General features: G+C 36.8%; 20 protein-coding genes and 1 pseudogene across 33 annotated transcripts; 10 read left to right on the forward strand and 11 right to left on the reverse strand.

Annotated features, from left to right (window-relative positions):
- Positions 1-15,873: 15,873 nt before the first annotated feature.
- LOC126764603 (von Willebrand factor D and EGF domain-containing protein-like) lies at positions 15,874-18,682 on the forward strand. The gene has a single exon (XM_050482273.1). The coding sequence runs from the start codon at positions 15,946-15,948 to the stop codon at positions 17,761-17,763; it is 1,818 nt and encodes a 605-aa protein (XP_050338230.1). The 5' UTR covers positions 15,874-15,945; the 3' UTR covers positions 17,764-18,682.
- Positions 18,683-53,935: 35,253 nt separating this feature from the next.
- Positions 53,936-56,570, reverse strand: LOC126764267 (nicotinamide/nicotinic acid mononucleotide adenylyltransferase 3-like). The gene is made up of 6 exons (XM_050482068.1): positions 56,366-56,570; positions 54,894-55,031; positions 54,645-54,802; positions 54,337-54,576; positions 54,166-54,267; positions 53,936-54,091 (listed from the first exon to the last, which is right to left on the reverse strand). The coding sequence occupies exons 1-6, from the start codon at positions 56,568-56,570 to the stop codon at positions 53,936-53,938; spliced, it is 999 nt and encodes a 332-aa protein (XP_050338025.1).
- Positions 56,571-58,811: 2,241 nt separating this feature from the next.
- Positions 58,812-64,758, reverse strand: LOC126764385 (nicotinamide/nicotinic acid mononucleotide adenylyltransferase 2-like; annotated as a pseudogene).
- On the reverse strand, positions 59,088-87,994 carry LOC126764953 (nicotinamide/nicotinic acid mononucleotide adenylyltransferase 3-like). Of its 6 annotated transcripts, none has more exons than XR_007668200.1 (8): positions 87,869-87,994; positions 87,569-87,778; positions 87,320-87,477; positions 87,012-87,251; positions 86,841-86,942; positions 86,616-86,767; positions 86,102-86,250; positions 59,088-59,187 (listed from the first exon to the last, which is right to left on the reverse strand). XR_007668200.1 is itself a non-coding variant. In XM_050482614.1 (8 exons), exons 2-8 carry the CDS (start codon positions 87,681-87,683, stop codon positions 84,044-84,046), a joined length of 1,194 nt encoding a protein of 397 aa, XP_050338571.1. In that variant the 5' UTR covers positions 87,684-87,707; positions 87,869-87,994; the 3' UTR covers positions 83,756-84,043. The 6 variants fall into 6 exon arrangements, 3 of the variants coding, with proteins under 3 accessions (XP_050338571.1, XP_050338570.1, XP_050338572.1); XM_050482614.1 differs by lacking the exons at positions 59,088-59,187; positions 86,102-86,250 and adding exons at positions 83,756-84,085; positions 84,159-84,543 and having other exon boundaries at positions 87,569-87,707; XM_050482613.1 differs by lacking the exons at positions 59,088-59,187; positions 86,102-86,250 and adding exons at positions 83,756-84,085; positions 84,159-84,543.
- LOC126764452 (nicotinamide/nicotinic acid mononucleotide adenylyltransferase 2-like) lies at positions 69,854-70,784 on the reverse strand. The gene is given in 5 exon segments (XM_050482169.1): positions 69,854-69,976; positions 70,068-70,206; positions 70,259-70,501; positions 70,549-70,603; positions 70,697-70,784. Coding segments are annotated over 5 exon segments (648 nt in total).
- LOC126764931 (uncharacterized) lies at positions 75,819-80,420 on the reverse strand. The gene is made up of 6 exons (XM_050482611.1): positions 79,882-80,420; positions 78,112-78,357; positions 77,855-77,964; positions 77,634-77,774; positions 76,426-76,632; positions 75,819-76,362 (listed from the first exon to the last, which is right to left on the reverse strand). The coding sequence occupies exons 1-6, from the start codon at positions 80,253-80,255 to the stop codon at positions 75,836-75,838; spliced, it is 1,605 nt and encodes a 534-aa protein (XP_050338568.1). The 5' UTR covers positions 80,256-80,420; the 3' UTR covers positions 75,819-75,835.
- Positions 87,995-88,383: 389 nt separating the features above from the next.
- On the forward strand, positions 88,384-96,632 carry LOC126764855 (protein phosphatase Slingshot). Of its 2 annotated transcripts, none has more exons than XM_050482476.1 (8): positions 88,384-88,581; positions 90,541-90,584; positions 90,651-90,843; positions 90,910-91,385; positions 91,451-91,516; positions 91,587-91,781; positions 91,851-92,120; positions 92,199-96,632. In XM_050482476.1, exons 1-8 carry the CDS (start codon positions 88,471-88,473, stop codon positions 95,458-95,460), a joined length of 4,617 nt encoding a protein of 1,538 aa, XP_050338433.1. In that variant the 5' UTR covers positions 88,384-88,470; the 3' UTR covers positions 95,461-96,632. The 2 variants fall into 2 exon arrangements, with proteins under 2 accessions (XP_050338433.1, XP_050338439.1); XM_050482482.1 differs by lacking the exon at positions 88,384-88,581 and adding an exon at positions 88,867-88,905.
- A 753-nt stretch (positions 96,633-97,385) lies between these two features.
- On the forward strand, positions 97,386-101,775 carry LOC126764894 (oxysterol-binding protein 1). The gene is made up of 3 exons (XM_050482574.1): positions 97,386-97,542; positions 97,773-99,483; positions 100,060-101,775. Exons 2-3 carry the CDS (start codon positions 97,840-97,842, stop codon positions 100,807-100,809), a joined length of 2,394 nt encoding a protein of 797 aa, XP_050338531.1. The 5' UTR covers positions 97,386-97,542; positions 97,773-97,839; the 3' UTR covers positions 100,810-101,775.
- Positions 101,776-102,737: 962 nt separating this feature from the next.
- On the reverse strand, positions 102,738-105,588 carry LOC126764914 (uncharacterized). Its single transcript, XM_050482595.1, has 3 exons — positions 105,380-105,588; positions 104,471-105,312; positions 102,738-104,362 (listed from the first exon to the last, which is right to left on the reverse strand). Exons 1-3 carry the CDS (start codon positions 105,466-105,468, stop codon positions 103,119-103,121), a joined length of 2,175 nt encoding a protein of 724 aa, XP_050338552.1. The 5' UTR covers positions 105,469-105,588; the 3' UTR covers positions 102,738-103,118.
- A 275-nt stretch (positions 105,589-105,863) lies between these two features.
- LOC126764940 (3-oxoacyl-[acyl-carrier-protein] synthase, mitochondrial) lies at positions 105,864-107,539 on the forward strand. Its single transcript, XM_050482612.1, has one exon. It carries the CDS (start codon positions 105,989-105,991, stop codon positions 107,345-107,347), a length of 1,359 nt encoding a protein of 452 aa, XP_050338569.1. The 5' UTR covers positions 105,864-105,988; the 3' UTR covers positions 107,348-107,539.
- Positions 107,540-107,622: 83 nt separating this feature from the next.
- LOC126764868 (metastasis-associated protein MTA1) lies at positions 107,623-121,681 on the reverse strand. Of its 3 annotated transcripts, XM_050482509.1 has the most exons (13): positions 121,483-121,681; positions 119,553-119,714; positions 115,675-115,782; positions 114,985-115,214; positions 114,538-114,858; positions 114,283-114,471; positions 113,890-114,165; positions 113,626-113,825; positions 113,310-113,560; positions 112,693-113,241; positions 112,491-112,618; positions 112,310-112,425; positions 107,623-112,232 (listed from the first exon to the last, which is right to left on the reverse strand). In XM_050482509.1, exons 1-13 carry the CDS (start codon positions 121,508-121,510, stop codon positions 112,064-112,066), a joined length of 2,727 nt encoding a protein of 908 aa, XP_050338466.1. In that variant the 5' UTR covers positions 121,511-121,681; the 3' UTR covers positions 107,623-112,063. The 3 variants fall into 3 exon arrangements, with proteins under 3 accessions (XP_050338466.1, XP_050338478.1, XP_050338474.1); XM_050482521.1 differs by lacking the exon at positions 115,675-115,782 and having other exon boundaries at positions 114,985-115,211; XM_050482517.1 differs by lacking the exon at positions 115,675-115,782.
- A 572-nt stretch (positions 121,682-122,253) lies between these two features.
- Positions 122,254-125,665, forward strand: LOC126764902 (protein transport protein Sec23A). 2 transcript variants are annotated; one of them, XM_050482580.1, is made up of 6 exons: positions 122,254-122,665; positions 122,745-124,003; positions 124,073-124,226; positions 124,294-124,842; positions 125,072-125,092; positions 125,341-125,665. In XM_050482580.1, exons 1-6 carry the CDS (start codon positions 122,387-122,389, stop codon positions 125,428-125,430), a joined length of 2,352 nt encoding a protein of 783 aa, XP_050338537.1. In that variant the 5' UTR covers positions 122,254-122,386; the 3' UTR covers positions 125,431-125,665. The 2 variants fall into 2 exon arrangements, with proteins under 2 accessions (XP_050338537.1, XP_050338547.1); XM_050482590.1 differs by lacking the exon at positions 125,072-125,092.
- Positions 125,666-126,035: 370 nt separating this feature from the next.
- On the reverse strand, positions 126,036-127,766 carry LOC126765012 (calcineurin B homologous protein 1). Its single transcript, XM_050482617.1, has 3 exons — positions 127,584-127,766; positions 126,679-126,942; positions 126,036-126,607 (listed from the first exon to the last, which is right to left on the reverse strand). Exons 1-3 carry the CDS (start codon positions 127,648-127,650, stop codon positions 126,369-126,371), a joined length of 570 nt encoding a protein of 189 aa, XP_050338574.1. The 5' UTR covers positions 127,651-127,766; the 3' UTR covers positions 126,036-126,368.
- Positions 127,767-128,033: 267 nt separating this feature from the next.
- Positions 128,034-129,459, forward strand: LOC126764996 (mediator of RNA polymerase II transcription subunit 27). The gene is made up of 5 exons (XM_050482616.1): positions 128,034-128,363; positions 128,424-128,693; positions 128,755-128,842; positions 128,907-129,122; positions 129,188-129,459. The coding sequence occupies exons 1-5, from the start codon at positions 128,194-128,196 to the stop codon at positions 129,323-129,325; spliced, it is 882 nt and encodes a 293-aa protein (XP_050338573.1). The 5' UTR covers positions 128,034-128,193; the 3' UTR covers positions 129,326-129,459.
- On the reverse strand, positions 129,372-133,701 carry LOC126764923 (gametogenetin-binding protein 2-like). The gene is made up of 5 exons (XM_050482603.1): positions 133,274-133,701; positions 131,475-132,041; positions 131,197-131,372; positions 129,965-131,039; positions 129,372-129,749 (listed from the first exon to the last, which is right to left on the reverse strand). Exons 1-5 carry the CDS (start codon positions 133,373-133,375, stop codon positions 129,528-129,530), a joined length of 2,142 nt encoding a protein of 713 aa, XP_050338560.1. The 5' UTR covers positions 133,376-133,701; the 3' UTR covers positions 129,372-129,527.
- Positions 133,702-134,279: 578 nt separating this feature from the next.
- Positions 134,280-139,075, forward strand: LOC126764862 (DNA damage-binding protein 1). Its single transcript, XM_050482496.1, has 13 exons — positions 134,280-134,486; positions 134,767-134,915; positions 134,976-135,238; positions 135,307-135,512; positions 135,578-135,660; positions 135,717-135,870; positions 135,933-136,188; positions 136,245-136,476; positions 136,539-136,890; positions 136,955-137,959; positions 138,025-138,214; positions 138,274-138,670; positions 138,727-139,075. The coding sequence occupies exons 1-13, from the start codon at positions 134,426-134,428 to the stop codon at positions 138,805-138,807; spliced, it is 3,429 nt and encodes a 1,142-aa protein (XP_050338453.1). The 5' UTR covers positions 134,280-134,425; the 3' UTR covers positions 138,808-139,075.
- A 1,546-nt stretch (positions 139,076-140,621) lies between these two features.
- LOC126764882 (protein single-minded) lies at positions 140,622-196,888 on the forward strand. Of its 4 annotated transcripts, none has more exons than XM_050482561.1 (9): positions 140,622-141,463; positions 180,760-180,954; positions 185,741-185,907; positions 187,031-187,132; positions 187,258-187,455; positions 187,531-187,730; positions 190,656-190,762; positions 191,018-191,165; positions 193,112-196,888. In XM_050482561.1, exons 2-9 carry the CDS (start codon positions 180,780-180,782, stop codon positions 194,415-194,417), a joined length of 2,403 nt encoding a protein of 800 aa, XP_050338518.1. In that variant the 5' UTR covers positions 140,622-141,463; positions 180,760-180,779; the 3' UTR covers positions 194,418-196,888. The 4 variants fall into 4 exon arrangements, with proteins under 4 accessions (XP_050338518.1, XP_050338509.1, XP_050338490.1 ...); XM_050482552.1 differs by lacking the exon at positions 140,622-141,463 and adding an exon at positions 155,803-155,961; XM_050482533.1 differs by lacking the exon at positions 140,622-141,463 and adding an exon at positions 180,519-180,605.
- A 1,099-nt stretch (positions 196,889-197,987) lies between these two features.
- LOC126751469 (FAU ubiquitin-like and ribosomal protein S30) lies at positions 197,988-198,621 on the forward strand. The gene is made up of 2 exons (XM_050461759.1): positions 197,988-198,078; positions 198,196-198,621. Exons 1-2 carry the CDS (start codon positions 198,001-198,003, stop codon positions 198,514-198,516), a joined length of 399 nt encoding a protein of 132 aa, XP_050317716.1. The 5' UTR covers positions 197,988-198,000; the 3' UTR covers positions 198,517-198,621.
- On the reverse strand, positions 198,610-209,896 carry LOC126751468 (ionotropic receptor 93a). The gene is made up of 15 exons (XM_050461758.1): positions 206,816-209,896; positions 206,021-206,748; positions 205,795-205,947; positions 202,865-203,001; positions 202,694-202,802; positions 202,079-202,620; positions 201,908-202,016; positions 201,665-201,810; positions 200,223-200,405; positions 200,100-200,168; positions 199,887-200,042; positions 199,667-199,817; positions 199,388-199,608; positions 198,909-199,329; positions 198,610-198,850 (listed from the first exon to the last, which is right to left on the reverse strand). Exons 2-15 carry the CDS (start codon positions 206,133-206,135, stop codon positions 198,762-198,764), a joined length of 2,601 nt encoding a protein of 866 aa, XP_050317715.1. The 5' UTR covers positions 206,136-206,748; positions 206,816-209,896; the 3' UTR covers positions 198,610-198,761.
- An 86-nt stretch (positions 209,897-209,982) lies between these two features.
- LOC126751467 (glutamate receptor ionotropic, kainate 2) lies at positions 209,983-221,138 on the reverse strand. Of its 2 annotated transcripts, XM_050461756.1 has the most exons (13): positions 220,771-221,138; positions 220,068-220,223; positions 217,417-217,511; positions 217,147-217,236; positions 216,846-217,003; positions 214,275-214,950; positions 214,035-214,204; positions 213,709-213,969; positions 213,520-213,651; positions 213,260-213,458; positions 211,721-211,832; positions 211,538-211,657; positions 209,983-211,427 (listed from the first exon to the last, which is right to left on the reverse strand). In XM_050461756.1, the coding sequence occupies exons 1-13, from the start codon at positions 220,886-220,888 to the stop codon at positions 211,132-211,134; spliced, it is 2,583 nt and encodes an 860-aa protein (XP_050317713.1). In that variant the 5' UTR covers positions 220,889-221,138; the 3' UTR covers positions 209,983-211,131. The 2 variants fall into 2 exon arrangements, with proteins under 2 accessions (XP_050317713.1, XP_050317712.1); XM_050461755.1 differs by having other exon boundaries at positions 211,538-211,832.
- A 51,081-nt stretch (positions 221,139-272,219) lies between these two features.
- Positions 272,220-273,635, forward strand: LOC126764512 (nicotinamide/nicotinic acid mononucleotide adenylyltransferase 1-like). Its single transcript, XM_050482222.1, has 5 exons — positions 272,220-272,289; positions 272,351-272,508; positions 272,583-272,822; positions 272,880-272,978; positions 273,042-273,635. The coding sequence occupies exons 1-5, from the start codon at positions 272,220-272,222 to the stop codon at positions 273,189-273,191; spliced, it is 717 nt and encodes a 238-aa protein (XP_050338179.1). The 3' UTR covers positions 273,192-273,635.
- Positions 273,636-288,358: the final 14,723 nt, after the last annotated feature.

Here is a 288,358-nt window from a genome sequence, read left to right on the forward strand (position 1 = left end):
AAAACTGACGTCACACAGGATGACCCCCTTAATTTTATATTGTTTTATTTTGTTTAATTTTTTTCGTTCTGATTCATCACTTAGACTATTTTTCAGATAAACATGTTGAGCTAAAAAAAGCGAAACACTACAAAATTCAATATTAAATTTTAATAAAGTATTTATTTACAGGGAAATTGGAGCATTATCTGAAAGGAAATATACCTAATATAGCCAAAAAAAATTCGCACCAGTCCTACTGTTCAAGAATTCATAAATTCCTATTTAGTTGCGCTGAAACAAAGTTTTCCCTCTCTCATTTAAGAGATCTCTCCAAGGTGATCGTCTAACGTCCTTAGAGAGCTGAAGCAATTAGAACGAAAGATTCAAGAAAATTCCATTTGCTTCAATCAAATATATATATAACCACATTAAGACCTTACAGATCTAAATATTATAATAAAATAAAAGCGAAAACCAAAAGAATCTTCTTTCAATCAAACAATCAGTGTGCTACATTCATGCCAAACATTACTCCGCAATTAGTACACGGGATCCAACAATCAAGCATGCATATTCACACTTCTACATATATGTATATGTACTTATGAGGGAGATATAGTATATATTTACATATACCGTGTTCCAAATACTAGTTTTATGTTATCGATGTATTTAATTCGTTGATCCATTTTAAGTTGACGAGCTTCTTTAACGGTGCTTTTGTGGCTTACTTTTATTTTATTTTATTTAACTTTTGTTTTTTTTTTCCTTTTTTGAATGTTCCAAACATGCTGTAAACTGATTTTAAAACTTTCGGAATAGTTCCTTGTTTCAATTCGGTTTTTCGGCATTTTTGCTCCAGTTTTTACGACATTCTACAAGCACTTACCAATGTAAGTACCATACCTGTAGGTATGTTGGTAAGTTACTCGTTCGTGTGCCACTATTCCCCAGACTACGTGTGCGCCATCAAATCATTAACACTTGGAAATTGAAATTGGCCACTCGTGTATGACTTCAGTCTCGCGATCAGCGCTTTGGTCTTACTTACTGGCTTGTTGGCCCTTGTTCGCTGTCGCTACCGTCGTTCAGCCGCAAAATTCCAAAATGTGAGCTGCATTTTTAATTGATTCATTTGCCGAAAAATTCATGAATGAGCTATTTTTTCGTCCGGTGTTTTGATCTTTTCTCGAAAATATGTCAATGGCGTTTTATGTTTGTATGTATGTTATGTTGACTTGGCTGAGCATTGTCTACTTGAAACCACATGACGACGCGCATGCGTGCAAATTGTATGCGAATTTAACACGAGTCGCTGGCGAACCTTTATTTATGAGGGTATGTACATATAGTACATATGTGTATATATATATAGTTTAAAAGTTTATGTATATAAAAAATGCTTTGAATATTCCATTCTTATTGGTGTACGAGTACAACGGCTTTAGCTAAGTAATAATGTGTGAACAATTAAAAGAACACGACCTAGCAACGCCAAGAGGTTCAGATAAACCCAATACATACATATGCATATGTTGGTATGTTAGTATGTTTGTAAGTTTATATATACATATATGAAAGCTTTCGCGTTGGCATTGTTTTAAGGAATATCTCCACGCACGATTTAAATTCTCAAGTAGTTCATCGAAAGAACTTTGCTCCAGTTTCGATCGTAAATTGTTCAGTTGGCAAGGGCTATTCAGAATTCGGAGCTCCATGTTCTGAGAGTTAAAAAAGTGAATAAACAAAAGTAAACAGCTAGGCGTATGTACCCTCTTTTTGGAATATGTCTTTGAATATTTAATAAATACATATATAGCATAAGTATTTCCATGCTTTATGATTTGCTGGCCTATTAGTATCTAGTAATCCATTTATTACTTTGATGGTTATAATTAGACTCTGATGAGTTTTGCATGGCTTATCCCAAATAGATAATCGAATCTACTGTCATACTGATAATCTGGACTACTGAGTCGCGGAGTCTACATCAGTTGGTTTCTTCTCCCAGCATATATGTACCTGTGAAATACACTCGCCATACCACTGTAAAAAATTCATTTTCAGCCAATTCACGAACATACGACTATTCCGGTGTTCAAACGGCTTCACTTCTTACGTTAATTTGATCTTGTAAAGATGTAGGCTAAGATCTTTTCGCAAAATTCGCCAAAACGACGTCACAGATATGCTCAACGGGAACATTATGTACTATACATAATACACATATACAATCGAAGTTAAGGTTTGTTTTTGATTTATCAACAATATTACACTATTTTTTTTAATATACGATCAAAGGATTCACAAGACTTAATCGATCTTTAAAAACCCCATTTAGAATCCAACTTCTTAATATGAACTTTTCTTTACCAAACACCCCGATGACGTTAGTCAAGGGTATCTTACGCACTATAGGATATAGCTGCCATACAAACTTACCGATCAATCAAGATAAAGTTGTTTTTATACCCTTTATGCCTATAGGAAATGCACCTGTGAAGGGTATTATAGCCTCGTTCCAATCAAAGTTAACGTTTTTTTCGTTTTTTTTTTAATGTAATTAGTAAAACATGCTTAAGATCTCTAAAATATTCTAAACAAAGAAACCCAATGGAATACAATTATGCAGTTAAATAACAACTCTTTATTGAGCCGATTCAATTCGAATAACTTTGACTCAAAAGCACTCTTATGTACCGATACCCGTAATATTATTAATAATAGACTGCAATTTGGATATTTTATTGCACTTTTTTCTCAATTTGCCATACATGACTGCCAGCGATAAATCAATTTGCAATTCCATATGAACCCTCATAAATTTAACGAAGGTCATAATACCTTTGCCTTGTCTCAATAATAAATTACCGCACAGCATCATTCTCCACATCAACGAGTTTCCTGCTGTTTTACGTTACAACATTTATATATTACTGTATAGCAGACATATTGTTTGCCAAGTCCACCCACACACTACTTAGCATAAGTCAAAATGCTTTTCTTCTAACGCTATTCGATTAGAAATAAAGCAGTAAATTGAATTGCTAATATTAAGCTCGTTTCGAATTCAACACGAACGCCGTGCTACATGTGCAGCTGAGTGTGCGCGAGCGTATAGCCATTAGCGCTTAATCATGCGATCACTATCAAAGCATTAGACATTGTGGCGCCACCGAAATTATATTGCCAACAAATTGTGCAGCAATAAAATATTCATTGCATACAAAAGAGAATTTATTAATAAAGTCATAAGCTCATGGGAATGCTTGACTATCCGGCAAGACACACACACACAAATACCCACACATTAAGCGCACAAAAAGTCAAAAAAAAAATAAATAAAAAATGTATAAAGATATGTGACTTACCAGGCGCGCCAAATCCGCACAACTCTGCGCTCATGTGCGGCCTGCCGCCATAAGCCAAGCCGCGCATTCATTAGCTTTGAATGGTTAAACGCTTGCGCGCAGTTTGCTCGGCGTTGCTCACAGTGCGCCGGGCACGCGCCACAATCCGGTTCAACGGCTGAATGTCATGCCAACGGTTTCGCCGTCGTCTTGTCATTATAAATTGCCACCTCGGCGTTTGGCGGCGGCGCCAGCAGGTACCGGGAATCAAACGCCCACGCTGCACAACAAGCGGCACCAAAGCAATGCAATATTTTTTATTTCAGTTTTTTTCGAGCTGATGAGGCAGCCCGCCAGCTGTTGTGTTATAAATGATATTTATTTAGATTTTTTTTTGTTGCGCTGGAATTCAATTTCGTTATAAGGTGCAACTTAATTGAGTTGCAAATCTGACGTGTACACAAGATTACAGCGCTCACTGTACGTACACATGTAAATTTATGGCGAGCTGATGAAGAGGCTGATGCTGTTGATAAGTGTTTGTCAACAACATTACACAGGTAAAAGGCGTTAATGGGCGGATTAAGTGTTGCTTGTCAATCTTGCGCAATGCTGGTTGCGATCTTTAACTATCTAGCAGCGCGTTTTCACAGTAAAGTGACATGGACGGAGCAAATGTCAACTCTATTTATGCAGAGTGAAGTAAAGTAGTGCAGAAGCCTTTTAAAATATAAAAAAAGAAATTTAAAGTTTGGTTATGTGAATTTTTCACATTAATTTGAAGGTTATGTAAGCCAAGCCTTTATAATTATTGGACTTTTCATTTACCTACAACGTTTTCATACAACTTTTTTTAAAGGACTCATAGTTTCGCCGGAAATCGAGTTAAACCATGCCTAACCCTTAAAAATTCAAACACGAACCTTTTTTCTCCCGATTACAGATCGCTGATCGCCCGTAAATTATTATACCCTGAACAGGGTAATCACGAAATTTGGTATATATTATTTTCTAAGGCAATAATGTAATCTCCGAAGAAATTGTTCAGATCGGTTAACTATAGCATATAGCTGCCATACAAACTAAATGATCGGAATCAAGTTTTTGTATGGAAAACTTTCACATTTGACAATGTATCTTCACCAAATTTGGTATAAATTTTTTCTAAGGTAATGTAATCTCCGATTGTTTTCAAGGCAAATGTTCAGATCGGAATCATATAGTTTAAATGATCGGATGGTTTTGTAAAACTTTCACATTTGACAATGTATCTTCACCAAATTCTAAGGCAACAATGTAATCTCCGAAGAAATTGGTCAGATCGGTTAACTATAGCATATAGCTACCATACAAACTGAACACATAGTTACTAAGAGAAATGCACCTGTGAAGGGTATTTAGCTTCTGTGCAACCGAAGTTAACGTCTTTTCTTGTTTTTCTTTTAATTTTTGTTATTTTTTCTTTCATTTCCGATGGTTTTTAATCTAATACGAATTTCTTTTATTTTCCAAATTTGTTATTTATTTATTATTTCACCCTGGTCTTAGTGTCTAGGTAGTTCTGTACAAATGTTTACTGTCCTACCATAATTTAATAAACTCTATTTTTAGCTAGAAATATTGATACCATTTTATTATTCCCTTTTTTTCCCTTTCTTCTTGCTATTATAAGTTAGATTCAATGATTGATCTTCAAGACAGGAATCGGACTTCAACTACTACATCTACTGATAGCCCAGCCCTTGCTATTATCCGCTCTATGAAGGTTTATAGCATGATTTCTGACTTAGTCATAGCATTTATAGCAATTTATAGGCGTGTCCATGTACCGATTTTGATCCATTTTTGGTTAGTTTTGTAAAACATTTTAAAGTACCATAGGGCATGTGCAGCATACAAATCTTATTAGTCGTGCCATGTTACAAAATCAGGCTGTTATAAAAAATAAAACTATAACACGTTATTTAATAAAGTTAACTTAACCTTTTTTAATAATGCCTATATGAAATGAGCGATTTACAAAACTGTTATTCGAAATGGTCATCTATGGTTTTCACAAAAGCCCTCAAACAAATCGACCATTGATCAATAGCAGCACGCACAGTTTCTGATATCGACGACGCTGTTTAAACCAACGCTGTTTTGAGACTCTCCCAATTTCTGTTCGACCATGTTTTCCGACTCTGGTTACACACGGTGTTCCAATGGTTTCAAGTCTGAACTTCCAGAGCGCAATTATGGATCTAGGAATATTGATAAAAGTCACCGCTCGATATTTGTGCCTTGTAAGCTGGTGCAGAATCATGCTGGAAGGTCCAATGCTCTTCATCATAGAAAGTATTGCTTAAGCTTTACCACGCATTCCAAAACATCCTTTTAGTATACTTTTGCTCCAGTTTTAACTCCTTTTTCATAGTATAGATGGGCTGTAACCCCTTTACAGGAGACTCTCTACCAAATCATTTTAACAAGAACTGTATGTATCGAAAATAATATATTACAGAGCAACCTCCTTATTTCACTCAGTTGCTACATAATACTTTTCTACTTTTTTAATTAAATGATTTGATAACAAATCTCCTTTTAAATGAATGGGTTTATCCTTTTGGCGTCGTAAATCTATAAAGATCTGGATTTTCTTATGTGAGGAAACAAAAATTAGAACGTTGGGTTCAAATGAGGTCTGCCAGAAGAGAAATAGTGGAAGATTTTGCACGTCCTACATGGATTTCAGTTTTCCGAAGCCTTCCAGGGTTCAAACATGGATAAAATATTCATTCATATTTCACTGTAACCAATAAGCTCTCAACTCAAATTGCTTCGACCGAGTAAAATATTAATACATTTTCAATGGAAAAGAAACGTCAGATGACACTGTTATCTATGTGTAGAACCTTAAAAAAAATTGCCCTTCGTAAATTAGATAGTTCCGTCAATGTTTTTGTTTCAACTTCAGCTACCCTCCTTTACTTTCTCCTTCGTAATCCATTGTATTTTAAATTTGGTACACTTGAAGTTTTATATTTTACAGCAAAGAATACATAGTTTTATATACTCGCATAATACATATTTTCCAACAAAAAAGCTCTTATGTATATGACCCTTTTCTTTAGTTTTTTCACGTTAACCCATTGTGAATATGCGTTGATGTGTTTTTTCGCAAATTGTTCGTATTTAATATCTGATTTCGATTACGTTCTACCCACTCATTAGTATTCCAAACTTAAAACGTTGTATTCTGATAAAATAAAGGCGATATAGGTCAACACATTGGAGTCGAAGGCAGAATCGGCAATGGCACGATTGAAAATTTGCAAACATTTTGCAAAAATCTGAGCAAACATGTTTACGGCTCAAGCATTGTTTGACAAAAACTTTAGATAACACGTTACTGTTTGCGAATACGAAACTGGAAAAAACCAAGAAAGCTCCAGGCAAAGAGGTCAATTGGCAAGTAGGTCTTGTTAAAACACGCTCAGAGTAAACAAATACCTTTAATTGAAATAAGGTAATGCAATTGCTTGAACACAAAGGGCTGTATAAAGTCATGTGCTGGTGATATTACTGTTTCGAAGTTGGTACAGCAAAGTAGTGACGATGAATCCTTTTAGAGATTGGAAAGGGAAAAGCAACTACAAAATGAAGACTATTATGTCGGTGACCTCATTTTTTTCTTCTGCTATAGCTGATATTAAGTTTTAATGATTACACTGGTCAACAAATTTGTAATTTTTTTTTATCACATGAAAATTTATATAAAATTTTGAATATACTAGGGCCACCAAATAATAACATATCAATGAAAAAAAAATTAACACATCATGTTTTTTTGTGACATCAAAACATATATTTTCGTACAAAGTACAAAATTCAGCCACACTTACAGAATTATTTCCTAATATCTAATAGATACTTATGATTTTCTTGAATATTTGGCTTCCGGTAGGTCCCTTTTAAGTCTCCAACAATAGTCTGCTAGCATTCCTGGACTCCATTTCCCTTGATAACGCTTCTCCATTAAGGAAATGTCTTGATGGAACCTCTCACCTTGTTCGTCACTCACAGCACCCAAATTTGCCGGAAAGAAATCCAGATGAGAGTCCAGCATATGTATTTTCAAGGACATATTACACCCCAAAGCTTTAAATGATATCATAAGTTCATTTATTAAATCTTTGTAATTTTCCGCTTTATGGTTACCTAGAAAATTTTGAACAACATTCACAAAACATTTCCATGCGAGTTTTTCCTGATCATTCAGTTTTTCTTCAAAGCTCTTATCCTTCATCAATTGCTGTATTTGTGGGCCTACAAATATTCCCTCTTTGATTTTCGCCTTGCTGAGTTTAGGGAATTTCTCTTTTAGATATAAAAATCCATCTCCATCTTTAGGTATAGCTTTTACAAAATTTTTTATCAGGCCAAGCTTTATGTGCAACGGTGATAAAAGTATCTCACCAGGGTTCACTAGAGGATCATTTTTAACATTTTTATGGCCTGGAGTTAGTGATTCACGCTTGGGCCACACTTTCTTTGTATATGTAGTGACTTTTTCTGTCTTTACTGTCCCATTCACAAATAAAACAGCAAAATTTCGTATAACCAAGCTGTCAAACACTTTCGTGGCATATTTACGATCTAACTAATGTAAATAAAATTTAATTTCGCAAACACAATAGTTACACAGTCGACTAAATGCAGTTATGTAAACAAAGAAAGGTATATGAGGTCAGAAATGAATATGTAGCTGTCACAAGAAAACTTGGATGTGATAGAAACAAAACTGTTATATATTTTTAATGAGGGTACACCAACGTAAATAAAAATCATGACAAAGTTCATGTGACAAAATCAGTGTTTACCAGTGTTATTGTTATTATTTTTCATTATGTTTTTTCTATGATTAAATTCGAAAAAATTTAAGTAATAAAATTCCGCTTAAAATTCGCCTGCCTCTCTTATCACCATTTACATACGGTTTGGAGATATGCGAAACCTCGCCGCTCTGCTTATCGCTTTAACGAGCGATGAGTAGCTTTGGTATTAAAGAGGGTTGTTCTTATTATTCGAAATTTAATATTTAAGCGTTCTGATCACCTCTTTTAATATTGATAAAAAAAAATAAATAATTCTTCTGATTTTAGCTAAAAATGTATATTTATCCAATTTTTATGATGAGACTTTTTATATATTTATTTTTAAAACGCTTTTAACAGCTTCACCTGTACACTCGTACCCAATCCTAACATAACCATGTTTGAAGATGATTTATTTCACTTTTTCGAAGTTATTATTGTGGGGAAAAGCAAGTTTTCTACAGCAATCTTCCGATCTTCCCGTAATACTTTGCGTATCTCATATAGATAGAAGATAGAAACTAATTGAGGTTTTGCACTGTGACCCATGGTCTATTGTGCCCTCTCTTATATCACATATGGTCACAAAGGTACAGCACTCTTAATAAGTAATTCCAGGAGCTTGGTGGGTGTGACTGATGTGATCCCGTTCACGTAGATGGATCCAAGGGTCTTGAGCATGCTTCTACAAATTGCTAGGCAATCTAGAATCAGGTGTTCTGGAGTTTCCTGTTTCATGTCGCAAAATCGACAGGAAGAGACTATGCGCATGTTCGACAAGTGCTTCCTTAGGCTACAGTGCCTTGTATAGAGCACGATAAGGAAACGGAATTTACTTCAAGAAAGATTGATCGTATCTCTAAACCTTGCAAGGTTGTAACCTCCCAGTAGTAGCTTGGTAGCTTGGCGTAGTGCATTCCTGTTGCCTGCTACCAGTGCCGTTCTTAACCCACTGTCTCCTCTATGCGGAGCAACTCCTTTATGATATAGGGCCTCACCGCAATGCTTGGTTCTGGTCCCATCATCCTGGAAGCCGCCGCCTGCTCATTCTTGTGTATCTCATATACTTTCATAATCCACTTAAAACCATTCTTGCAAGATTTTTAATGATTTTGTATCAATGTTTTCTTCCAAATATTGTCGTACAAACTATTTATGCTGCCATAAACAAAGAGCTAGCCAAATTCAAATATCTTAATGTAAACTGCGTTTGTAGGAGCTGACTTCGACTCAATTCAAGCGCACAGCTAAAATGGACCAGTTATGGTCTAATTATATTAGATTATATATTCACCCTGGTTTACTACAAGAAGACTATACCATACGTACATAATTTATAATCTGGAACATACGCTTATCTACAAAGGCACTAATACACATAAAGGAAACACACCCGGCTTGAGCTTGGCAAATACTTCCAACGCTCTGCGTAAGCTCTTATCAATAAATTTGTACAGAAACTCACAAAGCAAATTTCCACAATTTAGTTACTCAACAGCTTTCTGATCGTGATGAACACCAGCTAAATAAACAGCATTATTGTCAATTTATTAGTAATCAAAGTAAAATGCCACGCCTACGCCTACTACTCTTCTTGGGTCTAACGATCGCCGTTCCACTAACAATGGACGCCGCTGTATACACTTGCAATATTCAGCTGGTGGATGGTGTAGTGAAGAAGGTATGCCGTAAACTCCAGTGTCCCGTTAGTTGCTCGAATGGCATCTGTAATATGCAATTACAATCTTGTATGTGCAATAAAGGCTACGAATTCATCGGTGGATCATGTGTACCCATGTGCGAACCGTCATGCGGCGAAAGCCAGATTTGCACTGCGCCGAATGTGTGCGAATGTGCAGAAGGATACGCTTTATTGAACACTAAGTGTGAGCCATTTTGTAAAACACCTTGCGATGACACACAATATTGTGCTGCGCCGAATACTTGCGCATGTTTGGCGGGTTACAATAACGCCACGACTGGTGGCTGTGAACCGATCTGCATGAACGACTGCGGTGAACACGGACGCTGTAAGGCGCCAAATTTGTGTAAATGCGATGAAGGCTACAGTGTACAGGGGCAGAGCGGGTGTGCGCCCATTTGTGATGCAGAGCTTTGCGCCAACGCCGATTGTATTGGACCATATCAGTGCATTTGTCGTGAGGGCTATACACTTAACTTTGACACCAAAAAATGTGAGCCTTTGACGGAAAGCGAGGAGCACGATGCGGAGACACAAAATATATTGCAGTTAATCGATGTGCGTTCTGGACTTGATTCGGAGCCTTTAAATATGACGAATGAAATTTCTGTCACAAATAATTGAATTATCAATAACTGAAAACTAACAATTTAAAAAATATATACATATATATTCTCACAAATATATAGCCAATTGCACACTTTTATTTATTTATATTTATGGTTGATTGGTACCGAACAGACTTATCTCGGAAAATGCGTTAAGTGGATACTATAAGGTGGTATATATCGAGTTAATTTCTTTTAGATATACCTCGTATTGACCAAGATACTCATGTTAAATTTATATATGAACAGAAAATACATTCAGTAACCAGCAACTATGATTATTGAGCGCTTTATTCCACACTGTGTAGAAAGCAATCAGTATTTTATTCCATATACAAGGATGTATGATGTCAAGAGGAAAGTATGAACAGATTCAAGTTCCACTTTGAGTTTAAACTAAAAAAAACAAGTAAGGAAGGGCTAAGTTCGGGTGTCACCGAACATTTTATACTCTCGCATGATATTTTTTTTATTTTGCTGAAAAATTAATTAGATTAGAAGTTTCTGAGATATGGTTTTTGGTCCATAAGTGGGCGACGCCACGCCCATTTTCAATTTTTAAAAAAGCCTGGGTGCAGCCTCCTTCTGCCATTTCTTCCGTAAAATTTAGTGTTTCTGACGTTTTTGGTTAGTCGGTTAACGCACTTTTAGTGATTTTCAACATAACCTTTGTATGGGAGGTGGGCGTGGTTATTATCCGATTTCTTCCATTTTTGAACTGTATATGGAAATGCCTGAAGAAAACGACTCTGTAGAGTTTGGTTGACATAGCTATAGTAGTTTCCGAGATATATACAAAAAACTTAGTAGGGGGCGGGGCCACGCCCACTTTTACAAAAAAATTACGTCCAAACATGCACCTCCCTAATGCAATCCTTTGTGCCAAATTTCACTTTAATATCTTTATTTATGGCTTAGTTATGACACTTTATAGGTTTTCGGTTTTCGCCATTTTGTGGGCGTGGCAGTAAGCCGATTTTGCCCATCTTCGAACTTAACCTTCTTATGGAGCCAAGAAATACGTGTACCAAGTTTCATCATGATATCTCACTTTTTACTCAAGTTACTGCTTGCACGGACGGACGGACAGACATCCGGATTTCAACTCTACTCGTCACCCTGATCACTTTGGTATATATAATCCTATATCTGACTCTTTTAGTTTTAGGACTTACAAACAACCGTTATGTGAACAAAAATATAATACTCTCCTTAGCAACTTTGTTGCAAGAATATAATTATATTGGTAATACTTTTTCGTATTTTCGTATTTTATTAATAGATGTCATTGCAGTCGTATATCTACAGTGCTATCAATCATATTATGTCATACCATATAGTGTTGGAAAGGTAAGACTTTAAGCTTCATTAAGTTCGAGGAAGTTGAAGAAAAGTTATAGCTGTTCAAAAATCAGTGAAAATAATGAAGAAATTCGCTATATTTTAAAATTTTTGTATAAAAAATGGAAGAATGCTAAACAAGCCACCAATGAAATTTGTGAAGTTTACGGAGGCGATGCTGTATCAGTTCGTGTAGCGCAATAATGGTTTGCTCATTTCCGTTCTAGAAATTGCGATTTACACTGATGAAAGTTTTACACTGATGGATTCATGTCTCTAGCGGAAAATGGTAAAAGATCGGTCGACAAAAATGGTACATATTTGTTTATTTACTTATTAGTACAAATATAAAAAAAATGAGTTGAAGTTTGATTATAAATACGAAAAGACTTTTTCGACAACTCAATCAAATTTTCAAAGGTGCGATGATCCTTTTATTATTTTAAATAGAAGGTAGAAAGTTAAGAACCGATTTATCTTCAATTTTTGCAAATATTCTCACTTGATTTGATTCAATTCACCTAGTTATGGGCCGGAATAAAAAGCAATTCTTGTTAAGTACATTATATTCCGTACTTGAGAGCTACGGAAATATAGTTTGACCTGATTTCACAAAGTTTTACAAGACGCTTTTCAAAGTGTGTGATTAATTTTTTCGATATCCTTATCGAGACTGCAATTATCTCTCGTGAAATCAAGAAGCTGATGAAATTAAAAATGAGAAGAAGTCATATCTGCTTTAAAACTTTATTAAGCCCACATCATATTCGTGTTTTATACAGATTTTGATTGATTTGATTGAATTTTGTCAGAGGAAATATAAAATATCAGTTGAATGTTGATGGCGGAACGAGCATGGTTCAGCTTTTGGACTGTTCTTTTGGAACTGAAAATCGCAAAATAAAACAAAAGAAATCTTTTACTTCAATGGCTGTAAAACTATAATAACCTTCATAAATCAGTCAGTTAATATGTACAGCGAAACTTTAATACTCTTCATAAAAATCAGTCAGTTCATATGAAAATTTTTTTCGGAGATTGCTCTCTTGCTTTGGAGAACAATCGATGCAAAGTTTGGTTAAGATATTTCGTCAAATAAAAATTTTCTCAATTTAATGACTTTATTTTTATCGATCAGTTTGTATGACAGCTATATACTACATATACCTCCGATTTCAGCAAATAAGCATCTTCTTGAGTAGAAAATACAGAGCGCAAAATTTCAGATCGGGATATGAAAAACTGAGGAACTGAATCTACCAAAACGTCACGCTGATCATTTATACATACATATACATATACTATATATGTATTTATATATATATACTGTGACAAAAAAGTACCCGGAAAATGTAAATAAAACGCAAAAAAGTTAATAATTCATCAATATTTATTCTGCCACCTTCAAAGTAATCCCCACCAGATGTAATATGTATTACAACGATTTGTCCAGTCCTCGAAACACTTTTAATAAGCCTCATGAGATGGCCTTCAGCTTCTTTAGCAAACGTTCGAATGAAAATGGGCTCTACAGAACGACAGTTTCAGTTTGGGGTACAAGAAAGAGATGGTTGATTGACTGAATTCATGGGGTTTCTGACTTCAAATTCGGTCACAATCGTGGCTCGATGCGGTAGTGCATTATCATCGTGTAAAATTCATGATTTGTTCTTCCACAATTCCGGCCATTTTCAACGGATGTCCTCAATACGGACAAATAAAACTTCCTAATGACCGTCTGTCACTCCGAAATAAGAAACTTCACCTGAATCTTTTTTGGTTTCGGCTCGTTGTTTTCCCTCCATTTCGATGATTGTTGACTTGTTTGCATATCAAACTCATGAACCCATGTCTCATTGACAGTTATAATGCCCTTCATTAATGTGGAATCGAAATTCGCACGATCAATCACACACGATAGACTGATCTGTTTACGGTATTTTTTTTTTTGGAAAAAATTCAGCTTTATCGGGAAGCAAGCAAGTGGAGAAAGAACGCGTTGCATACCCAAAATATCCACCAAAATCATTCGAACGGACTCGCGAGAGATGTCGAGCTCTCTTGCCATCTCTCTAATTTTGCCTGACGATTTTCAAGCACCACATTCTTCACTTTTTTAATATTTTCATCAGTTGAAGACGTCGAAGGTCGGCCAGAACGAGGCATGTTTTTGACGGCTTTGTATCACTCGTAAGCTTGTATTTTTAATAAAACTGATTCACCGTAAGCCCTTTCCAACAGTCGTAATGATTCCACACGCGAAATTTGGTTAGAAATATAAAATTTGAGACAAATTATTTGTTCGATACTTTTACCCATTGTAAAGATCGCAACGCAGCACTGAGGTGTACCGACTTAAGCAGCTGTTGTAAACAAACTGGTTGACAGATCGCGGGGAATTTTATTACAATTTCCAAGTGTTTTCTTGTCACAAGGTATACTTCACAGGGTTCCCGACGTTTCCTCCTGGTTATAACCTTCTGGTAAAATAGCATATTGCATACATTTGGAAAACGATGACGTCAGCATTTGAATTCAAAGCGAATATACAAGAAACCACTAATAGAAAATTCTTTCAGGCTTATCAGTTTTGCATGCGGCGAAGGCACGCGAGTATAATTTCCTTCATTTACTTTTTTATCGCCTTTGTGTACCAAAAAAAACCACTCGACACACACATGTACTTGTAATATGACATTGTATGCGCAACTTATTTTACAAAATACATATATTTTTATTTTTTTCACATTTACTACTCTTATAAAACTCAAGACAAAGAACAATGGCAATTTCTTTAAGTTACAAGAGAACATATACACATCTTATGGATATATGTTTTATCCAACGTCTATTTAATATTTCCACTTATAGGGTTGCAAACTTGCTCTTATTCGACCTCAAAATCTATTGGTTTTGTTACTAGATATGATTTTTTAGTCTCCATAACAAATGTATTATTAGCTTGAAGTTTTAAAAAGTTGTAAGTTTTGGCATCATGGCCGCTAACAGAACGAGAGACCGCTTTCATCTTTAAAATAAATGCCAAGCGCTGCTTTTAAAACATTGAAATTCTCCTTCCCATTGCTTCAGAGTAAAATGTTTATACTATTTATTATATAACTTTCTGCTGAAGTTGTTGAACTTTTTCTTTTTCCTGCCATTCTTGACTCATTTTGTTCACAAAAAACGCGCCAAAGCCTTTTCGTTTTTTGAAAACCTATGCTTATGAAAGCTATGACACAGCTCTGTTTTTCTAGATTCAATTCCGAAACTAAAATTAAAATATGCATGTAAACTGTCCACAATACGTCAAACTTTAAAAAGTGGTGAATCGAATAACAAACTGGTATAAATGGAGTGGACTAATATTACTAAAAGCTGGTAAAAATAGCAAGAGGCTTATACTCTATGGAGTTCATCTTCATACCTAGTTTTTACAAGAGCAAATGTCGGAAAAATATGTTTTTCCAACAATTGGCATAAAAACAAGAGACTGATATTATCAAAAGCTACCTAAATAGCAAGAGACTTATACCAAAGCCTTATACAAACATTATCATCTATTGAATTTATTCTTATAACCGTTTTTTCATAAGAGAAAAATTCAAAAAAATATGTTATTAAAAAACTGGTATAAAAATAAGATACTGATATTATCAAAAGCTGCCTAAATAGCAAGAGACTTATACAAAAGGTTTATACAAATGTTATCATCTATTTTGTTTACCTTCATAATCATGTTTTCACAAGAGAAAAATTAAAAACAATATGTCATTCCAAAAACTGGCATAAAAATAAAAGACTATTATGAAAAGCTGCCTCAATGGCAAAAAACTTATACAAAAGGCTTACACAAACGTTATCATCTATCGAATTTACCTTTACAACCGCGTTTTCACATGAGCAAATCTCCTAAACATATTTGCGCTTTAATTTCAAAATCCTTTAAGTATTGAAAACGTTATGCCATGGCAACACTGTTCAATTTCACAATTTATGCGTTCAATAAATCTTGAAACTGAATCACTTACTTCAATATACAGTGGATGAAACGCATTCAACACACATAGACATAGCATTAACGCGCTTGCAAAGCCGGAATCGAAATGTATAAATCCAAATTACGGTTATTACTAATTCAAATCGTTATCTACACCTTGGTTTTCATTGAACCCGGTCACGGTAAAGCAATGAACGGTAGAACTATATTAATTAAAGGTAAACCAATGCTCTGTACAACTTCGTTTACTAAAGGTAAACCACAGCAAATGTGTCAAGAGATATGTAATGAAAATTGCGTGGACGGCATTTGTGACTTTAAGAAGCGTTGCGTTTGTAAAAAGGGTTACCATCCGGAGAAGAACAAATGCCAACCGGATTGTGCCGCAGGATGTCCGACCAATTCCACTTGCATCGAAGGCAGTAATAATTGTCACTGCAATGAAGGTTATACTCGCGACGCTTTCGATCAATGCTCACCAGTCTGTAGTGTGGATTGTGGCGAAACAAGCTATTGTGCTAGTCCTGATGTGTGTGCGTGTAAAAGTGGGTATGTGGAGATAAGCAATGTTTGTGCGCCTATATGTTCGAAGGGATGCGAAGAACATGAGTATTGCGGCGCGCCTAACGAGTGTCTGTGTAGCGGTGGTTATGCGAGGAATACTAATGGCAAATGTGAACCCCAGTGCGATGTGGATTGCGGCGAAACCGCTTTTTGCTCTTCGCCCAACAATTGTGCCTGTAAAATTGGTTTCATCGAAAGTAAGGAAGGCTGTCTACCGATATGCTCGCGAGGATGTGGCGCTAACGAGCATTGTGCAGCACCAAATACCTGCGACTGCAACGAGGGTTATACTAGGAACACCACCGGTCAATGTGCACCCCAGTGCCATACGGCATGTGGCGAGGCCAGCTACTGCGCCGTACCCGATAAATGTGCGTGTAAAGTCGGTTACGAGCAAACCGACATTGGTTGTGTGCCAAGTTGTCCACAAGGTTGTGCAGATCATCAGCATTGCGTGGCCCCCAATAAGTGCGCTTGCAACACTGGCTACCAGAAAACGCATGATGGTGGCGCGCAATGTGAACCGATCTGCGATGCGGCGCTCTGCGGTAATGCGACTTGTCTGCGTCCAGGTATTTGTGAGTGTACCAAAGGTTATGCGCGATTCAACGACAGCATTAATTGCCTGCCCCATTGTACGGGCGGTTGTGGGCCGAATGGCCTTTGCACAGCACCCGATCGTTGTGAATGCATCGAAGGTTATATGCGCAATGGCGCCGTATGTGTACCTCAGTGCAAATTTGGATGTGGCATAAATGCACATTGCACCGCACCAGATGTGTGTCAATGCATGGAAGGCTTTGAAAACAAACCGCTTCACACACTGGTACAACGCTGTCAGCCAATATGTGAGCCTGCGTGTTCTCTACACGCTTATTGCGCGTCGCCGAATCACTGCAGCTGCATCGCGGGCTACAGCGTGGTCGACGATCGGTGTGTGCCGCGATGCAAGGATAAGTGTGGCGCTAACAGCAAATGTATTGCGCCCGACAGATGTCACTGCGATAGCGGTTTTCTGGAGCAGGATGGTAAATGTGTGAGTTCGTCGGAATTGAAGTCGTGTATGAGGGAAATATTATTCATTCGTATGCATGTTTCCTGTGACACCGGTTCATTCCTGATATATTTGATTTATGGTGGACTGGTGGGTTTCGTACTAATATGCACGTTTGTCACTTACAAAGGTGTACAGCGCTTGCGCAAAAGGAGTAAATACGCGGCGCCACCACAGAATTTCATAATCACGTATCAGCCGCGCGGTCGTGAAGACGACGATGAGTTCACGAATGCCGATGGCGATCTGGCAAGCCCTAGCTACAGCCAGCCGCCAGCCTATAATACGCTAACCACAAAATGTTGAAGATAAGAAAAACGACTGAATTATATTGCAAGTTATCGCGTATTGAATAAATCTATTTCCTGCATTTAATGTTTTGAAACTGTTCAATAGAATAATCAGCCTCATCGTGAACTTCGCGTAAATAAATAGTTCCCACGACTTTTTATTTTCGCGCGAATTTCGTGTGAAATGTCAATATCGATCGTCACATATGTTTTTCTTTTTTATTTAGTTTTCATTGAAAAAAACTTAGTCAATTTATAAAGCAAATTATGAGACTTTTTTGGCTTAAACGCGTGTTTTTATTTCTGATTATATAACGTAGATATCTTTTTTGATCTAATCGGTTTTCTATGAGGAATGGCGTTTACCCGAAGTTCATGATAAGACTTAATATGATTAAAGTACATATGGCACCCCATTAAGATTTACTATTCGATTAGAATTATAGCATATCGTCATCTAAAGTGCGGAATAACGTAACATAACTTGTCATAAGTTTACAGGCGAAGGAAAAACGATGTAATAGAAATCACTAATATTCAAACAAAATTTGAGTTTTCATTCTGAAATGGTGCTATATTTGTTATCATACTCATACATTCATATTTAAACAAAATTCGAGTTTTGGCTATAAAACGTTTATATATTGGTTATAAAACGGTTATATATTGGCTATAAAACGGTAATAACGGTTATATATTGGCTATAGAACGGTTATATATTGGTTATCTGACAGCGATTTTCATTTTTTTTTTTGTTTTTTGATATGTTGTTTTGCATTTTAGGTGACGATATACTGATAATTTAACCAATATCAGTAATATTGTATTTAAATGCTTATGTACTCATACCCATAAAAAACTATTAATACTAAGGCCTTGTCACTATTAATCATACTAATTTTTCCGAAATAAATTTAGTTCTTAAACAAAAATTATTTTTTCGATTTTTCGTTACATTGGTTTTTGAATAGTTTGTATCGCATTTTTTCATACTTTTCTTAATTTTTAATCGACGAGATGTTGCAAAAAATAAAATAATATCAAATATTGGAAATAAGCTGTGCTGTTATTGAATTTCAATGGAATCATAAGGGTTTTGGGGTGTCTACTTTATCCAAATCCAAATCCACTTCTGTCAATGGCGATAACAACGAAAAAGTTAAAACAACGGTACTTGAGAATAGTCGTGTTCGCATCGGAGAGATAGCAGAGGATCTTAGTAGCTCTTATGGATTGCCTTAACACATTTCGGTCAATGGTTTGGGTATAAAGCGTGTCAATGCTAAACTCGTACCAAAAGACTTTAGTCTTTTATAAAAAACTTTTAAAAGTTGCAAAATAAGCTACATAGTTGAGGAGTATAATTACATAGGCAAGACGTGGATATATGAATATGGCGTCGAAACTGCGCAACAATTTAGCAAAAAAATTAGCCGAAACCGAAAAGATCAAAATTTGCTAAAGGCCACCTTAGGCAAGGCTTACTGTTCCCTTCTGGGAAATTAAACTTGGCCCCAACACAATTGTGCCAATGGTTTTTTCAATCTTCGAAACTGTTGTTTAAGTCAATTCCCGGAATACCTTTCATTGCGCGTAGGAAATCACGTTTAATGGATTTAATTGAATCACAACGGTTTCCGAGAAGCTACAGTTTGTGTTTGCTGAATAGTCACTCGAAGTTAATTAAAAACGAATAAGGTGGTTGCGGCACGATATTGGTTGAAAATTTGGCGCAAAACTCGAACAAGAATCAATGCAGTATGATTCTACTATGTGACCGCACTATCTCGTGGTGCAAAAGCCAAGAGTTGTCGGCCCATAATTTCGGCCTCTTTTTATACTCTCGCAACAATGTTGCTAAGGAGAGTATTATAGTTTTGTTTACATAACGGTTGTTTGTAAGTCCTAAAACTAAAAGAGTCAGATATAGGGTTATATATAAAAAAGTGATCAGGGTGATGAGTAGAGTTGAAATCCGGATGTCTGTCCGTCCGTCCGTCTGTCCGTCCGTCCGTGCAAGCTGTAACTTGAGTAAAAATTGAGATATCGTGATGAAACTTGGTACACGTATTCCTTGGCTCCATAAGAAGGTTAAGTTCGAAGATGGGCAAAATCGGCCCACTGTCACGCCCACAAAATGGCGGAAACCGAAAACCTATAAAGTGTCATAACTAAGCCATAAATAAAGATATTAAAGTGAAATTTGGCACAAAGGATCGCATTAGTGAGGGGCATATTTGGACGTATTTTTTTTGGAAAAGTGGGCGTGGCCCCGCCCTCTACTAAGTTTTTTGTACATATCTCGGAAACTACTATAGCTATGTCAACAAAACTCTACAGAGTCGTTTTCTTCAGGCATTTCCATACACAGTTCAAAAATGGAAGAAATCGGATAATAACCACGCCCACCTCCCATACAAAGGCTATGTTGAAAATCACTAAAAGTGCCGACTAACAAAAAACGTCAGAAACACTAAATTTTACGGAAGAATTAACAGAAGGAAGCTGCACCCAGGCTTTTTTTAAAAATTGAAAATGGGCGTGGCCTCGCCCACTTATGGACTAAAAACCATATCTCAGGAACTATTAGACCGATTTCAATGAAATTCGGTATATAATATTTTCTTAACACCCTGATGTCATGTACGAAATATGGAAGAAATCGGTTCACAACCGACACAACGTTATATTCTTCCAATATAACGCTATTTTGAATTCCATCTGATGCCTTCTCTGTATAATATATACATTAGGAACCAATGATGATAGCGGAATAAAACTTTACAAAATACGGTATTTGAAAAATATGTAAATAATGGATAATGAAATCTCTTATCTCTCTTATCACTTTATCATGCGAGAGTATAAAATGTTCGGTGACACCCGAACTTAGCCCTTCCTTACTTGTTACGAATAGCTTCGCGCAAACGACGCATAACACTGAAATAATATTCTATGTTGACAGTTTGGTCGGTCGGAAGGAATCCAGAGTGCACTACATCTCTATAATAAAAGAAAACTGTCAACATAACCTTGATTTTTGACCTCCTTTGACTTGTTTTTTTCGGCTTCGGCTCACCTTTGCCAAGATATTCAGCCGATTACTAGTCTGTTCCCAGGTCGGAAGCATAGATCCAAAATTTATCGCCAGTAAAAATACGGCAACAAATATATATGTACATACATTAAAGGAGATTTTTTTTTAAGCTTCAATGACAAAAAGCAACGAGCAACCATTGCGAATATTTTACACAAATTCTTAAAGAACCCTCACTCAGTTTTGGGGTTCGCTGAACCCGAATATAGTACATTACATTATATTGTACAATTATACGAATATGCATGTACATAAGTACATACATATATATATACCAGTCATTATATGTGTTTATTTACTTAATAGAAATAATAAAATATTTGGCGTTAAAATAATAGAATTCCGTTAAAATAACCAATCAAAACAAAAGTACACAATGCTGAAGTACCGTAAAATTGGAATATTGTACGCTGGAGCATCCTTAACGGCGACACACCGCTGTGCTAACCGTTCCACCAATGTAACGTTGTGTGTGTAAAAGATAAAGCCAGAGGCAGAGTTCGTGACAAATACACTTCAGCCATTGATCATAAGTATCCACTCTCATTCTTTTATAAACTTGATTTACTTGCAAATAGGCATACATATTTGCAAAAGCGCCAGCTATATAACGGTACACTTTGCTGCTTTGGAACGCAAAATAAATATTATGCAAATTATGAGTTCTACAACTGTTGAGTAGATGTGTATATACTGAAAGTACAGAAGTAGTGTTTGCCGCAGAAGCCCGCGGCCAAACATTTCTAAACTCGTAAAAATATGGAAAAATGTCAAGTACTTTCTTTAAACAACATCTGGCTAAATTTACACTCATCTACAAGCACTTTATATTTTACATATGTAGCAGTTTTGCACATCTTTGAAATTAAAAATAGGTTGTGTAAGCAACCTAAAAAATACGAAATTTTTAAACAAAGTGGTTGCTTCGAAAGCGCCGGATCGACGAAATATTAAGTATATTTGATCTTCAACTCACTCGTAATGAAAGCGACATATGACAATGAACGAAACATAGCTCCATCATTTCGGCCCGGAGTCCAATCGATGATCCGAGTGGACTGCTTCCATGGAACCGAATTGAGAGCGAGGAAAGTAGCACCTGTTGGCAAGAGTTATTCTGCGCTGAATTTCGAAGCTAACGTTGTTGTTGGTGTTAATGCTAGTTCCAAGAAAAATGCAATTATCTACGACTTCGAGGATATGACTGTCAGTGACTTCTTATTTACTCAATTTATAGTTCCACTCCAAACCAGATTTCCAAAATTGTTAAAATTATATTTTAAATCCAACAAATTTATTAAAGCTTATTAACTTACTGTTGCTACTTTTATACCCTGAATAGGGTAGGTGAAGTTTGAAATGTAGGAAGAAGAAAACGGCGAAGACTCTATAATATACATATATATGTATGTATACAAATATAAGGGATAAGCTCAGTCTACTATTCAATATACTTACATATGTATAGCTGTTATAGAAACTAATCGATGAAACTCAATTTCTTGTTCAGATCAACTAAATTACATAGCTGCCTTGCAAACTGACCGATCAAAATAAAGATACACATCGGTGGTCATGTTGTCCGAATGGATGAAAACACTGCAGCTCTGAAAGTATTCGACGCTGTACCTGCCGGGGGAAGCAGAGGAATAGGAAGACCTCCAGTCCGTTGGAAGGACCAGATGGAGACGAACCTGGCTTTGCTTGGAATCTCCAATTGTCGCCACGTAGCGAAAAGAAAAAACGACTGGCGCGCTGTTGTTAACTCGGCTATAATCGCGTAAGTGGTGTCTACGCCAGTAAAGAAGAAGAAGAATAATTTATGAAATATACCTGTGAAAGGTATTAACGCTTTGGTGCAGCTGAAGTTAACGTGCTTTCTTCTTATTATTATTATTCTGGCTAGACAATTGGAGACTTGCAAATAAATAAATAAAGACAAAAATATTTAGACAAGATAATTTGGCATTTAATATTATCAAACTCCATTTAACTACAATCAAATTATGAAATTATCAAATTATATTAATTTCTAAACTATAGCTAAATTTTAAATTCTCCACAAAACGCATAAGCTTCAAAAATAATACCGCTTATAGTTAATGCTCATGAAAACCTCGGCAGAAAACTTGAATATGCAGAATTTCGCAACAATTATCGAGCTGGCCAATGAACTATTCAATTCAGGCAGAGAGGTATTTGCACTTTAACAAGGTGATCAAATATGAGAATCGCATCAATGCGCATGCGCACAAGCAAACGCTAAATTTATCATTAACGCTATTTTATCCAACATAATTTTACTGATTTCTAATGAAACATCATACAAATGCACATTTTAGTTAATTATACGCCAAATCAGCTGAAGAGTACTCATTATCGCACAAACACTTATGTATCTCTTATACCAGGTGGCAGGCTTGTAGTGAATTTCAGCCGCTTCCCTTCCATAATTTTACGCTTCTGCTTTTTACTTGCAACTGCTACTAGCAAAAGAACAAAGAAAAAACGCTGAAGAAATGCATATTAATTGTAGTAAAGGAGCCGAGTTCCACGTAAGCACTAAATCTTAGCTAGCACCATGCACTTTCCAAGATAAACCCAAAGCGCAGTCATAATTCAAATTCACTAAATAGAAATTCATATTAAAGAGCAAGGGCTCGCTAATAAAATACGAAAGAAACAGCAGCAAGAAATGTAGCCTAAGCGCACGATTCAGTGGAAGGCGGCAGGCATGAGGCCACGCTGACCACACGCACACACGTTCACACGCCGCCTCTGATCGTTATCAGCAACGGCTAGAGTTTTATTAGCGCTTTGGCTCGTTTACTTTTTTATTTTAATTATTATTATTATTTTTAGTGTTGTTGCTTTTGTTGTTTAATGCATAAGTATATATATTTGTGTGCTACTGTTGCCGTGGAAGGTGTAAAATTGCAATAAAATGAACTTGTGGTAGCAGCCGAAAGGCGCTGCGTGTAGCAACGCCTCCCAGCGCACTCCGTCTTAACACCAACACACACACAAACATGTTTTTAAGCATATTCTTCGCGTTATTATTTAATAGCAGATTTAAGAATCCATCTTCACTTTTCCTTTTGTTGTCTGCCCTAAGTGTGCGGTTAAGGAAGTGTGAAATATATCTAAGTAAAGGCTTCAAATGCCGACAGTGCGCAACCGACGATTTTAAGAAGAGATTATAAATCGTTTGGGCTTCACTTTGGCGCGGGGCAAATAACAATAATTATATTGCGATAATAGAATATGCGCTTTTACGGCTTAAAGTGAATTAAATTATACAGCTAGAGAGATATTATGTGTGCATGTAAATAGCCAGGGGTTATAAGTTAAGGTTATAGTTGAGAAGAATTAGCATAGCTGTGATAAAAGGTAATTTTAAGCAAATCTAATAGGCATATGTTTAATTTTTATTTTTTGTTTTTGCTTCTTGCTTCTTACACCAGAGAGTTAGTCGTGGATCTGTAATACAAATAAAGCGTAAAAGAAGAGAAAATGTTAACTTCGGTTGGACCATGCAAGGACTTGATTTTGATCACACAGGTGATACAAACTTCGAGACAAACTTTAGATACCCAGTTAGAGATATATTAAAAAGTATCTTCTCTGGGTAGCCAAAGAACATCCGTTTGAGGGCAAGCCAATGTCCGGTCCCTTAATTGGGAAGGTGCCGCTGCCCAGCTAGTTGATATCCTTGTAAGAGTAAGGGCTAACGTCCCCGCCGTTCAAGAACTGCGGTGGATGGGACAAGGCCTTTTGGCCGTGGCGTTATGGGAGAGAGACTCTGTCGCCGAGTTCTGGCATTCACCCCGGTGGATAAACAGCTAGCGCTGATTTTCGCCCAGGTCCCGTCTGAAGAGGAGGACAATGTGACCAGAGATGTCTTTTATAAGCGCTTGGAGCGCACCTATGAGAGCTGTATCTTTGGCACAACGGACGGTAAATTCAGCCTCCATGGTGAAACATAACCAAATAAGTCGAGGTTGATCGAAGTCGCCGGGGCCCGAAATATGGTTACCTGAAAGAAAATTCATCAAACTACCAGACTGTCTCCAGATCGAAAAGCACCAATCAGATCGATCATCTTGTGACACAGACAGCCGAACGATTTTCTACTCGACATGCACTCTTGCTCGCTGAGAGCACTCATCAGCAACTCGGGAAAAGGGGACTGTGGGACGGCATTTCAAGCTCCTAATGAACAGCTGCAAACGAAACTTTGGTATTCGGACAAAGCCAAAGTACAGCTGGCACGATGAGCAGTGCGGTGTCGCAGTGTAGAGAAAACAGACTGCCTAACGCGCAACATTACAATCGACCACAACAGGTGCGGGTATAGATACTAAGGGTTGAAGAGGGCAGCGAGACGCATTTGCAGACTGAAAAAGAGAGAGACCGAAATGTTTGAGTACCAAGAGTTTGACAATTTGGCGGACAGCGGTAACGCTTGAAAATTCTGCGAAAAGATGCGGCGACTAACAGAAGGTTTCAAGACCGGAGCATACTCTTGCAGAACCGCAAGAGGTGAAATTACTGAAATTATGGAGGGAACACTTCTCAGACCTGCTGAATGGCAGTGAAAGCATAACACCAGGAAATTTTGAACCCGATCGATGAAGATGAAGCGGACATTCCAATGCCCAACCATGAAGAAGTTCGAATATTTCCTTTCATGTCGTCCGTTAAGTCAGTGGCTTATTACTGTCAATCTAACTAAAAACTGCAGAGCCTAACAACAATGCGATATTAAAATGAAAGAAAACATTTAAATTTTGTCATAATTTATTATATTTTTTGTTGTTATTGTTGTTATTGTGCAGTTAATTCTATGGCATTTATGAATCGCCATCCGTTTACGCCAATTGCCGTTGACCCAATGCAGCATTTCGGAGGGAATTTCGGCTACACTACGCTGGAAAGAATGGAGGTAAGAACGATAATCAAATTTGCTAAGTTATAAATTCAAAATATCAACAATTTCTTTAAATTTCTGTGTTGTATTTGTAATTAAATTTCTATACCTGCCAAAAACAACCAGTACTTAAACGCACACACCTTGAAATTATTGAAAACTCATCATATGTTAATATTCTGGTTTGTATGTACATATGACTAATATATTTTATATTTTTATATGCCATCCTTTTTGGTGTACTTTTTCGTAACTTACGTCACAAAATAATTGTAAATCCAATTGAACATGGTAAATTCGGAATTCGGTTTTTCAAAAATTATAAACAAAGCAAATGAATCATTTTTCGGGAAACCACAGTGATGCTGTGAAAGAAACATTTTGAATGGACTTTTTTGTGATTAACACTTATCATCATTTTCAATATACTCGCATGCATATTTACACGTTTTATTAAAAAAATACAAATATATATGTATATATATATACTATATATGTTTGCTCTCATGTAGTGAGATTTCGCTCTCCGCGCAAATGAACTAATTTGATAGAAATTTCAATAGCAAGGCAAAAAACTACGTGTTGATAAGCAAATCGCTCACAACAAAAAAAGCAAAATTCATTTCTAGGCATTCTTTAGTGAGCAAATGCTAACGGCAACGTGCACCAAATTGCCACACTTGTGAGATTTACTGAATTTCCATTTGTCAAATTGTTATAAATAGGTTGTGCTGTTTACCCAAAGCTATGCGCAGCTCTAATCGTTATCAAGCGTCTAAGCGCTTGTTAGTCATCCAAGCGTACAATAGCATACACAGCAAGCAACAACAAATGTTGCTTTGCGCAAAAATTTCGTATTCAATCATTTGTCGTTGCTGATGACTTCATAATTATTTTTACTACATTTTATTATTTATAATTAACAAATTTCATTGTATATGCAGGTAGTAGTAGTAATGCTTATTTTTTGTTGTTTTTCTCCACTAGCTATATACTTTTGTTTTTTGTTGTTTATTTTTGTTTTCTTGAAAAGAAGAAGACACTGCTTGAAGTTCCGCAGCGTTTCCGTGATGCTCGAGCAAACACAGTTTTGTTCAAAATATTAGAAACGCAATAGTTAAGATGTTTTGATATTATTATGAGCAAACGCTAAACAAGGCTATGATTGGCATATATTGGCAGAAAGACTTTAAAAAATTTTATTCAAGCTTAGAATAAATATTTTAATAAAATAAAATTTGAAAACGAAACAACAGCTTCGGATGAGCCAACCCCTTTTGGTGACGCCCATGGCAAACGCATTAAGGAATATGATTTGAGGGCATGCACCTGGAATATCTGGTTCCTTAACTGGGAAGGTCCCGTTTTCCAGGTGGTTGATGTCCTCGTAAGAGTAAAGGCTGACATCACCGCCGTGCACGAAGTGCGATGATGAGTACTGTCTTTCAGCCCGCTGTATGAACGTCCGGCCAGAATCCACATCAAAGCGAAGTTCTTCAACATATCGCTGATTTGCGCCTACGCCCCGACGGAAGAGAAGGACGATGTGACCAAAGATGTCTTCTATTAGCGCTTGGAGCGCCATGAGAATTGCCCCCGCCACGATGTCGAAATCGTGCTTGGCGACTTTAACGCCAGGGTGGACAAAGAAGGTATTTTTGGCACAGCGGACGGTAAATTTGGCCTCAATCCCCAAATGGACTTCATCGGAGTCTGAAATATGGTTAGTAGTACGAGATTCCAGCACAGAAAATTTCATCAAGCTACCCAACTGTCTCCGGAACGGAAAGCCACCAACCAGATCGATCATGTTGTGTTAGACGGAAGACATGCCTCCATTGTTTTAGACGTACGTACGCTCCGAGGCCCTAAAATCGACTCGAACAACTATCTTGTTGCAGCCAAGATACGCACCCGCCTCACAACACACAGGTTCGAGGCCTAGCAGCTGCAATCGCAACAGACTACCGAACGATTTTCTACTCGACTTGCACTCCTGCTCTCTGAGAGCACTCATCAGCAACTCGGTATAAGAGAACTGTGTGACGGCATTTCAAGCTACTTACGTACAGCTGCATGCGAAAAAGAAAATCCAAAATGCCTACCTCGCAAAGTTACAGTAGACCACAACACTTCCTCGATGGGATAGACACTGATAGTTGAAGAGCGGACACTCTGTTTCCCAACCTTGAAGAATTTCGAATAACAATTATCCGTCTGAAGAACAACAAAGCGGCGGGGCCAATGGATTGCCGGCCGAACTAATCAAATACGGCGGCGAAGAACTGATAAGGAGAATGCGTCAGCTTCTTGTAGAATATAGTCGGACGAAAGTGTGCTCGATGATTGGAATTTAACTGTGCTCTGACTAATCCACAAACAGGAAGACCTCACAATCTGCACCAACTATCGTCGGATAACACTCCTCAATATCGCTTATTAAATTCTATCAAGCGTACTATGTGAAAGACCGCCAATAAACTGATTCGACCGTAACGTATAAACTGATTGGACCGTATCGTGACCTTACGCCTGGAAAATCGACAACTGACCAGATATTCACCACGCGCTAAATCTCGGAAAAGACCCGTGAAAAGAGAATCGACACCCAACACTCCTCTGCGGATTTTTTAAGGTCGATGAGCTACACGAGATATACCACGACATTGACATGGTTTAGCGAATTAAGAGACAGCGGCTCCGCTGGCTAGGTCATGTCGTCGGAATGGATGAAAACACTTCGGTTCTGAAAATGTTCGCCGCTGAAGTTCAATTCAATGTGAGTAAATTTTCTTAAATGTAGCTGACGGATTGCTTTAACAAAAGTAGGAATTTCGCTAGCTGTTCGAAAAAAATTACATAAATATTATTAACAATAAGAAACACCTATAGTTTAAAGTATGTTTTTTAATCTTAATGCAAGCTAATTTTTTTTACAAAAAGGCTTAAGAATGGCTACATTTGAAAATATTTGTCTAAATTGCAAACACACTATACCCAGTACTTTTTATTGAATTTCTTATTTAACTATACCCGTCCCCATTTCATTGCCCATGACTGTATATTTTTTGTTAGAAGCATTATGCTCACTTAGAACTTTTTTTGTTTTAAACATACTTTTTTCTATAATTATTTGTTTCTAAATTAATTTAAACTGTGCGTTGCTCATTCATTCGTGATGATTCAAATGGAACTCCAAAGTCGAAGCTATTATTAATGTACACACATATGTATACTACTAGGCTCAAGCCAAAAAAAAAAACAAAAAACAAAACAAAGTGCGAATGCTCAAAGCTTCTATGTTCTAAAATGTAATACTCTAACAATACGCTGTCCACAAGTATACATTAGTGGAAAGACGCACTCAACAGCTGCTATCATTAACATCGGCCGCTATATATATTTGCTACTTAGGCACATACAAATTTCGATTAATTGTTTGTGTTTTCAAATCTTTTTGTACTCGCCTATATAAATTTGCTTATTGCCCTTAAAATATACAAATATTCTTGCTGAAAATATGATATACAAGTATATAACATTAAAAAAAAATGTTAAATACATTTCAATTCGTATATATAAGAAAACAACAATATTTATTCGAAGAAAGAACCGAGAACATGTCTCCATGCAATTATTATATGTATATAGTATATGGGACATGGCCGACCTAGTATGGTTAGTTTCGCTTGATTTTTAAGCGCTTAACTATCTGCATGTCACCTTAGAGCATTTGGTTCCATCTTTTTCGATATTCATCGCTCACTCGGACGGCCAAAAAGATCTTGCACAGTGTACACGAATGCTCCCAGTGCTTTCTCATATCGCTTCGTCTTAGTCCACGGTTCTGCGCCGTATAGTATGTTATAATAACACTGAAATAATTTATATATGTGACCTGGTCTACGGAAATAAACAAAAAAAAGAACACATAGTTAACTAAAACTGACGATTATTTTTAACAGAAATGCACCTTAGTGAAGGTCACATATATTTTGTTCGTCGATAGAGGGATCTACTAATCAATTGGTTACCGATACCAAATTAACATCAGTGGGCAAGAGTTATTCTGCGCTTGATCTGCAGTCGTATTATATTATAATATTAGTGGAATTTATGCTAGTTCTAGGACATACAAAGTACTTAATTTTTTTTCAAATTTTTAGTCAACCGTGATGTAGTTCCCAAGACGCGAGAAATCTTTGTGTATGGCATCGGGTACTTTGTCTTGCTTTCTTTCACCACAGAACCAACCTCTTTTGCTTCTTTTTCTAGGCTGGAAAAGGCTGCGCTGCCGACTCTGTTATTAAGGTCTACGATGTTAATACCATCCAGCGTCACTGCTGTTCAGATTAGCGGCATGTATCACTATTATATTACAAATTTGCCGATATGCTTTTACGGTATAACGCAAAACGGAACTTTTTTTTAGTTATTAACGGCTTACGCGATTATAGCCGAGTTAATAACAGCGCGCCAGTCGTTTTTTCTTTTCGCAAGGGGGCGCCAATTGGATAGGTTCCAAGCGAAGCCAGGTCCTTCTCCACCTCCACCACTATCATCGTTCCATCGAATACGATATTCAGCGTGGCCAACGCGCAAAGGACCATAAATCTTCCGCAGAACCTTTCTTTCAAAGACTCGTAAGTCGTCTTATCAGATGTTGTCATCGTCCATGCCTCTGCACCATATAGCAGGACGAAAATAATGAGTGACTTATAGAGTTTTGTGTTTGTTCGTCGAGAGTGGACTTTACTTCTCAATTGCCCACTCAGTCTTGTTGGCAAAAGTTATTCTGCGTTGGATTGCAGGGTTGTCATTGTTGTTGGTGTTAACACGAATTCCTAGATAGACGACATTATCTACGACTTCAAAATTATGACTGTCGACAGAGACGTGGGAGCTAAGTCGCAAGTGTGACGGCTATTTGTTTATTGACAGGAGATATTTCGTCTTGCACTTGTTCATTACCAGATCCATTTTCTTCGCTCCCTTGTGCAGTTTGGAGAAAGCAGAACTAACGGCGCAGTTCTTGAGGCCGATAAACACTATTGTGGATGATTGTAGATATCTTTGGGCAGCGGTGTTTGAAGAACTTTCGGATTGCGGCTAGACGTTCATCCACCGAACAACGAATCCCTCCTGAATTTGCGTTCTTTTGTACGGTCACTGTAGTAAATGCCGCTAGGACCTATCCATCGTCCATCGCACTTCTTGGACGGCGGTAATGTCTCTCATCCGAGGCTCGCCTTCAAAGGTATGTTTTTTTGGCTACCCAGAAGATACTTGGTCTAAGACCGGAAGTTGTGAGCTGCTTAAGCCATGTGTAAACGAATAGTGAATGGCACTTAGAGAACTTTCCTCACTTGCGTATACTCCTACACATGGCCGCATGGCTCCATCTTACACGTTGTCCTGATCGTTTATATACAAGGTGCGTTCCAAAATAAACAGGAACTTTTGAATGTAGCTCCTCCTTTATGTCGACTCGTGCACTAGAATCTGCATTTGTATCGATTGTCCTTTGAGAATTTCATATCATTTCATCAATTGGAAGTGAAGTTATTTCGTTTTAAGTGTCAGTATGTTTGTGTTATCGGTGCGAAAATGAGCTTCGAACAAAGAGCCAACATTAAATTTTGTTTTAAAATTGGTAACAAGTTTATGGCGATGATTGCGTGTCCCGTAGCAGAGTGCACAAATGGTTTCAACATTTTCAATGTGGTCTTAAGGACATAAATGACGATCAACATGTGGGCCAATCAAAATCCGTGATCACCGGAAATTCCATCGAAACTGTGCGTGAATTCATCAAAAATGAGCCGAAATCATCATTGAAATTCATGTAAATGGAATTGAACAACTACAAAACATCGATTTATCGCATTTTGACCGAACATTTGGGCTTACGAAAGGTGTGTGCACGGTTTGTTCCGCACAAATTGACTGACCACCAAAAATTGCTCAGAATTCAACATTCGAAGGACGAATCTTTGACCAGAAATCACATTTTAACCATTAACCACTCCCCGTATTAACCCGATATGACACCGTGGGACTTCTTCCTTTCCGGAAAAATGTATTTTCTCATAAAAGGAAAGCGTTATGCAGACGTAGAGGCCATTCAAAAGGCTTGCACCGGCACACTGGCGGCCATACCGGCCAACGAGCTAAAACACTCGTTCCACATGCTTTTGGACCATGCAAAAAGCTGTATTGAAGCAGAAGGAGACTATTTTGAATAAAATAAATTGATTTTGCCGAAAACCCCATTTGTTCTGTTTTTTTTTTTTTTAATTTTTGTTTACTTTGGAAAGCACCTTGTATATGTATATAACTCTACATATATTTCTATTAATTTTCGTTAGTACAAACAACTGTTAGGTGAACAAAACATGTTGCGGGAGTATAAAAACATAAATAAGTATCAGTTTGTCAAACAGAGCGGAAGCATTTAAAATAAAATTTCGTTATTTTTGAGTAATTCTTTGGCGGTAAGTTTTCAAAGCAAACGAAACATAAATTTCAAATACATGTGTTTACTTTGACAGCTGGTTTAACAGATGCTACGCCATTGATTAACATACTAAATACTTATTTGTTAATAAAGTGATGTATGTTGGCCGCTAAGCAAAAACCTTTGCAATTAATTAAGCCTAAGTTTAGTTAAATTTAATAATTAATTTAAAGCCAGTAAAATATTTTATACCTGCATAATAAAGACATATGTACATATACTAACATAAATAGTATGAGTAACAAATTTTATATAATTAATAGTTTGCTGTTTCAGCAGACGAGCGTTCCGTTCATTCAATGCAAATATTTCACTTATTAACAGATTGAAGTTAAGTTAAATTATATACAAAACACAAAAAAATTAATCAGAAAAACCTAAACAGTTAACAATGAAAAATATGATATAAGAAAGGCCTCAATTGGCACGATCCCAACAAACTGAGTCACGTTCTGTGGTTTCTCGCGCCTACCAGCAACGACAGCCCAAGCGCCTAAGCGCGTGAGTGATAATAAATGCCTTACCGCAGACAGTCTGAGCAACTCGAGGCAACAGTTTACGAATACGCTTGTAATATTTACATTTACTTTTAGTTTTTTTAATATTATCAAGCTTGAGAATGTTAATTAATAGCCAATTACACACATATGCAAATACAAACACATACTTACATGTCTATGCATTAATTTGTGGAAGCCTCAACTCGTTTCAAATCCATTGAAGATTTCTTATTACAAAATTGTTTTTTTTTTTGTTGTACTTAATTGTTGTGGTGTAATTACTACAAAAGCCGCAGATTACAACACTGACTGACACCGGTAAGTAAGCGCCGTTTGAACGGTTCGTGCGAAGGCGCTACGTACTTTTTTCTATAAATATATTTCTAGTTATATATTATATATTCTAACACGTTGTACACATATGTATGTAACTACTTGTTTAGAAGTAATAATCGCCAAGTTGTTTACATTAGCTTATTTTGTGTTAGCAATATCTCCTGCGGCAAATACTCGCCTGTCCGTGAATAAGAATTTTTTTATGGTCAAGGGTAAAAACTTTATGGGAAGCTTTAAGGGCTTTAAGAATATGTGATGGTGTTGACAGCGGAAACAGACCGAAATTACTGTATTTAAAAATGATAAAAGTGTCAGACAGACTTGAGCTGCCGCTAATTGATATGTTGATATTGGATATATGCAGAGTAAACAAAAAATATAATTAGTTCGAATATTAGTATAAAAGAAAAAACGTAAATCCATTAACGATTGCATTCTTTTAGTGTTTTTTTAATGGGAACGAAATCGACTTCCTAAATATCATCAGATCATAAGATTAATTTAATATTAACGATATTCAGTTCACCATTTCTGTGCTCGCTAATAAGTTGCTCGCTCCGCAGCACCCATTAACATGGTAGAATCTGAACCCTCCATCGGGGCCTCTTACCATAAAGGAGCTGCTCCGCAGCAAGAAAGAAGGAGTAGGCAGGGAGAGGTTTTGGCAACAACTCTAAGGCATGCGCCATTTCAAGTTGCTACAAGTAATAGATGGCTACTACCTCACCAGGTTTAAATATATAATAAACCTCATAGGCTAACAAACTCAGGCTACTTGTCGCATTCTACACTGGTCATAGTAAGGTCAAAAAGCGCTTATGTGGATAAAATGGGCCTATCTTCTCATGCAAATTGTCGATTCTGCGACAGGGAGCCTGAAACTCCAGAACATCTACTAATTGACTGCATAGCAGTCTGCAGACGCAAGATAAAGGCCCTTGCAACCATGTTTCCAAGATCACATCTCCTAGCCGTATATTGAAACTTATCAATGTGCTGAGGCTAAGTAGGCTCTTGTGACTTAAGTCGCGATGCAATCCTCATCTATTTACCTTATCTTATCTCAAATGTTTGTAAAAGTTTGTAAAAACTCAGCGTTACATTTCGTGCGGAAAGCCTATAAATCAGGCTTTTTCACCTGATTATATATGAGAATACTTTATGCAAATAGAGACTATATAATTTTATATCTTAAAGTAAAGCTCTTTTATTGCACTTCGAAAATATTTAAAGGAAGAAAAATTTATTTCGACACAGAGTCTTAAATATGCTACCAAATCCTTATATGTATATAGAGAACAAGACTATCAATTATACATACATATGTGTGTATAATAAAGTAAATACTAACCAGCAACCGATAAGATTTTGAATCAAATTATTTTTGCCGTTTTTATTTTAAAATGTTTGTTCATTCGAACAAGCTTCTTTCTTAAGCTAAACAATAAAAAACACAAATTAAAAATACGTAAGGAAGAGCTAAGTTCGGGTGCAACCGAACATTTTATACTCGTGCAACTTGCAAGAAGCAAAGCCAGGGAAATACCTTTAGATGTAAAAAGTCAACCAGAGAATCGGAATCTAAGCAATTTTATATATACATACATACATACATATACTATATGTATATAACTCGTTTTCCACCCTTTACGACATAAGTTTTGTTAGACGAAAATCATTATACTTGTACGTAGTATATGGGAGTTGAAGTAGTATCGACCCGATTTTATCCATTTTTGCCAATACCTTATATTATTAAGATGGTTTCATTAAGGTACCTCACTGCAATCACGAATCACATCAAGTAAAGTAATAGTTATATAGGGGCTAGGTCAACTTTTCGCTCAAATTTATTTATTGTGGACACAAAGATACACTGTTATGAGTAAAACACGCTCTTTTATTTTCATTAAGATAACTCACATATTGGCCGACATGTGCGGTATAAAATCATCCGCAAGTTCGGAAATCTTTATATTAGGTATATGGGGGCTCAGTGAATGATTGACCCGATTAACTCATTTTCGATACACAGAGTTACTATTTTCAGGAATGATTATCTCGAAATTTCTTTTGTATTTCCCATAGATTTACCAATATTTTTGGTCAAAAGTCAACTATAGGTACAGGGGTCATATTCGATATCTAGGGACCTGAACAGTTTTATTTGGATTTGGATAATTTTTGGAATTTAAAATTGTACTATATGGGAAGTAGGCGTGGCTATAGCACGATTGCCATTGACATAAAAATATGAGAAGAATATCACTTAGTAAATTTAGTCGAAATTGGTTCGACAGGTCCTAAGATATGGGATTTCACCAAGAGGTGATCGGTGTCACTCCCATCGTCCACCATCCCGGGTGTAATATTTAATGTCTTTGGCAAATTTAGTTATTGATTTATTGCGCTCTTAGTAGTTTCTAACACTACCGTTTTATGGGGGTTATCTATCGATTTCATCCATCACACTGTCGGTAGGCGCTCTTTTAGTATTTGCGCTAGACGAAATAGGTTGTTGTAGCTGTAGTGGTTTGTGAATATGTACATTAAACGTATTAGAAGGCGAAGGTACGCCCACTTTTTTAATTTTTTTTCTAACAGATACCCCTTGGTACTGCGATCCCCTGAACCAAATTAAAGGTTTACATTTTAATTAAGTGCTTAGTTATGGTACTTTATTTGTTTTGCACTTTTTGGGCGCGGCTATTCTGCGATTACGCCCATCGACGAACTAGTAATTTTATGCTAAGGAACCCGCGTGCCAAGTTTCATCAAGATTTTTCAATTTTTACAAACAGACCGTCGACCGGATTTCAACTTTTCTCGTCATCCTGATCATTTAAATATACATATCCCTATATCTATCTCGATTAGTTTCAGGTAATACATACAACCTTTAGGTTAACAAAACTATTATACCCTGTAGCAACATAGTGCAAGGGCATAAAAAGAATGCTTTAACCACTTATGCAAAAGAAGTAAATAAAAATGTAATTATCAGCCAAAAAAGTTTAATTCGATACACTAGCAATTAAAGAGCTTTTTAAGGATTTTTTTTTTTGTTTACGTTAGCAGTTGAATACACACACCTGTTTACGTACATACTTAGCCGACGTACATAATCAATTCATTCGAAAATCCTTTGTTTAAATGCGCACTCGTGTGCTTCAATGCTGATTAGCATACACGAGATTGCGAAATTAATAAAAATGATGTAATTAATTAATGGTGAGTCTATTGGTGGACAACATTGGCAAAAAACCAAAACAAAAAACTAACAAAGAACTCTGCAACATTTGATTTTTAACAATCAAACAAAGTAAAAAAGGCAAAAAGTATAAAAATTCTTTGCACACTTCGCCAAAAGTTAGAAATATTAATAATTATAATAATAATTGTCAGCTTCTTTATGCTGATTTTATGGTAGGCGTTGGTATAAAAGTCTTAAGAGTTTAGACTCTTAGTCGAAAATAAAAATATTCACAATGAAACAACGATGGAGCCATACTTATACCATAACTTGTAAAAGTAAATGTAAACTTATGATTCTAATCGAATTAATTTCCATTTCATAACGAGTAAAAGTTTTGACACCTTAATAAAACTTTTGACGTTCATTTTGAGGTTTCAAGTTCACAAAATTACGTTATTTTTAATACAAAACACAAAATTGGGTGATTAGGTCACATTCGGATGCAATACGTTGAGAAGCTGTGCTATGCTCTCTAATAGGTTTAATGCTAAGTAAAATCTTCTAAGCCCACTAACGCTTTACCAATAAAACTGAAACATTTTATTTCAGATGGGAGAAATCGAGTTGAACAATTTATAAATGTGAAAACAGTCTGACGAGTGACATCAGCAATCTCGAGCACATCTTTCACAAATTGGATAAGGATAATGAACCAAAAACAAAAAACCTTCCTCTTGAACCCATTCAGCATCCAAACAAAGTAAATCGATCTCAGCTTTCGGATGACTGCGTTAACCTATTCCGTCTTTTCGACCACCGCAAGAAAATCCGATGTTTTCATACGCATAATACCAACTAAATTGTGCTGACTAGATCTATCAAAGAAATTCATATCTCTTAATGCTTGCATGACGAGAAAATATATTAGTAAGACTTTGTTCATAATTTTAAAATTTTTATACCCTGAACAGGGTATATTAAGTTTGTCACGATGTTTGTAACACCCAGAACGAAGCGTCGGAGACCCGATAAAGTATATATATAAATGATCAGTATGTTGAGCTGAGTCGATTTAACCATGTCCGTCCGTCCGTCCGTCTGTATATATACGAACTAGTCCCTCAGTTTTTAAGATATCCTTTTGAAATTTTGCAAACGTCATTTTCTCTTCAAGAAGCTGCTCATTTGCCGGAACGGCCGATATCGGACCATTATAACATATAGCTGCCATATAAACTGAATGATCGGAATCAAGTTCTTGTATGGAAAACTTTCACATTTGACAATGTATCTTCACCAAATTTGGTATATATTGTTTCCTAAGGTTATTGTTATATATAATCTCCGAAAAAATTGTTCAGATCGGATTACTATAGCATATAGCGTCCATACAAACTGAACACATAGTTACTAAAAAAAATGCACCTGTGAAGGGTATATTAGCTTCGGTGCAGCCGAAGTTAATGTTTTTTCTTGTTTATTTATTTTTCAAAATCTATGTCATCCGCCTCAAAGATAACCCCCCGGACCCCAATACTCTTATGCCAACGTTTTCTCCAATCCTCAAACAGTTGTTAAAACGATTTTCCGGAATAGCCTTAAATGCGCGTGGCGATTCACGATTAATGCCCTTAAGCTTTTATTTGCTGAATAGCGAGAAGCCACATGGACCTAAATCAGGCGAATACGGTGGTTGCGGCACGATATTGGTTGAAAATTTAACGAATAGATTCGTGCAAATAACGCATAACACTCATATAGTATTCCTTGTTGACACTTTGGTCTGTTTGAGGGAATTTAGAGTACACCACACTGCGATAATCAAAGAAAACTGTCAATATAACTTTGATTTTTGACCTGCTTTGAGGTTTTTTTCGGCTTCGATTCACCTTTGGCACGATATTTGGCCGATTGATCGTCCATTTCTAGGTCGTTAGCATAGTTATAAGATTCATCACCAGTAGTTATACATTTCATGACATCCTGATAGTGGGAAAGCATTGCTTCCCAGACTTTAACGCGGCCTTAAGACCCAATGATCCTTTAAAATGGTTTTCCAACAATGCCAGAAAGATCTCTGAGTATTAATTTTATTGACTTGTTGATCGTCACTTAATTTAATGATCAACCAGGACGTGATTCATCGTCAATGAGTTCTCAAGCATCTTTGAATAATGTTTACCAATCACTTGCTCTCGACAAACGGTTATCACTGAAAGCCTGCTTCGCCAATATGAACACTTTGGGAACATAAATTTGATTCCGCACACAAAATTTAATGGAGGTTCTTTGTTGAATAATTCCACTCATCGTAAAAATCGCCGAAAGTACTTTATTTACTTCAAAATATCACTGACAGTCACACCAACTCAGAAAAAAATATTTCGACGTATAGATTTTTGGGCAAAATTTAAATTAAAAAGTCATACTATTTTTTGCTTACACTAGTATTTCCATCACTTTTTCAAAGTTCTTATTGTTAACAAAGATCGCTGATTGTTGAAAGATTTTTCTGGTAGCTACTCTGCTTAAAACAAAAACTATCAAAGAAATTAATTTTTTCCTCAATATCTGTTGACCAACTTTTTGTATCGTAAACATAAACCTAACTTGTATTATTTGCCATATTCCACCTAAACTTCAAAGCAATTTTAATTAAGGATGCTTTATCCTCGAGAGTTATGGGCGCAGGGTTAAAATGACCAGTCCGTGTTAATATTAAACTGATTGCTCCATTGCCGAAACATCAATGAACCTATGTGACTATTTAAATCCCACTACAATGTCTTTCTTTCATTTTTACTTAGAAAATGTTCACTTCATTAGGAAAGCGAAATTTATTCATATTAAATATATAATATTTAGCGCATAAATGGCGGTATTAAGAATCCCTCTATTGATTTCTATTTGCACATTATCTTAATAGCTTCATTTTCCCTTTCATTACTTCCACTTTTAAAAATGAATTTCTTACAACTGCGAGAAAAATCGCCAACATTTCTCGATAAGTAATAAATGTATCGAAAAATGCCAAATAATGAACGAAAATTGTGCGCAAATACACACTTCATTCATACCTGTAGTTTTTGATAGGAAATTTTCACTTTTCATTCTCCACTGACCCAATTGGTAGAGCTCAATGTATAAAGGTTTTGGGGCAAAATCGCATTAACTCCGCATGCTGGCTCATCACTAGAACAATAAACCAACGATTGGTGGGGAAAGAGATTAAAAAGGCACTTTTCGGCACTTTCTTACGTTATACAAATTTACAAAATTAAATCGGTATTTTATGTGTGCTGAAGAGGATTGTAGAAATAGATGATGAGTGATTTGTACACATACATGTAAACATGTGTATGGGCAAGTGTTGATACCCAGTTGGCACATATTCGCAATTCAATTGAATACTCATTAAGCACAGCACCGCAGCGCCAACGCCGCACCGTTTCCATTTAGTTCATTCAGTTCATTTAGTGCGCTGATATGTGAGTTGTGTCCCACTGCTTAGTCAGCGCAAAAATCTACAACGCCATGGAAATATATCTAAATATACTACAGATATGTACATATATGTATGTATGTGCATGTGCTATATTTGGTTCATTCAAGAAATCACATTTCTATTTCAATTTATTTTTATTTATTTTTTCAATTTAAATTCTTGTTTTGTGTAATCAGTGTGTGCGCGCTGCAGCCGCTCTCACAGCCATTGCGCTTGCTCTTGATGAGGCTGATGATTCTTTGATTTGATTATGTTTCATGGCACTTTCATGCCACCATCAACCACCATTCAACAATTCAAGTATCCCACTTAAGTCTTTCGTTTGCATTTCGCTTGCGCTCATGGCTGTGGGCGGCTGATGGCTGGCTGGATCGCCAGTTTACGCGCCCGTTCACCAATTCTGCTTTGCCATGGACCATGGAGCATTGTTGTTTTGAACGCTTTGCTGTTGTTTTGCCAACGATCTGCAGGCTATTTGCTTACACTGATTTTACGCTTCATGCAGCATTATTTTAATACAGTTATTTGCCGGTATGTGTGTGTGTGTGTTTAGTGAATTTTATGCTCTTTTGTGTGGCTTGTTGGTCAAGCGTAATTTTATTCCATATTTCGCGGCTTTCTTCTGCAATTTTTGCGCGTATTTTTTACATGATCATTGAATTTTTTTATTGTTTTTTTATTAATAAATTTTGTTGTTTTTTCTTTACTTTAGCACACATTTGCCATTTGATTGTCACAAGCGCGTTTGATTTTCCGCTGCGTAATGCTCGGTATTTGCAATTTGTGTGTGTGAATTCTACATTCACTTTTTTCATTCAGCAAATGCGGCCAGCAAAGCTTCTTCTTCTTCTTTACTGGTCAGTAAAGCAGCGTCTATAAAAGTCGAAGAAAAGTAAGAAATCAATTGTGTATAAAGCGGAGTTAGTGAAAATAAAGCAGAGCGCGGAAAAAAACAAAAAAATGTTAAGGTGAACTCCATAAAATGTTGCACGTGTTACTTTCTGTTTGTGTTTTGATAGCGATTTTGATTTCAGCTTTGGTGTTGCAGAGCATAAGTTTTGTTTTTGTTTAAGATTTTCAATTTAACCTAATCTGTAATGAATTCATGCTTTTGGCGCTGTAATTTTTGCAAAACCTGTTCGCCACTTAACATCCATTATACGCTGCTCCTTCATGAGGTATTAATTCTCTTCTATAATTAGAGCTAAGCATTGGTGTTCGTAAGCCATTAAGTATTCAATAAGGGGCACACTAAGAGTGATTCGCTAAAATAAGTGATTTCTCAGCATACTTCACACATGCTCTGCATTCCGCCAAATCCACTTTTCCCGTTTTCTGAAGGCGTTATCTTAAGGGTATGTGCCTTGTGATGACCCCTACACTTCCTTTTGTCTAAGAGTAGGAGAATTTGGTCTGCTCACCATCAACACCTCCCCCAAAGTAACTTTATGGCATGCCTTATGTACAAAGTCTATCGCAAAAGAAATAGGACTGTTAAAAAAACGACAAATAATTAATATTTTTCAAAAGTTATATTTTTTTAATCAAAGTGGTTTCCTTGTGCTTCGATGCAGCGTTTAGCCCGGTCAATTAGCATTTCAAATGAGTGTTTAAGGTAATTTTTCGGATTATCGGTCGTCGCCCGCCTCTTGGTTAATATGGAGTTTTTTTGTAAAAAATCAGTGACAATCGTCGACCGATGACACGGCGCATTATCGTGCAACAGGCGCCAGGACCCTGCCTCACGGTATTGTGGTCGAGCGCGACGAATGCGACGAATGCGTGACAAAAGACGCTTCATAACACCAAGTTAAAACACAGCATTAATACAATACCCTCGGAATCGTTAAAACAAATCAGCATTGTCTTTATTTTTGACTTCTGAAGACGACCGACTTCTGATCGTCACAGAGGTCCTCACGACCTTCTTGGAATCGCTTAAACCACTCATGCACATTACTGCGGGATAGGCACTGATCACCATAAACTTTTTTCATCATTTGAAATGTTTCAGTAAACGTTTTCCCAAGCTTAAAACAAAACTTAATATTTGCTCTTTGTACTTTACGACCGATGACCAAAAGCTGCTGTCACTTTCTGATCGATAACATCGATTGTAGTTATCCAATTGTCTTAAAATTTTTACGAAATGTCAACAAGATATCAAACTTTTTATTTCATATACTAACCAATAGGTGGCGCCACCAGAAACAGTTATATTTAAAAATTTCTGTTTCTTTTGCCGCAGACCTTGTATATTGCTTGTATTCCAAGGCCTGAAGTGTTCCTCCAGAGTCCATTACTTCACACAAACCATAGGCTCTGAATGGTCTGGGGCAGCTTAGGGGAATTATGTCTCCAACTGCACCAAGCGTGCCAGCTCATCTGCCTCTTCATTTCTTTCTATTCCTATACAACCGGGTACAAAAATGATAATAACCAAATTACCTTCTAAAAGTCTGGTTGTTTCTGGCTTGTTTAAACTAACGCAATGAGACTTAGTATTGGCATTACGGATGACCACTTCGCTGTTACTAGAATTTTTATGGACTTGCTGGTTAGAACAGAAGCCCACTTCGCGCTGAATTGTAGTCAATTAGTTTGAAGTTGCCCTCTCTGTACACATTACTACAAAAAAAGCCCGCTCCTATTCCTGTTTCACCCGTCTATCCATCAGTGAAAATGTAGATTTTGCCATTGGAACTATCGATTACAGAAACATTGATGCAATATTCTTTAGTGGGGAATGAAAACGATCTGTTTACTTCCTAGTGGGTTTCTTTTTGTTGCACGCATTGCCAGCTTAAACCCAGTTCATTAACAAGATCGAGTAGGATACCATGCCTGCAGTGAGACACAGCTTAGCTTCAATAGCCTAAAATCACATAAATAGAGTTAACAACCTCTTTTATTTTATTAATTGTGCACAGAATAGGTTTTTCAAATCTCTTTGAACTGTCTCTCTGCCAATGTAGATAATGAAGTTCTTATTTTATTCCAAATATTTGCGCAAATAAAATCCCTTTTCGTTATAATATAGAGAACCACATAAAAATATTTATTTTAAGTCACTATATATTTTATAATGTCTATAAGTAGTTGTTTGAGGTAAGCAAATAGCGCAAATATTGATATTAAATCAAAAATAATTAAAGGCAAGATATATTTTTAAAACTAAGGATTTTATGTTCAAATAATAGCTATTATTCTCGATTAACGAACGCATTTCCCACTCTATTAACAAACAAACATAGTTATCATATTATAAACAAACATATATTTAGGTAGCATTACGGCTGTAATCCCTTTGGCAAATCTTTTCAAACACACACTTATGGGAGACCATTTATGGTCAGTTAAACGCCCATTTGTTTATATTCTAAAGTTTCGAAAACTCTGCTTAACATGTGAAGTGCTGGTTTATTTTGGAAAACAACTAAAACAACTCAGAAGTATATTTATGTAGTTATAGAGATGTGGAGTCTTATAATACCACGTTTAATTATTATTCTTAAAGTTTTTGTTTAAACAATAACTTCGTTACTTTTATGATGCTTTAATTATTTTAGGATTTCAAGTTAGCAGCAAACGAAACCATTTAGTTAATTGTATTAAGCCATGCCATTTACCGGTCTTTAATGCGTAAAGAAGCCAACGCAACCCAAAGAAGACAAGAAATGCGTGAGACGATTTTAAATATACATACATACATATTTGTCTATTCTTACTTGTGCATAACATGGCAAATATGTATTAATTTTATTAAAAAGGATTGCCAGAGTTAAAAAATATATATTTTATATATAAAATGAAATGATAAAATTTTGACATCATTCAAATTTATTTTTAAAGGATTTCGCAGAGGCCAAGAACTTATTTTATGTTTTGATGTAAACCTTCAACTTCTTCAACTGATAAAAATTTAAACAAGTTCCTTCACTTTTCCTTTTTTTTTGAAAATCGTCAGGCAAGTGTTAGAGAAATGGCACAAGAGCTCAACATCTCACGCGAATCCATTCGAATGATTTTGGTGGACTTTTTGGGTAAGCTGAACTATTTTCAAAGAGGGAACCCCAAACAGGTCTCTTTGCACATGCTTGATCGTGCGAATTCCGAACCCACATTCATGGAGAGCGTTATAATTGCCGATGAGACAGGGGTTTATGACTTTAACACGCAAACAAGTCAACAATCACCCAAATGGAGGGAAAAAAACGGGCGAAAACCAAACAGACCACGCCAAAGCCGCTCAAAAATCAAGGTGATGCTCATTGTTTTTTCGATATTCGTGGTTTGATGCATCATGAATTTGTTCCGGAGGAACAAACGGTCAATAAGGAGTTCTATTTGGCCGTATTGAGGCGTTTGCGTGAGAACATCCGTCGAAAACGGCCGGTATTGCGGAAGAATAAGCCAAGATCGCATCGAGCCACGGTTATGGCCGAATTTAAAGCGAAAAACGCAATAAATACCATATTCACCGTATTCATCAGATTTGGCCTATAGTAATTTTTTTTCTTCCCCCAAGTGAAATTGCTGCTCCGTGGAACCTGTTTTCAGTCGATTGAAGAGGTCAAACAAAATTCGCTAAAGAACCTGAAGCCCATCCCAGAAAATGCATATGAAAAGTGTTTCGGGGACTGGAAAAGTCGTTGGCATAAGTTCGGGGTATTCCTCGGCAACGAAAAATTTGTGCCGAAGACGTATATGTAGCTCTATATATCAATCTCAATATTTCAATATTGTGCTAACGATGGCAATACTACATACCACATATGTATGTCGTACCTAAATATACATACCAGCTAATACCCATGATGTATTAAGACACATATAAGCATACATATGTACATAAGTACGGTAAGTAGCGACGCAAATCAAACGCACGCAGCCTTCACAAACATTTACGACAAGAAGTTATGTCCCTCTATGCTTAATTGTTTCTTTTAGCCTACAGTTTAATCAACCGAAAGACCCCTTCCATTGCAAACATCGCTCTAAGGCACCACCAACTGACATCGGCACTAGAAGCCAAGCCAAAGAATACGTAGCAACATTACGAGTATACTAGTAGCAAAGGCAACGTCAAAGCAAAATAATGATAAAGACAAAAACTATGAAATGAAGAATATTCAAAAGCGAATACAGTTAAACGTAGCTGAGTGTCCTTGAGAAGTTCGCCTTTAGACACCGGACGCGCCAGATATGATTTGAACTTTGCATGCAGACTTTACAGCTTCTGCAGTAACAGCTGCTGCCATGCCACATCACCAACATCATTAGCAACACGCCGCGTCACTGAGCTGACCTGAACTCAGCACAGCCGCGCCGAACCGAGCCCACAGCGCACTGAGTGCTGTACACATGCGGGAATTGGGCAGCCATTGCATGGCACTTGTCCAATCGGCAGAATAGCTTAACCACCTTCATTAGCTGGATCCGTGGCCAGTGCCAGCCATTGGACGGTGGTGGGGCTGTGATGCTGTGCCTCCATTAAAAGTCATACTAGATACTAACCAGCACGTACACACCCATAATGGTTCCAAAAGCCACTTTTATGATCAGCATTACAGCCGATTGTAAAGCGAGGCAAAAACGACAAGCATTCAGAGTTTTGTCTTATAAAAATCGCATTATGGCATGCGATACATTGACTCTTTCTTGGAAATGACAGCGTGCAGCGAAAACGCCAAATGCGAAATGTTGAGGGGGGGAAAAAAGTCAGCAAGTAATCTCGACATTTGCTAACTTAATACCGAAAGAGAGTTGTTAAACTGCAGCAATCAAATTATGTGTGTGCGTATGTGTGGCATTCGTAATGAACGGAAAAACCTGCCTAAAGTCATTAACCGTTGGCAAAGCGTTTCCTGCCCGCAATTGCATAGAAACCGTAGAACTTTGTGTTGCACAATAAAATGCAATAAAATACGCAGAAATCAAATAAATCGGCAAGGCGCCCAACTTAATCTCAAAGGAGTTGCACGAACACACACACACACACAGACATTTGCAAGTGTTAGCTGGCCATTCAGCATGCTTTTAAGTCTTAATTTAATGACTCTAAACTCGATAGTGCCACTGTTATGAGCGCTGGCCGGCAGCCAATAACACTGACACCGGACACCGACATTAAAGGACCACTCTGTTGCCTCCTTTATGCTTACCACCATGTATGTGTGTGTCTGTGGGTGTGTGTGGAGTTCTGAACATTTTTACAACCACCTTTGGAATGTCAGCAGTGCATTGTAAATCATGCAGTCATCTAAGTGGCTACACTTCTGAGGAACTTGTGAACTTATGCAGCACTTAGGTTCTTAAGTTATTAGCGTGAATTAAATTCACTCATTTGGCATAATCACTAATAGCTATACCAACTGCATAAAGAATGCGAAAGTTAATAGCGTTATTTTAAAAATGGATGAAGTATTTGAAGACAATGATCTAGAAATACAAGATGCGTTCCAAAATAAACAGGCATTTTTGAATTTAACGCCCCCCTGGTAGCGCCATCTTTATGTCGACTGGTGCGTTAGAATCTACTATTTTTATCAATTGTCCAGTGAGACTTTCATGACATTTCATTGATTGGAAGTGAATTTTTTGCGTTTTAAGTGTCAAAGTGTATGTTTGTTTTATCGGTGCGAAAATGAGCTTCGAACAAAGAGCCAACATTAAATTTTGTTTTAAAATTGGTAAAACTTTTACCGAAACATTTCAATTGATGAAACAAGTTTATGGCGATGACTGCGTGTCTCGTAGTAGAGTGCACGAGTGGTTTCAACGTTTTCAATGTGGTCGTAAGGACATAAATGACGATCAACATGTGGGCCAATCAAAATCCGTGATCACCGGAAATTCCATCGAAACAGTGCGTGAATTCATCAAAAATCAGCCGATATCATCATTTAAATTCATGGAAATGGAATTGAACATCTTCAAAATATCGATTTATCGTTTTTGACCGAACATTTATGCTTGCGAAAGGTGTGTACACGGTTTGTTCCGTACAAATTGACTCACCATCAAAAATTGCTCAGAATCCGTCTCATCGATCGACGCTTGTGACCGATTATTTGATCAAAAATCACATTTTAACCATTAACCACTCCCCGTATTAACCGTGAGACTTCCTTCTTACCGGAAAAATGGATTTTTTCATAAAAAGAAAGCGGTATGCAGACGTAGAGGCCATTCAAAAGGCTTGCACCAGCCTACTGGTGGTCATACCGGCCAACGAGCTAAAACACTTCTTAGACATGCTTTTGGATCATGCAAAAAGCTGTATTGACGCAGGAGACTATTTTGAATAAAATAAATTGATTTTGTTGAAAAAACCATTTCTTCTGTTTTTTTTAAGTCCTGTTTACTTTGGAACACACCTTGTATCCACGAGATGGGAGGAGAAATCAGCAAATACTGTTTAAAATTTGGTTAAATAGAATAGCTTGGATTTTGTGTTTTTTTCGGGTTCGGCTCATTTTTGGAGCACCATTCGCTATAGTATTGAACATTTTCGACGTCATATTCATGATCACACATCTTTTCACCATTAATAATGTGTTTGATGAATGTAGGGTTCTCAGTTGCGACACCAAGCATCTCTTTTACATCATCTACTCGACTGCTTCATACCCTAAACATTAAATAAAATGTGTTTAGTCTACTTTACTACTTCTGCTAGATTTAGCAGGAAATTATTTGTGATGAGCAGTTCTCCTAGAGCCTATCATCATCATAATCTTAATATCTTTATTCTAACCTCTACTGTATATCTTAATTCTTACGTCTTCCGTCAATAACTGGACCAACTGAAGGAGCCAATCGTGCAAAAACGACAAACTGTTACCAATAGGAGAGGAATAGTGTTCCATTCGGAAAGCGCCAGTCCACACAGATTAAGCGCTCCGCAAGCTTGGTTCTGATATTCGCATGCATCTATGTTATTATTTGGAACTTGCATTGAGTGATTAACACCTACTCCTGTTTATGGTGAATGACTAAGCTGGTGAAAAATTGGCCTGAAGAGAAGCTTTTTGGCCAATAGCGACGAGGGGTTGAACTATGAGCGTGACATTATGGTTATTGGTTCGAATAACAAGTTTTATATGAAAATTTAAAAATTTAATTTATACTTAAGACGTTACATGGCTTTCCTCGGGTAAAATACATCGTTTTTTCAACATTTTTTCTCATATTAAAATGATATATTTCATTAGAATATTATATTTTTACAAACATACACTATAAGCAAAGACATTCTGAAATTTTTGGAAAACAATATTTTAAACTCGCCCATTGCGACGCCATTTCCGGTGACAACATAACTCCTTAGAGGATCACATAATATGAAAAAATACGTGTTCTAGTTGAAACCTTAACTTGGAACTTGGAAGAAGGCAAAAAAAACCCAAAAATTGCTATTTTAACAAAAAAAATTAAAATTTCAGTGAAAATTTCACGATATTTTGTTTTTAAATAATTCTAATCGAAAAAAAATCCTTCGTCCAAGTCTTTAAGAACTGTACTCCAAGGCGTATGTAAAATTTCATGAAGATCGGTTTAGTAGTACTCAAGAAATCTTACCAACCGAGTTCAAAAGCACAGTTTCGAGAAAAAAGCATTTAAAGACGGCGCACTTAGCCTAGCTAACCCCAAACGCACAAGTTCTCAACGAAACTATTACTCGGTTCAACTTAAAAATTAAGGAAAATATTCTAGAGATGTGTAGAATTAATTAAGGTAAAAAATTTCGATTTTTGTAACCCCTTAATGTAATATATTTTACTAATATTTCCAGTTAGTCTTACCAAAAAATACCAATTTAGCAAATTCCGTACGTTTTTATACTCTCGCAACAAAGTTGCTAAGGAGAGTATTATAGTTTTGTTCACATAACGCTTGTTTGTAAGTCTTAAAACTAAAAGAGTCAGATATAGGGTTATATATACCAAATTGATCAGGGTGACGAGTAGAGTTGAAATCCGGTCTGTCTGTCCGTCCGTCCGTCTGTCCGTGCAAGCTGTAACTTGAGTAAAAACTAAGATATCGTGATGAAACTTGGTACACGTATTTATTGGCTCCATAAGAAGGTTAAGTTCGAAGATGGGCGAAATCGGCCCACTGCCACGCCCACAAAATGGCGAAAACCGAAAACCTATAAAGTGTCATAACTAAGCCATAAATAAAGATATTAAAGTGAAATTTGGCACAAAGGATCGCATTAGGGAGGGGTAAATTTGAACGTAATTTTTTTGGAAAAGTGGGCTTGGCCCCGCCCCCTACTAAGTTTTTTGTACATATCTCGGAAACTACTATAGCTATGTGAACCAAACTCTATGGCGTTGTTTCCTTCAGGCATTTCCATATACAGTTCAAAAATGGAAGAAATCGGATAATAACCACGCTCACCTCCCATACTAAGGTTATGTTTAAAATCACTAAAAGTGCGTTAACCGACTAACAAAAACCGTCAGAAACACTAAATTTTACGGAAGAAATGACAGAAGGAAGTTGCACCCAGGCTTTTTTTAAAAATTGAAAATGGGCGTGGCGCTCGCCCACTTATGGACCAAAAATCATATCTCAGGAACTACTAAACCGATTTCAATGAAATTCGGTATATAATATTTTCTTAACACCCTGATGACATGTACGAAATATGGGTGAAATCGGTTCACAACCACGCCTTCTTCCAATATAACGTTATTTTGAATTCCATCTGATGCCTTCTCTGTATAATATATACATTAGGAACCAATGATGATAGCGGAATAAAACTTTACACAAATACGGTATTTGAAAAATATATAAATGACGGATAATGAAATCTCGATTATCACTTTATCATGCGAGAGTATAAAATGTTCGGTGACACCCGAACTTAGCCCTTCCTTACTTGTTTTAATGTAATATTTAGCAGTCTATTTGAAAATTAATTTTTATTGAAGGTTTTAGCAATGTTACCATTTCACTTTCAACAGCATTTACATTTTAGACACAGCAAAAAATTATTTTCTGAATGAAAGCAACAGTTCAATGTCAAGTTCGTTGCTTAAGTCTTTTGTATAATTTCAATATCTGCTGAGGTTCGCTTCTTAAGTCTTTTGTACTACTTAAATATCTGGGCAACTGTCGTCTAAAATATTTTATTTTATTCTTGTATTTTTTACCATAGTTTATTGTTAGAAAAAATATTTCTATTAAAAAAAACTACTAAGTCTTATTAAAATTAAAAATATAATTAATAATAATTTTTTGCACAAAATCGAATATCGGCTTATCTGCTTCATCATTCATTTCCACGAATAGTAAACAATGCAATTATTACAAGTTATTTTTATATTGTCTCTGCATGCTTCCCCAATTTATATTGTGGTTTTATACCGAATTATATAACAGTATAATGCCTTTAATTATCACTTTTACTATTTTCTTATTTATTGGCTTTAGCACAACTTATTATCAGGCAATGAAACGACAAAGTGGACAATCATATTTGACACGCTTATACGAAGTTGTCACGCTCGTCTTCAGCTCGTGATTTATTTCGTGCGTCGCACACTGGAACCCGGAATTAGAAGCGAAAAAACCTTTGCGATTAGTCATATTATAAATAATAGTGGAAATAAAGCAAAATGACAAACCAACGGTGGAAAAGACATATTTAACAGTAAACCAAGCAAATTAATCAATGCCCAAATCGCCCAATACGCAGAGGGAGTATGTAATCTGGTTACTGTTTTCGTGAATTTACAGTTGTATTCTTCTTTTCCGATTTTACATTGCGTCTAAACTTAAACAACATCACACAATAGTTGATAAATTGAAGCATACATATCCTTCCAATGTCTGGTGACCGAGAAATTGGCAAAACAGCAAAGAATGCCAAATAAGTCAAATGCTTGCATACATTACATATACATATGTATATACTTGTACACTTACATATATAGCAAGTGTAATTTGTGCGAGCATGCGTGTAAATATATGTATGTAAACACATTTGTACCTAGGAAGTGTTGATGGCAGAGGGTAAAGGGCAGCAGCAACAACGCCTATAAACATTAGAATTTGGCCGCGCCAAAAAGTGTCTATATAATGTGTATGTATGTATGTATGTATTAATGTTCACATAAATAATATAGAAAACCAGCATTTTTTTATTAAACACATAATATACCATATATGCGCAGACATGATAAATTAATACGTACAAAGAATAAGCTCCGAGGAATCTAAGTGAATTGTGTTGTTAAAGGTCAACGGCAGTGAACTCTGCAAAAGGCAATAGCAAGAGAAACATGCCATATTAATTCAGTGAAATTGAAAGGTAAACAAACCGTTGGGCAAATTTTCAATTCTAAAAACAATGATGGCCATGTTCAGTCTTCATATGGATTTTATTTATTCAAGAATGGACTGAACAGCTCATTTGATCGATGAGAAGATGTTCGACGACAGATTACTCAAGTTTCCCCACACTTTTTTCACAGTACGCTCACCACATTCAAAAATTATCAAAAATTTACAATTTAATAAGTGTCCGTGACTCCTCTATTTTACTTTCAAAGTATTTCGCTCCCAAGAATATTTTATTACTTTTTTTTTTAATTTAATACTTTGCGAGCTGCATGCTAAATTTCGTGAAAGTTTACTTTTTAAATATTTCTTTCTCAAGAATTTTCAATTACACTTATTTTTGAGAAAAAAAAAATTTTTCTTTGTTTTTTTTTGTATCCTTCCAAATTAAAAAGATCTTCGTACTAAAAATAAACATATTTACTTCAATAGAAATTATGGTCCGTACCATGACCGGTGGAAAATAAAAAAATAGTAAAACTGCTGTGTTTTTAAAAGAAAATTTGACTTTAGCTCAAAATTTACAGTTTTTAGGCCGCCAAACGCAAAAAAAATTCTGCGAGAATTTCCAAGACAGGTGAGTCAAACCTTGCGAGTTTGATACCAAAACATCTAATTTCACCTAAGACACCAAACGACAAAACACGTGGTACGTCGAAGATAGTATTGAAAATAAAATATTTTCACCAAACTTAAATTATTTCGTTAAAAATAACTATTTAATAATTTTAATAATTTGTTTATATTATTTTCTTCCTTTTTTAACTTTAAAATTCAAAAGTTGCAAGAGTTTATTTTTTGTCCACGTTCAAAGCACTGCGTGACAGCTTGAAAACTATTGAATCAATCAAGGAAAGACAGGCCATTCCGATGAACATTTAGCCTACAAAAGAAAAACGAGAATTTTGGAAAAATATCGGTTAATTGTAATAAAGAAGTTCTATTAAATTTTGTATGCGGAATCAAATTTCTCTTACCGAAACATACAGAAAGTTGGAATAGGTCTTCGGTGGTAATGATTTGTCACGAACAAGAGTTTTTGATTGGTACATATTATTCAAAAAGGGTCGAGAACGCTTTGACGACAAACCAATTGATGCCTTGAGCATCAATAAAATAAACGAGCTTTTTTTTTTTTTTTTTTATAGTAGGAGGAAGCATCGAAAGCCGGAGTGCGGGACTTTAACCCGCTAAACCTAACCTACTCCCAACTCAAGACTCTCCCACGGAACCACCAGATAAGGTATTACTTCATGGGAGTGACAAGACATTTTACGTCTCCTCTATAGCACAGACGGACTGACGCCTATTCTGTTGTATCTGTCTTAATATTGTCATGATAAAAGTTGCCGCTTCGCGAACAGCTTTCCACTTCTCAGAGGACTGACACATAAGTGCAGTCAAACTTTCCACCGTTAAACTATCACCTAATGTTGTTTCTAACTTTTCCCTTATGTTTAGAAACCGAGGACAATGGAAGAACACGTGCTCAGAGTCTTCTATTGACTCCGTACACATCGAGCAATACGGACTGACGTCGTTTTGAAATTTATATAGATAGCCTCTGAAGCACCCATGCCCGCTTAATATTTGGGTCAGGTGGAAATCCAGGTCCCCATGTTTTCTACTTATCCACGTATGTATGTCAGGTATAAGTCTGTGGGTCCACCGTCCTTTAGTTGAGGTTTGCCACCGTTACTGCCATATAGTTATGCTCTTCTTTCTCTCTTCTCTCTTTTGGATTTCGGTAATTGGCGCTGATAGCTCATATAATCTCGTAAGCTCGTCACCCTGGATGTCTATGGGCGGCATACCAGCTAGTACTTCAGATGCTTCAAAGATCATATGGGGCTAAAAAAAGGAGAAAACAAGATTGGTTAGAAAATCGAAATTAAGTTTTTTCGGAAAAGATCGTCGCTTTAACGTCTGTGAAACAATGCTTCCCGACTACTAACACACCATGAAACGTATTATTACTGGCGATGTGTCTTGGATCTATGCTTACGACCCGGAAACGGTCGACCAATCGTCCGAATATCATAACAAAAGTGAACCGAACCCGAAAAAACCACGTCAAAAAAGGTCAAAAATCAAGGTTATTGAGGTGTGATGCACGCCGAATTCCTTCCGACCGGTCAAACTGTCAACAAAGAATAGAGTAAGTGTGGGTACTATGGTACACCTGTTTTTTGCAAATCTATTTAGTATAGGGTAATCATAATTATGCCAGCAGCTGTGAAATTTGAAAGAAAAGAAAATAAAAAATAACGGCACAGTTTTTTCTCAGTTGCTAAAAACGCGTAATTTTGCATGTCGGATATTTTTGCATAGTGAAAAAGAAGCTCTTTAGCATGGCGCAGTGAAAAATTGGTGAAGGAAATTTTTATTTAAATCTATAGATAATTCACCAAACTTCATTTACGAAAGGTTAGTTTGAAAGAATTTGATACTTTAAATAAAAATATTAATATTATTGAATAGCTGTTCACAATTCAAAGCTCTTTCAAATACTGACTTATTAATATTTTTTTAACTTTTACTATATTATGATGAAGTTTTCAAGGGCAAAAGGGATCAGAAAATATAATCGTGGAAATCGCGGAAACCGCGAAAGTTCAAACTTTTAGAATCGGACTTTCGTTAAAATTAAATCTATGCTGAACTATATCCTAGTGCTTTTAAATATCATGAACTACTTGAGTATCCAAGTAAATATACATGCATAAAATATTTTATAAATGAGTGTAACTTACGTTTTACAATTAAATAGTCCATGCCTTTGAATATAGTCAATGACCCTGTCATCAAGCAAGTATTTCACAGACTGATCGCGCGAAATAAGACGTCGTATTAATGTTGAACTCATCTCGTTTAGTACCCAATTCGTTATTAACGTAATATGTTTCTTTGATAAGAAAAAAAAATCAAAATAATTTTGTGACCACTACTAATCAAAACAAAACTGTTGATAAACCATACCTGATATTTCTTCAACATATCTGACTCGAAAATGAATTTTTCAGGATTAGAGCCATTACGTGAGATAACCACTAAACCATGATTGCCAACAATATCTTCAATCTTAAAAAAATTAACAAATGAATGAAATTGTATATCAAGTGTCTGCAATATATTTGCGCTAATGCATACATCCTTATCTGCCCATAATCCGGGCACCGCAAATGATTCTAATAAATCAGCTCCACACAGCAATTTCAATTGTGCACCATCCTGCCGCTCACGCAAACCGGGAGGCATCCAACTAGGTAGAGTACCGTTCATGTCACTTTCTAGTGGTGAATTGATATAGTTATTTATATAGTTTTGATGGTACTGCAGAACAGAGATTGTGCGTGACCATTCCGTTTGCTGTATTTCCCAGTCTGAGGGCTTAAAATTAAAAATTTAAAGAGTTAATTAATAAATAAAAGTCTGAATAGATGGTATAACCAACTTACTTTAATCCATGTTGAGGATTGCAATGCTAATTTCAACATAGCAAATCGATGTGTACCAGCAACGAGTCCTTTTTTCTGGTATGAATCGTGTGTGGGTGAAACGATGCCACCAATGACGTGATGTGTTCCTTGTGTTTTGTAATAATCACGTGCAATTTCTATATTATAAAAGAAAAATATAATAAAAAATATATTTCATATACTCGCATATTTAATCTGTAAGCGCTTAATAGTATTTCACAATCTTACCAAACATTCGAAAGTGCATTGGCGTCGGTGGGTTGAAGGAACCACAGGCTATCAAAACTATCCGAGGCAACATGCGCTGATTATTCATACTTTCCTCTTCAATTACTGTTGTTTGTGTGTTGTTTATATAATTCTTTTCTGGAACAATAAAGAGAAAAATACACAGGTGTATTTTGCAAACACGGCAAGTTGACCTTCGAGAACGAGAAATTATAATACACGTTCTATGCTTCGAACCATGAAAAATATAAAATGACGAAATGGCGGTGTTTTTAAAATAAAATTTGAATTTTGCTCGAAATTTCTAGTTTTTAGTCTGCCAAATTCGATTTTTGATCAGAGTAACTGGCAGAGAACGTATAATATAATAACACATAAAGATACATATTATATCTACGCCGGTTAGTAGGCGAAGCTGTTACAGCGCCAAGGGAAGCGGTGACAAACGGCGGCCATTCGTTTAATTTTTTTGGCACAGCTTAGATTTTTTGTGCCACAAGGCAATAGTAAATCGGGCAGATAGCTAACATCATAAGATGTTCAGCTGGTCTACCCTTGAAAGCACAGTTGCGGCAATGTGGTGCATTGACGTAACCGGCAGCTTTATGGCCTTCCTGACAGACAGACATCTGATAAAGCCCTACAGTCAGCCACCCTATGATCAAAACCCATACGCCGGAAGTAGCTAGCAACGATGCTATCCGGTAGCATCTGGAAGGAAAACCACTTGATGTAGCACCTACCTGCCTCCAAGAGGACGGACATCATCTTGTCCGTACCCTCAAGGACGACATTGGTCCTACCATCAGCGGCCACCGTCCAGGGGCGACTGACCATCCTTACGTCAGACATCTGGGCCGCCGGGCTGAAGTCCCGGAAGTTCAACCGGAGTAGCTCCTTCATGAATTCCTCGTGAGAGATCTCCGTGTGAACCCCCTGGACCACAAGCCGAGGAACCAACTTCCGGTTTACAATGACGTCCAACCCCACCTCCTCAAATTTTTTGTTCTTCACCACTCTTTCCCTCTCTAAAGCAAAAGGAGTGCGAAGAACCGCTCCACCTCCCATGATTGGCCGGACATCATGGACCCTCACTCCAAGTGAGGGACCCACCTCCTTAACCACCTTCTTTATTACTTCCTTAGAGGAAGTTGCAGGCCCCTTGCTCCTAACTACAACCGCCCAGGTCTCTACAGGCTTCGACGTCACCGGTGCAATTGCCTCCAGCACCAGTGCTGCAGGCGCAGGCGAAAAGTGTCCCCCACAACTTCCTCTAAGGGCATCAATCTGGCCACGAAGATGGGCATTCTCGGTTATTACCGTCATCAGGAGTTCCTCATACTTTGAGACAAACTCCAGCAGCCCCTTCGCAACCTCCTTCTCAAAGTGTTTGCTACCAAAATTTTATTTAATTTTTTTACAGCCACAACATGGCTGATTGCCCCCTCCCAACTCAACACGCTTCTTCCTACCCTTGCTCCCTACACTACCATCCCGTCTTATGCCCTTATCCCCAGACTTAGCAGGGTGAGCAACCACTTTTTCAGTGGCGCCACCCCGACTACCTTTACCGCTCCCTTCCACATCACCACGCTCCACACCTGGAGACGCCATAACCTTCGGTGGCGACCTCAATGGAGGTCCCATCCCCTCGTCTTCGGATGACGTGTCCGCCATCACGGTTGCAGACCCTGACCCATCACTCCCAGCGAGGGATCCAATCCTCTTCTTCCGTGGCAGAGGCATCCCCACCTTAGGAATTCACCTACCAAGTAGGCTGATCCTCCGGGAAACAAAAACACTAAAAAAAACTATCAAGCGCGCAAGAATGCTCAGTAGCAGTCGCCACCAGAGCGGTTGACTACAGCGAAAAAAGCTCACCACTACGACCAAACAAGTCGCACAGCTAGCATTTCTCGTACAGGACAGGCACCTGCACCTGTTAAGCAAAAACTGCCCAAGTTCCCCTCGTAACACGGGCAACTGACCGTTAGACGCTTAGCACTACTCAACCCGACAGGCAATTCAGCCGACAGAGAACACCAACGATACGGTACAGCTCTGAAACTGTGTGACTGTTCAACAACTACAACCGTATGGCAGCCCACGTAACCGCAAAAACTACCTGTTGCAAAACCCACTTTGCCCCCACACTCAACAAAAAACCACCTGCTCTACCCGCCTAACGAATTCAAAAAACCAAAAAAAAAACAACTTGCTACAAAAAACACTTGCTACAAAATTCGGTGCGAGCACACACACCCAAACAAAACTACCTAGAAAAAACAAAAACCTACTTCAGCAGTTGAGAAAATTTGTGTATGAACAAACGAGTGTTCATACACACACACAAGCTTTTACTTGTTTTCTCCCAACGCCTACACTTCGATTTCAGAAAAAATTATTAAAAATTAATTCTGAAAACGTCGGAAAACAAAAAATTATGCTACCACGGCCTATGATAATGAAAAGCAAATGCCCCTAACACAAAACAACAACAAAGAAGCGTACTTACATATTTTCCTCAGCACGAAATTGTATCTTAATAATATTGGATATTGATATTGATATTTTTTTAAAATATTTTCGAACAAAAATGCGAGCGCACGTCTTCAAACAATGAATCACAATTATAGAATGATCGTTTACATGCAATCAAAATTTATAGTACTATAAATTACAATTTTTTGGGGTTTTGGGTTTTGGGTTTCGTGTTTTTTATTTTTATTTGGTTTTAGCTTAGCAAATTATTTTATTTTACATCTTTTATGTGTGTATTTTGTGATTTAATAGATATTTTTATACAGAGTTGCAAATAAAGTATTAACATAAATTAAAATAATTGTATTAACATTTAATGTTTTTTTTTAATCTTTAGTTAAGAAAGAAAATAGTTTTTTAATTCCAAATACCGGATTGAACGATGAAAATATTTTTAAATCAAAATATGCTAATTTTCCTTTATACGATCAAACGAATTATATTTCAACAATTTTTAATTCAGATTTTGCAACTGAAAAATTAATTTAAAAAACTATACATTGAAAATCTAATTACACCCAAAATTATTTTATAAAAAATTACGCAACCCTGCTCGTCTATACATACATTAATTTGGTAAAATTAATGAGAAAAATTCGGAATTATGATATGCTGTGCATTTAAAGATAGACTATTTTATGCCTAGGGAAATAATCGTTTTAAAATTCATGACTAATAAAATATCATTCTGCTTTAATCTAATATTATAGTTTGTTACTGCATGTAACTGCAAATTATTGACAAACATCACACATACACATATTATATTAGAAGTTTCATTTAAGTTAAGCGTAAGCAAGTATAAATTATTTGAATATTTTTTCACTTTCAGCAAGCACTCTCCATTTACAACATCCTTTTTATACCCTGAACAGGGTATATTAAATTTGTCAAGATGTTTGTAACACCCAGTCGGAGACCCTATAAAGTATATATATAAATGATCAGTATGTTGAGCTGAGTCGATTTAACCATGTCCGTCTGTCTGTCTGTCCGTCCGTCCGTCTGTATATATACGAACTAGTCCCTCAGTTTTTAAGATATCCTTTTGAAAATTTACAAACGTCATTTTCTCTTCAAGAAGCTGCTCATTTGTCGGAACGGCCGATATCGGACCACTATAACATATAGCTGCCATATAAACTGAACGATCGGAATCAAGTTCTTGTATGGAAAACTTTCATATTTGACAATGTATCTTCACCAAATTTGGTATAGATTATTTTCTAAAGCAACAATGTAATCTACGAAGAAATTGGTCAGATCGGTTAACTATAGCATATAGCTACCATACAAACTGAACACATAGTTACTAAAAGAAATGCACCTGTGAAGGGTATATTAGCTTCGGTGCAGCCGAAGTTAACGTTTTTTCTTGTTACAGCCATTATTTGGTTGCAACATCATTCACATGTTTTCTAAGCGCTATCAGGAACATTACACCATTTAGACATTCACAGCATCTGTATTTTTCTTTTTGGCCTCAGACTGCAAAAAGAAGAAAGCGAATAACACAATTAATAAAAAAACATTGTTTTTTTAAATTTAAATTTTTTTATTCACCTCATCCCAACCACTGCCAGCGCGCTGGATCTCCGTTGCAACTTTCGTACCCTTCTCGGACGTCACCACCTGCACAACTTGTCCTGGCCCATTACGACTTGGTAGCAAATTCTTGGCTGCGGCGATATTCTCATTGCCACCACAACAAAACACGTTCATGCTTGACGGCTTACGGTTATCTAAATTGAAACTATTTAGAAAATTTTTAATAGAATAGTCGCTCTGATCCATATGCACAGCCTTCACCGGCTCATCGGCATCATCTTCGTCATCAGATGGCGAATTATTGACGGATGAGCTGGGATTAGTATTAACACGATTTAAATAAAAGTTGTTATATTTTTGTGGGTATGTTGTTAAACGGTTTAGTCCAATCATATACTTACTAACCGCACAAAGTTTAAAGTAGCATAAGTAAAAACAATAATAAACATTTTTTAGGTTATTATTAAAAGCTTGTGAGCATTTAAAAGCTGTTATTCATAAGAAATTTTAATGAAAAATGTAATTAAATATTTTTTAGACTATATAGAAGTAGGAAGGAACTATAGGAGAACTACCTATACTTGGGGTGGCTAATAAAACATAAAAAAATTATAGAATTAACATTTAAATTAAAAAAATATTTATTATATAATACCGAAAATGTTAAACAAAAATAATTTTCAAATCTTAATTCCGAATTCAGGTTTGAAAAATGAAAAATATTTTTTTTCTTATTTCAAATACCAGATTGAACGCTGAAAAATATTTTTTTTTAAATCCAAATGCCGGATTGAACGAGGAAAAATATTTTTTTTCCAAATGCCGGATTGAACGAGAAAAAATATTTTTTTAATTCCAAATACCGAATTGAAAGCTGAAAAATATTTTTTTATTCTAAATACCGAATTGAACGGTGAAAAATATTTTTGTTAATTCCAAATACCAGATTGAAGGCTGAAATATATTTTTTTGATTCTAAATACCGGATTTAACGAGAAAAAATATTTTTTTTTATTTCCAAATACTGGATTGGAAGATGAAAATTATTTTTGTTTTTTAATTCCAAATACCGGATTGAAATTTAAAAAATATTTTTTTAATCCAAATACCAGATTGAACGATTAAAAATATTGCTTTGATTCCAAATACCGGTTTGAAAAAAAAAAAAATAATAATAATTCTAATCCCAACTTTATAATTAAAAAAATATGTTATTGTCGAATTCACATAGTTCGCGTTTGCGTACTTCGTATTCCACCATTTTTGTCAACTTTTGAAAAGGAAAGCATATATTTAATAAAATTTTAACTAGTTCAAAATTTTTGTTGAAAATTAATTAATTTTAATTATAGTGCTTCAGTAAGAAAATTTTTAAATATTCTTTTTCATCTCTTTTCATTTAAGTAATTGTTACAGCGGTTTTTAAAATAAAAAAATATTTTAACATTTTTTTAATTTTATTTCGATTATGGGATGCAAAGGTAAGTTTCCTATTTTTAATTTCAATTTTCAAAAATTTTAATCTTTAATTCCAAATTTTCGAAAAATTAAACTTTTAATTCCAACTTTTGAAAATTCTAAAATGTTAGGTATTTAAAGTTACATGGAAATTTCTAAAGTGGTAATAAAACATTTAAATACTACTTTTAAAATAAATAACAAATAAAAAAATTAAACTTTCAAATTCTGATACTGATTTTTTGATTAAAAATTATTTTAATTAATTAAAATTATATTTTAATTTTTTAATTCCAATCAAAATTACGATAACAATTTAAAAGGGAATTAAATATTGAAATTATAATTTTTTATCCAAAAAACTTCCAGTAAAATATTCACACCTCTGCCTACACTACTATATATGTATATACTTATTTTTATATATTTCTCCTAAACATACATACATATGCACATATGTAGGTGCATATATATTAAATGATACATGTCTGTTTACATTTGGGTGCGCATAATGATTTTACAAATGCTAACGCAGATACATACATACATACATTTCTATGTGCTATTAAGACTCAAGGAAAGTAGTCATACATTAAATTTTTGAGAATATAAATCTGTCATAGAACAAACCGAAATCGACTTCTATGCCTCGTCTGCACATAGAAATGCACATATAGTATGTATACATATGTATGTATCAAATGATATGGAAACACTCAACATTTAATTAGCATGCAGTTGATTAGTAAACTGAAATATTACAAATTAAAATACATACAAATTGTCAATCAGTTTAAAGGCAACTCACTCTCCATTAATGGTTTCCCCTTAATTGTGACAGGTTGTCGGTTTGTTTCTGCAATTTTTAATCGCATGACAAATCTCGACTGGTACCGAAAACATTGAATTTTTTGGAAAAAAGGCGTCGCGTTGAAGTGTGGGAAACGATGCTTTCCGACTACCAGGGTGTCATGAAATGCATTATAACTGGCGATGAGACTTGGATCTATGCTTACGACCCCGAAACAACCGATCAATCGAGCGAATATCGTGCCAAAAGAGAGCCGAGACCAAAAAAATCGCACCAAGGTCGCTCAAAAATCAAGGTCATGTTGACTGTTTTCTTCGATTATCGTGGTGTTGTGCATTATGAATTCCTTCCAACCGGTCAAACAGTCAACAAGGAATATTATTTGAACGTTATGCGTCGTTTTCGTAACGCTATCCGCCTAAAAAGGCCGGAATTGTGGAAAGACAATTCTTGGTTTTTACACCAACGATAATGCACCATCCCATACTGCCCTCGTAATTCGTGATCATTTCGCCAAAAACTCAACCCTGATCTGGCGCCGTGCGACTTCTGGCTGTTCACCAAGCTCAAAAGTCCGCTCCGGAGACACCGTTTTTATACGATAGAGGAGATTCAAGCCGCAGCGAAGACGGAACTGAAGGCCATCCCGGAAAGTGACTACAACCAGCGTTTCGAATATTGGAAAATCCGTTGGCATAAGTGCATTGCATCGGGAGGGGATTACTTTGAAGGGGATGAAATTGATTTGGAAGAATAAGTAAAGAGTTTTCAAAATAAATACAATGTCACCTTATTTTTTGGGCACAGTTGCGCTAATGCATACATCCTTATCTGCCCATAATCCCCGCACTGCAAATGATTCTAGTAAATCAGCTCCACACAGCAATTTCAATTGTACACCATCCTGCCGCTCACGCAAACCGGGAGGCATCCAACCAGGTAGAGTACCGTTTATATCACTCTCTAGTGAGTTGATGTAGTTATTCGTATAATTTTGATGGTACTGCAGAACGGAGATTGTGCGCGACCATTCCGATTGTTGTACTTCCCAGTCGGATGGCTAAAAGTAAAGAAGTAAAATAATTAATTAATAAATAAAAGCCTGTAGATATGTTATAACCAACTTACTTTGATCCATGTTGACGATTGCAAAGCTAATTGCAACATAGCATATCTATGTTTGCCAGCAAGGAGTTCTTCCTTCTGATATGCATCGTGTGTGGGTGAAACGATGCCACCAATGACGTCATGTGTTCCTTGTGTTTTGAAATAATCACGTGCAATTTCTATATTTTAAAGAAAAATATAATAAAAAATATATGCCATATATTCGCATATTTATGTAATCTGAAAGCGCTTAATAGTAATTCACAATCTTACCGAACATGCGAAAGTCCATTGGTGTCGGTGGCTGAAACAGCCACGGGCTATTAGAACTATCCGAGGCACATTCGACATTCTGGTTGTTTATAATAATTCTTCTTGAACAATTCTTGTCTTGAACAATAAAGAGAAAAATATCCAAGTATATCTTGCAATTTTTGAACACAAAATTACATACATATGTGAATATGTGAACTTTATGCGTATGGTTTTTTAAAATCTGTTTACATATATACATAATTATAGACATATGACATGGTCTTTTAATATGGTATATGGTTCTTGTATACCATATTAAGATGTTATCAAAACTTCTAATGCTCAAAGCAAATAAATACATATGTATATAAATATATAACTTAAAAAACCCTTATTATATATGTATATAATTATATTAATTAAATATTTAAGTAGTTTTACATATATGACTTTATTATATATTTCAACAGAATGAAATTCATCATTAAATGGGTCAAATTGCACATACATACATACTTATATACTTAAGTGCTTTGATATCAAATGTATGGAAAATACCTATAAATGAGGTGATGGGAGGATGGAGTCATGTGTAGAAGTTCACGCAAGCGAGGAAAGTGGCTCAAAGCAGCTCACGACTTCCGGTCTTAGACCAAGTATCCTCTGGGTAGCCTAAAAACTTCCGTTTGAAGGCGAGCTAAAGTGGGAAGGCGAAACATCCCTTACAAAGGGTTGTGCGCTGGGTTTGGGACCCGCTACGTAAAAAAAACAGTACAAATGAAAACTAAACGACAGCATCGGATGAGAGACCCCCCTTTTGATGACGACCATGGCAAACGAAATAAGGACTATGATTTAAGGACATGCACCTGGAATGTCCGGTCCCTTAATTGGAAAGGTGCCGCTGCCCAGCTGGTTGATCTCAAAGACTGAGACAAGTAGGTCCTTGTGGCATTTACTACAGTGGCCATATAAAGGAGCGCAAGTTTGGTGTGGGATTCGTGGTGGGAGAGAGACTCCGTCGCCGAGTACTATCATTCACTCCGGTGAATGCACGTCTAGCACAATCTGCATCAAAGCGAAGCACGATGTGACCAAAGATGCCTTCTATGAGCGCTTGGAGCGCACTTATAAGAGCTGCCCCCGCCACGATGTCAAAATCGTGCTTGGCAACTTTAGCGCCTAACATTGACTCAGTCCACTATCTTGTTGCAGCCAAGTTTCGCACCCGCCTCTGTGCAGCAAAAAGCGCACGTCAACAAACACAAGGAAGGTTCGACATCGAGAAGCTGCAATCAAAACAGGCAGCCGAACGATTTTCTACTCGGCTTGCACTCCTGCTCTCTGAGAGTACTCGTCAACAACTCGGTATAAGGGAACTGTGTCATTCGCATCCAACCCCAGGATAAATGGACTACCACCAACAAGAAGTAGAAGCATATCCATGTATCCCGGGTGGTGCTCTAGAGGCTAGCTAAATTTGCAGTACAAACTAGCCACAACCACTCTACCGAACACCCCCTCAATAGCTACACAAACACCCAGCTGTGAAGAATCCAAAACTACACAATCATAGCTTGGATTATTCATAACTATTGCAGCATTAACCCTGGTGACCAAAACCTCCAGAAATGCCTTCTTAGTGGCGCGGCTTGGAGTGGCGCTACCCACCCCTCAGTCATACAACCCCAACTGCCCCCGACCTCTGGCACGATAATCCCCCAAATGTCGTGGGCACGGTCAACAATGCCACAGTAAATCGGGCAGACAGCTGGTCTACCCTTGAAAAGCAGGCTGAAGTCCCGGAGGTTCACCGGAGTATCCTACAAGAATGACTCCACAACCCGAAGACCAACTCCGGGTGACAGTGACGTCCAATCCCACCTCCTCAAATTTTTTGTTCCTCACCACTCTTTCCCTCTCCAAAGCAGAGGGAGTGCGAAGAATCGCCCCACCTCTCTTGAGCGGCCGGACATCATGGACGCTCACTCCAAGTGAGGGACCCACCTCCTTCACCACCTTCTTAATAACTTCCCTAGAGGAAGTTGCAGGCCCCTTGTTCTTAACAACAACCGCCCAGGTCTCTACAGGCTTCGGCATCACCGGCGCGATTGCCTCCAGCACCTGTGCTGCAGGCGCAGACATCGGTGTCGACGGAGCCGGCACAGACCTACCCGGCGGCGAAAAGTGCCCCCCACAACTTCCTCTAAGGGCATCAACCTGGCCACGAAGATGGGCATTCTCGGTTATTACCGTCATCAGGAGTTCCTCATACTTTGAGGCAAACTCCAGCAGCACCTTCGCAACCTCCTTCTCAAAGTGTTTGGCACCAAAAACCAACTCACTCCGTTCACCACTTAATTTTTTTGCAGCCACAACATGGCCGACATATCAAAACACCGACAAATCAGAACCACGAAAAATCAAAATACTGACAAACCAAAATGCCGAAATGTGAAAAATATTTTATCTTGTCTGCCCTTATTTCTATAGAAGCACAGAAAGAGAATTCTGCTGACTAAGGGTTATGATGCTGAGCGTGTTCGTGGCCGGAGGCCGAAGGCCGCAGGGCCTCGAACGAACAACGCCACCTTTTCTTGATCTGTCGGTATTTTGATTTGTCGGTATTTTGATTTTTCGGTGTTTCGAATTATCGGTGTTTTGATTTGTCGGTATTTTGACTGTCGGGGTTCTAAATTTCGGCATTTCGTTATACACCCACCCCACTACCTCTACCGCTCCCTCCCACAACACCACGCTCCACACCTGGAGACGCCATACGCGCCTTACGCTTCGGTGGACCCCAATGGAGGTCCCATCCTCTCCTCCCCGGATGACGTGTCTGCCATCACGGTTGCAGACCCCGATCCATCACTCCCAGCGAGGGAATCAATTCTCTTCTTCCGTGGCAGAGGATCCCTACAAGAAACCACAAATACAAGGAAAAACCCGGAACAGCTGCTCGCCGGGCGCGTATGACTGTACACACAGAAAAAACTATCAAACGCGCAAGAATGCTCAGTGGCAGTCGCCACCCAAGCGGTTGACTAACGCGAAAAACGCGAGGGCACACACAACCCAAGCACAAAGCCTGGAATGGCCACTCAAAACGGGTGCCGGACGGAGCTTTGACCGCGTACCACCCCGAGTCAACCGAGGCGGCAATGCACCAAGTCACACCGTGGGCACAAAAGCTCACTACCAAGACCAAACAAGTCGCAAAGTTAGCACTTCTCGAACAAGGACAGGCACCGGCACCTTTTAAGCAAAAACTGCCCAAGTCCACCTCGCAACACGGGCAACTGTACGCTAGACGTACAGCACAACTCAAACTCGACAGACAATTCAGCCCGAAAAACCACTCTGCCCCCACACTCAACAAAAAACCACCTGCTCTACCCACCTAACGAATTCAAAAAAACCAAAAAAAAAAATCAACTTGCTATAAAAAACACCTAACACGAAAAATCACCTACTCTAGTAAAAACACTTGCTACAAAATTCAGTGCGAGCACACACACCCAAACTAAACTACCTAGAAAAAACAAAAACCTACTTCAGCAGTCGAGAAAATTTGTGTATGAACACTCGTTTGCTCACACTCACAAGCTTTTACTTGTTTTCTCCCAACGCCTACACTTCGATTTCAGAAAAAATTATGAAAAATTAATTCTGAAAACGTCAGAAAACAAAAAATTATGCTACCACGGCCTATGATAATGAAAACCAAATGCCCCTAACACAAAACAACAACAAAGAAGCGTACTTACACACAATTCCCAGCACGAAATTAAAGCACTTAAAAATTATATTTTTTTCAATATTTATTCAAATATTTCTCACAGCTATGCGAGCGCACGTGTTCACAAACTGAATCACAACTATAGAATGATCACTGTTGACAGTCATAACTTTGAAGTCGTAGATAATTTCAACTGATGCCTTTTTTTGGTTCAGTTTGGCGAATTCTTCTTAAATTTCAGAAACAGTTATTTTACGAATTGGAAGACACATTTGACAAGATACATCCAGGAACTGTATTATTTCAGTATCTTCAGGTGCAAGGTTTGAATTTGGTTGAAACGTTGAGTATAAATGTTGTGCAAATGCTTCAACCTTATCTATGGCAGTTTTACACCAATCTCCGTTATAATTACGTATGGTAACATTTCGCTTTGTAGGTCGCTTTAAATATTTGCTCTCCAAAGGTTGTATTCGTAGTCTTTCGCGTTAGGATCCAGACTTTTAAGAAACTCTGCAGTTGCTTCATTTCTTATTTCATGTAAGCGTTTTTTAAGTTGGTTTGATGCTGTATTGTACCTTGTTTTATCTAATGGACACCTACTGGTTTGCCAAATTTTCCGAAGCTTTCGCTTGTTACTTATAAGGTTCCTAAGCTCAGCTGATATAAAAACAGTATTCGCTACCATAGTTTTGGCTGGTGCAGTTCTCCTCATACCTCCTTCATGAATGATGTTTGTAAATGTTTCCACAGCCGTATCCACTTCTAAATCAGTTTTGAGAGAAATTTTTCTATTTAGTTTGGCATCTATCCAATCTTGAAATAGCAAAATATTTGTCCTAGGTGTGACAATTTTATATTTATTTGAGAGTGTTGGAAGAGCAGCGCCATAAGTAATTATAATAGGCGAATGGTTTGAGCTTAGGTCAAAGTTGTCAGAAATATCCAGATGATGTCGTGATACTCCAAAATAAACTGCAAAATCCAAAATATCTGGTATTTTACGGGGGTCTGATGGCCAATACGTTGGTTTCCCCGTAGATATTGTTGAAAAATTGTTTGTATTTATACATTTATACAGCTCTCTTCCCTTGGGATTTGCCAATCTTGATCCCCACCAAGGATGCTTGGCATTATAATCACCGCCAGCAATAAACTTACAGCCAAGTTTTCTAAAAAAATTGCAATAGTCTTGTTCTTTGAAACAAAATCGTGGTGGAAAATACACTGAGCACACATTAAGATTAAATGACATGCATTTAACATTAATGCAAGCGGCCTGTATAGCGTTTTCATTTATTATTTCCACGATATTATATTTAAGCCCGCTTTTTATTAATATCGCAGAGCCACCATGAGCTCTATTATCTGGATGATTTGCAACAATTAGATCATATCCATGAATTTTAAAGTGTAACCTATTTGTAAAATGAGTTTCTGATATCAAAAATATATCAATGTATTTAGATTTGAGGAAAATTTTTACTTCTTCTGTGTGGTTGGAAAGCCCATTCGCAATATCTACTTGCATTTTTTTGATATTAACAGAGATATCATATTGAGGAGATTGTTTGTTAATTCAAATTGTTTTGCTAATAAAGCTTCGATTCTTTCGAATGGATCCTCGTTACTTAAGGGGGGGGTAAGGTTTGTTTCGTCGAAAAGAGACCTTTTTTCGGGAATTTTTTAGAAAAAACTATTGCTGTATTTTTATTTTACTTATTATTATATAAAAGTACAACATTTGAAGGATACTTAAAAAAAGTTTTATCGAAAAATAACGAGGAATAACGGATTTATCGTCGATCTCTGTAGGCACCTCGAAAAAAAGTTGTTGTGCGGTGACCAGCCTACAGCATCACTGGATCATCGGAAACCAAAAAATTAAAATGCTTTCTTTAGTTTATGAGTTTAGCTTTCAATTGACGTCGAGTTTTTTTTAATTTTTAAATTTTTCAATTTTTGGTACCATTTTCAAGCCAAAATGACGATTTTGGACGAAAAAATCGACCTATTTGTTATTGTAAAATTCTAAGAAATTAAAATTTTTGGAAAAACTCGACGTCATTCGAGAGCTATATATATGTAGAGTATTTGTACAAAATTTCAAAACAATCGATGTAGTAGTTTTTTCTGTAGGCTGGTCACCGACTTTAAAAATGACATATTTGGGAAAATCGATTCAAAGTTTTGTACACTCAGCGCAGGTAGTTAGAGGTACCGTTATTCAACCTGCTGTAACTTCGTTAGTTTTTCTCCGAATGACCTAAAACTTTAACACAATATTCTTGAGATGTTGATGGTTCAGAAAAAAAAATAAAAAAAAATGGAAATAAAAAAGTTGTCAAACCTTACCCCCCCCTTAAATTTCTATTTTCGCGTAGTATCTGTGCATAAGTAGGGCAGCTACTCCTATTGTTAAAATCATTTTTCCCGTAAGAAGTGGAAACATTATGCTCCTGAGGAGCTTTACTTGATTGCTGACTAAAGAAACGACTATTAGGCTTCTGCTTTGCAACTAATTCTTGATAAATTTTGCAGCCCTTATAGCTAGCAGCATGATCTTGTAAGCAATTAACACATTTGGCAGGTAAATCCTTGTCTTTCTGACACTCTGTGGTTGGATGGCACATAGAACATTTAACGCATCTAAATATCTTTGTACAATACATCTTGGTATGTCCATATTCCTGACATCGAAAGCATTGTACTATATCAGTTGCACAAATTTGTTCAAATTGCCATATACTGAAATAGTACTTATATGAAAATGATTAGTTGTATGACTTTATAAGATAGTACTTATATGAAAATTTTTTATAACAAGTCGTAGATAATTTCGTATATTTGGGAACCAGCATAAACACCACCAACAATGTCAGCCTGGAAATCCAATGCAGGATAACTTTTGCCAACAGGTACTACTTCGGACTGAGTAGGCAATTGAGAAGCAAAGTCCTCTTTCGACGAACAAAAACCAAAACTCAATAAGTCACTCATATTCCCGTCCTGCTATATGGTGCAGAGGCATGGACGATGACAACAACTGATGAGTCGACGTTACGAGTTTTCGAGAGAAAAGTTCTGCGAAAGATTTATGGTTCTTTACGCGTTGGCCACGGCGAATATCGCATTCGATGGAACGATGAACTGTACGAGATGTACGGCTATGCTGGCTAGGTCATGTTGTCCGGATGGACGAAAACACTCCAGCTCTGAAAGTATTCGACGCAGTACTTGCCGGGGTAAGCAGAGGAAGAGGAAGACCTCCACTCCGTTGGAATGGCCAAGTGGAGAAAAACCTGGCTTCGCTTGGAATATCCAATTGGCGCCACGTAGCGAAAAGAGGAGGCGACTGGCGCGCTGTTGTTAACTCGGCTATAATCGCGTAAGCGGTGTCTACGCCAATAAAGAAGAAGATAAGAAAAAAAAGACATCAAATTAATTTTGTGACCACTACTAATCAAAAACACTGTTGATAAACCATACCTGAAAAATTCATATTCGAGTCAGATATATTTCGTCAACTATCAACATATCTGACTCGAAAATGAATTTTTCAGGATTAGAGCCATAACGTGAGATAACCACTAAATCATGATTGCCACAAATATCTTCAATCTTATAAAAATTAATAAATTAATGAAATCGGATATGAAGTGTCTGAAATATATTTGCGGTGCCAGGGTTATGGGCAGATAAGGATGTATGCATTATCCTTATCCGCCCATAATCCCGGCACTGCAAATGATTCTAGTAAATCAGCTCCACACAGCAATTTCTTTTGCACACCATCCTGCCGCTCACGCAAACCGGGAGGAACCCAACCAGGTAGAGTACCGTTTATATCACTTTCTAGAGTGGTTCTCCGTTCTGCAGTACCATCAAAATTATATGAATAACTATATCAAATTCATATAATTTTGATGGTACTGCAGAACGGAGATTGTGAGTGACCATTCTGATTGTTGTATTTCCCAGTCCGATGGTAAAGAAGTAAAGTAATTAATTAAAAGCCTGTAGATATGTTATAACCAACTTACTTTGATCCATGTTGAGGATTGCAATGCTAATTTCAACATAGCCAATCGATGTGTAGCAACAACGAGTCCTTTCTTCCGATATGAATCGTGTTTGGGTTGGCATCGTTTCACCCACACACGATTCATATCAGAAGAAAGGACTCGAGGTTAAGGTCACCAATGACGTGATGTGTTCCTTGTGTTTTGTAATAATCACGTGCAATTTCTCTATTATAAAAGAAAAATATAATAAATACATATACATATATGTATGCGCATATTTAATGTAAAAGCGTTTAATAGTATTTCACAATCTTACCGAACATACGAAAATGCATTGGCGTCTGTGGGCTGAAGGAACCACAGGCTATCAAAACTATCCGAGGCAATATCCGCTGATTATTCATGTTTATATAATTATTGTCTTGAACAATAAAGAGAAAAATACACAAGTATGATTTTGCAAACACGGCAAGTTGACCTTCGAACAAAGCTCGTAAAATTATAATACACGTTCTCTGCTTCGAGACAATGAAAAATATAAAAAATTTTAAAATAAAATTTGAATTTTGCTCGAAATTTCTAGTTTTTAGTTTGCCAAATCCGATTTTTGATCACAGTAAACTGGCAGGTCACAGGTATAAATGCGAAGAGTGTTGCTTTAAACAAAACACAAAAACAAAATCTTTATGAAATATTAAGTTTTTGGAAATATTTTTTGTTGATACGAAAATTTCCAAAGCAGTTGGGTCAAACTTTGGAATTTGGTAACAAAACATCTACTTTCACCTAAGACATTTTAATATTTTTTTATAATTATTTTCTTCCTTTTTTCTAGCTTTTTGCTATTTTTAAATTAAAAAAAAAAAAAAACTATGTAATTTTTATCGAAACTTCTTTAGCCTTAAAATTCAGTTACAAAAGTATATTTTCTGTCTACGTTCAAAGCACTGGGCGACAGCTTAAAACTATTGGATCAATTACGGGAAGTCTGGTCGGTCCGATAGGAATTTAGTCTACAAAAGGAGAACGAAAATTTTAGAAAAAATTGTGACTAATTTTATAGCATAATAATGGCAAATATAATGAAGCTCCAACTTCTCTAAACCATCTCACAAATATGTTTTCTGAAGATTTTCCAAAATTAGTCTCTGTGGTGACACAATGTGGAGAATGCTGTAGCTGGAGCAACACTTCGTAACCAGAATCGAACAATTTGGACGAGTTAATGATAGAGGTGGTCTCACTGCTGCACTTATTATACGGACTGAGTAAACATGGCAGCCATCCCGCCCACAGCTTTCATATTCAATATTTAGTAGAGCATATGACGCACGTGGGGTTTTAAGGATGAAACACACGAAAAGTTAATTCTCTTACAACACCTTACAGTTCAGCGAAGTAAGATGATAAATGCTGGTACACCAACAACTCTGGAGTTAGTTTAAACCTTACATTTTGAAAGGTACATCTAGAAAAAATCTCAAAAAATAGAATTTTTATTTTTTATATTTAATTAGTTATAAAATTGTTAAATAAAATTAAATTTTAGTTTCCTGATACGTTTTGTCTACCTTCATTAATTAAGTATGAATATGTCCTCAAATACTTAAACATTTCATGCAGTAGGTAGGTAGGTAGGTAGAGAACCTCCTGTAACTGCTATTACGTTTCACCTTCTCTCTCAAACCATTTTGAGGTTTCGATGAAACTACTTATGTCCGATATGCTTTTAGAGGAAATCCATTCAAGGTTTGGTGCTTGATGGATTCCAAGTGTTTTGTGTCGGATCTGTGCTGGAGCTGGGCATTCGCAGAGAAAGTGGAAGATTGTTTCCTTGTTCCCTGCTACTCCGCAGCCACGGCAGATGTCATTGTAGGGCATACCCATTTTGGATGCATGTTCACTAAATGGCCAGTGCCCTGTTGTGGTAGCTGTTACTCTGTAAATGCTTTTTTTGACCTATTTAATAAGCCGTTGGTTCTTTTCCTGTCATATTTTGGCCATAATTGTTTAGTTATGACGCATTTTGTAATGTTTTTCCACCTGTTATTTGCAACTTGTTGAAATTGTCTATTGATCTCTCCTTTGATCGATCCTAACGGGCTTGGTATTAGCTTCGCCTCGGATTCGTTGAGGAAAGCACCTGCCTTCGCCAACTCGTCTGCTTTTTCGTTCGCGAAAATGTTCCTGTGGCCGGGAACCCAGAACAAGTTTAGTTGGAGCTTGTCTTTTATTGACTTCATGCAGTAGTTTTCTTTAAAAAATTCTCAAACTCACCATTTTTTAGACGGTCAAACGAAAATCATTTATTTTGATCCGATTGAAACATTTTGTACTGAGACTTTTTTGTTCAAAATTTTAAATTGTAAAACTATAAAACCATTTGAGCAAACCCTTGAAATATTCATCGTTCGCACAATAATTGCACAACATATCAGCTGATGATCAACGGACTTAATATCTCCTCAATCACTAACGCATATCACAGGCAGGCGCGGCAGACGCGTTTGTGGAGAATTAGTCATCATTTCATTCAATGTCTTTATTTATGTCTGAATATATCCATATGTCTGGGAACATAATCGCAACGCTGCGACCTTTAGTTCCTTATGAATTACAGCGATGACGTTATTTATTAAATTTGAATAGAATATAAAAATAAAAATAAATATAAATAATAGAAAAGAAATAATAATAAATTGTACATGAATATGAAAAGACAAAATAAAATTACAAAACTGCAGAAACGGCAAATCAAAATAAATTTAAATAATTTGTATTGAGCAAAAACGTGATGGCGTTGTAACAGACGACGCGAAAGAGCAAATGCAAAAACAAAAATATTATATACATATATACATACATATGTGAAAGATAAAACACAATAAACGCAACCCTCGTCAAGTACATAAGTACATAAATAAAACAAATTGAAGCCAATAATAAAGTAGCGCTGGCAATTTTATAAAATCAACAACAACAATAGCAGCAGCAGTACGTTACAGACACAACAACACTGGCGGCATTTCACACCTGGCGCAATTTTTTCAATTTTTTTCCATGTTTTCTTTAAATACATACAGACAGATTTTTATATTTACTATGTATATACATATATAGTACACATATATACATATACATATACATACTTGCTTATAATATTGCTTATGTTTTTCGTCAGCAGCTGCAGCACACCACAACTTCAAATCCGCAACACACGACCTCAACGGTCCCAGCCATGCTTAACAACAATAACAACGGCGCGTCATCAGCACATCAACAGTCAAGGACGTTGAAGGCCATTCATCGACATTTTACATTTGTTATTGCGGCAGCGCAGCTATTGGCGTTGTGATGATGAGCTTGTGCGCTTGTTAGGTGTTATTATTTTTGTTGTAAAACTTTTGTGTTCCCGCTTTATAAAAAAACAACTGTTTTTTCTGCTGCCAATCACATTCGTTTTCATTATTTCCACATATTCGTCGGTGCGCAAGCGCTTATGTGCATGTATGTATGTACGTGTGTGTCGGGAGGTTTGTGCGGAAGTACACATCTAATTTTTCACACCTGACTTCGAAGGAGGCGTAACGGAGATTTCATGCTGATTCCACAGCTTAGCGGCAGCCACAAGCGCAAATGCTGAGCGGTGTACGCGTCTGCGAGTGGTTCAGTCATTAATTCTAAAGGAAGACTATTTTTCTTTTCTACGGATTATTTGCCAATCAACTGTGCAAGAAGTGGTAATTATTTTGCCTACAGTATTCTTTATTAATTATAAAGATGTTTTCACAAACAACTTATTGCTGAATCTTAGAATCTTACACTTAAACATAATTAGATTTTTAAACATTTAAAGGTTTTTAAAACATGCGGGTGATCCAAGGTAGGGCTCTAAGTCTTGTTGTGAAGACGATTGTCGTCGCAAGTTGGTGGAAGTTTATGCTGAACATGGTATAGCTGAGCTCGCGAGCATTGAGCGCTCCAAAAAGAATTCAGTTTTGCAACGAATTGTGGTTGGTGATGAGAAATGGATTCTTTAGGACAACTCAAATCAACGGTAAAGCCAAATACCCATCACGCTAGAGCAATGCTTTGAATTTAGTGGTAATGCTCCATTATTTCCTTTATTTATGGCACCGCTTGCGCGGTTATAGCCGAGTTTACAACATCGCGTTAGTCGTTCTTCCTTCTCGGTGTTTGGCGCCAATTGGAGATTCCAAGCGAAACCAGGTCTTCATTACCTGGTCTTTCAAACGAAGTGAAGGTCTTAATCTTCCTCTGCTTCCCCCGGCTGGTACTACGTCGAATACTCTCAGAGCTGGGGTGAAGCTATCCAGCGTAGCCGCTGTCGCTTAATTCCCTGAACTACATATCTCAATGCCGTCGTATGTCTCGTACAGCTCAACATTCCCTCGACTGCGGTATTCACCATTGCCAATGCGAAAAGTACCATAAATCTTTCGCAGAACCTTTCTCTCGAAAACTCGTAACGTCGACTCACCAAATATTGTTATCGTCCATGCCTCTGCACTACATAGCAGGACGGTAGTAATGCGTGACTTATGGAGTTTGGTCTTTGTTCGTCGTGAGAGGACTTATCCAACCCACGGTAGTTGGCGCAGATTGTGGGGTTTCCCTTTTTGTGGATTGGACACAGTTAAATTCCAATCATCGGACATGCTTTTGACCGATCATATTCTACACAGAAGCTGTTGGATGCTCCTTATCAGTCCTTCGCCGCCGTATTTGAATAGCTCAGCCAGCAATCCATCGGCCTTCACCGCTTTGTTATTCTTCAGTCCGAAAATTCCCAATCGAACATCTTCATGGTCGGGCAAAGGATCGTCAATTCTATTACGAGCTTCTAAAATCCAGTGAAGGCATTAATAAAGAACGCTACCGAAAACAACTCATCAAATTGAAACTGCCGATTGCCGAAAAACGAGGCAATAGTTTTTCAATCATGACACCGTGCGTTGCATGACCGATTAAAAACTAATTATTTGGAAAGCAGCGACTGGAAAGTATTTCCTCACCCGCCCGCAACCAGGCCAGATCTTGCTCCTTTTGCACAACGCCCTCACTGGAAAACGATTTACATCAGAACACTTAGGTCGATTCATTATTGGCCGGCAAGCAATTATTATGTAATTTCACTTTCAGAACTTATCATCTTTTGACTTCAGCACCCTAAAAGTACATTTATCTAACCCCGCATATTTTTAGATTGATATATAATTTATTTTAAATAAGAAAAGATTAAATATTAAATGATTTTTATGAACTATCACAACAATGCTGTCGACAAATAAACCCCCTAAAGTGTTGTCTGGTGAGCAATTTTTACAATTTTGTTCCAACGATGATAATTTTGCCTACATTTGGGCGCAATAAAGAAATATAGTAAAATCATTTCCATAAAGAATCAAAACAAACAGTGGAGTTATACAAATCTTTAATGTTTCTGAAGTTTCGCTACATCTTTTGTCATATTAAAGAAACATGTTGCCTCGTATCGAAATAGATCATGAATACTAAATATATTCAAATAAGTGGAAATTATGGTGGCCGCCACACCGAAAAGCATCACCGACAGCGACATTGTCAAATCGCATTTCAGACGATGCCAGTATTTTAAAATGTGTAACCAGCATTTATGCAATCTTAAACGCCAAGAAAGCGCCACTCCACGACGCTGTTGCTGTTCCAGCATCAATAGTTGCTCAATATCCGTATGCACGGGCTCGAAATTCAAATCGAGTGGTATACTGCCATAAGAAGACTCCGTTGCAACGCGCTGGTGTGTTCTTTCCATTTGGCTTATGCGTCGATATAGTAACGGTGGTAGTATAAAGACCAATGGGGCAATAATCGTGCCGCCTACGATATCCATGAGTACATCAAAACTGGGTACAAATTCGGCTATGAGCACTTCAAGAGCGACAACGGTGGAACGTAGCACAATGCGTTTCCACGAGAAAGCTTTGAAAATATAAATATCGTTATTATTTAGTTAAAGATTTCCAAAAGATGAGTTTGTATTACCTTCATTGATTCGCAGATAATTTTCAATCTGTAAAAACATGGCGGAACTACCAACAATAATTGAGAAACACAACTGCAATGCCATAAGTATAAGCAGAATATATAACGCCACACTCTTCGGCAATGTCTCCAATAGATTATCCGCGATCATGGTACCGAATTTGTATACCGCAATAATGGAACCGAAGATAGCTATGGTGCATGTTACTGAAATAATAATAAATAAAGATTTAATGAGTATTTAATTTTAATGGTAGTTATATTTCGACCGTAATTCACAAACGTCTACAGTTGATGGCAGATAGAAAAGTAATCGTTCAAAGAAAAACGAAAATTTTGGAAAATGTCGATTTTCCACATAGTATCCATTTAGCTCGAAACATTTGGTCCAACGATGTTCCAACTCAACCCATCGAAATCTCTACATAGTAAGTGACTCTTAAAAAATTTGGAAATACAAATGCGTGTGACCAAATCTGAAGATTAGCGAGGATGGGGCAGTAGTTCGTAGCTTAATTCGACCAAATTATCTGTTGACGACAAAGATGTGTGCCGTTAGGTTATTAATAGGTGGAAGAGTACCTACGTTTTTCTTCACCGTATAGAGCCATTTTTTTCTACAATTCGACATCAAAGCGGCTAAATAATTCGGTACTGTACAGCCCTATGACTCAGCACATGTCATGCTTTCCGAACTTTTTAGATGCCTGCTGTTTCAGCTACCTCACACTTCTTCAATCGGCAATCTGCCAAATACAAGTTCGTAGGCTTGTGTCCACTTATCCTCAGTTTTCGAGACACCTCGTAACATCATTAAAACCCACTCAAAAACGTTGAAAGTCATTGAAGCAATTGTTTTGACAAAGCAGAGGAATATATAATATTCAAACGCACTTTGAGTCAACCTATAAAGAATCCAAGCCCACTTTAATTTGTCTGCGCAATTTTCCTTTCAAAACCAAAAATTTAAAAACTTAACGATTTTGACCTTTTTTCTAAAATACGTAGACACCCGCGATGAAAGTAGAACTACGAGTTCGATTTAGGCAGAGTCCGTCTAAAAAGTGTACTACACGATACTAAATCTCTCCTACTATAATAGTGCCTGGGTGACAAAGCTTAATACTTAACGAACTGCCCTCATATATATGATTATGTACATACATACATATGTATATTAAATGTAAATGAATGTATATCAAACTCACTTGTGATGCCACTGAATGCGGCCCAGTATACTTGAGATCTCTGCTGCATATCGATTTGCAAGGTGAGTAACATCGGATGAATGTCAAACTGGAAAGCCAAAATGCTGTAACCATTAAGCAGGGCCAATAAAGATGGCAATTCTACGAAGAAAAATATGCAAACAAACATAAAAAGTTATATGTATATGGAGTCAAACATAGGTGTATAGATGTTAGCATACCTAAGCTGACACCTTCGAAGGGTTTGCCCAACGGTGCGGATGTGAAAAGGCAAAACCACAAAAGAATCACAATAACAACGAGTACAACGAGCGAGAAAATTGTCAGTCCCCTACAAACAAAAGAAATGACAAACACAGTTCATACATTTATATAAATGTAAAGCAAATAATACGAAGTTATTTATCAGAATCGAGTATGTGCGCCCAATGTTATGCCATCGAATATTGTTATTTGTTTATGCATTATTGCTTCTTACCGCATATGTTTGGGACTGCGTAGCCACATCAGCGGACAGCAAAATATTCCTATTATAATAACCCAGTAACAAAAGGAGAAAGAAAATTGATTATCCGTTATGCGCTCGCCGACAAGCTCGAGATTTTGTGCTGCTATCAGTAGACTTGGTATGGCGGTGGCAAAAATACTTATGTCGAGCAAGATACGCACAAACAAGCTCAGGCAGGGGCCATATGCCAAATGGGCTATTGCTGCATAGGGATATCTGTAAAAAATCATTTCCATTAAATAAAGGTATGACTATGAATTTTTAAAATTTTCAACGATTTCCTGCAACATTCAAAATTGTAAAATATATTAGAACATAAACGAAGTTACTATCACCCTTTAGATCCATTTCGGGGTTCCCATCTTCTAATGGAGAATGTTTATTATCATTCGAAAGAACATTCTTTGGCATTTATTTTTTGATAATTATCTCTGATCGCGGCTATGTCTCAGATAGTCCATCCGTTGAGCCCAATTTTCGATGACTCGTTCGAGCATTTCGACTGGTAGCTGGCGGAAAAGTCTAACGGTGTGATATCGCACGATCTTGGTAGCCAATCGACCAGTCTAAAACGTAAAAGTATCTGCTCACTAATATGTTTTCTCAATAAGTCCATTGATTGCGATGTTTGGGAAGTATCGCCATCTTTTTGAAGGTAAATGTCGCCGGCATCACGTGCTTCAATTTCAGGCATCAAATACTCGGTTATCATGGCGCGATAACGGTCGCCAATGAAGGTTACGTTCTCATCGGCATTTTTGAAAGAATATGGATCGATGATTCTACACCAAACCGTTGTTTTTTATAAAATGGCGGCTCTTGAATCTCTTCAGCTTGCTCCTCGTCCTAAATGCGGCAATTTTGCTTGTTTACATACCTATTGACCCAGAAATGGGCTTCATCGCAGAACAAAATTTGGCTTGAATTTCGTAATAAAGTTGAACGATTATTCAGGCTTAACCGTCCGGACCATTCTAATCAGGTCTAATGTTATAATTGAACTTAAGTTCCAGTAATCTTTCTAGACTTTATTCACAGTTTCCTTTTTTTCAACGTTTGAAAATATTATTTTCTAGATATTTCAATTTTTTCTTTTCTTTTCGGCTTAAGGTTAAGTAGTTAGCCTTTAGGCTGAGATTTATATTACGATCAATATATAAAAAGATTTTCAAATGGCGGTTCACACATCAGATCATGTTAAAGAAGTTTCTTGTAAGATTCATTATTTGTAATGAAGGTCGAATCTGTAGTGAATGAATAACATCAATCAGTCACGGTCGCTTTTATGAACCCATTCCACTGCTCTATGACTATAAACCGCTCATTCACCGCCTTGTTATCACTTGGACAGAGAGATCAATTCATCGTTCTGATCACTTTGATATACAACATTAAATATATATTTATATATATAGTATATATACAAATATCAATCACCAATATCAATATAAAATAATATATAAAATATAGAATATGTATATATATATACATCTAATTCTCTCATTTATTCCTAGGCATTACAGCAATCGTTGTGAGCACAAAACTACTATTCTAATCTTGTGCAATACTCGTGAGTGTATGAAATTATCTCGAGCATCCTCATACGACCCTGTTGACCGCGACGGCTTCCGTCAATATAAAAAATTGGTGCTGTTTCCGCGTTTTCACAATTATGTTATCTTTCTATTACACCTCATTCTAAATCTTTATTATTATTATTACTCGTATTTTTGAACTCACCTGCTCTTTTGTGAAATCGACGGATCGAAGGACTCAGCCATAATCCAGCACTGACTGAGTAAAAAGGAAGTATAGATTTGTAGCGCTATAACGGACAAGACCAAAGGTATGCCCAGCACACCTAATTGCACCAGCAGAGCCGGGAGCGTTATTAATGGCAGCACACCAAATAAATCGACGACGTAAAGGACTGCAATGAAGAGTGTCAAATTCTCCTTTTCCTCGATTTTGTGCAAATGTGGCAGCGCACTGAAGCGCGCACGCGACAAAAATGGCCGCTGATCATTGTGGGACTGAATGGAAGGCGGCTCATTGGAGTGGTAATATGCGCGCGATGGACGCAATGCAGGCTTCTGACGACGCTTGAAAAACATGGTGCACGGCGGATGGTATGTGTGTGTGTGTACTTTAAAAGAAAATACCGTTTTGGGAATTTACATTTCGGCCAATAAAATTTGTCATCGCGAACAGCCGCTATGTGGCGATACGGAGCGATGCAACTGCACGGTTTAAGTTAAGGCGAGCAACTGATGCATAGTTTGTATTAGAAAATTTCGCTCTGTCTACAGACTATATGCAGCGCATTACCGTTAAACATAAATACATATCTATGTGCAGGTATGCCTACAAACAATTTGTTCATTTGTGGTGAATTCGCTCAACTCAGCGGCGAGTCGTTGCTTAGTGGGGTGTGCTTAAAACTGTTGCAAGTAATTTGATCCTCCAGCAGTGGTGAGCGGTTCTTACTAGCCTGTCGGCTTTAAACCATGTTTTTATATACATACATATGTATACATATGTACAGAATGTATGTATTTATTTGTACCACCACAAGATTGCAAAAATAATAGTTTACATGGAACAGAACCAATGCAAAGGTCAATAACATTCATGGAATTGTTACACTGTGTATACATACATATGTATGAACCGTACTGACAAAAGAACTATATACATATATATTTTACTTACAACAAATCTTTATTACCGCCTTTAAAATAGGCTCTTGAACCAGTAAAAGCTGGCCAATTAATCCAATTTTCTATAAACCTGTTATAAGCTTCGGCTGACATGGCTTTCGGTGTTTTCAGCCAATCTTGATCTTTTCGGTTTCAGCTAATTTTTTATCGTCATAATGATAAACACACGTGTTGTCTCCGTTAGTGATGCGTTATTGGGTTCTTAAGCATCTCTTCGCAACCTCTACTTGACATTTTTTGCAAAATATTCCAGTAATTTGGTGCGAGTCTAGCAGTTAAAGGCCTCATACCCAAAATATTAAGCGAAATAAATGTGTTGAGTCGATCCATGAGGGGCCTTCTCTGACTTTGAGGATGTTATTGTCATAAATAGAGTAATTTATAGAGGTAAGTTTTTGTTCTTCGAGAAAGGACTTTATTTCCCAATTGCTTACTCAGTCCGAAGTAGCACCTGTTAGCAAGAGTTATTCTGCGTTTGATTTCGTTGACATTGCTGTTGATGTTATTACTAGTTCCAAGATAGACGACTTCGAAGTTATGAATGTCATCAATGACGTGGGAGCCAAGTCGGGAGTGCGACGACTGTTTGCTTGTCCTCGTTCACTATCTCAGGGAAATTTACTATCATATAGAATATTCTTGTAGACGGCTCTGTCAAAATCTCTGACGAATCGGACTTAGAGCTTTACTTTGACCACGCGTAGAACCGGTTAAAAAATATCAATATCAGAGAGAAATTTCCCCGGTCGATTGGTTGCTATGTATATAAGAACACACTCTCCAACAAGAAAATGGACTTATTTATTCTGGAGAAAATATTGGGTAAGGGAAACCTGTTGCTGACCATGCCCATCGACAAAACATAGATCCACTCGTATACAAGAGAGACCAAAGGTGAGTTAGCTTTTACAAGGCTATCCTATCGTCCGTTAAAGTTATGAACACCGTTTTCTAGGACTCACAAGGACAGAGGGCTTCACAATGTCGAAATCTGGGGCTAATTCAAAGCCGAATCGCAATGGCTCTTCCGCCATGGCAATACGCCGGCACAGTCCTCTGTTCCCACGACAGTCGGCTCTATGTAAGCGGAACGGACCCGAATTTTTATCCGGCCAAGGACTGTCAACTCGGTAGAATTCAACCGGTACCGGTGCTCCGCCATCGACATGGTATAATTCGTACCAACTGCTACCCATCCACCGTAAGAAGTAGGAGCTTTGCTGGACCAAGGATTACCATTTACTTCAAGAGGAAAATTGTAATTTTACTGAAATTGTTCTTCCCTCCTTTATATCCATTTGTTCCATAAGTACACCATTACAAAAATAATTACTATTACTATTCCAATTTGTATAACTTTTACTATTCGATGCACATCTATAGACGACTGTATATTGAGCTAAATATTCACATCAATAACGGGAAGCCCTTTTAAACCAATTCTATTCAACTCTCCGTCATTTACCTTTCTTTTCGCATAAAGTTTGCAATGTCATTGCACTCTCACCCGATGACAGACGAGAAACACTCATAATCACATTACAGATTATTTTCTATTGTGGCATTTTACTTTTGGTGACAATTCATGGCGAATAAAACATTGAAATGTTCTACTTTGTTGACGACCTTCAGAAACTTTCGCCAACTTCTCTGCTACCAAAGCGGGGGCTCAACAAAGGTACACTTCGCAGAAGTTTACATTTTTCTTAAATCGCTTAAGAAACTGGGTTACCTTTTCAGTTTTGATTATTTGCGGTACGAGTATATGTATGTGTGTAAATATTTAGTAGATATATGTTTGTATTTTGCAAATCTCTTATCGGCGAATGCGAAAAGTACTCAGCAGCATTCATCTATTGATACCAAGTGGAACAAATAGCCGAATGCAAAGTCGTCCAACATGAAGAGGAGCAGAAAATCAATTTGTCACCAAAGTGGCGGCGGTGCAAACGCTCCGCAGCCACAATAGCGCTTGAGAATCGCACGAAAGCGCCGAGCGCTGAGCTATCATTGCTAAAAAGCAATTAAACAGCAATTGTCTAATGATTTGTGCTGGCACTTTTCACTGTTCTTAGAGCGGCGTATCGAAGCAGCCACCGACAATAAGCTTTGCGCTAAATACCGGAGCGTAACACAATTTTTTGGGGTTTTGGGTTTCGTATGTTTTATTTATTCTTTGTTTTAGCTTAGCAAATTATTTTATTTTACATCTTTTATGTGTGTATTTTGTGATTTAATATTTTTTATATTCCTATACAGGGTTGCAAATAATGCATTAAAAAATTATTTTATTAACATTTAAATATTTTTTTTTATTTTGGAATCCTGAAAATGTATAATTTAGATAGATAATAGTTTTCGAATTTCAAATACCAAATATCGGATCGAAAAAGTAAAAAAAAAATGAATGCCAAAAAACGTAATGAAAAATAAAAAAAAATAATTTAATAACAAAATATGTGGATTGAAAGATTAAAATATATTTTTTTTCATTCCAAATACCGGATTGAAAGATTAAAAATATTTTTTAATTCCAAATACCGAATTGAACGATGAAAAATATTTTTTTAATTAAAAATATGCTAATCGTAAGTTGATGATTAAATTAAAAATTAAAAAAAATTAAATTATTATAATTTTGTAGCGCTTGCTCACTTTATACAATTAAACGAATTTTATTTCAAAAATTTTTAATTCCCGATTTTGCAACTGAAAAATTAATTTAAAAAACTAAGCTTTGAAAATCTAATTATACCCAAAATTATTTTATAAAAAATTACGCAACCCTGCTCGTCTATACATACCTTACTTTGGTGAATTTAGCGAGAAAAATTCGGAATTGTGATATGCTGTGCATTTAAAGATAGAATATTTTATATCTAGGAAAATAAGCGTTTTGAAATTCATGAAGTGCTAAAATAGCTTTCTGCTTTAATCTAATATTATAGTCTATAAGTTTCACCACATCAAACTGCATGTAACTGCAAATTATCGACAAACATCACACATACACATATTAGAAGTTTCATTTCAGTTAAGCGTAAGCAAGTATAAATTATTTGAATATTTTTTCACTTTTCGCAAGCACTCTCAATTTTCAACATCCTTTTTACAGCCATTGTCTGGTTGCATCATCATTCACATGTTTTCTAAGCGCTATCAGGAACATTACACCAATAATTTTAGACATTCACAGCATCTGTCTTTTTCTTTTTGGCCTCAGACTGCAAGGAGAATAAAGCGAATAACACAATTAATAAAAAAATATTGTTTTTTAATTTAAATTTGTATATTCACCTCATCCCAACTACTGCCAGCGCGCTGGACCTCCGTTGCAACTTTCGTACCCTTCTCGGACGTCACCACCTGCACAACTTGTCCTGGCCCATTACGACTTGGTAGCAACTTCTTGGCTGCGGCGATATTCTCATTGTCACCACAACAAAACACGTTCATACTTGACGGCTTACGGTTATCTAAATTAAAACTATTTAGAAAATTTTTAATAGAATAGTCGCTCTGATCCATATGCACAGCCTTCACCGGCTCATCTGCATCATCTTCGTCATCAGATGGCGAATTATTGACGGATGAGCTGGGATTAGTATTAACACGATTTAAATAAAAGTTGTTATATTTTTGTGGGTATGTTGTTAAACGGTTTAGTCCAATCATATACTTACTAACCGCACAAAGTTTAAAGTAGCATAAGTAAAAACAATAATAAACATTTTTTAGTTTATTTTAAAAAGCTTGTGAGCATTTAAAAACTGTTATTCACAAGAAATTTTAATGAAAAATGTAATTAAATATTTTTTAGACTATATAGAAGTAGGAAGGAACTATATGAGAACTACCTATACAGGGTTCCGAATACAGGTTTGAAGGATCAAAAATATATTTTTTTATTTCAAACGCCGGATTGAACGCTGAAAAATATTTTTTTAAATCCAAATGCCGGATTGAACCATGAAAAATATTTTTTTTAATTCCAAATACCGGATTGAACCATGAAAAATGTTTTTTTTATTTCAAATACCGAATTAAAAATAAATATTTTTTTGATACCAAATACCGGTTTGAAAAAAAAACAATATAATTTTAAACCCAACTTTATAATTAAAAAATAAAAAATATGTTATTTTCGAATTCACATTTTTCGCGTTTGCGTACTTCGTATTCCACCATTTTTGTCATCTTTTGAAAAGGAAGGCATATATTTAATAAAATTTTAACTAGTTCAAAATTTTTGTTGAAAATTAATTAATTTTAATTATAGTGCTTCAGTAAGAAAATTTTTAAATATTCTTTTTCATCTCTTTTCATTTAAGTAATTGTTACAGCGGTTTTTAAAATAAAAAAATATTTTAACATTTTTTTAATTTTATTTCGATTATGGGATTCAAAAATAAGTTTCCAATTTTCAATTACAATTTTCAAAAATTTTAATTTTTAATTCCAAATTTTCGAAAAATTCAACTTTTAATTCCAATTTTTGAAAATTCCAAAATGTTAGGTATTAAAAGTTACATGGAAATTTCTAAAGTGGTAATAAAACATTTAAATACTACTTTTAAAATAAATTAAAAATAAAAAAATTAAATTTTCAAGTTCTGATACTGATTTTTTGCTTAAAAATTATATTTAAGAATTTTAATTAATTAAAATTATATTTTAATTTTTTAATTCCAATCAACATTACGATAAAAATTTAAAAGGGAGTTTAATATTGAAATTATAATTTTTTATCCAAAAAACTTCCAGTAAAATATTCGCAACTCTGCCTATACTGCTATATGAGTATATATACCTATTTTTATATATTTCTCCTAAACATACATACATATGCACATATGTATGTATGTACACACATACATATATATTAAATGATGCATGTTTGTTTACATTTGGATGCGCACAATGATTTTACAAATGCTAACGCAGATAAACATACATATGTATATATATACATACATACATTTCTATGTGCTATTAAGACACACGGAAAGTAGTCATACATTAATTTTATATTTTTAAGAATATAAATCTGTCATAGAATAATCCGAAATCGACTTCTATGCCTCGTCTGCACATAGAAATGCACATACATATATGTACATATATATGTATCAAATGATATGGAAACACTGAACATTTCATTAGCATGCAGTTGGTTAGTAAACTGAATTATTACAAATTCAAATACAAACAAATTGTCAATCAGATTAAAGGCAACTCACTCTCCATTAATAGTTTCCACTTAAATGTGACAGGTTGTCGGTTTGTTTCTGCAATTTTTAATCGCATGAAACTGCTTTTTAAACTTGTAATTTTATAAGGCGGAGTGATGTTGTCGGAAAGAGCTTTATTTACGGTAGTATTATGTCACCTAAAGCTCAGTTGACCCAGGAAAAGTTAAAATAGACAAAACGCAAGGTTATGTATTGAGTAGCTGTTCACAAATCAAAGCTCTTTCAAGTACTGACTTATTAATATTTTTTTTATTTTGTTGATGTAATGATGTTGAACTTTTACTATATTATGATGAAATTCTCAAGGGCAAAAGGAATCTGATAATAAAATCGCCGAAACTGCGAAAGTTTCAAACTTTTGTAATCTGACTTTCGTCAAAATTAAAACTATACTGAACTATATCCTAGTGCTTTTGTGTATATAATAATAAATATCATGACCTACTTGAGTACCCAAGTAAATATACACGCAAAAAATATTTTATAAATGAGTGTAACTTACGTTTTACAATTAAATAATCCTTGCATTTGAATATAGTCAATGACCCTGTCATCAAGCAAGTATTTCACAGACTGATCGCGCGAAATAAGACGTCGTATTAATGTTGAACTCATCTCGTTTAGTACCCAATTAGTTATTAACGTAATATGTTTCTTTGATAAGAAAAAAAATCAAAATAATTTTGTGACCACTACTAATCAAAACAAAACTGTTGATAAACCATACCTGATATTTTGTCAACATATCTGACTCGAAAATGAATTTTTCAGGATTAGAGCCATTACGTGAGATAACCACTAAACCATGATTGCCAACAATATCTTCAATCTTAAAAAAATTAACAAATGAATGAAATTGTATATCAAGTGTCTGTAATATATTTGCGCTAATGCATACATCCTTATCTGCCCATAACCCCGGCACTGCAAATGATTCTAGTAAATCAGCTCCACACAGCAATTTCAATTGTACACCATCCTGCCGCTCACGCAAACCGGGAGGCATCCAACTAGGTAGAGTACCGTTCATGTCACTTTCTAGTGGTGAATTGATATAGTTATTTATATAGTTTTGATGGTACTGCAGAACGGAGATTGTGCGTGACCATTCCGTTTGCTGTATTTCCCAGTCTGAGGGCTTAAAATTAAAAATTTAAAGAGTTAATTAATAAATAAAAGTCTGAATAGATGGTATAACCAACTTACTTTAATCCATGTTGAGGATTGCAATGCTAATTTTAACATAGCAAATCGATGTGTACCAGCAACGAGTCCTTTTTTCTGGTATGAATCGTGTGTGGGTGAAACGATGCCACCAATGACGTGATGTGTTCCTTGTGTTTTGTAATAATCACGGGCAATTTCTATATCATAAAGGAAAAATAAAATAAAAAATATATTTCATATATTCGCATATTTAATGTGAATGCGTTTAATAGTATTTCACAATCTTACCGAACATGCGAAAGTGCATTGGTGTCGGTGGGCTGAAGGAACCACAGGCTATCAGAACTATCCGAGGCAACACTCGCTGATTATTCATTTGTTCATCTTCAATTATTGTCGACATTATGGTTGTTTATATAATTCTTGTCTTGAACAATAAAGAGAAAACTACGAAAGTGTATTTTGCAATCACGGCAAGTTGACCTTCGAAACAATGAACTAATGAAACCGTAGAAACGAAGATAAGTCGTAGAATGAAGTTGTGCATTGATAAAAACACTTTATTATCTTATTCTAAATAATACTTACGTTTAATTAATCTCAGAAGTATTTTATAAATACAGTTAATATAAAAATCTATGAACTTGTGCAATATTTTACAATTTCTACAGAAAACTTTAAATCATATGTTTGTGCGTTTATATTATTCAATATTTACGAAACTTGTGCAAAGGGCAAAATAAAATAAAGTGAGCGCCATCTGCTGGCCTAATTGTATAAGAAAAAGAGAACGTAATATATGTTCAATTTGCCACCCCTTATATGTGCTTATTTCGTGTTACGAATAGATCATAATGGTATATTATTGTTAAACTAATTATAAAATTTAAATCAACTGTTCATAATTATTTATTCATAATTTCGTGTGTGAAATATTATAACCAAATTTTTTTATTATTTATGTAGCCGTAATTTATAACTGTTATACACATGTAATAAAGTTATGTTACTTTTTGGTTTCTTGTGAATCGATAACTTTAACAAGTACTACCAACCTGACAATGTTCACTCAAACTGACAGCAAACTGACAAGTAAATTTTTTTGTATATTTGTAGTCAGCCGTAATTATTGCAATTGTCGTGCGTTGTGCAAATAGTTATAGTGATCATAAGTATTTAAAAATGAATTTATGAAAAGTTCTACTGGCGAAAAACGTAGGAAACTCCGCCAAATGAGCATGGCATTGGTGACCGTGCAGCGTTCGCCGAGTGTTACTGGTTCGCCGCCACAATGTGGCTCGGTGAGTTTGTTTGTCCCACAAAGGGAGCGACTCTAAAAAGATGGAAAACATTTTTTCACTCCCTTTTATTTGTTAAAATTCAGTGAATTCCGTAAAGAGTTATTGTTTAGTGATATAATATGTACCTTATTCAATTTTTCTTAAATGTTTTCCACAAATATGTACAATACATAAGTGATGTGCAGTGACTAAAATAATTTTCTTCTGTATATATTGAAGGGGAGGAGACGTAATTTCACATCTACTCCCTATGCAGGAAAATGAAATTGTGACAATTCCACCTCCCTAAATCCAGCAGAAATGAAATTCGTCAAAATAATTATAGTAAGAGGCAAATATGTGTATTGAAGCAGAAAACTTAAATACCCTAGTGACTTTATATCTTACTCGATCGTAGGTTGGCCGTTTTTTTTGCATAGTGCCTATGTTAGTAGTTTGCTGATGTTTCTTTTCTTACATACATATTTCCTCGTTGCCATTTTATTGTCGCTACAATCATACCGAAATGTGCAAAAAAGGAAAAGTGCGTTGCGCAAATGCCAAATTATTCACTTTTTTCATATGTGGCCAATGGTGCTGTAGTTGGCGTTGACTTCGACGTCGCGATCATCCGTGCAAGCATTTATGTTCTTTCTTTAGTATATGTTTATATCGGCTTTTGTTTTGCTTTTATTTCTTTACATTTGTTTTGTATTTAGTATGTTCGAAAGGCTGATCTAAGTTTGATAATGCATGCAGTCCGTTGTAATAATTGTTATTTCTTGTTCTTTTTTCTAAAACTTGATTATGAAGCGAAAATAAAAATGAGTAATTTAGATGATGCTAGCACTTCCGGTGTTTAATTGAATGTCAATTAAGGCGCTAACTAAAAGACCACCTTTGAAAACATGCATTTACAATAACAGTGTTAAATATAAATATGTCGTAATCTCAATAGTGCACATACATATATTATTTGTATATATAGTATGTATATACATTTGTATATTTAATATATTTGAAGAAAATATATTTTCAGCCCACAATTTTCTTGACCTTGTTCTGAACAGACGCAGACGCGAACATCAATGCTATTACGAATATATATACATATGTATGTATGATATGAAGTTTATATGTAAAATATGAACGTATGTACATACATACTATATCTTTATATACATACATACATACATATAAGCACATTTTAGATCGACAACAATTATAATTATTAGCATTACCGTGAATATTTTGGTATATTCGCATATTCCATGAATGGTCTCTTTGTTTTGCCTCATATCAAATATTTTGTTTGTATGTATGTATATATACTTGTGTGAATGTTTACGCGTTGTTATTTTACATTGCTAAATAAGTTTCCTTGTTTGGTTGCAATTATTTGGTTGTTATGGCATCACTGATTGTTATCAATGATGGAGGTTTTAAGTCTTGCTTATCATAGGGGTTTATTATGACTCACACATTTTACTGCCCAACAATTATAAGAGGGTTATCTATTGATAGTGTTTTTAATTATACAAAAAGTTAGAGTATTAAAGTGTTTAAACGAAAAAAACTACTTTTTATATGTTTTTCAACTCTTATTTGTATATAATAAGTAATAATAAAATATTTGTAAATTATTTCATTTCACTTTATCCATTATTGATATGAAGGTCCTATCCTCTTTTCAGAGTCATTAACTAATAATTTGATATTTATAGCTAGTTAACATGTGTAGTTAGTATGTAGTGAATACAGTGTAGAATAGAGGGGGTATATCTGGAACAATTCCGCCCGGTGTTCTCAGGAAAGCCCGGTGCACTTCAACAATGTTTTGCAAATTTTGTTCCGGCAATAATACAATCGAACTCTGAATAAGAATTTATTAATATAGATGGGTCTTTGATTCATCCTATTTTTCACTCCTATCAAAAATTGTTCGCAACAATTATTTATAAATTGCTGTTTTATTTACAGGAAGGAGAAACTGAGGATGATGAAGGCAATAGATCTGAAAAGAGGTAATATAAATACAAACATTGCCCTGGTGTATTCTTAAATTATATATTTTTTCACACTTCTTATAGCGAATGCTTCTTTGCCGTTAAGGACACTGTTTTGGGACTTGCTCTTAAAGATGTTCCAGCAAAAACTAATGAACGTCGCGCAAGTACAGATTCGGCGAAATCTACTAATAGCACACAAAGTAATAATTCTGATATTCAACAACACTTACAATCAATGATTGATCTACTTTACCCAGAGGAAACCTTGAAGATGGTAAAATATTCAACTGGTACATATTGTAGTATTATAAATAACTAAAATATTTTATTTTTCATATAGGCTGTTAAATTAGAGTCCCAACGACCGAATCGCACAAGGTATTTAGTGATTGTATCACGTTGTTGCTACCGCCCCACAACCACCGATCGAAAAAATAAAATTATGCGACATAATTCGACAAAAGCGAACAATGCCATAGCATCGGCAAATATCGTTACTATGCGTCAATCGTCAGCGGATAGTATTAAACGAACGCCACAACAGCAGCAGTCACAAACGGAGTCAAGTAGTGGCGGTGAGGAGTCAACGGATGCTCAAGACAAAAATTACACCAGCGGATCTCAATCTGCGAAAGCAACTCAACGGCAGACCATAAAAAGTGATACAGAGAAAATCAGTGCCTCAGGCGATAGTAAAATTTGCGAGGATGGTGTCGAAGAATCCTGTCTACTGGGCATTGACTGTAACGAACGTACCACAATTGGACTTGTATTGCCTATACTTGCCGATACGACAATACATCTTGATGGTGATGGGTAAGTCTACAAAATGTATGCCTACATATTATTTTATATTAATTAAATAAATTTTATTTGCTTAGTGGTTTTAGCGTTTCAGTTTATGGTAAAACCCATATTTTTAAGCCTGTTTCTGTGCAAGCCATGTGGTAAGTTTATGCTTATACATAATAATATACTAATGTAAAAATCAACTAATCTTTAATTATTTTTTGTAAGGTCTGCATTACAAACATTACATAAAGTATCGCAAAAGGCTCGTGAGAATAATTTCTATCCGCGTGGACCATCGCACGATTGGACATCATTTTATGATAGCCATATCGAATCTGAACAGTCTTGCCTGAATGAGTGGAATGCTATGGACTCAATCGAAAGCCGACGTCCCCCTTCGCCAGATGCCATAAGAAACAAGTATATCAAGAAAAAATTTACAGTTATATAGCATACATTATTAATTCTATTCTTATGTATTTATTATAGACCAACAGCAAAGGAGGAAACGGAAAGTGTTATAAAAATGAAGTTGAAGGAAATAATGATGTCAGTGGATTTAGATGAGGTTACCTCAAAATATATACGTGGTCGACTTGAAGAACTACTTGATATGGACTTAGGCGAATTCAAGTCATTCATTGATGCGGAAATGTTAACCATCTTAGGTCAAATGGATGCGCCAACAGAAATTTTCGATCATGTCTATCTTGGTTCGGAATGGAATGCCAGCAACTTGGAGGAGTTGCAAAAAAATGGGTATTTTATTATTTTTATATTAATATTCCATATCTATTGTTTACAAAAGTACCCCTTATTAATATGTATTTATTGCAGTATACGCCATATACTTAATGTAACTCGCGAGATCGACAATTTCTTCCCGGGTGTATTTGATTACTTTAATGTAAGAGTATATGATGATGAAAAAACGAATTTGTTGAAACACTGGGACAACACATTTCGTTACATAACTCGTGCCAAGTCGGAAGGCTCCAAAGTACTGGTACACTGTAAAATGGGTGTCAGCCGATCGGCATCAGTGGTAATCGCTTACGCCATGAAGGCATACAACTGGGAATTTAAACATGCACTGCAACACGTTAAAGAACGCCGTAGCTGCATAAAGCCGAATAAGAATTTCCTCAATCAATTGGAAACTTACCGCGGCATGTTGGATGCAATGAAGAATAAAGAAAAACTGCAGCGCAGTAAAAGTGAGACGAATTTGAAAAGCACAAAAGACGCGCGTCTTCTGCCTGGCAGTGAGCCCACACCACTCATACAGGCCCTAAATCAATCCAAATCGAAGTCAACCGGCGGTCATGATGATGTAAGCTGTGGTGATAACGTTGTGGCTTGTACCGATGGGAACATTTTGAGTGGCAAAAGTGTTGGACGATCAAAAGTTTCAGCCGCCATTAATAGTGGCGGCACAAATGAAGCCAAGCAACGTCGCCTGGTGCGTCGGTCCAGTAGCACATCACCGCAGGCGGTGCCACACGTGCCACATATGACAGTAGTAATTAAACAGCAGAGTCAATCGTTGGAAAATCTAACGCCGGAACGAAGTGTAGCAGAGGAGCCGAAGAATATGCGTTTTCCCGGAAGTAATGGCGAAAATTATAGTGTTACGCAAAATCAAGTACGCCACATACAAAAGAATGTACAACCGCCGCCACCTCCACCGCCGCCGCCTCCTTCAACCATTTCCCAACATCAGTTACAACAAAAGAAACAGAAACAACAAATAGCATCTGTACGTACTCGTGTACAGGATCTCGAAACACATACAAATACACGTAAGACGGCCGACGATCGTAGATCTCTTAACTTGCAATTCGGTCGCTCGGTTTCGCACGATACTGGCACAACAGTAACACGTATGGAAATGTTACCTTGTTATGGCGGCGACGCCACAGTGCAAACTGAGCACAGCCCCGTTTGGACATCGTCTGCAAAACTCATAACACAGACATCCAACCTGAAATCTGCTGCCGAAATTGGAGGTGGCGACGAGGCACTTGTTCAGAATAGATCAAGTATGTGTTCCGACACCACAAATGTAAGTGATGATATTGCAAATAATGTAATGGATGCATCTCCCACTGAGCCTACAAAAGAGGAGCAATTCAAATTGGACGGCAGACGTCATAGCCGCAAAACTCAGTCCTGGACTGCAATCAGTGGTACAAGTGACTTGAGTGGTGGCAGCAGAACCGGTGGTATTGTTTTAGATCGTCTCAACGTTCTGGGTGCAGGTACGAGTGCCAGCAGTTGTGCTAACAGCAAATTGGGCTCTAATAGCAGTATTGATTCGATCTCATCGAGCGTCGCATCTTCGACGACTACCACATTAGAGGAGCGAGTGATAACTCGAACCCATAGGCATCGGGATTTGCCCTCACGACATGCCTCTTGGGGTTCAGGAGATACGAGAAGCGCTGTACCAGTACGAAATAGTTCCTGGTCAGCATATGACAGCAATCGCAACTCCTGCCAATATGGCGGCGGGGCAATACTCGAAGGGCAAATACATGAACTTAACATCAATAAGAGCAATAAGACTGCCACACAAATTTACCAGAGTGGATCGATGCAATATCAGCATCAACACCATGTGGGAACGGTGAAGCGCACTAAACAGAAATTGGAACAATGCGGTAGCACTGGCAACAATCATACGCTAAAGAAATTGTGTTCAGAAAATGGTGAGCGTTCGTCTGATGAAACCACAGTAGCCAACAGTGCAAAGCGCATCGCCAAAGGTGCAATTAATTTGTTTCGAAGTGCTTCAGCTGCCGGTTCGACACGCACCCGTTGTCCTCCATATCGCTGCAACAGCGTCGAAATTGTACCCGGGGTTACAAGTACTTCAACTGGCGGTAGCAATGCCGGTGCGGACGTATTAGCATGCCAGATGGTTATGCGTCGAAGTGACGGCAGCCGGCCGCTCCACAATGACTTATTTTCAGCTTCCTCTGCTCCCGAATCGTACACAATATCCGATATAGAGAATAAAAATATGTTACCACCTGAATCTGACACAGTCACAACTCTAATATCCGGCGTAGACGAAGATGAGGAGATCGTATTAATGCGAGGAAATGTTGGCAGTGGTGCTAACATCACTGATCAACGTATCTCCGGTACTGTGCAAATACTCAAAAAAAGTTTTGAGGCCAAAGCGGGCAGTGGTAATAGTGGCAGCGGTGCCACTAGTGGAAATGTATTACAAATACAAACAGCAGTCTTGCCTGCGAAGAAAGGTCATCACTCATTGCCTTCTTCACCAGTGGCGCAGCATGCGGATCCACATCATTCCCGCCAACACAATCCGCAAATTGCATTGACTGCAGACGTTACAACAACAGCTTCTACAACGCACAGTCTCACCGCAGCACCACTCTGTGAGACTGAAACAGCTCCTGAAATGGTTGATACGACATCAAGCACTATAAACGCAATAACGCAGTCTATATTTACGCCCGTCTCTACTGCATCCACGACAATGTCAGTAGCATCGTCGTCTTCGTCTACATCGTCGACATCATCGAGCATGTCTGATCCATATGTTGACCGCAACGTTAAGGTGCTGGTGCATAAATACCAAACGCCAACTCCGATCATGCCCACAAGCAAACAAGATTGCGTTGTGGGCTCTAACCCAATATCTTCAAATATGTCCTTCTCATCTCCTTCATCCTCCTCCTCATGTTCAGTACCAACAACACTAGCGTCGATTGCTAGTTCCACCAGTCATTCGAAACCCCGCCGTCATTCCTATTATGAAAGTGGTGGTCATGCGTCGCACAAATCTATATCGATGGGTAGTAGTAGAACTGGCGGCGCTATTGGCGGTCGTTTGTCACACCACGAGTATAGTGATGGCAGGCCGCCTCCTGCACCAGCTAAGACCACTCAATCATCGCATGGCAACAATTCTCAGCCACCTTTGGGAGACAATGCCCAACAGCAACCACAACTACAGCAGCAACAACATCAGCGTCGTTTACAACAGCATGGCCGCACGCATCCACTCAGCCGGCTAACGTTACCAAAACAGAGCTTCAATACAGCCGCTTACAATACCATGTAAATTATATCAGCGATGTCGCACCGTCCCCTTAACCAAAATCTGTGTTTGGTGTACTCATTTGTATAATGTTGTAACAGCACTTCTTCACAACCACGCCCCGAAAAGCGAAAAACTCATACACACGCATCATTTCAGTGCACTGTTGAACCGCCCTGATATTTTTTTATAATGTTAGTGAGTGTTTAAGATCTGTGTAAAATTTATATGCTCACTTAACCACCAGTTATTCTTTATCAGCTTCGTTTCCCGCGCAACCGCTTCTTTGCATTTCTAAGCATTTTCTAACCAATCCCTAAACTATATAAGTATTTTTCTAAGGGGGAAAAAGTTTGTTGCTGCTTGCATTTCTAAAATATTTGTTTATTTTGATATTGTCCACTGCCAGCGCGACAAAAAATTGTCTTCCGACTACGCTTCATTAATCAGCTTTAATCGACATGCAAATAAACTCAATCACAAAAATGGAATTTAAGTTCAAGTGCACTTCAGTCGTCATAGCCAAGAAATATCAAAGATGATAATTTTAATAATTAGTATTCTAAATATTTTGCATTTCTTCGCCGCAACTTAATTTTTTTTTCAGTGAACTTTTTTTTTTACATAGCGTTTTCTACGTGTGTGTGTGTGAGTATTTCACGCTATTTTACATTATATTTCGCCCTCACAATATCACTAAGCACGCTAATTTCTTTCCGTAGTTCACAGCTTGTTCTTTAAACTTTTATTATAACTTAAAATTGTTAGCGATGCAATGTACTGATATACATAGTTATATATACATATATTCATTGCTAATTTCTATTTTTATTCATATCCAATCTCTCATGCCATTATCTTTTCCATGTACCGACTTATTTGTATTATTATTATATTCTGATTTTAACAAAATCATTATTATTTATAAACATAAAGATCGCATTAGAAAACGTAAGGAGCAGTTTTTATGTATGTACTACTACGTAGCGCTTTTTACCATTGCCGTACTGTATTTGTATTTTAATTATAAGCATTTGCAACAAATTCGGCACGACTCACCAATAAAACCATAAAATATATATTTATCCTACACATACACAGGAACAACTCCAACTACCACAATACCGCAATCATATTATATTTTGAAAACAGCACATTGCAAAAAAATGCATATTTAAATTTTTAACGAAACAAAATTCAGCATAAGGCATACAAAATATTTAAAAATAAAAAACAGTCGTCAAATCATAACATTAACTAATTAGCCAGCAACAAAAAAGCAAATATTTTGTAAATATTGTAAGATTTTTCTATTTTTATGTTTGTATGAACAAATGGTTTTTAAAATACCTATTAAAGCTCATATTAAATACGAAAAAACTTTGGATTTGTTATTTTTATATTGAAAGAGAGAATTTTGCCACAATATTAATAAGTATATGTATATTGATAAAAAATTCTGCGAAACATTTCATAGGATCGAATGCAACGTATTATAGTACCAATGGAAGTCGCGTCAAAAACGAATTTATATCCGGCTAAGGGTCTGACCCCAGGGACATTCGCCATCCTTTTTGGGAAACATTTCATCAAAGAATTCAAGAAATTTAAATTCAGTTTACTGTTGTTTTAATTTTTGTTTTATTATTGTAGCAACAGACTGTGTCGCCCCAATGTCTGCCAGGGTAGGCACAAGATAATATTTTTAATAACATACCTTTTCTCACTAGTAATACATGACAAGGCCAAATGCCTTAAAATTACTTATAAATTTTATTTAATTAATATTTACCGGTACTCAGTACTATATATAGATATAAAAGTATTGTTTATAACTTTCACACATTTTATACGTTTTGCGTAATTTTTAAACCCACTATTGGTTATTTCGCTGGCAACACCAATATTCACCGAAAAAAGGCAGCACTGACTCACATCAATTCTACGTCAATATTTGTCAAATTCTCGTTTTCATCTGTTCCTTTGGTAAGGTTTTCCAATTTTTGCATAGAAAAGTCGAAAATTTGTGCAATTTTGTAGCGTATAAACGCTGATCGGGAAGTTGTAATGCAATAAGCAAGTAAATAAATTAACATCGGAAACGGGGTAATCTAAGTTCATTGTGTAAAAACATTGAAAAAGTTCTGTAATACGTGGCGTTAGATGATGTGCTAATTACTTTTTTTTTCTTTCTTACTGATGTTCTTAATTTTACACCGTGTGTACAATTGATTGTGCGACGAACTTTATACATTTGTTGTTTGTTGGTTGTGTTGTGGTGGTGGGGCTGGCGGCGCTGGCAACGGTATTTGTTCAATTAACAACTTGTCATATAGAAATAAAAATAAGGTTCGAGGAGCAGTAGTAAAACCGGGCAGGAGTAGGGGATCATCAATTGAAATTATGTCGGACATGCTTCTTAATAAACCGACTCCTGAACGGAGTGTCGCAGGAAGTAAAGACCCGGAAATGAAAGGTTGGCTTATGAAGTGGACCAACTATATTAAAGGTTATCAACGACGTTGGTTTGTCCTATCAAGAGGTGTTTTGAGTTATTATCGCAGCCAAGCTGAAATGAATCACACATGTCGCGGTACTATATCGCTTCACGGTGCTCTTATACACACAGTGGATTCGTGCACTTTTGTTATCTCAAATGGTGGTACACAAACGTTTCATATTAAAGCTGCCAATGAGGTAGAACGACAATCTTGGGTTACGGCTTTGGAATTAGCCAAAGCAAAAGCAATACGTACTATGGAAACCGAGGAAGAGGAGGAAGTTGAAACGTCACATGTGGTACCTAGCCAAGAAATCAACACAGTGATGGCAGAGCTAACAGGTCGTCTGGAGAGTTTGCGCACCTGTTACGATTTAATTACTAAACATGGCATTGCTTTACAGAGAGCACTAAGTGAGTTAGAGTCGAATGACGAAGAGTCACTTGCCAGTCGCACAAAGATTGTTAATGAGCGGGCTACGCTGTTTCGTATTACATGCAATGCAATGATTAATGCATGTAACGATTACCTACGCAGTGCTGAGTCGCAAGGCCATAAGTGGTCGAAAATGGTTGAGCACGAAAGAGAGCAACGACAACGGCTGGAAGAAATGGTTGAAATGTTAGCCAAACAGCAAACTCGCCTCGAACAGGCAGCACACACAGCCGCGCAACATAATAAACCGCTAGCAATAGCAAACGAAAGTGCAGCTTCACCAAATGCTGTTACATCTGACGACGAAAACGAATTTTTTGACGCAGAAGAGAACAACGGAGTATTCGGCGAAAATTCACCGAATGAAGCTAGTGGATTTGTAATGACATTGCCTTCAAAAAGTAGTACTCATAAAGGGGAGGATGTTGAAGATGGATCATTTGTTATGAAACTACAAAAAACACGCTCTAACTCAGAGGAACAAACACACCATAGCAGTTCTTCAGAAAATGAAGAACTTAAACTAACCGAATCCGAGCCTCAGCAAGTTGTTGTTATAAGCAAAAAAAGTAGCATTATATCTCAAAAAAGTATCTCCAAACACAATAATGGAAACCAGCAAAATCAAAAGGTCGCACAACTACCTAAGACAAATCGGCAACGACGTACGCGCGTACCAGATAAACCCAATCATCCACTTAATCTATGGTCGGTAATGAAAAATTGCATCGGTAAAGAACTTTCGAAAATTCCAATGCCAGTTAATTTTAATGAGCCTTTGTCAATGCTTCAACGACTTACGGAAGATTATGAATATGCCGATTTGTTGGACGCAGCTGCACGTTGTACAGATGAATGTGAACAGTTGGCATATGTGGCGGCCTTTACAATTACTAGCTATGCAACAACGACAAATCGGACTGGCAAACCTTTCAATCCACTTTTAGGTGAGACGTTTGAATGTGATCGCATGGATGACCTTGGATGGCGGGTCCTCGCTGAACAGGTTTCACATCATCCACCAATGGCTGCTTTACATTGCGAGGGGCGTGAATGGACCTGCTGGCAGGAATTCACAATGACAAGCAAATTTCGCGGAAAATATCTGCAGGTAAGTCAGTCCTAAAATTTAAACATTGAAGAAAATATTTCAATGTTTTCATATTTCGCTTTATTACGATTCTGCAATAATTTCGCCAATTGCTTTTTTTATGATTCAATATGTACACACATTCAATCACCTACAGTTTACGAAATAGGTTTAATTAAATAACGATGTCATTTACGACACGCAATTTAAATAATATACATATGTATGTACATATGTTGAAATTGCATGTTTTATATTCATATTCGTTTACGTATATACATATGTATGTATGTGTAGACTCAATAATACCCTGTAGATAAATAGGGATTTTATAATTACCAAATGAATGACACTTAAATTTATTTTCAATGCTTTGAAAATGTAATATGTTTATTAAAATATAGCACTGTTTAACTTTAACATAATACCATAAACATGGCATTTTATCACAGTAAACTCAGTTTGTTCATATACATATATACATAAATAAATGCTTTATATAAGTGCATATGCATAAATTTGTGACCGTTGTGTTCAAGTTCAATTGGTTCCTAATAAAAATACAGAAAATTTAAATGATCTTTCAATCGCTTTCAGGTCATACCGCTTGGGAGCGCATACGTAAATTTCCCCGCAACTGGTCATAAATACACGTGGCGTAAAGTAACGACGACCATTAATAATATTATCGTTGGAAAATTATGGGTCGATCAACATGGCGACATGGAAATCAGAGGACTCAATGCAGCATCCGGTCTCACATGTCATCTTAAATACATTGCATATTCATACTTTTCACGCGAGCAACAGCGTCGCGTAAAGGGCGTGATCATGGATCGGAATAAAGAAGTCAAATGGGTGTTGCGTGGCACTTGGGATGCTTCTATCGAAATTGCGCCTGTACTTTCAACTTCCGGTTCCACTGATAGTCCAGTTTACCAAACCGGTGGTTACAAAACAGTGTGGACACGACGAATGCAGGCACCAGATAGTGACAAGTTCTACAACTTTACAACGTTGGCAGCCCAATTGAATGAACCCGAAGAGGGAGTTGCACCTACCGACTCACGTCTTCGTCCCGATCAACGTTTGATGGAAGATGGGAAATGGGATGAGAGTAATCGTGAAAAGCTGCGACTGGAGGAGAAGCAACGTAGAAAGCGGCGAGAACGCGAATCGGAAGCAGAAGCTGCAGCAAACGAGGGTCGTCCATATCAGCCATATGAACCGTTATGGTTTAGACGAGAAAAGGAAGAGGGTAGTGATAATTTGGTGCATGTTTTTAATGAATCCTATTGGAAGCACAAGCAAGATCAAGACTGGTCTCAATGTCCTGACATATTCTAAATGTAATAAAACGTTTTTACCAAAAGCTTAACAGCGAAACCCACTAACATAATACATGAAAATTTAAAAGTTTAAATGCGAAAGTTATATTATATAATATTAAACTAAAAGTGAAGTAAAACTTAACAAAATATACCTACATACACATACTTAGAAAATTATAGAAAGACGAAAATGCACTCAAACGAATAATTTTAGATGAAAAAAATAAAAACAAAATTTGGCAAAATGAAATACACTATAAATCCATTAGAAAAAGTGAAAGTAATGTTTTACAAAAAAAAATCTTTTAAAAAGTTAAGAAAATGTAATGAATATTAAAATAAAACCAAAAACAGAAAATGTTTCTTCATAATGAACATCAGCATTTTTGTATGAGTTGATATGAACAAAGCGTTTAAAAATATTGGCTGAAAGAAAATAAACTGCGAAGCGAATCCGAATACATATACAGCAATCGAAGGCAAATAATTAAAGAATATCGTACAATAAACAATATCGCTATTTGTTAGTTTAAGGAAATATCTTCGAATTGCTGCTGGTATTTTGCAGTTTATTGCCGCGAACAAAACGCCATATATCGGCCACGCACCATTTGCCGTCATTAATACGAGCCAACAACCAACATACCTACATACTTATATAGTATGTAAATAGATATGAATGTACAGCAGAAAACAAAAGTATGCTTGGAATATGCATTATACTAAACATCAACGTTACACACTCTACTCTAATTAACTTCCTACTCGTATTATATTGCTTAGTTTGTAATGTAAGTGTTTTCTTTCCTTTTTAATGTAAATAAATGCAAATTGCAAGCTAAGAAATACACATATGTTACATGTTAAAATCGAAAACAATTATTATTATTATTATTATTATTAAAAATTATAATGTAGTATTATTGAATTAAAAAAAAAAAAAATAGAAATTCATGGTTAAATAAACACAGACACACACAAACACAGGTTTTTCTTCAAGTGCATTTGCAAAGCGGGCGACAACTGCTTTTATGACACTATTTATTACTAATGCTACCTAGTACAGCGATTTAAGTGACCACAGAATGCTGATTAGTAAAATACATTTTTTTAAGAAAAATGTTTAAAAGCCAAAGATTGCATATGTTCGTTCGGCATGTGAGTCATTGTCAGGTGCTTATATACATATGTATAGTATGTATATTATTTTTACGGCCTGCTTATTCAGTTAAGTGTTTGACCAGCAATTCTGTTATTAGAGTTGTAAACCGATAAGAGTTCAAAGCCAATACATAATAAACCTGTACTTGTCAATAGAGGTATACCCAGCAGACAAATCGACTAAATTGTGCATAATATGGTCTCTAGTGGTTATAGCAACAATTAGCGGCAATATCTACTAAGAATTGATAATGAGAAATTGTATTGCTGCAATAGGACTCTACACATAAATTCTTAAACGATTACGCAACCAAATTCAAGGGTGAGTCTATACAAGTCATTTAAATTATTTCAAATATTGCAATTTCTTTCATATTGACTCACTTGTCACGACTGCAGAATGTTAGCAAATTATTTCTGAGCTGTAGGTCGTGAAAAACTTTGTATTGAATTTCTAATTTGTTTTCAGTAAAATGTATTAAAAAATGTAATTCCTTAACAAAAAATATTTCTATTGCACATGTCTGTGTTTATATTGGAAAATGTGTAAAGAATTTCCCCTTAATACAGCCTAAGCTAGTCTTCTTAAGACAAACTATTGAAACTGAAATACAGTTTATGCATAATTAATTTTGATTTTAATTTAAGAATTCAATAGAAAAATGTATTGAGGTCACAAGTTTCTATTTGTGTTACAAACTAATTCTCTACAATATAAGTAAAATATAAAGCTTTTTCATTTACATTTTTTTTATCTACTTTTGATTTAAATTATCAACAACATTAAAGTGTTTCCTCCAGTTTTGTTTTTTTATTCGTATATTTTTTCATCACAGTGAACACAAACATAATTTTACCATCATTTCTTTTAAACATTATTACTTATTACTTTATATGTAATGGGGAAAGTGCAACAAATGGTTTCTAAAGCTATTCAGCTGTTTTGGTGCAGAACATTTTTCACGGCTTACGCTTGTCTATCCAACAAATTATCTTGCTATGAATTGGCATTTTATGTTCATATGTGTGATTATTAATAAAAATTAACAACAATCCTATTGCGCAGACAATTAAAAAATAAGATATATACATAAAGGCATACATATGTATATAAACAAAGCAGAAGTGATTGTGTCACACTACTTATGCTGTACATAGTGTAACCTATAAATCGCCAGTAGTTTGTGTTTTATTCAGTATGTTTAAGGACTTGAGGAGCGCTTCCACCGACGGATCACGACCGCGAAAACGGCGAAATACTTCTGCTGTAGGCACGGAACCCCCTAGCGCTAGGAAAGTCTCCTTGAAGCGTTGGCCCGTCGTCGTCATTTCAGCTGGTGACTTGTATGCAAATTCGGAACTAATGTCAGCAGCTATCACTTTCGAATACAGGTGACTGAATTGTGCAGCGCCCCAGTCGCCAGAGAATATTTCCGTCAAAGAACAAGGGTGCGCGTCTTTTTTGTCTAGAGGCATGCACTGATAGACAGGCCACAGCTTTTTAACTACATCCAGCCAAAATGCGTCGGATTGGTGTAATTCAATATCCAAATCTGCGATGTAAAGCTCTTGACACAAATTGTATCCAGCTAGGCTAGTTTTTAATAAATGTATTTTTTGTAAGACGTCATCCGATATAGCCTCATTACTTGTGTAGTGTTTGGAAAGCTCCTTTAATATGGCTGGGTTATCAAGAAAATTGCACATCACATTCCCCGCCACTTGGGAAGCATCCCATTCGATGTTTGAAAGGCCGGCAAGGTCTGTGTATGGCGCTTTCGTAAGAAGGTGTTGTAAAGCTGAACCGAAGGTCTTGAAAACCATATTTAAATCGTCGAAATTTAGTAAATATGGTGTTCCTTGTAAAGGTTCCGTAAAGTTAAAGATTAATGCACATAAAGGCGTCAGCTCAGCTGAGGGGTTTCGATTTCGTATGCTCACCATCCAGCCATTATTTTTACCGAACTTATTCTCCTTAGAGTAGCAGTCTATGTAAAAGCCAGCGATCGGCGATACACCACCACCAGCGCTATTATCGAATACATCGTAGTACTTTACAGCCGGTTGCCAAACCTCAACATTTTGACGTTCAACAATACGAATATTGAACAAATTCTCACTTAATTTAAAAAGTCCGGTGAATACGTTTGGTAATGGGAAATATTCTCGTAGCTGTTCCTCATTTAATTGATGGTTAGCTATTAGATGTTTGCGTTGCCAGTATGCAACATCATATACATCCAATTTGTTCTGAAATCCGCTTTCAATTGCAAAGTTTTGCAACTGCTCAATTTCTGTTGACTGAGCAGGTCCAGCAAACTTCACAAGATTTGCGAATACCTGTTTTAAATTGTCTACACTTTTAATCATCTTGGTCTGCATCGACATCGCTGCGTAATTTGGATAACCTAAAATGAATATATTTTATAATTAATAATATAAATCATATCAATTCATGTAATTAGTTGTAAGCAATCATTTGTAAGATATCGTTAGATTTTTGTTTTGATACCAACCTAACAAGTTTGCCTGTCGTTTCCTAAGAGCTCGTATACCCTGCAAATGCGTACTATTCTCAAGACTCCGCTCTTGTTGACCAGACGCTTTACGCATATTCGCTTGCCACACGTTCCAACGTTGCATACGGTCTGGGCAGTATTTTAAAAATCCTTCCACAATTTGTGGTTGTAAAGTTATTTTCCAGGGACCTTCAGTTAATGAGGTTGAATCCTTAGATATTGCTTCCAATAGCGTCACGGGGAAATCACGAACAAGGTTATAGTCCTTAATGGTATGTCCAAACGTATGTACAGCCATGTTAACTTTATTTTTAAAGCTGGCACGTTCTTTGCCTAATTGTACAAGAATATCTCTGAGGGTCTCCCTTTTATCCTCTGTGTGAGTGAGTCCATTTAATTTTCCCTCCAATAAGAAACGTTGTAACAATCGAGCCTCAACACCTTGCACATTGCCTTCTTGTTGGGAAAGTGCATCATATAATACTTTACTATTGTACTTGGAAGCGCGTGCAATACGTGCACGTTCATGGATATTCATATAGGATTTGGTAGGTATCAGAGTACTATTACCTAGATAAAGTGCTTTAGCTATACCCCACGTGGTGTCCAGAGGTCCAGCCACTTTATCCAATTCTTCGAAGATGCCTCTTAGATTGCTGACATTTACTTTGTTGTCCTGAATATCATTTTCAAAGTTTTTCACAGTTTTCTCCACCAAACCTGCCTGTTGTCCTATAGCTCCCAAGCAATTTTCAATAGTTATATCATTAAATGCTGGCAATCCATCTGGTTTCAATACACCTTCAGCAGCATGTGTATCTTCTCCGATCTCAGGAACTCTATTTTAAATTAAACAACACGTTAAAGTAATATTTAAACCACTAATTATATGAATATTTTTCTCACAAGACAATATAACCGGCATTTCGATTACTGATGTATTGACTTTGTTTCACACTATTTATTAGTCCACTTCGACGGAACACCGTATACATATTGGAAAAAACTCACTAAAGTGGTTAATTGTGAAATGCTTTCAATGAAATTCAAGAAAATGCAAATTGCAATTTATAAAAAATGCGTTTACACAATCAGCATTGAATAAAAGTAAAGTGTCAAACGAATGCAGAACAGCTGACAGAGAACATGTCAAATAAAAATATTCTTTGGCTTCAAAATAGTGGTAATGAAATTTTAATCAAATTAATGGCACGGTTAATTTTTACAAATTAAAAAATGTTATGATGTATTTTATTTCAAAGAACAAATTTGTTTGTAAACTAGTATGTATACATTACCTAAAAAGTGACGAAATAGTTAATGCTTCAACATTGAAAGTTACGAAAGCTTTGAAAGCCACTGGAGAAAACTGATTAGCACATTTACTGCCTTTGGGAACTCCTGACTTGTGCCCAGCTGTTTGACGATGTATGTTTACCGGCTATTATGGCGTAACGATATTTTTTGATAACTGATCGGGACGAAGCAATTAAAAAGTCATAGAATCTATAAAAAATGACCAGAACCAGTGGTGTCGCACAAAGAATAATCAACTTACGGTTTCCTAGAGAACATCGTTTTTACTCCACTGTGACCAATCAACCATCCCGTAGGCGAGTTGTGATAACCGGCACTGGCGCAGTTAGCCCTCTAGCGCATAATGTACCGGAAGCTTGGTCACGTATCTTAGCTGGCGAATCTGCCATCTCAAAGCTAAGTGATCAATTCAAAGGTTTACCATGTCAAGTAGCAGCCCAAGTTCTACGAGACCAGTTGCCGACCGAAAAATATTTTAGTAAAAGCGATTTAAAAATAATGAGCACGGCAACACAATTCGCAATAATTGCATCTGAAGAGGCGCTATCTAGTGCCAAACTACAACCTAATGAATTAACAGCAGAACAACGTGAACGATTTGGTGTCTGCGTTGGCATGGGTATGTTTGATCTGACAGAAGTATATGGAGCTTGGCAACAATTGCAACGAGGTTATAATCGTGTCAGTCCATTTTTTGTGCCTCGTCTTCTTCCCAATATGGCATGTGGGCATATAAGTATGCGATATGGTTTACGTGGTCCAAACCACTCGGTTTCGACGGCATGCGCAACAGGAGCTCATGCAATTGGTGATGCATTACGCTTCATACGCGACGGAGATGCTGATATAATTTTGGCTGGAAGTGGTGAAGCTTGCATAGATCCGCTTGCTATAGCTGGATTTTGTCGTTTACGTGCGCTCAGTACAACACATAATGATGCACCTACGGCATCATCGCGGCCATTTGATAAAAAACGTGATGGTTTTGTAATGGGTGAAGGTGCAGCTATACTCGTACTCGAAGAATTAGAACATGCACGTAAGCGTGGTGCACCAATATTAGCTGAACTACTGGGTTATGGCTTGTCCGGCGATGCTTACCATATTACATCACCTAGTGAAGATGGCACAGGTGCCACTTTAGCAATGCAACGTGCTATAACGGATGCAAGAATATTGCCTACAGATATAACCTATGTCAATGCACACGCCACATCCACACCAACAGGTGACCGCATTGAAGCACACGCTATAGAAAGAGTTTTCGGTGGACATGTATCGCAAGTGCGTGTGTCATCAACAAAAGGTGCACATGGTCATTTGCTTGGCGCTTCAGGAAATTTAGAGACTGTCTTTGTTGTGCAGGCATGTGTGGACAACAAACTGCCGCCTTCTATTAATATTGAGAACTTGGATGAAGACATCAAAGTGTCAATAGTGCAAAATAAATCGGAGCAATGGTGCAATAGTGCTGAGGTGTCGCGCATAGCCCTTAAGAATTCATTTGGTTTCGGTGGAACAAATGCGTCACTTTGTATTGGAGAATATCGTGAATAAATCGAATAATGCATTTTAAATTTTACTCACTTCTGTAAAATAAAAGCTACTTCTACATACAATATTTATAGGCATAAAATTTTCAAAAATAATAACTTAATTATTATTAATATTTGAAATAAGAATTAACTGTTATAAAAATTGTTTGAATCATGTTAATAAAGCTACAATATTTTTTTAGGAAAACTTTCACTTACAATTTATTTGGAAAACTTCAGTAAAAATATGTACATGTGTGTTTGTTTGCGGTGAAGTAAAATAATTAAAGATGTGTATATATTTCATATATATATATTATTTATTTTACGTCGTTCTGCAATTTTCTTCCTTTTACTTAAATTATAATAATTATTACTTTTAAACTTGTTTCTGGGTACTTCAATTGTTTGTGTTTACTCATTTTATCTTAGCTTAACTAGTTGAAGTAATCGATTCATGTGTGCCAATTTGAGAAAATGCTTTTATACTTATGCATAATAGGCTTTTCTTCTGCTTGTTTATGACTGTGTATTACATAGTTTGAGTTTTTCAGCAAAAGGAATAAAAACCTACCAAAAACATACATACATACATAGATTCCTATATTATTGTATTAAAATGTAATTATCTTGTATTTTTTAATCAACAGCGAGTGTTGTAGTTCTAAGTGGGATGTTTTCTGCAGTCTATTGTAACAATAGTGTGTAATTACAGATGCATGTTTGTATACTTATGTACATACATAATTATGTGTCGGCAATGTCGCACAGCTCATCAAATGTATAACAAATGCCAAAAATTATAAATTTACGTATTTTTTTAATGTTGTCGAATGCTGTGGTACCTAAAAATTAGCAAAAGTAACGATCTAAAATAGATTTTTTGCATAACTAAATATATGTATGTACATATGTAGGTGTGGACATTCTTTTATGATTACTGCCATTGTGATCACTATATAACTTAAACTCAAAACTGCATAACTTTCATGTCTTGGCTAATATTATTATATCTTAATATGAATTCCCACTACAACAACATCACTTCATTGCGTTGGCTTATCTTTTACACAGGAATTTTCCAAGACCCATTATCAAAAAGATATAGATCTATTGAGCTATTGCACTACCCGTTATTGAAGTCGAAATGGTTCTAAAAATACTCGCAAAGTAATAAATATCAAGTCAAATAATCACGTTATTGACTTAGTAGTAAAAATAATATACATATATTGTAATATTATTTGCTAATAAAAGAGAGATAACTTCTTAATCTTATTTGATTGTACAAAACCAAACAGCAAAACCCAATATTTAACTCAAATGCACAAATATTTCTTGCAATCGTGTAGTTTTGCACTCAAATAATTGAACGGCAGCTAGTAATAATAATTGGAGATTATTGACTTTTAAATGGATGTTCCTTTCAGTAATCATATTTTCATAACAAATTATTGTTTAGTACGCTAAAACAAAGTGTTCACTAATACACAAGTAGTGTTAAGGAATACTATTATTCCTAGACTGAATTTAACCTTAAACCGTTATCAATTTCGGTTATGAAAGCCCGACTGTTGCTTTTGATGTATGATGTTTTCTTTTCGTTTTTTGACATAAGATGGATGAATAAGTGCAAAGAAATTAAATTTCATTACATAAAATCTAAATCGAAAAGATTGTGCCTAGCTTTAATCCCACTGTATATGTATTAGCCGTAATAGAACGCCATGCAAATAAAAACATTTTTATCAACGAAGTCTCTGATATAGGACGAAATATAAACATATTTGTATATACCGTTATTTTTGTTTGTTATATATATGTACATTAGAGCTCTTGGTATTCGACTAATCGACTAACCGGATAGGACATTATTCGAATAATAATATTCGATTTTCGACTATTCGAATAGAAGGGTTCAACTGCTACAAATTTTTTCCACGCACACAATGACATTTTCACGAATTTAAAACTAGGAAAAATCAAAGGCTGCTTAGATTTCAAACAATTGTCATTTATTCAAATACTGGCAGAGGAGCAACTATTCGAATAGTCGCAACATTGCGAGTAATCGGCTATTACTCATACGAACGGTTACAAGCGGGATACTCGAATAATCGGTCTTCAGGTTATTCGAATAAGTTTAAGAGCCCTAATATACATACATACATGTACATATGAATTTGAAGAGGCGATTTCCCAGCACAATCTCAAATATATGTATGGCTATTGCTGCCTTCACTGCCCTATGATTACAATTTATTGGGGGTTTCTCTGCAATTTTCCAATAAATCAATTAAATCTTTTACACGCTTAATGACATAATATATATATATTATTACTTTTATTATTATTATAATAATTAAACCGTTAATTAATTCATTAAAAAATGCTTACACTTAGAAATATATATTACTTTAAGTTTCGAACTACACTAAAATTTTTTCGGCGTTTCTTCACATCATTCCTTAGCGCAACATTTGCGCTTAACTGTTCTTGTTAATTTTATTGTAAAGTAAATTTTTATAGTAAAATATATATGTTATATATATATATTTACATATATTATGCATATATGTATATGCAAACTACGAATTACAAATACGACTACATAAATATGTATATATATAATTTTATTTTTAGATTTTTAATTTTTTCATATTCATATTATTTTTGTTGTATAAAATTCTAAATGAAATTTGCAATGCCGCTCCTTGAAATGCTCTTTTCTACTTAAGCTTTTTGCAAATATGAAGTTCGTGTTGAAGCCTAAGCAAACAAAAACGTCTCAACCTTGTGAGATATCGTGGAAGAAAAAAATATTTTACTTTTCCGAAACAGTGGTTTACTCTGCTTCGTATTTTAGTTTCATGTGTTTAGTTTGAGTTTTTTATGCGATTTGTTTTTATAATTTTTAACATTTTTAGTTATATTTAGATTTTTTTGTTTCCAAAAAGTGTAATTAACAATTTTGAGGCTTAAGGCATTTAACCGCCTCTGATTTAGCAGTATATTGAATTGGTTAAGTCGCCTTAAAGTACGTATTTTCGGTCAATCGCATTAAATAGTTAGGTTGTGTGATGGAGTGGCGTAAATATATTACTTTTAGTTATTTTTTCGTGTTTTGGCTCTGTGTATTACTGTATCGATGTAAATAAACTTCATTCAGTTCAGCGCTTTTTACAACACAAAAATCACATAAAAGCAAAAAGTCAAAATTTAATTAGAATGTCAAATACAACATGGCCAAAATAAAATCGAATTTAAAATAAGGATGTGTTTCAACATGTTTGCCTGCTACGTATGAAAATGTACACAACAATTAGAGCTTGAAAACTGTCTGTAACTAGATATTGCGAGCAGTTAAGCTTATACAGCACGATGTGTGATACGAAGACTACCGGACACATAAGCAAATTGTTGAGAATATTTAATTGACATACATTTTATGCGAATTATCGAAACTATGGTAATTTTTGACATATTTATGTATATGAGATAAAATTAAAATTTTTTGTTTTGTTTATGTTTTTATAATTACCGAATGGTACATATAATCTATGACATAAGTTTAAGCAGTGGAAAACAATTCACCATTTCCTATTATTTCTTTAAATTTTTTTTTTTAATTAAAAAATTAAAATTTTTCCGTGACACTTGTAGTTTCACAGTTCGCAGTTATACAGTAAGCTCTATAGCATAACATGAAATGAACATTGAACACTTATTGAACTAAGTAGAATGAGTGAAACAAAACTTGCGAAGGAGTTTTTACTTCATGCAAAACAAAGTACTTAAACTAAAAGCAGATGGAAATCAAAGGCATACGTTTGAGAATACAGACTATTTGAAGCAGCAACATATGAGAAGGCAAATGACAACATAGGCAATTAATATATTGACAAAAAATATTTGAAGTTGGAATCATCAAAATAAAGTTTTGAGTTTTATGGAAACATTTTTTTTTTCCTAAATAATTTTATACCTACAATTGTAGTGTAGTTAAGGTTTTAATTTTTTACTGAGATTTAGCCACATTCTGTATACACATATGTAACGTATCAACACATATTCAATACATGCATGTCATGCATAAATATATATGTTCTGATGATTTAGCTTATGTGATAATTTTCTAAATATATTTTTTTGTTTTGCATTTTCATTTTATAGTTTTAATTACACACTATTAATGTTATAAATATGTATGTAACTGTATCGTTGTCCATAACTTTCTTGTCGACGTTGTCAACTACTTTCTCACCAATCAGACTATTTTCGCCGTATCATTAGTCGATCATTTCGATTGCTTTCTCCTTATATACACACACTATCACCAATACAACCTACGCAAGCGTACATTGGTGCATAAGCTACACGTTGGCCGTTCTGCTCTTCCTTTTCTCACGCGCACATAGATCTATATAGATATAGCATAGAGGGGTCCATGTATGATTAGAAGCTTAAATCACACAAATATTTAATTTAGCAACGCATCCATCGTGTATGGAAAAGGAGGTGGGGTACGTTGTGGTGGTGTTGTTTTGCTTTGTGGTTGTAGTTGTACCTGTTGCTTTTGTATTTGCTGCTGTTGCTGCTGCTGCTGCTGCAGATATTTCTCATTGCGGCTTAATGACGTTGTTGTTGCTGTTGTAGCTGTTTCAGTAGCTGTTACTGCGGTTATTGTTACTACTCCAGTTGTTGTTGTGCTTGTTTTTATTGCTGTCACTGACGACGGTCAGTCGAGTATTACAACTTGCGGTTCGATTTGTCTGCTCACCGTCACAGCTGGTGTCGCTACAACATGTGCCATCTGTGCAATTTGGTGTGCTTTGATTGGTAGTTCTCGCCAAGGTTTGCGTGCAACTCGTCGAAGATCGGCAGGTGAAAGTGTTTTGCGCCATTTTCTAAGAATTCGATAATTTTTATATTACAACCAATTGTCAACAAATCCTCAATTATTATCAAATTGTGCTATACTTACTTGCTGCTATCCGTGGCTCTAAAATAATAATCATCTGGTGCGTCTACCCAACTTATAACCTGTTTACGCCCATTACCGGTGCGTCCCATTTGTGCTAGTTTCGGTTTGCCGTTGAGCTATAAAAGAAAAACAACAAAAAAACTTTAAAACCAACTCAGAAATAGAGATATAAATTATTTACATGATGTCTCGTTAGGGTATGACCCGCCGCAGCCATCATTGCTGCAAATTGCTCATTGCTTGGACGATGCGAAGGCATGGGATCTTTATTTGGGCGCTTAGTGGGCGGATATACTGGATAAAGCATACCTATAATAATGAAATTCAAAAATAGATTATTAACATTAATAATAATTTTCCGTTACACAAGCCACACTCATTACCATCCGCAGCTTCCTCGTTTCGATCACGACCACGCTTGCGCCAACAATCAGTACGTCGCGCAGCTGCTGATCCACCGCTACTATTCGATGCCGCAGCTGGGGGCAAATCTTTAACTGCTCTTGAACGCTCTGCTGCCACCTTGGGTGCTGGTGTCCCCGCATTGACTGTTGCCACCTTTGTAACTGGCACTGTCGCAGGCGAAATTGCAGGTACTGCCGCAGGTAATACTGCAGCAGCTATTGGAGCTGTAACTACCGGCGCTGGAGCGGGTATAATGGTTAAATCTTTGTCGAGCTCTAAAACCTTATTGGGCACGCGATCATACAATAAACTGCCATCGGCGGCCTTTGGCGGTTTGGGAAATGAGACCACATCCGGTTTTGGTATTTTATCCTTTGGTGTCAACACTAACCATTCATGCGGTCCAATGCCGGGGCAGCCCAAACGATTTGCAATTTTAGTAACACTGCCACGTTCTCGCTTTTTTCTCTTCATCAATAAAATTTTTTTTATATCGGCTGCGGTTTTGTCATTTATTCGATTTGTAACTATACGTAAATAAACAATTATGCATTAGCATATAATACACACTTTAAGCGATTTTAGGGAAACTCACATTCTTGCTTCACCAGCTGCGTGTTAATCGCAAACGACGTTTGACGCGCTGCCTTTTTGGGTTTTATGTAGTTTCGACAGAGAACGCGTGCCAGACGCGTCATTGCGTTCGTGTGCAGATAGAAGGCGGTGCGAGTTTTCATAATGGGGCGTGGTGAACCCGACATAAGAGCGATTCCATGCGCCTGATCGAAGTGACGCGCTAAATGAGTTTTTAATTTGAATTCTTTATCACAATTAACCATAGGGCATCTAAAAAGAAAAGTTAGAACAGTCATATTAAAAATGGCCTTTAAATAACAAATTTTAATGGTTACTTGTGCATTTGGCGATTAGACAAATCGCTCACTTTCTCGGTATCAATCACTTCCACAACGACTGGCGCTACTTTCTTTTTGGGCTCGTGATCGATTTCGTGTTTGCCGGCATTTTTCAAACCACCATACTTTTTCCAATAGTCAAAACAATTTTGACAAAGACGACTGTTACCGTGACCACTGCCAGTCCATGGATACCACTAATAATAAATTATGCTTATTTTACTTATATTTCAATTTAAATTGTAAATAGATATTTGTTACCTGTGAGGATTTAACAGTTGAGCAAGATTCACATGGTTTGCCATTGTTGGAAAGATCCGCACCACCATTTGTTGTACCGTTATATATATTGGCACCTCCTTTTATTGAGACACTGCCACTTCCGCTCTTATTCACTTGATTATATTGCGGAACGTAGACTTGTTTCAGTTTAAGCTCCGCCTCTACGGCCTTCACGCGTTTCTGTTGCACATAACGGTCGGTCGTCTTCCACATGTAATAGTATTCAATTATCTGTTTAAGAGTTTTCCAAGGAAGCTGAAAATAAATTTGTGTAGAGAAAATATATCAATATACATACATACATCGAATTATTATTAAAGAATTTTTGCTAAGCAAATACATACAAAAGATATTCATCTGCTGGATACTTACAAAGTCCTGTCGAATGTCATTAAAATCTTTGCCATATTTGTCCAAAGCCTCTTCGAATAAATTCGCCTCCGAGGCACTCCAATCTTCAATTTCGTCACGGCAGAGTACTGGCCCAGTGGAAGGAACTAACGAACACATTGCCTCTTCGATAGAGTATTTGTGCTTATGCAGCGTATCCATGGCATGAAACTGTTTAACAGAAAATTTCAATCAAACAAATAAATGTGAGCCACATAAAATATGGAAAATATGTACCAGTGTTATGTCACGACTGGCTGCTGCGGCCGACATATGCAATGACGGCTGCTTCACCGAACTGCTACAGTCTAGAGCGCGTGCGAATGTTCCTATCGAACGCGACACCACCAAAAACTGATCGATTTTACGATCGTTTAGGCTATGCTGTGGCGTCCACACCAATGTTTCGAGATCCTCTAACTTACGCTCATCACTCGTAACATCTTTAAGCTTCGCAGGAATTTCGCTTTGATAGCGACTACCTACACGAATTTCGCCTTTGTCGGCGAGTAGCGTCTTCTGGTTAGGATCGAAAACCAAGCAATAGAAGAATGTGTCCTATTTGCAAATGAATGAGGAAAATTAAATCATTTAAAGTCAGAATAAAATTTATTCAGAGGAAATGGTGAAGTAATGCCAAGTCTAAGAAAGTAGCTAGCGTACGATGCGAAATTTACGACTCACGTCTTTACTGAGATAGCTTTGCAGGGACTCCGTCTCGTTCAGCAGTGTAACCGAACATTTGCCACGTATCTGTGTGGCGGGCAGTGCCTCGACTTGGCGTGACAAGAACAATTCACGATGTTTGATCTGATAGCGTTGTTTGGCCGTAAGTGATTCACCTTTTTCCGAGTTAGCCCCACCACCACCAGGGCCATGATGTATAGGACTATTCAGTCCCTCATCCAACGCTGCTATAATGATAAAGTAAAAAAAAGAAAGGTTAGTTCAATGTGTTCAAATTACGTGTTTATCTATATAAGTCACATATGTACATACAAATGTATGTACAATCAAATCGTGTTTTCTAGATACACAAGAAAATAATGTTCAAAAAATATTAAATTCTATACATATTTGAAAATATAATGTACAATTATCCAATCAGTAGAAGAAATACATTCAAGCTTATCAAAATCAAGACTTAAACGAAAACATAGCACAACCACAGCATGTGGAAAAATACCAATTTGAGAGGATCTAATTTAATCTAAGATACAAAGAAAGAACCACAAACTTATCTACGAAACTTAAAAATATAATCCATACATACAAACATAATGTATTTCAGCATTTTTAATAGTAGGTTGATATTTTTATTACAAATTCTATAATGCGCTACAATGATGTTGAGTGATTGAATTTAATCGGTACCTATCGAAGGATCTAAAACGGCTTGTGCGGCTTGCTCTTCGCCTACTGGTGTTCTAAGCCATGTTTTCTTCAGCTTCGTAGCCAGTGGGGAGTCTTCAGCGGTCGCCACTATGTTCGATGAGGATAAGTATGTGGATTTAGTGAAAATTTCATAAAAGATTTTAAGTGCAAGGTAATAGAGTATATGTATATACATAGGTACTATTTTGTATATTATTTTAATTTCAAATGTCAACTACTTGTATACAATGAAAATCAAGAGAAGTATAAAAATAATAATAGTTGAATAAAAAAAAAATTAATATCATAGATTTCAAGAGAGTTATTCACTTTAAAAAGTTGAAGGAATTTAAAATAGTTTCGATTGTTTTCTATGGCCAGCGAAATATTAATTAAATTTGGTGCTTTTATCTACATAACGGCGATGACAAAAGGAAGATTCTTATTATAATTGTAAAGAATCTCATTTTTTCGGTACTTGGAATTAAAAAAAAAATTAAGATAAACTCTATATACTCTTTACAGACTATAGAGGTCAGATCTTAACAATATCTTTGGCTATTGCCTTGGATAATAATTCATACCATATTTCAAATATCAACCAAATATCTTGTCAAATGAAAAAGTTTTGCATACAAACACCTTATTCCGACCGTACAGTTTACTATATGACAGCTATATGCTATAGTAATCGGATCTGAAAAACTTCTTCGGAGATTTTACAGTTGCCTTGAACAAATAAGTGCCCCACTTCATCAAGATTAAATTAAAAAAATGTATACAATCACATGTACTTATATGAACGTTCATTTTGTATGGCAACTGTATGCTATAGTGGCCAGATCTAAAAAAAAATTGTGTAATATTGTTTTGTTGCCTTGGACAATGATCTTTGCCAAATGAAGGTATCTCGTCAAATAAAAAAGTTTTCCTTACTTGGACATGTATTTGATCGTTTAGTATGCATGATGGTCCGATATCGACGATTACGAAAAATGAGCGCCTTCGTGGGTAGAAATGGGCGTGTGCAAATTTCCAGATAGTTATCTCGAAAACTGAGGGTCTAGTTCGCGACAGTCACAAACTTAGCGGCAAACTTACGACGTTCAAGGTACAAAAACTTTTTCTAGAAATCTTTATGAATATATGTACCTCACCACGAAAAATGGGAAAAATGGAAAACTCTAATCAACATAAGGAGTAGGCGAGCAATTATATAAAAGAAGGAAATTATATGACAGAAAATCGTATCGGATAGTAAAATTTAATTAATTATACAAGCTTTAAACAAGTTTATATCATATACATACTGTAAGCTATAATTATTAATCATATATAAATTCTTAAAGATTTACTCAATAAATATGTACATAAATATTTGTATATAGTATGTATATAGCTTTGAAAGCTGAATAAACAAACAAACAAATATGAAGATGTAGAACGGAAATGGATTACCACCAACAGAACCTACGAGTGTACGAACGATAGCCGAAAAAAGAGGAAGCGCAATATGATGCAATGGCTTTAAATTGAATGGGGTGGAAAGAAAATGTTATTATGGGCTGAGTTAGAGTAGCATTTCGTACTGCAAAGATGTCTGGAATTGTCGGTTATCACAGTGCGAATGGGTAATGGTGAGTTGAAAGAGGCACACACTTACAACCAAATGCGATGGAGCCGCCACATACAGTAGAACACTGTGCACTGTACCACTGAGTTGGCGGCCAAAACGCCTTTTGTGGTATTTGCCACCCCCTCACGCGGACGTTCGAGCAGGCCTGGTGTGACGCGTTTTTGCACAGGCAAACGATTGAAAAGAAAAATATATGCACGTGTGCATGTATTGCGGTCGTAATGTTAGGAAAACGCACGACATACATACATATGTACATAGGTATGTATGTGCGTCATTGCGAGTTGTTGTAAAGTTTGATTAGTTTTAAGTTAAAACTTCCGGCAAACTAATAAGAATACAGCACTATTAACAAATCCAAATAGTTGTGGTTATCAGCTTTAACAATTATGCTTTCTTGTAATTAGCTTATTAATATTTAATTTGGATATAATAATGTACATTGGTTAAACGTGCTTATGATATGCAGTCAAAACGAAATTGTACTTTAGCGAAAATTTGACATGCGGATGCGGTGCGTACCAGGTGGATATATTAGATCCCGCGATTTTCTACATTCGGGACGTGCAATGGCAGGCTTTGAAACATTTAAATCCTAAATGTGTGTAGGTGTGTGAATATGGTGGTATGGTTAGCGCACACTCATATGATCTGGGGGTGGTTGGAGTGGACAACGTGTAGTCGGTATTTTGTGTTCTCTGTTGTTATTGTTGCCAGAATTTAGTTACGCACACATTCGTAATATACATAGAAATGTACATATGTATGTTTGAACATATGCCTGCAACTTTAGTGAAGAGTGAAGGTGCTGATGCAGCCTTTAGCCTGATTTTCTCATACCCGCCCACCTACATTTGAAAATCGACCAACTGATAGCACACACCTAGACATTGACGCACGCATTTACCATAGGTATAGGTATATACCTATAAGTAGATAGTATATACAATATTTCGTACAAATGTTGGTATATTGTATATTTGCATGTAGCAGCATTCAATATACATTTGCACCCGCCCACCTTTGGCCAACAAACGCAGACCACCTCTTGCCCCTACTGATTCCCGAGCATTATTCTATTTAGTGCCTAACGGTATCTAGGTACCAGACCAGGAGCGGGTAGTTTAGACGGAGTTGCGCGAAGCAGCGCCACAGCAAATATATGTAAACATTTTTGAAGTTATGTAGGTATGTACATATGTGCATAAGTACGTATAAATGCAAGTGGTGAAGTGCTCTCAACCCTCGTTTTTAGCATTAGTTTCGGTCTCAGTCACAGCCTCTGCAGCTGTTATTGCTACTACTTGCTGTCGTTGTCGTTATTGCACTTGTTTTTGTATGTTACTCGCAGCTCTGCTGTACACTGTAGTTTCGGATGGTTGACTGGCTGACTGAGTGACTGTTTGGCTGGGCTGGTTAGCTGAGATCTCCTGTCTTGTGTATTAGGCATCGATACAGATGCGAATATTTAAAACACTGTTGCTGGCCTTATATATTCTGCTTGTTGTTTTTGTTGTTGTTAAAACTGTTGCCGGTTATTCGCTCTTGGTAATACTCTGGTTATCATAGACGATACCACTAGTTTCTAGTTTGCAAAACATTAATGCACATAACTGTGTGATGACGAATGACCGAACTTATATGGATATGCATTTATGCGTAATGATCTAAATTACCAGTCCATACCGGCAGGCATTATATTTATGTTTTCATTATTTTTTTATGAAATTAGTTTAAGGAAAATTTACAAATAATGGAAAGTTTATTAAAAAAAAAATTTCACAATTTTTATTTGATTTACTAATTCAATAGTAATATATAAATGTTTTATTAACATGTAATTCCATCTACATAGACAGGGATCACATCACCTTAGTGGCGCCCACCAGGCTCCTGGAATTATTCAGGTTGCTGGACGTTGGTGAACATATGTGATATAGGAGAGGGCACAGTAGACCCTAGGACGCAGCGCAATACCTCAGTAACAAATATATATCTATCTATATCTATCTATAGAATAATAATGTAAAAATTTTAACTCGGTTAACATCGATATGAACCGTTGTTTTAAACCCCACCCCATTGGATCACCAATAAATACAGATCTCCGTAAAAATAAAGTATTAAACATATAGTGTAATAAGTAATTATTTTATACCAATGATTAAAAAAATAAAATTTGTGCACACAGGTGACAAAACAAAGAGAAAATAATAATGTGTTATAATGTGAATTGACTTACGCTGATGTTTATCGGCCAGTTGCACCAGTGGATTCGGCAGATCGCGCCTTCTGTAAAAGCACATAACTTTGGCTTCTACATTTCCGGATTGGTTTTTATTTAACTCTTCTATACGACGTATTAAAAATGGGCTATTCTGATTTGTCTCGACATAGACATAATCTGAAACACAAAACATATATCTATATGTATATAAAGTTTTATCTCGCAATCCCTTAATATTATAATTTTTGAAAAGCCTAGAATTGTATAAATAAAACATAAGGTAGTAGAACGCATAACAAAGCATACGTCAGGCCGTAGCTGCCGCCGATAGCGTCGAAAAAATGGTAATGCATGTATGTACATATATGTATGTATGTATATAAGAAGTCATATTTGTGAATAAACACGCTGAAAAGTCGCTCAGCTACAGCGATCGCCGTTTTATGCGCATAGTACTGAACCAATTTTTAACTATATCTATGCAATGTAGCGTCTGAAAGAAGTATGCCTATCCGCTAAATATTCTAATTAACCCACCTGCCAAACATAAACATATTCGATCTTCACCAATGCTCACCGTTGTATATAATTATTAATGCAGAGTTCACGTAAAAACAGAAACCCTAAGAGTATAACGAAAGCAGAAACTCACAATAGTTGCATAAACAGACTAGACACTAACCAAGTGGGAAAATATAAATTAGTCTTCCTGCTGTGCTTATTACTACACGTAACTCTAGTTGTATGTATGAGCAAATGTAGGAAAATCGTATACACATGCACAGATGCCACATGGCATAATGACATCAAGAGAAACGCGGCATTAACCAGCATACTAAGCAATCGACTAGTGTGATCAGAAATACAGATCTTCAGGAAAGCATTGTAACCACTTTAGAACAAAGTTCAGACATCTCAGAATAAAATGCAATTACCATACACATGCACACGAATTTTTAAATAATGTGTTTGCCATCGTTCATGTGGTGTATTTAAGTTTTTTGGAAGACTTCGTGTATGTTTAGAAATGGAAACCTGTTTCTTTTACTTTTTCTGTCGTATAAAACACATACCCATGTGTATACATACTTATATTTGTATGAGCATGTGTACAGGTTAAATCCTTCATTGCTTTAAACGGCTTATGAAGTTTAAAACTTCGTTTATATTCGTCTGTAACTAAATAATACCAAATTTACTCTTACAATTGTATGTATCTACATAAGTACGAATGTATGTATGTATATACCTAATAAACTTTCTCTATTTATCTATGTTGCAATACACGTAATGATAAGATCGGTAGCAATTGAACAAGCGACTCAAAGCACTTTTATGTATACTATACGAATAGAAAGATGATCTGCATTATTTTACTTCAGTAATTTATGCATTATAAAAATTTATAATATAAAGGAGTATCAAAATCTTTAAATGGAATAAGTAACGAATAGTCAATTTCAGATTCAGTAAATGAAATTTGATTCTAATCTGAAAAATATATTTCAAATTAATTGTCTAGTCATTTAGTACGTCTTATTCAAAAATTATCGACAGTTAGTCGAAGCTTATACATGGACTCAGCTAGATTAAATTTTTATCACAGTTGACACAACTTTTAATATTCCATTTTCTTGCACTTTCTTATTTAATCTTATATACAGAATACAAGTGCAAGCCATAAGTGCAAAATGCAGTTTTGGACGACGCAGACGAAACATAAGCTGCGACGTGACAGCAATTGCAATAGCTTTGATAGCTGCGATACCACCATAGGCCATAGCACACGCAGTGCACCATAGCAGCAGCAACGGCACCAGCAATTGCGACAGTAACGGCAGCAACAGCAGCAGCAAATACGGCAGCGACGACAGCGGCAAAAGCGCCAGCGCCGAAAGACACGAATATGGTACAAAACGCAGAAGAGAAAATGGAAAATTTTTACCTCCAACCCGATACATATTTGTGGCCATTTTCACTTAATTTTTGCACACTATTTCACACACAAAGTGTTTAGCACTTTTTTAATTATGGTTTTTCACTATTTTCATGCAATTTTTTTCACATTTAATCGCGTTAATTTTAATTTGTTGTGATTACATTCACAAAAGACGCGTTTTTTTCGTCGCCATCTTAGAAAACACAAAACGTCAAATGTCAAAAAAGTTTCGTGGTGGAATTTTACCACTTCGTCCCCTTCTGGACAATTCAACAAGCATCAGAGAATGTATAAATTATGGCGACATCTAAGGCGAATTAAAGTTTTTGGGGATCGTGAATTGGCTACAGGTATTGCCAGAAAACATTTCGATTGAATGCAAATGTTCATCTATTATCTGTTTTTAGCTTTACAAAATCAAATTTTATACACAAAATATATTTTTTTTATTATAAAATATACCAAATAAAAGTTAAAATCAATGTATCAATATTTAAAATTGATACCTAGTACTTTTGAATAATTCAATATATATTACTAACGTAATTATTAGATATAATACATCTCTTATTACATTTTAAGGGTCATTTTCTCAATGTCCGGTTTGCAGCCATCTGTCAGTAAAGTTCTAGTTAATTTAACAAGACTCCTTCTCTCAGAAAAGAATCTTTTTAACCGAACATTGTTCCAGACATTAAGAAAGCGACCCTAAAAGTTTTTGACAGAAGATTTCCCCCAAATACAGACTACAAGTAAAACGTTATGAATTGACAACATTGCTATTTGTCAAAGTGTTAGGTGGCATCTCGTTTACTGTGACGTGGACGTGGAAAAAAATTTAGAAAATAATTCTAATTTGATCGCAAGGTGTTTTATAAAAAGATATTGGAATAAACCACACCCTACCAAGATGACGACCTACGAAGAATTCATTCAACAGAATGAAGATCGTGACGGAGTCCGTTTAACTTGGAATGTCTGGCCATCAAGCCGCATAGACGCAGGTCGTCTAGTTGTGCCACTTGCCTGTCTTTACCAACCATTGAAAGAACGTCCTGACTTGCCGCCTATACAATATGAGCCAGTTTTGTGTACCCGTGCCAACTGTCGTGCAATACTCAATCCCCTATGTCAAGTAGATTATCGTGCTAAGTTATGGGTGTGCAATTTTTGTTTCCAACGTAATCCCGTAAGTAGAAAATATCTACAAATAAAAGCATTTCTTTTACTCGGTGGCATTAAAAAATCTCACTATATATTTTCTTAAGTTCCCACCTCAATATGCAGCTATTTCGGAACAACATCAGCCTGCCGAATTGATTCCTGGCTTCAGTACAATTGAATATACAATTACCCGTGCCCCTTGCATGCCACCAGTTTTCATATTTCTTGTTGATACCTGTATGGATGAAGAAGAGTTGGATGCTTTAAAAGATTCTTTGCAAATGTCTCTAAGCTTGTTACCTCCAAATGCTCTGGTCGGCCTTATTACCTTCGGAAAGATGATACAGGTACATGAATTGGGAGCAGAGGGATGTTCGAAGAGCTATGTCTTTCGTGGCACCAAAGACCTTACTGCAAAGCAAGTTCAAGATATGTTGGGTATTGGTAGATCGACAAGTGCGGTTCCTGGGCAACCTGGCCAACAAATGCCAGGTCCTGGTCAACAACGTCCCGCTGCAGCAGCTGCGCCTCCAGCCAATCGTTTCCTTCAGCCCATAAGTAAATGTGACAGTGCATTGGGTGACTTGTTGAGTGAATTACAGCGCGACCCTTGGCCGGTACCTCAGGGCAAGCGGTATTTACGTTCAACGGGCGCTGCATTGTCTATTGCAGTTGGCCTACTTGAGTGTACTTATCCAAATACTGGTGCTCGTATTATGAGCTTTGTTGGTGGACCTTGTTCCCAAGGTCCCGGCCAAGTGGTTGACGATGAACTCAAACATCCTATTCGTTCACATCATGACATACAGAAAGATAATGCACGCTACATGAAAAAAGCTATCAAACATTATGATGCGTTAGCTTTAAGGGCCGCTACCAATGGACATTGTATCGATATTTATTCTTGTGCACTTGATCAGTGCGGTCTAATGGAAATGAAACAATGTTGTAATTCAACAGGCGGACATATGGTTTTAGGAGATTCATTCAATTCATCGCTTTTTAAACAAACATTCCAACGGGTGTTTGCTCGTGATGCGCGTGGTGATTTGAAAATGGCATTCAATGGCACACTGGAGGTGAAGTGCTCGCGCGAGCTGAAAATCTCGGGCGGCATCGGTTCGTGTGTGTCGCTGAATGTGAAGAACTCGTCGGTGTCTGATGTGGAGATCGGCATGGGTAACACGGTGCAATGGAAGATGTGTACAGTGAATCCCAGCTCAACAATGGCATTTTTCTTCGAAGTGGTCAACCAACATGCGGCGCCAATGCCGCAAGGAGGACGTGGCTGTATTCAGTTTATAACTCAATATCAGCATGCAAATGGACAACGTCGTATACGTGTAACCACGTTGGCCAGAAAGTAATACAATTGTAGTTTAATATTGAAATCTTTATATATACCTTAATCTATTTGTAATTTTTAATTTAGCTGGGCAGATGCATCCACCAATTTACCATATATAAGTGCTGGCTTTGATCAAGAAGCTGCAGCAGTCATTATGGCACGCATGGTTGTGTATCGCGCTGAAACAGATGAAGGTCCCGATATATTGCGTTGGGTTGATCGGCAACTTATTCGCTTGGTAAATATTATATATACGAAGTTCCTCAATGCTTAGCGTTAACTTATTATGATTATTTTTCGTATAGTGTCAGAAATTCGGTGAGTACAGCAAGGATGATCCAAACAGCTTCCGTTTAGCCCAGAATTTCAGCCTTTTCCCGCAATTCATGTACCATCTTCGCCGTTCACAATTCCTGCAAGTCTTCAACAACTCACCAGACGAGACCACATTCTACCGGCACATGCTGATGCGCGAGGACCTTACACAGTCGCTAATTATGATACAGCCAATTCTTTACAGCTATTCGTTTAATGGTCCTCCAGAACCAGTCCTCCTCGATACATCGTCTATTCAACCCGATCGTATTTTATTAATGGATACATTTTTCCAAATTCTCATATACCACGGTGAAACCATTGCACAATGGCGTGCGCTCAAATACCAAGATATGCCCGAGTATGAGAATTTTAAACAGCTACTGCAAGCGCCTGTAGACGATGCTCAGGAGATTTTACAGACACGTTTTCCAATGCCGCGTTACATCGACACCGAGCATGGCGGCTCACAAGCACGTTTCTTGTTGTCTAAAGTAAATCCTTCCCAAACGCATAACAATATGTACGCGTATGGACAGGTGAGTCTTGTGAATTGATTAAGCATTTTATATTTAGGAACATTTTGTGATGCGTTTCTTTTATGTTACACGAAAGTTTATACGCATTGTTTTTGTTTTTTGTTGCTGTTTTAATATATTATTTAACTTTTGTTTTTTAATTCTTTTTTTGCGTTTGCTCGTTCGCGTCTGTTAAATAATTGTCATTGTTCAATGGATTGTGTGATTTGCAAAACTGCAAAAAACGTAGCCACCAATTGGCCAGTCTACGGTATTTATAACTTTTCTATAGTATTGACATATTTGGTTCATTAATAACCAAAAATATAAAAATAGAGAAATTTTATTTTATGGTGCGCGGTGTGGTGCGATGCTTAATGGTGCTTTTATTTATGTGGTTCTAAAACGCTTTGCTTTGCTTCCTTACCCTGTAGCTTCTATTTAACTATAATTTTAATTTTCTTATTTACAATATCATTATCATATAATATTTGTTTATTAAAATACAATTTCATACAGGATGGTGGAGCACCGGTTTTGACAGATGATGTATCGCTACAACTATTCATGGAGCATCTAAAAAAATTGGCAGTTTCATCAACAACATGAATTGAAGAATGTTGGATGCGTATTAAGTTATGGTACTGCAGATTTAAGACGCTCTGGTGGAGGTGCTGGAGAACTGTTATATGTATAATTAAGTGATTCTACCAGCATTTTTCGATACAATTGATAAAATTTAATTACGATTATAGTTATTAGAACTCTAAAATAACGAAATGTCAAATTCAATTATATGCATATATAAATATCAAATTAAATAAAAAATAATTTAATTCAAAAACTTGGGCCAAAAAATATTGAGTAGGGTGTATCAAGTTTGGCACGAATTTCGAAACAACCAGAAGGAAATAGGGGGACCGATTTAGCCATGGCCGTCTGTCTGTTGTACATAAGCGAATTGGATATCGATCTGATTTGCGTACATGATTTAAGAATAGTGTATTAAGGTCGCAATTGGTTCTATCTTTCTAAGCACCTAAATATTTTACAGAAATTTAGGGCTGCAGTAGAGTAGTTGTTAACAGAATATTACGTTAAACAATAATTTTCACTCAGTTAATCTTTTTAGGCAAAGTAAAATCAAATACCGGTGGAGAGTAGAAAGAAACTCTCCATGACATTAGCTATTTTCCCGTTTGAAAAGACATATGTATTACATATCCTATTATAAACAATACTATTTTATTGGTTGAACATAATTTTAATGTTAGTAATTGATTGCTTTTATGTACATACAAGAAATAAATGCTAACTTCATATTTTTTATGGTAATTTCCTAATAAACCTTTTCTAATTAGCAAATGTGAATCACTCAATTAAATTAATTACTTTATAGGAAATCATATGTAAAAGTCAATATGTATGAAAATATATGTGTAAGACATTTTAACTTAACGATTCCACACTAAAGGGAACAAACATTGCGTGACATATTTTTTCATAGTGCCAGACAATGTTTTAATACCAACTGAGGAATCGCCCATTCAATTGAGAAATCGAATTGACATTTTCTGTTCCACATCAGTGCGCTCCAGAGCTTTACAAAAGTCCTCAAAGGAAATTTTTCCTTGACAACATAAATCAGCTTCTAAAATAGTACGTTCGGCTATACTTATTAACTGGTCTTGGCTTATATTTGCACCAACCATCATGTGAAGAATGCTCAATAGCTCATCTCGGCTTATAACACCGTCATCATCTAAGTCATACATTTTGAATGCAACTAAAAGTAAATAAAATTGGTATTAATTTTTACATAGTCATAACAATTGATGTTTGTTAGCTTATAATTACACTTTAGCTTTTCTTCGCGACTGTTTAAGCCATTTTCTTTTTTGGAGTTAATTGGTCGAAAATGAGCCAGAACATTCATAAATTGCCGGAAATTTACACGGTCATCAGTACTATCTTCGAAGAAAGCATGTACGATGCGCTCACAGAGGGGGTTAATTGCTAGTTCAGGAATTCGAAGGAAGTCTTCACGAGATAACGTGCCGCAATCTCCGCGATCCAATGAAGTAAAGCGGGAGTATAGTCGTTCAATTTGGTTAGGTGTGACTGTAAACAAGAAGTATTTTTTAAATTAGTATGAATTGAGATAGGTTGATTAATTTTTAAACGTTATAAATTGTCATAATTTCTATAATTTGCGTTATGGTCAATTAGTTTTATCTAATCTTGATTTATCGAATTGGTCAATTCAAACTTTGATCCAACGCTATTCAACTCAGTTTGTACGAGTATATGTACCATTGTGTGTATTTTCGATATTAGTGCTAAGAAAGTGTGTTGTTTATCACCCAGTTGTGATAATTGCCACCACTTATCAGTTATAATTGATTCGCATTACTTCGTAAATTTCTTAAGAAAATATGGCGAAAATTATATCGTATTAGTAATTCAACAATACTATACAACACGGCGTGACGTCAACCTTTTTTTTTGTAAATTGTAAATTATATACAAAATTGTTTACATCACATGATATGAAAAGTGTAGGAGGAAGATTCCCAAAAGTTTTAGAGTCTACCAAATATAAACATATACTTTGATACATAATGCGACCAAAACCAACTATAAATTATACATTTTATAACGTAATATTTTATTTCTACACATTAATGAACATAAAACAAAAGTACACATATAATTTACAAGGTCTTGGACTTTTACATATTGTTTGTATGTTAAATACTTACATCCCGTCTCTTCTTGAATTTGACCAATTTCCTCCGGACGAAGTAACAATGAAGATTTATTACCCATTTTGAAAAAGTTCCAAAACTAATTCGAATATATTGAAAATACCTTCACTTTAAGTTGCAATGAGATAATAATATAAATTGACAGCAACTTTACAAATACTGTCGTTCATACGTCGGTTTTTTTATTAGTGGTAGCGACATCTTACGGAAAGTTCATGATAACTTTTATATCGTGCCACTTTTATAAAATTGTATTTATTTTATAAAACAAACAATTTATAACTTTTTTAAACACTACCTCTGTTACATAAGAATTGTTTGTAAAATAACGTCTTTTCCTACATTTTTATAAAATAATATTCTTATGAAATATTTTTTATTAAAAGTTTTTAGATGATTACTATTGGGAGAGAAGTTTTATTTCGGAGTACAACGCCACCCTGCTTGTCTGTTTTTTCCGACATCATTTGTGATTTGACAGACCCGACATTATTTATTTATAAAAACATTCAGGGCATAATAATATGAAATTGAGTTCAAAAAAGTGAAAGAACATAAACTAAATAGAAACAATTAGTGTATATTAAGCCTAAACCTGGATAGAATGGACAAACTTAATTCCACGCTGGGCGCAGTGAGATCACTGCGTTCAAGCGTACGCCAATGCTTTGAGCAATTGGCTGATGGTACGAACGCCGAATTGGCTGAAGACAGCCGAACAAAGTTTCTTCTGAAGTTTCAGGAGAATTTTAATAACATGAATGCTCAGCTGAGGTAAAAATCCTATTGAGTGAGTTGCCCATTCTTAAATAAAATTGATGCATATTTGAACAGGGAAGTTGAAAGCTTAATTAATGGTTTACAAGCTCCACAAACACCATACTGCCTTGGTCAAACAACTTACCTTGCGCAAGAGACAGCGCCTGAGCGGCAGGCATTATATTCACAACTGGTGAACAGTTACAAATGGATCGACAAAGTACATGACCATAGTTTTTTGGCTTTTAACAATTTGAATCAAAACAATCTTAGACGGTCATACGTATATTGTTCTCAAAAACGTGTACGTATACCATTTACATCGTGTAATAATTTCGATCCGGAGTAAGTATGTACAATATTATTATAATTATGAAAATACTGAGGAAAATAAACTTTTTTGCAGTCACACAGACAAGTTACTAAGCGAAATAAACCTACCACTTACAAGCTATCAAGTGTGTCGACCTTTTGGTTCTAATGTTGTTGTCATTGTGAGTAATTTCTGTAAGTTTCTGGGAATGGAAACTATATTCGAAATATCATTTTATAACACAGGTTACAATTAGTCGGGTGCTCAAAGCTGCGATCGTGTGCAAGGGTGTGCTTATTGAATGGGTTACAGTTAAGGGTTTTGACGAAACACTTGACCCAGACGATTTATGGGCTGAATCGCGTTATGAAGTCTTCCGAAAAGTTCAAGAGCATACCCATATTGCAATGTTGCACTTCTTCTCGCCTACACTACCCGACTTGGCCATAAAGAGCTATATGGTAATTTATTTCAATTTACTAATTTCTAAGACGTATATTTATTAAACGATGTAATAAATTTTCAGACTTGGCTACACAGTTACAGTAAGTTGTTTTTGGAGGCTTGCAAAAGATGTGGAAAATTCGTCTCGAATGGGCTGCCACCAACTTGGCGTGATTTGCGTACACTTGAACCATTTCACGAGGAGTGCCGCAACTGCTGATATTTTTAGATACAAAGTCCATGAATGAATGAAAAATTAATATATCTTTATAGGTTTAAATAATTTCAATATATATTTGCAGAAACAATAATAATTATGCAAAACATGTACGTAGTCACTCAAGAGTTACAATACACTATGCATTATTAAGGACTGCTATGCAGTTATAGGACTGTTTTAGGTTCCATAACTAATCATCGCGCTAATTAGATGCAAGCTGGTCCTGATGTCCTTCTCGGGGCAGCAGGTTCCGTTTCTTGCTATTTTTATGTTTTTTACATAAACGCGCAAAATTTTCCTTTAACGTTTCGCGCAACTCCCTGCGTTGCTGTTCCACTTTTTCTCGCTGACATTGATACTCCAGAACCACTTCTTGAGGAATGTAACAGTTCTCTTCGTCATCATCATATTCATCGAAGTTATCCTGTAGGGATAAAATATTTCAGATTAAATATAACTACAATTATAGAAAATATAGGCGTTAAATTGTCGGTAATGTAAAGTGGTCTCATTGATTTTGGAGGAAAAAAAATTAACTTGAAAAATAATACAAGTATATAAAGTTAAGAGCATTTCTTCCAAAAGTTATTCATATGTGTATTTCTTTCAAAGTATTTTGTAAATTGTAATGATACGTACCAGCATTTGCTGCAAGCTAAGCCAGTTCGAAGAACCGTATTTTTGGTTCAAGGAACTGTCTCCCCACATATAGCTATTTCCCAAATCGTACATGTGGTGGTCATGTTCCTCTTCCAAAGTCATGTCCTGTCCATTTTCATGGTTACAAAAACCGTCGGAGCAAGATACTTCCGAACCCTCGGGGGTGCTGGACGCACTATTAATTGGCGAGTTATCAGGTGTTAATAACTCACTGCCATAACCCGAGTCTCGTACGTCGTTCTCGCATGGACAGTGGTCCTGTGGAGTTAAGCAAACATCACATTTGGCCATAGATTCATTGGCATCGATGTCGCAGCAGCTGCCGAAGTGACTGCCATTCGCTGAAAGCGATTGTTCTACCGTAGGCACTCTTTGCTGTTGTTGTTGTTGCGGTATTTCTTTCTTTTTGCTGCCATTCGATTGCTGTTTGTGCTTTTTTTGTTTCTTTTGCTTACGTTTCTTTTGAGCGGGTGACTTAGATACCGAAGCCGTTACAAGATGAGGTTTGTCAGATATAGTAGGTTCCTCTTTTTCTTCGGTGCGCAAAGATTTATCCATAATATCTACTAATTTATTCAATTCTTCGTCTAATTCGTCGGATAAATCCACCGCCTCATCCACCATATCCAAGTCTACTTCATCTTTGTCTTCTCCTTCTTCTTCTCCATCTGCTTCCGCTGCATCAGAATCACCATTATCAGCAGCAGTTTTGAGAGATTTTCGACATAACTTTTCCTTCTTTTCAATTTTCTTCAACTTCTTTTTCAGTTTTTTCTGTTCCCGTCTCAATTCTTTTGCTTTTTCAGCGCGACTCATTTCCTGATAGAGCAATTCTAAATTACTGATACCTTGTTTACGTTCCACCGCCATGTCAAAACTGCGGCTTAACGCATGAACGGCAACTGCCGCCAGCACTTGACAGGCCCGCTCTTCTTCGCGTAGACTAACATAAATACGACGAAGCCTCTCATACATTATCATACCCACGCAGGTTAACACTTCCTCTTGAGCAATTTCAAGTGTTTTCGCATGACGTTCCCGCTGCTTTGAATAACTGCATGAAAAGAAAGGTAATTAATTGCCAGATTTTCAGTATTATTTGCATGAATTCATGCCAATACACTGATGATCTTATGTATACTGTAACCATTATGGTTGCATGTCTCTATTTTAGATGAGAATAATTTTGAAAAGTTGTAATCTTAATTTACCTGCCATTAACTTCAGGTTCGGCGCGCCTTATAAGAGCGTCGAGGAAATCAACTTTTTTCGTAATAATTTTAATGTGCTTCTCGGATTGGGGTTTCCTAATATTCGCATATAAAGCCGCGTCGAATCCTTCTTTACAAGTCGTTTCGTTTACGAGTATTTGGTATGCCTTTTCGATCTGTACAATCAAGAATAATATGTTTTAAATTATATAAGAAGTTGTGATTGCAAAAAACAAAACCATAAATAATAAATTAAAATTAAAAACCCTGTTACATACCTTATTACGACAACCCTGACAAAATTTGTGTTTTTTCAAATAGTTCTCGAGTACTTCGTGTAGTTCCGTGGTTTCGATGGTAGACAATCTGTCTCGACAATTATACTTCATTGAGAACCACATTTCCCGCCAAACTTCCGAAAAGGGTCTGGTGCGAAATGCATCCAATGAATGTAGGGCACAACGAGTTTTATTCCGCAATTTATTATCCAGCAGATCACTAAGAACCTCATGATGCCGATAGAGTAATGTCCCTAAAGCTTGCGGTGACCACATAAGTTCTTCACGCACTGTAAGAACGCACGTATCCCTTAGTATCAATGGATCTAGAGTGGGATATCCTGAAAGCGTTAGTTGATAGAATAAACGTTCAACGCGACGCCGACAACCCACACATGGCACACATTGATTTAATAAGGACACGAATGTGACACTATCTATTTCAAGCGACAATTTTAGTTCATCAGCCGATAAAAGTTTAAACTTTCGCGTGAATATTTCAAGCTCTCTCCCACGAATTTGCGGACTATCTATGCAGAGGCCTTTGTTACTCAAATCCATTAACATCTAAAAACATTGACGTAGATAAATTATATATTTCAGTTATTATTGTTTGATAGAAGCATTTACAAAATTTTTACTTGTAGATAACTCCTAATTTATAGTGCAGTTAATGTTGAATAATTAAGAATATTATACCATAGGTACATATATATGCTTCAAATAGATTGGAAAAAATCTTTTAATCAATTTGAATTTATAGGCTTGTAGTTTAGGATGCAGCTACCGACCTAAATTCACAAATATCAAATATGTGGAGCTCTTTTCATATCTCATTTAAGCTTTTATATATTGATAAGAGCAGAACACATTAAAAAAGATAAATAAACAGTTATGCTTATGCACGCCTTTTTGAGAACTAGGTTAGAAATTTGGCACTTATTCTACCATAAAAAAAATATGAAGATGCATTGCATTTGATGTTATAATAAACATTTAAACTTATAATTATAATTGTAATACCAATAAAAGAGAAAACTATACGTATGTATGTATATATACATCAAATATCTCGATAACTCTACGGGGTGGTGAGTGTGGAATGCGTCCAAAGCTACCATTCATTAGGCAAGTTATGCATAGTAAACTAATCGATCCCCTGTCGTGTTGTTAGCAGCTAGTACGACTGCATCGAGATGTTGATAAAATACTTACATATACATATATATTTGGCGTTGAACCTGTTTTCAGTCCAACTACCGCTCATTCAAACCTACGTACATATGCATGTATATGTATTTATAAAAATAAAAGAATGGTAGGTATCGTACTAAAGAATCCAAATTTTTCCATAATATGGAGATATTGCTGCTGTGAAGTTAATACGGGTGAAAAGAGTTTGAATTTAATAAAATTCTTAAAAGTTATCATTGGCCGATTCCTAAAAGTATTTAAAAGCATATCACTATATAATTCCAAAATACACTCTGTCAATCAACATTTTTCAATTTATCACTAATCAACTTCGGATGTATCAACAGGTTCAATGGTTAGCAATCAGCTGGTTAATGTGTGTACACACTTTTACTATACATACACTTTCTCCACAGCTCTTGCTACATGGTCATGTAAGCTACATACATTATAGAAATGTAGTCAATGTTTTCCTTTGGAGAAGTATATAAAAAATGTATTTAGCTAAATATCTAGCTCTAATTATAACCCAAACCTACTTTACATCAAATATTTGTGATTGTATGGAGCGCAATTTAACAACGTTGACGATTGTTATAACTCACCATTAAGGAGGAATCATCGGCCGAGCCTGTAACTACTGGGATTTGTCTGTAACCAACGTCGATCACATCCTCAGCACGGTATACATCCGTCAGCTTAGCCATATTTCTAGCCTTCAGACAACCAAGCTACACGCAAAATAAGCCTCAATAATACCAATTCGCCCAAGCACAAACGCTTACAATATTTTTATAGCTTAATTGTTGTACAATTATCAGCACTTTGGAATAAAATATAAGGATTTATTTAATAACTATGATGAACAATAATAAATTCTTCGTAACGACGAGACAACGAGAAATTATATGAGAAATTGTCAAACACGTAGTACCACACTGGAATCGTTCCATCAGCACTGTTGCACAACTTAGTAGCTTTGACAAGTGAGCCCTATTCCCATACTAATGCAGAACTGAAATATATTCTTTTTTATATTAGTTTCACCTTGTTTAACAATTTATTAAGGCACAATAAAGTGTAAATTTATTTAAAATTAATAAGTTTTTGGATTTATTTAAACAATTCTATTAAAAACTTTTTGAAAGTAGTATGTGATATCAGTACAATATTTAAGCAGAGTTGAATTTAGAAGTAGCTGAGTTCTAAGATAATAAGATTGGTTACAACACTGATGACTATTGTGAACTTTGGAACATATTAGAATCGAAACAAATAAAATTTTATTTATAATAATATAATTAATTAGCTTTACCAATTTATAATTTTTATTATAATAATTAATTTATATAAATTATCGCTATGTATTTGGTTACCCAATGTACATGTTATGAAACATATTTTTGGTATGCCATGCATTTAAATATTTAAATCACATGCTCATAACTTTTACAATGAAAAAACAAACCTTTGGCTCTTAAAATATATTAAATAAAAGTTATTATTTTAAAAAGCAGTCTCAACTATTTGTCCCTTTAAGTCATTCCTGATTTTAATTGACTTATGTATATACGTGAACTTGGTAACACTGCTGTTGCTGAATCTTTCGAAGACAGAGTTGTAATTAGCATATCCAAAAAAAGGCGAAAAGTGAGATTTGAGGGTTTGTTCGGGTAAAATTGTCCTTTATAGAGGAAAATTATAATTTTTTAGTTTTTGAAACGAATCGAAGAAATCGGTATTATATAGCAGTGGAAATGTCACACCATTATGTGGTTACGGCACAGAAGCCGACAGCAGTAGTAAGCTGTGTGACCGGTAAGTTCTATTCTGGGCAAATTTTATGACCATCGGCGAGGTATTTGCCGCGTCGCGTCTCCGGGAATTTAACTAAAAATTATTACCACACTTTTATTTACTGCTGTGAACCATTGATTACCAATTAAAGAAAGTTAATTAGTTGCTTACAAATTATATTTTGTTGCTCCCGCCTATCTTGCCATGCTTTTTGGGCAGTGATGGTTAACCGGCGTGTTTTAAAACAACAACACATTTATTTTTTGTCTAAGGTTATTTATAAATATTTTTGATGTTTCAGGTAACTTTACATCGCCAACTGATTTAAATTTAATCATTGCCCGAAACAGCCAGTTAGAAATTGATTTAGTTACGCCGGAAGGATTACGACCATTAAAAGAAGTAAATATTAATGGCCAAATATGTGTCATGCGTCACTTCCGTCCTCAGGTTTGTTATAATAATTGAACATTAACTTAAATTGTATATATAAATCCATCAATGTTATAGGATAGTAAGAAGGATCTACTTTTTATACTTACTTTTCGTTACAATGTTATGATACTGGAATGCCGAATGGTCGGTGACCAAATTAGTGTGGTAACAAAGGCTCATGGTAATGTATCCGATCAAGTAAGCATACCCACTGAAGGCGGTGTCATCGCTGTTATTGATCCAAAGGCGCGAGTTATTGGAATGTGCCTTTACATGGGTCTGTTCACTATTATACCCTTGGATAAAGAGACAAGCGAATTGAAGGCGACTAATTTAAGGTGTGTATTTAAGAAAACTTAATGTATTCTCTAACAAACTATTTTATACTATTTGAAATATATTTTAGAATGGACGAGTTAAATGTTTATGATGTCGAGTTTCTATACGGTTGCATTAATCCCACAATTATTGTTATACATAAAGATGTAGATGGACGGCATGTGAAGACACATGAGATTAATTTACGTGACAAAGAGTTTATGAAAATTGCCTGGAAACAAGACAATGTCGAGACAGAAGCCACAATGTTGATACCAGTACCAACACCATTGGGTGAGGTTTTGACTTTGAATTAATTTGCAGATTTATTAATAATAATATACGCACAAAATTTGTAGGTGGAGCTATCGTTATTGGCCGTGAATCGATCGTATACCATGATGGAAATAGTTACCATGCTGTAGCACCTTCAACATTTAAGGTAAGCTATATGTATACTTAATGTCAACTGCTTATGAATCAAATTTTATTCGCTAGCAAAGCACCATTAACTGCTATGCGCGCGTGGATAGCAAAGGTCAACGGTATTTGCTGGGAAACATGTATGGACAGTTGTTTATGCTTTTCTTAGAGACCATCGACAATGGTAAAGGTGGAGTATCAGTCAAAGAAATAAAAGTGGAATTGCTAGGTAACTAAAATGAAAGAGCACAACTTAAGGATAATTATTTTATAATAATATATTGATTTCAGGTGAAATTTCCATACCTGAATGCATAACGTATTTGGATAACGGCTTTCTCTTCATTGGTTCCAAACATGGCGACTCTCAACTTGTCCGTTTAAGTACAACGCCCAACGAGAATGGCTCCTACGTTATACCCATGGAGAACTTTACCAGTTTGGCACCTATACTTGATTTAGGTGTTGTAGATTTGGACCGACAAGGTCAAGGACAAATAATAACATGCTCCGGCAGCTTTAAAGATGGCTCACTACGTATTATACGGTTAGAACTTTGCAGTCATAGTAATTGATAAATAATACAAAATTGTTTTTCTGTAGGATTGGTATTGGTATTCAAGAGCATGCCTGCATTGATTTGCCTGGAATAAAAGGTATGTGGTCACTTAAAGTGGGTATAGACGAAAGTGTCTTTGAAAACACATTAGTACTGGCATTTGTGGGTCATACTCGAATTTTGACTCTAACTGGGGAAGAGGTTGAAGAAACTGATATACCAGGCTTTATTAGTGATCAACAAACTTTCCATTGCTCAAATGTTGATTATGATCAGGTAAGAAAGAAAACCAAATAAATAATAAAACAAATGATTGCAAGATAATTTTTCCTTTAAAGATTATACAAGTGACTCCACTTACTGTTCGTCTAGTTAAGAGTAGCACCAAATCTTTAGTAGGTGAATGGCAACCGCCAGATGGTAAACGTATTGGAGTAGTGTCGTGTAATACATCACAAATTGTTGTTGCTTCAGCATGCAATGTATACTACATAGAAATTGAGAATTGCTTCTTGGCAGAAAAATCACACAGAGCTCTAGAATATGAAGTCGCTTGTTTAGATATTACCCCATTGGAAGAGGGTAAAAATAAAGCAGACCTTGTCTCAATAGGATTGTGGACAGATATATCAGTTGTGATTCTATCACTGCCAAAACTGGAAACTATGTACACTGAGAAATTATTTGGTGGTAAATATTCATTATAAATTAATAAATTTTCAGCTTGTATATACCAATATCTTCGCATATCTAGAAATTATACCACGTTCCATTCTGATGACTACATTTGAGGGCATACATTATTTGCTCTGTGCGCTTGGTGATGGTTCGATGTTCTATTTCATACTGAATCGGTTGGATGGGCGTCTAAGTGAGAAAAAGAAAGTTACTTTGGGTACACAACCAACTACTTTGCGAACTTTTAAATCATTTGCCACAACTAATGTCTTTGCCTGCTCGGATCGTCCCACTGTTATTTATTCGTCAAATCATAAATTGGTATTTTCAAATGTCAATTTGAAGGAAGTAAATCATATGTGCTCACTAAATGCACAGTCATACCCAGACAGTTTGGCTTTGGCCACAAAGAATTCGGTGATTTTAGGCACCATCGACGAGATACAAAAGCTGCATATTCGCACTGTGCCACTGGGCGAGGGTCCACGACGCATTGCGTATCAAGAAAGTTCACAAACATTTGGCGTGGCAACGCTACGTGTTGATGTTCAAGGTCGTGGTGGTCCCAAACCCACAAGGCCGAGTGCCTCTACTCAAGCACAGAATATAACCTACGCTTCGAACATTATACCTAAACCGGGAGGCGGCAGTGCTGCAACTACAAATGCTGAAGTTGGTCAAGAATTGGAAATAAACAATTTGCTAATAATCGACCAGAATACTTTCGAAGTTTTACATGCGCATCAATTTATGCCATCGGAAAGCATAATTTCACTGATGTCCGCTAAACTTGGTGATGATCCGAATACGTATTATGTTGTATCAACCGCCCTAATCTATGCAGATGATCCAGAACCTAAAATTGGTCGCATAATTATCTTCCACTACAACGAAAACAAGCTAACTCAAGTGGCCGAAACGAAAATCGATGGTTCATGTAACTCCCTGGTGGAGTTTAACGGCAAAGTGTTGGCGGGCATAAACAGTTTTGTGCGGCTTTATGAATGGACCAATGAAAAGGAGTTGCGTATGGAATGTAATATTCAAAATAACATTTCTGTATTGTACCTAAAGGCCAAAGGTGAGAGAAACTAGCTTGACAGATATGGACCAAATAGATTTCAATTTTATCACACATTCGCACAGGTGACTTTATTTTGGTTGGTGATCTAATGCGTTCGATGACGTTGTTGCAGCATAAGCAGATGGAAGGTATTTTCGTTGAGATTTCACGTGATTGCGACCCTAAGTGGATGAGGGCTGTCGAAATCTTGGATGATGACACATTTTTGGGTTCGGAGACCTATGGCAATCTTTTCGTTTGTCAAAAAGATAGGTAATTTTCTTAACAAAACATTTATGAGCAGCCTGTAATATTTTGCAACTATGTTCTAGTGCCGCCACGACGGATGAAGAACGACAGCTATTGCCAGAAGTTGCGCGCTTTCATTTGGGCGATGTTGTAAATGTGTTCCGTCACGGTTCCTTGGTAATGCAAAACGTTGGTGAACGTACAACACCCAATATGGGTTGTGTGCTCTATGGTTCCGTGAATGGTGCCATTGGTATTGTTACGCAAATACCGCAAGATTTCTATGATTTCTTGCATAGCCTTGAGGAACGTTTAACAAATACGATTAAATCGGTAGGAAAAATAGATCACTCTTATTATAGAAGTTATCAAACGACACAGAAGACGGAGCCGTGTGAGAATTTCATTGATGGTGATTTAATTGAAAGTTTCCTCGATTTGGGTAGGGATAAAATGAAGGAAACTGTTATGGGCTTAGAGGTAATGTAAAACTGAATTATTAATGTATCAAATAATTTATTTTATTTGTTTAACAGCTTACACTAAACGGGGAAAAGAAGGAGGCTGACGTCGATGATGTCATTAAAATTGTCGAGGACCTCACCAGAATGCACTGAAGTGCGCCTTTTAATTTTAGTTTGATTTTTCTGCTATGCAATGTCCTAATATCCTTATCGATGCAAATAGATTTCGAGAAATGATTGATTGATTAATTGTTTAACCAATGTTAAGGAAAAATAAATATTGCTTGTACACGATCGTTAAAATTAATACTTAAATTATTAGATTTAATTTATTTGCCTACCGTTATATAATATTTTTGTATCTAAATTGCAAACATTTGGTAGAGTAGAGTGAAAGTAAATAAAAATACAAAAAACACAATTATATTCAGAAAGAATTATTTTGAATAATGGTGAAACAAAGATATCCATTTTGTTAGACCAGAGGTTAGGTCAGTCTAGAGCCGTCGAAAATGGCCTAACTGTGAGTTAGGGGAGTCAAAAATATATATTGAATGTCCCCTTCAGGTTATATTTAAACAAGACAACCGACAATGGGTCAAAATTCGGAATCATCTTTCAAGAGGACCTCGCCGGAAGTCTCAAAATCACTAAAATCGCGGTCTTTCATTGGAATTGTTGCAAAAAGCCGAACCAAAACTTGATTTTGAACAGTCAGTTGTATGGCAGCTATGTGCTATAGTAGTCCGATTTGATCAATAGCTTCGGACATTATTACAGTGTTACAGTGAAAATAATACATGTTAGATTTCGTGAAGTTAACTTTTCAATTAAAAAAAAGACCTCCATACAAGGATTTGACTTTGATCGATCATTGTGTATGACAGCTACATACATATGTATGTACATATATGTATGTTTTAGTGATACGAAATCGGCTGTTCCGCCAAATGAGCAGCTTCTTGAGGAGAAAATGTCATGTACAAATTTTGAAATCGATATCCCAGAAACTGGGAGACTAGTTACAGACGGACATGGCCAACTCTACTCAGCTACTCACTCAATTCATAAATGTATATATGTAAGTATTTTATATAGTTTCCGAGATTGCCTTCTGTGTGTTGCAAACTTCATGGCAAACTTAATATACATAAGTACATACATACATATGTAAGTATGTATACTATTCTAGTCTAATTGTAACTAGTACATAACTACATCACTTAAAACTGTCTTGTAATAACAACAACTCAATAACAACGCACTACATTCTTGAAGGGTCTTTACAACAAACGCGCACAAATATTCGTGACGCGTGAAGTGCGCTAACAACCCCCACCGCCAGCGTCAACGCAAACAGCAAAGCGTTCATCGCCAGCACTTCCAACGCGATATTTCCCTCTGATTTCGTTCCAAACATCCAACAGCTGCGGCAGCATTCGCAGCAGAGGGGCAGCGTCACTGTTCGCCACCCTCAATCAATGCTGTAGGTGTGTGCTCTCACACACACCAATGCGACTATGCACACGTATACTCCCATGCAATTGTTTGCTTGTTGGTGTGTGTTTTATGGGTCGACGCTTCGCCCGGCCGCCATTGTGCGCACGCACCAATCCCACCGCGCTGCTTCGTCTACTTCGTGGGCCCGTTTCGTGCTTGATCTTCCTGCATGCTATTGGAATACTCACATACTTATGTACATTTGTACATACATATGTATGCATGTATTGCTATTGTTATCACTGCTCATTGTTTTTGCAGTTGCTCTGCTAGCGTTTGCTTTGTTGCTGTTATCCAATTTGGTTGCTTTGCTGTAACTCTCTGCTGCGCATTGCCAACACTTCGACACGTTTCCGCCGCCTGTCTGAGCGTATAGGCTGTGCTGCCTGCTTCTTGCTGCCTGCGGCCTGCTGTGGGCTCTGATTATTTGGATGAGGTCCATTTGTGGTGAAGTTCAGTCTCAGCTTTCATTCATTCCGATTCCAGCATCCAAGCGTGTTTCGCCACTCCAGTCGCACACTCACTAACCGTTAAGCTTTTCTTATCTTCTGTCCGTCTTGTGAATTTTTTCTTCTTGTTGTGCAAGTGTAGTAGTAGCTGAGTTATGAAACGCGTTTGCCGATCAACAAAATAAACGTGCGATTAGATTTGTTAACGAAAAGTGGCGCTTATTAAACAAATACATATGTACACACATATGTTAAATATTATATTAAAATAAAAAGCATACACAAAACAAAAGTGTCGTCTGCAGACCAGCAATTGCAAATCTTCAAAGTTTGCGTAACAATTAATAATGGTGTAAAAATGCATATTTAATAAATTTTTTGCTATACTCAAATATCTACACATACATAAATACATAAGCCCATATGCACTATGTGTATTAATGTGTATATTGGCAGCCAATCAAATGCCCGGTAGCTATTTTGACGTTTTGATTAGTTAACTTGCTATACAATTGTGTTTGTGTACTCTTTCTCATTATTATTGGGAAAAAAATTTCTTTAAAAAAAATTATTCTTAATTTTACAACTTTTACTCTTGAACCTATCAAACAGCTTATTTGCAACTGTGCTTCATTGTGTTTGTGAAAGTTTTGAAAATAAAATAAATAAATAAATTTTCTAAGTGTATACGTGTTCGCGCGTTATGTGCGGCTATATCCACCGATTTGTTGTTAACTGATTCAGTTATTTGATTTTTTTGGACCACGTTCGGGAATATACTTCTACATTGCAAAGGACCACGAACAATTTCTGAAAGAAAACTGTGTAGTTAGCGGCGACAAAACGGATATTTCACGAAGGTGAGTACTGAGTGTGTCGGTTGCGTGGGCGTTTTCATGCACTCTACTAGCCGACGGGATTTGTGATACCAGACATTTGTTTAGTATTTATTGTAAACTAGAGGACCCGTCCACGTTTTGCTGTGGCTGATACATAGTTAGTACTACTAATACCATCTATATGATTTCTATTATTAAGATTATAACTATTAGTTAAGAATATATAGCATTTTTGGTGAACCAATCATTTTCAAATGATTCTTTCATGAATTTTGAACAAATGCTTATGATTTAAAATATAATTTTTGTGTTTATGAATTGTATTGAATTTTAACATAAAGAGATATAAAGTAGCCTATGTCCTTACCCTGGGTCTAAGCTACCTCCCCACCAATTTTCAGCCAAATCGGTTCATCCGTTCTTGAGTTATAATGGTGTAACTAACACGACTTTCTTTTATATATGTACATACATACAAATGTATGTATATACATATATATATTATTTTCGAAAAAAACACAGAAAATTAATAGGTGTGTTCTTGCCTTATTGCTCGAATTATATATCGGAATACTTTAATATGTTACATACTTTTAAACTATTTTTGTTATAAATTTGTCGAGGTGTTTTAAATTATAAGTTATTACTTCCGTTTATTTCCGTTGCCGCTGGAATCTTTAAGCCATGAGAACAAGACATGATATGATAAGAATAATATTATAAAACTATAGATAAAACTCGACAGGAGTAACGAAGGAAATGAGGAGCAAGATAAAGGACTAAAACCCTATCATTCGATTCGGTTGGCCCTGTATGATCTTCGAAGATGTAGCTGATAATGCACTAGGCGCTAGAGAACAGTTGAGCTTTAAGATAGACAAAGGGCTTCAGTTGTCCAATTGCTGAAAGAACGTAAATCTTTCTAAAAGTTCAAACATACCGTTATTATCAGAATGTTGAAAAATTGGTACGATAAATCAGAGCCAAATGCAATTATTACGGCGTTTTATCCCTTCCAGATCAGAAAAACGTTTTCAACTCCCGCCTTTGAAAATAGAGTTTCGAGAAAAACACGTTTAAAGTTAGAGTCGATTTCACCGAGTTAAAAAGTTAAAAAAAAAAAAACAAGAAAAAACGTTAACTTCGGCTGCACCGAAGCTAATATACCCTTCACAGGTGTATTTCTTTTAGTAACTATGTGTTCAGTTTGTATGGTAGCTATATGCTATAGTTAACCGATCTGACCAATTTCTTCGGAGATTACATTGTTGCCTTGGAAAATAATCTATACCAAATTTGGTGAAGATACTACATTGTCAAATGTGAAAGTTTTCAATACAAGAACTTGATTCCGATCGTTCATTTTATATGGCAGCTATGTGTTATAGTGGTCCGATATCGGCCGTTCAGACAAATGAGCAGCTTCTTGAAGAGAAAATGACGTTTGCAAAATTTCAAAAGGATAACTTAAAAACTGATATAGTTCGTATATATACAGACAGACAGACAGACAGACAGACGGACAGACAGACGGACATGGCTAAATCGACTCAGCTCGACATACTGATCATTTATATATATACTTTATAGGGTCTCCGACAATTCCTTCTGGGTGTTACAAACATCGTGACAAACTTAATACACCCTGTTCAGGGTAGTAGTTAAAACGTTAACTTCGGTTGCACCGAAACTATTATATATAGCAGATGAAATTTGTATAAAATGTGTTTCGCGCGCTTCGCTCAACTTATTGTCTAAATAATAGGTCTACTGAGCGTACTATTCGCAAAACCATCACCCATCTTGAGACCCAGCATACATTATTGTAAAATATTCGACTGAATAGACTACGACCAGCAAACAGTGAAAAAAATAACAGCAGTAGTTGAGAGGGTACACGAAGACAGCATAGAGTCGATACGGCGCCGTTAGCAGCAACTCGGACTGACGTATTGACGACTTGGCGAATTTTAAGTCAAGAACTTAACTTGAGAGCGTACAAAATACAGTTTGTGGAAGAACTGAAACCGTTCGACCTTCCCAAGCGACATCGCTTCGTTCTATGGGCTTTCGAAAAGTTCCAAGAATATCCGATGTTTTCGATCTAAATTTTTTTCAACGATGAGGCCCACTTCTGGCTCAATGGGTATGTAAACACCAAAACAGCCGTATTTGAGACGAACAGCAACCTCAACAGATTCAAGAGTTGCCATTTTATCCAGAAAAAATAATGGATTGGTGTGGTTTCTGGTGGAATCATCGGTTCATATTTCTTCAAACATGATAACCGACCATTTGATGGCTGAAATTGAAACTCTTGATCTGATCGTGATCAATCAATGGATTTATTGAGAGTTCACTTCGATGAGCAGATAATTTCACGTTTTTTGCCGGTCAATTGGTCACGAAGATTGTGTGATATCACACCGTTCGACTTTTCCCTATATGGATATGTCAAGTGCAAAGCCTATGCGGACAATCCCGCTTCGATTGAGGCCTTGGGGCAAAGCAGCACACGTGTCATTCGCCAGTTATCAGTCGAAATGCTCGAACAGGACATCGAAAATTGGACTCAATGGTTGGATCATTTGAAACGTAGCCACGATCAATATTTGAAAGAGATATTTTGATAGAGATATATTCAAAAAATAAATGCTAAGAATGTTATTTCGAAAGATAATAAACAAAAAAGTTTCTGTGCTTCTTTAAAAAGTTGAGAACCTCGAAATGGATCACCCTTTATATGCTTTAGTGAACCGATCTAAACAGTTTCTTCGAAGATTATATCGTTGCCTTACAAGACAATAAGGCATGCCAAATTTCTTGAAGATAACTCTTGAAAATGAAAAAGTTTTCCATAGAAGAATTTGATTCCGATCGCTCAGTTTGTATAGCAGCTAAACGTTATTGTGGTCCGATATAGGTGAATTCGGCAAAAAAATTAGTGGAAAATTTCAGGTCGATATATATTTTATAGAGTCTTACAAATATCGTAGTAAACTTAATATACCCACATATTTTCGAAACTGTTTGCCGGCCTACATTTGAGATATGTATATACATATGTGCAAAACGGTTAATTTATTTAATACACAAGTGAGTAAGTAAAATCTAACAGCCGATTTCCGAAGATAAGCAATATGAAACTTTCTTTATCAAATCAGACTAGAAAGATCTTAACATAAAAACCGAAAATCACCTCATAAGCGATGATCTCCGTATTTTTTGATTGAAATTTTCAATGGTATACATACAAATATTCTAATTATAAAATATGTTCGATTGGATATCTTGTGTGTAGAATAAATAACCTTGGTAACTAAACTGAGAATCGATCGATCGAGGATTGTACAGAAAACAAGTCTCCGAAATGTGAAAAATAAAAAAAGATTGTCAAATAAGTATAAACATCTTCTTTATACGACATTTTTATATAGTGATCATATCAGTTTATTTTATCATTTAATATAGTCCTGTAACATATCACTTATACATATGTATGTATGTATATATTAACTCATATATTAAAAAACATACATGCAAGTCTGCACACAAATCAAATTTCCCATACATGCTATCTTATAATCAACGAATTTCTTTCTTCGTATCTTGATCCGTGTATCTTATGCGGCCGGTTTAGGAATAATTCACATGTCAAAATTCTTGGCGATCACTTGGCTACCCCCTTTTCTTCAGATTGTTGCAAATAAAGGCGGCTTTAAGCGCTAACATCCACTAGCTTGTAATATAAAAAATCTGATACACGCACAAGACAGTGAAAAGGACATGCGAGCATAGCAACAACAATTTACAAAACCTTTGAACAATATCAGAATGCGGGTCAGTTGATGTGTGTGCTGATATGTGATTGTTAATAGTTTGTTTGCGCTGTGCCGCGATTGAGGGAAGTGCAGCGCGTGCTTATACATATGTACATACATACATATGCGTGTGTGTGCATTCTTAGATCGCACAGAACAGCATCAAATAGCAACTACGCAGCAACTGATGCTTGAATATTTGAGTTATTTCTTATAGTTGCTTACAACTTCACCAACGAATTGCCGCCACATGTACATACATATGCATGTGTGTGAGTGTGTTGCAGTTTTGTTGCTGTTTTTATTTATCCTGAAGCAGTGAAATGTCCTTGCTACTGACGTACGTGCCACACAGTTGCTGGCAAGTTTCGACCCTGTTGATCGAAGTGATTCGATACTGTCGTTGCACGTGATCCAGACAAAGAATACCACAGCGATTTGTTGTTTGAAATTATTCTACTGATTTCGGTGCGAATATAAAATAATTCTGTGGTGTGAACCGACACAAGTGATGTGGCTGTACGCGTTTTAGGCAAATAGTTGCGAGTTAAAGAGCTACAAATACATACAGACAGCAATGCATGCATAGAAGCGCCTAAATTTTAGTATAGCACGTTCGATTCGCCACAGGATAACAATTTTTTTCCCTTTTGGAGAATTCACATATCTCTTCTTAATTTTTGTTGGCGATCGAAACTTACTGATACCGAATTTTCTTCTGCAAGTATTTTTCAATTTTGTATTTTAAAATTTCCTTTTGGCTTGTTGACGATTCGACGAGACCGCTGAGTACTATTTGAGAGGCGTGAAGTAGTGTAAAAAGGCTAAAAAAAATATGAAAAAAGTGCATTTAACGCGTAGAACGCGCCTGCGCATAAATTAAATGTCACTGACACGAATGATGAGCCTAAGTATTGATGGGCTGCAGAAAAAAAAGCTGGAGAGGCAAGCGGCACATTTTGAGGGCGCAGTGGTAGTGTGAAGACAGCCTGCTTTGCTATACATATAGACATTTGTATGTAGTTATTAAGGTGCTTTAGGTGTGAATAATTTCAATAGAGGCATCAAATTAGTACACTTTTGAGTATACAGAGGGGGGCGTTTGAAATACATCTATGTACATATAACTGCATAAAATAAATATAGACAAATATACATACGCCATGACACAGCAGTTTTATTGACAGCAGCAGTGGCGACACTTAAAGAATTTATCAGTACATAAATATATGTACATTTCCCCAATAAGAATACAAATTCATACAAACACACATACATACACTAACATATATGTATGTACATATGTACATACTTATATTAAAATCTGCAGCAGCACTTCCCTTTCGCGTAAGTTTTATCTGAAAAGGAGTTTTCCTCTATTCCTGACTTAATGCTTGACTGCCCACTAAATATATTATAAAACGGAAGTTTGACTTTTGACTTCTACATACATATGTGTGTAAGTATATACACCATTCACTCTACATACATACATTTTCGTTTCGTCCTGTTTAGCGTAAGCTGCGACAACGTTTGCCTTTGCGGCTCAATTACGTCTCTGATTGAGCGTGAAATTTCTGATGTACCAAAGCGCGTGTAACCTTTAAACACAATATCATGCGAGTATAACTTCAGCAAGCTGTATTAGCACCTACAAAAATATATCAAACTACATATATACACTATATGCATGTTTGCAAGTGTGTATGTCTGCATGATGTACGGTCCGGCGCGATCACACATGCGTTACAACAACTGGAACAATATCCTGTTGTCGCACAGTGGGTTTGTTCCCGCCGCGGCTATTTTTAGAAATCATTGAACGTTGTATTGGATACAAATATATCCTGTGTGATATCCTTTACTCATGTCTACAACTTTTTGATAAATCTTAGTTTAGGATAAGAGAGCGGCTTACAGAAAAATTTGTCTTTTCATATAGTCTCTTTAAATCATAAAGATTTATATCCCTTATTGAATTTAAAAAAAACGATTTTGAGCATATTCTTTGAATATTTGAAGTTGATGGTCTATCGGAATAGTTCGATCAGTCATTCGAATTTCAACTGGTATTTAGATCCATCTGAATCGAAGGTTCCGTGGTGGACTTTAGACTTTAGATATCCCTACAAGAAAAGGTCTAACAGTGTGATATTACACACTTTTTTTGGCCAATCGACCGGCCGAAAACGTGAAATTATCTGCTCATTAAAGTGTTCTCCCAATAAATCCATTGATTGATACGATGTGTTGGAAGTGGCGTCGTCTTGTTGAAACCAAATGTCGCGAGATCACTTTAATCAATTTTAGGCATCAAATAGTCGGTTATCATGGTGCTATAATGGTCGCCATAGACGGTTACGCTTTCATCAGCATCATTTTTGAAGAAATATGGATCGATGATTCAACCAGTCCGCAAATCACACCAAACCGTGTTTTTCTTGGATAAAATGGCAGCTCTTGAATCTCTCCCGGTTGCTCTTCGTCCCAAATGCGGCAATTTTGCTTGTTTACTTATCCATTGAGCCAGAAAGAGACCTTATCGCTGAACAAAATTTGGCTCGAAAATGTCGGATCTTATTGGAACTTTTCAAGAACCCACAGAGCAAGGCGATGTCGCTTGGGATGTATTTGTATGCTTTAAATTCAAGATCTCGATGTAAAATGCGCCAAGTTTGAGTCCCACGTTATAGGGGTATCAGACAGTTAAAGGAGTTTCCTCGGTTAAAAAGCAGTTTTCTTTCAACAATTTTTTTTCACATATAAAAAACGAAATATTTTATTAGAATTTTTATTGTTACAAATATACACTATTAACAAAGAATTTCTGCAATTTTTGGAAAAAAAATTTAGACTTGGCCATTTCCGGTGACCTCTCGGAAAAAAGTTGCGCCCGCATTGGCAGGATAACTCCTTACAGGATCATCAAAAGTAAAAAAATACGTGTTTTAATTACAATCTTAACTTAGATTACTTATATACATTATATAAATTTACATCCAATATATAAATATGATGTAAATAAATATTTAATTTACCAAATCACTGTAGCACACCGTCGAAGCACACTTACACTTACCTACACAACTTCTTCGTCGACAGCTGTCAAGTTTTAATTTGACTTTCCTTCTTGCATTAATGCTGCTTTTCGCTGCAGTTGTATGGCTCGTTAATCGCGCTTGTTGTTGTACTTGTTGTCGCTAGTTACCAATCAATTTGTCATACATGCTAATTTTGCGCTAGTTTTCGGAAGAACTAAACGAATAGCCGAACTCGAAAGGCACTTCCAGGCAGCGGGAATCATGATGATGACCGCAAGCGGCAACGCGTTCGCCGTGGACTAAGTGTATTGGTAGTCGACGCTGATGCGTCAGTCGGTTTGTGAAACAGTTGGCTGACCAGTTGATCCATTTGGTTAACATTTTCTTGGAGCGCTGGAGTCTGCAAGCAGCATTCGTTGCGCTAATAAGCGAACATATGCGGATAATTTCACGAAAGTATGGGCTTTGCTGGCATTATACATACGTATGTATGTATGTGGTTATGTGTGCGTTGTAAGTTGTCGTAAGTTGCAGAAGTGTTTTTGTTTTCGGTTGAAATGTGAATTTGATGAGTTTCACCGATGTCACAGTTGTTGTTATTGTTATTACAGTTGTCGCCTCTCTATATCGTCATTTAGCAGCGCGACCAGTCGTACTAAATACCTCATCTGGCATGTAAACTCTATGCTGTTTGTAGGTGTGTGTGTGTATGTAGGTGCTGGAGCTGCTTCGCTCCATTGCCCACAATAGTTCTTGGAAGCATAATAGTAAATAATCGCTTGTGCCCTTGGACTCGTGGAGCTGCTCCTATGTACATACATACATATGTATGTTTGCAGGAAATCTCTGTAGACATTATAGCATTTTTACATGCATATCAATGTATGTATGTATGTATATGTATATTGCATACGTATTAACTGCAATATATATACATACAGATGTATGTGTGCGCGTGTAGGCTCTTGCTTCAGTTTGTTTGGCGAAAATTATTTACAGATAGTTAATTTTATTATGTACGAGAGTAGTATAATATTTTCCCTCTTTCTACATAAATTTAAAATATGCAAATTAGGTACGGGCAATTTGCATTTTGAAAAACGTCAGCTACAGCCCATTAACGCCCCTAGTGACAATTACCCAAATCCACACATTCACACAAACAACCGCATCTGCATATTTTCCCTACGCATGCGGAGGCGTGTGTGTTTGTGCGCCAATATGTGTATTTACTTAGATTTAAAAAAAACCTATTAGCTGCATTTAACTGATTTGCTTGTGCGTATAATAGTTTCTTATTGCTCCGCGCACTCGTACCTCGGCGCAGTTCGTCTGCAATTTTGTTGCAGTCGCTTTTTTCTTTTCTTTGTGCTTGTGTTTCTTTGAAAATCTGGCTTGCATCTTCGCGACTGCGCACTTGCGCCGTTGACAAGCTTCGTATTTCAATTTCGAACGCGCTGCAGTTTTTATTTTTATTTTCATTTTTATTTTAGTTTTTTCTTCTTCTTCTTTTTGTTTAATGTGTCAGCTATTGTTATGTTGCTTGTTTTTTCATGCCACATTGTCGAAGCTTCAATAGAATTTGCCATGACATATCGCCCACTGGATTTGGGACTCGCGCATAGAATTTCACACATTCTCCCCGCAAAACAAGTTGTTATCAACATGACAATGATGCAGTCTCTGCGCTGTTAATGAATACAAATAACTAAATAAGCAGAGCTACACCGAAGAGGAACAAGTGTATGTATGTATGTGCACAGATATGTTTCATCAATGGTATCGGTTGCAGGAGTTTCTCTTCTTGAAAATTCGAAACCTTTGTGTTGGCTTATTTGTAATTGTGTTGTTATTCTCTATTATCTCATCGTGATGCAAGTTGATATTTTAATTTAAAATCTTTAATATTTTGTATGCTTATTTACATATATACATATGTATATGTACTTATATAGCGTAGTCGCTGTGATATTATTGAGCCTGGTGATCAGTAGGCACTCTTTGGAAAATAATATTGCATGCATGATTTACCTTAGATAGTGTCTGTAATTGATATTGAAAACCAAAAAGATTCTCACAAAAGTTGCCTCAAATAGAGCTAACGAGTGATCCAAGTAGAGGTATTTTTTTGAAAGATAACGCGTGAGTCATGTCAAGCTGTCATATTATTTTAGTTCAGTATAAATAATACATTTCATCATGGAAAGACTTACGCCTGAACAACGTTTAAAAATCGTTCAACTTTATTACGAAAATTCACGTTCAGTAAAGAATGTGTTTCGCGCGCTCACGCAACTTATGGCCATCATAATCGGCCTATTAAGCGTATTATTCGAAACACCATCACCTTTATTGAGACCATTATCCATTATTGGATAATATACGACCGGATAGACCACGCCCAGTACGCAGTGCAGAAAAAAAAACAGCAGCCGTAGCTGACAGTGCACAGGAAATCCGTGGAGAGTTGGTTCGGCGCTGTTCGCAGCAACTCGGAACAACTTGGCGCATTTTACGTCGAGATCTTAAATTGAAAGCGTACAAAATATAGCTTTTGCAACAACTGAAGTCGCTTGACCTTCCCAAGTGACGTCGCTTCGCTCTATAGGCTTTTGAAAAGTTCCAAGAAGATTCAACGTTTTCGAGCCTAATTTTGTTCAGCGATGAGGCCCATTTCTGGCTCAATGGGTATGTAAAGAAGCAAAATGACCGCATTTGTGACAAAGAGCAACCTGAAGAGATTCCAGAGCTGTCATTTCATCCAGAAAAAACAACGGTTTGGTGTGGTTTGAGGGCCGGGGGAGACATCGGTGCATATTTCTTCGAAAATGATACCAGTGAGAATGTAGCCGTCAATAGCAACCGTTATCGCGCCATGATAACCGACTATTTGATGAAATTGAAACTCGTCATCTCAGCGACATTTCGTTTCAACAAGATGGCGCCATTTCACACAAATCGCATAAATCAATGGATTTATAGGGAGAATACTTTGGTGAGCATGTAATTTCATATTTTGGGCCGATCGATTGGCCACCAAGATCGTGCGATATCCTACCGTCCTGTGGGGATATGTAAAATATAAAATTTATGTAGACAATGCCGCTTCGATTCAGGCCTTGGGGCAAAATATCGCCCATGACATTTCCAGTTACCAAACAAAATGTCGGAACGACGCATCGAAAATCGGACTCAAAGGATGGAGCATCTGTACTGTATCCAAGGTGAAAAATCTTTAAGATATAAATGCCAAAGCGATAATAAACATCTGCCACTAAATTTGAAGTTTCTGTGTTTTTCTTTAAAAAAGTAGAAAACCTCGGGGGATCATCCTTTGCTATGAAGAGAAATAATAATAACTATTTACGGAAATTGGTAGAGAAACGTCTAGAAAAAATGTAGACTGCAAAAGTGATAACGTTACTATTATTTTACCGTTAAACAAGAAAAGCAACAGCTGTCAGGACCTACTTTACACAATATTGTATACTTAAATTTACGCCTACATGGACTAATTTATTCCTTAGAAAATTGTAAATTAATTACTATTATGTATAGTTTTGTCGTAAGACTTTTGTAAAAACCTTTTCTGCCTGAAAACAAAAGTAATACATTAATCAGAGTACTCACAACTTGTCATAAAGCATCGTTAAATCATAAAATTTTTACACTTGTTTAAAAAAATTGCTGTTCGATTACATACAAAAATGAGTTTACGCAATTATAATTTTCAACGCTATGTTTTCGATTCGTTATAACCTTATGAGGCTATATGGAACACCTAAATAAAAAAAAAAATATAGTAAATTTCCTTACTAACTCTCTGTATCATTCCTTTGATTTACCATTTTGCGATGACTAATGCCTAAATGACTGTAAGAGTTTTAAATTTAATTTAAAGGAACACATACTTAATAATTGAGCAAAGTTCAAATGAAACTTAAAGTACGAAAAATTGTATTTTTGTGAGTAAAAGGCAAAGCTCGGGCCAAATTACGCAACGAACTAGTCACGTGATTCTCATACTCCATTAAATGTCATATTTTATAATTTTTAATATCAAAAGTAAGCAAATATCCACTTGAATACATATTTATATGTAGTGTATGTATTGTTCGTTTTCAAAAGAAAGCATAAATAACCGTATTTCAATTTTATATATGGTATAACTATGTATGTATGTATGTATATACATATAACTCGGAGTACACAGTATGAAATAAAATAACGTGAAAACTGTGTAAGCTAAATTCGTTTGTGCTATGTAGAGTAAAAGAAAAACATTAAATGTGAGTGTCAGTTGAACATTTTCTAATCTAGCTATATTCTGAATTTTCAAATATCTGTATATACGTATCTACGCAGTACATATGTATAAATTTATATAATATATATTATTATGAATGAGAAATAATTCACAGAACTTTAACAATGCCATAAGGCCGAAGGGAAATATACAGATGTACATACATATATACATATATTGGTAGGCGAAAAAGTCTTTTCGTATTTCTAATCAAACTTCAACTTATTTTTTTTATATTTACGCTAATAAATAAATAAACAAATATGTATGTGCCACTTTGGTCAAACACTTTTTGCCATTTTTCCGCTGGAGACATTATTCCATCAGTCTAAATCTAAATTTCGAAAGTTCCAGAACGGAAGCGAGCGAACCATTGTTGTGCTACACGAACTGATCCAGCATCGTCTCCGTAAACTTCACAAATTTCATTGGTGGCTTCCGTGGCATTCTTCCCTTTTTTATACAAAAATTTAACGATTTTTTTCATTATTTTCACTCCTTTTTGAACAGCTGTAACTTTTTTCAACTTCCTCGAGTTTAATTTTTTTTGGTTAAATGAAGCTCCAACATTATATGGTACGACACAATGTGATTGGTAGCACTGCAACGACATCTATTGAAAAAATACGAAAAGACTTTTTCGACTATCCAATACATCTTCATTTTTGGCCGTACGCTACGTCAGCCCTGATTTCATCTTAGAAGCAATTTTTCGAACTTAGCTCCCATGAAGTAGAAATGCATAAATATGTATAACCATTAGACACTGGTTGTCGCAAAGGTTGATATAATTTTATACTTGTGACGAGTCGTTGAGCAATCAGAAATTAACGTTTTGTCTTAAAGAACCTTAATAAGACGTCTAAATTTCTCATTATGTCCGCCTTAATATATAAGTGAAAACATGAAGAAGAAAAAGAAGAATTCCAGGAAAAATTGAAAATTTAATTTTTATTTTAAATTAGAAAATTTGCAAATCCTGGTTGGTTAGCGCTGTAGCTAGATCTTTCGCAATCGCTTTGACGGTTGAAGAGGAAAAATATAATAAAGAAGAAAGAATAAATATTTACGGGTCATTCCATCTAAAATTTACTGTCGACTTTTTTTAGTGCGAAATACTTCTTTTTTGAGTTCTTCCTGGCAAAGTATTGGACACGCATTGTTTTTATTTCGACTCAATGTAAAACATTTTGGAGTTATTGGAAAATAATGCCCACTGCGTTAGTAGCAAACGCTAGAGAAAAAGTTCGAAAATTTGTCAAAATCACAGTTTTGTACGGCACGGCAGTTATATTTTTGTCGAGAAAAATACGATATTTTAAAACCTGAAGGAACTAGTTCTGCATGCTGACAGAAAGTGGACTTGGTAAATCGACTCAGCTCACTTACATATACCATATATTGTATATATTTTATATGGTCTCCGACATTCCCTTCTGGGTGTTACAAACTTCGTGGCAAACTTAATATACCATGGTTAAGGTATGATTACTGAAAATTCATAATAAGAGTATTTTAATATACATATATTACTCGAAAAGTGGCAACACTATATAGTTGGGAAACAGTAGAGATCGTTTGCGCTCGGTTATTGCAATTCAATACCTCGCAATGTCATATTTACTTGCATTTTCAGTGCCCACATACATTATCCCCTTGGCATTGAAGCATTTATACTGCTATAAGTGAAAAGCTAGCAACAACTAAAGCAATAAAAAATAAAAAAGATAACAATAAGACAATGTAAATTTAAATATTAATAATAACAATAAAGCAACAGCAATAATGAGCAACACACACATACATAGCAACATGCATACATACAAGTACATACCTGTTATGTAATATGAATATCCATGAATATTGGCTAAGGTCTGGACAGTTTCAAAGGCTAACCATTGACAGGTTGTAAACATATGAGAATGACCACATAAATATAGTTCTGCATCAGCATAATTCGGGAGTGTTATAAAGAAAGTGAACAGCGGTACATACATACATACTCGTATATGTGTGTGTTTGTGTGTGTGTATGCACTTGTACTTGAAATAAGAACTTTAGTAAGCGTTAAATTAAAACGCTGATGAAAGTCATGTGAAAAGCCAACTTTTGGCGGGGGACATTAAGCACAAAAAAACAAAAAACACAAACAATAACAATAACGAGAAAATAAAATGCAAAGAAAGATCTAGTGAACCCATGCAGCGGAAAGTCGAACAATTAAATAGTGGTCGCGCTGAGTAAAAGTGCAGCGGGCAAAGTGAAATTTTCATATGAAATGCAAACTTTTGCAACGTCAACATAACTGGTGGAGTGCAAAATGTGAATATTATTTATTTTGATTTCGTTGACATTGGGGAAGTGCTGTCGACGTTCGTCACACCGTGCGCGCTTACAAACATATATGTAAGTATGCATGAGTATGTATGTGTGTAGGTAGATTTTAGTACACTAAGAAAGTATGGTAAGACTCGAAGACCGTTGGCGATAAAGCTCGATTTGCGCATGGAACGTCAGCTGGCCGGTGTTGCGCTCGAGTTTAAAGCAGCAAGAGTAGTCAGCGGCGTTGTCGGCGGCGTCGCTAACGATATGGCGCCCGTTCGAGCTTAATGATCGCTACATACATACATATATTCGACTATGCGATCAGCACAGCACTTGGGGCGTTCGCTCCAATTGCGGTTTGGCGACATTTCACCGTTTAGTTGCATCGCGTCCATTGCCCGTGAGTTTAGGGTTGTTGCCGTTAGCAGCGCCAAGAAGAAATCAAGAAATACTAAAACTCGATTCGAACGCGCTGTTTTTGAAAACACACATATATTTTTGAATTTTTGTTAAACGCTTGTTGTTTTTGTTGCAATTTTTGTGGCATTGCTAAACGCATATTTCGTAGCGCTCCTTTTTTGGCGTTCGTTGCGCGCCTCATACTGATCGTCGCGGTTTGTTTATGGTGCAGAATTTACGATTTTTAATTCACATTTACCTCAAGTGAACGTTTGTGTTTGTTGCTTTTGTTGTTGTCAGTGTCGCCTCCGTCTGTCGCGCGCCTCTAACATTTTCGAGTTTTGAATTACCGAGACAGCTGAGAATTTTGTACAAAGCATAATTGCAACTGTGTGTGCCGGGCATACAGCTTGACGTCCATATTCGTGTGGCTGGCGTATTTCGAGCGCCTGGCTGTTGCAGTGCGCGCACACGTTATACACCCGCGCTGCCGCCACATTACCGTTAACATCATCGGCGTTTATTTGCCAACCAGAACCGCCGCACACCATTCCCTCCAAAAGTTAGTATGTCGGACGGCGACAGCGCTCCTTCAATTCCAGCAGCACTTTGAGATGGATCCAAAGAGTAATAATTGTGCACATTAGTTTAACATTTCATTTTTTCTTCCTGTTTTTTTTTTGTCCATAATATTTATGGAGCAGTGAAAAAAGCAGATTTGTTTGTTTTTAATTTCGATGTTTTTTATTGCCGTACAAGCATGCCATGTGTATACATGTGTATGTATGTATGTTTGTAAATTATATATGCTCCGTTATGTGTGTGTTGTGCGCATTTATGAATTGTGCGCTTTTGCATGGCAGAAGCGAGCTTTCAGCATTAAATTCCTCCTCTGTCCATGCACGTTGTTCGGTAGCTTGTAATTTGTTTCGTCTGGAGCATGCAAATGGCTGGGCATGGTGTTGTTGCACCCCATCCTTGCCTGTAGTGGACTTGTTGTTGTAGCTGCAAATGCATTTTGCCATTAGCTACGAAGCACTGCTCGCTGCAGCTGGACATTGGCGTATCGTATGACGCAGCTATTGTTGCAGCTTCAGTGAATTTAATGACAGCAAAGCAAAGAAACCCGAAAAAAGCAACGAGCACATCCAGAAAGCGCTTAAAACAATACCAATCAGAAAAAATTAAGTCAACAGAAATTTTTTAAAGAGCAAGACAAATGGCAATGCGTCACAGTATTTTAACTTTTATGTGCTTTGCCCCAATGAATTAATATATGAATATGCTTGTACTTAAACATAACTACAAAAATATAATATTTATTAGCTAAAATGTATGCATATACAATTTAAAAGATAGTTAAAAATTCGTAAGCTCAAATTAGTTTGTTTTTTTGTTTTAACTCATATTACAAAGAACAATATACATATGTGACCTGGTCTACGGAAAGGGGGCTTAGGTGTCAAAAAATCATTAACAACAATTAATGAGATAACGAGAAACTGACGATTTTTAACAGCTGTTTCCCAGAAAACTAGATTCGCAAGTTAGCTCCCTTTTCGTAGACCAGGTCACATATTTACGTTCATACATATGAAAAATTTGCAAAAGAAATAAAACAAAAACAAGAAAAAATTTAAACTTGCCAACCGAAGCTAAGATTTCCTAGGTGCATTTTTGATAGCATAAAGGAGTAAATTATCAAGCATTAATGAGTGGTGATCAGCAAGGATTTTTATTTCATTAGCTCCATACAAACTTAACTTGTCCTTAAATTGCCCTCGATATCTTAATTATGGGTGTATAAAGATAAAAAAGATTTTTATACTGAGTTCGCCTGTTGAAATAGCAGTTTTCGTGATGAAAGTCTGTCTGTCCATCTGTCCGCCAATATGTACGCGAACTTGTTCCTCAGTTTTTGAGATATCTTCGTGTAAATTCGCAAACATCCTTTTCTCTCCAAGAAGTCAGTCATTCATCATTTTATAGCATATAGTTGCCATACAAACTGTCTGATCAAATTCAAGACCTTGTATGATAGACTTTTTATTTAATAAAGGTATGTACTATATCTTCAAAGCGTCGCTATAATCTTTTATTGTATTGTTCAGTTGGGACAACTTTTTTGTTTTTTTTTTTAAACAGTCCTTTCAATTCCGGTAACGTAGAACCAACTGTGGTCGGACCACTATAAAATATCACTGCCACTCAAACTGATCGATCAAAATCAAGATAAAGAACTTTTCATATACTTTTATGCTATAAAAAATGCGCCTGTGAAGAGTATTACAGCTTCGGTGCAGCCAAGATTTCCAGATTTTTGTAAAAAAAACTTCCGGCAGCGAAGGTTATGGGTAAATTTTTCGGAAATAAGTTTTATTGAGGGGTTATATCGACTTGCAAGCCAGAAATAAGGTTTTTTTGTGAACTTTTGTTTGAAGAGACATTTTATTTAATAAGCAAATGAAAATAATGCATATTAATAGAAAAGAATGTACTTTATGAATTGGCGATTCATTTTGAAAAGTTTTGGATTCTCTCGATTCCATAACCGATTTTCAGGAGAACCTACGAAAAAAGGTGTCTTGCGATGATAGAGATTTTTTTTATTAAAATTTTTTCCAAAAAAAAAATAAAAATAAAAATCCAAAAAAAATTTGACTTTTGATAAAATCATGTCTTTAGTAAGAAAGTCGGTTTTTGTGAAAAACTGTACCCTTAGAATAACTTAAGAAATCGATTTTATGATCAAAAACCACATATATTCGATTATTAAGTGACTAATACATATGTTTATCTAACAAGTTCATGGAAAAATTTCAATCGATCGATTTTCAAGTTTCGGAAAAATTTTCCGCACCGAAAAAAAAATTCCCCTGAAAACAGCATTTCGAAAAAAGTATTTAAAATTCTTAAAATTAATGACACTAAGTTAAATTTTCTTACAAACACGCTTATATCATCGTAATTATTTGCCGGATAAAGTTTAATTAATCAGAGAATATTCTCAAGTTCCATATTGTAAATACATATGTATGTATGTACCTAAAATGTAAAACAACGTATATTCAAGAAACCGAAATTGAGTTTTTTATTGCTTACGATTCACCATATTCATATACATTAAGTAACGCCACTCATAGTATGAAAGTTTCTTCCAAGCAACTTTTTGAGTACAGAAACAAAATTTAATTTTACAAAAAATGTAAGATATTTTAATTCACTTCAAAACAGAATGCGTATATTTGATCTAACTTTTAGTATATGTAGCATAAAATTTTCAGCTTCCGCTGCCAGATATAACCGTTATATAGCCATTTTAGAACCAAAACTCACATTTTGTTTTTAAAAACAAAAAATCGATTTTTTGAAATTCACAAGTGGATAATCTTAATACTGTAAGTTAATCTTTATTACTCACAGACATATAAGGTATAAACCTAGCAAAGCTCAGGTTAAAAACATATCCATATATACGTACATGTACATATGTATATAGAAGATTGCAAAGGTTGTAAATCAATATTTCTAGCACTAGCGCTTTCTAAATGAAAGGTAGGATATCTACGAGTAGTATTTTTATAATATAACATTCGAAATAATTAATAAAATTTATCAAACACCCATGAAAGTGTCTCTGATTTCACGTGAAGTCCTGGGCAAACCCTTTTTTTCACGAAAACGTTAGATCAAAGAATATAAAAAAAAAAGAATCTTCTTCTTCTTAATTAAAAAAATGCGTTTTTTAACATGTTTTTCCCTTATTTGGGTCTGTTTCTGGTGGAAACCATAGCTAAGGAGGTGTAGCTTGGTCGAGTTATTTGAGAGTGGGAATTTGAGTAGAAATTGGCATCTGAAAGCAGATGTGGCAACGACCACGCTTCTTGGGCGGATATATAGCATGTATGTATATCAGACACTCTGCTGGTTTAAGGGGAATATATCTGTATCACCTTTAAGTGGAAATTATGTATATACTATATACCTCCTTTCACTATATGGATCCTAAAAAAAAATTAATAAATTATAAAGTAGTAACTTATTAATTCCTTATTTAGACCGTTGACATTGTTTTCATCTCTTTCCAGTACTAACCTTTCCTGAGCGCCAAGTAATAGGTGCGCCGTGTTGCATTCACACAATCATTGCGAAGGTTTTCTTCTACGCGATGAGATTATGAAAATAAATTTTGAATATAAAAACGATTGTCCAAAACCAAAAAAAAAACAAATTAGTACAATATACTTATTTATACTTCAGTAAAAATCTACGAACTATTAATATTGATACACAAAATATGCCTAAAAAGTGCTTATACATATTGTTTTAATTATAGATTGCCTATATTTTATTATTTGCAGAAAAGTATTGATTTTTTCTGTTTTATAAATATTTATATATGTACATACATACATACATAAGGACAAACATACTAACGCACCAAAAATATATCTAACAATAAACAAAGTATTAAAGAATTAAAATTTTTTTCATAGTTAAATAAAATGTTCCAAATACATAAACCATTTGAGAGACGAAAGTGTTATTTGCTGCTCTGCATACAGTTTAATAAGCTTGAACGCCCTAAAGTATGCGTCAAATGCTTAATAAAACATAATTTATGTAGATGTGTTTGCATTTGTTGTTTGTGTGTGTGCAGTAAATTTTCAATAAAGTGATGAGATTGACATTGAATTTTGACAGGCGCATTCAGCTGCTGCAGACATGACTTATGCTGTTTGTGCACCTTTCCAGCCACATATTCAAATATATACGGCTACAAGAACTCCAAAGTTTATTTTTAAACAAATTTATATGCATGTGTGTATGTAGTTATATATGTATACATATACATTCACTGAATTAAAGTTACAACGCTGTGAGAATTAGAGACGAATTGAAATGACAGTAAAACGGATATGTTACGAGACATTGTGTGGCACATGCCGCATGTGGCATGCCACAGGCATGATGCTGGCATGAAAGAGAAAGCAAATACAAAATACAATACGGAATTGCAATGAGGGGTGAAATAAACACACCGATACACAGTCGAACAGCCAAATACGCACACACACATTCAAACATAATTCAAATAACAATAGAAAAGGCGTTGCCAGACGAGCACACATATTAACGCGTACACACACCCGCACACACACGCAGGCAGGCGCAATGACAGCGTCAGCGGCAGGCGTTGACAAGCGCACGTCCAGACCCGACATGCTGTACAAATACTAGCATACCAACAGCAACAACGCCAACAATGGCAAAAACAAAAACACTAACACAGAGCAACGTTAATACAAATGTCAAATGCATGCGAATGTGAAAGTGAAACGAAACAAAATATTCCAAACAATTCCAGTTTGACTTTCCAGCTAGCAGCTGCGCGGCTGCTATGCCTTTGTGGTGCTTACGCTGAGCTGTGTGTGCGTTTGCTTGTGACTGTGTGCGTGTGTGTGTGTAACGCAGCGCGCGACAGCCAATGAGAGGTTCGTTGCTGTTGGTATTCATGGTGGAATTGTGGAATGGTGGTGCGGTAGTGGTCGATTGTGTTATAATTGTTGGTGTTGTTGTAATGCCGCCGCAACGCGACTGTGTTGTTTATTCGCTGCCCTGTTATTTTCAGCGCACATGCACCAGCAGCCAGCACACTCCGCTTGGAAACCAGTTTTTTCCATAAGTGGCCGGTGAATGAACCGGCCGTTTGACGAGCAGACTGCGCATACATACGAACATTCAGACAAACATTGTATTAACATACTCACTTCACTACGCAATGGACTACTTTAGGTTTTGTACAATGTATTTTGTTGTTCTTGTTTGTTTTGTGTGTTGTGGCCAAAATGGAGGCAGCAACCGAGCGTCCTTCTCAAATGCAATCGACTTTCAGTCATTTCTATTCTAACTGGTTGCTCAAGCACTACTTCCGCACTAAAGCTTAATGCTGCTCATATATGTATGTAAATCTGTATTTATGTACGCATGTAAGTGTGCAGCGAAATGGCATTATCGACGTATTCACAGTCTTTTTATTCAGTGTTATGGCACTTTCATTTAAAAAAATATAAAAATAAATGTTATAATTTATAAAACAAAATACATTTTCTGGAAATCTGCTCAGTATAACCAAGAAAAACTCACACCGTGCCTAATCTGGATAATACCGGGTTTAGCGTAATCATTCGTAGTCTAACTTCAAAAGTTTGGCCGTAGTGATGGCACAGGTGTGAGGCGGTGCATTGCCCTCATGAAAAAATTATTTTCCGTCGCCGAATATGGGCGCAATTTGGCGTTTCTAGGTCGATAGATCACACTTTATAAATCTGGAAAACAGTGGATACCATCTTCATGGTCGTTGGGACAGGCTTCGTCCTCTCGGAGCAGGTTAGTCGGATAGAAACCACAACTACGACTGTTCCCTGGTATCTGGTATGTACCAGTAGATTAATGTTTCATCGACGGTCTCGAAACGATGTAGAAACTTTTTCGGATTGTGCGTAAGCCGCACAGCTGCGCTTATTGTTTAGAGTGCGCAAATGTGGCAACCAACGCGCTTTCTAATATCCAATATTTCATACAGGATTTGACCCACGAACCTTTTTTTCTTTACTGTCTTTGCTATCTTGCACAACGCAACTCCAATCGGTGGCCTGCCATTATGAGGTCGTGGGACCGCCGCTAATAGAAAAAAACACGATTTTATTTGTATATGAATTTTATACAAATTTTGTCGTCGAGGGGTAGAAAATTGGAAAATTTTACCATTTATTATCTTTTTCAAATTCAGGGTAAGGGTATGCTCACGAAGTGAAAAAAGTCGATATTAAGCGAAAACCTATAAAGGTCCATAACTAAGTACTAAATTAATATATAGAACTGTAATTTAGCACAGGGGATCGCAAAGAGCACCTGTGGACTACAAATTTTGAGAAAGTGGGCGTGGCCGTGTAAATAACTCCTAAACCACTAAACCACTAAAGCTACAAAAACCAAATTCGTTCAGGACAAATCCCTTACGTACTTATACCGACACTACAAAAATGGATGAAATCGAAAGATAGCCTTGTTCACTCCTCATATAACGGTTCTTTTAGAAACTACTAAAAGTGCGATAAATGAATAACTAAATACGACAGAGACATAAAATTGTACACCCGAAATGCTATGAGAAGGCTTAATAGGAGCCGGAGTAAAAATTGGACGATGGTCGTGGCACTGCCCACTTTTAGGTGAAATTACATATCTCGGGACCCGCTCTATCGATTTCGACTAAATTTAGTACGGGGCATTCTCCTCATACTCCTATATCACAGTGTGAAAATGGGCGAAAACGGACTACAAACACGTCTACTTCCTACATAATTAGTTTTCAATTCAATTTGATTCTTTCACTTTCCAGTGTAAAAATCACGAGGAAATTAATATAACGGGATAAAACTTTACATAAATAATGCCTTTAGATTATGACACTACCTTATGACTAAACATTTTTCAAATCCAGCAAAATCCTTTGAGAAACTAGATACCGAATATTTTGGACCCCAATACCTATGTATAGTTGACTTTTTACTGCAAATAACGGTTAATGTGTGAGATATGTATATTTATTTGATAATTCAGGGACAAGGATTGGCAATGGTATGTCTATATAACAAAATTGAGTTCAATCGAGTCAATACTTTCCCTTAGCGCACATATACCTAATACGACGATTTTCGAACTTCCAGGTGACTTTATATCACATACATATATCGGCCAACATGTGAGTTATCTCAATTAAAAGGATAGAGTGTATTTAACTGATAACAGTGTATCTTTTTGTCTATATATAATATATAAAATTGGTCGAAAACTTGACCCAGGCTCCATATAACATCCGGGTGACTTTACTCTATATTATTGGTGATTGTATGTGAGGTATCTTAATGAATCTCAGAGAACATTTTATTAGTAGTAGTATTGGCAAAAATAGATAAAATTAGACCGATACACGTTGCTTGAAGAAGTCTCGAAAGAGAAAGTTGTGGGTATATTTGTACTCATTGATCCACAAATTATATGACGGATCTTCTGATTCTTGGATTTTCAAAGATTTCCTACATTTTGAAATAAGCGATAGTTTAATTTTAAATATTTATAATTTTAGTCATTATGCTTTAGTAGTCCGACCAGATCGACCAGAGATTGTACCTTGAAGAAAAAGCCATCTCAAATTTCGTGAAGACATCTAGTAAAATAAAAAAGTTTTCCAAACATGGTCTGATATCGGTGAATTCGACAGATGAACAGCTCCATGAAGAGAAAACGACGTTTGTAAAATTTCAGATCGATATCTCATAAACTAAGGGTCTAATAGCTTATGTACACACAGACGGACATGCCTAAATCGATTTTGCTCATTATGTTTAGATTCAATATATGTACATACATATATATATTATAGCGCCTTCGACATTTTCTTCTTTGTATTTATCGCGGCAAACTTTATATACTCAGGTGAGAGCATAAAAATATTTCAAGGTGATGGCAAGCTAATTAAATAGTTAGTTATTCCTTAGAAATTTCATACTTGACCTCAATTCTGAAACTGAAAATATATATGTGTGTATGTAAATATATTTATTTACTTTTGAATCATTACCCCTAGTTTCATATACACATACGTACATACATATGTACATATGTCGCTAAGGTATTATTTTAAATGCTTCTATAATTCTTGTAATTGTTGTGAAATGTTTTTTTAAATATTCGTATAATTCTTGTAATTGTTTTTGTTTTCATTGACTTGTTATTTGGCACTGTTGCAATGCCATATTGAGCCTCAGAAAATATCTGTGGAACGTGATGTTTCGAAAAACGTGACTTTTATTGATTTTTTTCTTCCAACATTCTGCTAGAGCAAACGACAGCGACAATCGTTGTGGCTGGCTCCGGCTTTAGACTCGGCTTTCGTATGGCGGCAGTTAAATAGCACAGCAACTTTGTATGCGATGATTACAAGACCTGTACATAGTATACTTACATACATATATAACACATATGTAGATATGTATGTATGAATATATCAATAACATGGATGTAAGTATATATTTAGGTGATCAAATGAAATTGACACCCAGAAATACATATGTACATATGTGCATGCAATAGTTCTTCTGCCACCTAAATGTTTAAAGTGTGATTTGCAGTTGTAAATGAACTATTCGAAAATCAACTATTGGTAAATAAATAAATTATTCTAAAACCTGATTTTGTCATAATTGAAACCGAAACGATTTACCTTTAAATGTGCTTTGATTTACACTGAAGTAACGCTCTCCCAATGAAATAATAATATCTTTGTTATTGTTGTTATACTAAGCTGCAGATTTTGTTGTTCTTGTTGTTGTTTGCATTCTAATTGTGTAAATAATTTTACTTTAACCTAATACATTTCATTTTCATTCCATTTCATCATTCTCTCTCTCATTGTTCTTATAGTCACCGTATATGAATTTGTTGTTGCTCTTCATTTGTGTTCAAATACAACAACGAATTGAAATTTATGTAAACATCACGTAGAAATCATTGGTTCACGGTAGCAACTAAAACAACAACGCCAACAAAGCTTAAAATAACAAATAGTCGTAAATGTCCACACACACACACACACACACATCTATATATGCATTCTCACTAATAGAAGCTCTAAGCAAATAATAAAAAATATCGATGCATTAGGGCTTTGTAATGCTGCAAGTATTTAGCCATTTCTTTTTGTTTGAGTTGGGCTGCGCTATTTGCATTGGTTGGGGGTGAACTGTGAAGAGTTCGGAGTATGTGAGAGTGTGAGTGGGTGAAGAAATAGCTCTACCGTTGCTGTTCATTTTATCGCTGGCTTACTTTGGTATGTGTGTGTTTGAATGCTAATTTGAGTTATACGCTGCATAGCCAGCAGGAAAAATTTTAAAGTTCGGGTTTATTATAAATATTATATGTATATTCGAAAATTGAGTAATTCCAACGTAAAACGAAAACAATAAGTGCACAAGTCAAGGTAGTAAAATGCGGCTGACTTTGCAGATGAAAAGGAGCATGAGTTGGTGCACTTGAGAATTGGTTTAAATTTTAATATATCGTTAAATAAAATGCAATGCTTATTATTCACTACAATATACTTGTATTACATATGCATATAAAATTTTAAGCTTCCGCTTTCAGATATAACCAATATATGGGTAGTCGAAAAAGTCTTTTCGCATTTTGTCAATAGATGTTGTTGCAGTCGTATATCTCCAGTGCTTCCAATCACATTGCGTCATACCATATAGCGTTGGAAAGGTAAAGTTTTAAGCTTCATTAAACTAAAAAAATATTAAATTCGGGGAAGTTGAAAAATAGTTAAGGCTGAACAAAGACGAGTGAAAATAAGGAAGAAATTCGCTATACACCCAACTCTTTTTTTACACGGTTTCTTTTTACACGGATTTGAAGTTACACGGTTGAAAAAATTTTTTTCTTGTAAAATTTTTTTAATCTAGTACGGTTTAAAAATCACTGTCTTGTAATTATGTTTATTTTTACCACACTTAGCATTGTTGAAATGAACATATGTACATAGAAGTAATTGGGAAATCCCCTTATTCGATAACTCTTACCTATACATTTTGTGTGTGGGAGACGATGCTTTGTCAGTTCGTCGGACACAACAATGGTTCGCTCGCTTCTGTTCTGGATATTTCGATGTGAAAGATGCACCTCGCTCTGGTCGACCTATCGTTGAAAAAGTCGATGAAATTATGGCAAAGATTGACCAGGATCGTTACATAAGCATCCATGACATCGCTAAGGAACATGCATCATCACACGGTTTTGAACCATTTAAAAGAGGCTGGCTACAAAACGAAGTTCAATGTTTGGGTACCACATGAATTGTCTGTGAAAAATTTAATGGACTGAATTAACATCCGCGATTCTTTGCTGAAACGAAATGAAATCGAGCCATTTCTGAAGCGAATGGTAAGACGCGAAAGGAGACGAAAAGTGAATCAAATACGACAATAACGTGCGAAAAAGATCATGGTCCAAGCGTGGTGAAGCCAGGATTGACGCCTCGAAAGGTTATGCTGAGTATTTGGTGAGATTAGAAAGGAATCATCCACTATGAGCTGTTCCAGCCTGGTAAAACGATTGATTATACATTTTACTGTCAACAACTGATGAGATTGAAGCAAGCAATCGAAAAAACGGCCAGAACCGTTCAACAGCAAGGACTTCGTCTTCCATCAGAACAACGCTAGACCATACATATCTTTGATGACTCGGCAAAAACTGGGAGAGCTTGGCTGGGAAGTTTTGATGCATCCATCTTATTGCCCTGACTTTGCACCATTTTTTTGGTCAATGCAGAACTACTTTAATTTAGTAAAGTTGGTTTCAAGAGAAGCCTGTGAGAATTACTTGTCGCAGTTTTTCGCTGAGAAAAGTTTTACATTGATGGAATAATGTGTCTAGCGGAAAAATTACAAAAAGTGGTCGACCAAAGTGGTCATTAAAGTTCATTATAAATATAAAAACAAAATAAGTTGAAGTTTGATTGAAAATATGAAAATACTTTTTCGACTAACCAATATAAACATTTTATAACCAAAACTCAAATTTTGTTCCAATCCGTTTTTCCTTCGTCTGTAAGCTTATGAAAAGTTATGTTACGTTATTTTGCATTTTAGGTGAGGATATGTTGTTTATATAGAAAAATATACATCAAGAAACTATGTTTATTGTTCGATACTGTCATAACAGATTTCATTTGATTTCGCCTTATTTTTTGAAATCGCTTAACTAGCTTAGTTCTGTTTTATATAACGGGGGATGTATCTTCCTATGTTTTGTGCACATCAATATCAGTTAACTGTAAAAGGGTATAAAATGATCTGCATATTGATTTTCATAAGTTAGTTTGCAGCTATATGCTATAGTCAACCGATCTGCAAAACTTGTGCGGCGAATGTAGCGTAAACTTGGACAATAATCTTTGCCAAATTTCGTGAAGGTATCTTGTCAAATAAAAAATGTTTGAGACAAGCTCTTACTTTTAATCGATCAGTTGGTATGACAGCTATATCCTATACTGGTCCGATATCGACAATCCTGCTAATACGCATCTTCTTGAGGAGAAAATATCTAAACATTGCAATAAAATATGTTTGTTGTTGTTAGATTTTTCTGTTAAGCGCTAAGTAAGACTCGCTACTCGGATCGTAAAGTCTCCAGGTGTTGATAACCGTCATTACTTTGTAAATTAAAGGCATTCTGGAAAATGCTTACTTGTATATACAGATGTACATAATCTGTATGCAAGTATAAACCTACACAAACACACATGTTTGTACATATAGTATATCCATCAGGATTTTTCCCTCACTCGTTCACAAGCCTTATGCAACATCATTACCACTTCCATTTTTCATTTTTTCTCGTTGCTATTCCGCTGTTACTACTTTTCGTTGTTCTTGTTGTTAAAGGCATTACTGCATTTTGTTGTTGCTACTGCTGCTGTTGTTGTTGTTGTTACTAAACAAATTGTAGCTACATTGTTGAACAATTCGGTTTTTGTTGCTGATCGATTTTACGTGATATTTTCGAGATTTTTGGTATTTATGATGCATATTTGTCGATGCCGTTTGCACTTACACACACACTTACCTATAAATAATGACGCACCCATACACATACATGCGCACACCCTCTCAGTTTCGAATAGCTTTGAATATTTCAAGGCATGGCCGTTTCCCTCTGTGTATTTATATGTTCGTATGTGTTTTTGACTGTGGGTGTGTATGTGTGCTCGTACATTACACATTAAAGTTTGCATTTGCATTGTTGACGAATTATTGTTAGTGGAAATTTCATAAACAGTAGTTTGTATTTATTTGGCAAACGCAAATACGGCAAGCATAATTATTTTGGAAAATACTCTTGCATTACTTGCCAAGTGTAGCTTGGCTAACAGCCTTAAATTATACACACACGCATACATACAAGCATATGCCTCATAGAGCAGCATAAATATGCTCTTTCGGCCATTGTGGGATAGCCAAGAGAGAGAGAGGAATATGATTTTGCGTGAGTGGCCATGCGGACGGAACTGTTGTTTTGTTTACAGTTTTAATTTGGTTGGAAATTAGTTTGCATTGCTTTGCAGTTGCTGGAAGTTTTTGAGAAGCAAATATTTTTAAAATGGAGAATTTAATTTTGATTTTGAGGCATTATTTACAAAAAAATTAAATATTATTTACTACGATTTAAGGTTGTTTATTTTTTGGTTAAAGCTAAAAAAATTTTGAACGAGTCGATTTAGCGAACAAATTTTTTGGAGTCTTTTTGTATATCATTTTCATTGCAATAATTTTTTAAAATGCATTAAACATCTAAAAAATGAATATTCTTGTCTTATTTAAAAGGGGTAATCACAAATCGTCACTATTTAATATTAAAAATATTTTCGTCATTCGAAAGTTATCTTTATGTTATCTAAGGAAAAAAATTATACTCTTTTTGGCCCACCCTAATAAGTATAATTAAATGCCAAAACTATTTCTGAAATCATATTTTCACTATTTTTTCAAAACGAGTTATGAGCTTCAATATATAATCAATTTAGAAGCTTTAAAAATTAATGTTAGGGCACTGTTGTTAACTTTAATGAATAAGTTTTCAGTTTCTGATGTCTGGTGGAACTGTTCACCAAGAATGGTTAAAGTCTCCCCTGAAGGCAGTGTTTTATTATAGTCAGCGGTGCGATGTCACGTAAACGACAGCTTTAATAAAAATGGTTCCATTCATATGACGACCACCGTAAACAAACTGTGGACTACGGTTCAAGACCACAAACATGGAACGTCAAACTCTTTATTAGGGACTGTAGTATTCATTTATAAGATCATTCGTTAAGGTTGGTATTTGCCAACAAGGATAGGTTTTCACTGACGCTCTTTCCAGGAATTCCTTCTTTAAGTGTTTGTTTGTTCTCAGACTAAACGATTTTGTTGGAATCTGGTTATCTTCAGATCTACTTATATTAGGAAAAAACAAATTTACATGTTTGTTCCGTATGGTGAAATAATAGCATTATGCTAAACCAAACTTTCGGTGTCTTAAACTTTCGGCTTTCTGTGCACCACTGCCCAAGAAATTATTATATTTTAAGAAAACTTCATCGAAGACTAATGTGAACGTTTTAATGAAGAAGAAACATAATAATTAAATTGCTCTAAGTAAACACCACCAAAGATGAAAGACAATAGATAGCTTGAAATTATCGAAAATATATCGGAAAAAATGTTAACTTCAGTTGCACCGTAGCTATAAAGAACTTGATTTTGATCGACCAGTTTGGATGGCAGCTACATATGTACATATATGCTATAGTGACTTCATCTAAATTTCTCCGGAGATTCTACTGTTACCTCGGACAGCAACACATGCCAAATTTCTTGAAGATATATTATCAAAGGAAAAAGCTTTCCATACAAGCACTTTATTCCGATTGTTCAGTTTGTATGGTCGATAAGATTTATAGTGGTCCGAGATCAACCGTTCCGACAAATGAACAGCTTCTTGTTGAGAAAAGCATGGTTGTACAATTTCAGTTGGCTATATATAAAGGGTGGCTCATTTCGAGGTTCCCTACTTTTTTAAGAAAAAACACAGAAACTTCAAACTCAAAGGGGAGAGCGTCATTAGCTCCATTCGTTGAGTATAATTGTCGATGACTCGTTCGAGCATTTCTACTGGTAACTGGCGAATGGAGGATAACAAGCGGGATTGTCTGCATAGACTTTAGACTTTACATATCCTCACAGGAAAAGGTGTGATATCACACGATCTTGGTTTTTAATCGACCGGCCTAAAACGTGAAGTTATCTGCTCACCGAAGGGTTCGCTTAATAAATCCATTGATTGATGTGATGTGTGGGAAGTGGCGCCGTCTTGTTGAAACCAAATGTTGTCGAGATCACGTGCTTCAATTTCACGCATCAAATAGTCGGTTATCATGGCGGGATAATGGTCGCAATTGACGGTTATACTTGTATACTCACCGGCATCATTTTTGAAGAAATATGGACTAAATTCCAATTCCAAATCCACAAACTATTTTTCTGATGGAAATTCAAAAATTTGACTCTTATTAAAAGAACAAAATTTGACATAGAAAACGTCACTTTTTGGAACTTTTCATGAGCTGCTTAGAACAAAGTGATGCCACTTGGGAAGGTGGAGCGGTATCAGTTCTTGCGCAAGCTGTAATATATACGCTTTTAATTTACATGGATAACCCGTTATACATATACATTATAAGGTCTGCGACATTTCCTTCCGGGCGTTACAAACGTCGTGACAAATTTGATATACCCTGTCCAGGGGGCGAAAACGAAGATTTCGCAAACAAACATATTAATAGATATTAATAATTTCTCCACAATGCCTCTAGCTCCACTTACATATTTGTTTGAAACTCTTTAATTGCTCCTTTTATATTTGCTTTGATTGTTAATCTTATTGCTCGCTTAAGCGCAAATATCCACAATTAATTCGTAGCACAAAAACTTGACTTTAATACCATTTTAGTGTTCTTACAACAATAAAAATAAAGAAACAGCTAATACCATTGAATATCGCACATTAGCATTGTAATTGGGTTAATGAATGGGAAGCGAACTCAGCAAACGCATCAAGGGATATTCATTAACCATTTTACCCACAAAAGTTAATTTGGCGGGCCGTCACCATATCCGATTTCGCTGATGTTTACTTTAAGGGCTTTAATCCGACAAATTAACCACCAGTGGGTGGAGGCAGCTCAAGCGTGCAACGGCTGATAAAAGGAAGCAGAAGCGATAAGCCGCTAGGGGGTGCGCAAGAGCCGGGTGGTGGCAATAAGGATATCAAACACTTCTGCAGTTATGTTGTTTATTTTTTCACTTGCAAAAACGCACAGAAGTTTCTACAAACCGTGCGATCGCAAGGAAGGTGCATGAGGCAGGTTGCGCACATTTTCGCTCGCCACATATGTTACGCACATTTGAGAATGCTTACGCACATATTTACATATGCTCGTATGTTCTCGTGTGTGCATATGTCAGCAATCAGCGCCTTACCGTAATTTCTTCACTTGTTTGCACATACTGTGTGTGGCGAAAGGACAGTGGGAGCGCCCTAATCTTAGATAGTGCGCATGGGTGCCTCGGTGCTGCTCAGTCTTGAAGATACTCACTCGTATGGCGTGGGAATTTGACTTTTGCATTCGAGCAGGCAGTGCTTACAGGTAAATGTGTGTGTGAGTGTTCACACTTTAATGCTTCCGCATAGCGTTGAGGAAGGACATTCCCACACTAGCGCGCTGGAACGCTAGCGGTACTAACTAATTGCATATATGTGTTTGTGTGTGTGTTTTTGTGCATGTCCTTCCGTGTTTTGCGATGTTGTGTGTATGAAAATTTCCAAAAAGTGACGAGCACTTCTCGTCCACACGTGAATTTCGCACAATATGTGCGCCATTTTCGGAAAATCCCCATTTGACTGCCATGCCAGGAACCAGGAAAGTTGCTTTGCCGTGAGAAAATTTTCAAAACATTCGCCAAATTTTCTAGTTAGTCAGTCGTTTGCACTAAGCGCACATGTAATGTAAACAGTTATGATTTTTGTTAGGCGGCTAGGTAGTGCCGTGCCTTCGCCGGGAACAATCTTATTTGATTAAAAATGGCTCCTGCGGTGTGCGCTTTGTTCGCATCATTGAACGCGGTCGATTCGCTTCTTCAGTCATTTGTTGGCACTTAGTAGCAATCTTGCTGTAGTCTCGGCACAACTGATTGGCAAGTGCTCACAGCAAAGTGTTTGACCTCAATCGAGGATCATTTGCAAGTGTTGACTTTGCTGCTGGCGTGGGAAAGTCGAAGCGTGAATTTAACTATTAACTATACATATATATATACTAGCGAAGACTAGGTGTTTGTATGTGTGTTTTTGTTGGTTCATAGTTGCCCGTACATGAAAGACTTCCCAGGGCGACAAGCGTAATTTAGCCGCTAGTCATTGCTCATTTTGCTTCTTCTTTTTCTTTTTCTTTTATTTGGTGATTGCTCTATTAATTTCTGCTGTCTCATGGTCGCAGAATACTTACATATGTACATATATACACACTCTGATTGGGTTTAAATTGTAATTTTATTATTATTTGTTTGTTATGATTTAGAGTTATTAAGAATTTTCGAAATCAATTTATCGCTGCTAAGATGCTATAAAATCATCGTTAGCAAAAGTAATAACTTTCTCTTTCACAATGTATTTCTGCATTCTATATATACTAGGGTAGTTCAAACTTTTTTTCTACTATTATCTTCTCAAATGTTGATCCGTTAGATCTGACCAATAGCGCTGATGTTTGTTGAAGATTTTTGTACCCTGAACAGGTCGTTATTCCCTTTCGCTTTTTGGCGCCTATTGGATATTCCCAGTGTAGCCAGGTGCTTCTCTACCTTGTCTTTCCAATGGAGTGGGCGTCTTGCTCTTTCTCTGCTTACCCCCGTGATTACTACGTCGAATACTCTCAGAGCTGGAGTGTTTTCATCCATCTTAATTCTTAATTCTCTGAACTACATATGTCAATATCTAGTATGGTTCATCGTTCCATCGACTGCTGTATTCGCCGTTGCCAATGCGCAAAGGACCATACATTTTCCACAGAACATTTCTCACGAAAACTCGTAACGCCGACCCATCAGATGATGTCATCGTCCATGCTTTTGCGCCATATAGCAGAACGGGGATGATGAGTGACTTGTAGCATTTGATCCTTGTGTGCCGAGGGAGGACTTTACTTCTCAATCATTAGTTTTGCGGAGATACCAAATTCAGACAGCAGCTCCTTTTCGTGCTGTCAAAAGCATCTTTAGAAACGATAAAGAAGTGGTCGCTATGATTTGGCCCAGTTTGCTGACGGTGGGCTTTAATCTTTCACACAATATGCTCGATAGAACCTCATATGCAATGTTGAAGATGCTTTTCCCACGGTAGTTAGCGCAGATTGTGGGGTATCCCTTTTTTTGGATTGGGCATGGCATACTTAAATTCCAATAGTCGGGAATGTTTTCGTCCCACCATATTCAACAAAAAAGCTGATGCATGCTCCTTATCAGTTCGTCGCCGCCGTATTTGAATAGCTCGGCCGGTCAGTTTGTTGTTCTTCAGACTGGTGATTGCTATTCGAACTTCTTCATGGTCGGGTATTGGAGCGTCTGCTTCATCGGCATGGGGAGTCGGATTCACCATCTTCTGGTATGCTTGATTGAAATAATCTCGAAATATGTATTTGTCTTCCTTGAATTAGTTAGATCGGAATTTATCTCTCCATTGACCTAAACCCGGTTATATTTTCTTTTCTCGAAATTTCGTTTTCATAGAGTTCTTCGATTTAAAAAAATATACACTGTCTTATCTATTATGTTTAAAATGTAGATTATTGTTTAAAGAATTCCATTATTCACGATTTGGTACTTCCTTAAACGAGAAAAAGTGGCCAAAGTATCGAAATATTTGGAATCCAAACAAATTGTGTTAGACGAAGTTCATGAATTTTTTCAAAGATTTACAATGAAAGGAAGGCATGAATCTACTTCTCTTCGAGTTTCAAAGTTCTAGGCTTACGCTCGTGCTGTCCACACGATTAGGCGTCGATTTCTTTTTTGGTTCAGTAGATTAAGTAAAGCTCCTTTGAATACCAGATTTTCATTTTTAATCGTTTGCCGTTACGCTTCTGTCAAATAAATGAAGGAAACAGAGAATCGACGACTTAAAGTTTGATAACTCTGTATAAATATTAGACTAAAGACCATAACTACAAGTTTTAAAGCCTATTCAGGAGCACGATCGTTTTTGAACACCTCAAAAAATATTTAATCGATAGAATAGATTTTACCTTATTATTAACTTTTTGGGATATAAAATCTGAAAAACCTGATTGCTGTTGTTGACAGTCCTTGGCTGGATAAAAAATACGGGTCCGTTCCGGTTACGTAGATCCGACTGTCGTGGGAACGGTGAAAAGCCTGACATGAAGTTGCACTCCATCTTTGATCTGGCCTTACCATTTCTTTAAGGGAGCTTTGAAAACTTTCGAACACAAGAGACTTCTTCCTCCGTTTAGTAATTGCGATTAACTAAAAACTCAAACTCCTTTATACCCAATAGCCAATCAATAGTGAAGAGAGTCGTTCCGGTTCATTCAAAGATCAAACGCCAAATGAATTGCTCGTAAAATTTGTGAGTCGCACACCGCCGGCAAGTCTGGCATGTCAACAGCTAATGATGATGGAAGAAGCGCCGAAAAAGCCGCTGCGGCAAAAGCAATGCGTTGAACGATGAGTATTATTAAAAGACTGCGGAAACCATACTGATATACATATATGTACTAGAGCCAGTGTTGCTGCCGCTAGGCTTGCTGCCTTCTGTCGCCTGATTGTGGTGGCGGTGATATCGGCGTGGCCGCGCACATGTCGGCGCATACGAGTGGCGGATTAGCGCGACGGCTCTTTAGGATTAAAACCATTGAGGAAATCTGTTGCTCCTGATACCCGCAAGAGCACAATATGCTTCTTCCGGTAACACTCAATTACTGTTGTTGTTTTTGTGCATTTGGCTACTGTTGTTGTTCGTAGTAAAAGTGCGCCGCTTACTGGATTTCATGCCGCACTTTATGTATGTTTATTTAATCGCTTTAAGGTTATGTACCAACATGTGTGTGTATGTGTGTGTGTGCGAGTGCGGAATTCATACATTAACTTTTGCCAACTGGCCTATTTTTGCCGTTTCATAGACATTTATTTATTTGTTAAAGCTTGATGCGATTTGTGATGCCCTTCCCTAAGGTCGTTTGGCTGGTACTTTGATTCCATTATTGAGTTCCACACATACATACATACCTACATACACTTACATATGTTGTGTGTTATAAAAAGGAACTCGGGGAAAAGTGGCAGGGACATTAAGGCTAACAAATTGCCAGACTAGTACAAATCGTATGAAAATGCAAATGCCATTCCGGTACTGCGCAGCCATAATGCAGTGTTCAATAACTTAGCGAATTAGTATTATTTTTATGGCAAGTTATGGACAATAACGCAACGTACATATGCGAGTTAGATTGGAGTTTTTTCGCAATCTTTGTAGGTACATCACACGTATATGTATGTGTTTACATTTATTATTTTCATAATAATTTTGTAGATTTGTTGGTGGTATTCATTAATTCTCTAGTTTCAGCTTACATGTATTAATTTTTATGCATATAATCCATATCTATTGAATTAAGTTAATATCATTCTTTATGATATTTAATTCCAATATCTAGAGAGTATAGTATATTTTAGAATACGTCGTTGCCGGCTGACTATTTACCAAAATAAAAATCTTAAAAATGTAATTATTATTGTTATTCTGAAGCAGATTTTAGTAACTTCTTAATTAGCTCAGCAAGCGCTGACCAACAACCAGAACTTGAGCGATTGCGATCATTATGGTTTAGAGTGAACCGTAAGAAGCCTTTCGAACTATTGGCTCACCTATTGACGTTCTGACAAGACATGTTTTACACGAGGTAAGGTTAAATATTCTGTCTGATGCTCTTTGCAGAAGCTGTATGCAGGAATGCAGGGGAATCATCATGCCACTTTCTCCTCTATAGTCCAGCTTTTCTAAAATTGAGATTGAACCTAACCTTTCCCAAAGTAAATTAATTAAATTAAGAAAGCTAAAAAGCAATAATATTTGTCTTACATACATATGTATGTATGTAAGTGAACAGAGAGATGCCTTGTTGTGCCCTGAGTATAGTATTTATCAAACATCTCTAGGCGAATATTCACCTCCCAAACTCGGAACAGTCCAGAAGAAAGTGTTGAGTTGTTTCCACGTCACCTACTTCCATACAGCTTCTGTAAATGGCGTCTGGTAGGATTCCCAACTTTGCAGCATGGACGCGAATAGGGCAATGGCCTGCTAAAAGCCCCAAACTTAGGGAGAGGCCAGCCTTACTGAGGGCAAAGATATCAATAGAACTCTTGTGATCGATCTTGGATCAAAAGCCTTTTGCGACAACGTATGTACCGGTGGCGGCTCAGCGCTGGCCAAGCTTCCACGAATCCCAGCGATCTAGTAGTAGAAAACAAGAGGATACGGGAGTACCGACCTACTCACATTCTACCGAAAGTGGCACTAGGGTGCCTTTTCTTGCTGGCTCATCAGCTATGCAATTTCCTACGATTCCGCTTTGGCCTGGCACTTATACTAGTCTCATCCCAAAGACACTCGATGCTATTGATAGCAAAGTTAGGCAAACCTCGACTGTTAATGAATTCAAAGCTGGTATCGCCGCTCTGCTATCTGAGTGAATGGTCACTTCTCCGAAGGAGGCCGCACTCCGGAGCAGTAGCTCTACTGCTACCTTAATAGCTGCAACCTCGGATTTCCTTTTCTGCAATAGTTAAGAAGCTCCTGATAGTAAATCCTTCCACTAACCTTCCACCAAGCTTTGACCCATCCGTGGAGAAGCTCACTGCGCTTGTCCAAGGACTTCTTCCATCGTCGGTATGTGGGCAGAGAAGAAGCCGCCAGAGTTCGGTTTGGCGACTAATCCAAGTGATCCGGTAAAGTGTCAAAGTGTGTGAGGATATTCGAGTGTTCCGATATATGTATATTCCTAAATCATATTTTTTGGTTATATATCGTATAATACAAATCTTTTTTGTGGAGTTCTACAATAAAAAAGTTTTAACTTCGGGTCCGAAGCTATAATACCCTTCACAACTGCCTTTTTACAGCTTAAAAGGGTATAAAAAGTTTGGTATTTTGATTTTTATCGGTTGTTGCGGTTGTAACGGCAGAAAACAGTTGGATAAAAATCCGGGTCCATTCCGGTTACTTAGATCCGATTGTCGTGGGAACGGTTGATTTTTATTGGTCAGTGTGTGTTGTGGTTATATGCTATCGTAAATACGATAAATTAACAAAGAAAAGAGTTTTCCATACAAAGATCGGTCACTTGTGTGGAAGCTATATGTTATAGTAATTCGATATCAGCGGTTCCGACAAATGACCAGCTTTTATGTAAGACAAGAAAAAACGTTAACTTCGGCTGCACCGAAGCTAATATACCCTTCACAGGTGCATTTCTTTTAGTAACTAAGTGTTCAGTTTGTATGGAAGCTATATGCTATAGTAATCCGATCTGAACATTTTTTTCGGAGATTACATTGTTGCCTTAGAAAATAATCTATACCAAATTTGGTGAAGATACATTGTCAAATGTGAAAGTTTTCCATACAAGAATTTGATTCTGATCGTTCAGTTTATATGGCAGCTATATGTTATAGTGGTCCGATATCGGCCGTTCCGACAAATGAGCAGCTTCTTGAAGAGGAAATGACGTTTGCAAAATTTCAAAAGGATATCTTAAAAACTGAGGGACTAGTTCGTATATATACAGACGGACAGACGGACGGACGGACGGACGGACAGACAGACAGACGGACATGGTTAAATCGACTCAGCTCAACATACTGATCATTTATATATATACTTTATAGGGTCTCCGACGCTTCTTTCTGGGTGTTACAAACATCGTGATAAACTTAATATACTCTGTTCAGGGTATAAAAATGACGTGCGCGCAGTTTCAGATCGATATATAAAAAACTGAGAGACTAGTTTGCGTAAGGACAGACGAACATGTCGAAATGGCAACATGACAGGGTATAACAACTGTTCTTTGATCATAATGCAAGAGTGACATGTCTTACAGAAAAGGCTTACGAAAAAATAGAGTTTGTAAATGTAAATATAAATGGAAATATATAGGAATTACAGACTCAAGATCATAGAACTTTATTGGTTCAGCATTACTAAATTCCAATGGTTTAAATCCACGATTCGGTTTTCACTAGGTTTGAACAATATGTTACGCCTCTAGCGTTGTACCTATTCGGTAATATTGGATAGTCGAACAAGTATCTACGATATGATTGATCAAAATTCCATATCAAGGAGATGAAGTTCATTATACCAAACTTATCTGCAATGAAGTCTTTTTATTTTGTTTTGGAAAACTCCACCAGCAAAGTATATAGTATACACATTGGAAAAATTGGAGTTTTCAAAATCAACCCTGAGGCAACTGAGAAATTGCAATTTGGTTGAAATTGTTCGAGCCGCAGCAAAAAATTTTATATACAGAGTCGCAATATTTTATATAAAAAATATTTTAATTCGAATTTAAATTTCTTACTAAAGAAAATAAGGGCCCAAAGGTGGAATATATTAGCACATGGCTGAAAAAAAAACAACTATAGTGAATTGGTGAAAATATTTGAAAAATGCGAGTAAAATAAAAATTTCAAGCTAATTGCTTGCTTTTTAGGTTTTTATGGAATAAGTCTGCAATCCACAGTAAATATGCTCGAATGATTTTAAAATACCTTTTGATACTAGACTCTTTTTAATAACGACCTTTGTTTGTGTATTAAAACATTTTGTGAATATAATTTTAATATAATTACTTTCTACATTGCTTATAATGAACCCTTCAACTTGTCAGGTTATATTTAAATTCAGCTATGATCCAACTATTTACAAAGAAAAAAACGATTCATCAACCAAATTCCTTTAAAAACTCCTATATACAAGTATATTAGAATAAATATGACTTTAACAGCAATTCTTGGAAATTTAATTGCATTACGGCCCACATTATTAATCATACCTAAAAAATATGTGTATATATGTATATGCACCGTAAACCCTAAGCCCAGCGCACATTGCACATCTGCTCCTTTAAGAAAAATAGAAATCGGAGGCGTATGAAGAATTTCGCAAATTTTACTAAAATCACGTACGGCAAGTGAAGTCAATCAATAAAACAGATGCATACAAATCCAGCAACAATGTTACGCTATGTAATTATATTGGGAAATTTCTGGGAAATTCACATATTTATGCCAAACGTTCGAAGTTAGTTGTCAATACTCATTGGTGGTCTTACGGAAAAAATAGAAAAAAATATATACTAAGTATACAAAAATGTATATAAATAGTATATACATATATGTATATACTTATATGTATATAGTATATATGCTCGACTGCAATTGTATGTAGGGAAATGAGAGTCGCAGGAGCTCTAAAATACATTTGTATTACTCATTGTGCGATGAATTTGAATGCATAACAAAAAACCTACAGGAAAAGTCAATTATCTACACCTAGATGCTATTGTTACACGCCTAAGCATAAACTGCCCAAAAATAACAAAAACAAATATTTACATATATTTGCCAAATCATATAGTTTCTATACTCTACATATGTATATACATACATATGTACACGCTTACATATAGTGAACAACCTGTTGGCCACAAGCGATTTGCTTGAGGTAGAAAAATTTTGCAGACAGCAAGACGCCCACAAAAGCCTTGCAGCAAAAGCCATGCAAGCGCAACGGAGACACGCGCACCTTTCACGCCATGCAAGACAAGACATATATCTGTATCTAATATCTATGCTTGCATGAGTGTGTGTGTATTGTGTGCAGAATTCATTCATAAAATGTTACGTTCGACTTGCAATCGCTGCTGCTGCTAATGCCAATCAATAACGGGCGCAGGTAAAAACGGTGCGCCGAGTGCAGATCCATGAATGGGCTAATGTCGGCTCGGATTTGTTGGATTGCTTAGGGATTGGACATAATGCGCACCATTATGTTGCACAGAAGTCAATTGGCTTGACTTTGAGAATGAAAGAAAATTACATACATATGTACGAATCGGAGTATAAAACTGAGCATTGTTGGCTGGCAAAAACAATTTCACTTGCTGGCGTGTGAACTATGTTGTTGTAATCTATAGTATATACAGGTAGTTGTTGCATGACGACCAATAGCCGCTGCAGTGTCGGCCAGGTAAATGCACTTGTTTTGGGTATTTCACTCAAAAACTCAAAAGTGCAAGTGTGCGACTTCTTAAAAGTCTGGCACATTTTCTAATCCCAAACAGTTACAAATTAGTTTTAAGACAGTCAAGAACGTTCCGCAGAATAGACTAGAGTGGCAGACAATAAATTTGCTAATTGGAAAATAGTGATATACATAGTAATAAGTGTAATATAGCAGTGTGTTTGCGAAAATGATATTTCAGCGAAAGACTTTAAGCGAGCGCAATCGGCCCAGTTTTACAAGTGCGTGTTGCTCTTCGTTTACAATAACAAAACTAAATATATATGAATATATGGTTTATGGAAATTTTCATATTTAATAATAAATTTTTATATTTAATAATAAAAAAATTGATAAACTCTTAATAACATTGCTTTCTGTCGCTTCGATTTGCAGGCTTAGCTAAATCCTGTGCCATGAAGGAGAAGAGTAAAAATGCCGCTCGCACTAGACGTGAAAAGGAAAATGCGGAATTCTTCGAACTGGCCAAATTACTACCACTACCAAGTGCAATTACATCACAGTTGGACAAAGCGTCCATCATAAGATTAACAACATCGTATCTGAAAATGCGTCAAGTCTTTCCCGATGGTGAGTAGTAAAACTATTAACAAAGTACTTAAAAGCATTATTTGTGATATAAGAAAGATATGAAAGCACAAAACAAAACAAAAGTTGGTAGTTATAAGCTATAGTAGGCCGATCTGAGGAATTTCGGGAAGATAACTTATCAAATAAAGTTGGTTTCCATATAAAGACTTGATTTTCAGCGGTCAGCTTGTATGATCCGATATCAGCGGTTCCAACAAATGAGCAGCTTTCTTTGGAGAAAAGACGCATGCAAAAATTCAGATATCTAAAAAACTGAAGAACTAGAAACAGCTAAATCGATTCAGCTCATTACGCTGATCCCTTATGTATACATATGTATACTTTATAAGGTCTCCGACTTTTCCTTCTGGGTGATACAAACTTCGTAGCAAGGGTAGGTGGTCTTTCAAGGAATAAATATACATCTAATTGTGATATTTACATGATTTCTTAATAAGCTAGAACCGAGTAACCAATTAACGAGTTATCGGTTAGGCATCGGTTTAAAATCTAAACTTTTGATGACCTAAATTGCAGTACCTAAAACATAAGTCAAAAAGAGTTTAGGCTGTATTTCGCTCGATATGCCCTACAATTCAAACCATGTGTTCGAACCAAAGCTTAACCGAAAATCCCAAATAGGGAGTTGTTTTGTAGAGGGAATGTGTTTTCAATTAAAGGCACTCAGTTTAGGTTAGGGTAAATTGGATGGCTGATGGAGGATCACACTTAGTCTGCTATGATAGTTGGAAATCAGCTTTCGAAAAAGCGATTTGAGCCTAACACAAATCTGCTTAGGTGCTTATGTCTAAAAGTAAGAGATCCGAGGGGTTTTAGTCTTGATCTGGCAATCTGGGGGTACATTAGAGAAGGAACTTTTGAGATGATACTATCTCATGTACTTTCAAGCAGTTCATTCAGCTGACAAAAAATTTTTAATCTTACCGCATGAATCGCGATCACAGAGTGTCCTTTTTAGAACTCCTACAACTATTAAAAAGTGAACTTTCTGAGTGGGAAGAGCTTACAAGAAACTGGGGATTAATAAAAAATGATTATTTTCATCCTGACATGAAATTCGATTATTTTGGGCATTCGGGTTTTGTCATCGATATTGGTAGGGTTTTGTTATGGATATTGGTAGGTCCTTGCACGTTCAGTCTTCTATAAATAAGAACACTACTTTAGTCGTCATAATGTCACTGACTTAGTTTTGTAACTATGATTTTGCATTGACTGGAAGCTTCCAGCATGCTGAACAGACTTATCGCTTTTAAATCTTCAACGCGAGTGCTTAGCACTCTTCAGAACAATCTATTAAGGAATCAAAAAAGGATTATATTTTCGATTAATAGACCGCTTCGGCTCATCTTTGCCGCGATATTCGGCCGATTGATCGTCTGTTTCCGGGTGGTAAGCATAGATACCAAGACACCCTGGTAATCGGAAGTGTTTGCCTATACTTAAGTCAGAGATGAAAAGCCTTTTCAAAAACGCCTAACCGATTGATCTACTCCGTCGTTTGCTGCTTTGACATAGTTAGACGCTTACAAAGTGTGCAAAACTTTGTTTTGAACCCTCAATTAAGTTCGCACAAAGAAAGTTTGGCCTCTTTTATGTACCAATCACGATTATCAATTATTTTTACGAGTATTTTGTTTTGCGTCTAACAACAATTGGAAGTATGTTGTTGTTTTCATTAAACTATAATTGGAACAATTGGCGCGCGACTACTTTGCGGCATTGTACTACCTTATAACAACAAAAAAATCTGTCAAAGCTCAATGACGTCCCGCTTTGTGCCCGCTTTCGCTGACCGTTTGACAGCGACACACGTCAGGATCATAGGTGGTGGGCGACGACGCGTACTCGAGCACGGTGCACCACGAGCCGCCACCAACGAACAAATTCCTGCCGGCTATGCCAAATGATGTGTTAATGCTATGGTTGGAGTTTGTATGTTAAACATATGTTTGTATGTATGTACATACATGCGCTGCAAAGTTAATATGCTCGTAATTGTTACAAAGCGCAGCAGGACATCTCATGCTTGGGAGTGTAAAAGTCGCATAGTGGATTTTTTACGACAGGAAATTGAGCGGAAGGCTTGGTTGATTAAAGTAATACTTGAGTATGTTCTTTGTAGATTTATAATTATGGGAGGATTGATTTCACAAGCGCAAGCTTAATGTGAAAGGAGTCAATGAAGTGTAAGCCGCTGCATTTTCCTGTTTGCTAACATTCATTGAATTGAGTCGCAGAGACTCTCGGTAGTATGATCGTAAATAACTATAAGGGGTCACATCATAGCCAAAACGTCTTGATACCGGTAAATAGGAAAAGTCTGGAATTATATTTGAATAAGGATTACCAACGCGGCTGTTTTCTTCTTTTCATGGGTATGGTTTTTACGTGGCGGGTCCCAAACCCAGCGCACAACCCTGGGAAGGGATGGTTCGGCTTCTCACTTTAGCTCGCCTTCAAACGGATGTGTTTTGGCTACCAAGAGCATACTTAGTCTAATACCGGAAGTCGTGAGCTGCTTGAGTCATATGTAAAAGAATCTGGCCACTTTCCTCACTTGCCTGGACTTCTACACATTACTCTATTCTCTAAGTAAATGGGTCTGGTAGTGAACGAGGGCAAAACGAAATATCTCCTGTCATCATACAAACAGTCGTCACACTCACGACAGTCACACTCACTAACAGTCACAACTTAGAAAATATTAACACCAACAACAATGTCAGCCTCGAAATCCTCTTGCCAACAGGGGCTACTTCGAACCGAGTAGGCAATTGAGAAGTAAAGTGCTTTCTCGACGAGCAAAGATCAAACTCTATAAGTCACCCATGGACGATGACAATATCTGACGAGTCGGCGTTACGAGTTTTCGAGAAAAAGGTTTGGCGGAAAATTTATGGTCCTTTGCGCATTGGCAACGGCGAGTATCGCTTTCGATGGAACGATGAGCGGTATGAGTTATACGCCGACATGGTCATAGCTCAGCGAATTAAGAGACAGCGGCTACGTTGGCTAGATCATGTCGTCCGAATCGATGAAAACACTCCAGCTCTGAGAGTATCCGTCGCTGTACCGGTCGGGGTAAGCAGAGGAAGAAGACCTCCACTCTGTTGGAAAGACCAGGTGGAGAAGGACCTGGCTTCGCTTGGAGTCTCCAATTGGTACCAAACAGCGAAAAGGAAGAACGACTGGCGCGCTGTTGTTAACTCGGCTATAATCGCGTAAGCGGTGTCTAATCCAATATAGAAGAAGAAGAAGTGTGTTGATATCAGAACAATTCTGGCGCGTTCGAATTCGACTAAAAACTAATCGATCGTTAAGCAAATTTTTGGGTGCCTTGAAACTTAATCAAGCCCACCGGCAAAAAATACTAAGAAACTCTAACAAAACTCTATTTTCAAGACATGAAAAACAAAATTTTATAAATTTAACGAAATTAGCTTTTAGAAAATTATATTTCTTTTTAAAAATATAAATATGCCTATTTTAGTACAAACGGAAGGAAAGCGGTTAGCATATGCCCTCAATCATATAATACACGCCCACCTAATCGCACACTTGGAAATCACAAACACACCAACACAGTGTTTCATAATGCAATGCTAGTGCACAAACACACACACATAAACTTACCGAATGTGGGGAAGAATTCTGCTGAGCTAAAGTCTACGCGCTAACAAAGCACAAGATTTTCAAACATACATGTGTAACACATTTGCAACACTTGCTTCCACTTCTTTCTTCCTTTTCTTAAGCTTCCACAAGTATATGTGTATGTTTGTATATGTGTGTATATAACACAAGGGCGGAAGCTAAAGCCAAGTGGGGGTGGATATGCAACTTGAAGACATTTTTTTGTCTTACTTTTTGCTTCGTCCTCCTTTGTGCCTTTTTATTGTAATAATTATTTCCATAATGCTTGAGAGGCAATGCTCGTCGTGGAAATAAAAGAAACACACAGCAACAAAAATAACATAGCGGAAAATGACTCAAATCAAGCGAAACAAGCAAATAGTCGTAAGGAGCAGCAGCTTTAACTATAACAATGCGGTACACGCTACAACAGCTATAAAAAGCCAGTTTGCGCAACAACAACAACAAAAGCTTCGTCGTAAAAAACAGGGCATAACACTTTTGTTTTTCCACCTTCCTCGTTTTTTTTTGCGTCCTTCTTCATTTTTTTCCACATTCCCACTTGGTATGGGCTCGTATCTGCTGCTGCTGCTGCTCAGCCCCTTCTCCTCCCATAACAAAGTTCTGTTTGTCCTGTGAGAACTTGTCTACCTTTGAGTCTCAGCTCACATCCTGGCGGTAGCTGGTTGCTGTGCTGTGATTTTGCGCCTCTCCCGCTGTCGGTGGCTGTCACCGCAATGTCGCGTGTACGCTGAGAACACCCGTTGAATTGTGACACAAAAGCCTGCCGCTGCATCCCACTGTGCTGATGACTTTAATTGGGAATAATATTTATACGTCATCATGGGTTGTTAAATTGTAAGTGCAAAGTTTCGCAGAATCTCATTTGTGTGTGTGTGTGTGTAGCAGAGACGTGAGAAGTGTGCTGCTGGTGGGAGGCAGGCGCATATGGGTTGGTGCTTGTGGCATACGTTTTACGTCGCACCTTTTTGTACTCATTAAAAGTGACTTTTTTCGCTTTGTTGTCGTTGTTGTATGTATTGTACCTTATTTTTGTAGTCTTCTCTTTTGCCATTATCAGTATTATAGGAAATTTTTTCTTTTCTGTTTTATCATTTTTTTCACTTAGGTCTGGGCGAGGCGTGGGGCACTTCACCGGCAATGCAACGCGGCGCTATCAAAGAGCTTGGCTCACATTTGCTGCAAACATTGGACGGTTTCATATTTGTTGTGGCACCGGATGGCAAAATTATGTACATCTCCGAAACGGCATCCGTACAGCTGGGACTCAGTCAGGTGAGTTTGAATTGACTAATATGAAAACCTCCGCTTTGGAGAAGACTTAGAAAGACTAACTTGAAGTTGGAAATAAGGTATAAGCATTAGAAAGACTTATTTAGAATTGGAAATACGATTTTTTAAACGAAGTCATTGAAACTAAAAATAACTTAGCATATATTTGGTCCAAAGCTCAGCAAAGCAAGACAAAAAATTTAATTAATTTAAAAATTTGAGATAACGAATAAATTTATATTATTATTTCCTCGCTTGTAGACAATAATTTAACCAGCAGATGTTAATTGTTCGTCACACTGTTCAAGGAATAGGTAAAATAAATCGTTGAGAAGCTTTATTTATGCGCATAATTTTATTTCATAGCCTCTTCTTTGCTCCAAGTATGCAAATTTTGTGTTCTGAAGATGCTCCTTTACAGTTTCCGCAAATTTGCATTTCTGAGCAACGCAAAATAAGCAAAAAATTATATTAGTAACAGCATTAATAGCAAAAGTTAAATTTTTTAGCACCAACTTTAGAAGTTTTGGCATAATTACTTTATTGTACAAAAAAATAAAAAATAAAATAAAAACAAGAGAAAAAGTAAACTTCGGCTTTACCGCAGCTATAATACCCTTCAGAGGTACATTTCTTATGGTATAAAGGGTATAAAAAAGTTCTTTACCCTCATTTCGATCGGTCGGTCTGTATGGCAGCTATACGCCATAGTGGTCCGATCGAAACAATTTGTTCGGAAAATGTAGCTTTGCTTTAAATAATAAACTGTGTCGAATTTTGTTAAGATATCTCCTCAAATAAAGAAGTTTTCCATACAAAGATTTTATTTTTATCGAACAGATTGAAAGCAGCTATATACTACTTGTATAGTGCTTCGACACAGTCGGTTCCAACAAATAAGTAGCTTTTTGAGGAGATAAGCACGTGTGTAAAATTTCAGATTGATATCTCAAAAACTGAGGTACTAGTTCCCATATAGACAGGCGAACCTGGCTAAAAATCAACTCAGCTCTTCACGCTGTTCATTTATATATCTGTATTCTATCTTAAAGCTTCTCCGACGTTTTCTACTAAATCTTTATTAACGCATTAAAATAATTCTCTCCCCCGCTTACTCATTCTTCAGGTTGAACTCACCGGCAATTCCATATTTGAATATATACACAACCACGATCACGATGAGATGAACGCTATACTCTCACTGCATCCTTATATGTACCAAAATCCGGTAAGTTATTCTTTTGTCGCCATTTTTCAGTATATATATATACATAAATCTATGTACATATATATGCTTGAGTACTGATCCACGGCTTCTCTTCTTTCCATTTTGTTTGCCGTTTGGTATTTTAGGATGCATTTATTAATTCATTACATCTACCACAGAGCGGCAATCCACCCACCGGCCATGCGAACGTCATCGGCAGTCCGAATGGCAGCTATGGCAATGATCGTGGTTCGCATACGATCGAATTGCAAAAATCCTTCTTCCTGCGCATGAAGTGTGTGCTGGCGAAACGGAACGCTGGACTCACCACATCTGGTTATAAGGTATGTAGCGGCTTTGTAGTGTTGTTTTTTGTTTTTGTATTGTATTTTTATTACAATTTTTTTTATTTTTTTTAGGTTATTCACTGCTCTGGCTACTTGAAAGCGCGCATATTTCCTGACTATGGCGACGGTCATGGCGGTTACATACAAAATTTGGGCCTTGTAGCTGTCGGTCACTCTCTGCCTTCGTCTGCGATAACGGAAATTAAATTACACACAAACATGTTTATGTTTCGGGCGTGTATGGATCTGAAATTAATATTTTTAGATGCGAGGTGAGTGCCATTTTTTTAGACTGATAGTTATGAGCGAAAATCTAGCGACGATGAAGATGTAGTGTTTCAAAGTTCGAATATAGTTTTAGGATGCTCAATGAATTATATAAAAACTTGAACTAGGAGATTTTTATATTAAATATGATTAACGTAGGCACTGATACAAACGGATAATCAAAATTTTAGGGAAAAAAAATTTTTAGGTTAGGTCGAAAAGTGAAATATTAACTCTAATTACTTGTATTTAATATTTTTTTAATTTAAAACATTTTAGTTTAAAATTTTTTTTAATATTTTGTATAAAAAGAAATACTTCAATATTTTAAAATAAAAAATATTAAACAATAATATTTTAAATTAAAAAAAAATTATTAAACAAAAATATTGATAATAACTCACTTTTCGACTTAACCTAAAAAATTATTAACAATATTTTTGTCTAATATTTTTTTTAATTCAAAATATTTTTATTTAATAACTGTTATTATCTCGCTTCTCGGTTTTTTCTCCGTCGCTTGTAGTCTTTTGTTTAAAAAAAATACTATAAATATTTCCCCTGAGGTGATGGTAGCACCACAAGCAAAATCAGCGAAAGAAATTAAAAAAAATAGTAAAAATATTTTTTGATTTCAAAAAAATAAATATTTAACCTAACCTAGAAAAATGTTTTAGTTCGAAATCTGTCCGAAGTTTAAATAAATAAATTTAACGGTACATGTAACAAAAAAAATATTTATTTGAAAATGTCGCAGCTGTTGCTTCTCAAGACCAATTTTTGTCAAACCAAAAATGTTTTTTAATTTTTATCAAACATAAAAAAATGTTCAGTGAATAATGTATTAAATTACAGGCAATTAGGCATATTATTTCGAAAATTTCTCTGCACATTTTATTAAAGCTCAAACTGGAAATATGAAACTGAACAAATATTAAACAGCGACACTTTCCATTGTCATTGTGACAATAGATGGAAAATCAAAGATAAAAAATAAATATATATACTTTCGTATATACATATGTATCTATAATGAAAGACAATGTCTATAAAAAAAGCCCTGCCTTCCAATCAACCGCTTGCCACTCATCCACCCACTTTGACTGAGCAAACAAAACGGCAAAACAAACCATTTCCCTCTTAACTAAGTGCTGCAATATTGTTATGCTCAGCAGTATCAGAAGTAACGGTAGTCGAGTGGTTGTAGCTGTTGGGAATTGTGATTTTGTTTCTTCGACGGCAACCAGATGATAAAAATGTAGAAAATTCCGGTGGCATGGGTAAGCTTGGGGGAGTTTTTGGCAGCTACCAGTCGTCGTTTGCCGACGTCTGGTTATTACCGACACTCAATTACCCTCATGATGATGTTTTTGCTATTGTCTGTCAAAAAATGACAATGGAGTTTTCGTTCAACTCATACAAGTACATACATACATACATAAATATATGCATATGTAGTAGTTAGTAGCTCGAAATTATATGCTTGTAGGAAATGTTACAAACTGCTTGAATGCTGTAGGAATTTGTTATCGTCATGATGTTGTATACCCTTCATCTGTACATTTTTAGTAGCATGAAAGGGTATAAAAAGACTTTTTTCTTGATTTTGAACGGTCATCTTATATGGCTACAGTGGACTGATCTGATTAATTTACTAGAAGATTGTGGCGATGTTTTGATCAATAGTCTAAGTCAACTTTCGTGAAGATATCTTGCCAAATAAAAAGTGTTTTTACAAGAACAAGAGTAATTGGTTTGTTTGTATGAGAGCTGTATACTATGGTGATCCGATATCGACAAATGAATGAAGCTTCGAGGTGAGAAAAGAATGTGAAAACATTTCAGATCGATATTACACAAACTCAGGGGCATAGCTAAACCGACTTAATTTGGATACAAGCGCTGGACATAAAATCACATGCAAGACCAATAAAAACGGTGTATAGATTTTCTGCAATCCGAGTAATAAGTCCGAACGATACCAAGCGATGCTTCTGAAGTGAAGTGAAGTGAAGTGAAGCCAGCATGCCGCCTATTGACATCAAAAGGGGACGAAGTCGTGCTACTATACCAGCTATCAGAGTTGTCTAAAAGGCAGAAAGAAGCAGAGAGACCCAAGAGCCTTATAATGTGTCAGCAACGATGGCAAACCCCATCCAAAGGTTGGACGATGGACGCACAGACTGATCCCAGACATTCATTCGTGGATAGACAGACGACTTGGGGACCTGAATTTCCACCTATTGCAGTGTTTAAGTGGTCATGGATGCTTTAGAAAGTATTTGTTACAAATTAATCATGACGTTAGTCTGTATTGTCCGACGTGTACAGATTGCATAGCAGACGCTGAACACGTATTTTTGCAGTGCCCCCGTTTTTTAAACATAAGGGAAAAGCTAAAATCTACACACAAGTTGGAAAATTTGGCAACACATACATATGTATCAGTTCTCCGAAAAATGGAAAGCTGTCAGCGAACTGTCAGCTCTAATTATGACAAAATTAAGAAACTTACAATAGATTAGAAGTCAGTAATACCTAATCCGGTGGTTCCGTGGAAGAGAGATGAGTTAGAAGCAGGTTAGGTTTAGCGGTTTAAGTTCCACATTTCGGCTTTTGATTTTACGGTTTCCGACGATACCTTCTATATCTTTTTCGGGGTACAATAACTCTAGCTCATAGCTTCTTTGAGCACCATCATTAGTATAATTAAAGGTTAGAATTCGAAGTTAGTTATAGTTTTTAATTCAGTTATACTATTATATGTTTCTAAACAAAAAAGAGAAAGCTTCTAATTCAGCTCTCTTCTCTCTCTCTCTCTCTCTCTCAAAGTTTTATGGCCCGAAATTTTATTTTTTTAATATTTATTTTTCTCAAATTTACAAGTGAATTGTTGAACTAATAAAAATCTGTTAATTTAAATTTTTCAGGGTATCCCAACTCACCGGCTATGAACCGCAAGACCTCATAGAGAAAACCCTCTATCAGTACATACACGTTGCGGACATTGGAGCCATGAGCTGCGCCCACCAAACACGTAAGTATTATATAGTATTTGGCCGGCGTGTGTCATGGACTGCCACGCAATGTTTTTATTTAAAACAATAAATGCAAATAAAATGAAAAAAGCGAATCACACCAGGCACAATCGTTTAATTCCCAGCAAATTATAGTGAAATCCTTTCAATTCATTTTCAACGCATTTACAATATTTATTTATTTATTTTTCTACAATACGCTTTTGTTGTTCCAACTAATTTGCATTGTATTTTACATGTTGTCGTTATTGCAGTGGTATACAAAGGACAAGTCACCACCAAATACTATCGCTTCCTGACGAAGGGCGGCGGCTGGGTCTGGGTGCAGTCGTACGCGACCGTCGTGCACAACACACGCTCCTCGCGCACTCACTGCATCGTCAGCGTAAATTATGTCCTTAGGTGAGTGCAAAGCTGGTATATAGTATATACATGTGTGTGTGTGTGTGTACGTGTATTACGGAAATAGTGTTGAATAATACGAGTAAGTCCAGCCAATAACGGGTGGATTACGAAACGTTGGCGCTGAAAAAATATTGGCCATGCTGAAGTGTTTTAATAGGATTGTTTTGTTATGAAGGGATTTTGTGATTGCGCCGAGTAGATTTGCAGCAGGAAAATATTTCTCATTTGATGCGACATATTGCTATTGTCATATGTATGTATAAAAAGCTTTATTATCAGGCTTTATTTTTACTAGTAAATGGTCTAGGGCTTTAAGCGTGGGATATAACCCCATTAGTAACTGTATATATGTATATGTATAGTATATACCATACATATGTTTTTTTGTAATGACATACAGTATATAGACACATGCCTAAGTACTAATATGTACTTATGTATGTATGTACATACATACGAGGTGTGTTAAAACAATAACGGAAATTTTCGTTTTTTTGGCAAAATTATTTCAAAATAATCCCCACTGGGTGCTAAGTACTTATGCCGCCAGCGTTTCTTCCAAACATCGAAACACTTATTCTTCTTTGGCACTACAACCGTGGGTCAGTCTGACTTAAGAACACGAAGCTTCATCAGTTGCCTCTATCTATTGCGAGATTCCGCCAGTTGAACATTCCAAGTGCAGACAGGTCGCTTTCATTTGGTCCTTCTATTGGATGCGTGGGTCTCGAGACGAAAGAGCTTTTCGCTGGAGCATCACCTGCCATGCGAACGACATGGTCTAACCCGCGCATTCATTGAAGTTTTATACGCTTAACTATTATACTATATATCCATGTCACCTTATAGCTTATATATGGTAGTTTGTGGTTCCGTCGTCTTCGTATATTCATCGTTCATGTGGACGGCTCCAAAGATATTGCGAATAACAGTTCTCTCGATGGCTCCAAGTGCTTTCTCATTTCGCTTAGTCATCTTCCATGTTTCTGCCCCCTATAAAATGAATAGAGACTTAGAGAGCGTAATATTTGTTCGTCGAGAGAGGGATCTGCTTCTCAATTGCCTACCAACCCAAAGTAGCACGTGTTGGCAAGAATTATTCTAAGCTAATCTCTAGACTCTAAGCTTGGATTATTGATGGAATTTATGCTAGAGAGATTTAGTACCGAAGACGCGATGAATCTTTGTATGTGAACTCGAGGAACTTGGTCTTGTCATCGATCAACAAGACCAACGTCGTTTGCTTTTTCTTATAGACCTAAAAAGGCTGCTCTGTTGTTGAGGCCTACGATGTCTATTTAAAGTCTATGATCGCAATTAATGTGTAAATGGGGTGTGGAAGGGTATCCAGTCACAATTGAGCTACCATATTCAATCCCTACTCCTGCGTCCGTCACGAACACCCCGGGCAACGTGAACAACTTTGAGTGAGAAGTGGTAACCAATTCGTGTAAACCTGAGGCTAAGAAGGAAGGACCCTTGATGAGGCCACTCCGAGGTAATCGGCTAGAGGGCTCAACAAGGTTGCAACGTCAGTCCACCAGGAGCTGCAGCTGCAAGAGGATCTGATTTGGAGCAAGTGGTTCGCTATATAAACGTGATCAACGAAGCATTTTGTCCCATTTTTCATCTTTCTTGTAAAACAAGGTTCTTTAAAGTTCTAAAAGTTCGATAATTGGACTCTCCAAACTTCCAAACTATAATTTAAAAGTTTCCGGATCTTTTGAACACACCTCGCTGTAAACAATACTATAAAATACAATGTGAAACGAGCACTACTGATATAGTAATAATCGAATATTTTTAATTTTTTCTGTGAAGATTCAGGCATCTACTGAATTTTATAATACTTACAAGAATACTTTTTTTAAATTGCAACCCTTCAAAATTTTCCAACTATTCCTTTATTAATTCTTGCTTTTTGTTTTCAACCACCTTTGCAGTGAACAAGAGGCCAAAGACTTGATTCTCAATGAAATACAAACGGGTGTGGTTAAGAGCGAGCCAATCACCGCTTCGGCTGCGTTGACGCCATCTTTGCATGCGGCACACGCAGCTGCCGTCGCCACACACCCGGCGCTAAGCAATGGCATTGCCGTTGGCAGTACGGCGAGTTGCGCGGCGCTCAGCGTGAGTCCCAAACTGGACGCGTGTTTTGAGAGTGCTGGCGTACATCTACCACCTAACGTGCTTACACCGGTGTTGACTGGCGGCAGCAGCAGCAGTGGTGGCGGCGGCGCCGGCAACGGCGTAGCGCATAACAATAACAACAATAATGCCTATATGACGGGACATATAATGCACACGCAACTGCCGCATCATCAGCACGCGCATCTGCATGCACATCCGAATGCGCATGTGCACACACAGCACGCGCATCATCTGCATCACGTGCATCCGCATGCGCATGCTCACGAAGTGCCGCTACCACCGCAAACACAACACGAAAACCTCAACTATACAACGCTCTTCCCGCCGATCAACGATCTCGTGGTCACTTCATCGACGCTCGGTCACGAAATGCAATACCCGGACACAACCACCGGCCCCGGCTACTACGGCGGCAGTGTCGGCACGAACAATAGCAATAACAACTCGGGCAGTGAACACTACTACTATGAGGCGACGCCATCAGCCACGTCACTCAATCGACCGTACTCGGCGAATTCCAATAGCTGTTCCAGCAGCGCGGAAAGCGAGCGCCAAATGTCCACCGGAAATGCATCGATAATAACGGGTAATTCGCCGCAGACGACGTACAGCGAGTTGAGTCACACATTTGAATTGCATTACTTGTCGGATAGCAGTTCGCATCAACAGGCCGCTATGGCGGGACCACCGACTACACAACAACAACAGCAGCAACCACAACAACATCACCTACAATCTATGGAACATCATCAACACGCGCATCATCACCAAACACATCAGCTGCAGCAACAAAACTTGGCGTCCAGTCACATTGCCACGCTGCAACAGCCAGCGACGCCACAGTCTCAGTCACAACAACAACAACAAATGGAGCACCAGCAAATGCATCAGCATCATCAAACAACGCTGGTTGCACATCAACTACAACAACACGAGCATGAACAACTACAACAGCAGCAGCAACAACAACAACAGCATGAGCATATTGCGCGCTCATTCGCCGTGGCCGTGGAGAAGGGCGTCAGCGTGCAGCCACAATACACCAGCGTCATTGTTGACCCCCATCATCATTATATACCCAACGATTTTGTACATTAGCATTTGCTAGCTGGTACGATCCACAGGATCGGTAGCAGTCAAGCACGTATTGTGCTCTTATTGGGGGCGCCTTGGGTGTCGTCATGTTGCTATGACCTTATAACGGGTCGCAGCGCAATGTTGTTGTTAATTTTAATAGTTCTAATTACTGCTAATTAAATTGGACTGAGTCACAAAAATACATATATGTATATACATACATAACTATATATAATTTTCGATTTAATTTTATTGCCAATTTTATTTAGTCGAATATGGTCTGCACTAGCTGTGGAAAAGGCCGCATATGCAGTTTTACACCAGAAGAGCTATGAGAACCCAGCAGGCATTTTAATGCGAATAAATTGCCAAAATGGTTTTATTTAAGGCAAATTTCATCAATTTAATTAAATTTTTTTTTTTCCAAAAAGTTAGTGCTCTCACTTTTGCTGTTTAATAAGTTAAAAAGTTATTAAATATACATAAAATGTTAAAAAAATTTAAACTTATTAATTTAAAATAATTTGTTTTGAAAATAAATTTTGCCGTGTAATATATGCAAATTTTCAACTAAAAATAAATTTTTTTAATATCAAAAAAAGTTCACAACCCTACAGATTATCCTGTTAAAATAGTAAGTGCCGTTTTCTCAATATCTGAATAGCAATCATCTGCCAGTTAAATTCTGATTAACTTAACCAAGACTTCTTTTTACTACCTTTTATAAGGTGTTAAATACAGTTAGAAGGCCGGGAAAGCGATTTTTCCAGAAGTTTTTCTGCGGAAACTTTTAAAATTATTGATCCAAAAATTTGAACACATATTATGGTATCTTTTTACTGTATTTTAAGACTTAGCATATGTAAAAATATTTATTTGGAAAAGAGCTACAGCTGATCTCCGGAAGCTCCTCTCAAAAAGACGTTTTGGGGTGACCAATATGAACTAGATCCTCTGAAATTAAAAAACCAAACAGAATTCGTTAAAGTAATTTTAAATCTAGTCATTAATCGAAATTATATGCAATATAAACATTTTTGACAAAATTGCGGTTTTCCAAAAAAAAAAAATCGATTTTTGACCAAAATGTCGGCCCCAAAATTGTTTATAAAAAAATATTTATCGGTGAGAAAAAATTGAGTGTAACTTCGAAAATATTCACTACGAAAAATAAAAATTTTTTGAAAATTCTTAATTTCAAAATAAAATTTATCGGCATTAAATATTGAAAATTTTATTTATAAATGGTTCGAAAGAACAAGTGTGCCGATCATAGATCTAGAGTACTAAAGATGATGGCTCTACAAGCTTTATTTCAAAAACGTAGAATACGAATATTCAAGCGCGAAAACAGTAAATTTAAAAACAATTTTTTTGTCTCAATTGTAGTATAAACTTAGGATTAAAATTTGTAAAATTTATTTTTTATCTTTCGATTCGTTTCTCAAGTTAACAATTTATTTTTAACTTCCTTTGTTCCGGCATTTGGTATGAAAATTTTTTAAAATTAAAATTCTCGGTATTAAAAAATTAAAAAAAAAAATAATAATTTACATCAGTTGTGTTTGTAATGCAATCCTCATTAAATGTATGTACATGCATACATACATATGTATATACTTTAGGAGGTTTGCGTAAAAATTCACTTTACCTAACAAAATCGTATCTTTTCCAAAAATTCTTTAAAGTTCTTTAAATATTATACTTAGTATATATGTTATATACATTTTTGTTAATTATAACTGCGTAAGCTGTGTCTACGCCAATACAGAAGATATTTTATAAATATATTATATTAGATCTCATAACACTTGTGCGATGTTTTCAAGGGCTAGTGTGACCATATTCACTTATTTACTTTTATATTAATTGAATAAAAAAATATGAAAATATGTATGTCAACTTGGAATGCCTTCACTTAGTTTTTATTAATTTATTTAGTATTTTTTTTTTCTTTTCTGGGCTATTTAATTTTACTTATGTGCTTAAAAGAATATTTTATTTATTACCCAAAGTTAAGCAATTGACAAGCCAAATTGTTTGTGTATTTTCTTTAATATTAAGTAATAACAATATGTAAATAAATTTATTGCTAAAATAAAAAAAAAAAACAAGCGAGTAAAATTAACTGTACAAAAATTGTGAGTACTCCAATTATTCGCTTAATACCGTTATGGTTTATCCATGGCGTATGTAAATGTTGTATGTTGAGAATACCTAAAGTATAAAAAATTTATTTAAAAAGTGTACGTAAAATCAAAATTATATATAGAACTAAATAATAGTGAGCATTAATGATCTTCGTAAGCTGTATTTATGTACAATAAACAAGGAATTCTAAGCCATTTCATGCTTGGCGAAAATCGCTCAGACGATTAAGCAGCTGATGATACTTTGATTTTTCTAAATATTGACATTAAAGTCGGTTGACAGACTAATATAAGATATAACTAAAGAAACATATAAATAAAGTGATAATTATTTATACAAAATGTGTTTAATTTAATAAATAACATTTTAATGAAAAGCAAATATTTTATTAAGTTGCTTACATAGTTCTTATTTTAAATTTTCTTCCTTTTTATTGGAGTAGACACTGCTTATGTGGTTATAGCCGAAAGGACAACAATTTATTTTGATTTTTACAGATTTTTAAAATGAAATTCCAAATAACAAAAATTTATTCCATTGTTTATTATTTTATGAATATTTTGTTATCCAAAAAATAGTCTTCAAGAGATTCCACAACAAAAATGAAGGAAGTCGAAGTTGGGATTCGAAAATTCGAAAATAAGCGTTAACGGACATAGAGCAAAACTTTTCGTCTTATATATTCAAAAAATTATATCCAAGTTTGTTTAGTCAAATACTTAAAAGTTGTAATAATATTTTTTATTTATGCACATTAAAATATATTTCCTATAATTTAAACTAGAACTTTTGAAACTAATGTAATTTTTTTGTGTTCTTAAATAAATATCAACTTCTGGCAGCACCGCTTGAATTGTTCGAAAATATGCGGAAGTAGAACGCGCACTGAACACACCGAAATTCGTGCATACAAGGTTGCATTAGAAGAGACTTCTTGTAAAAGCTACGTGATATGAATTCTATGTATATAATTTCTTTAGAATCATGAGGGAAATGTTAACGAAGCATAATAATTTGAAAAAAGTACATATATTTTTAACACATTTCTTAGTGATCACTCTTGTTAATAATGAAAAATTTCTTTTGTGTAAATACGCATTACCAATACAACTCTGATTGCATTTAATAATTTGACGTTTAAACTTCGAAATTGATTTGACATGTTCGAAAAACAGCCATCTTTCTTTTTTCGCGAATCCCTCGCTAGTGTGAAGGTGAGAAATTTGTTTTAATAAAAATTTATATTTAAATACGTTAAAATATACATAATATTATTCGAAACTATGTAAATAATGTGAAACAATTAAGTTATTTTGGGTTTTAACAAAATTGTGTTTCTAATTATTCCATAATGGTCATAATTTTTAACACGTGTTTCTTGTGCTGTCAATTCATTTTGAAGTGGTGAAATTTAATATCGATTCTTTGTTCTATTTGCAGTTAAAAACACAAAATGCAATTGTTCGTACGTGGTTTTGATGCCGTAGAGCCCGTTGAGGTGCTCCCCACTGCTACTATTGCCGAAGTTAAGGTGTGTAATGAAATACTTTCATCGATGGTGACAGGTCAACAAAGTCAACTGCCATCATTTCTAACCCTACTTTTACTGTTTTGTGCGTATACGCTAATTTTGTATATTTTCTTTTAGGCACAAATCGCCCAAACCTATGGTTTGAACACTGAAGAAATCACATTGAATTGTGAAGGCAATGCCTTGTGCAATGATGCCGCGGTGACATCCTTGGCTTCCTTCGAGTTGGATATCACTGTACCAATGTTGGGTGGTAAAGTGCACGGTTCTTTAGCGCGTGCCGGTAAGGTCAAGGGACAGACACCCAAGGTGGAGAAACAAGAAAAGAAGAAGAAGAAGACTGGCCGTGCAAAGAGGAGGATCCAATACAACCGTCGTTTCGTCAACATTGTACAAGGTTTCGGTCGTCGTCGTGGCCCCAACGCCAACTCAAACTAAGCTTATCAATAGTTGATATGTTCTTGTGGGTTTGGTTTTTACGTGTAAAATGAAATTGATTTTCACCAACAAATTATATTAAAGTAATATAAATAAGTATGTGAATTTCGGTGATTTTATTATTAAAAATTCCATTGGAATGTTAAAACAAAGAATAGTTTGCGTATATTTCAAGTATTTTGTAAAATATTTGTTAAGAGAAACTTTGTTTCCTGTATACATTTGTCATACACCAGTTTGTCAATTCAAGTTGCAAAGACGCCTCGCTTTTTCTCAACAAAGTACCACCTATACCAATATTCGACGAATAGTATGAACAAAGCAATAATAAAACCTGCAATAAGTTAAATTATAGATTAATGAAAAGTAACGAGTTATTGCACATGTCATACCAAACAGAAGTACCATAAAGCAGCCCTGCATGTCATCCAAATTCACTTTATGGTTCATAATTTGCCGCATACCACCATGACCGCTGCACTTGTCCATCGAAGGTAAATTTATTTGATGCCAACGTTCTATGAAACCCATTTGGAACATACGCATTATTTTATCATTAATTAATTGTAGATATGGACTATCCCTCGGTACAATCAAACCAATCTGTTCGGCTACGAAATTGTCACGTCCCAATGAGAACTTACACTCCTTGTCCTTTTCGAATTGCTTTTGTATAATCAGCTGCAGATTGATGCGCCAATCGACATTAATGCGTTTGCCATCCTGCACGGCGCCAATATCCTCACCTTGAACATTATTGTAAATGGTGGCGCGTTGCACATAATCACGAAAATCATCGCGAGTTGTTATTTGCTATTTGAAAATTTTTTATTGTTTATAAAAAATCATAGACCGTATACGATACACTTACCGTTGCATACTTTTCAAAGTAAGAGCCATTTCGCAAGCCAAATTGTTGCACTGCGTTGGATGAAAATATTTGAAAAAAGTAATCTATGCCAGGTTGAAATTGCGGAAACGTAAGAAATGCAACCAAGTTGCCACTATAGGTAGTCACAAGCACAATTACAACAATCCACCAAACGCCGATCACTAGACGACCACTATCCGCTTTGGGTAAGTACATGCCGCCTGACAAAATAAAGAGGATCAGTTATCAGCTATTTCTTGTATTTATGGTATTTATTACCTTGTTGCAGTAGTGCACCATAGATATACCAAAAACAACTGTTGAGTGTGCTGAGGCCGGTTATGCGCAAATGGTCCATAGGCACCAAACGATTTATGAAGTATAGCACCGGTGCAGTGATTATAATTATGGCCACCAAGCAGCCCCATATCTGTTCGGGGTGTATATTAATTGGATATTGTCTATTTACATACATACACACCTATTTTGTCTTGCTTACCTCGGTTGTAAAAGGAGCAGCAAACAGATAAATTCGACTTACTTCATCCGGCTGGCGTGAAATGAAGGTATACATCTGTACGCTTATTGGCACGGTGTAGTTAAATGACTTCTTGTCAGGTTCGTCAATGGTGGCAGCTAGCGCAGCCATAAAGTACTGTTAAAAGTGTGATCTTAGTTTTATCATATTCACAATCAAGGCATTTGCACTTACGCGACTCGCCTGCATCGTTTCTATGACTTGGTATGGTATATTAAATGTAAGCGAACCGAAGAGGTCGTCCTACAGATTAAAACATTAGACGAAAATAATACGATCAGCATTGGTAAACTTTACCGTTACGTTGTTCGTGTGTTGCATGTCCTCTGCAGCCGAATCTGCTGCGCTTACTTTGACTTCATGAAGAATATAGGAGAAATTTAACATGCGGCTCATTTCTTTGAGGATCTCCATAGAAATACCGCTGTGGCGAACTATGTCGCCGCGGCTATTGCGTTCCAAAATTTGCCAAGGAGGGCTCTTTGCAAAAATTCATAAGGAATAAATTTTATATAATTGAAAAATATAGAGAAAAAAAGAAAGTCGTTAGTTTCGGCTGCACTGATACCCTTCACAAGTGTATTTATGGTATGTGGTATAACTAAATCGAAAAACAGGAATTCTGAATATATCTTGTCAAATAAAAAAGGTCTCCATACAAGAAGTATAAGCATACATGTATAAGCAGCTCTTTGGGGAGAAAAGGGTGTGTGCGAAATTTCAGATCAATATTCCAAAAACTGAAGGATTATGGCTGAATCGACTCAGCTCGTCATGTTGATCACATTTATATATACACTATAGTATTTCTCCTCAGATATGCCGGCAAGCTGTTCGAATTTGCTCTGGGCCCGTCAGGAATTAAAACGAGGGAACTAATACCTCGGCCGGGCGAGTTGTGGATAGAAAAGTTGAGGATTCTGGATGGAGGCTGAATCTATGTATGTATGGACGACAAGTCCTATAAACTCATCCGGAAGGAGGGCTTTTGATCTAAAGGTTCAACTCGGTAGTCATGAGGCACTTCGGGCCCAAGGCTACTAAGGAGAGCGGAAAGGACGAAAATGCAAGTAGACGAGGGTGCTACTCGCTCCACCGCCAGTATGGCTAAGCCGGCCTAGAAGGAGCTTTAGGAGTCTTTAGGACCTGCATGGCAATACGAAGGACGGCGCAGATGTGGACCAGTTCTCCGTAAAACAACCGATCCTATAGTGGCCGAAGATGTGGAAGTTGCCCAGGTGAACCTGCAACACAAGGCGTCAGCATCCGCTGTCATCGTTAGCAGGTTAACATCGTACAGGAGCCATGGGTCCACAAAGAAGAGGTCAGGGGCCTCAAAACGGACTCGAATAAGGTAATCTGGGATCTATATACATAGCATGAGGCCCAGAACTTGTATAGTAGTTTGGAACAATATTGCTTTCTTTTGTATTTCAGAGTTCCTAACACAGAACCTAGTGACTGGTCGGGGCAATGATAACGAAGGTGCAGGTCTCGTTCTGCCCTGATCTCGTGACTGCCCTTGATTATGGATTGCGATCAACCGCACATTAAACAGAATGGGGAGAGGGCATAGTAGACCTTTAGTCGCACTGCAATCCTCATTTATTTATTAAATCTAATCTACATAATAGGGTCCGACGGTTTTTTCTGGCTGTTTAAGGCAAACTTAATGTACCCTTTTCAGGTTATCATGATACAAATATAGATAATGTATGTATGTCTTAGCCATAACTTACGTGCACCGTTAGAATGTCCAAGGTGATATTGCGAAAGAAATGCGTGATATGTGGAAACATAACTTCGTGTGTATTAAAACCCAAAGTGGGTGTCCAATAGCCAACATCGATGAATTCGAAATTTTTATTGCGTGTATCACGAAGTTCTGGGAGAGAGTTTTTATGAGAAAGGCGAAATGAGGAAAAAAATGAGAGAGGGCGATTATTTAACAGCTAAGTTCAAAAACGATTTCAAAAACTCACCTGAATTTGATTGATATCTACGATGCTCCTCGCTTTTGCCCCACGTTAAAGCTGTCTCAATTTTCCAATGCGAACAACTCGTGCATTTACTGTACTCCCTAAGATATTCCTATAATAATTTTATATATATCTATGAATATCTTTATACGCTTTGCCTTCATTAAGATATACCTTCATGTAACCCAACATTTCGTCCTGCTTTTCCTGTTTGGTATAACGGATAGCTTCCCATTCCTCATCGGAGATTTCGCCATAGATCGATTGCTCCTCAACGATCATGCGTGAAATGGACGTAACGAGCGCCAATGACAATTCTGTTATTGTGCAGTTAATGGAGCTGCTGCAAGTGGGTTCCGTTGTGTTCAACGCGAACGCAATATTCGCACCCTCATCCAAATTCTGTGTCACCGAGATGGGGTCGTGATTGCGCAGCTCCTCGTTCAACACAAAGAATACCCATTGATTGTAAACGTGAAATAGTTTCATGCTCGCAGCGATTTCCACTATGTCCTCATAAAATTGTGACAACACAATAAATTGTCGCGGGGTTTGTCCTCCGTCCTGAAAGGCCCCCAGCATTTGGCGTATGGCGGTGCGTTTCTTTTGACTGCGCAGCGTGTCATCGATCTGGTACAGCAGCAGGGAGAACGGTGTTATGTGATTTTTGGCGCTCTCATGTACCACCGACTCCACCAATGTGGGATTGTCGTGCACTTGTTGGAAAAGAAGTGTGTGGATAATTTGTAGGTATATTAGGTTAAAGTTTATACTCGTACGGAGACTCACATATAGTTTGATCGAGTAGCACAGCGGCCGTCTTCCAACGCAATAAACGCTGTACCTTTATGTCCAAAATGATCTGTGACAATTCCTGACCCTCATCGACTATGGGTATCTGGAAGCATATTTTAAGAATTTATTATACATTTTTGGTATGGGAAGCCATTGAGTCTATACCATAATAGCACGATTTAAGGGCAGCCGCGGACAATTGGCGTCTGTTATGGCAATCAGTAGTATGGAGTTTTGCTGTGTTGAGTCAAACAGTTGCCAAGTACTCTTGCAGTCCGCCACTGTCATGGCAGCGAGAAAATCTACAAATATCCGTTCAATAAGCTCATACAAAATAAAATGTAAGATGTTGAAAGAAAAGCGTTTTACAAAAATATTTCGAATGTCGTATGAAACCAAATCTGGAGAAAACGGAATGGAACAGCAGTTGGAAACATATTTTGACCAATTTAACCATAGTTTTGGCGGAGGTAAATGAAAAACGATTTGTGTTTTTCCAATAGAGCCTTTTATGCTGGAGTTCGGCGTCGAATCAGGCGAATAACTCTGCATAGTACAGCCCTGTGACTGTTTTCCATTCTCCAGGAAGTCTATATACTTATCGATGAGACTTTGTTAATCTTAGAAGATGAGCTTCTTTCTTTGGAGAAGTTTCTCGGCTAAAGTCACGGTTCCCTTGATCTCTGGTGTATACACATGCATCCATGCTTCGTCAATAGTTACGAAACGAGCGAGTAAACGCAGCAAAAATCACTTCGGCAGTTTTATCATACTCAATATTTCAAGCAAGATATAACCCATTTGTTTTTTTGAGGTACTTGTCCAGACACCTATCGTTCGTTCGGTGTCCTTCAATAGGAAATCATGGAGTTTGGTCATGTTATTCTCCGTGGTAACCGTTTTGGTGTCGATAAAACTTATTAAACAGTCGCTATCGAAAGAGGCAAGTCACCATAAACAGCATTCGAACGTTCATTGAATTTACTGCGCGGTATTCCTTTCAATAATAGAAATCGAATCAACGACTCATATTGTTCTTTTTTAATTATTCCAAAATTCGCGGATACGAGCTGTTTTATACGCAGTCGAAACAAAACTATTGCTCTGGTTGGACTACGTATATTAACAATGGTAACTACGAGAGAATCTACTTCATGTATAACAATTTTTTCGAGCTGAGCGAAAGTATACTGGAATTTTACTTAATTCAGCATTACTACACAAATCACCAATTTAAGTAAAAAATTTAGAAAAAAGTTATTTATAGGGGAACAAGCATTCCTCTTAAGGGGTTATATGGGTTTCACGGCTTCAAAAAAAAAAAAACATATCACTCGAATTTTCGCGAAACTGTTTTCAAAGTCGGTTGACAAGATTTCTCGTGAATTACTTAAGCGATTCCAATGAAATTTTATACAGGTCATCGAGATATAATTTTCAAGTCTTGAACGAAGAACTTTTTTGTTTTTTTTTTATCAGCCTTTTCAAGCAAGGAAACGAAAAAATCTTGGGATCATACCGAAATTCAAAATTTGGGGGTTACTTTCATACATGTTAAAATTTTCTTGGCACACTTCCACTCGTCGCAATTTCTGGTCGTCAGTGAGCACTTTTGGGACCATCTACGCGCACACCTTGCGCATGTTCAAGGGCTCCGTCAAAATGTCATGAACCACAGATTTTTATAAATTTAACTTCTGGGCAATTAAACGAATACTTAGTCGACTGTCTGAGTTCAAAACTTTGCACACACGAGTCACATTGTCGGTGTTTGTCGAAGTCGCAGGTCTCCCAGCACGGTCTTCATCAGCGACCTCTTCCCGGCCCTCCAAAAAGGCCTCGTGCCACCGAAACACACCATTTATTGTTAAAGCAACATCTGAGCAAGCCTGCTTGATCATATCAAACGTCTCTGTCGCAGATTTACCGAGTTTCACACAGAATTTAATCGCGTACCTCTGCTCTAACGAACGCTGCATTTTCAGCTTGCACCACTTACAGAAACACGTCGCGCGAAAATGTTTGTCCTGACTCTCCAGCTGCTCCCAAACAACTGACCAGCCGCTCATTGTTCATTACCGAATCCAGTCGCACACTTCGAAGTATAGTCGTCGCGGAAGAAAATCAGTCCTATCACTTTCCGGGCAAATCATGTATATGGTTGTATAGATATTCGGGTGCCTGTCCGTCTGTTCATTCATGCGTGCAAGCTGTAACTTGAGTAAAAACTTATGTATCTTAATGAAACTTGTACGCGCGTACCTTGGTGCGGAATTCGTAGATGGGCGTAATCGGACCACTGTCACGCCCAGAAAACACCATTTGCCAAAAACATATAAACTGCCATAACTAAGCACTTAATTAAGGTATAGAAGTGTAAGGACCACAGTAGCAAGAAGCATATGTGGGCAAAATTTTGACAAAGCGCGATAAATCAATAACTAAATACGCCAGAGACATTAAACTTTACCTCCAAGATGGTGTGTTTGGGGGTGGCGCCGCCCACTTTTCGGTCAATTCACATATCTCGGGTCTCGCTCGACCGATTCTGACTAAATTTAGTGTGTGGCATTCTTCTCATATGCCTATGTCACAGTGCAAAATCGGACCACAACTACGCCAACCTCCTATGTAGCACATTTTTAAGTTCCATTGATTCTTTCACTTTCCAGGGCGCAAGTCAAAAAGCAATTAATATAAAGGAATAAAATTTGCACGAATAATCAGTTTAGAATATGCCACCTTATGATCAAAAATTGTCCACCAAAAACTGATCAAGCCTTTGGGTACCGAATATTTGGACCTCAGTACCTATAATTGACTTTTTACCGAAAATATTGGTCAAAGTGTCGGATTTATAATCGTATTTCAGAGAGAATCCTTTTCTGTTCATAGTAGTATGTCTGTGTGTTACAAATGTGTTGAATCGGGTCAATACTTCCTTTAACACCGAAATAATTATTTGATTTTTTAAGATACTGTAATAAAATAATCGACAACGTTATATTCGCAGTTCATAGGGAGAAATGTGCTCCACTTCTTTCTCGTAACACTAAAGATAAGGTTAGTATATATGAAAAAACTGAATTGCCCACCTTTTTTCAAGCGAATTTGACTCCATGAGTAGTACTTCACTTCGATGCCGCCGTTCTTTAAATTCTCACGTATCACGTCACTTAGAATTTTTTGGAAACTCGCTAGAACATTTTCACCACGCCTTTGCATATACTCTTGATCCACAACAACGGCTGGAATTCGTGAAAGAAAAAAATTAAATATTACAACAAAAACACATGCAAATAAAAGCTACACTTTCCTCACCTAAAGATGCGTTTGCAGTTAAAAACGAAGAGAAGTCATTGGCTGCGGCGTTTTGCGGCAGCAGCGCGAGGCACAGAGGCAGCCACAGCGACCATAGAAAAGTGTGAAAGCGCATCGCTCACATTCGTTGAAAAAGTAAAACCTAACTGAACAATTCAGTGCCTGAGCAATGCATTTTAAATCGAAAAACCATTCACAAAAGAATTGAATATTATAACGGAATTGGCAGTCATAAAAAGGATAGCACAAAAATATTTATTAATTTCTGATTGCATTTGGCTTGCGCCTAACAAACACTTCAAATTAACCGTCACGGATAGTGCTGCACGCACACATATTTACATATGTATATGTTGTACCGCGCTGGTCGAGAGCAAAGGCCAGATTGGTATGGTTAATATTTAACGAGTGAAATCGAAAGCACGGCCATTGCACTGCAGCGGTTTTCATGCTTCAAAATAACCCTCTTGGGATACATGCGGATCCAATTAAGTGGTGTTCTAAAGAATTTAGAAACGAAGCTAACTTTAAAATTAATTTTTATTTTGATAAAAAAAATGGTTGGACAAGCGTGTCTAAAATATTAAATTGAACTTTTGGACATACCAAACAAAATTGATTTTTATTGCTACAATAATTTTCAAAATAATTTTGAAATTCCACTGAACTATAAAATTATAATATTTTAATAACGAAAAAATAATTTTTTCACTCTTCTATAGAAATGTCTGAAAAAAATATATTAAATATTTTGCATTTAAAATAAGTTTTGTTTCAATATTCTTTTTTACTTACCTCCTCATCCCTTCATTAAAATTTCTGTGCTAGTTTTGTGCGTTAGCATGTCTTTTGATTGGCATATTCTCGCCACCGCGTCTTCGCCTCACCTCGCACGCATTATACGTACACATTTATGTGTATGTACGTTAGTTTGTATACTCATCACATACTTACTTTTGGCGGGCACGCCACAGCAGGTGTTCGCAGCCAGTGGGCGTACGAATTGTGGGCGTGTAACTGTTTATTGCCGATTGTCATAAAAACAAAGTGGCTGTGAAATTGTGTGTTTATATGTGTATATGTAAACACATACTTATGTATGTGTAGATGTGTGCGCTTGCATGCCCAGGAGGAAATTGAAGAGTTCAAAATAATATTAAGGGATAAATGTACAGAGAAAATAACTCAAAAATAAAATGAGTAGAAACTCCTTAGATTGGATACAAACTCTTTAGAAGAAGTCCTCAGGAATGTGGAACTTTCATGAGGGCTGACGGGTTTGCAGCACTATTTTCATATTTTTGTCTATAAAAGTACCAACTAAAATACTTGCGAAACTTATAATTTGCCAATATTTTTTCCTCAAACTTACAACCAATTTCGAGTGGTAATATTTCAGTTAGTGGTTTCAATCAGCTGTCTCTTGGCTTATAAGTTCTCCCAGCCAATATTTTTCCAGCAAAAACTATCAGTTTCACGTCAAAATGATATATAAAAATAGCTTTTTTACTTCACAGGAGGCGCCAATATAAATGAATTTACATATTTTCAAATTAGCCCTATTCTTCTAAATGTAGAAGCATTATGATAATTGATTCATAAATTAAAGCATTTCAGGTCCAAAACATACTGTTACCGATAAAACAATAAAAAAAATCTATAAACTGTTTGGATGACCATAAAAGATATCAAAGGAACCTGTTCACATAACAGTCATGAATATTAGAGTATGAATGCTTCGTGCAAAATGTGTGTTAAGACAACCTTAATTTACAAGAAAGGAAAATGTATCTAAGCCAACAAACCTAAACGAACAATATATGATATGTAATCAAACTATCAATTAGTAAAAAGTAAAAACACTAGTTAGTATAAATAGCAGTTAGATGCATGTAAAAAGTTAGTTTTAAGAGCATTGATAAAGAAGCAGCTCAAAAACATATACTATGATCTCACTTTTACTCTATGTAAAAGTTTACTGGGGGCCCAACCAACATAAAAAATTATTTGCTTTCCAAAAATCCAGATTATCCACAAGAAGTAGTACTCGCAGCACTAAATTCTTGAGAAAAGTGTGGAAATAAATGACAGTGGATAGAAGCATAAATCCTGCGGACAATACTACCCCACCTCCATGCACAAATAATTGCATTGATGGAAGCTTTAAATAAGCAGCAATTCATACAAAGATTATCATTAGTGGAACAGCGAAAATTTCCACAAGCAACACCAATTACCCATCATGAACACACATCCCCACCGAGAGAAGAGATATCAACATCACTGCATACTAAATTTAAGGATGCAGAGAAACGATTATCAATCAAAAAACAAAATATCAAAAAAACAAAAAACTTTTCTTGTCAAGAAAAAAATTGAGCAATTGTTTAAAGACCGAATAATACATTCAATCATCCAAAAAAAGCTGCGAAAACAAGAAAATTAACGCACATATAGCTTACAGACAAATCCTACCTACGAGCAAACTTCAATAGTATGTACACTGGTATGAAATTTTGAGACAATAAAGAGGTATGCCTCCCGAATGTGGAAAAAATTTAAATGTTTATAATAAATTTCTTTTTAGTATAAACGATTAAGCTTATGTGTTAAGCATACCACAAATATATCCAAAGGATTCGTCTAAGCGGTGAAAAATCCATGAAATTGTGAAGCGGAATAACTAAAAATTAAACTCTGACTTATAAAGGTAAATATAATATTAGGCCTACAGGAAATTAAAGCAAATAATGTGGTCAAGCAATAGGGAATATTTTAGCGTCTAATCAAAGTACACTCATATACTTGCATTTAATATTTTTTTATTATTATTTTTCATCTCGTTGAATTTGTAACTATGTTAAAGCGACGTCTGAAGCATTTAAAACATAGAACAAGCAAAACCTTTAACTACGACTGCACCGTAATTATAACACCTCTCTTAGGTGCATATAAAGGGTGCGACAAAATTAACGCAAGATTTAAATTTGCCGCCATTGATGTAGTAAAGTGTTGAGAACACTAAAAAAAACCAGTCATAGACTTGTAAAAAAACAAGTTATAGAAACGAGCTATGTTTAGGGTTAGTAAAAATGGAGCAATACACGATAGAACAATGCGTTTTCATGATTGAGTTTTTCGAACAAAATCATCCGAAGCGATGGAGTTTTACCTTTATGTGTTTGTTAATTGTTAAAATTGCAGTTCCGAGAATCCACATGTGATTGTAGAAAAACAAATGCTTCACAACGTGTCACTGCTTGCCGTTAAGGCATTATTGGACCAAACTTTTTTTTGAAATTGAGCAGTAACTGTTACTGGTGCTCGATATCGAAATTGATGTTACCAATATGTGATTCCATATTGCTCGGGAAGCACTTTAATTACTGCTGAGATATTTCCTGGTCATGTTCATCTCGTTTAGGTTATCAGAACTGTTGGAATATGGGGTCAAAGGCCCCCTAGAACGTGTGATTTAACTGATTAGATTTCTTTTTATGGGGTTATTTAAAATCTGCGGTCTATTGCAACTAGCCCACAATAATGCGTGTTTTAAAGGAGCAGATTCAACTTTCGAGCAATGAAATTCAGCAACATTTATGCAGAATAGTCATGGAAAATGTTGACAAATCAGTGCGTATGTGTATGAAAAGTTGCGGAGGACCGAAAGGCTGAAAATTTGGTTTTCTATTTAACTCCAATTTTCCAAATGAGCAGCTTCATGGTGTAGAATTACATATTGATAACTCAAAAATTTAAGCACGACAGTTTCTCCTGCCGGGCCTTGGAATTTTTCTACAAATAGCTTTCGGTGCGCTCATAGATATTATATGTATGAGGAAGTAGAATGTATATTGATATATGGGAAACACTGCTAAGTTAAAAATGAGAATTTAATTGAATTTTCCTCCGACTCTTGTACAGTTAAATTCGTGAACGGGCGCAATATAATAATTGTAATATATTTTTAAAAATGTGATTTTATTTTACTGAATTATATTTTTTTGTGTTGGGTTCTTTATTTTGTGTTTAGAAAATACATACATATGTATTATCGGTGTATGCATGCACTTATGCATTTGTGCAGTCGTTGAGCTTTGTCTTTCGTTCCAATATGTTTATGTATAGTATACATATAACGGTATGAATGTACGATTATGTGGTCTGTATGCATGTCTGTAAGTTTTTCTCATTTCGTTTATTATTTATTACTAATTTCTATGTGGTTACATTGTTATAATTAAATCGCTTACGACTAAGACTTTCGTTTATAATTCACTAAATTGGCTCGATGGAGGATAAACGTACATTGGTATAAACTATATATGTGTATGTATGTATGTAGTCATGCGTCTATGCATATATTTATACATATAGGGTTTATTACAGTTGTAAGCATAGTTTTTTAGTGTTTTAGGAAGTTATCAAGCATTGTTAGTGTAGATGTATGATGCTTATTCGAACTATATACGAGGATTATAAGCAGATTTTGGGTCAAGGAGAACTTTGTGCGTATTTAATAGAGTGTTTTGATGCGCTTTGGCTAGTTACAGCTAATTAATGTAATAGATAACTGTATTTTAATTGAAGTAATCAAATTAGCATAAGCTAAGTGTACAAGTTTAGCATTTTGCTTATGATACAGCACAATTCCAATATGATTATTTTTTGTTAGTGTTAAATGCATATTAACTTATCGCTATGAATATTATCTAAACGTAAATATATTATGCGCTGTGTTTGTATGTATACAGCATATATGTGTGTGTGTATTACGATAATTCTAGCACTAATCTAGATACTCATATGGTATGCGCTTATAAAATATTTGATACTATTTTAAATTTTATATATCTAAATGTATGTCTATCTGTTATGTATTTATGTTTTGCTAAATTATAACTAACCTCAATTAAATTAACGCTAATATGTTCGAAGAAGACTTAATGCTCAAATTATATAAACCTTCGACACGCTTCAAACATCGTTTCTGATTAATTCCTTCATTCTAGATCGCTAGATTTATGCTATCTCAAACCTTTCTAATGCCACGATAATTTTCGCTGATCCTTTCAATGGTTAGCCTAAACCCACACATCCTGCTTTTAGTCTCATTCGTGCAAAATCGCACTTAACCGCTCTTCGACGGCAACCTTTCGCGATTTCCACACAAATTCACAGACGGCAATAACACATGCCACACCCATACCGCCCATTAGCACGACGAACACACCGCCCACATTCGCCAGACCCAACTCATTTGCGGCCGATGAGGATTTCGATGTCTCAACGCGACAACTGCCACCGCCACGCTTCTCCTTCCACCATTTGGTTTTCAGTATGTGCAGTTTGCCCTCCTCCTGCAGCTTAAGTATGACGCCATTGATGGCGGTGCGATAAGGTGAATCTGTAAAGCAGCGAAAATTGCATTATTTACCGCTATACTCTGCACTTTTGTTGCATATAATTGCAGCAATGAGTTTTTTGTAAAGAAATGGATAAATTTTGTCTACTTACTCGGTGGCGCTGCTATGCCATAACCCTTGGTGTCCAACATGCCGCCGACTTGTGTCAGCTCACAGTTACGTTCGGTCACATATTCGATGGATGTGGATTCCATGAGGAAAGCATATGAGCCTGCAAGACGATATATTTTCTGAATAATAATACCAAAATTTATGGTTCCTTTTTTTAACATACCTTTGCCCTTGGCTACGCGCTCCACGCCCTCGGCGTTAGTCGAGGTAAATACAGATGGTCGTGCGGACTCCATGAATGACCACATGCGCTGATAGGTTGATATTTTCGATTCCTGTTGTGAAAAGAATTAATAATTGGGTATCAGAAAACTAAATTTCATTGAGATTTTGGTGACATTAAGGGCGCAAACTATATAGTACGTTCACATTAAGTCGCAAACTCGAGTTTACTCGCAGTTTTGTTGTTAAGCATTTTAAATACTACTCATAAAACCGAGTCTTCCATGAAACAAATTGAGTTTAACTTCTTGGTGTTTATGATTCGAAGTTAAGCTCAAAGTGTCTTAAACTTTCATTAAATACAAATCTTTAAACTTGAGGCGAATAGCAAATGTACTATAACTCGGAGTCACTCAACGAACCGTCAGCAAATTTATCATTTTTGGAAGTGTTAGGAAGTAAGCTCTATGGAAAATTTAGGAGTGTTAGGCAGAAAACTTCTTTGTTAATTTACTTTACTAATCCCTCATATGGATCACGATATCCGGTCTTTGACAAAGTAACCTCTGGGTAGCCAAAAAAGATCCGCTTGATGGCGAGCCTGGATTGTGCGCTGAGTTTGGGACCCGCCACGTAAAAAACACTACCAATGAAAAGAAGAAAACAGCCTCGGATATGATATTTCTTCAAAACTAATACGGCTGTGTAAACTGACGTTAGGCTGTACCAAAAACTCCATCAGTATCGGGAAGGACCCCTCCCAGCCGTTCGATAGCAAACGAGTTTTCTGACAACGCAACTCCCTATCGTGAGATTTCTTCAATCTGCTGCTGGAGGAAATAATATGAGCTGAACCCAGAAGATAATTTTTATATAAGAGTGTACAGCTGAGCAAACTCCATAAGTCACTTATTATTCCCGTCCTTCTGCATGGTACAGAGCCATGGACGATGACAATATCGGATGAGTCGGCGTTTCGAGTTTTCGAGAGAAAGGTTCTACGAAAGATTTATGGTCCTTTGCGCGGTTGCCACGGCGAATATCGCATTCGATGGCACGATGAGCTGTATGAGATATACGAGGACATTGACATAGTTCAGCGAATTAAGAGACATCGGCTTCGCCGGCTAGGTAATGCCGTCCAATTGGAGGAAAACGCCGGGAAAGCAGAGGAATAAGATTATGAGATCATCACACCGTTGGAAAGACCAGGTGGAAAAGGACCTGGCTACACTTGGAATCTCCAATTGGCCCCAAACAGCAAAAACGAAGAACCGCGCTGTTGTAAAATCGGCTATAACCGCGTAAGAGTTGTCTAATAAAGAAGACGAATCCCACTTGTATAGTAAAAACTTTGGTGCGATGCTTCACGTACCAGTAAAGCGCTTTGCGACTATCACATTAAGCAAGCTAATGCACATACTACCATCCAATAAATCGTTATTTATATGTTCAATAGTAAGAAAAACTTGCGAACATAGCTCGAAACTTAACATATTTCTCTCTTAGCTTCATTATGTTACCGCTTCGATCTACTCACTCTGAAAAACGCTGCCGTACTGCCACCCTTTAAAGCGCCATATTTTATACGCGTCTGCTTTGCCAGATCCTCAGCGCTTTCAATAGGCGAATCCATGCGTTCGACAGTGAGAAAAGCCGCCAAGTTAGCTGTGTACGAGGAGATCATGATCAAAGTAAAAAACCACCATATGCCAGCCACCATTCGCGTTGATAAAGCTCTATGTTAAAGAAAAGTATTTCAGAAAACTTCGAAGAAGAATATGCAATTATTTAACTTACTTGGGCAAGAAGTCGCAACCTTGCTGCATTAATGAACCGATTGCGAACCACATACAATTCATTAGTGTGAATTGACTTTCTATTTTCTCGCCATGAGCATCAGAATATGCGGGCCATTCGTAAGGTGTGAAGCTGTAAACAAAAAATTATTTGAATTGTGGACTTCTATATTATCCATCTAATAATTACCGTGCTAAAATGAAGAGCAGCACAGAAACGCCCAAATATGCTGTGGCCATGTAGATCCAAACGTCGAGCGAAAGTGGTGAGAGAAATGAAAATAAGTTAGGCGGTTGCTTAACGGGTTTGCGATAAAGCACCGAAACACCCAAGTTCATGAAGGGCATGGTGAAGTCTACTGCTTGTTCGCGCTCAAAGGTGATGGTGAGATCAGCCACCGCAAGATCGGCGCGTTGCTCCAACAGCTCGCGTATCATGCCGTTCCATTCGCTAAGGCAAGAAATATGCAGATTTGTTTGAGGGTCTAAACTCTTCGTGCTTAAAGGTTAACTTACAGAGTTTGTTTGTTGAAACTGCCATAGCTGCCATCAGGCACTAACTGTATTTTGTAATGGAAACCCAGAGCCTTCGAGATTTCATGTATGAGATCAACAACGTAACCTTCAAACTGATCGTTGCCTGTGAGTGGAACTGCTGACTCTTTGCGCATGCAGTACGGATTGCTCTGTAAAGTTTAAAAATGTCTAAAATTCCATACAGAGTCCATTCCTCGCATTAATTTTCGTTGTACTCACCAATAATGTTGTGACCGTCAGCGTTTTGTTCTTCAAGTTCGCTTCAATTTCGCGCTGTTTTTGGCTGTAGGTACGCGTAAAGTTGATACCGTCCGGCAGTGTTGAATTCCATGTGCCAATTTTGCGTATACCCATCGGCCCCAATTCGATAATGTCCAACACGAAATCGGTGCGAAAGCCTTGATGATCAAATTTTATCACATTGGTTAGACCCTTCATTTCGACGATCTTCATATAATTGATCAAACTAAAACCATGCTGCCACGTATTTTGACCATCACAACTAATGGGATGTATATCGATTTGTTGCGATGTATCCAAATCATGTAATGCTTTTGCGAAAAGATGTACCGCATCGTACATTAGCGCAGTCTCCGCCCTCACCGTACTCAAATTGGCAGAGCGTTGTAAGCCCTTGTCGTCGAAACTCCACTGACGCACCACATCCGAGACGACTTTTTCGTTAATCAGACGAAAGCCGGTTATATTCGTGCCACCATAACGGAATTCGTCTAGGTTGATGGTATGCAAATCCAGTGAGGTAATCAAGTAACTGTGATAGTCGCTCATCATGCCAATTTGTTGTGCCTGCTTGAGTACTTCGTAAATTTTATCGCTGGAACAGTCGAGTACGATGTGCGCTTCGGCGGAGTTTTTGATTTGTTTCAGCAGTGGTCTAGCGTGTGAGAAAGAGTATTGTTAATAGAAATGTGCAAATATTTTTATGCTTGAATTTAATAAAATAATATCATAAAGTATCTTCTTCTTCTTTACTGGCGTAGACATCGCTTACGCGGTTATCTGAGGCTGTTGTTATTTTTTCTTTGGGAGCGGTTTCTACGTGGCGGGTCCTAAACCCACCACATAACCTCGCTAAGAGAGTAGTATACAATTACATATTTATATATCGGGCCTCTTGGTTTAATACCGACGGCCGATCGCAGCCGCTCTCTGGCTCTGGTGAACAAACGCTGCAATCAGACCTCAGCGAATCCTTAAAGCGAGTATGTCGGAGTGGGTCCGCTGAAGCTTCCCCTTTTTTAGCACCTATGCAGTAAGAAAAAATCTTTTCAGAAACCTATGAGAGGGAAATGTAATTGCTCAAGTATGGTCAGCCGAGTGCGGATCAGCCTAGTAACCTATCCAGTCGGAAAGGTTAATGTGAGTTTGACAGATGTGTTTTCTTATAGATTCTCATGCTTTAGTGGCCTGAAATCTGGAAACTAGGAGACAACTTCATTAGATCTTTTAACCTATCTTCTCCTGAGTTTTAAATCCATCAATGATTTTGTACCGTTCATAGGTAAATTTGGCTCGCCGACGGAGGGGCCAACATTACTAGGAATGAAGTCGAATTTTCTGAATGAATTTAAATGAATGTTTACTTAATCGGTATGAACATCCAGCTATCATTATAGCTGAACTCCAGAAATCGCCGGAATATGGCGAGGTTGTGATATGCGTCTTTCTTGACATCGAAGTTTCTTTTGATAATGCGTCCTACGCAAGCGTCATCAAGACACTGAAGAAAACGAATGTTCGGCTGATGCCACTATGGGGAGAGTAAGATTGTTCTTGGTACTATAAGGGTACCACAGGGTTGAGTTTTATCTCTTCTACTATGAAGCCTAGTAGTATATAAACTCCTTGAGTTGCTCACAAACTATGAGATTCCGTCCGAGCCTAATTTAAGAATACACTCTGCGTTATAATTCAAAGAATATTAACTCTAGCAAAGAGATGTTGCAATACGGTAGGGTTAAATATCAACCCGCCAAAAACAACTGTCGTCTTTTTTACAAAGCGCAGATCTCTTCCGGGATTGAGGCACCTAACACTTGGGGGCAAGGAGTTGGAGATGTTAAAAAGATTAATTTCCTAAGTCTCAACTTAGACTCAAACTGACGGTTGAATAGGCAAGTGGAATTAAGCCTGTTCAGAGCCCCCAAGGCACTCATGATATGCATACGCCTAGCCGGTAGATCCTGGGTCTGACGAGAGAACGGTACTGGCAGAAAACGACAGGAATGTGCTACGCCCAGTTACTACTGGAAGGTTACAACATAGCAAGGTTTAGAGATATGATCAACCTCTGCCGAGACAAACTCCGTCTCCTTGCCGTCTCCTTATACTAGGTACTGCAGGCTCAAGAAACACTTGTTCCACATGGGCATAGTCTGCCGGTTTTGTGACATGGAACAGGAATCTCCAGAACACCTGCTTATAGATTGTCCAGCAGTTTGTAGAAGCAGGATTAAGGCCCTAGGAGCCATCTACGTGGACAGGGATCACATCACCTATCTATCTCATTCTATCTTTTAATTATTTTCGATCTATCGATGCAGCTATCATGAGCCAAATAGCAAGCTCATAAAATTTACATAGCTTGTGTATTGAAAGTTTAAGTTTCAAAGTGTCTTGTGACCTTAGAGAGTTCAGGAAAAAATTCAAATAAGACTTTAAACTTTTTGTTATTTAAAATTTAAAATATAGTACTTTATGTAAGAAGAAACAAAATCCAAACGAATCAACATTGTTACTGAGCGTTCAATGCAAAATGCGGTCGCTTACCTATAATCCCCCGATAAACTCAATTGTCGCACTGTAATCGGATACGGTGAGTTATCATGCGCCTTGATTAACTCCTGTAGCCGTACAATGCCGTCATTGTTCTCATAGATAATGGTGAAAGTCTTCCATTCCCATTGCTTCACGATATCCACATAAGCCTGAAGAGCAAACAACGAGATAATATGCATAAGTATAGCGCTGAAGCCGATTAACGGCAAGTTAAGCTCTCATAATTATTTTAAGTGGCTGAAATGTGTGTGTGTTCGTGTGAGTGAGTGTGTGTGTAAATCTGCAGACATACCTTGGCCAGTGTGTTTGGATGTGGATACAAGTTCACCAGGCAGCTTTCACGTCGCAAACGGTAATCCCAACGGTTCTCCAAGTGAGGAATCTACAGCGACAAAAAAAAAAAAAACGATTTGGTTTAAAAACTAACGGAAGTGCTGCAATGATGCAAGCGAATCTAAAGTCGGTATTTGCTTTGGATTTGTTAGTACATAAGCTCTGACTTGCTTGCCTTTAGCATTAGCAATTGCGATAACTGTTAATCCTTACGTGGGTACATACATACCTCCATATTGTCGCAGATGCTTTGCACATGGCTCGCGGTGTTCGAGGATTGTGGCCCGAATATGGCTGCCACGCCAACGTTCAACAAGCCGCAAACTGTAAATAGTGGCAAGCAAAACAAAAGAGAAAAAATTTAAATGTTGAAGCAAACACAAAAAAACAACGAAACACAAACCAAATCAGTATGCTCAGTGCACAAACAACAAAAACAACAAATTTATTTAAAATTCCACGGACACACATGCGAACACGAGCGCATTTGCACGACGGAGCAATGAAAACAAAAACTACACCGGCCAAACTGGTGATAATAACCGTTATTCGTTCGCTTTTATAGCTGGCTTTACGAGTTTGAACAACTCCCCAGCGTCGTTGGTCCCGCCGGTCCTTAACTACTTCACTGCTTGTCTTACGTTTTGTTGTCGTCGCTGTCGCAAATGCGCTACGTAAACATTAATAAACGAGCATGCCTCGGCATTTCCCAGGCGTGCTGTGGTTCTACATTGTTGCCAGTACTGATTTCGTCCGCACTACACCACCGTCTTTAGCATTCTACCAAGGATTACCAACTATTGTGCCGTATTCTCATTCTTATTTTCAATTATTCGTTTACTGTTGTCTTTATGTGTTTGCGGATAAAAAGCGGAAGTCATTCGTATGCGAGTAGCATTTGTTGGCTGAGCTTTATCGCGACCTAACCAACTCGCGTTGCGATTGTGGGAGCGACGTTTCCTAAACCGATTATCCACTATGCGTGTAAACATAGGGAAGATAATATCAAATTTCAGCTAAGCGAGAGCGTGTGATAATAATTTTAGAAAATTGAGGAATTGACTAAATTGGCCAATATAACGCGTTTTTTATAAAAATATTTTTGAAAACTGAGTATGTTTAGCAAGTCTTTTATTATGAGCACAGTGAAAGTAAAAAAGACTGAAAATGCGGCAAGTTCAGGATGAGTTCGTCTTTAGTCGCAAAAGAACATGTGTCTACACTTTTGATTTTTTTATATGGAACGAGCTCTTCTCTTTTTTTTTTGAGCATGTCCGATGAAGAGGCTAATTTTACCGTTATGTATCCGAAAGTCTGCAAAAAGAGACTAATCGTATAAAATCGTAATATAGTATAATACATAATTTTATGTGTATGATTGCCTAGAAGTAAGATCTTTCTGATCTACATAATTAATAAAAGCTGGTATCCTACAAATATGAATAAGCGACTAATTCGCATCCTGTATTAGACCTTGATAGGTAAAAGTTTCGTTTAATTTTGGAGCGCCAGCGCGGCAGAATAAGCCATGCCGAGTTTCTTGAAGATCAAATCCTCAAATGAAAAAACTTTTTATTTTTGGCAAGTTCAGAATTTGAAGCATCCTCATTAATCGTTGAAGTTTTGCGGATACCACTCTTTTCGGTTAAATAGTATTGGCTGGTACCGAATCATGTAAAGGGTGATTCATTTCTTGGTACCCTACTATTTTAAAGAAACAGAACAGAAACCTCAAATTTAATTGAGAAAGTTTATTAGCATTTGAAAAAAAATTCTTTGGCATTTATTTTTTGAAGATTGTCTCTTTCAAATGTTAGCCGCGGCTACGCCACAGATGGTGCATCCGTTGACTCCAATCTTCGATGACTGGTTCGAGCATTTCGACTGGTAACTGGAGAATGACCGCGGTGATGTTTGGTCCAAGGTCTGAATCGAAACGGGTTTGTCCACTTAGACTTTAGACTTTACATATCCCCACTGGAAAGAGTCTAACAGTGGGATATCACACGACCTTGGTGGCCAATCGACTGGACCACAACATGAAATTATCTGCTCACAGAAGTGTTCTGTCAATAAATCCATTGATTGATGTGATGTGTGGAAAGTGGCGCTGTCTTGTTGAAACCAAATGTCGTCGACATCTCGAGCTTCAATTTCAGGCATCAAATAGTCGGTGACAAGATAACGGTCTCCATTTACTGTTACATTCACACAGCGTGTTGGGCGTGGTCAATTGGGGCTAAAATCATCCAATAATGAATGCTGGGTCTCAAGTTGGGTGATGGCATTGCGAATAGTACGATTAGTAGGCCGATTATGTTGACCATAAGTTGAGCGAAGCGTTGGGAACAGATTCTTTACAAAGCGTAAATTTTCGTAATAAAGTTGAAGGATTTGTAAATGTTGCTCGGGAGTAAAACTTTTCCTGATAAAATGCCATTAATACTGAACAAAAATAACATGACTGCTTGACATGACACACGCGTGATCTGTCAAAAAAATCTTATTGAAAAAAGTACTTCTACTTGGATCACACGATATTTATAGGGTGTAGGATTTTTACGGATACTTATAAGTTTCTAAGGACTACTGCAAGTCTACCTACTAAAACTGCGCGGTCTACGAATAAGAATGATATTTCGGCAGTGCATAACTTATTTTTAAGTTTCAAGCGTTTAGATAAGCCTTTGCTTATTCTCATTAAAAGACAGGAATCATGCTTCCATTCTACGCCAGCAAATCTCCCTACAATTACGTCAGCCAAGAAATTCAATCAACTTGTTGTCGGAAACTATAAATAACTACGACATTACGATAAGAGCACGCCAACCACTTGGCAAATGTTTATAAATAAACCAGTGTAATCTGCAGAGTACTCACCCCTTTTGCCCGCATGGAAGCTATCAAACGGCGAGATGCGCTCAATTTGTGCCACCAACTTGGAGCGCGGCAATATTAATCGATCCGAGTTGATGTGCTCGACAGCTTGACGAAAGGCCAACTCCTGTGTGTCGTCGGTCGGATGAAATAGGCCACCTGAGGGGCGAATGCGAAAATAAATAAATGCACATGCATTAAAAGCGGCAACGGCAAGCGGGATAATGTGGTGTGCGCAAACAGCAGCTCATTAAGCGGGGTTATGAATGAAATAGGGGAACGCAGGAGACCATTAGAGCGTGAGCGGTGAGAACAGGAAACAAAAGCAAAAGCGGAATGGCGAAAATGAAAGGTAAACAAAAGTGCCTTATGTGTATTTTTAATTTCGTTTAATTGCGTTAATGTGAATGCAAAGAAGTTCGTAATTTCCGCTCATCCGTACACTCGAGCTCATTAGCCCTTCATAAGCTGCTCAAGTGTACGCTCACTGTTGCTGGCTCCCACTACGCTCGTATATACATGCATAATCTTAAAGTAATAAATTTAATGCAATCAAAAAATCAATAAATCAAAGTGGAAGCAGGCGCAAATAGTCTGCATGAGGCTGATGGAGGCTGATAGTTAATCGAGCGTTGGCGTGGCCGAGTGCGTCTGATAAGCCCACTTGGCAATGTAACTATTTATAAATTCTTCTTCTATTTTTTACCGATTTTGATGACATCGGGCAGCGCCAGCGTGTGCTGTAGCAGTGCGCTGAGCACGGCGAGGCAACAACTCAGACGCAGATAGCGCCAACACCAACGCGGGGACGCCGCAGATTGCATCTTAACACTTTAGCTGGCGCTTTGCACTAAACTACTCGGCGGCTGTATCTTGTTTTAATATTTTTTTCAACTTTTAGTATATACTTTGCCGCAATTTTTTGATATTTTGTTTATTTTCTAGACTTCTTCACTTGCTGCTACTACTCTTCACATACACATACACACACACGCGTATCCGCGCCTCACACTTGCAGATACATTTTTCTTGGCCCGAATGTTTCGCTTGCTTTGACAGTTGGAATGCTACTGAACGCAGTTTGACGCATGGAAAAACGTTTGACTGGATGCTGCGCTGTTACAAATTTTGTCATTTGCTGTTGTTGTTTCTTGTAATCATCTTCTTTGTTGCTGCGAGTTGGTGGTTGCAATGTGACAGTGTTTACGATTACAAATGACAGTTGCGGCAACTGCGCAGTGGATGCTGCGGCGCGCGTGGTGTGGAACCAAGCTTGAGCAGGTGTTTATGAGAGCTTTTTAGGAGAAAAGCTAGTAGGCAGTTTGTACAGAAAATTCCCATTACGAAATGTTTTTAAAAACTGCTATGCCAACTGTTTACAGTTAGTTAGGGCAACAACCACTTTTTTAAGTTCTTCAGCTAAATTTACTCTGGTTTAACTTTCATTTAGTAGCGAATTCGGCCCCGACTAGTTCATTACTCGCACAAACCGTTCATAAACCATAGACCATAAGTTGAGCCGATTTAGATATGGACAAGGAAGCAAAGCAGATGGGTCTGGCAGTGAACGAGGGCAAGACGAAATATCTCCTGTCATCAAACAAATATGTAGTCGTCGCACTCGCGACTTGGCACTCACGTCACTGTTGACAGTCATAACTTTGAAGTTGTAGATAATTTCGTCTATCTTGGAACCAGCGTAAACCCCATCAACAATGTCAGCCTAGAAATCCAACGCAGAATAACTCTTGCCAACAGGTGCTACTTCGGACTGAGTAGGCAATTGAGAAGCAAAGTCCTCTCTCGACAAACAAAAACCAAACTCTATAAGTCACTCATAATTCCCGTCCTGCTATATGGTGCAGAGGCTTGGACGATGTCAACAACGGATGAGTTGACGTTGCGAGTTTTCGAGAGAAAAGTTCTGCGAAAGATTTATGGTCCTTTGCGCGTTGGCCACGGCGAATATCGCATTCGATGGAATGATGAGATATACGACGACATCGACAAAGTTCAGCGAATTAAAAGACAGCGGCTACGCTGGCTAAGTCATGTTGTCCGGATGGACGAAAACACTCCAGCTCTGAAAGTATTCGACGCAGTACGCGCCGGGGAAAGCAGAGGAAGAGGAAGACCTCCACTCCGTTGGAAGGACCAAGTGGAGAAGGACTTGGCTTCGCTTGGAATATCCAATTGGCGCCACGTAGCGAAAAGAAGAAACGACTGGCGCGCTGTTGTTAACTCGGCTATAATCGCGTAAGCGGTGTCTACGCCAATTAAGAAGAAGAAGAAATGCTTTATTAAAAATGATGGAAAATAAGGGTTGCGTGCGTTCCAGCCGGCGAATGTAATGAGATCGATTGTATTATATGCGGCTCTAATAGGGATTCAGGCGTTAGGCATTAAAGGAAATGCCAGATAAATAAGCACAGTGTACAGGCGGTCGGCATTAAGTTATCAGTGCTTTCTGAACAATATCAAGCAATGCTGCGGAAGAAAAAGGCAGTATGGTGTCCATTGCCATCCCGGGCGACGAATAGGAGCGGGTATACAAGTTATCAGAGCAGTCTATAGGAGCCAAAAGAGAAGAAAGAGAGTCAAAAGCTTAACAATGTGGAAGTAACGATAACAAATCTGACTCAAAGGAGGGTGGACCAACAGACTGATACCGAACACCTAGCCCAAATATTAAGTGAACATGAGTGCTTTAAAAACTACCTGTATAGATTCCAGCATGACAATAGTCCGAATAGTCCGAATTTTCCCACGCCTTCAGAGTGCTTTGAATACTCTGTGCATGTCTTCTTTTATTGCCTTCGCTTTTTAAGCACAAGGAAAAAACTTAAAACTACACTTGGTCATAGAACTGGAAAGTTGTAAGTGAAGCGGCAGCGTTAATTATGACAAAACTGAGACATATAGAGCAGATTAGGCGTCCGCAGAGGAGACTTAAACGTGTTATCATGCCTACGAAATAATACTTAATCGGGTGGTTCCGTGGGAGAATCTGGAGTTGGAAGTTGGTTAGGTTTAGCTGATTGAAGTTCCGCACTCCGGCTTCCCTAGTTAAAAAAGGCATCCCTACAATCACAGAAGAAACTATACAGATCGGACATCTATGTACAGTCTTTTTTCTATGATAGATTCGCATTCTTGCGAGTGAAATCAGACATGGTAATCTATCTACGTCTGTTAAGCACCTTCACATTACACGGCGAAGGAAAATGTGTTGGTACAGCGTCTATCAGCGTGATATGTCGACGAAGTGAATGATTCTTGAAAATGTTGGTGCTCTAATTAATTGAAAAATGATTTCTCAATAAGTAAAAGAAAATGTTAAAAGTATTGAGTGTTCATTTCATGATATTCATGACTTGTTTTTAAATTATTTTCCGGACATATGTATGTGTGCAGTCACCTTTAATCCAGCGATAAGTAATTTAAAAATGGATAACATTTTTTGCTACTTTCCAAAGTAGATCGTTTTTGCAACGCATTATTGTAGCTTATACACTTTGAGCCAGCTGAGCAAATTTTAAGTAAATGTGAAATTTGTGTATGTAAGTGTATGCGTAAATATTTGAGTGAAGTAAACAGCTCATGGAAACCGCAACTGACAGCCGGAACGACCCGAAAACCAACAGGAAACCACAAAAACTACAAAGGAGCAAATGTGGTCCAGCAGCGTTTAAATCGTCTCATATTTGTGTTTGCACGCTTAAGGCATATGTGTGTGTGTTCGGGTATGTGATGTGAGTGTGTTTGCGTATGTGAAATTGAAAGCGCAAGTAACTGTCTGTGAATTGGAGTGGTGATGAAACCGAGAAAGGATGGCGGAAAGTAGAAATGAAGAGAAATCGGGGAATGTAATGTATTGCTGGCAGGAAGCAGTGTTTTCGAATGCATGATATGTATGTATGACTGTATGAAATGTTATGATTCCAAGAAAACGGGTATAAACTGGTAAATGAAGTACGGATAATTTGCAATGAAATCGGTTGTTAAAGCGATCAAGGATTTATTTACTTTCTTCGGAATGTCAGATAATGATTGTTCTTTAATTTTCGTTGAAATTTTTTTTTTTGAATTTTTTTTTGATAAGTAATCTTATAGAGAGCTTTAAAGATTTTGCTAAAAATTTAGAAAAAAGATCTATAATATTTCAGAGGTAACGTTGTTAGAGCAACTTAAATTTTTTGCCAAAAACTAATTAATAAAAAATTCTGGAAAGTCAGTTCAAAAATATTTAATGGAATTAGAAAATAAAATTTAAATTTTTAAATTCGGAAATTTGCGCTTTCTAGCTATTTGAAGTGTTCATAAATAATTTTAATTTATCCAATTTAATTACATATTAAGTTCAGGGAACACACTCTGCTCTTAGCCTTAAACCAAAAGTTCACTAAATGTTACGTATACGCACCGCAGCCTCACAAACAGTTCCAAAAACATGCTACTTCTTCTTTATAAATTGTAATATTTCGTAATAATTGCATACTTCCATTTTCTACTGAAGCTGGTAGTACCACAAGGCATTCTCTCTTCTTCTTCTGATTGCGTCTACAATTATAAATTCTGGCATCTCAGTAATGTGTTTTTGCTATAATCGCTCACGGCTTAAGATGCCCGGTTTTATTTTAAAAATTCTCACTTCGCACACATAGCAGCGTGTTATAATTTGTTGGGCATGAAGTTGTTGCTAATACACGCGCATCCTGCTTACGCGCTAGAAAGTATGCTACGCATTATTGGCACCTGTGCACAAATATTTGCCTTTTTCGCTGGCAGGCGGCCAATGGTGAGCGGCGGCGAGTAAAAGCGCGCACAGCACACACACATACACAATCACATATACATTTTTGTCATTCCGTTTGTTTGTATTTGCCGGGCATAACAGTTGATGTAAATTCAACAACACACACCGAAGATTCACCGAGAAACGTGGAAGAGCACAAAGGCCTTCAAAAGTCACAGAAAGGCGAACGCTTAAGCGCTTTAAGCATTCTTATGAGGTTTGCTCAAGTATAAGCGCATATTTGCTGGAAATGCAAGACAAAATATTGAAGAAAATGGAAAGAGAGAAAAAAACGGTTGGAGTCTCACATTTTGCTGGTTGAACGCGCCAGCACCGCACATTTTAGCTTTGTACATAAAGTAGCAGCCAACAAGTGACCAACGCCAATGAGTGTATCTAGAACGACAGCAAAGGGGCCTGTAAAAATTACTAGCAGTAGCAAGAGCTTGCATATTTTTCTGCTCACATCAACTTGCGCGCCCCGTGCCTTGCCGTGTCGCATGCCTGCAGGCATACAATAACCGTCGTAATAATATAAACATCATCACAACAAGGTTAAATTAGGTCAATGGCAGCGAAGACACTGAGTGGGCGTACGAAATCAACAGTTATGCTATATTCTTCAATGCTAGACTTAAAGCGCTTCTTCGCTGTCTTCGAAAGTATTGTCTTCATTTTAATTTCGTAGTTATAGAATTCGGAGCCTTTAATATTAATGAAATTTGAGCGAAACCAAAACAGTTGTGATATCATTTCAAATTATTACTTAATAGTGAACATAAGTGAAGGTATGAACTTTTTCAAAAGTTGAAATAACTGTAGTTAACAGAAAATCTTGAAAATTGGAAGAAACAGGTGTTTCTCTTAAAAATTCAACTCTTCTCTATTTATTATTTAATGTTTAAGTATCGTTGTATTCTGAGAAGTCTCCAAATATGTGTGAGTCTGATCGAATGTAAGTTTATCGACCTCTTTTATAGGGTTCCTACTTTTTTAAAGAAAAAGCACAGAAACTTCAAATTTAATGGAAAATGCTTATTATCTTTCAAATGTTGGCCGAGGCCACGTCTCACGTTGAGTTCAATTTTTGTACTAGCATTTTGATAGACTTTAGACTAGAATATACTTGTATTTAAGATCTCAACGTAAAATGCGCCAAGTCGTTCTATACGTTAGTCCGTGTTACTGCGAACGGCGCCAAATCGAATCTCTACGGTCTTCGTGTACACTCTCAGTTACCGCTGCTACATTTTCTTCACTGCGCATTGGACGTGGTCATATATTATCCTACAATGACTGATGGCTCTCGAAATATGTGATGGTGTTGTAGGTCGGTTATGTTGACCATAAGTTCAGTCAGACTATGTTGCGAGAAATCGTAGAAAAAGTGATTTGCCTCTGGATATCCGAGAAAAATATGGATGCGTTTAAGTAAATTAAAGCGATCATAAATCTCATGCATTCCAAAACTTCAACCGTATTGTAATAATTTTAGAGTAAAAGAAACTATAAACAAGCAGAATGCTATATTTTCTTCTTCTTCAATACTGTTTGTCGAAAATTAAACTAATGAGTTTCAACATGGTCACACTTCGGGTTGTGATGAGCTACAGCCTTGAGCTGCGAAAACTGCTATAAGGAAGAACAATGTGACGAAGATTCAATATCTCTCTGAAATCTTCCGTAATAATAGTAATTGTGCCAAAACACAAAGCTAAAAACAGTCATTATAGAACGGTGCTCTCATCATTTTCAGGGATTCGCAAGGTCGACCCATATTAATTATATGAAACAGATGCTGAACTGAAAATTGAGTTGAGTACGGTCATCGCCTTCATGGAGTCCAACTTTGCAGATCTCCAAACAACGTATTTTTCCAAAATTTCCTTTTTTTGTTGTCGGTTAAGTATTTTTCGTAAGTATGAAACTTCGAGTTTCTAATAACACCAGTTTCACACAGCAGACTCTACCGTTTATTATTTATCCTCAACTGATATGATCATGACGTGGCGAGCTGAATCGATTTAGCCGTGCCCGTCTGTTGGTTCGTTTGCATAGTGGGATATCGATCTGAAATTTTGCGCAGGTCCTTTTCTACGGACTACTATCAAACTCAAAACAAATATATTTTTCAATCTCATCCCATATAAAAAGTACCTCTGAAAGGTATTATAGCTTCGGTGCATCCGAAGTAAATTTGTATACCCTGAACAGGCTATATTCAGTTTGCGATGACGCTTGTAATGCTCTGAGAGAACCTTCGAAGGCCCTTTACAATATCTATAAATATATAATTCATCAGCATGACGAGCTGAGTCAATTTGGTTATGTCCGCCGGTCTATTTGTTTGTCTGTATACATATATGCGAACTACTCCGATAACGGACCATTATAACATACTGTATAGATAGCTGCCATACAAACCGAACGTTCGGAATGAAAGCCAGAGCACACGACGTCGATTTTCAAGTGATTTAAAGTGTAACGGCAATAAACATGATCTACAAGAGGCTATGGGGTCAGTAATTTAAATTAAAAAAAAAAGTTTTGAACGCGTTCAATCTTATTAATTGAGGATAGACAATATGATGTCTAAATGAACATAGCATACTCCAAGATACAACGAACTAAATATGTACGAGTAAACAGTACTTTTAACGTTGAGGGGTTGGAAAATTTGGAAGCATTTTGACGTACAAAGTCAAGGACAGAAAACGACTTTGAAGTGATTTCATTGGTGTGATTATGTGATTATTGAAAGAAAATCTATTGTCAAAGATTACTCCAATGTTTTTGATTTCGGTTACACATTTTAGGACGACGCAATTTGAAATATTTCAACTAGAAGGTAAGATGCTACGTCTCCACGCATACGAGATTTAAGAACATCTAGCAAGTTTAGCCAAAGCTGTGATTTCAGGCACTAATCATAAAAACTATCAATATCACACTGAAGTTTAATTACATCTTTGATTATTATATAGAAAAATTATCATATAGCAAAAATTTAGCAAAAGAGAAACAGCAGGAAATGTCATTGAGAAATAGTTCAAAGAGAAGAAGACCTAAAACGCTTCCTTGTGGCACTCCCGAAGACATAATGCAAAAATCAAATGACATCGAAGACAGAGTGAAAAGCTAAAGAGAATAACTTTTTAATTAGAATATTGTGTGAAACACTATCAAAGGCTTTAGAGAAATCTGTATATACACAAACAGTTGAAATCCAGCGGAGAAGGCAGAAATCATCAGTTAAATTTGACACAGTAGAGCGACCAGAGACAAATCCATTCTAATTAACGTTAACGATTGATTTTATTGCAAAAAATATCTTAATTTTAACAGAACACTTAAAAGGTTTGGAAATGGTAGGAAGTTTAGAAATAGGCCTGTAATTGGAGAATATATCATTTCTACCGCCTTTATGGATAGGGGTAAAGAATGTCAAGTTCCATTCTGAAATAACGTTACAAGAAGACAGATACTTATTGAATAGAAGCTTGAGAGGATAAACAAAAGCAAGACGATTTTGTATAAGTACAGGCGGCAGCCCAACAAGAACAATTTTGAAAGAAGGCTCGATATCACAAATAGCCTTGACAATATCATCTTGCGAAAGACACAGTGTGCCAAAATTTTCAGATGAAAAATTATTAGCAAGAAAATTAGAAGTAGTTTCAAGCTCATCATGAACATAATTTTCTTTGAAGAATTCGTCAAACAAGTTGGAAATTTCAACCCAAAGTAAATCGGAAGGCATGACCTAGATTTTACAAAGTTCCAAAAAGACTTAAGGTTCGACTTGAATTCTAATTAATGTTGGACTCCGTGACTTTACTTAATTAAGTTAACAAAAAAAAAAAATATATATAAATATACGAATAGAACTGCAATTTATAAAATAAATTTCGGAAATTAAATTTTTAACCATTTAAAAGCAAGCACACAAAAATGTGCATTAGAACAAGTTATGAGCTGTTAATTTTATTAAAAAAATCTAAGCGCACTGCTTGCGTTGAATGGCCACAGTGTTTGGTGGAAGGAATTTTAATTAAATTTACTGGCAAAGTAAACCTAACGCGGCGAATGCCCACCAAACTTTCAAATACACACATCAAAGCACACAACCTCACAACCTCACACCCAAACACACTTACATGATGTTCGTTAACCAGAATGCGGGCGCTTTGACATACCAACACACTTATATAAGCACAGACACACTCGCACACATGCTTATTGACACAATTTTGAAGGCTTCCATCGCCTTCAACTGCCGAAATTTCATAGGGGCTAGTGAATGGGCTTCGGACAGGCTCTCAACGCCGCTACATACTCATATACATACATACGTGTGTGAGTCTGTAAGTGTGTGTGTAAATGTAAGTACAGAAACAAAAGACTGGCAGCTCCTCGGCGGTTGTGCACGTACTGCCAACTTCTGATGCTTGTTGAATGATGGCATTAGCATTGGCTTCGGCGTCCGAAACTGAATGAATTTGCATCTCATTAGTGGATGCGACGTGCTCGACGCCCGTTTAGCGGTGTTATTTTCGTTTTCGTCTGTGCTTCTTGTTATTGTTGCCGTCTTTCATGCCCAATTTTCGCAATTTCCGCACGAGCATTCTTGAACGATTTGTTCGACGGCGCGACGGTGTGAGCAGCGACACACTTACACTACTACAACCATTACACACCCACCTACACATATGCACACACACACATGCGCATATATTTGCGTTTCATTCATTCCATTTCCATTACGAACCAATATCACTGCCATCACTGTCATTGTGTGGATGCAGGCCTTTTACGCTCGTAAATACTCCATACCTACATACACATACGTATGTTAGTTGTTTTTGTTGCCGTTGAAAGGTATTATTTTTGGTGCTCATAAAAAGGCAGCGAGACAAAATCGTAAAAATTGAATTTGGAATCTTTGAGCGTGGCAAAAAGCTAGCTATCACTGGATCCAAGGTGGCTGCTGAGTGCTTTTGTAATATGCATTTCATATGGCGCCGCCGATGGCGGCTGGGCGGTACGTAAATGGCGTGACGCGGTCGTAGCACGTGAATATTGCATGCCCAGACCTAAGTGGTCGATAATATTGGCAACTAAAAGTTGAGTGCTTGTCGAACAGTGAACGGTTGTTCTATAGGTGACACGAACGGCAGACGGTAGGAGTTGACAACGGCTTTCATTGTGCCTTAAGTGTCTTTGGCGGCTTTCGTCACTGCGCGGTGTGTTACAGTGGTCGTCTTCAGACGTAAGTACAAAAAATTGTTTCTAAAATGTGTGACTTTGATTTCTTGGATTTTTTTTTAATCAAATACACGGTGACTGAACTAATTTTTAATTTCACTTTGATGACTGTTGGATCTTCGAAATCGGAGCAGAGCAGAAGTGGAGTTTTGTCCGACTAAGGAACAAGAATAAATCACACGCAGTCAAGTCCGGTAAATACGGTGGTTGATGGATGGTATTTATTGCGTTTTTGGCTTTAAATGCGGTCATAATCGAGGCTCGATTTGATGGTGGATTATCATCGGATAAAATTCATGAATTGTTCTTCTGAAATTCCGTCCGTTTTTGACAGAAGCTCCCACGCAAACCCCTCAATAAGCCCAAATAGAACTCTTTATCCACCGCCTCTTCTTCTAGAACAAATTCATGATGCATCAAACCACGTGCATCGGAAAAACAATCAGCATCAGCTTGATTTTTGAGCGGCTTTATCGTTTCTTGGTTTCGGCTCGTTTTTTCTTCCATTCCGATGGTTGTTGACTTGTTTGCATGTAAAACTCATAACCCATGTCCCATCGACATGTAATGCTTTCCATGAATGTGGGATCGGAACTCGCATGATCAAGCATGTCCCAAGAGACCTGTTTACGGTACTATTTTTGAAAAATATTCAGCTTTGCCGCGACGAGTTGAGCAAGAACGCGTTTCTTACCCAAAATATCCACCAAATCATTCGAGCGGAGTCACGAAAGATGTCAAGCTCTCCGTAACACTTGTTTGACGATTTTCAAGCGCTGTAGCCTTCATTTTTTTAATATTTTCATCAGCAGAAGAGGTCGAAGATCGTCCAGAACGAGGTTTTTGAAGGCTTTGTACCACTCGAAGGCTTGTGCTTTTGATAAAACTAAACCGTATCCTAAAATTTTGAAAAAATTATTAAAAGCTTGAAACAAAATATTTAAAGATTTTCCTGTTATATGTACTTATGTACATTTTCTGTATCTTGTATATATAGAAACATAGAGTCTAGGGAGATCGTTCGAAAATCGAAAATTTTGCAGGAATTCGGTACACAAAGAAAAGTGACAAAGAGCACTGGTATACACTCGAAAATACAAAGGACGAGAATGAAATGCTTTGCAAGTTGATATGAATGACTTCGTGTGACTAGCTGTGAATATATGTGTGTATATGTATGAGTTGAATTGAAGCAAGGAAATATATTGAATAGCAAAAAAAAAAAACAAAAAAAAAAAAATAAAACAAATATATAAAAATATGTTGTCCTTAGCGCCAAAGTATTTATTGATGACTATTATTATGTTTTCATTGAACAAATATATTGGCGCAAGTAGTTCTCTCTTTTTAAAGAGCTTGGACAGTTAAGATCTCGCTCTAAAAGGGGTTAAGACAGTCATAACTGTTACATTGTTTTTTGAAAATTATATTTAATGGGTACTGAATTGGAATCTACAAGAAAATATTGAGTGTGCTCCAGTGGTGAATGGATGTCTACACGCTTGATGTGAGACCTCAATTTATCTTATAGTTAGACTGATTTGGGTGCCTGGCTTCAGCGGTATTGGAGGCAACTGTAAGACTGATGAGCATACTGAGATAGGTATTTTAGTCTCAATAACTGCGGTATGGGAAATGGTAGGAACTCCGATGTCTTCTTGTCGCATGCTACAGGACTGTTGTGTCTCAGATCACTTTAGCTTGCTTTGGTCAACTACCAGCCCCTGTACACTCGCAAAGTCCTTCTAGCCCAGGGTAAATTGAAAGAGGTCTTAGGAGCTTTTCGCTCTCAATATTTTTCATTGGTCACCAAGGTCCACTTTTCAATAGTTGTAAGAGTTCTAACTGGGCAATGTTCGATCGGCATTCATGCAGTAAGATTGAACATCTTACCGAATGCGAGCTACATATGCTGTCTAGAAGAAGGTGAGATAGAGGCATTGTTGTTGTTGCTGTAACAGGTACCTTAACCCCGTTAGTATGGTAAGAATTAGATAATTAGTCATCAGGTTATCCAACGGTAGGCCCAAGCAATGTGCTGTTTCGACGGGGTCGAACCATAGGGCGAGCGATGTCAGATGTGTGGGGTAAGCAGAGCATGCAAAAAGGTGGTTAGTGTCATGCGGGGACTCGTTGTACGCTGGACATATGTTTGATACGTCAGGGTCGATTCTGGATAAGTAGTACTTTAACCCACTGCATTATCCAGACCGAAGCTGCGCAAGGGTTACTCTCGATTCTCGCGGCAACTCGAGCTCTTCGTCTGCAATAAGTTGTGGTTTGACTCCAAGTACGCCATTCACTGAGAGGCAGGCGGTGAAAGCGGCATTCCCACAACAGCCGGTTCTACGTTACCGGAATTGACCGACATTTTAACCGGACAAGGGCTGTATTTTCGGAGATCTAACCTCTTTTGAATCGTTAAGTTTTAGAACATTTTCGTATCGAATGTATCGCTTTTGGCAGATCTGGGCAGAACCCCGGTGAATTAGCGAAAGTGGAAATAAAACAACTAAGCACGTTTGTGATAGGTTCAAGGCATTTTCTCAAAGCTGATATCCATTATTACAAGAATTCTTCGTCTGGTTTCACAAAGCACTGTACATAACAGTCTAAGTATGATCCTCTTGCCATGCTGAGGGATCTAATCTAATCTAACCTAACCTAATACTCTTCTTTCAATAATATTTGTTATAAATCGCCTTTAATTTATTTCCAAACAGCTCCCACTTGATTTATAAATATTAAATAAGCCAAAGATTACTTCACAAGCCACATTATTTGTTGTTTATTTTTGTAACCGTAAATATTTCCTTTTTTTGTTTTTTTCTCACGGCATTCCGCTTTTTCATCTGCTTCTCCTCATTTGCATTGAAAAGTTGTGCATAAAAAATGCAATGAAATACGCACGACTAAGCAAAAGTTGGGCGTTAAAAGCGGCGAACAGACGCGTCTATCGATGAGCGCCTCTTTTGGTTTAGTGAGTGGTTAAATGGCGCCGAAATGCTGTGTTTCTGTTAACTTCTTTGTTTTTACGCGCTTTGCATTCAGAGCATTTGAAATTTAAGGCGCAACCTTTTCAACTGCTTGCACCCAACTTTTTGATTAATGCGAAATTTTCTCAGTTCTTTTTTCTCACACCGAGATTGCATTGATGTTGCTGCTGGACCCGTTTTCTTTTTGCATTTATTTTTATTCACTTTCGGATGAATACTTAATGAAAATATACATTTTTTTACCTGACATTTCTGGTCTGCACTTGGTCTTTGCGTGTTTTGTGTATTCAGCTGGATGACCTTCGATGGGCTGCTTTTGTTTGCTGGTGTCTTTTTTAACATTAAAAAAAAAAATAGAATGGAAAATCAAGATAAATTGTTGTATTGATTTTTTCCATGCTTGTGTAATTTTCTTAATGGTTTATAAGGGTGCCAGATTCATTTGGGGGAGATTTTTAAATTATTAAATGCTGAAATTATGAATTATTCATTCAGTTGGATTTAGTATTATAGAATTGCAATGCAACTGATTGGTCTAACTACGTAATAAATATTAAATTAAATAAAGGGAAATACAAAACCTAAAAGATTTATTCAAATTTAAAGTTTTACAAGTAAGTACATAACTATTATTTCGTATGACGAAGAAATATCAGAGGACCTAACTGGTTTATTTTAGTCAATGATCGAGATGAGGCATCTACCTACATACATAGGACCCACTTGCAGAAAAGTTCTAGACATAACATTATATACAAGTAGAGAGCATGAGTAGACAAGTGGAGAGTGCTAAGCACACCGTCGTTCTCTGACCATAGATCAAAGTTATCAGAAATCTCAGGAATACAAACTGGGATCTTTAAAGACAGATACTATTAGGCAAAAAGCTTAGACTTTAAGTGTACAACTCACAAGAAGAGCTTGAAAAGAACGTTACTGAATTTATGAATGCCCTAAATACAGCTTTTCACTATGCATGTCCTACTCTGCGACTCAAGTTCAAAACGAAGCCTCCTTGCTGGAACAAGCAGCTTGGGTCAAAGTTTGGGAATGCTTCCACTGTGCCAAGCTAGCAGAAAGCGAGGACTGTTGGAACGAATATAAAGATCTTATAATGGACTACAAGAAGTTGGTGGGCAGGACAAAGCGAGAATCTTGAAAAAAAAAAATGTAGTGGATTTGAAAAGACCCAGGAGGCAATTCGCAAAAGTAGCGATAAGTGGACGGACAACTGCCAGGATCTAGTCAGTATGCACTTTTCAGGCTGTAAGGACGCGGTACGTTCTAGCTATGAATGGAATCTTGCAGTAAACGTTTCCGAACATATCCTTACGGAGAAAAAAATAGTATGGCCAATTCGCTCCGATATTTAGAGGACTTCAGCTATGTGTCACACTCATGGAGAGAGGTTAGGGTAGTTTCCATACCGAAGGTAGATAGGAACAATCCAACCTACTCAAAAGACTTTAGTTCTACAAGCTTAACTTCTTTCCTGCTGAAAACGCTTGAGAAAATTTTGGACGCACAGCACGCATATTCGAAGGGCAGATCAGTAGAGATTGCACCCAATACATTAGTATTTAATATCGAAAGGGCTCTTGGAAAGATGCTCTTGGAGAATTCTTGGACATTTTCGGAGCGTCTCTCCGGAATCTATTCTGAACAGTATCTAGTCAATAGGTGTTGATCGTGCTATACAACGCTAGATCAAAAGCCTTTTGACCTCTAGACGGATAAAAGCAGAATGGAATGACGCTAAAATGACCTAGGAAGTCTGTAGAGGTACTACCAAAGGTGGAGTGCTATCTCCGCTTCTATGGACATTAGTGGTGAATAAACTGCTAAGGAAATTGGAAGGCAAGCCGTTAAGATAGTGGCATATGCGGACGACATTGCCATCTTAATAACGGGTAGGTGTCTACACATCATTAGCAGATTCAGAGGTTCGCTGCGCTGTGCATAACGGGTGCTTTAAGAATAACTCCAACGGTGGCCTTTGAACTGCCACTGTTAGATCTCTTCGTAGCAAAATCGGCGCGACGACTATTGGCCGCAAAAGAACTTACATATAGAACCTTCGGGCATAGCTCTATGGGTAATGGAGGTTGGGCAAACACCGACTACATGACCCCACTTTTTAACAAAGAAAGAACGTCCAAAGTAAAGAAAGAGCACTACGCGCAACACACTAAACATCTACTTATACGGATAGCTCGAAAATGGACGATGGAGTTGGTGCGGGAATACACTGTCCAGAGTTAGGCATAAAGCAGCCTTTTAAGTTGCCGAGCCACTGCAGTATATTTTAAGCTGAGTTCTTTGCTATTGCGAAAGCCAGCGCGCTGGCCTCTAATGCACCTGCAGGAAAATCCAGAGTCACCATCTATAGACAGCCAAGCAGCAATCAAGGCATATCATCCAGAGGTGTCTAGGAAAGCACAATTTTCTTATATGCCATTTATCATGATTTATTTTTAAATATGGCTAGTGAAATACTTATATTTTTAATTTCAAGTTCTTCAATCTATCTACATATTATTTTATTATATTTGGAAAATATATAAAGAGAAAGCAATTTTCATCTCGTAACTCAATTCTTGGAATATACGTGTACACATACATACATATATACCTACACATACATATGTATATTTATATTGAATTGAATTCATATGGCGTTGTAAAGAAGCCATCGGTAGAGCGAAATACAAATCATGCCGATTATGACTACATAATGTCCGTATGAATGAGATGCCATAAACAAAAATTTCTGCGCATAACTTATTTAAGTGCCGTGTGGAATTCAAAGAATTAAATTGAACCTTTGCTGCTTACACGTGCATTAATGCTGTGCAATTTTACAACATTAAAAGTTTTAAATTTCTTGTGCTCTGTTTGATTGAATGAATATCTGAATTTTAGATGAAATTGAGATTACACATGAGTTCGTGTAATTTGGCAGTTTTCTCGTCAATTCGTTCAAAAAACTTTCACTTTAGCACTAATAATGGTTCGACAAATCGTTATCGAGGGAAAAGAACTTATAAAAATAATTAAAGAAAAAGTAATGCTATAAAAAATTAATAAAATAAGTTAAGTTTAAACGTATTTTTTCTATATATTTTATTCAATTACATTATTTCATACGATTTATAAGCAACTTTTCTCATTGAAATTATACTTTGATAATGCTTTTTAGTAAAAAAATCTTTCATGAAGCTTAAAAAGTTTCTTCATTAATGATTGTAGTAAATAATTTATAGTCACACAAGCGAAAGAATTTTAACCCTGTTCGCTTTGTTACCCACAATGACTGAAAGTGAGGTTAATTTTTTCCAAGTACTTGCATTATGCATCAATTATTTGTTTGCCAGTCTTGCTTAACTTTACTGCAGATTCATCCACATCCGAGCGAAGGCAAGCACAAAAAATGAGAAGCACCACCAATAATTTGCTTTCGTTCCTACCTCAATCCTTTCGCCGAAGTTACTCAGAAGTGCTGCTGTTTAATATAATGCTAATAATGGTAGTGACTTTGCAAAATAGTTAAAACTTTGCGTGCAGTTTTGCTGCATCCTTGTAGAAAATTACACTGACGCAGAATATTCATTACATTTTATCATCGCTCGCTCGATCTGGAAATAAGATCGTATGTATTTAATACCCTGAGTGTTTTATACTTCAAACGGAGATGCTTCTTTTACTGTTTGGCAATATATGTACATCTTGGTATCGATTTCAGTTTTATGTAAGTTTAGTTTTTAAAAAAACTAAATACCGAACTAGTCCGAGAACTAGTTCATTTTCGACTTCTTTAAACCTCTGACTTTTTTCTACTTCGAAAGAGGATACTTGTTTTCCTGCTTGGCAATATTCATCTTGGTATCGATTAAATAATTATGGACCAAGGTAGTCATGTCATTTTTGATCCCTTTTAAGACCCTGAGATTTTTATACTTCAAAAGGGGATCCTTTTATTCCGCCTTGGCAATATTCATCTTGGTATCGATGTCATTTTTCGTAAGTTTAGTTTTTAAAAAATATATACCGGACTAATTCGTGAACTAGTTCCCTTTCGATCCTCATTAAGACCATGAGTTGTTTTATACTTCAAACGGGGATACTTATTTTCCTGCTTAGCAATATTCAGCTTGGTATCAATATCAGTTTTGCGTAAATTTAGTGTCTAAAAAAATAAAGACCGAACTAGTCTGCGAACTAGTTCACTTTCGATCAAAAATATACCAATTATCAAATAACATTACATTTTGTTTAACAAAGAGTATTCGGTTAAGCACACATTTATGTCTATTTGTATGTATAATATATTTGTTTTTGCTTTATACTTTCAAGCTTCCGTTTGCGGTACCACGTGCCATCACTTTATTCTCTCTCATTACCGGCGTACTCTTGCTGCTACCTGCCGCCGCTTCGGCTGCAATTCCCATTGGCATCGAGTACTTTTACAGGTTTTTCGGAACTTTTTATTGTTCATAAAGCAGTGCTTCATATTGTGAGTCTAAGCTTACACATTCTTAAGGCTTCAGCTTACCCTGGTATAAATATGTAGCATACAGCGTAAGATTTCTCTTCTTTTTAGATATCAGCCACTTCCGTTGTTTCTGGTTTTGTTTCACTTAGCATTCATCTGCTTACCACACATACATACATATGTACTTTCAATTTTGCCGCTTCATTTAAAGTTGCCAAACAATTCGCGAATTATTTTATTACCTGAGGGGACTTGCGCAACCATTCTGTTTGGCTTTACTCTCGATTGAGCTATTTAAAAAATGTTTAAAGCAAAAAGTTTTGAGAGCATATTAAAATTGTGGTGGAAGTTAAACAAAAATTAAAAATGTTTTTCACCATTAGCTAGGTATTACTGGATCAAAGCAATATTTTTGAGGTTTCAGTTATTATTTGAAATAAATAATGCATATTCCATATAGCATTGTCAGACGATTTTATGTCAGTAGTTAACGTTCTTGGCTCTCACGTCACTGTTGACAGTCATAACTTTGAAGTTGTAGATAATTTCGTCTATTTAGGAACCAGCATTAACACCACTAATAATGTCAGCCTGGAAATCCAACGCAGGATTGCTCTTGCCAACAGGTGCTACTTCGGACTGAGTAGGCAATTGAAAAGTAAAATCCTCTCTCGACGAACAAAAGCTAAACTATTCGCTCATAATATCCTGCTATATGGTGCAGAGGCTTGGGCGATGACAGCAACCGATGAGTCGACGTTACGAGTTTTCGAGAGAAAAATTCTGCGAAAGATTTATGGTCCTTTGCGCATTGGCCACGGCGAATATCGCATCCGATGGAACGATGAGCTGTACGAGATATACGACGACATTGACATAGTTCAGCGAATTAAAAGACAGCGGCTACGCTGGCTAGGTCATGTTGTCCGGATGGATGAAAACACTCCAGCTCTGAAAGTATTCGACGCAGTACCCGCCGGGGGAAGCAGAGGAAGAGGAAGACCTCCACTCCGTTGGAAGGACCAAGTGGACAAGGACCTGGCTTCGCTTGGAATATCCAATTGGCGCCAAGCAGCGAAAAGAAGAAACGACTGGCGCGCTGTTGTTAACTCGGCTATAATCGCGTAAGCGGTGTCTACGCCAATTAAGAAGAAGAAGAAGAAGTTAACGTACATACAAGTATATGGTTATACAAGTTGTGTCAGTATGTAAACATTGAATAATTTAGGTAATATTTCTAATATTATAGCTTATAGGTAATAAGATTTTTGTTTATAGCCTGTATAGGGTATATTAAGTTTGCCACGAGAATTGTAACATCCTGAATGGAACGTCGGATATCCTATAAAGTATATATAGTACCTATATAATTGCTCGTACAAGAGCAGGCCATGCCTGTCTTTCTGTTTTTACACACATTTTTTCTTTTTTCATTATTTCAGTTTAGATGAGTATAACTATCATTCAAGCTACCTCTTCTTTATTGGCGGTAGTTGACATTTTGTATTTTTGTCTCGCTTGTTGTGCATTGAAAAAAAAAAACGAAAAAACGAAAAAAGAAGGAAAAGAATAAGTTCTTGCAGAGTTTGAGTTTTGTGAACGAAGTGAAAGAAATAAAAAGGTGAGTGCATCCGTACAACTGAAAGCGCGATTCAGAAAATATTATTACAAATTTGATTTTTGAACTGTGAATGCATCTGAGAAAATTTCGAAATTTCCCAAGAATGCATGTGTCAACACTCGAATATTTGCTGTCTTCAATAAAACATTTAATTTTTAAGGATAATACAAACTACCGCAAAAGCATAACTTCTGCGGAAAGATTAGTTATAACATTTTGTCTATGAAAAACAACGAAACGGTGTTTTCTGTCTTGTCTATTTCATTCGGTGTGGGTTGCGCTGAAGCTCAGTGTGTATTGATTGACAATAAAGACGGTTTTGTCGCATTTGGTCTGCGTTGGCTGTATGAGAATTCATAAGAAGTTCGACAATGGCTCTTCAAACAAGTCAAAGCTCGAATATGCGTTTTCGTTTCGTCTTGTTCGGTGTGTGTTGTCACATATGCAGCTATGGGCAGTTGTATGAGACAAGAAGAACTGGTTTGACCAACTCGGTGTGGGTTCAGCCTTAGTTAAAGCATTTTCTTGTTTAATCTCACAATTATTCAAATAGCCTCTGTTTTTGCTTCTAATTACTTTTTCAAGCATTTTTGTCGATGTAACGATGATTCGTATGCGAGTATTTATTGCGTCTATGGTTCAGTAGATGCACAAAAGAAATCATTTTGATACATCTTGGACTGTTTGATTATATTTTAAGCGACGTGGTGAGGTGGTCTACAATATTGACTGCGTGAAATGCTTCTTCCCTTGTTAGGAAGCTAAAGCATCTATTTTCAACCAGTGTAGTTTGTGAGAATGACAAGAATCTTTTATTTGATTTCGATAAACAAAATTGGCGTTGCATATAAAATTTACTCTCAAAACCAAAAGTGTGTATGAAATATCCAAAAGGAGACGTTTTATTTAACTACTTTTCAAGACTAAAGCAATAACACTAGGCATTGCAATCCTTTAGGTTTTAGATCTGGTCCCCCAAAATGTTAACTCTTTAAAGAGTTGCTTATCAAAATGTGAATTCTTTGAAAATATCGATCGCACTCGATTTTTTGTTGCTTTTCATTTTATGCTAGTTTTCACATTTCTTATTTCATTACTACTACTTATAAGTCATTTCGTGTTGTTAAGTTTGGCAAAAGAAATAAGTAGTAATGCCGGAATTCGGATAAACATCTGATAGAGTGTCTCTTTATATACTTGTGAGGTAGTATTCAGCTTTTTAACTTTTAAATCTCTATATCTCCAACTAATATGTCTAACTTTTAAATATCTTTCGAATGGCTGATGAAGGCTGATTGTAGGAGGAGATTTATAATAATAGAAATGCATTTAGAGGTGAATCATTGGAGGGCTCAAAAGTTTAGATTAAAATCATAATTATCCGTTATCATGGCTTAAAATTCATATCCAGTCCCTTGCAGCGATGTTTCTATGAACAAAGCCGTCTCACCAGCGTTCCCCATCATTAACGCACGAATATTGATATATTATGTGTACGCCGACGCATTAATACAACAAAAAAGTACAACATTACATAAATGTATAATAAGCTTAATTGAAATGACGTGCATTAGCGTTTTAGTTTTATTGTGTGTTAAAAGTCAGGAGAATAAATACGCCGGTAAATAGCTGTTGAAAGCTTAACAAATAAATATTGACTGCCGCACAAACATTGCCAGCTGCGACTAACAACAACCATAGTACAAAATGATTGCTGTTTTGAACACACAATAAAACGTCATACACACATGCCATACGCATATATAAAATAACGCCAATGCCATAAAACAACGACAAAACAATTGGCGACGGCACAGCGATGCTACGGCCAGCGCAAATATTTTCATTTGCCTCTTTTTTGTTTGCCGCCTGCCGTAATGCCTCAATTGCCGCTTTAGTATTGCCATTAATGTTGGCAATGCAGTCGTTATCATTGTTTGCCACGCCTAAGCGCCACACATGGCGTATACGCAACATCAATAGCTAAACAGTGTGCACCCACACACAAATCCTTAGTACTTGCAGCTGCCACAGGAGCGCTCGTGTGCGGCGAAATTGCGAATGGTGGAAGCGAAACGGCATGGCGTTCAGCATTCAAAGCGTGGCCATGCAATCAGCTGCATTTAATTGTTATGCGCCGACTTTGGAAATTAATATTGCCTGCGGCTGTTTTGAAATCAAGCCGCGGTGGCACGTGTGCAAGTATGCATTTGTGACAAATATTTGTTTCTGGTTCAGTTGGCGTGCAGTAAAGCTCGTGGACACGAGAATAATGCTGTATATACAACAATACATTCGGCGTTTCGCTAGCGATTTGCGAAGGAATAACATTTTTTCTGCTTCTGTGAGAAAAATACGCATGTGGTGCATTAAAGAAGGTGTGAGAACAGCGCTGCGACAATGAATGCAAAGATTATTGTTGGCTGTTGTTGCTAAATAGTTCAGTTGTTCGTCTTCATTGCGATTTTTTTCGCATAATGGATTGGATGCTTCATTGCCATTGCATCAGAGAACCTATTCGAGATCTATGATAAGCTATGTGCTGCCTAAAATTGACTATTTGGGCCGAAGTTTCCAACAAAACTTTCAATGAGTTTTTAAAAAATAATGAAATATTTCATATAAATCGATAGTAATGTATAAGTATTTTGGCCTTTATGAATGCCTGTCAAGCGCCATTACTTTGACTGGCTATCCTATCTTCAGATTTGACTTCTACGGACTTCTTCTTAATAGACGATTTGGAAAGAAAAGCAGCATTGACGATGTAGAGACCACCATTCTTCACATAATTAATGTTAGACCGCCTGAGATATTCAAAACGAAATGCAAAATGCAACAAAAAGAGCTCATTTAGTTGTGGCGAGTAAAAGTTGCCACTTGATTGATGTTGCCAAAACGAAGTGTAAAGAGTTAACTCAAATAAAAATATCTCAATTAAAAAGAATGTACATGAAGTTTGGCAGAAGAGAAGCTGCATAACAGCAAGAACTTACGCGGAGTAGGAAGGAAGCTGTACCTGGAGTACGGCAGCCCAGTCTGCAGCAAGAGAAGAGGTTCGCATAGTGCGTCCACCAGTTGACTCAAAAGCTTCAGATGATCTATTGGGTACTATGTGCTCCCATGCTTAGCTTATTTCTTTCAATGTTTTTTTTTCAACATAAAAATAGCATGGAGTGCATGATCTAGTACATTAATTTAAAGTGCTTAGTGTTTGATTTGGAGTATTCTCAGATAAAAAGAACTCCTCCCCAGCAATTTTTACAGGATATAACTCCTTCATACAGGTTTCAAAACTCACCGCAAGTTTCAAACCATTGTCGTTCGTACACGCTGCTTTATGTCCATTTTGAAATAATCGAACCACAGGCACGTCCACTTCACTGCATCATCTTTATCATTTGTTTTTGCTCAAAATCATAAAAATATCACATGTATTAATATATGGAACTTACATATATTGTTATATTGTACTTGGTACATTATATTAGGTTGTCAAAAAAGTCTTGCGGTATTTTTGCTAGTTGGCGCTGAAAGCGCGTAGTTCAAGTTTTATTCGTCGCATCGGGTCATGCTATACCTTTTTGGAAATCTCATTTCACGCGCTAACACGTGTTTGATTGATTGTCGTTTCTTTTAAGTTGTTCGTGAGTTATAACGTCGCAAACATGGAGCAAAATAAAGAGAAAATACGGCATATTTTACAGTACTACTACGATAAAGGCAAAAATGCATCTCAAGCCGCCAATAAAATTTGTGCAGCTTATGGACCCGATACAGTTTCCATTTCCACCGCACAACGATGGTTTCAACGTTTTCGTTCTGGTAGAGAGGTGGTCGAAGATGCGCCACGCTCCGGAAGGCCTGTCGTCGAAAATTGCGATAAAATCGCTGAATTGGTCAAAAGAGACCGGCATAGTAGCAGCCGAAGCATCGGTCAAGAGCTGGACATGAGTCATCAAAAATTCATTTCAATTTCAAAAATCAATAAAAATACCGCAAGACTTTTTTGACAACCCATTATTAACAAATTATGAAATCCGTTAATCCAACCCTCATAAAATGCCAGGGCTCATCCTGGGTAGGAAGCTTTCCTGGAAGCCGAATACCGAAGAGAGAGCAAAACAGGTACCGACTGCCTTATATTGCTGTAGAGGAATCAATATCAAAAGGTGGGGTTTCTCACCGAAAATGGCCTTCTGGCTCTACGACACCATATTCAAGCCCCTTATGCTCTATGTAGTCTTTATGTGGCGGAGAACTCTAGAAAAGACCACACTTGCCAAGAAACTCGAGAGCGTTCAAGGGGCGGCGTTCATCAGAATGTGTGGTGCACTAAGGTTCACTCCAACCTTAACGCCAATTTATAGATAGGGCCCGTAGACATCGTCGGAAAGTGTATGGCTGTGAAAGTTGCTGTCAAACTCAGGGAATCTGGGTTCTTATAAGAACACGTATCTGAACACTCGGATATCCTCACACATACCTGATCACTTGAATCATGGAGTTGAAAATCCTAGCTCTGGCGACTCCTCTCGCCTATATACCGGCACTATGGGTTGGAAGAAGCCGTTCGAGGATAGGGGCAATGGGTGGAGGGGTTTGCTGTCTGGAGCTCTCTATCAACTCCAGCTTCAGACTTCCTGACTATTGCAGTGTCTTCCAAGCCGAGGTTGCTGCCATTAAGGTAGCAGTATATTTACTGCTCCGTAGTGCAGCCTCCTTCAGAGAAGTGACCATCCACTCAGATAGCAGAGCGTCGATACTAGCCTTGAACCCATTAACAATGCTTTTAGTGTTGGTCATGTTGTGTCTAACCTCACTATCAATAGCATCGAGTGTCTTTGTGATAAGATTGGTATGGGTGCCAGGCCACGGCGGAATTGCAGGAAATTGTAAATTTGATGAGCTAGCAAGGAAAGGCACCCTAGAACCGTTATCGATAGAATGGAAGCGGGTCGGTGCTCCCGTATCCTTTTGTGTTATACTACTAAATACCTCAGTAAGGCCAGCCTCTTCCTAGTTGTCAGGCTTGTAACAGACCATTGTCCTATGGCGTCCATAGGAGCCCAAGTACGATCTCTTTATATCAGCTATCTATCTTAACCATTGCGTGCTTTGTATAAAATATTCCCACAAATTGCAAAAATAACTTAAATAATATATATGTATGTATATGCTTATACATACTTACAACACAATTACCAAAAATGCCATTGCTTTCCATAATAAATGCTGTTCTTTTTATTCCAATGCATCAGAGGGTCTACTCGACTTAAAAGTATAAATATTTTTTCCAAAAATATCCCCAAAAAGATTACAGCGGGCAGCACTTCGTGCTTGACTTGCAGCCGCAAACCACTTCAACTGGCAACACTCGCCTGGGTATTTACATCCGCTTCGACAACAAATATTTGCTTGCTCAGAAATTTTAATGCATAGCTATACATAACAAATAACAGGAAATTGCTTGACTATTTCTGACTACACACATACTCATATACCCATAGAGTGAGCACATGTTTCTATATAAATTTGTATTAAGATTGGCACGAGCGCTGAGCTGAGTCGAGGAGAAAAATGCTTTTGAATAGAACATGCCCGCCAGGCTCACCGAAATTTCCATTTTCACATCCCAATTTAAGGCGGTCACAGCTGTTGAAAATAGCAGACGAAGACCGGTGCTCGGCTCGTATTTGTGTATTTGTGGCAATACAAAAACACTTCAATTTCAAAACGACTTAATAGCTTAAGTATAAACTCAAGTATTATTGAGATATTAAGGCAAATCGTATTGGGTGTGCGGTAAACACACATTTTCTATGCATCTAAATTACACCCATTACTTGTATGTGTGAGTGAGTATGTGTGTGTTGTGTTGTTGAGGACATTATTTTTAAGTTGTTTTGTTCGTAAGTAAGTGTTCGCCATTTTGTGCTGGGAATTTTCAAATTGCTAGCGCGTCCTATGAGATTGGTTGCAATTAATTTTAAATTAAAACGTTTAGCTTTGGATATATGAAAGTATTGTCAGCAGGAAACTAAAGGTGCGATCCCAATTAATTTTGGTGATTTCAGAGTGCAATTCCGAAAGGTAGACTCGGTAATATCTTCTCACATAACTGTTATGAGAACGTAATGACAGTGTTTGTGGAATATGAATATTTTTGAGAATTTGTGTGTGCATATCATTACAAAATATACAACTATTGTGGTGGAAACCTTACAACTTTGGGATCTGCGCTTCTGTGAATTTCATAGAAAGTTTTGTCGATCGAAACGTGACCGGTGTAACCAAAAACTTAAACTATGTGGTTTGAAGGTAATTTGCTTTACAAAATCGAATCACATTGACAACGGATAGCCAAATTTTTTGCTACCTAAATGATCATTGAAAGGTGAATTTTGTCCATTTCATCTCCTTCAAAGTCCCCTCCCGCTGCAATACACTTATGCCAACGAAGTTTCCAGTCATCATAGCACTTGGAAAAACCCTCCGTCGGGATGGCCATCAGAGCCTTCTTCGATTCAGCTTTTATATCCTCAATTGAATCAAAACGGTGTCCTCGGAGTGGTCATGTGAATTTGCTGAATAGCCAGAAGTTACACGAAGATAAATCAGGCGAATGCGGTGAATGCGGCACGATATTAATTGAAAATGTGGCAGTATGAGCCTGTCGATCAAACCATTTTTGCATTCCCACCAAATTCGATGACTTTCCGCTGAGACTTTCTCATATTAAAGTAATCAAGAAAAATTAAACAAGAACATTAGTTTCTCAATGCATCTTCAGAATATTGGAACAATGGAGTACTAATCAAGCTATGTACGACATCTCCAGGATATAGTAATCTTATGTATGTAGTAAACATTTTCCTTACTATGAAAATTGGTTTTGATCTGTCTAAAGGTTGAACTCTCTTTAAGTATGCAAAAAGCTTTAATGGTAGGCTCATATTGAAGACATGATCACGCGTGAGTCGTGTCAAGCTGTCGAGCTGAGAGTGTACACGAAGACCGTGGAGAGCCGATTCGGCGCCGTTCGCAGCAACTCAGACTGCCGTATGGAACGACTTGGAGCATTTTACTTCGATATCTTAAGTTGAAAGGGTACAAAACATAACTTGTAAAAGAACTGAAGCCACCCGACCTTCCCAAGCGACTCCGCTTCGCTCTATGGGCTCTTGAAAAGTTCCAAGAAGATCCGAAGTTTTCGAGCCAAAATTTGTTCAGCGATAAGGCCCATTTCTGGCTCAATGGGTATGTAAACAAGCAAAATTGGCACAATTGGAACGAAAAGGAACCTGAAGAGATTCAAGAGCTACCATTTCATCCAGTAAAAATAACGGTTTGGTATGGTTTGTGGGCTATTGGAATCAACCGTCCATATTTTTTCAAAAATGAAGCCGGTGAGAACGTAGCCGTTAATGGCGACTGTTATTGTGTCATGATAACCGACTATTTGATGCCTGAAAGCTCGTGATCTCGGCGACATTTTGTTTCAGCAAGACGGCGCCACTTCCCACACATCGTATTAATCAATACATTTATTCAGAGAACAATTCAGTGAACAGGTAATTTTACGTTTTGAGCCGATCGATAGGTAATATAGATCTTGTAATATCACACCGTTAGACTTTTTCCTGTGTGGATATGTAAAGACTAAAGACTATGCTGAATATCTTGCATCGATTCAGGCTTTGGATAATGTTTTGCTCCAAACGCATGTCATACGCCAGTTACCAGTGGAAATGGTCGAACGAGTAATCGAAGATTGCATTCAACGGATGCACCATCTAAGACGTACCCCCGCCGCCTAACAATTGAAAAAGAAAAATAATAATAAAGTCTCCCCATTAAATTTGAAGTTTCTGTGTTTTTCTTTAAAAAAATTAGGGAACCTCGTAATAGATCAGCCTAAATAACATATGTATATAGTATGACATTGTTTTTAAATTTAGCACTTTATATTTAATATTCCACACAAACATTATTTCTATTTAATTTATTACTTACTTATTTATGTTTCATATTTTATTTATAAGCAACTTTTATTAATTTTAATAGCAATATAATTTTTCAAAAATTTTTAACTAAAAATTATATTTAAAGAGCAATAATTTATTAACATACTACATAAATGAATGGCCACAAAGTCGGCAAAGCACATTATTTCAACTGAAGTTCTTAATAACACGCTATTTTACCTTGCATCGCACTTCCATATTCAATTGGCTGCAATTGCACTTGCAACTTGCAAGGCAAACACTTTTCCATCGCAATCCACATGCAATTTTCCAATCGAAGAGCTTTGAAGAGGTCACTTAAAGAAATTTTCCAACTCGTAAATTCATTTAACTTCTCCACAAAGTAACAGCGCAACACTTGCCACATTCAATGTGCCCCACGCCACCTGCAACAAGTGCTGCTAATGTGGCCTGCAGTCTTTGCGCTAATTAATTTTATACCACTGTCGCATATGACACATCGACAGCAGGTCACGTGCTCAAAGTTAAAACAGTTTGACGCTTAAAAGTTGCACATTCATAAAATTTCACTTGAGTGTGTGCGTGCGGTAGTGTGTCTGCACTGTTGCTTAGTGGAAGTGGTACATGAATCGTGGATACAAGTTGACTGCAACACCTGGATACAGTGAACATGTTTGTGCTTGAGTGTGCATGTGAGTGTGTGCATACTTGTACTTCAATGGCAAATTATTGAGTGTTTGAGTAATGACACTAAGTCCCGGTGACAGCTGTGCGACGATTTATCATTTCTAATCGCTTTAGAAATGTGTGAATGTGTGGGTAAATTATATAATATGTGGTTCTATTAAACCTGCACTCGCTGTGCATTGTACAGATATTATGAATAGTATTCAGAAGCGAATTGTAATACATACATACATATGTATGTGTTATTAATGATGGTTAGTGAAGGATTATATTTAACCCATTTCATTTTCATAAAATCAATATCAATAGATTATTGATTTTTAACTGCGATGTGTGTATGTTTTGCTGACAATTAACTCTTTTACGACCCACGACGAATATAAAATATCCACTAAAGTGAATTGAGTTTATCTATAAAGAGGTTCAGATCATCCATTTCTTTATTATGAGTACACTTAGTTGTTCTTTAGATATCACAAGGCGTGAAGTTTCTACGATCTCATGACTCTCACTAAATGTTTCCAAAAACCCAAAGGATACACCTAGTAAGAAACGGGTGATGCAAGTAGATATACAATTTCCAATAGCCTTGTTTTGACAGGTTCGCAACATCATCACCCATCTTGAGACGCAGCACTCATTATTGGATAATATTCGAGAGCGTACGCGAAGGCCGTGGAGAGACGATTCGGCGCCGTTCGCAGCAACTCGGACTGATGTATGAAACGACTTGGAGCATTTTACGTCGAGATCTTAAATTGAAAGCATACAAAATCAAGCTTGTGTCAGAACTGAAGCCAATTGACCTTACCAAGCGACATCGCTTTATGGGCTTTTGAAAAGTTCCAAGAAGATCTGACGTTTTCAAGCCAAATTATGTTTTGCAATGAGTCGTATTTCTGGCTCAATGGCTAAGTAAACAAGAAAAATTGCCGCATTTGGGACGAAGAGCAATCAGAAGATATTCAAGAGCTGCCATTTTATGCAGAATAACCAACGGTTTGGTGTGGTTTGTGGGCCCGTGGAATCATAGGTCAATATTTCTTCAAAAAAATGCCGGTGAGAACGTAACCGTCAAAGGCTACCGTTATCGCACCATGATAACCGCTTATTTGATGTCTGAAATTGAAGCTCGTGATCTTGGCGACATTTGGTTTCAACAAGACGCCACTTCCCATCAATCAACGGATTTATTGAGAGAACACTTCGATGAGCAGATAATTTCACATTTCGGGCCGGTGGATTGGTCACCAAAATCGTGTGTGGGGATATGTACAGTCTAAAGTCTATGCGAACAATCTCGCTTCCATTTAGGCCTTGAAGCAAAAAACATCTCTTGTGTCATTCGCCAGTTACTAGTCGAAATGCTCCAACGAGTCATCGAAAATTGCACTCAGCGGTTGGACTATCTGAGGGGTAGCCGCGGACAATATTTGAGAAAGATAATCCTCAAAAAATAAATGCGAAGACATGTTCTTTCGAATGATAATAAACATTCCACATTTAATTTGAGGTTTCTGTGATTTTTCCTTAAAAAAGTGGGGAACCTCGAAATGGATCACACTTTACATATAATTTCGCACTTCAGTCCAATATATTCTTTTTGGATTTCAATATTAAATACTCCCAGTTCTAAGAAAAGTTTATATTAGATTAGATCGCAAATGTAATGCAGGATCTTACTTGGATAGTTCTGAATACTCGAGTGCTGTGAACACTCATCTTTGTCGTCTGAAAGCCAATAGATCCAATACAAGAGCGCAAGAGGACAGCAGAGTACAAACTCGTTCCGAATCTGATGGAATTGGAGTAAGGAGGTCCTCTTGACAAGTTCAACGGCTTTGCAGTTTCCAGCGATTCCGCTGTGACTAGGCGTCTAAAAAAGTCGAATAACAAAGTAGACTGCCTTGGAATAAGACTGATTGAAGCAACATAATTTTTGATAAAGTAAAAACGCAAATCGTTTACGCAATCTACCAACTTCCAGGAAAATGCACTTCGCTTAAAGAACAAAAATCGTCTTATGTGTTTTCGTGGAGCATAAAAAGTGTCTACCTAAATCACCACAAAGAGTTTCCGCCATAACAACACTTATGGTTCGGTTAAGCATGTGAAAGATTTGCGACATTTACCTTTTTCCAAAACGAAACACAAAAGCAGAAGCAAAACAAAGAACTCAAAGTGACATCGCCGACCATAATTGCCGCCAAGTGGCTTTCTCTTGCCGCAACTAACCTTTGGGCTGACTAACTAACACACATGTTTCTTCATTATAAAGTAGAACAAGAAGACAAACATAACCTACATATATATAGTATGTGCTCACACAGAGGAAATCTGCGAAAGCTGCTTTACGCACGCCAAGGGAGTGAAAAATGTTTGGATTAAGTGTGGGGGCTGCGGAGGCCATACGGCTGACACATTCTTTTTCACGCAGGCAATGAATTTCAATTACTCTCTTTTGGGAAGTCGCAGGAAAATGTTGGTGTGACAGCGGTGGACGAAATACGCTTAAGATATTGTGTGTACATATTACATATGTATGGGTATATAAAAGTGTGGTTAGGTAGTTATAAATTGCTATAAAATTACAAATATCAATTTGCAGAGTGTCTTTATTTCTGTGTGTGCACTTTATGTGTATGTGTGTATGTGAGAGAAAATTGAAAATTGATTTTCTTTAAACCCCTTTAACCCGTTATACACACGGCAAATCCAAGCTGATAACGACGAAACAATGCGAACACACTTGTCGACGGACCGAGATTGGGGCTGCGAAACACTGAAGTGACAGCACTGAATAAGCAATCGAAAAAAAGTTGTTTACTGACATTGAAAGTTTGTGAGCGAGGAAAATCGTAGAAATAGTATCACCAAAAGGCTCATTGTCAGCCTTTGGAAGTAGCCTTAAGGGATTTACGTTTTAGTTATTTGCACTTTGTTTAGCACTTTTTGGTGAGTTGTTGTTGTTACTCTAATATCTTGTAACCCTTTGTCACCTTTATTATTCTGTAGTTATTTTTTCATTTTAATAGGTTTAGTTTCTGCGTTTGGTAAAATTTGTTGATTAAACAAAAAATAGATTAGTAACTCATATGGACCTATGTGGAGTGTTACGTTAAAAAATTACGACTAAGGATTGGTTAGAAACTGTAATTTAATTTATTTGCGTAAATTATATTCCAAAAACCTGTAGTTTTCTAAGTTGGTAAGACTATCTATAATTCTTCTTCTTCTTAATTGGCGTAGACACCGCTTACGCGATTATAGCCGAGTTAACAACAGCGCGCCAGTCGTTTCTTCTTTTCGCTACGTGGCGCCAATTGGATATTCCAAGCGAAGCCAGGTCCTTCTCCACTTGGTCCTTCCAACGGAGTGGAGGTTTCCTTTCCTCTGCTTCCCCCGGCGGGTACTGCGTCGAATACTTTCAGAGCTGGAGTGTTTTCATCCATCCGGACAACATACCTAGCCAGCGTAGCCGCTGTCTTTTAATTCGCTGAACTATGTCAATGTCGTCGTATATCTCGTACAGCTCATCGTTCCATCGAATGCGATATTCGCCGTGGCCAATGCGCAAAGGACCATAAATCTTTCGCAGAATTTTCTCTCGAAAACTCGTAACGTCGACTCATCGGTTGCTGTCATCGCCCAAGCCTCTGCACCATATAGCAGGACGGGAATTATGAGGGACTTATAGAGTTTAGTTTTTGTTCGTCGAGAGAGGACTTTACTTTTCAATTGCCTACTCAGTCCGAAGTAGCACCTGTTGGCAAGAGCAATCCTGCGTTGGATTTCCAGGCTGACATTGTTCGTGGTGTTAATACTGGTTCCTAAGTAGACGAAATTATCTACAACTTCAAAGTTATGACTGTCAACAGTGACGTGAGAGCCAAGTCGCGAGTGCGACGACTGTTTGTTTGATGACAGGAGATATTTCGTTTTGCCCTCGTTCACTGCCAGACCCATTTTCTGTTCTTCCTTGTCCAGCCTGGAGAAAGCAGAACTAACGGCGCGGGTGTTGAGGCCGATGATATCAATATCGTCGGCATACGCCAGCAGCTGTATACTCTTATAGAAGATGGTACCTTCTCTGTTTAGTTCTGCAGCTCGAACTATTTTCTCCAGAAGCAGGTTGAAGAAGTCACACGATAGGGAGTCGCCTTGTCTGAAACCTCGTTTGGTATCGAACGGCTCGGAGAGGTCCTTCCCGATCCTGACGGAGCTTTTCGTGTTGCTCAGCGTCAACTTACACAGCCGTATTAGTTTTGCGGGGATACCAAATTCAGACATCGCGGCATAAAGGCAGCTCCTTTTCGTGCTGTCGAAAGCAGCTTTGAAATCGACAAAGAGGTGGTGTGTGTCGATTCTCCTTTCACGGGTCTTTTCCAAGATTTGGCGCATGGTGAATATCTGGTCGGTTGTTGATTTTCCAGGTCTGAAGCCACACTGATAAGGTCCAATCAGTTTGTTGACGGTGGGCTTTAATCTTTCACACAATACGCTCGATAGAACCTTATATGCGATGTTCAGGAGGCTAATCCCACGGTAGTTGGCGCAGATTGTGGGGTCTTAAGTCGGTACACCTCAGTAGCGCGTTGCGATTTTTACATTGGATAAAAATATCGACAAAAGAATTTATCTAAAATTTTGTATTTCTAACCACAATTCGTGTGCAGAATCACTGCAAGTGTTGGAAAAGGCTTACTGTGATTTATTTTTTATCAAAAACACAAGCCTACGAGTGGTACAAGGCTTTCAAAGACGGTCGAGTGATCGTTGAAGACGTACCTCGTTCTTGGCGACCTTCGACCTCTTCAACTGATGAAAATATTAAAAAAGTGACGGATATTGTGGTTGAAAATCGTCAGGCAAGTGTTAGAGAGATGACAAGAGAGCTCGACATCTCCTGAGTCCGTTCGAATGAATGATTTTGGTAGATATTTTAGGTATGAAACGCGTCTTGCTCTACTCGTCCCTATAAAGCTGAATTTGCTTCAAAAAGAGTATCGTAAACAGATGTCTTTGGACATTGGTGCAAATTCCGATTCCATTGTTTGAAATTGGTCAAATAATTTCTGAAACACGATTACGGACCAGCTAAATGCTATGGTAGTCCGAACTGCGCAATTTGTTCGAAGATTATAGCGGTGTCTTCGACAATAATCAGAGCCAAAGTTTGTGGAGACATCTTGTCAAATAAAAGAAGTTTTCCATACAAGAACTTGAGATTGATCGGTCAGTTTGTATGACATCAATATGCTATGGCCGTCCGATATCGGCGATTCCGCCAAATGAGCAGCTCTTTGTTGAGAAAAGGACGTGTTATATTTATTGATTATGCAGGGTTTGCCCGGAAAGAAATAGAACGAGCGGCTGGTCAGTTATCTCTGAGCACCTGGAGAGTCAGCATAAACATTTTCGCGCGATGTGTTTCTGTGAGTGGTGCAAGCCGAAAATTCAGCGGTTCGTTAAAGCAAAGGTACGCGATTAAATTCTATGTGAAACTCGATAAATCTGCAACAGAGATTGACATGATCAAGCAGGTTTACCCAGATGTTGCTTTAGCAAAAAGTGGTGTGTTTTAGTGCCACCAGGCCTTTTTGGAAGGCCAAGAAGAGGTCGCTGAATACTGTGCTGGCAGACCTGCGACTTGGACAAACACCGACAATATGACTCGTATGCGCAAAGTTTTGAACTCAGACTGCCAACTAAGTATTCGTTTAATTGCCTATAAGTTAAATTTATCAAAGTTTTACATGGAAGTCCTCAAGAGACTCAAACGAAGGGTCAATCGGGTCCGACAAGACATCGCAGCCGATTGGAAGTTGCACCACGACAACGCTCCGGCTCACACCGCCTTTCTTGTGAACAGCTACCTAACCAAGGCTGGCATCCCAACGCTTCCGCAGCCGCCCTACAGTCCAGAAGTGGTCCCCCCGTACTTTTTTTGTTCCCTAGTCTGAAAAGGCCGATGAAAGGCAAACATTTTAAGTCTACAGAGCGGATACAACAGTCACCTCGGCTATCAAAGCTATTCCGGAGAATGCCTTCCTAACGCCTTCAATGCTTGAAAATCGGATTGGCAGCGCTGCATCAACCCAGGTGAAGCTTATTTTGAAAGTTTTTAAAGAATTGTTACCATTGGTTCAATAATTTTTTTAAATCGACTCAGTCTTTTTACTTTCCTGACAAACCCTGTATCACGTTGGGTGTTGTAAAACTCGTGGAAACTTAATATGCCTTGATCTGGGTACATATTAATTTTTAAATTTAATTATTGAATAATTGTAAAATATTAAAAATATGATTTTCGTTCTCAAACAGAAGCTGCTAATACGAGTTTTGCCACTTTTCAGTTAATCGCAGTTGTAAGTGTGTCCAGAAGCCTCCTTGTTCAACTTAATGCTCTTAGCAATCCGTTTTATTCTTATAGAAGGTGAGCGTGTTCCTGTGTGCATGAGTGTGTGTGCATGAATGCGTGTGCGCGCTCCCGTAATACTACTGCGCGTGCAAAATTGTATGGCTGATTTCTGGACACTTGCGCTGCAATCGGCGGCATCCGCTTGTCACGTGTCCTTTTGCCTGGGATTGTGCGTGTTGGCGCAAACTTATATTGACACTTTTGTTGTTTGCAAAAAGTTTTTTTCACTCAACTCCTTTTGTTTTCTTTACTTTTGCAGACTTTTCTACTTAATACGCACTACTTACTCTTTTTGCACTTTCGTTGCTCTTTCTTTTCCAGTAAAACGCTTTGCCGCGCCAGTCTTCGATCTCCTCGCCACTTTGTATTTGTTTGGCTTGTGCGCAATAACTCCTTGGCATTAGTTGCTTTTAGCCTTTTTCATAAGAATTTATTGGCTCCTGCCACGTGTTGTGTGGTTGTTGCTGGTGTTGTCTTCGGTCGCTATGAATTTTTGCACAAATTTTAGTTAGAAAAGTTGGCCGCCTTGGCAAACACACTTAGTATATTGGAGACATACATGTATGTGTGTGTGTTTCCATGTAAATGTATGTGTAACTAAGCAAGCTTGTCATTTACTGATGTCTGTCACTGTTTATGTGGTTTACTTGTGGTGTGTATGCATGTGTGTGCAACTTTTTGCCCATTTTTTAGATACTGTCCACGTGTTTACGACAGACATTTTCTTTGTCACACACATATATTTTAATGTACTCAAACTTTTGAAGATTAAATACTTGAGGAGACGTTAGTTACTCTTTGAATTTTTAAGAAGAACTTTTATAGATTTTTATGAGAAAATCTGTAAATTCTCTTGGTTGGAAATGTAGTTAGTATTGGGGGATAATTACAGAAGAGCGATGTAATTAAAACAAATTGAAAAATTAGTTAATTTTAGTGTAATATCTATAAAACCCGATGAACCAAAAAAAAAAATGGATTGTAACAAAAGTATAAGTGTTTCTTCTATTTCCATAATTATGACAGTCATTTCATTACGAAAAGACTTACGCATTAACAACGATTACAATTCGTTAAATTTTACTACGAAAATTCAAGTTCTGTAAAGAGCTTATGGTCAACGTAATCGGAATACTGAGTGTACTATTTTCTAGATTGAGACCCAGTATTGAATAAGTGAAGTAAATATAGCAGCCGTAACTGATAGTGGACATGAAGATCGTAGAGAGTCGATTCGGCGCCGTTCGCAGCAACTCGGACAGATGTATGGATCGACTAAAAGCATTTTACTTCGAGATCTTAAAGTGAAAGCGTACAAAAGCTTATGCAGGAACTGAAGCCAATTGACCTTCCCAAGCGACAACGCTTCGCTCTAAGAGATCTTGAAAAGTTCCAAGAAGGCCCGATATTTTCGAGCCAAACTTTGTTCAGCGATAAGGCAAAATGGGTATGTAAACAAGCGAAATTGCGTCATTTGCGACATAGAGCAACCTGAAGAGATTCAAGAGCTATTATTTCATCCAGAAAAAAACAACGGTTTGGTGTGGTTTGTAGGCCGGCGGAACTATCCGTCCATATTTATGCAAAACAAGTAAGGAAGGGCTAAGTTCGGGTGTCACCGAACATTTTATACTCTCGCATTATAAAGTGATAATCGAGATTTCTTTATCCGTCATTTACATATTTTTCAAATACCGTATTTGTGTAAAGTTTTATTCCGCTATCATCATTGGTTCCTAATGTACATATATATTATACAGAGAAGGCATCAGATGGAATTGAAAATAGCGTTATGTTGGAAGAAGGCGTGGTTGTGAACCGATTTCACCCATATTTCGTACATGTCATCAGGGTGTTAGGAAAATATTATATACCGAATTTCATTGAAATCGGTGTAGTAGTTCCTGAGATATGGTTTTTGGTCCATAAGTGGGCGTCGCCACACCCATTTTCAATTTTTAAAAAAGCCTGGGTGCAGCTTCCCTCTGCCTCTGTTTCTGACGTTTTTTGTTAGTCGGTTAACGCACTTTTAGCGATTTTCAACATAACCTTTGTATGGGAGGTGGACGTGGTTATTATCCGATTTCTTCCATTTTTGAACTGTATATGGAAATGCCTGAAGAAAACGACTCTATAGAGTTTGGTTGACATAGCTGTAGTAGTTTCCGAGATATGTACAAAAAACTTAGTAGGGGGCGGGGCCACGCCCACTTTTCCAAAAAAATTACGTCCAAATATGCCCTCCCTAATGCGATCCTTTGTGCCAAATTTCACTTTAATATCTTTACATATTTATGGCTTAGTTATGACACTTCATAGGTTTTCGGCTTTCGCCATTTTGTGGGCGCGGCAGTGGGCCGATTTTGCCCATCTTCGAACCTAACCTTCTTATGGAGCCAAGAAATACGTGTACCACGTTTCATCATGATATCTCAATTTTTACTCAAGTTACAGCGTGCACGGACGGACGGACAGACAGACATCCGCATTTCAACTCTACTCGTCATCCTGATCACTCTGGTATATATAACCCTATATCTGACTCTTTTAGTTTTAGGACTTACAAACAACCGTTATGTGAACAAAACTATAATACTCTCCTTAGCAACTTTGTTGCGACAGTATAAAAAAATGATGTCGGGGAGAACGTAACCGTCAATGCAATGGAATTCGTTGTCGCGCTATGATAACCGACTATTTTATGCCTGAAATTGAAACTCGTGAGCGGAGCTCATTTAACTATGCCCATGTGTTTGTCTGACTGCATTTGTACTCATCTGTGAGAAATAGTACTTCATTTTATGAGATTTTGACCTGAAATTATGCTTACGTCCTTTTTCCCCTCTATTAATTTTTTGGAACCACTGAGGTCGGACCACTACAGTATACCTGTAAAGCTGCCATACCACACAAGCTGATTGATTAAAATCAAGTTTTTGCATGGAAAAGACAAGAAAAATTCACAAAATTCAAAATTAAACATTTTCTAAGGCAACGCTACAATCTCTTACCACACCATATGTATCAGATCGGGTCACTACGGTATATAGATTTCAAAGAAACTAACTGATAAAAATAAGATAAAGATCTTAATATTTCTTATTATTCTCTAAGAAAATTATCTGTAAAGGGTATTATAGCTTCCATGCCTCCGAAATTAACATTTTTGTTTTTTTTTTCAAAATTATAGCGAAATGCTATAAAATTTCCTATACACACACAACCAGCTAAGAAAGGCGGAAACCCATCTTTTGTTATACGAAAAAGTTCTATATGATATTTTCTCGAAATATTTTTTTATGTGTTGTAGCTTTAGAGCAGTAGACAGAGGTGTGCTCTATCACCACAAAGTATACTGACTCGAGTTTTAAACTAAAAAACTCAAAAAACTTTTTGCTCAAATTGCGGTCTCAACCAGAGGACAACTGAAAATTTTGATGATTATTTCGTAACCTAAAATGCAAAATAACGTAACATCACTTTTTATAAGTTTACAGGCGAAGGAAAAACGATATAATGGAAACCACTCTTATTTAAAAAAATTTGAGTTTTGGATATAAAATAGTTATATATTGGTTATATTTGATATGATGATATAATATCATTAGTTTGCAAATTTAAATTTAATGTTTGAATAAGTTTTCTGGCATAGAGCCTTTTTCTTATGAAGGTAAACCCGCAAGCTAAATTTTACGAATTTTTTAAAGCGTATTTCATCTATCTTGCCAATAGCTGGATTTTTTTCAACCAGTCAATCGTAGTTACTTCATTGTCATTGACCATTGACTTGACGCAACCCTTTAACAGCCAGACTGGTGAATTTAAACGATCTAAATGAGTATAGTTTAATTCAAAGTATCGAACAAAAAGTTCAGAATTATTCGCCTCATTAAGTACAACAACATTAGTTCCGATTTGGGGTTGAAAAATTACAAATTAATAATTTTTTTGACATGGAAGCCACACTTGATCGTGACTTTTCCTGGATACAAGGCACAATGAGAAGTTTCTTCTATATTGGTACTCAAAATATGACAGATTTATGCACTGGACGAGTATTTCGTTAATTCAGAATCGCATCTCACTAATCAAGATAAACTGGCAGTTAAAGTGTATCGATTTTGAAATGTTTATCCGTTGTCTAGAAGTGCAAAAGACTCATGACAACTTTAACAACTGGTTTGACAGCTATACTTCCAGGAAATTTTATGACTCTAAAAACTGTTTATAATGACTATTTGAGAATAAACTCATTGATCATTTAACTACACAGACCCCGCGTGTTATTTGAATGAAAAAATACAATTTTTTTAATTTTAAATTTACAGTAATTATTATAGTCAGTTCTCAAAATTAACTTCAAATTTTTTGTTTCAGATTTTGGCTTGTTTTAATTACTTTTAGTAGTCACCCTTGAAGCTCAAAAAAGCATGTGCTGTACAGGCCGCAGCCGGAGTTGATGAAATTGTAGGCAAAACTGGTGGTTAATGCGAAAGTCCAGGTGAAAAATTAAAATTCATTGATGCTTGCTGGCTAAAGTTTTTGACATTATTATTTTGAGGTTTATGCACACACACCGCAAAAAATTGGCTACCCGTGTCAAATGAATTGAGCCATATTTTAATGTTTTACCACGAACCAAACTAATAATGACTAAACCGAAATTTTTAAAAATATGTTAATCCGCAACCCTTTTTTATTTGTGGAATCAAAGTTACCACAACAAAGTTTCGTTTTAATAATTTTGGGTTTACGAGCTTCAGTTACCGACTTCAAACACCTTTAACAGCAGTTTTGACTTTTTATAAAAAATATTGTTGTAATTATGAATAATTTTTTGAAAGTTTGATAAGCTGGTGTAGGTGACAGCAGCATATACCTACGTGTATGTGTGTATACGACTTCGACATTTATTGACCAAAAGTGAGGTGGCATAGCTGTACATTAATAAACACACATACAATGACACTTATGTATATACTTGTATAACCCTACCCATGCCCTGTTTGAACGCCGTTTGCTACTTTGACCCTGATTGATGTGTTGATGAACATGTCACATGCTATTTCACATTTATCCAGTCAATATGCGCACATAACGGTATGTTAAATTAGTAGCTTAGCCGCAGAAACTCATGAATTTCAATTTGTCTCGTGGTTATGTCAATTATGACAAAGTGATTGACTTCTATTTATGGTAATGGCGTTGCTGAAAAATATACCGTTATTTATTGTTTTTAAGTATGTATATAAAAAAGCTAAAATAAAGTTTGACAATAAAAATTATGGAAATTCGGGGAAATTGTATGTGTAGTGAAAGTGTTTAAAATGTTAAGTTTGGAGTTATTAGTATCTTTATTATAATAATAATACATACTTTTATAATAAAAGCGGAACAGACGAAAAATACACTCAACTCATTAAGAATAGATATTAATTTTTAATACTACCGCAACAACTTCTGCTTCTTGATCATATTTTTTACGGAATGTGTGCCACAGTTTCTTTGTAGTATATGAAAAGAGTTGGTTGTAGTCAAAAGCGTGAAGCAGATGTTATACAGGACGTATGATGAACATGACTCTATGTAGCCTGTGATTGTAATGTACTACAATAGGGGCAAGAATTACTGAATTTTAATGCCAATGCTTTTGTTGTAAGATCCAGATATTATTGAAGTTTCCGAAGTTTGGCTATTTTGCTGCTGAAAAATGTATGGCTCACTTGCATTTTGGGCAATAATTGATAACCTTAGGTGAGTTGTGCTGTTATATAGTTTGCTACTGTAAAAAAACAACAAAAAAACAATAAATTTGTCTAGGATACCCTTCAAAAATAAAAAAAGTACCACACAAGAGTTTGTCTTTAGTCGGTCGGTTTGTATGGCAGCCGTATACTATTGTTCTCCGATCTAAAAATATTTTTTAGATATTATAGTATTATTTTAGACAATAATCCATGCCGAATTCGTGAAGATATCTTGTCAAACAAAAAAGTTTTATATAAGAACTTAATTTTTACCGATCAGTTTGTATGGCAGCTATATGATATAGCAGTCTGATCTGACAAATATTCTTCAAATGTTGTGGCGTTATCGTGACTAAGATATTTTGTCAAATAACAAAGTTGTTCATACAAAAGCTTCCGACAAATGAGGAGCTGTTCGAGAGAAAAGAACATATGCAAATTTTCAGACCTATATTTCCATAATTGAGAGACCCGTTCGCAAATATACTAACCGACAGAGGAACGGTCATGTCTGAATCAACTCAGTTCGTCACGCAGATCATTTATACATACGAGTATAATATTAGGTTGTCAAATATCTCCCTTCCGCTGTTTTGCTTTTTATTCAATGCTTTATAAAAAGTGTTACTGTGATCGGATTTAGTTCAAATATGCGCCGTTTCGTTCAATAATCTATTTCCATCTTGACGGCAACTTCATTATACCCCTCTCGCAGAAACTTCCCTCCTTATTTGCGAAGAACTCGGGCAGCCACTTTTCACGAGCCTCTTTTGAGTTCGACTTTACACCAACAAGGGCGTTCGCCATGGACAGGAACAGGTGGTAATCACTTGGCGCTCTGTCCGGGCTATATGGTGGATGCGATAAAACCTCCGATCCGAACTCCCGTAGTTTCTAACGAGTCATCAACGAAGTGTGTGGTCTAGCGTTGTCTTGGTGGAACACTACACCCTTCCTGTTGGCCAATTCTGGACGTTTCTGGTCTATCGCCAGCTTCAAGCGGTCCAGTTGTTCGCAGTAGATGGTAGAATTAAGCGTCTGGCCATATGGGAGCAGCTCATAGTGGATGATTCCCTTCCAATCCCACCAAACACACAGCAAAACCTTCCTGGCCGTCAATCCCGTCTTGGCCACTGTTTGGGACGATTCACCGGCCTTCGACCTATGTGATCCATTTCTCGTCGCCAGTCCCCATCCGCTTCAAAAATGGGTCGAGTTCGTTCCGTTTCAGCTGCATATCGCAGGCGTTGATTTGGTCCAGAAGGTTTTTTGCGTCAAATCATGCGGCATCCAAACATCAAGCTTTTTTGTGTATCCAGCCTTCTGCAGATGGTTTAAAATGGTTTGGTGACTAACTCCCATCTTCTGGGCGATGTCACGAGATGTCACGACATGCTGGTCTAACACGATGTTTTCCATGATTTGATCGGTATTCGTCGTCACAGGTCTTCCGCCGGGTGGCTTATCAATGGTGTCGTTTCCACCCGCTCTGAATCGTCGAAACCATTCGTCCGCAGTTCGAAGTGGTAGAGTACCATCCCCCAAAACAACATTAATCTCACGGAACGTTTCTCTAGCGAATTTGCCTTTAAAGAAGGAAAACTTTAAAATAGCGCGAATTGCATGTTTACACGTCTATAACTGTTGAACGCAATATCCAAACTAATCATGCATAGCGTCGTTTTGTAGGTTATGTCAAGATCTTTCAAAGATGTATAGTATTGCCAGATACGAGCTCTGTAGCGCTTTATACATAGCCGCGAAATTCAAAAGACAAAAAGGCGGGAGATATTTGACAACCTAATATAATATACTTGTATATATTTTAGAGGGCCTCAGACGTTTTCTGCTGTGTGTTACAAACTTCGCCGCAATCTTACTAGACTCTGCGTGTAATAATTCTAATAAACCCCAATAATGAGAAAGGCTTCAAGTTATCTTCCAAAAATGTTTAATAAACATGTTATAGGAATCTTTCTTTAACCAAAAAATCGATAATCTTGTTTGATCTCTAAGCAAAAGCTTCCAAAGACCCAAAGGATTGCGTGTTTTTATTGAAATGTATAATAATTTATATAATAAACAATCCTAAGCCATTCATACAAAAGACATATTAAACATTTCTACACTCATATCTTCGCATTACGTTTTGTCTAGCGAATCCCTGGCCTCCATTTCACTGGTAATTCTTAATTAAAAAAGTTAAAATTTTTGCTAATGACACATAGTTCACAATCACATTGATATAACAACAGCAAAAGCAAATACTCGCAGTCTAACTTGATAAAAAGTTGTAGGGGAAAATTTAATGCCGCTTTTTCACTGCTTTGCACTCGCTTTTGACTACACTTTTTATGCCACGCAGTCCAAAGTTATGTGGCAAGCAGGGAAAATTAAAATTGTTATGAAATTTAGTTTACTTCGGAAGCACTTCAGCAAAAAAAAAAATAATAATATTAATAAATGTGTTTAAACGGGGGCAAGAATAAATAGTCTTATATTCTTTAACATAATTTAATTTATTAAAAAGGATTAATTTTGACACTTAACAAAGTATAATTTTTGCAAAATAATCTATTGAGGTTCACTGTTGGATCGCTGTAGGTCAGCGCGGGATGTCGATCGAAGGAACGGGCGAAAGGTGTCGACGCGGCGCAGGGTGCAAAAGGATGTGTTGTAGACGAATGTTAAGATGCGAAAAGTGTATATGGCGAAAGTTTCGAACGAATTGTGTCTGCTTTCCCGCTGTCCATCCTTTTTGAAAAGTGGGTGCATCGGTATGGTAATGGTGTCATCACTGTGGTGATGTGTTGCCATAGGATGTCTCAAAATATTTTTTATTTTTTCATTTATAGAAACTAAGAAAAATATACAAGTATATCACGAGGCGAACAAACCCAAAGCGGAGTCTTTAGGAACAATGAATAAGACTTGACGTTTTGAAACAGTTTGCTGCATTAGTTCATACTTGAAATTGTCTATAAGTGCTGGCATTTAAGCTACTTCTGATACAATTGAAAATGTTTCTTCTAAAATTATCGCACAAAGACACTCTCGTTTGAAGGTTGAAAGCCAATGCTTTCTCCAATTAATATAACTAATGATTATTTCACATCATTTGGTATAGTACGTGTGTCGCTGTATGGCTAAATGTGGCATTTTGTAATTAAAATTCAACAAAAGCACAATACTTTATATCCCTTTGCCACAAATAGGTTGCTGCGTATGTGTTCGTGTGGGTCGCTGACTCTGTCGCCCAGAGTGAAATTCCCTTATTTAAATAACATCACTTTTTGTTTGGTCACGTGCATTTAGCTTTCGACAAGTCAAAGCTAATTGGTTGCCAACACTTATTAAGCAGGCAAACGAGCGTGGCCGCTGGCAAATTAGGTTTGGCGAGAGCAGCGAAAATGGCAGGAAAGGATTGCGTGCTGCGCTTTTGGAGGAAAAATATGTAGATGTTGGTGTACTCCAACATGTATTTCTAACATGATTGCGTAGTATATCAAGTCGATATGAGTTGAGGAAAGTATTTTGATTTCTAAAAATTTTCGTATATTATCTATCTCCATTTTAACGGTATTTGACGCTTTCAATACATATGTATTGTTTAAAGGCAAATATCACGTTGAAGTTGTGCAATGTAACAAGAACTATCTTCGTTCACTTAAGTCAAGTTAAGCTATTTCAACTAAAGGTAATCACTAAAAAAGAGAAAATAAGAAAAAACGTTAACTTCGGCTATTCTGAAGCATTGAAAGGAAATTTACCTTTCATGGCATCAAAGGAAATAAAAAGATATTTATCTTGACATTGATCAAATAGTTCGAATACCAGCTATCTTCTTATTTATTGGCGTAGACTCCGCTTACGCGGTTATAGCCGAGTTTACAACAGCGCGCCAGTCGTTTCTTTTTTTCGCTACGTGGCGCCAATTGGATATTCCAAGCGAAAGGTCCTTCTCCACTTGTTCCTTCCACCGGAGTGGAGTTCTTCCTCTTCCTCTGCTTCCCCCGGCGGGTAACGAATATGAGCTGGATTGTTTTCATTCATTCGGACAACATGATCTGGCTATCGTGGCCGCTGTCTCTTGATTCGCTGAATTATGTCAATGTCGTTGTATATCTCGTACAACTCGTCGTTCCATCGACTGCGGTATTCGTCGTTGCTAATGCGCAAAGGTCCATAAATCTTCCTCAGAACCCTTCTCTGAATCAATATCATCGGCATACGCCAGCAGTTGTCACTCTTGTAGAAGATTGTACCTTCTCTATTCAGCTCTGCAGCTCTAATTTTTTCTCCAACAGCAGATTGAAGAAGTCGCATGATAGCGAGTCACCTTGTCTGAAACCTTGTTTGGTATCGAACGGCTCGGAGAGGTTCTTTCCGATTCTGAATGAGCTTTTGGTATTGCTCAACGTCAGTTTACACAGGTTTATTAGATTTGCGGGGATACTAAATTCAGACATAGCGGCATAAAGGCAGCTCCTTTTCGTAGCGACTTTAAAACTCACGATAGTGTGTGTCGATTTTTCTTTTACGGGTCTTTTTCAAGATTTGACGCATTGTGAATATCTGGTCGATAGCAGTTTTTCCAGGTCTAAAACCACACCTATGAGGTCCAATAATTTTTTTGACGGAAAACTTCAGTCTTTCACACAGAACGCTCGATAAAACCTTATATGTGACATTAAGGAGGCCTATCCCAGATTGTGAGGTCTCTCTTTTTGAGGATTGGAGGATGGAGCCAAGGGCGAAAAGTTCTCTGAGCGCCATTGACTTGGGAGTGGCCAGAAATGATTATTTTACTTTTGGCTCAAGCGGCTCATCACTTCCGGTCTTAGACCAAGTACTCTGTCGGTAGCCAGAAAACATCCGTTTGAAGGCGAGCTAAAGTGAAAAGGCAAAACCTCCTTCCTCAGGGTTATGCGCTGGGTTTGGGACCCACCACGTAAAAAAACACCCGCGATGAAAGGAACAAAATGAGCTCAGACGAATATCAGCTATATGTTATAGTAATCCTATCAATTTGTCCAATAGGTTGTAGCGTTGCCTTGAATAATAATCTAAGCAAAATTTGATGAAGGTAACTTGTCAAATAAAAAATTTTCCGTACAAGGACTTGAGTTTGTTCGATTAGTACTATGTATGACAGTTATGTCTTATGGCAGTCGGATATCGGTGGTGTCGATGCATGGATAGCTTCTTGGGGAGAGATGTGGTCAATATTTCTGATCGATATCTCAAAAACCGGGAGACTAGTTCGCGTATATACAGACGGTCATGGTTTAATCGACTCATCTCTTCAGATTCATCATTTATATACAGTATGCATATACGTTTTTGGGTCCCCGACGCTTCCTTCTAGGTGTGACAAATTTAATATACCCTATTCAGGGTTTAAATATTGTAAAAGTCAGAAATTCAGAATCCTATTCTTAAATTTAAAGTTTGAAATTTCGTGTTTCTACAACAACAATTATTTCAACTTGTTGCTATATGCTATACAAGATACACATAAATACATTTTTGACTGTCAATCGCAGCTTCTCTTGCCATTCACAGTCTATTCGACGAAAAAACAATAGAAATAACCTGCAGCTCTGAAGTGTTACGAAGCAGCAGTTGCCTTCTTCCACTTGCTGCTTCTACAGGATACCAACACTCGTTGTTCGGTAATAAGCAATAATGTTGCTGTTTTTGACATGGAATTTGTTATTATTGTCATTGTTGCTGTTGCTGCTATTATTATGCTCCGCTCTTGTCATGCTCATACTCGCTGCTTATGCGTTATGTAGCAGTGCAGTGGCTTTGTTTGTCAGTCGCTTTATTGCGTCTTGCCTTACCGTCATTTCCTTGTTGTCAGCGTTGTTGCTGATATCTCGTCAACTTCAATATCATTAATAATATTTCGCTTTCTTTGTATAATATGTTACATTGTGACATTATTGACAACAAGCGAAGCGAAAGAAAATCCTTGGTTTCTTGGGAGTAAGTGCTGGGTAGGAGAGTGTGTGCGTAACTGTTGCTCACACCCGGTAGGAAATTAAAGACTTAAACGAGAATTTGTTGAATTTTGTTTATCTCTTGAAATTTTTTACAAATTGTGTTAGAAATTTAGAGTTATTTTTAAACATGTTTCGAGAGAAATCCCAATTCTACTAATTTGATTTTTTGGATAATACTCCGGAACGGCAAATGAAAGTATGTTCTAGAGAAAAAACATACCGAAAATACTCTGCTAGTTGGCAAAATGTGCAGTTATGACAAATCGATATCTATGGTGATGGAAACAGATGATCGGTGAAAAAATATTGCGATCAGCAAAAGTAAAAAAAAAACATTTCACACTAATAAAAGGGTTCTTTAAAATTAAATGTTTGTAATATTTAATTTTTTTTTAAATGACAACTGCATATTCTCAAAATAGCTATAAAAACTCCTATTAAAACTTTGAACTATTCCCGAAAATAGCTAGTTTTTAGGCTGTCATACTAGGTGTGGACTTTGATTACCATAATCGAGTAGCCGACTAATCGACAGATAATAGTTTGTAATATTTTGTGAACTAACTAACTGTTTCTGTCATTTAAGTAGTACGAAACGTCCCCACTTATTTTTTATGTCAATTTGTTCGTTTCATTTAGGATACTCGTCTTTTGTCCATAATGATCCATATTTCGATTGGAAAACGATGATAAATAAAACATATTGATCATTACTTCAACTGAAAATCATTGTCCATTTCCAATTTTAATATCTTTAGAAAGGTACATTAGAATTAGATCTAAAGGTTTATTCATTTCGAGGTTCCCTAATTTTTTAAAGAAAAAACACGGAAACTTCAAATTTAATGGAGATTCATTTGAAAGAATATTATTTGGCTTTTGTTTTTGATGATTATCTCTTTCAAATGTTGGCCGCTGCTAAGTCTCAGATGATCCATCCCTTGAGTCCAAATATCGATGACTCGATCGAGCATTTCGACTGGTATTTGGCGAATGACACCTGCCTGCATAGACTGTCGTCTTATTGACACCAAATGTTGACGAGATCACGAGCTTCGATTTCATTATTGCATTGCATTAATTTTGCTGGTTTACATACCCAAAGAGCCAGAACTGGCGAAGCGCGCGAAGCACATTCTTTACAGAACCTGAATTTAAATAAAAATGTTCATAGTTTTGTAGGAAATTTACTGCTCTATAAAAATGGTCTGTTAGGATTTTTCGATTAAGTTAAGCGTTTACGAGATATTCATCGTCAAACATCAATGCATATTAAGGTGGATCAAAAAAACAATTTTTTTTTTTTTCGTTTGGTACTCTGAAAAATAGGTTCCTAGACACCTCTAAGAAAGCCTATAAGTTTCATCATTCATAATAATTTTTTTTCATTGAGTTATAAAATTCATACAAAATAAAAAAATTTCCCAAAAATAATCAAACTTTAACTGTTAATATCTTTTAAACGTTTGGGTTTCCGAAGAAATCATATTAGACCTTTTTTGTAGAGAATTCAATTTCCTACAAAATCTAAGGAACAAGATATTTTTTCAAGTAGTTGGAAGCGAGATATAAATTTTTCTATCTGATAATAAGAAAAAATAGAAAACTGTATATAGGAGGACCTTCCCGTTACAATTAAAAACTCATGTTTGGAGAGGCTTTCTTAGAGGTGTCTATTTTTCCGAGTACCAAACGAAAAAAAAAATAATTTTTTTTTGAATCACTCTAATGTCATATATACAATAGAGTGATTCAAAGAAAAAATTATTTTTTTACATATATAAAGTTTGACCCTAATGCAGTTATGGTTAAACTAATTAATTTATGAAAAACTGAAAAAGATTTAAAACAAATTTTGCCGAGCCACATCAAAAATGTAACATAAAAGAGAAAACGGATTTTAACTTCCGTTTATGAAAAATGAAAAATCGTTACAGTTTTTTTGTGTTTCTTTTGCATCCCCTTTATCGCTTCCTTATCGCATTTGAAGGTTTAAAATTTTTTTTACATGCTTCCTATCCGTTTTCTATTTGAATGCTTTCAAGCAGAAACTTATTCATAAGCGATGAAACTCGCCATTGCCGACTCGCTGAGCTAACTTAGCAAGCGCTTTCTTTGTTGTTTTCTTTATTTTTGTGGCTTTTTTCCTAGTACAAAAAGTACTGAGATTGAATTTATTTATTGTTTGCATTGCATTGTTTTTTATTGTTTCACATTATTTTAGCTGTTACACTCACGCCCCAGCAATTGCGCGCTCGTTGACCGGAAACTCCACCGACAATTTCGCAGTTGAATTGATAAGCGTATTAAAGCTTCAGCCGGAAGTGTGCTGAGAGTAGTGTGAGTTGCGCCGAGATGTTGTGATTACATGCAACAATATTTAACTATAAGCCTCAAACGTTATGTGTGGTTTATATACCGTTATTTCTGTATAAAATTAATTAATGTATAGTCCCTTATTGATTTTCTGTCTTTTCATTTGCCTTTGATTGAAGTGAAGCTTATTACAAGCCTTACTTAAATTTAAGCTTTAATTATAGCCAAATGTAAAACACAATGATAACATACATATCGTCACCTGAAATGTAAAATAACGTAACACCACTTTTCGTAGGTTTACAGGAGAAGCAAAAAACCGTATAAAAAGAAAACCACTTGAGATATTGAAACAAAATTTTCAAATCTGAATTAACATGAACCTATAAGTATATTTTAGAAAAAAATAATGAAAAAATTAAGCAAATTTTATAGTAGGTGTCTTACGTTATTTTGAATTTTCATTTCTGAAACAAAATAACGTATGATCAATGTAAATTTGTATAAAAATTAAAAAATTGAATATTAATACTTTTTTTTTTAATTTTAAATAAAAACAGTTGCAAGTTTTTTATATTTCATGTTATTTTTATTATTAATATGTACATAAGTACCAGAAAAAATTTTAATATTTCAAGCTAAAAAATGTGGATAATGTTTAATTATTACTTATTAAATAACTAATTATTCAAAAGGTATATTATCATAAAAGTAATAACAGTCTACTGGAATTAAAGCTTCTAGGTCCTGCAGATGTTGCCATTTCTTCTTAGTTATTGTTAAACTTTGCAATAGAATAGGCTGCTGAATTCCTAAAAAAGCACGGGTCTGATTACTTGGATCATGGAGTCGCTAAAACGAACTCTGGCGGCTCCTTCTCTACCCATATTCCGAGGGAGTTGTGGGTGGGAAGAAGCCGTTGGAGAAAAGTTACAGTGAGCTTCTTCATGGATGGGTCAAAGGTGGAGGGGTCTACTGTCAGGAGCTCTCTATCAACTCCAGTTTCTCCAACTTCCTAAGTATTACAGTGTCTTCCAGGCCGAGATTGGAGCCATTAAGGTAGCAGTAGATTTACTACTCCGGAGTGCACCCTGCTTCAGAGGAGTGACCATCGACTCAGATAGCAGAGCGGCGATTCCAGCCTTGAACTCATTAACAATGAGAGAATTCAGAGCTGATCGAAGACCTAACCTCGCTATCAATAGCATCGAGTGCCATGAGCTAGCAAGAAGAGTTGTCTGCAGAAGCTGTAAAAAAGATTGGAAACAACTCAACACTTCCTTCTTGGCTGTCTTGAAGGACTTAATCACTTGGGGGCGCATTTTTGACATCCCACCGAACTGGCGGGAAGCGTTTTGTTTTTATAAGTTCGAACACAGGAGTTATTCTTTTCTATATGAGGACTATATAGTAGTCCACGTTCGATCAATGATGTAGCCTATACTAACCAAACATTGAACTTAATCACTAAAAATAAACATAAACAATAAATGAAGGCTAACTACGATATAAAAAAAAAAAAACACTTTGTTATATTTACATACTTGAGTGATGATACGTTATTTTGTTTAACGAAATCAAGCACTTGATGATACGTTTTTTTGAATTTTTAATATAGCTTGGGTATTTTTGATCGCAGAAGCTTAAAATTTGCGACACATATGTAATATGATGTGGTGAATCGTAATCAGTAAAAAACTCAATTTTGAATTTTTTGATGATACGTTATTTTGCATTTCAGGTGACGATATGTACTTATATACATATATACATTATTACCCGGAAACAATACACGGCATAAAGCAGCGCACGATTGTAATTAAAGGGAAGAAGCCACAAAGTCACTAACAGTAAAACTTGTCAATGAGATAGGTCTTGCAAAGTTAATTTCAATTAAAATATGTTGTAGTTGTTTTAGTACTAGGAAATGGATTTTATTTTAACTTTAACGTAGATATTATATCAAAACAGCTTAAGGCTATTAACGAAACTTTGAGTATTTTGATTTTTAGTAAAAGTAAAGTCTAGTCTAGAACAGACTACGAAGAGGATTGTCGTGTCACAATTGAGTGAAAACGAACAGCCTATCTCGTAATCTTGCGATCGATCACAATACGAGCGGCGTGGGATAGATACCGAGATTTGAAGAGGAAAGCGAGACGCAAATGCAGACAAAAAATAAAGGCCTTAATGCGTGAGTATGGAGAACTTGAAAAGATGACTGAAAGGGGTAATGTTCGAAAGAACCTACGATAAGGTTCGAATAGAAATTACCCAAAGAAGAACAACAAAGCAGCATGTGCCGATGGTTTATCGACCGAACTATTCAAAGACGGCCTCGAAGAACGGACAAGGTGCATATACTTATATCTGCTTCTTTGCAATATATGGTCGTATGAAAGCAAGTAAGATGATTGGAATCTAAGTGTGATCTGTCCAATCTAAAAAAAGGGTGAGATAAGCTTCCTTAATATCGCACATAAAGTCCTATCGAGCGTAGTGTGTGAAGAACAAAAGGGCTACCTTCAAAAAACTGCTTCGACCTTCAGTCTGATTGTCTTCAGACTTGGAAAATCTATGATCGACCAGATTTCCACTATGCGCCAAATCTTGAAAAATACCCGTTAAAGGATGATCGTCGCACACCACCTCTTCGATTTTAAAGCTGTCTTTTACAGCACGAAAAGGAATTGCTTCTATGCCGCTAATTCTGAACTTGGTATCCCCGCAAAACTAATGCGGTTGTGTAAGCTGCCGTTGAGCAACACTGAAAGTTCCGTCAGGATCAAGAAGGACCTCTCCGCGCCGTTCGATACCAAGCGATTTTTCTAACATATGATATGGATATTATTGGCCTCAAAAACCGCGGCGATAGTTCTGCTTTCACCAAACTGTATAAGAAATCTGGTTGTGAACGAGGACAAGACGAAATATCTCCTGCCATCAAACAAACAGTCAACGCACTCGTGTCTTGTCTCGCACGTCACTGTTGGCAGTCATAATTTCGAAGTCATAGATAATTTCGTCTATCTTGGAACCAGTATTAACATCAAGAACAACTCTGCAAGTCACTCATGGACCCTTTCCTGCTATATGGTGCAGATGAATGGACGATAACAACATCTGATGAGTCGGCCTTAGGATTGTTCGAGAGAAAAGATATTAGTTTTTTTTTCTTTTCTCAGACCTCCAGAGAATAGTCGCCAATCGTATTTCAAAAGAGCATCAAATGTTAGAAGATCGCTATTTTACATGTAGCCATGCTCGAACTCCTGAGAGTATACTTGCCATAATCTTCAACTCAGATAACCATTCTCTATATTGTTGGATCATTCTGACCGCATATTCACAAACCCATATCTTGTTAGAAGTAGCGATACGTTTGATGAATATTTGGTTTAAGGACAACGTAACCTGAAAATCATCTCTTTTGGGACGTTTACTCTTTTTTTGATAGTAGTCTGGCATTGACACGCTTCATACCCAAAACATTAACCAAAATGTGCTGAGTCAACCATAGGAGATGTTATGTTAAGGTTAAACTTCACACGATATGCATATTAGAATACCCAGTGCCTTACTGAGGTCTTCAAATAGTGTGTCTTAGAAGTTTTATGCCGCCTACCAGTAGCAATTGCCTTTACAGTTTGCCGAACCTTTCCGGAAAAACCTTTCTCAATAACTTCAAAGTCAATGATGTAAAAATTATGGATGTACATATATATTTAAATTTTACTTCAAGCTAAAAGATATTTTTTACTAAATTATATTTTTTGTTAAAAAAATATTTCAGAAATACAACAAAATTCCAAAGCAAAAATGAAAGGTTTAATACTGATTGCATGCGGTGCATTCAGTCCACCGACTTTGATGCACAGGCGTATGTTTGGTGAGCCAACTTGAGTGCATTATCGTAAAAAAGATTCGATAACATTTTATTTATCCAATAGAGATTGCGAGAAATCACCTAATGGGGCGTGGTGCCTTTGAGGTGATCGGTGGCATAATGTCACCAGTACATGATGCGCTACGGAAGCCAGGATTAGTGGCAGGCACACACAGATTGGCCATGCTGAGATTGGCGCTGCGCACTTCTAATTGGATACGAGTGAGTTGATTTCGGACAGACACGTGTGTTAATGGCAGTGTTGTAATGCAATTCAATTTCTAATGCAAATTTAGGTCTCTGACTGGGAGTTGCAACAGCCGCAATGGACGCCGACGGTGGACGTGTTGAAACATCACAAGGACAGCATAAGTAATGTGATGAAAGATAAAGTGGAAGGCAGGAGAGATTTAGTACTGCCAGAATGGCTGTCGCCAGAAGTGACGGAGCGCACGGAGGAAGTTCATTTGAAATTTTTGGCAGGTGCGGATTTGTTGGAGACATTTGCCGATCCGCAGTTGTGGACGAAAGAAGAGGTGCATAAAAGTTTTTATTTTTTTTTGTTTTTTTTTCTTATTTATCAATTTAAACAGGTTGAAACAATGTGCAGTTATGGTTTGGTGGTAATTTCCCGCTATGGTTCAAAGCCCGAAAAGCTTATTTCTGAATCAGACGTTATCTCAAAGTATTCTGTAAGCACTTTTACTTATATTTTTCTAAATTTTTTCTTAAGTTTTATTGATTGTCTTTTTTAGCGTAATATTGAGGTGATAACAAATTGGTCAACAAATAATATGAGCTCCACTCTGGTGCGTCGTTTACTGAAACGTGGTCAGTCTGTGAAATACCTAATTGATGACGACGTTATTGACCACATAAAGAAATATAATTTGTACAACTGGTAAATTAGATTGGTGCTGTTATCTTTCTTCTCTTAGTCTCTTTTTCAATCTGTGAAATAAACTTTTGATCAAGTAGAGGAAGGTTGACTGCTGACTGCACCGAAGCAGTTTTGAAATGAGCCACAATAGAGGTATAAGAGAGACGTAAAGATATTACTTCCATGGCGACCTTTTCTTCCTGAGCAGTGTAGAGAGTTTGCCGAAAGTGGAAAAAACAAGTATAATCTGTTCTGGGTAGGTACTTAAAGTTAGAAGGTTATGCCTAATACCTGCTCTTGCGTCCACGTTATTTTATCCTGGAGTTCTTCAAAAAAGACGTGCGAATCTTTGATTACAAAGGCAGAAAGGTATTTTCCATTGATATTTCAACATTTGTCTATCAAGAGAGAAACTCATTAGAGAAAAACACTCAATAAATAATATAAACATTTATAAATGCCCGAAATTTAGTTAAGACCTTAATTCATTCCGCTGTTTTTTTTTTTCTTCATAGGGGATGATTTTTACGTAGCGGATCCCAAACCCACGGCACAACCCAGAGGACAGATGTTTCGCCTTCAGACGGAAGTTTTTTGGCTACCCAGAGGATACTTGGTCTAAGACCGGAAATTGTGAGGTGCTTGAGCCATATGTAAAAGAACCATTTCTGACCACTCCCAAGTGAATGGCTCTCAGAGAACTTTCCTCACTTGCGTGCACTTCTAAACATGGCTCCATCCTCTATAACAGTGCTGCCCAAACTTAGTTTTGCCATGACCCGGTAATTTTCACATTGTGCTTTCGTGACCCACGCAATAATACTATTAAACTCAAGACGGTAACATGAGATTAAATAATAAACGTTTAATAATGGTAAGATAAATGTTTTTTTAATATTAAATTATAATATTTTGGTACTCACTTTTTGGTGCGAAGTATGTAGCTGTTGCTTACTTTTAATTACAGAGTTCAAGTTTGCTGAAATTTGCTGAAAGTTTTATTCTGAGATCGGTTTCCACTTCCAGTCTATTTCGATATTTATTTTTAAGGTAAACTAGTGTTGAAAACCCAGCTTCACATTTGTAAGTGGTCACAAAAGGCATTAAAAAAATCATTGCTTGATGGGCTAGTATTGTGCATTCTTGACGACAAGATAACCAAAACTCAATCAATGGTCTTGTGTCAAATGTATCCTTGAGTGCTGTATCAGTTGACACTTCAATCAACGAATCGAAATCTGTATCTGGCAAATTTGTTTCGCAATCTAACTTGAATGTAAATGGGTTTTTTGTCCAAGCTTTGTTGCCATCGATTGGAGGAAAATATTCTTGAAGATTCCTCTCCAGCTCTAATAAATGTTCTTTAAATTGAGTTAAGATGTCTTGTGGTAATGCAGATGTAATATTGTACTCATTTTGTATTTCACATAAATTACTAAATACTTTAAAGTTACCAGTCTCCGCGCATTATAACCACACTACAAGCTTTTTTTTGTAGCTTCCACTTTGTCTTGCACTTTACATATTGTTACATTGTTACCTTGCAATGCCATGTTTAGACTATTTAAAAATTCAAAAATATCAGATATGTAAGCCACTTACAAGTATACCAACCAGTTAACATCATGAAATCTGTTCTTTGAATTCAAATATTACATCTCTAGCTGTTGGGGGATGTTGCTCCAAAAAACTACTTAATCCCACACACTTCTTCAATTCAATGTTATTTTTGTTGATATAATCATTAATCAAGTTAAATATTTCTTCGGAAGTCGTTCGTGTTGGCTAAGATTTACAGAACAAAAACTCTTCATGAATAGTATTATCATAATCATATCGTACAAAACATATCAGATTGGCATTATCGGAAATGACTGTACTTTCATCGACTTGTAAGGAAAAATAATGACATAATTTCAGATGTCTTACGACAAGAGTTTCGATGTCATCTGCTATATTCAAAATCCTACGCTTTACAGTGTTATTTGATAACGCTAATTGACTTACTTGGCTCTGCTGTTTTTTTTTTCGAACAATCGAGATGCTACAGTTTTTAGCGACGGAAGTATTAAGTTCTCACCAACAACTTGTGGATAGCTGGACTTTGCAATTAATTGTGAAATTTCATAAGAAGCCAGGACAAGATTATGAGTTTGAGTTTCTTATGAAAAAGTAGACTCCATATTTTTTTCCTATTGTTTAACTTCTCTGCCGCTACAACTTTGAAGGTTTCATTGATTCGTTCGATAGTGCGACACTGCAAATGACACATAGTGGTTTGTGATCTGTACCCTCCATAAAGCCGAATTTAATGTAATCTTCAAGATATTGTCGGATCCATGACTCCTTTTTCCTTTTGGAAGATTAATTTATTTCATTATCGTGGACCCGTTTGTTGGAATCAATATCAGAACTTGTACGTAGCCGTACTAACTCACTATCACTCAAATTTTTACTTGTGCTGCTCCCGGAACTGGTACTTTGTTTTACTATCCATTTATCCATTGGTATTGTTGTTAATAATCGTTTTGATATGTAAAATACGTAGGAAATTTAACACTGCACAAACCTGTTTATACTGCCCGAGCGGAATGTCAGTGATTGGCGGAGTTGCGCGGTGCTAGGTGAGGGAGGGAAGGGGAGGAAGTGCTGAGCCAGAGAACTTAAAGATCTTTAAGTTCTCTGGCTGAGCTTTCGCCTCGCTCTTTTGTTTCAACTTCAGGTCAGTCATCAGCGGTGAGTGGCACGTGCGGGCGCTGATCTCCGCTTACGAATATTACGATGCATCGATCGATCGATAGTAGGTGAAAACAAGGCGGGAATGTTGCGGCCCGGGATTTTATTTTGATGGCCCGGTACCGGGTCGCGACCCGGTATTTCGGGAACGCTGCTCTATAACTTCGAAGTCGTAGATAATTTTGTTTATCTTGGAAACAGCATTAATACCAACAACAAAGTCAGCTTCGAAATCCAATGCAGAATAACTCTTGCTAACAGGCGCTACTTCAGACTTTGTAGGCAATTGAGAAGTAAAGTTCTCTGTCGACGAATTTTAATTCTTCGAAAATTCTATAAGTCATTCATTATTCCCGTCCTGCTATTGCACCATGCAAAGCCATGGACGATGACAACAACTGACGAATCGGAGCAGAATTTTCGAGAGGACGGCTTTACGGAAGATTTATGGCCTTTTGCGCCGACTACCGAAGTAGTCGCTATTTGGCATCAATTTGAAATTCCCAGTATAGACAGGTCCTTCTCCATCTTGTCTTTCCAACGGAATGGATGGTTTCCTTTGCTTCTCTTGACGGGTACTGCGCCGAATACTCTTACAGCTTGAGTGTCACTTAATTCGCTAAACTATGTCAGTGTCGTCGAAGATCTCGTACAGCGCGCGTTGCCACGTTGAATAGTCCAGTTCAAATACTCTTCCTTATTTATAAGTCCACCGCTGTGCGCTGCCGTTGTATGTTTATCCTTGACTCGTAAAGCCTTGTAGTCAAGGGCGGCCAGCAGTAAATACCTACATGCGAGTGTATTGCTGTTATGGGACTGTTTGTTGCTGGTGTTGATATTTATGTGCTTAACTGCAGCTCGGAAGTGGACGCTGTTCATTTATTTTACACAGACACACACATAAATATAAACTGATCTGGTGTAAATGGCCGCCAGTGCAGTTATGTGCCTTTGACTACTCCCGCTACAAAGCGCATCCGCATGCGAGGATTTTGCATAAGTCATAAATATTTACTCTCTCGCATGCATATGCAAATGAAAAAGGTAAATTACAGACACGTGAATGCAAAAAAACGTGTGAATATTTATTAACTGCATGCAGAATTATAGTGACGGCAACAATTTTTTAATCAGGCGACAGCTGCAAGCTGTTTTCATTTAACCATTATTCAATGTCGCTTCATTTAAATAACAGGGTGACGCACTTCGTACACCGCTTTTACGGTTATGTTCGTGGAATTGGCACTTTAATTGACGTGTCTTTCAAAGAAGTTATTGCGCGGCGTAAAAAACGGACTTTTCATTGTATTAATATATGCGCGCCCACTTGAAAAGCAATGAAGTCGCCAACGTTGTTGTTGGCCGTTCTTTTACCTACATACTATACACTTATGTAAATAAAAAATGCAACTCGGGTATGTGAAAAAAGCTGTTATGTGTGGCCTTTATGCATCAGCTTTGCTTTGCAGCATTGACGTCAGCTGCAGCAGCATAATAGCGCTGACAGTTGCAACATCCGTCATTCGCAATTTGCATACCGTTATAGCAGTGTGCATAAATTCAATGAAACTCTGTTGGCGACTCAACGCGACTCAGCGGGATGTCTTAATTAATTAACGAACGAGTGTGCGTTTTACGCGACATCTGATTTGACAAACTTGCAACATGTTCTTGCTGCACGTACATAAGCCTGCATGTATGGCTTTTTCATTTGGTATATACCATTTGCATCAGAAGAGTACATACAATACATACATATACAATACGTACGTATTGATGTCAGCTTCTTTTATTGTGTTGTATGATATTGACAGCGAAAAGGATGAAGCCTTCAAGATATTTTGATGAAGTTGTGAAACACAGTTTCCGCTATTGATAGGGTTTTTTTTTTGTATAGTAGGAAAAAGCAACAAAAGCCGGAGCGTGGATTTTTATTTCGCTAAACCTAACCTACTCCCAACTCATGCCTCTCCCAAGGAACCACCGAATTAAGTATTACTTCATGGAAGAGAAAAAGACATTTAAGTATCTCCTATTGGACAGACTGACTGACTCCTAATCTATTGTAAGTTTCTTAGGTTTGTCATAATTGGAGTTGGCGCTTCGTTGACAGTTTTTCATTCATCAGAGGACTGATACATAAGTATGTGTTGTAAAATTTTCCACCGTTACACTACGGCTGAGTGTAGATTTTAGCTTTTTCCTTATGTTTAAAAAAGTTTTCTATGGACTCTGTATCTCAATTTGGGTTAGGTGGTTCGTGGTTCTCTCTGTTTTTTTCTGCCTTGTAGACGGCTCTGATAGCTAGTATATTCGCGCGATGTCAATAGGCGGCATCCTGTCTAGTACTGCAGCAGCGTGGTTTCATTGGTCGGTCAATTTGTATGGCAGCTACATAAGATATATGTTATAATGACTCAATAAGGAAATACTTCTTCGAAGTTGGTCTTTCTGATAACTATTACTCGGCTTACGTTCAGTTTGATTTGCCATTTCATAACAAACAGACTTATTCCGGTACAGTGTTTGCAAATTGTGTAAATTTATTACCAAAATAAGTAATGGTTTCCAATATTCGGTTGTTGTTGTTGTAGCGGCAGAATTCTGCCGAGTTGACAGTCCTTGGCCGGATAAAAATCCGGGTCCGTTCCGGTTACGTAGACCCGACTGTCGTCGGAACGGTCCAATTGACATAATCGCCTGACAGATTCGGTAATTCGAGCAACCATGGATTGATTTCGAGCCGCATTTACCCTAGGGGATAAGCTAAGATAAGATAGATAAGAAATGCCGTTCAGTGCGTACCGAAGACGCTATTGCTGCTGTGGAGCAGATTATCGAAGAAGACCCGAATGAGTTCATCTAACTCTTGAGTATGAAACTAAACTTGTACGAGAATTAAAGCCGAACGACGATCAAGTGCGTAGCACATGCGGTGAATGGGCCCAATTTCCACAATAAAACCGCAATGAAGCTCACATAAACTTGGTTTGAATGGGAGACGTAGTTACATTCTCAAAAGGTCATTGTTTACTGTGCTCTATGAACATACGAAAAAATTGGTTCAAAACGAAGCCGGTCATAATGTTACAGTCGCACTTGAATTGGAGTTGTTTTAGGAGGACGAGTTTTGGTTTCAACAACCATGCCACCAAAAAATGAATATATTGAAGAAAACTTTTGGTAAGCGTTATTTCGCGTCTTCAGTCTATGGCGTGGCATCCCAGTTGGTGCGATTTAACATCCCTTGACTTTCTTTGTAAAGTCGCTTGCCTTCGAAGATAAGTTCGAGACGATTGTCGATTTAGAAGAGAATACTCGTCTCGCATGGAAAAAAGTGGTTTAAAGTTGGGTCTTCCGGCGGTTACTTGCCCGAAATCATTTTTCAGATATAATGGCGAACCCTTATCCCTTTAATAAAGTTAAATTCCTGGCCTTAACATTTAATTATACCTGTTCTATTTTTTTCTTGAAATTCTTATGTCTAAAGCAAACACCCTTTATTTCCTTGGAAAGAATACAAAATCCAGAAAAGTTATAATGCAGACATCGTCTACCTTTTCTTGTCATTAGTAAAATTTTTCGGTCAAGCTTATATGACAGATCTTAAAAGGTTTTAAAGTCGAAATTGATTCCAAACACATTTAATTTATTTGGTTGTTTTCCAAAAACAGCGCCGCGGTTACGTCTGTGAAACAATGCTTTTCGACTGAAAAGAAGTCATGTAACTTATTATTACTGACGATGAGTCTTGGATCTATGCTTACGTCGCGGAAACAAGCGATCAATCGACCGAATATCGTAACAAAAGGGAGTCGAAGCCGAAAAACCACATCAAGGTAGGTCAAAAATAGGTTATGTTTATAGTTTTATTCGATTTTCGAGGTGTGGCACAAGTGTATTGTGACCAAGGGAGATTACTTTGCGTGGGAAGTTATAGATGTTGAAGATTAAATTCAGAATTTTGAAATTGTGAAAAAATCTTACTATTTTTTGCTCGTAGTAGTATGGTAGTCTTTAGTGGAACTTAAAATTAATGCTCTTCTATCGGATTTAGTTTATTGCAAAGCCACAGAGTTATTTAGTTTTAGAGAATTTATGTTTTTTCTGCGTGTGTGTGTAAGTATGCGGGGCACTAAGCGTTTTGTGCTAATGAAATCTCTCCAGCTTTCTAATTAATGATCATTCCGGGTATTTTAAATTCTGTAAACATTAAGATAATAAGCAAAAGCGAAAGATACATAAAGCTTTTACTGCGAGTTTACGCATTTCATGAGATAAACACGCACACACACACACAGACAGGCACAAATACAATCACACAAATAGATATATTTTCAACATTTACACATCTCTAATTTGACCGATGTTTTATGTCTGGTGGTAAAGTTTACAAGCGCAGTGCCGAAGGCGAGCGGTTACACACACACACATATACATGTACACATACAAGCATTATGTGCATATTCGTATATGGCAGAGCTGTGGTCAATTAAAACTAAATGAAAATTGTTTGTGCTCGGGATAAAAATGTGCAAATCCATGACAGTTTGTCTATATCTCTGCCAAAGTTGTTGTGCTCACTGCCACACAAACATGTGTGCGGGTGAATTAGTATGCGTGCGCGTTTAGCTTAGTGTCGCTAATGCTAGGACATATCATTAAAAACTGCCACACGCTGCTGCTGACAGATGTCAGCACAGTTGGACCAACTAAATTATGGCATAAAGTGCGGATAATTACGGGCAGCGATGATTCGGTCAAAAGCGGATGAACATTTCTTGTTAATTATATGCGAGTGCATGGGTACCCAGTAAATATTTTGGCATCTAGCGGTTATTTTGAGATAATGAACCATAAACTTGATTTATAAATTACAATTAAGGTAAAGATATTATATAATCGCTGATATATAGTGATTTTTTATTGAGATTCTCTCATAATGAAATAAAAACAAATACTTGTTGTTATTATAGCGCCATAAAGTATACTTCAAAGAGATAACGGCGTTTCCGGTGACCGGGTTTGAAGTCCTTGGTCGCTTACAATTTAGGCGTCCTCCGATTGTGTATAGTACGTCGATCCGTTTGTCGTGGATTTGCCATTTTGTCTCTCTGCAGTTTTGCTATGTAGAAGTTTAAGAAGACTGAAAAAGGAAAAGGAAGACATTTTAAAGTGGCAACCTCTTTTTTGAAAAAATTTAAGTTACCTCAATTGTCAAACTTATAGTAAAATTATCAAAAAAAAAAGGTATATAATTTCTTTCTGCGAAATTTTTGAGCAGAGTTGCCACCTGTTCGAGCAGCGTTGCCACCTGTAAAATTTTTGTATTAAATTAAACAAAAATTATAAAATATGCATGAAGAAGTTTAAGAAGACTAAAAAAGGAAAAGGAAGACATCTTAAGGTGGCAACCTTTTTTTGAAAAAAATTTAAGTTACCTCAATCGTCAAACTTATAGTAAAATTATCAAAAAAAATTGGTATATAATTTCTTTCTGCGAAATTTTTGAGCAGAGTTGCCACCAGTTAATTTTTTTTTATTAAATTAAACTTTTAAATAAACTAAAATCATAAAATATGCATGAAGAAGTTTAAGAAGACTAAAAACGGAAACAGAAGACATTTTAAGGTGGCAACCTTTTTTTGAAAAAATTTGAGTTACCTCAATTGTCAAACTTATAGTAAAATTATCAAAAAAAATTGGTATATAATTTTTTTCTGCGAAATTTTTGAGCAGAGTTGCCACCTGTTCCCGCAGCGTTGCCACCAGTTAATTTTTTTTATTAAATTAAACTTTTAAATAAACCAAAATTATAAAATGTGCATGAAGAAGTTTAAGTAGACCAAAAAAGCATTACAATTATTATTTTAAGGATTATTGCCACTTTTTTTAAAAATTTTAGTTACTTCAATTGCCAAACTTATAGTAAAATTTTCAAAATAATTTGTATATAATTGCTTGTGCAATATTTTTGAGAAAAGTTCCCACTTGTTTTAAAAATTGGGTGAAACTTATTTATATAATAAATTAAGTATAAACAGTGATATCAAATGAACGGTATTTTTTGAAATTACTTGAGTACAAGTAAAAACATTTCATCATATTTCATGTCATACTTAGCCTTCTCAATAGAAATGAAGATTAGTTTCACTTCCCTCATGATTAGGTTTTTCTACTTCTACTTCTATATCTATATATAACATATTTTATATAGCCTTTGAAGAGAGAGACCGAAATCTGTGAGTACAAAGACAAACTGGGCGACAAGGATAATGTTCGATAATTCTACGAAAATGTGCGACGACTAAGAGAAGGTTTCAAGACCGGAGCATACTCTTGCAGAACCTATAGAGGTGATCTGGTGACTGATGCCCAGAGAATATTAAAATTGTGGGAGGGAAAGTTCTTCATGATGTTGAATGACATTGCAAGCTTAACACTAGGAGATGGTGAACCCGATTCCCCAATCGATGACCCGTGGACGTTCCATTGTCCAACCATGAAGAAGTTCGAAAGCAATTACCCATCTAAAGAATAACAAAGCGGCGGGGGCCGATGAATTGTCGGCCCAGCTATTCAAATACGGTGGCGAATAATTGATAAGGAGCATTTTTGTAAAATATGGTCCGACGAAAGCATGCTTGACGAATGGAATTTAAGTGTGCTCTGCCCGATCCACAAAAAGTGAGACCCCACAATCTGTGCCAACTACCGTGGGATAAGCCTTCTCAACATCGCATATAACGTTCTATCGAGCATATTTTGTGAAAGTTTGAAGCCTACCCTCAACAATCTGATTGTCTTTAGGCCTTAAAAGTCAACAACTGACAAGAGACCAGCGTCGTGGATCGACACACACCACCTCTTCGTCGATTACAAAGCTTCGAAATAAATAGAGAAGGTACCACCTTCTATAAGAGTGTACAGCTCTGAGTGGGGTATATTCAGTTTGCCACGAAGTTCGTAACATCCAGAAGGAAACGCCGGGGATCCTTAAAGATAATCACCGCGACAGGCTGAGTCGATTTAGCCTTGTCCGTTTGTATATCCATATACGTCAACTAGTCCTTCAGTTTTTGAGATATCGATATGAAATTCTGTGCGTGTCTGTTTTTTCTTCGAGAAACTTTTGATATGTAAGTATATTGTATATTGTATTGAACCACTATAGCTTATGGCTGTCATACAAACTGTTCGGTAAAAATAAGTGTTTGTATGAAAACATTTTTATTTGGCAACATATCTTCACGATATTTCGGTTAGATTTTTGTCGAAGGAACCTAGTTGCCAACATGCGATCTAATTTAACTCAAATGCAGGCTGGGATAAGCTAATAAATACTCACACTCATACAACTACAAATAAATGCTAATGTGCCAAATTGCGTATGGCATACCAAATAGCGGTTTTTTCTATGCTATCAAATCGTTTTTGTTACAAAATGTATGTAATATATACTGAAACTCTATTAAAGCGAATGAGTGAAGAAAAAACGTTAACGAACATATAATTTTTACTGCCACATGGTTTTAATGGGTAACCACAAAACGACCAACAGCGTTAATGATTATGAAAATAAATTATTTGCGTCAATTTGAAACTACCAACTAATGGCCTTAGGGCGCCTGCCGTTAAGTATTTTCCATTAAAAATCGCATTAAATAATTTAAGTCGACAAAGAAATTATATGTTCATGGTAAAGTGCGAGTTTTTACAACATGCAATATAAAGGAAGCGGTAATTTTGAAGCAAAAGATTTAAGTCAACGAAAAAGTTTTGAAAAAATTCAATTTAAAAACTCTTCAGAAATTCGGAAAGAAGCTCGAACATATAATTTTAAGGTGTAAGTGAATTTCGTTGTTGTAGAAATATATTTAAAACGTCCAAAACGAGTATTTTTTAGTATAAAATTTAACATTTTTGAGTGAAATTTGGTTAAAAAATTTTTTTATTTAGGGTTTTCACAAGTCTCATAAAGTTATAAGTTCTAACGATTTGAAAACATAGCATTGAGAATTGTAAATGTGTAAACTCATTTTTGTAAGAAATCCAACAACAATTTTTTTAAACAAGTGTAAAAATTTATAATTTTACCATTTTACGATGCTTTACGACGGATTGTGAGTACTCCAATTATTTAGCAACCTTAAAAATATGTGAAAAATTTCTTAAAAATTCCATAAAAATCATATACATATATTATTGCCTTCAGCAATCATCAAGTTTAATGAAAATTCTCTGTTTTAGTAGCGCATCATTAAATACAGTTACAGTGAAACAAAGTTTTCTTTTCGCACGCTCACTTCAATTCAGTGTCAAGGGCAGTACGGCAATAATTCCCTGGCGTTGTCCAGACAACCTTATAACCTGGCAAATGAAGACAAGTAAGGGCGTTTGAAGTTTCCGCTCTACGTGTAGGCTTCCTCTTATGCCTCATCTTACATACATACATAATTACATATATACATACATATATATATATATTTTATATATAAGATATGTACATACCGCGCCTTGTGTGCTGGCAATACTTTGCCTAAACATCGAATAATTCGACGGCTAAGTCGCTTAAGGATGCCTGGCAGCAGCTTGTCCTGAGACAGCTTAGTTGTAAATATGCCATCATCAGAGTAACGATTGCCGCACGCACGTTGCCTCGTCTGCCTGCTTTGCGCGTTAAGTATAAAAGTTTTAATGGCTGTTGTGCCGCGTATTGTCATGCTAACATTCAAAGACACCCCACTCACCTACACACACACACACCCCTACACTTGGGTGGCGTACATAAAGCGATGAATCGCTGCTGGCCCAATCCCTGTTGGCACAGGCGGACGCAGTTGCTGTAATTGTTGAGAGGTTTAGGTGGAAGGCAGATATGTATATATGTGTGTGTTTGGGCACAGTATTGACTCTGGATGAGATTATTGTGTGAAACTTTTTAATTTGTTCATCAGTCTTACAAAATGAATTATCAGTGCCTCAAGTTGGTAGAATTTGTGCTGAAGGCAATGCTGTTGCACAGTGTGTTGAGTTTATGGAAATGGTGAATTTTTTAAGCAAGCAAATGGTATAAGTTTTATAAATTTTGTTTTTTATAAGTAAAATCATGTTTTTGTGTTAAAAAACTTTTAATCCATGAAAATAAGTGAAAATAAATAAAATAAAAATATATAGTTTTGCTATGATTAAAAAAAAAATATTAATTTTGAGTTGCTGCACAGTGAGCTGATTTTTTTGAAAATTGTGAAATTTTTAATACATAAAATATTAGGAAATAGTATAAAAGCATTTTTCTGTATTATGGAAAAAAATTTATTATAATTTTTGTAAATAAAATTTTAGAAAAAAATATTTAGTTTGAGTTCCTGCAGAGTGGGTTGAGAGTATGAAAAAAATAATTTGAAAAATATAATTTTGCTGTTATTAAAAAAAAAAATATTTTGAGTTATTGCACAGTGGGTCGAGTGCATGAATATTGCGAAATTTTTCATACACAAAATATTTGGAAATACTATAAAAATAATTATTTCTGTATTATGAAAAAAATTTTACTATAATTTTTATAAATAAAAGTGTGTAAAAAAAATAATTTTTATAAAAAAAATGATTTAAAAAAGTATTTATTTTAATTTTTTGCACAGTGGGTTGAGTATATGAAAATTGCGAAATTTTTATAATATAAAATATGAGGAAAAAATATTTTTTCTGTTAAATTTTTAAATATTTTTAAATTAAAAATAATTAAAATCTTATAAAAAATAATTAAAATAAAAAAAATAGAAAACTTTAATTTTGCTATAATTTAAAATAATATGCATACATATGTATATGTAGTTTGAGTTGTTGCACAGTGATGAAAAATATAATTTTTTTATAATAAAAATAAATATTTATTTTTAGTTGTTGCACAGTGTGTAAAATTGTGTGAAAAAATAATTAAAAAAAAGTATTTATTTTGAGTTTTTGCACAGTGGGTTGAGAGTAGGAAGCTTTAAAAAAAAAGGAAAACATAAATTTGCTATTATTGAAAAAATAAATATTTTGAGTTGTTGTAAAATATTATTAAATTGTATAATAATATTTTTTTTTCGTATAATGAGTAAAAATATTTTATATTATAAATTTCATAAATAAAAATTTATAGAACAAAATGATTTCAATAAAAAAAATTGAAAAAAAAACTTAAATAACTTAACGAAATATGAAACATTATTTTACTATATAAAGATTATGTTTTTTGTATTATGAATAAAATGATATTATATAATAATTTTTATAATATATTTTTATACTCTCGCAAAAAGTTGCTAAGGAAGTATTATAAAACATAACGGTTGTTTGTAAGTCCTAAAACTAAAAGAGTCAGATATAGGGTTATAATACCAAAGTGATCAGGGTGACGAGTAGAGTTGAAATCCGGATGTCTGTTTGTCCGTCCGTCCGTCTGTCCATCCGTCTGTCCGTGCAAGCTGTAACTTTAGTAAAAATTGAGATATCATGATGAAACTTATTACATGTATTTCTTGGCTCCATAAGAAGGTTAAGTTCGAAGATGAGCAAAATCGGCCCACTGCCACGCCCACAAAATGGCGGAAACCGAAAACCTATAAAGTGTCATAACTAAGCCATAAATAAAGATATTAAAGTGAAATTTGGCACAAAGGATCGCATTACGGAGGGGCACATTAGGACGTGCAATTAATTATAAATATTTTGCCTGTGTTGTGGTGAATACTGAACTCAACTCACTATCATCCCTAAAGAAACATATTCTTTAAAGACTTCTTCTAAAATCCATGAAGTTTTTATCAAAACCCCTTCTTGTTAATAATGAAATTTACCCTATTTTTTTAACATTTCGTTGCACTGTGCACCGCAACTTAGTTGACCTTGCCGCCGAAAGTGTTGCTACAGTTGACAGACATTCACACTTAGCAGCTGAAATCAGCCATTTTAACGTGTTGCATGCAATGTGTGCGCCAACGCGTTATTGCCTCGCTTCCGAAAGCTCATTAAATTGTCTTTAAATTCAATTTAAACTTTCTACCAAGAGCAATAGATTAGAGCGGAGCATAACTGCCGCTCCGTCAGCGACTACAGCAGCAACACAACACAGCTGCGCACGTTGTCAAGAAATCGCAAGACAAATGTCGCGCAAAACATTATACAAGTCAATGATTTTCTAAAAAACTTACAATTAAACGGATTTCACGCTTGAACTCATCGCATGAATTACGACAAGCAAATGCTTTTGCTCTCTGCCACTCACGACTAAGCGCAGTTTGTTGCTTTAGCTGTTTTCTTCGCAGCACTCATCATGCCACTTCATATGTATCAAGTGCGTCGTTGTGTGCCACATGAAAGAAAATTGGTCATATATTTTAAAGCCGCCCGTAAATCTTAGTGCGACTGAAGCGTACGGTTCAACCCATAAAGTCGCCAAGTCACCAAGTCGCTGAGTCGCCAAGTCGTTGTCGTGGTTTGCGTGAGAGCGGCGTATTCGTGTGGGGCGTGGCTAGAGGCGGCAATTGAGGTGTCGAGCTAAGCACTGATAATCCTCAAGCACTTGACAGTAAAATGACTAACTCATTAACGCAAATACCAGGTAATAGTCCCCCGTTGTGGTGGGGCATGTGCAATTGGATATAAGCGGGTTAATTAATGTCTTCGTAAACAATATTTGATATGAAGAGCGTAGTGTTTAGTTGTTTAGTTGAATTGTTAGTTATAATCTATGTATGTATGTACTATTTGAAAGAGAGGGTTTGAAGGAATTATACAGTCGAATTGTTGGTGCGTTAGTCCTTGTTATCTTATATCTTCTGGAATACTATTCTTGTCTTTTTTTTGTATGAAGTTAAACGTATTGATAATCTATAAGACAAGTCATTGATCTTCTTCTTCTTCATTGGCGTAGATGACGCGTACGCGGTTATAGCCAAGTTTACAAACAGCACCCCAGTCGTTTTTCCCCTTGTCTTTCCAAAACAGTGGATCATCCTCCTCTGTCTACCTCGGCGGGTACTGCGTCGAACACTTTCGGAGCCGGAGTGTTTTTATCCATTCAAAAGACATGACCTAGCCAGCGCAGCCACTGTCTCTTAATTTGCTGAACTATGTCAATGTCGCCGTATATCTCGTAAAGCTCATCGTTCCATCGAAAGCGATAGTCGCCATTACCAAAGCGCAAAAGACCATAAATATTCCGCATAACCTTTTCCGTAACGTCGACTCATCAGATATTGTCATCGTCCATGTTTCTGCACCATATAGTACGACGGTTCCGATGCTGAGTGACTTGTATGGTTTGGTCTTTTTTTGTCAATAGAGGACTTTAATTCTCATCAAAGATGGGGACTCTCATCCGAGGCTGTTGTTTCTTTTTCATTGAGGACTTTTTTTTACGTCGCGGATTCCAAACCCAGCGCACAACCCTTCTCACTTTTGCTCGAC

The sequence above is a fragment of the Bactrocera neohumeralis genome, chromosome 2, assembly GCF_024586455.1.
Source record: "Bactrocera neohumeralis isolate Rockhampton chromosome 2, APGP_CSIRO_Bneo_wtdbg2-racon-allhic-juicebox.fasta_v2, whole genome shotgun sequence".
Lineage (NCBI taxonomy): Eukaryota > Metazoa > Arthropoda > Insecta > Diptera > Tephritidae > Bactrocera > Bactrocera neohumeralis.

Excerpts from the sequence above, each read along its gene's own strand:
- LOC126764603 (XM_050482273.1), top strand. The coding sequence starts at position 15,946 with ATGTATAAATCCAAATTACGGTTATTACTAATTCAAATCGTTATCTAC.
- LOC126764267 (XM_050482068.1), bottom strand. The coding sequence starts at position 56,570 with ATGGCGGACACGTCATCCGAAGACGAGGGGATGGGACCTCCATTGAGG. Across the intron at positions 54,577-54,644 it reads AATCCTCAACATGGATTAAA|CCCTCAGACTGGGAAATACA; the intron begins GTAAGTTGGTTA and ends TTTAATTTTAAG. Across the intron at positions 54,092-54,165 it reads ATATGTTGAAGAAATATCAG|AAACATATTACGTTAATAAC; the intron begins GTATGGTTTATC and ends TTCTTATCAAAG.
- LOC126764931 (XM_050482611.1), bottom strand. The coding sequence starts at position 80,255 with ATGTTTTTCAAGCGTCGTCAGAAGCCTGCATTGCGTCCATCGCGCGCA. Across the intron at positions 78,358-79,881 it reads TCGATTTCACAAAAGAGCAG|ATATCCCTATGCAGCAATAG; the intron begins GTGAGTTCAAAA and ends GATTTTTTACAG. Across the intron at positions 77,775-77,854 it reads CTTCGAAGGTGTCAGCTTAG|AATTGCCATCTTTATTGGCC; the intron begins GTATGCTAACAT and ends TTTTCTTCGTAG.
- LOC126764953 (XM_050482614.1), bottom strand. The coding sequence starts at position 87,683 with ATGTCGACAATAATTGAAGATGAACAAATGAATAATCAGCGAGTGTTG. Across the intron at positions 87,252-87,319 it reads AATCCTCAACATGGATTAAA|CCCTCAGACTGGGAAATACA; the intron begins GTAAGTTGGTTA and ends TTTAATTTTAAG. Across the intron at positions 84,086-84,158 it reads CTGGCAGTAGTTGGGATGAG|TCTGAGGCCAAAAAGAAAAA; the intron begins GTGAATATACAA and ends TTCTCCTTGCAG.
- LOC126764855 (XM_050482476.1), top strand. The coding sequence starts at position 88,471 with ATGAAAAGTTCTACTGGCGAAAAACGTAGGAAACTCCGCCAAATGAGC. Across the intron at positions 91,782-91,850 it reads CCAGATGCCATAAGAAACAA|ACCAACAGCAAAGGAGGAAA; the intron begins GTATATCAAGAA and ends TATTTATTATAG. Across the intron at positions 92,121-92,198 it reads GAGGAGTTGCAAAAAAATGG|TATACGCCATATACTTAATG; the intron begins GTATTTTATTAT and ends TATTTATTGCAG.
- LOC126764894 (XM_050482574.1), top strand. The coding sequence starts at position 97,840 with ATGTCGGACATGCTTCTTAATAAACCGACTCCTGAACGGAGTGTCGCA. Across the intron at positions 99,484-100,059 it reads TTCGCGGAAAATATCTGCAG|GTCATACCGCTTGGGAGCGC; the intron begins GTAAGTCAGTCC and ends AATCGCTTTCAG.
- LOC126764914 (XM_050482595.1), bottom strand. The coding sequence starts at position 105,468 with ATGTATACGGTGTTCCGTCGAAGTGGACTAATAAATAGTGTGAAACAA. Across the intron at positions 105,313-105,379 it reads AATGCCGGTTATATTGTCTT|AGTTCCTGAGATCGGAGAAG; the intron begins GTGAGAAAAATA and ends AATTTAAAATAG. Across the intron at positions 104,363-104,470 it reads ACGACAGGCAAACTTGTTAG|GTTATCCAAATTACGCAGCG; the intron begins GTTGGTATCAAA and ends TATTCATTTTAG.
- LOC126764940 (XM_050482612.1), top strand. The coding sequence starts at position 105,989 with ATGACCAGAACCAGTGGTGTCGCACAAAGAATAATCAACTTACGGTTT.
- LOC126764868 (XM_050482509.1), bottom strand. The coding sequence starts at position 121,510 with ATGGCCACAAATATGTATCGGGTTGGAG. Across the intron at positions 114,166-114,282 it reads ATGACATTCGACAGGACTTT|CTTCCTTGGAAAACTCTTAA; the intron begins GTAAGTATCCAG and ends ATTTATTTTCAG. Across the intron at positions 113,826-113,889 it reads CAACTGTTAAATCCTCACAG|TGGTATCCATGGACTGGCAG; the intron begins GTAACAAATATC and ends ATTTATTATTAG.
- LOC126764902 (XM_050482580.1), top strand. The coding sequence starts at position 122,387 with ATGACGACCTACGAAGAATTCATTCAACAGAATGAAGATCGTGACGGA. Across the intron at positions 122,666-122,744 it reads TTTGTTTCCAACGTAATCCC|TTCCCACCTCAATATGCAGC; the intron begins GTAAGTAGAAAA and ends TATTTTCTTAAG. Across the intron at positions 125,093-125,340 it reads CACCAATTGGCCAGTCTACG|GATGGTGGAGCACCGGTTTT; the intron begins GTATTTATAACT and ends AATTTCATACAG.
- LOC126765012 (XM_050482617.1), bottom strand. The coding sequence starts at position 127,650 with ATGGGTAATAAATCTTCATTGTTACTTCGTCCGGAGGAAATTGGTCAA. Across the intron at positions 126,943-127,583 it reads AATTCAAGAAGAGACGGGAT|TCACACCTAACCAAATTGAA; the intron begins GTAAGTATTTAA and ends TCTTGTTTACAG. Across the intron at positions 126,608-126,678 it reads TCGCGAAGAAAAGCTAAAGT|TTGCATTCAAAATGTATGAC; the intron begins GTAATTATAAGC and ends ATTTACTTTTAG.
- LOC126764996 (XM_050482616.1), top strand. The coding sequence starts at position 128,194 with ATGGACAAACTTAATTCCACGCTGGGCGCAGTGAGATCACTGCGTTCA. Across the intron at positions 128,364-128,423 it reads AACATGAATGCTCAGCTGAG|GGAAGTTGAAAGCTTAATTA; the intron begins GTAAAAATCCTA and ends ATATTTGAACAG. Across the intron at positions 128,843-128,906 it reads GTTCTAATGTTGTTGTCATT|GTTACAATTAGTCGGGTGCT; the intron begins GTGAGTAATTTC and ends TTTATAACACAG.
- LOC126764923 (XM_050482603.1), bottom strand. The coding sequence starts at position 133,375 with ATGGCTAAGCTGACGGATGTATACCGTGCTGAGGATGTGATCGACGTT. Across the intron at positions 131,373-131,474 it reads GTCAGGGTTGTCGTAATAAG|ATCGAAAAGGCATACCAAAT; the intron begins GTATGTAACAGG and ends TTGATTGTACAG. Across the intron at positions 129,750-129,964 it reads TTAGCTTGCAGCAAATGCTG|GATAACTTCGATGAATATGA; the intron begins GTACGTATCATT and ends TTATCCCTACAG.
- LOC126764862 (XM_050482496.1), top strand. The coding sequence starts at position 134,426 with ATGTCACACCATTATGTGGTTACGGCACAGAAGCCGACAGCAGTAGTA. Across the intron at positions 136,477-136,538 it reads CAAATGTTGATTATGATCAG|ATTATACAAGTGACTCCACT; the intron begins GTAAGAAAGAAA and ends TTTCCTTTAAAG. Across the intron at positions 136,891-136,954 it reads CACTGAGAAATTATTTGGTG|AAATTATACCACGTTCCATT; the intron begins GTAAATATTCAT and ends TCGCATATCTAG.
- LOC126764882 (XM_050482533.1), top strand. The coding sequence starts at position 180,554 with ATGATATTTCAGCGAAAGACTTTAAGCGAGCGCAATCGGCCCAGTTTT. Across the intron at positions 187,456-187,530 it reads TCACCACATCTGGTTATAAG|GTTATTCACTGCTCTGGCTA; the intron begins GTATGTAGCGGC and ends TATTTTTTTTAG. Across the intron at positions 190,763-191,017 it reads GAGCTGCGCCCACCAAACAC|TGGTATACAAAGGACAAGTC; the intron begins GTAAGTATTATA and ends TCGTTATTGCAG.
- LOC126751469 (XM_050461759.1), top strand. The coding sequence starts at position 198,001 with ATGCAATTGTTCGTACGTGGTTTTGATGCCGTAGAGCCCGTTGAGGTG. Across the intron at positions 198,079-198,195 it reads CTACTATTGCCGAAGTTAAG|GCACAAATCGCCCAAACCTA; the intron begins GTGTGTAATGAA and ends ATTTTCTTTTAG.
- LOC126751468 (XM_050461758.1), bottom strand. The coding sequence starts at position 206,135 with ATGCGCTTTCACACTTTTCTATGGTCGCTGTGGCTGCCTCTGTGCCTC. Across the intron at positions 200,043-200,099 it reads AAACGATGCAGGCGAGTCGC|TACTTTATGGCTGCGCTAGC; the intron begins GTAAGTGCAAAT and ends CACTTTTAACAG. Across the intron at positions 198,851-198,908 it reads CTTTATGGTACTTCTGTTTG|GTTTTATTATTGCTTTGTTC; the intron begins GTATGACATGTG and ends AACTTATTGCAG.
- LOC126751467 (XM_050461755.1), bottom strand. The coding sequence starts at position 220,888 with ATGCAATCTGCGGCGTCCCCGCGTTGGTGTTGGCGCTATCTGCGTCTG. Across the intron at positions 217,004-217,146 it reads ATCCAAACACACTGGCCAAG|GCTTATGTGGATATCGTGAA; the intron begins GTATGTCTGCAG and ends TTTGCTCTTCAG. Across the intron at positions 211,833-213,259 it reads GTACGGCAGCGTTTTTCAGA|GAATCGAAAATATCAACCTA; the intron begins GTGAGTAGATCG and ends TTTTCACAACAG.
- LOC126764512 (XM_050482222.1), top strand. The coding sequence starts at position 272,220 with ATGAAAGGTTTAATACTGATTGCATGCGGTGCATTCAGTCCACCGACT. Across the intron at positions 272,509-272,582 it reads GCACTTCTAATTGGATACGA|GTCTCTGACTGGGAGTTGCA; the intron begins GTGAGTTGATTT and ends ATGCAAATTTAG. Across the intron at positions 272,979-273,041 it reads ACGTTATCTCAAAGTATTCT|CGTAATATTGAGGTGATAAC; the intron begins GTAAGCACTTTT and ends TGTCTTTTTTAG.